Genomic DNA, 285,641 nt, shown 5'->3' with positions numbered 1-285,641 from the left:
GCTCAGTGATCCCCCCCACCACTGGCTGTCAAACAAGGCAGATGGGGTCTTGGTTAGGTAATAGACACCTGTGTCAGATCAACCAGCTCTGACATTCCCTGCGTGACCCTGAGCAACTTTCTTCACCTCTCTGTCTCCATTTCTATAGCTGCAAAATGGAGCAAGTAACCCTCACACTAGAGCTGTTAGGCAGATTAAAACAAAGATGATACCTGTAAAATGCTTAGTCTAATGCCTGGAACATAGAAAATGTTGAAGCAGTCATTCGCTATTACCTCCTATCATTTTGATCATTATAATTACCACACACTGTCTCTCATTTTGAGACCTGGAGTTTAAGGTCTGCCTGGAGGCTGGAGCCCATGTCTGGGCATTTTCCTAGGCTGTTCCCACCCCATCAGCAGACTTCAGAGGCATTGCCCAAGCCTGCTTGCCATTGCTCAAGACAGTGCTTTGGAGTCCTTCTGTTAGCACAGCTGTTTCTGGGGTCTGGGAAAACTTGAAGGACCCCAGGGGGGCTATACACTAGAGCGAGTCTCCCAAGCCAGGTGGGGAATGTAAGCAGCTTCCATATCCCGTTCCCACATCCCCGCAGCACCCCAGTCCCACCACGTGCTACCCAGGGCCGGCTCCGATGAAGAGCTTATCTGCACCTTGGCTTGGGGGTCTCCCCGTGAGCTCACCCACAGGGGGAGCTTGCTCTTCCCCAGAGACACAAGAGCCAGGTACTGACCGCATCCTAGACCCTTCCAGCCTTGCTTCTGGGGCTGGCTCCCCATCCATCCCTGACAGGTCATCCAGGGACACAGTAGCTCAACTGGAAGGAAGCTCAGAGCCCCCTGGGACTCTCACATACTAACCCTGGCTCTCCTCTTGGCAGCAACACTTTTCAGGCCCAGTCTTTCTTCCATGAGTGCCAAGATCTGTCCACCCAACACCTCTCCACTTCGAGGATCTTCAGTAACATCTACTCCCATCCCCTTATTCTGCAGATGCAAAGTCAAGAGCCAAAGGCTTGAGTCACAGTGCTGGCCCTGGAACTCAGAACACCTGACTTCCAGCACAGTATTTCCTTCCTACCCCAGTGGCTGCCAACTTCTCTGCATGTTAGAATCACCTGAGACCTTATAAAAAAAACAAAACAAAACAAAACAAAACAAAAACTCCGAGCTCAGACCACATGCCGGAGCAGTGAAATCACACTCTCCAGGGTTGGGTAGGCATCCCTGGTTTTCTCTAAGTTCCCCCAAGCGATTCCAATGTGCAGACAAGTTTGGAAGCGACTGTCCTCCCACCCCCAGCACCAAGAGCCCCAATAAATGTCTGGGTCCCATGCTATGTGCTTCAAGCAATTATTACCCATCCTCATCACAGTGGTCCCTTTTGGAATTCTGACATTCTGAACATCAGGATGAACTTCACGTACTACTGACAAGCTGCTGTGTATTTAACAGCTGTTGTAAAGCTATGTATATGATGTGCTTGCTAAAGTTGAAATACGTGAAAATGCTTAGACAAATGTGTAAAACCACAGTCAATATTCTCTAAGTCCACAGTAATATCTTAATTGGGTTTATAAATAATAAAGGTGAATATTGAAGCTAATTAAAGACTGGCTTGATTATTTTATAAATAACATTGGAAAACAGGAACATACATTAAATCCCCTTTTAAAAATTCGGCACGGAGTATATAATATCCAAGTCTTTCTAATGGGGAAGCAATTATTTGGCAATTTTTTCAATCCTCATTGAGCTATTAGATACACCGTTTTACTGTTTTTATTTAACTAATCACACTCTGCCTCTTCTTGTGCAAAGAACAAACACAAGTAGACCAACTTGCAAATGTTCCGTATTCACTTGATTCAATTGTGCATACAGGATTCTGGATGTGTGTTGCCATCAACAGAACTTGGTTGTGTTGAATCTCAAAACTTTAGGTCAACTTGTCCTTTTGTTCATAACTGTCTGGGGTCGTGGACCCCTTTAGAGTCCACTAAAAACATTTGTGCCTCCTCAGGCAAAAGCACGTACTCACATGAAGGCATTTTTGCACACAATTTCTGGGAGCACCTGGACTCCTTAAGTCACCCAGGTCCCCAGGGTAGTCCAACAAATGAGGAAACATGGAAACCCAGAAAGGCTCAGGTGACTCAAGTTGCCAGTTAATTACAATGTTAGGATTCGAACTCAGATCTCCCATCCTTATGGCCATTCCAGGCAAGACACACCTTCCTGCAGAGGAAGGACCAGAGAAGAGCAGGAGACATGGGAAGAGATGGGAGGTTTGGAAAGGGGATGGAGACCCAGATGGAGTGAAGCCCAGAGAGGCCACTGGCCTCTGGCTCACACCCTCAGGGTGTAGACAAGCACTGGCTGAGGGAGACGGCAGGGGCTGGCAGGGGCTGGCAGGGGCTGGCAGGGGCTGGCCGGGCTGCAGAGGGGCTTCCTGGGAGTGTCGAGCTACCAGGAACTTCGGAGCAATCCTGGGCTGAGAATTCTGAAAATGCCCTCCCTCTCCGCAGCTGTGGGCTGGGCTGCTGGAATGCTTTCAGTTTTGCTTTCTCGTCTGCAAGAAACGAAACTCAACAGAAAGCCTCCAAAGACCAGAACATGGAGGGAGACTTCTGGGTGTGCAAGAACTGGTAAGAAGGCGCTTTCTCCAGCAGTCACCCGAGGCTGGCTAGTGAGAGGGACAGATACGGTAAAGCTGTTTCTGAAGAGACGGTCCATGCATAAAAATACCCGGAGGGTCGGTGGCTGGACCATGAGCCCCTAGGATAGGAAGGTTGAGCCTATACATCCCCAGGCGAGGGTGGCCAGCATTACCTTAACTTCACTGCATCCCCCTGTCCCCTGCCCTGCCACCCCCAAAATTTTAGGCTTCCTGGGACAGTCCTGAATCCAAAAAGCCAGGTTCATTATCCCTACTGGGCTACTCACACTTGTCACATCTTGGGTCCTAATTCTGGGTTCTTAGTCTTTAAAAGAAAGGAGCCTGGGGATTCCGCAGGACTCTCCCACCCTTACCTTGAGAGGGAGCTGTGGGGTGGGGCAGGGAGGACAGAGCAGGGGCCACAGCCGCACCTCTAACTGAGGGGACCCTGGCCTGTTGAAGACCTTCACTCTGGAAGGAACCAGAGAACTTTGCTCCAGCCAGACCCTTCTAGATCTCTGGTCTCTGAACCAGCTGTGGGGACAGGAGGCAGGCCAAGAGGAGGGGAAAAGCCAAGAGCCAAAGGCTTGAGGAAGGACAGTGACAGCGTGGAAGGAAGAGCTCCTTCAGACCAGGGGTATCAAGGCTTTGCCTCCCCCTCAGCCATACCCCATGGGCCGAACACTTGGGGACTTGGGTGTGCACCTCTCCTGTCGTTTGGCCTCTAGAGCTACAGCCACTGAGTCTTCCCTCCCAAGCTGCTACAGGAGGCTTGATGGAGACCACAGGAGGCATTTCTTGGGGAGGAGGATTGTTAGAGAAAACGCCCTGCCCAGGAAGTGGGAGGCGTGGAAGCCTCCAGAAGGGCCTGGGGGGCTCTCTGTGGGTTAGCACAGGTGAATCTGGGGTGGGGAGAGGGCAGCCTCGACCTCTCACTCTCCCAGACGCAGGCAGCTCTCGCTTTGCAGACTCTGGATGCGGGCGTGGGCCTCGGGAGCACGGGCATGGCGGGGCTGCATCTCTAACTGGCTGTGGGCCCCAGGAGCAGCAGAAAACCAGAACACACATCTGAGAAAATCTGATACTTGTTATTTCATTCTTAAAAGAGCTTTGCTGAAGCATAATTAACATAGAATAAACTGCACATTTTTAGTGTGCCATTTGACACATTTTGACATATATAAACACCTGCGAAAACGTCCCCCTCATCAAGATAAGTTATCCATCACCCCCCAAAAAAGTCTTGTGCCCCTCGTGGTCCCTCCCGGCCCCAGCAATGTAGGAACGCCTCACTGGGACCTTGTGATGTTGCACTGTTGTGATTAGGGGGCAGCACTCTGATCAGGGCAGGCTGTGTGCTCATGTTTCCACCGCTGCAGGTCCTCAAAGATCCAGCCCTGGGGGTGAAACATGGCTCCACGTTTTATACCATGAAAAATAAGCCTGTCTTTCTTCCCCCTTGGTCCACAGCAAGAGAAGCGTGGCCTCTTCCCACTTTGCTCTCCATGAGGCCCACTGCCTGCGGTTCCTAGTCCAGTGCCCGGAGTGTGAGGAGCCCGTCTTGAAGGCAAGGATGGATGAGCACTGCAAGGACAGGCACCAGCAGGTGAGCAGGGTGGGAGGGACGAGGCCGGTGGCAGGGCGGGGGCTGCACGGGAGGTGTGGCCGTCCAGCCCCTGCACGCTCCACGCCATCTGCTGAAGGCCCGGGTCGTCCTGCCTTTCTCATGCTCAACTGCGTCTACCCCAGTTTCCCATTTTCAGTCCTTTCCCAACAAGGTTATGGGTCTGGCCAAGGCAAGGGGTCCCTGCTTCGGGAAAGGTTGAATGTTCTTTTGAGATTTGTGAGGAGAGGAAGCAGGAGGGGAAGGGGGGCCCTAGAAGGCCCCTAAGCCCGAGACTTCCTGCTGTGTTGTGTCAGTCCCTTCTGGGGCCCCTCATCTGTCTTTCTGGAGATCCTCAAGCTCAGGCATCCACTTCATCTCACGCTGGTTTGGCAAATGCTAGAAGGAGACCAAAGTAGCCATAACTGACCCCTGTCTTCCAGGAGCCCAGGGACCCAGACCCGGGACACCATGGGCTGTGGTGGATGTGGGGAAGGCCGCGGTGCCACGGAACCCACGTCCATCTCTGTGTTTAGGTCAGGTGTGCGATGTGTCAGCAGAGCGTGCAGAAGCCCTTGCTGGGACTTCATGAGGTGAGGGTCCTTTTATAGCCAAGGGGGCCAACCCTGGAAAGGGGAGGGGTGGGGAGGCCAGTTATAAATATTTCCATTGACCAGTCTCCTCTCGCCCTAGTAGGCTGGGAGAGCAGTGCAGAACTAGCCTACCCCAGGGACACAGGACCTCCTGTCCCCAGATGCTGGTCAGGAGGGCTTTCCTCGGTCCATGTGTCCAAGAGAGCTTGTATTCCCCAAGGACAGTCCCCCACTCTGGCCCTTCTTGTCTGCTTTCTCTTACTGGCTTCAGTTCTCCAGAGATATGGGCTCATGTCTCTGAGCTGCCTGCAGCCAAAGGGACCAGTGACCATGCACATCCCGCTGCCTCCCGCAGGCTAAGGAATGCCAGGAGCGCCCCGTTGAGTGTAAGTTCTGCGAGCTGGCTGTGCGCCTCAGCACGCTGGAGGTCCACGAGAACCACTGTGGCACCCGGACAGTGCTCTGCCCAGACTGCGAACAGTTCATCACACTCCGAGTGCTGGCCGACCACAAAGTCACCTGTCGGAGCGAACAGGCCCTGCTCAGGAAAGGTGAGCAACACAGGCTGGGGAAGCAGAGGGATGCTTCAAGGGCCAGAGCCTCTCCTGGATGGGATGCAGGGAAGGGGAGCTCTCAACAGGACAGATGACAAGGATATTAGCTGTGTATGTCTCAAGTCACCTGGCCATTCTACTTCTAGCCCATGCATTAGAGTGGCCTTGTGTGTCCGCCATGGTTTTCAGATGTCAGGTCCAGGAAGACCAAGAGGACAGGGGTGGGAGCCTGGGAACCATGCAGATGGGTGAGGAGGTGTGGGCAGCCCTAGAGAATAGGAGGCTTTTTTTGAACTGCTCCAGTGCAATCCTGGCCTGGTGAGGCTCACCTGCCTACTTTCACAGATGAGACACCTGCACACAGAATGAAGCAGGGGCTTGCCAGAGGTGGAAATAAGGCTGGACACCCAAGTATCCTGGCACCAAACCCAGAGTGATTTCCACCATCTGCAATGGGCAGAAGGGAGCTAGCTGCAGCTCCTGACCTTTGGGCCTATGTGTGGGTCTCCTGTGCCATTTTATGTTCTCTTACCCCAATTACCTCCTTATGAGGGTATATTTACTAAGGACACAGCTATCTGTGTGACAGATCTTTTGATGACTTCACTGTTTATTTTGGTAATGTGACAACATGTGGTGAGAACCTAAAATCTCTTAGACAATAAATCTTTCCTGGTAAATACTCTACTCAAGGTCAAAATTGGCCAGTGAAAAAGTGGAAAGTGTGAGATTTGTGTACACGTCCTTCATTCCAGCATGGCTGGGCATCAACACAACACAACACAACACAACACAGCTTGAACACAATCAACAAAGATGTGTACAATCAACACCTGGTTTGATCACAAAGCTTGGAAACTGGTGGCATGAAAGAGCAGTCAGATTGGACAGGACTGGATCTATGGTTACGGCTCCCTTCATCTCCTTAGACACCAATCCTTCTCCAGGAAAATGTCTTTATCAGGGTGTGTGCTGCCCGGAGTGCATATCTGTGGCCATAAAGGAAAAGATGTGGGTGATTTGGCCAAGGGTTACCTGTGTGGCCGAGGACCCTGGCAGTGCAGGAAACTCAAGGCCAGGCCGGCCTGGAGCAGTTCATGCTCGTGAGAATAGGCCATGTAGGCAGTCATGGGAGAACTGAGCTAGCCATTGTCAAGGGCAATCATTTGTGGTGCTGTTTCTGTACTTATTCAGGGAAGAAAATTTCAGCTCCTGAAAGGGAAATCTACTGTCATCATTGCAACCAGATGATTCCAGGAAATAAGTATTCCCACCATCTGGTGAGTAGCAATTATTAATTTTCTGATGGTGCCAACAGCTAGTCCATATTCTGAAAAGTGTGATATGAAAGGCAGATTCTGAGCCCAATTTTACATAGCATGGATATTAGAGATTCCCATATTTCTTTTTTGCTTTGTTCAAAAAGGGATTTTAGTGAGTTGCTTTAGGCTAATTTAGCATACGTCATTGGTCTGCATTTGTCTCCAGTCTTTTAAGGAGCCTCCCTGCCCACTGTCGATATCCCTGGTCACCTCTGACCATCTCCAACCTTCAGGGCCTGACAGTGCAAGTTGGTCCTCGATAGAGCCTTCCTTATTGTTTTCTACCCCATACGGGAGTCTTCTCTATTAGACCGTGAGTTCCATGGTAAAACTGAACAACTCTTCCCATCTTCCTGGTGTCAGGGCTGGGTACACAAAGGAGACTCTGGAGAGGTGCAATGATGCAACTCATTGATTGATTGATTTTGCCTGGGAACATTCTCATACCCTTCCCTCCATAGCCATAAGCACCTTTGAGTGCATTGCTGTGACCAGTCATAGAGCATTTTCCATCTGGGAAACTTATCAAGGCTTCTCTCGAAGGAACTCATTTCCTCCTCCTTGGGCAGGGAGCTGTTTACCTTTCTTAACCCTTCAATTCATAGAACTATAGAATATCGAAATTAAAGAGACCTTAGAGATGATCCTGTTCTTTGCTTTTTTATTACTGTGGTAGAATACATATAACATAAAATTTACCATTAGTGACAGTTAGTACATTCACAATGATGTGCAATCTAGTTTCAGAACATTTTTATCACCCCAAAAAGAAACCCTGTGCCCATTAGCATCTACTCCCACTCCCCACTTTCCAGCCCCTGGCAAACACTAATCTGATTTCTATCCCCATGGATCTTCCTATGCTGGATATTTCATATAAATGGAATCCTGTATGTGGTCTTATGTGACTGGCTTCTTTCACTTAACATAACGTTTTCAAGATTTACCCATGATGTAGTTGTAACATGGATCAGCACTTTATTCCTTGTGTGGCCTTTTTATGGTCATACCACATTGAGTTTATCCATCCATCTCTCGACAAACCTCTGGGTTGTTTCCACCTACCAGCTCCTTGCTTTTTTTTTTTTTTCCAAAGATGACTGGTAAGGGGATCTTAACCCTTGACTTGGTGTTGTCAGCACCACGCTCTCCCAAGTGAGCAAACCGGCCATCCCTATATAGGGATCCGAACCCGTGGCCTTGGTGTTATCAGCACTGCACTCTCCCAAGTGAGCCAGGGTCTGGCCCGCTCCTTGCTTTTTGAAGTGTGGTCTGTGGACCAGCAGCATCAGCATCACCTGGAGCTTGTTCGAAATGCAGACTCCCAGGCCCTCCTCTAAAAATGCTCAAGCAAAATATGCAGGGTCCTGAGATTCCCCAGCTGTTTCAAGTCTGAGAAGCGCTGCCCCAGCCAAGTGACTCTCAACTGCACATTGAAATCACCTGTCAATGAGTTTTCCTTCACACCGATGCTTATTCTATGACATAAGTGGCCCGTGTCTTCTGTTAGAATCAGAAGACACTTGGTGAGCACCAAGACAAGAGTGAAGCTGGCCCTGCCCTTCAAAATGCTCAGACCGGTAACCAAGGACACCTACACGTACACCCTTACGTGAAGGCGGAAGGGAGGTGGGGAGCTCTACCTAACATGGATCAGGACGTGTGTTCAGAAACGCTGAATTTTAGTTCTGCTCTGCCACGGACTGGCTCTGCAACCTCCCTGAGCTTCTTTCTTCTTTTCAAGAAATTGGGGAGAGTGATTAATCCTCTTCTTCATGAAAAGAGGACGTCCATGACCACTCGACACTAGAGCTTACCAGCATCACACTCACAAATTCTGGCTTCCCACCGGTTACCATGGAGCTTTCTGTGTTCCTACCTAAATAAAGCGCATGCCCCACGCTGTGCTGCACCTCTCCTCTCTTGCCTACACAAGGTCACCTCTGTACCACGCCAGCAATCCCCCGCTCTCTCCTGCAACAAGGAGAGGTTACATGAGCTGTACACATAGGCGAGGACCAAGTCTCAAAACTGTTCACTACATTCTAATATTTGTTATGACAAGTTTTTAAAGGGGTAACACACTAACAAATACTTACATCAATGGCACTCTCTTTGGCCTTGCATGAAAAGCATCCTCTTTTTTTTAATTATTTGAAAATTAGGGATGGAATCATGTATATAAGGGTACTTCAAAAAGTTCGTGAAAAAATAAATTTAAAGGATATTAAGAATCTTTCCATGAACTTATGGAAGTGCCCTCCTGCTAGGTGGTTTTATGGTTCTCAGTCTTTATGTTAAGTGACCCAAAAACAGAAAAACAAAAATACTTTCTTGATCCCATTTCCTGCCCCCTACCATTGTGTTTCTTTGTTCCCCTTTGTAGCAAAACATTCAAATCAGTTGTCTGTAGTCACTGTCCCCGTTTCTTCTTCTCCTAGTCTTCTACCTACTCCAGTCTGGCTACTGTGCCCACCCACCCACCCCCCGACTCCACCAAAACTACTCTTGTAAAAATCACCAGGGACCTTCCCATTGCTAAATCCAAGGCTCAGTTCTCAGCCCTCAATTTATGAGGAGCGTTTAATGCCAGTATTCCTCTCTTCCTCCCCCTCAATTCACTCTCTTGGCTCCCAGGGCACCACACTCTCCTGGCATTCAGTGATCTCAGTGGTCTCTCCTTCTCTAGCTCCCCAAACTCTTAATCTTGGGGGGATCCATGGCTCAGTCTCGGGTCTGAACCTATATTCACTACCTCAATAATTTCATTCAATCTCCCAGTTTTAAAAAATGCCATATGTAGGCAGTCTAGTCCCTAATTTATATTTCAGTCTGGACTCTAGACTCATATATAACCACCTGCTCAGCACCTTCAGATGAATGCTTGAGAGACGTCTTAAACGTCTTAAACGTAATCTGAAATGGTATTCTCTCTGCCACAGCTTTGCCCATGGAGCAAATAATTGCTTCAATTTTTCACTTGCTTCCCTTTCTAGATACTTATCACTAAATCATCCCTAAAACTCTCTACCAGATCTGAAAATTCCCCCTCAGTACAATGAAACACATCAGCTATTCTATCCATTTCATTTTGGGGGCACATTATTCCCACGTCTGATGAGTAGCTGTCATTCTGGGAATTTCTCCCACTCTCCCCAGTACTGGAGTTCTGTTCCCCATATCTCAGGTCAGGTCTTTCTCTTTTTTGGTTTACTCCTTGTTTGATAGAACATATCATCAAAAAGTGTCTCGAGAAAGAAAGCATGGGAGGCAAATTTTTAGATCTTATATGCCTGAAAATGAGAGCTTGGATGGCTATAGAATCTATCTACCATCTCAATGTTTTTATCATTACAAAAATTTTCCTAAAAATGAAAGTAGAGAACTAATACAATAAGCCCATGTCATTTCCCAGATATGACAATAATCAAAAACTTTCCACATTTGTTTCATCTACCCTTTTTTTTTCTGAAGTATTTTAAAGCAAATCCATGATACTCTGTTATTTCACCCATCATTCTTTAATATCTTTGAAATATGGTCATTTTCTTACTTAATCACAATAGCTTCCTCACTCCCAATGATATTCCTAATTATTTTCTACTACCTTTTCCAGCCCTTCCATTTACGGTGCTTGTTTATTTCTGCTGTGGCTGCTTTTGCCTTCAGTTGCATTGAGCAAGTTTTCTTTATTCTCTTTCTTCTTTTCTACTGATTTGTCAATTTTTACATTCTATTTCTGTTATTTTAGCAGTTACCCTTAGCATTTTAATTTGAATGTTTGACTTAATAAAGTCTAAAATTCATCATTATCTCTATCCTCCTTACAAACAATATATGGATTTGAGAACATTAACTCTGACCCTCTACCCCCATCTTATGTGGAAATGCTGCCAGACTTTTGTTCCACCTTGTTTTCATACTACCCCTCTTTAGTCATTACCAGTCATCCCTTGGTATCCACAGTGGTTGGGTTCTAGGACCCTGCAGATACCAAAATCTGCAGATGCTCAGGTCTCTGATATAAAATGGCACAGTACTTGCCTAAAACCACACATCCTCCCATTTGCTCTAAATCATCTCTAGATTACTTATAATACCCAACACAATGTAAACACTATGTAAATAGTTGTAAATACTTATCTTTTAAATTTATATTACTTTTTATTGTTGTATTGTTATTTTTTATTGGTTTTTCTTTTTTTAATATTTTCTTTCTGTGGTTGGTTGAATCCACTGATGTGGAACCTGGGTAAATGGGGGCCAACTGTATTATTACTGTTATTTTAGGCAATTCATGTCTGTTTGGATATACTCACAAGTTTACCCTTGTCTTTGCTCACATTCTTGCTTAGACTTCAAGCTTCCCTTCTGGGTAAGATTTCTCTCTTCCTGAAATACATCTTAGTAGCTCTCTCAGCAAGAACCTGTAAGTAGTAAATCTTTAGTTGCCTTTTTTCCTGCATTCTTGAATGATAGTTTAGCTGGATATCAAATTCTAGATTAAGAGCTATTTTCATAGTATTTTGATTAGTCCCTGTCTTCTGCCTCTGTTATGGTTGTTAGTGAGTCTGCTTTCAGTCTAATTGCCATTCCTTTGTAGATAATCAAATTCCTTTGGTTGATTTGAAGATCCTCTTTGCCTTTGATCTTCCATGGTTTCACTGTAACGTATCTAAGAGTGGGTTTATTTTTATTCATCCTGCTCAGAACAATGTACTCAAATGTGGGGTTTTTTTCTTCTGCTCAGGATTCCTCCTTACTGAATCTAAAGATTTATATTCTTAATCATTTCTGAAAAATTCTCATCTACTATCTCCTTGAATCCCCAACACTCCCCAGCTCTCCAACATTCTCCTAACTCTTCCTCAGGAGCATATTAGATGTATATTAGGTCTTCTTATTATATAGCTTCATGTTTCTTAACCTTTCACATTTTCTCTCTTTATTTCTCTCTCCTATATTGTGGTAATTTTCTCAAGTCTATCTTCAAGTTCATTCCTTTGTTGGCCACATTTAATTTGCTGTTTTTAACCTATCTGTTGAGGTTCAATGTCTGTATTTTTCATTTCTAGAAGTTCTATGTCTGTTTTTTTTAATTTGCATATTCTATTTTCATAGAGTCTTCTTGTTTTCTCTGTTTTAATCACTTTAATTTATTTTATAGTCTCTATCTTATAGTTTTATTATCTGAACTTTTTGGAGGCTAATCATCCTACTGGTTGTGTCTGTGATTCTACCTTAAGGTGGATTGCCTCCCTGTGTGTTTGTAATTTTGGACTGTGAGTTTCTATTTGGTAGAATTCTACCTGTGAGAAGAAAAGGAGAGAGAAGACCCAAATAACAAAAATTGGAAATGAAAACGGAGACATTACAGCTGACACCACAGAAATATAAAGAATCATTAGAAACGATTATAAACAACTGTATGACAACAAATTTGAAAATCTGGAAGATATGGAAAAGTTTTTAGACATATATAAACTACCAAGACTGAACCAAGAAGAGAAAGACAACCTGAACAGACCAATAACAAGCAAGGAGATTGAAGCGGTAATTAGCAATCATCCAACAAAAAAAGTCTGGGTCCGGATGGCTTTACAGCTGAATTCTATCAAACTTTTAAAGAGGAGTTAATACCAATTCTCATGAAACTGTTCCAAACAATTGAAACAGATGCTACTCTCCCAAACTCATTCTATAAGGCCAACATAACTCTGATACCAAAACCAGATAAAGACACAACAAAAAAAGAAAATTACAGGCCAATATCCTTGATGAACCTAGATGCTAAAATCCTCAGAAAAATATTAGCAATTAGAATATAGCGACATATTTAAAAAAATTATACACCATGATCAAGTGGGGTTCATCCCAGGGATGCAAGGATTGTTCAACATACAAAAGTCAATAAATGTGATACATCACATCAACAAGCTCAAGGACAAAGACCATATGATCATCTCAGTAGATGCTGAAAAAGCATTTGACAAAATTCAACATCCCTTCATGATAACGAATCTCTACAAATTAGGTATAGAAGGAAAATAACACTATAAAAGCCATTTATGACAAGCTCACTGCCAGTATTATTCTGAGTGGGGAAAAATTGAAGGCATTCCCCTTAAGGAAAGGAACAAGACAACAATGTCCACTCTCACCACTTCTATTCAACATAGTACTGGAGGTACTAGCTAGAGCAATCAGGCAAGAGAAAGAAATAAAGGGAATCCAGATTGGAAAAGATGAAGTCAAACTTTACCTATTTGCAGATGACATGATGCTATATAGGGAAAAACCTAAAGACTCTATCAAAAAACTCCTAGAGCTAGTTAATAACTTCAGTAATGTTGCAGGATACAAAATAAATGCCCCCAAATCAGTAGCATTTATATACTCAAATAATGAATTAACAGAAAGAGAAACAAAGAAAGTAAGCCCATTTACAACTGTCACCAAAAAAATATGATACCTAGGGATCAATTTAACCAAGGAGATGAAAGACCTCTACAATGAGAATTACAAACCACTTCTGAAAGAAATTAAGAAGACACAAAAAGATGGAAAGATATTCCATGCTGCTGGGTTGGAAGAATTAACATTGTGAAAATGTCTATACTACCCAAAGCGATCTACAGATTCAATGCAATTCCCATCAAAATACCAATGACATTCTTCACAGAAATGGAAAAAACAATCTTAACTTTCATATGGAAAAATGAAAGACCCCAAAGAGCCAAAGCAATCCTAAGCAAAAAAAAAACAAAGCCGGAGGCATAACTCTGCCTGATTTCAAATTATACTACAAAACTGTGGTAACAAAAACAGCATGGTACTGGTATAAAAATAGACATTCTGACCAGTGGAGTAGAATTGAGAACCCAGAAATTACTCCTCCGGCTTATAGCCATCTGATATTAGACAAAGTCAACAAAAATCTACATTGGGGAAAAGATTGTCTCTTCAACAAGTGGTGCTGGGAAAACTGGAAATCCATATGCAGAAGAATGAAACTAGATATGCATCTCTCACCATACACTAAAATCAACTCAAAATGGATTAAAGACCTAGGTATAAGACCTGAAACTGTAAAATTACTAAGGGAAAATATAGGTGAAACACTTCAGCAGTTAGGTCTGGGCACAGGCTTTATGAACATGAGCCTGAAAGCACAAGCAGCAAAAGAAAAAATAGACAAATGAGACTATATTAAACTAAAAAATTTCTGCACAGCAAAAGAAACAATCAACAGAGTGAAAAGACAACCTACAGAGTGGGAGAAAATTTTTGCCAACTATGCATCCGACAAAGGACTAATATCCAGAATATACATAGAACACAAGCAATTATACAGTAAAAAAGTAAATGGACCAATTAAAAAATGGGCAAAGGAGCTGAATAGACATTTTTCAAAGGAAGACATACAAATGGCCAACAGATACATGAAAAAATGCTCAACATCACTAGTCATCAGGGAAATGCAAATTAAAACCACATTGAGATACCACCTCACTCCAGGTAGACTGGCTATAATCAAAAAGACAGTGAATAACAAATGCTGGCAAAGGTGTGGAGAGAAGGGAACAGTGCTGCACTGTTGGTAGGACTGTAAATTAGTACAACCACTTTGGAAAACAGTATGGAGGTTTCTCAAACAACTACAGATAGATCTTCCATATGATCCAGCAACCCCTCTTCTGGGTATATATCCAAAGGAATGGAAATCATCATGTTGAAGAGATACCTGCACTCCCATGTTTACTGCAGCTCTGTTTACAGTAGCCAAGATATGGAACCAACCTAAATGTCCATCAATGGATGATTGGATAAGGAAACTGTGGTGTATATATACACTATGGAATACTACTCTGCCATAAAAAAGAATGAAATACTCCCATTTGCAACAACATGGATGAGCCTGGAGAAACTTATGTTGAGTGAAACAAGCAAAGCACAGAGGGATAAATACCACATGTGCTGACTCATATGTGGGAGCTAAGAGAGAAAGGAAGGCAGGAAAGAAAGACCACAGTAGTGCCGTGATCCAACAGAGGGAGGGAACATTCCTAGGGCTACGAATTGGAGTTGAGGGGAGACAGAGAAGGGGAGGGAGCTTGGGGGATAATTGGAAGGGGACAAGGGGTACAAAAGTAATTTCTGGTAATGGATGTGCCCCCAGTATGACTCTGGCCCCCACATCATGGACAGGAGGGGGGACAATCAGCTTTGTATCTCATGAATATTAGTAATAAATAAATAAATAAGAATTCTACCTGTGAGAATCCTGTATGGCCTATTTTGAGATTATGTACCCTCCAGACTAACTTTGTGATTGCTTCTGCCAGTCGTTCCAATTTTTATGTTAATTCTTCTGTTTGGGGATTCCCAGGCCATGGAGACTAATGTAAATCTGAAACCCAAATAGAAGAATGTTGTGAGCCTGTGATTTTGAGTTTTCCGGGCATAAATTTCTTTTCCCCACACTCAAATTCGAGCCCCAGGTAAAAAAGCTTCCTTGCCACTTTCCTTTTCTAATTAGCTAATTTTTTTTTTTCTATTTGCTACCATAATTTAATGTTTAGAGTTCCCAACTTTATGCAGAGGAAGGGAAGTCTTACTTCCATTTTCCCACCTTATATGGATGGGATTTTTCTCTCATCCACGCCCCTAGTTAAAAGGTTGGCCCCACATCTCCCATAACCAAAGTGTCAGCTCATGGGCTTAACCAGTACCTTAGTCCATTTGTGCCGCTATAACAGAATACCACAGACTGGTTAATTTATAAAGAACAGAAATTTATTTCTCACAGTTCTGGAAGCTGGGAAGTCCAAAATCAAGGTGCCAACATTTGATCTCTGGTGAGGGCCTTCTTGCTGAGTCCTTACATGGCAGAAGGCAGGAGGGCAAGTTAGCCAAACATTGCATGAAGCCTCTTTTATACGGTCCTTACTCCTGCTCACAAAGCAGGAGCCCTCATGGTCTAATCAAGGTCCCAGTTTTTAATACTGTCACATTGCAACACCTGAATTTTGGAGGGGACACATTCAAACCATAGCAACCGAGCAGGCCCTGATTCCCAGAACTCAGAGTTTCCTTTCTGTCTTGCAAAGTCAGCTATGAACTTAAATTGAATGTTTGTCACATTTTATCCAGCATTTCTAAGTGTTTGCAGTGGAAAGTTTTCAGGTTATCTAGTCTACTGTATTGTCCAATCATTAAAGCTGAAGTCATTTTTTAATTTGATGAATTTAATTTTTAATTTGATGTATTACTCACAATTGTAGAATACATGTCGTCCAAGCTCAGAGTCCAAAGAAGACTTTCCACTTGGGAAGACAAAAATTTCTCCTACACCCTGTTCAAGTCAGGCTGCTGTAAATCAAACTTCCATGATGCAGAAAGATGTTCGTCCAAAGATGAAAAATATAAACAGATTTCTTCTTCCTTCTGAAAGTTCAACAAAGCGAGCACCAAGAGGCAAAAGTAAAACCATGAATCTGTCTTTGAAGTCTGAGCTCAAACCCAGTACCCCCGCTCCTAGAGAAGATGAGGCAGCCTATGACATTCTGAGGAGATGTTCTCAGTGTGGCATCCTGCTTCCCCTGCCGACGCTGAATCAGCACCAGGTACCCAGCCTCTGTTCTCTGCTTACCTGACGCACACTCCTTACGAAAGGGTACGAGCAAATCTTTTCTCCTAACTTCTGTTTTTGTCTTTGTGTGTGTGTGTGTGTGTGTGTGTGTGTGTGTGTGTGTGTGTGTGTGTGTGTGTGTGTGTGTGGCTGTCACAACCTTGGGGTTATAAGGCTGTGCTCTAACCAACTGAGCTAACTGGCCCGACCTCTCCTAACTTCTTGATGCATCTGTATATGAACACAAACATATCATTTTACAAAAATGGGCTAATTTCGTACTTGCTGGGAGTGCCGTTTTCTCTTGCCTCCCACAATTTGGTATGTTTCCTTCCACACTTTTCTCCATAGATAGGGTTGCCAGATTTAGCAAGTAAAAGTATAGGACATCCAGTCAAATCTAAATCTCAGAGAAACAAAGAATTTTTTTTTTTAGTGTAAGTACATCCTATGTAATGATTGTTTGCTTCTCTGAAATTAAAATGTAACTGGGTATCCTGTATTTTATCTGGCAACCCTGTTATGCAACATATACATTTGGAGTCCTATTATACACATTTCTGTGTATCTGAATGTTATGATTCAGCAATACTCAAGGAAATTTCTCCATGTCAAACAACATGGCTCATTTTTTTTTTAACAGCTGCATGAGTCCATAGTGTGGGTGTCCTCTCATCTGTTCCTCCACCCCCCAGTGACGACATGCCTCCATTAAACACTGTCCCGAGCCTTCCATATACCCTTCCTGGCTCAGTGGGTTCCATACCTTTTCTATTCCATCACGCCCCAGTCTCTGGGCACCTGCAGCTCGGAGCTCATGCTGGGGAACAGGAGACAGCAATACCCAGTGACATTCCAGAAACTAGCACTTCTCACTTAAAACATATTGAACCTTTTTTATATCCATTTCTTTAGGAGAAATGCCTGTGGTTAGCTTCATTGAAAGGAAAACAAGCGAGAAATTCCAGCTAGATTTGGAAGAGAAAAGGTACTACAGATCTAGAAAATTTCATCTTTACACTGGCTTTCCTGCTCGCTTTCCTGCTCACTTTCCGTGCTGGTCTTTACATGTGAAAAGAGATGATTTTTATTTGTTGGGCTTTAAAAGAAGAGGTTTGGACTAACTATTTTCCTTCTTTTGAACAGAGATATTGGTTTGCCCAAGGGCTACAGATAAGCGGGGAGGGGAAAAAGAGATTCCAGCTCTTCTGCCCAGGAATTCTGATTTAGCATCTAGGCCCTACAGCCTGGACACCTTAGAGGACCCACTTTGTCCCTGAAGAATAAAAGCACCCTTTCTGAAAGCTGCTTCTTTGCCTTTCTTTGGATTGCTCACAGGTTTTCCATGGTGAGAGATGGCAGAAGCCAGGACAGCAGGACCCAGCAGGGCACGGAGAAAGGGGAGCAGCAGAAAAAAAGACACGGAGGGAGAGAGGGAAATGAGGGGCGGGGATGGGGACCACGGCCACGTGAAGTTCAGGGGGCGGCTTTGAAGGCTTCGGGCAGAGAAATCAGCTGGGGGGAGCCTGGAGATGCAACCTCCCTGCCGGGAGACGGTGCACTCCCACCTCCCTGCCTGGGCTCTGGGGGGACCCGTCAGGGCACCAGCCCCTGCCAGGGTAGAGAAGAGTCAGGGAAGGTGGGTGCGTGACGTGCGCCCCATCCTCCCGAAACTGGAAAGGTGTGGGCTTTCCTTTGGGGGCTTTGTCTAAGGAGAGCGAAGTAGCGCTCCAGGGCAGCGCGCGCGGCGAGGCCCCCCGAGGAGAGGCGCCCGGGCCGGGTCTGCGGAGGCGGGACAGAACCCCGGGGCCGGGTCGCGACGGGACAGGTGGCGGGCGCGGCGGCCTTGCCTCCTGCCCCTCCAGCCCCCCGGCCAGGGCTCCCCACACGCACTCGATCCGCTGATGTGACAACGGCAGGGCTGGGCCCCCGCGACCGGCGGGGATGAGCAGAGCCGCGCGGGAGGCGGCGCGTCACAAAGGCGGCCCGGGGCTCGGCGCTCAGGCCCGGCGGGGGGCGCAGCGGGCGTCGGAGCGGCGGTGGCGGCGCGGGCGTCGGAGCGGGCGGAGCGGGCGGGCGAGCTCGCCGTCCCTGCAGCCCCGGCCCGGCGCGGCGCGAGCGGGGAGCGGCCAGCGGGTAACCAGACGGCGGGGGCGGCGGGGGGACGGGCCGCTTCCCCCCGGCCACTTCCCCTCCCCGGGGGCGAGGACATCCTTAGGTCTCCTTCCCTGGTTGGCAGCTGTGATGCAGTGAATGAAGCCTGGGTTTGGGAGTCCTAGCCCGGGATCAAGTGCCACCTCCCCACTGAGGACGCGATCTCACTGGGAAACTTTACTAACCGCCCAACACCTCCGTTTCCCTGTTTGTGAAATGGGTTATTCATCTCTTCCTGACGGGGATGTTGCAGGAGCACCCTGGCACCCACTTAGTAATGGCAGCCAACGTTTGCATACCATTGCCTGAGTGCCAGGCACTGTTCTGGTGCTTTCCATATATCAGCTCATTTAATCCTTCCGATACTAGGAGAAATGTTATGACCCCTATTTATAGATGTGGGGACTGCCGCACAAAGAAATTAATTAACATGCCTAAGGTCACACACTAGCAGTTGAAAGATCCAGGATCCAACCCAGCTACACTGCTGGCAGGGCAGAGAGGGGTCCCACTAATAATATGTGATTTGGGGGGCTCCTTGCAACAACTTTTGCAGCCCACCAAATATATTCTCCCAACCCTGCCCCTACAGCTCAAGTGTCTGGTGATTCTTCTGACCTGTGACTTTGCTAGGGCGAGGGGTTTAGTTTAACTTTTGAATTGGTTTGCTTTTCTGGAGCACCTTTTCCGTGCTTGGTGCTGTGGGGGCCCCTAGCCTTGAGCAGTTTACAATCCTGTTTCTTCATTTGGTAAATGTTTAAGTACCTACTTGAAAGAAAAGTAAAGATTCCTAGCTAGCCTCAAGGAGTGTGTGGGTTCTTTGGGAGAGAAGGGAAGGACACAGATGGACCCTGCAAGAGGGGACAGAGAAGGGAGCAGGCTAGATATGGAGGCAGTGATTCTGGGAAGCGACTGGAACCCTGTGTCAGGGTGGGGGCAGGCTACTATTAAATCCCTTATGGAATTTTCCAGATCTGGAGTTGGGAGGGACAGCTGGAGACAAGGGCCGAGTTGTGCAGCAGGCAGTGAAGGAAAGTGATAGGGTAGTAAGGACCAAGGCCTGGAGAAAGTCCCTAAGAAAGCCACACAGGAGATCACTTGAGGATGCTCCTTGCTGCTGTGGTGCTGGTGGAAGCTGGCAGAGGCCTGGGGTCCATCACAGGCAGAGAGAAGGGGAGAAAAGCGGGGGGTACCCACAATTGGTTCTGTTCGGCTGACAAACGAACACAACCACATGAATGAATCTTACCAACATTAAATACACATTTGGCAAACACACATGCAAAGAAAAAAATACACATCAAATACAGTAGAACATTGTCTCTGGTATAGGGCAATGGAATGGGACAGAGGGTTAAAAGAGAATAAATGAATAAATAAAACGAGAGAGCGGTCTTGCACAGATAGGTATGTCTGTCCTGAAATGAGAAATATAATTAACTTGCCTCTGCACCTGAGGCCCAGGAAGTGGGGGTAGGAAAAAGGTACAGAAGAAAGAGTCAGAAAGCCCAAGTTCTAGCTGGACCCTGTTGCTAACTTGCTGTGTGACCATCAGTAAGTCCCTTCACCTCTCTGGGTCTCAGAGTCCACCTGTAAAGAAATCAACTCTCGGGTTTCTTCCCAGCCATGCGTGTTTATGAGCCATGATCAGTAATGTTGGGCTTATTTGGTAAAGTAGCTGACAAAAGATGTATGGAGTGGTAGGACTCGAACATCAAAGAATGGGGGGTTTGGAAGAGGGAAAGAAAACTAGGGGAGTTCTCAGGAATAGGAAACTATGAAGGCAAAAAGGTGTGAAAATTTCAGCAAATGGCTGTCAAAAGTAGAACCGATGGCTCCGTGTATCAGGCAGGCCTGAGCCCAGCCCTCCCCTGGGACTCCCTAGCTTGGCTGATGATGCCACCTGCAATCCAGCAGCTGAGTCAGAAATGTTTCAGTCCTCCCCATTTCTAGCTCCACCAGTCACCAAGTCATGTCCTCTAAAGAACTCACAAGCCCACCCGCATTCCCACCATAATGCCTCCCTCTGCTCCCCCAGAGTGTCCTTTCTACACCTCAAGACTGAGCACATTGCTTCCGGACATGTGACACTTCACCCTTCATGGCTCTCCATGGCCTCAGCTGAGGTTCCCCACCCTTGTTCTGCTGCTATACCTCTCGAATGTAAATGTGACCATCAGCAGTGTAGCTCATATACACCGTGACTGTCACCTAGGGAAGGGGGCAGGCCATGTCAGACTTCCAAGATCCCGGGGAGAGGGGACAGTGGGAATAGTCTTTACTACGTCACTCAAGGCCCCCTGATCCAGCACCTCCACTGCGCCACTGGACCCATTTCCTCCACTCCCTGCCCGCTTACAAGTTAAGCCCCAGAAACCCAAATAATTTTTAGTTCGCCAAATATGAACACATGATACATATTCACAGTCCTGTGGCTTTGCACAAGTTGTCACTCCACCACCACCGTTAGGCCAGCCTGGCCTGCCTTGCAAATCCCTTCAAAACCCAACTCAGACGTCACCTCCTCTGAGCAGCCATCTCTACCCCCTCCCTGCCCAGGCGGAATGAATCACCCCCATTTGTGCTTCCCTGCCCGTGAGTGTGCCTGAATCTTTTTACTTCTCCACCGTGTTGTACCTGAGTACTGCTTTGTGTCCCCGGATAATCGTGAGACCCTGACCAGGTGGACTGTGTCATGAATGTATCATTGACCCGCCCCTGGCAAAGTGCGTAATACACGTGGGACCACAGTGAAAGCGCCTTCCATTGAGTCTCACTTCTGTTTGGCAGGTAATGGCTCTTCCTTTTTACTCCCCACAGAAAACAAGTGGCTGCTTTTCCTTCCTCGTTTGGAAGCCCTGCCTACCAAAGAGCTGCCCTTCCCGTCCCGGTTCCCCGATGGATGAAGAAAGCAAACTGATCCAGCCCCAAGACCAGAGCTGCTGGGCCACTCTGCCCGATGTGTGTCTGCGTCGTGTTTTCTGGTGGTTGGGAGACAGGGACAGGTCGAGGGCGGCCCTTGTCTGCAGAAAGTGGAACCAGATGATGTACTCGGCTGACCTCTGGCGATACAGGACCATCACGTTCAGCGGGAGGCCTTCCCGGGTACATGCATCTGAATTCGAGTCAGCTCTCTGGTATGTTAAGAAATTTGGTCGTTATCTGGAACACCTGGAGATCAAATTCCTGAATCCTTACAACGCTGTCTTGACCAAGAAGTTCCAGGTCACCATGCAAGGCCTCCTCTCATGTCTGGGCAAGAGTAACAGCCGACTGAAATTTCTTTCCATACAGCACCTGGAGCTAGACCGCCTGGTGTGGAGGAAAAGCATTCGCAGCTCATTCATCAAAAGCTTGAGCTTCTTCTTGAAGAAGATGGGCAGACACCTGGATTATCTCAACCTGAAAGGGGCCAGGCTGACGGTGGAGCAAGGCTGCCACATTCTCGGCTCCCTGAGCCACCTGAGGAGCGAGTGCAGGGCCTCAGAGCTCAACATCGAGGATTATTTCAGCCATCACCTTGCCGTCTACAGCAGCCCCCAGTTCAACAAGACCATGACCACGTTCCACAACCTGGTGTCCCTGACCATCAACTACAACTGTGTCTCCGATGAGCTGCTCGAGAACTTGAGCGAGAACAATGGCAGGACCCTCCGGACCATAAATATCAAATGCCACATTCATGACCCCCACAGGCAGGTCATCTGGGGCATGTCCTGGGCCCGGCTGGCCAGGCAGGCCACCAAACTGAAGGTGAACTTCTTCTTTGAGCGGGTCATGAAGTATGAGCGCCTGGCCCGGATCCTCTTGCCAGAGATCCCAGTCAGGAGCATCAGTCTGCGAAGTTGCTATTTCAGTGACCCAGACTGGTCGATGCGGCCCACTCTGACAGATCTCCTGCCCACCTTCCGGCACACTCTGCAGGTAGGTAGCAAGTGAGGGTGGGGGAGGCTCAGGTAGGTGACTGACTTCTCCAGAGGAAAGCCCACTGCCACCTGCCCTTGGTTGGGCTCCCGCAGGCTCCCTCAATCTCACACTGAGATTCTAGAAAATGTTACAAAACTAAAATCCCCACCCACCCCCCAAAAAAAACCACAGCAGACAACACATGGAACACAAGGAATTTTCTGGTTGGCTGTCAACCAAAGAAAATCCCTATATCCCCAGCTCAGAACTGTGGAGCCTGAGCCAGGAGGTGCTTTGCAGGCGAGTAGCAGGTGGCAGCCACTTCCTGCCTTCCCACTGGTCAAGGCAGCACGTGGGAGACCCTGGGGCTCCTGTGGTCAGCTCTAAGCAGAAGGCCTGTCTGGTTCCAGCAGCACCTGGTGATTGGGGAGACAGAACAAAGAGCCAAATTTGACTTAGGCAACCAAAGAGCTTGGCAGTTCTGGGCTGTTCTCTAATCTGGCAGCTCACCTATAAAATCTAGATCATTTTGTCCCTCCTTAAGGACCTTGCAGCAGTTGTGACAATTGATATTAACAGGGATAAATACCCTACTAATGCTGATGGGCTACAAGGTGCCAATAGCTGGTTTGATACTCACATAACCCTGAGGTGGGCAGGGCAGACATCATCATGACCCTTTCGTGCTACAGAAGAACTTGAGGTTTGGTGGGCTGCCCACAGCCACCCAGCCAGTCCACTGCAAGGCTGGGACCAGCACCTTGGTCTCTAGACTCCAAATAAACTACCTCCAAATTCCAAGCATTTCAAACTTGGATGAGATCACCGTCATTCTCAAATCTCTTCCTCTGAAAACTCCATGTCCAGTGTCCCTTATCTAAAAACTCTCCAAATCACCATGGCTATCAGACCCAAAGCTGGATCATGGAAATATTATGCAATGACCCAGGTGGTCCCCAGCCTTTCTGCCCACACACATCTTCCCTTTTGATGCTTTTCCAGAAATTAATTTTTGAGTTCAACAACAACCATGAATCTCTCGACGAGGAGCTGCACCTCCTGATCTTATCCTGCAGAAGGCTGTTTTACCTCAAAATCTGGGCTTTCCTTGATGTTCAGTTTGTGGAAAGGATCCTGAAGAGTCAGGAAGAGGGGCAGTGTGCTCTGCGCACACTCAAGGTAAGAGCCCCCAGCCCACCCCCAGCAGGCTCCACAGGCATAGAGCAAGGACATCCAGGCACCAAGCTTCTGCTCTGGGATGCGAGTCAGAGATGAGACAGTGGGGACAGTCATCTGTCAATTGGAAGTGAACAAGTTCCCAGAAGGGAATTTGGAGCTCCCTTCCTTAGTCATGAGACTTGAGGTGTTGCTGATTCTGCCAACAACTGTCCATGTAGATCACCTGGATCGTTGTCAGGTCCTGAGTGATGTAGTCACACTGTGTGTTTCTCCATTGGCACAGGTGAGAATTTATACAAACAGATATGAGACGAACGAAGAGGACAGGATCCTGCGGGGAATTTACAGGAAGTACAGAAAGCTGATCGATACAGAGCTTAACTATTTTGTCATCGCTTACCCCATGATGTAATAAGCACTCTCCAGAGGAAGAAAGCTAGGAGCACTTTGAACTTGAAAATCTGGTTCTCATAGAACTACACTTGGGGCACCCCCCACCCCTTTTTCTTCTCTCTCTCTCCTTTTTTTCCATTTCCACACCAACATGAATGGCCCAGCAAAAGCTGGGACTGTTGGTGATGTGAAGGCCCCAGGTGATTTTAAAGTGCTACTCTTTACCAACTATCCAGGGGTGATTTCTCTTTTTGTCAATTGATTTTGCTTTTTGACATCCTCACTCAGCCACAGACCTAAAAAACCAAATGTTACACTTCTCTCTGTGTAAGGGTGATGCAAAAAGGACTACTCAAAGCACCATGAATGTGTTGAGAAGCCCAGAGGGTCTGTATCCCAGAGAAAAGTCCCCATTCAAAGTTAACTTCTGTTTTTTTATTGTAAAGACAAGGAAGTTTCACAAGAAAATTTAGTTGATTAAATCATAACAAAGGATACAAGGACATGGGCAGTGTTACAAAAGCTAAATCTAGCTTAAGCAATGGAAACTAGTAACATCAGTAAAATTAGCAATGTGACGTTCCAAAGTACAATTAGTGAAAAGCTAAGTTGGTCAAACTGGCTCATTATCTAAAGTAGAACCTCTCCTTAAGCAAAAGTTACATTCTTATGATAAAATCTAAGTATAATTATCTCTAAAGTTTCTCCCAACAGACAGCTTGCCCCTAGCAAATATTTTTTTCACATCTCTTCCTTCAGCAATTCTTAAAATCTCTCAACAGTATCAGTATGACAACCACCTGTTAGCTCTAAAATCATTAAAGTATACACTCCCATACCTAAGCAGTGATTAGGGTTGATTAGATGGGCTTTTGCTCTCTGGCTATAGGCTGTTGCCTCCTACTCAAGGGCTTTTGCCCCAATATGTATTTACCTAAAAACCCTATTCTAAAAATCAAATGAGAATCAACATTATTTAATTACAATTAATTAAATGGGCTTTTGCCCTCTATCTGCAGGCTTTGGTCTCCTATCCAAGGGCTTTTGCCCTATATATCCATTTACCTAAAAGCCCTACTCTAAAAATCAAATGAGAATCAAGATTTCTAACCCACCACAACCAAAGCCACTCAGAGTAGTGTTCTACCAGGGGACACAAACTTCTGCTATCTGTGCTCCCAAAAAGATGTAACCAGGCATTGAGCAAATAGAATCACATTTTCTACTGACTAACATTGTCAGTTTAGAAATACCTTATAGCATGGCTGACCTTCATGTCAGAGCCTCCTGACATTGAGACTGGCTGGGCCTGCTCTCAGATGAATGGAAATCTGCCAGACTGTCCTTGGATAAAGCAGGAAAAACCCTACTTTTATTTATTTATTTATTTTTTAATAGTTTATTTTATTTTATTTTGTCAATATACAATGTGGTTGATTATTGTGGCCCATTACCAAAACCTCCCTCCCTCCCTCTTTTCCCCCTCCCTCCCAACAATGTCCTTTCTGTTTGCTTGTCGTATCAACTTCAAGGAATTGTAATTGTTATGTCTTCTTCCCCCCCCCCCCCCGCCCCGGTTTTTGTGTGTGTGTGTATTTATTTATTTATTTTCAGCTCCCACGGATAAGTGAGAACATGTGATATTTCTCTTTCTGTGCCTGACTTGTTTCACTGAATATAATTCTCTCTAGGTCCATCCATGTCGTTGCAAATGGCAGTATTTCATTCTTTTTTATAGCTGAATAGTATTCCATTGCGTAGATGTACCACATTTTCTGTATCCACTCATCCGATGATGGACATTTGGGCTGGTTCCAACTCTTGGCTATTGTAAAGAGTGCTGCGATGAACATTGGGGAACAGGTATACCTTCGACTTGATGATTTCCATTCCTCTGGGTATATTCCCAGCAGTGGGATAGCTGGGTCATATGGTAGATCTGTCTGCAATTGTTTGAGGAACCTCCATACCATTTTCCATAGAGGCTGCATCATTTTGCAGTCCCACCAACAGTGTATGAGAGTTCCTTTTTCTCCGCAACCTCGCCAGCATTTATCATTCACAGTCTTTTGGATTTTAGCCATCCTAACTGGGGTGAGATGGTATCTCAATGTGGTTTTGATTTGCATTTCCCGGATGCTGAGTGATGTTGAGCATTTTTTCATATGTCTGTTGGCCATTTGTGTATCTTCCTTAGAGAAATGCCTACTTAGCTCTTTTGCCCATTTTTTAATTGGGTTGCTTGTTTTTTTCTTGTAAAGTTGTTTTGAGTTCCTTGTATATTCTGGATAGAAATCAACCCACACACCTACAGCCATCTGATCTCTGACAAAGGCACCAAGCCTATACACTGGGGAAGAGAGTGCCTCTTCAGCAAATGGTGCTGGGAGAACTGGATATCAATATGCAGGAGAATGAAACTAGACCCATACCTTTCACCACACACTAAAGTCAACTCGAAATGGATTAAAGAATTAAATATACACCCTGAAACAATACAACTTCTTAAAAAAAAAACATAGGAGAAACACTTCAGGAAGTAGGACTGGACACAGACTTCATGAATACGACCCCAAAAGCACGGGCAACCAAAGGAAAAATAAACAAATGGGATTATATCAAACTAAAAAGCTTCTTCACAGCAAAAACCCTACTTTTAGAAGGAGACTGCTCAGAGCTGGAATCCCTGCCACGGAAGGAACTCAGGCCCTGATTTATGGCCTTGTGGACTTGGATCCTCTGCCTCTGCTTTCCTTGTGTCTCCTTTACTCCTCCATCCAGGCAGCACTGTGCCCGGCCAGCTGTGTCCCCTCAGTCCTCAGGTTTGGGGCTGAGTCAGAATTGGCCACTACACATAGTTACAGAAAATTTGTAATCTCATGAGCAAGTGTTCCATATGCAATGCGAAGTGAGAGAAGCAGGACACAAAACTATACATTTAGTATGGTATCAATCATGTAAAACACATAGAAGGACTTTTTTTTAAAGCACAGAAGGGATACACAAAAAATGTTAACAGTTTTCTCTGGGTGATGAAATTATGGATGGTTTTTATTGTCCTTTTTTATACTCTTCCATATTTCTCAATTTTTCTACAATGACCATATGTTATTTTAATTAGGAAAAAAATCTAGAGTGTTTTAAATAAGCAGTAATTATGAATTCCTGAGCCTGTGTCATAGACGTGTATTGCTTCTGGTCCTTTGAGATTTTTGAGCACTTAGTTGCATATAGTTCTCTTTTCAATAACTATAAATTAATAATATCCCAGGATACTTTAACAAGTGGCTCATTTCAGATTTTGTCTTGCCTTTTGAATGCTGTGTCCTATTTATACTTAGCTTTTTAGTCATTTCTTAGAATTCAGATTTGTCTAGTGCTTTTCTGATGAAAAGCCCTTTCACACTGACCATCTCATCTGAATCTCCCTACAATGCTGTTTGGTAGACATGGTTCCCGGTTCACTCATGTTCAGAGATCATACTGGCAAAGGGAGCTCCTGGGTCTGATGAGAGAAGACACCTTAAAGTGCTGAAACCAGAGGGTCCTTTGGAGCAAGCCAGTGCTATGTGGACCAGAGAGGAAGGGACTTGCCTGAGGTGAGAGGGGAGCCCCAGTGAGAAGCCAGCCCCCAGGCAGATTGGTTGATTGGTATAATGGCTTCTTTGTAGGTGGACGAATTCTTCTCACCCCCAAACATAGAACCTAAGTGTAGATTACTCTTTGGAAATCATGTAAAAAAATAACACTTTTATGAAAACGTTTTCCCTGAAAGAGTGGATTTGTCTTACAGTTTTGCACATCTCTGTCATGTCTGGCTGAGCAGTACACAGCTGGATTCTCAGCCCTGCTTCTGCTTCAGTTTGCTGCAAAAACCACATGCCAGGCAGCCTCTGGAAAACTGCACAGAGAATGAAAGAAAAGGCTCATACTGTCTTGGTATTGTTAAAATAGTTCTGACCTCATGGATCCCTTTAAAGAAGGGTCTCAGGGACCCTTGGAGATCCACCAACTACACAGAGAGCTACTGCAAAGACATTCCGGTTCTCCCGAGGAATTGAAACAGGGGAGTCGTAGTGGGAAAACGCAGAGCACAAGAGGTTTCCAAACCCACATATTTTTGAACAAGTATCATCCATTTTTAAAATTACCACATTCAGGGGCCCACTGGTAAGTGGAGAGACAGCCAAGGGACTTGGGACCTCTCTAGTCCTCCCTGGGGGCAGCTGCTTATTCATGTCTGTCCTTCTTCAGTACAGAGCAAGAGGATGGGAGGTTGAGAGCTTGAGAAGAGCACTCGTTCTTTGCAGAAGCAAGCAGGAGCACTCCCGTGTATCCCTGTCCCCTATTTATGAGCAGGAGACACACGCTGACTCCCTGGGGCCTCCTCTTAGCTATTGGCTGGAGCTGATGAATTCCTACTGACAAAGTGGCTGGGGCCAAGCCCCTGAATATCAATGTCCAAGTTGCAATGAACTGAATGCTTGTGTCCCCCACAAATTCATATACTGAAATCTAATCCCCAATGTGATGGTATTTGGAGATGGGACCTTTGGGAGGTAATTATGTCATGAGGGTGGGGCCCTCATCAATGGAATTAGTCCCCTTATAAAAGAGGCTCCAAAGAGCTCTCTCTCTGCTCTTCTCCATGGAAGGACACAACAAGGCAGCCCTCTGCAACCCAGAAGAGGGCCCTCACCAGAACCTGACCATGCTGGCACCCTAACCTCAGACTGCCAGCCTCCAGAACTGTGAGAAATAAACTTCTGTTGTTTAAAGGACACCCAGTCTATGGTATTCTGTTATCACAGCCTGAACTAAGATACAAGCACATAAGGAAAGTAGAGCTGTGCTCAAACCGAGGTGTGAGCCCTCACCACGAGCAAAGTGACAATGCAAGGGCAGGAATGGACCTTTGACTCTAAAGCCTGGGCTCTGAGTCCATTTAGGCCACTAATTTGTGTGACCCTGAATAAGTTCCTTACCTTATTCAGGCCTTAGTTTCTGCAGTTTGTAGAATGGGAGGGGCTGAGCAGCCAGCCCCCTATCACTAAGGTCCCTGAGGTACAAATCTTGAGATTGGGGTCTGTGATGCTGAGCATAGATGTGAACACCGGGCTGCCTGGGTTTGAGCCATGGCCTGCTGAGTACCTTCTGTGTGCCTTTGGGCAGGTATTTAACCTCCCTGAGTGTCAGCTACTGTGTGTGAATGGAGGAATAAGTTATATAATACATACAATACAACACCTAAGCCTGGCCCATGGGTGTTCAATGAATTTTGGCTTTTATCTTGTTTAGTAAATGAGGAAACAGTTTCAAAAAAGGAAGATGACTTGCCCAGAATCATTTACCCCATTAGTGGCACAGCCAATACTGTAGTTTCCTGATTCACACCCAGGACTCATTCCCCCACCCTCATGATGAAATGGGAATAATCCAGTCCCCTCACTTCCTCCACCCACACCTTGCCAGACAGATAATTAAAGTGGTCACTGGTTGAGTGTTCACTCTTTGCTAGACGTGAATTCACATCATTTCATTTAGTCCTCACAATAGCTGTAGAAGGCAGAGACTACTTTTATCCCTCTTTTAGAGATAAGGAAACCGAGGCTTAGTGAGACTAACCTGCCCAAGGTCACATGTTGAGGAAGTGCTGGAAGTGGGTATCAAAACCAACCAAATTCCAGAGCCCTGTTCTCCCCACCACCCCACCCTGGCCCCTAATTCACTTAAATGAAGCACATGAAAATGAATCTTTTATCTAATTTGCTGAAATTCAAATTTTAAATGCATACATGAAAACTCATTGATTAGCAGCGTTAAAGTAATGATGTAGACCCATCAGTATAAAACTTACGTGAAAGACAATAATGCTTCATTCCTAGTTAGAATTTAGTATAATTCACTAAAACAAAGTAGCTGAAAGTGCATCTCTCATCTACCTGGCTGAAATTCTGATTTCAAATGAATATATGAAAACCTATTGGGAAAAGGTCCAAAACATCAGCATAAAATTATGTAAATGACTAAGACACATCATTCCTATTTCAGAATTTAGTTTACTTCACTGAATTGAAGCACCCAGAAGTGCATCTCTCATCTACCTTGCTGAAATTCTGATTTTATTTATTTATTTTTTATTGAAACATAGTTGATTGTATATATCTGTGGGGTATAGTTGAATATCAATACCTGTGTGAAATATGTGATGCTCGAATCAGAATAATTAGTATATTCTACATTATACAATGTACTCATTTTTCATGGCCCTTTACCAACTCCTTCTTTACCTCCTCCCCTCCTTTCCCATTTCTGATAACCGCAGTTCCATTCTCTCTTTTTGAAAGTTCAATGAATCATTGTGATTGTTGTATCTTTCTTTCCTTCTTTTGTCTATTTTTTTCGCTCCTAGTCATGAGTGAGGACATGCGTATTTGTCTCTCTGTGCCTGCAGAGCCCTGTTCTTAATTACTACATATTATTTAATTGCTACATATTGTCTCTCACTGCAAAATAATTGGGAGTCAATTATACTGTAATTCCGTTAAGCCCAAGAGCATTTGGAAAAGAGGATCAATGAAAACTTCTGTTTTATTATGTTTAGCTTTGATATGCTGCTGTGTAAAACTGAACTCCTTAACAGAATAAAATAGAAAGATATGAATAAATATTTATGATGTTTTTAGAATGACGGATGTCATTGTTTCAGAAAAAATGTCACCAACCATAAATTGAAAGAAGCAATTGTTTATAAACACAAAATATCCCTTTTCTTTGATGAATATGTACCCCTTTATACATATTACCTAAATAGCTATTTCAGAGAGGGGACCCACAGAGATTTTCATTTGCAATTTGAAACCACAGAATCTTATTAGTTCATTGGCTGAATATCACACATGGAGAGAAATCACATTGTGTGACTTCCCTTGGTGGTGTTCAGAAAACTTATCTGATTACTATTTCTCCACATTTGCAAAAGCACAGATTTAAAAAAAAAAATGTGCACACACACACACACACACACACACACACACACACACACACACACAATCTTAAATGCTCCAGTGGACTGTAAGCTCCTTGAGAACATGAATTTTTGCTTTGTTAATTGTAGATCCCCAGGGCCTAGAACTGTTGCAGGTACAGAGGAGACACTCGCTATTTATGAATTAAAACAAAGTCTTGTTTGGAAATGATTCTACCTTTGTTTACAGTAAGCAAGAGTTTCAAAGTAAGGTGTGTTTTGTTTTGTTTTGGCCCTTCTTACCGAGTATTAAGACAAATGTGTCTTTTCGAAGTAGCCATTGAGAGCACAAGGTTTATGACTCTGATACAACCGTGCAATTAATTTAGCCAACTCTATTGTGTATTGTAGACCACGGCTGGTAACAGAAGGCATTTTCAGCAAGAACAAACCTTACAAATCACCTCACTAGCCGGTCTCACCACTATCTCAATGTCCTCTCTTCACAGACAGAGAAAACAAGGCCGGGAAGGGGCGGAGGTCCTGCCATTCCAAGAAGACACAGGCAAAGCTGAGACCAAAAACAGCTCTGACCCCAAGGCCTGCACGCATTGTCAGCCAAAGCCATTCCTAAAGCATTTATCCAGCCCCTTCCTTCCAATCTGTCCCCATCAGAATCTTTCTATATCACAACCTAACTTGGTCACTCATCTATGTATGCAATAATAGCGTGTCTGTGACTGAGGAATAAAACCTTAGAGAAACAGATTCAAGGAGAAATGGCAAAGTCGTTTACTGAAGGACTGTTGGTAATGGCAGAAAATTATAACCAACTGAACAGCCCATCAGCTTGGAATGGATGACGTAATCGCTGGTAATTCCGCGTCATGCAGCAATTTAATGACTAGGATGGATCTTCACGTCTGACGTGAACACGCTTCAAGACAGTAAAGTGAAAAAAGCAAGTGGAAGGGCAGGCAATACCTATAAATTGGTATCATTTACGTCTTAAAAAAACTACGTGCAGTAACTCATGTTTATAGGGGCTGGGCAGAGATGCCCAGACGTCCGCCCGGCCCACCTCCGCAAACGTCGTTCAGAATTCACCGACGATTCATGAGGTCAGGGCCCACCGGTGGCGAGACTGGACTAGACCCTCTCTGCACAGCCGGCCCCCGGGACTCTGGGGCTCGCCACACTCCTCGCCATGGCCCCCGGCCCGCCCCCTGGCCACCGCCGCGGTCCCACCCAAGCCGAGACCACCGCCCGGGATGTCGATCCTGGCAGGTGGGGGCCGGTTTCTCCCGCCACGTCCTTCCAGGAGTCAGGCTCAATGGTCCCTCCTCCGCTCTCCCTGGAGCGCGGGGGCGGGGCGTCCTCCCGGTTGTCGAGGAAACAGGAGAGCAACCAACTTCATCGAGGACGTGGGGGAGCAAATGGACAGGGAGGAGATGGGCGGGAGAGGTGGGCCTGCCGGCCACGCCCCCAGCCTGTGATTGGCTAGAGCGCAGGCCCTCGGGCCACGCCCCCCGCCCTCCGGACTGTTTCAATGAATGGGCTGGAGGACAGCCTCCCGGGCTACCCACCCACTCCCTATTGTATGCCTGTCTCCAGAGCTGGTTTCAACTTTACCGTGGTCTACACATCATTACATGATTTGACTCCAGCCCACCTCTCTGATCTCAGCTTGTACAACCTTCCCCTTTTCTACAGTCACACCGGTCAAATGAAGTTGTTTCGCCCAGATACCCGCATGACCGCCTCCTTCTCATTGTTCACCTTTACCTCAGTTTAAGTGTCAGCCCATCCATCAAAAAGGCCTTCTCGGACAACCCAATCTCAAGTGGCCAGCTGCGGGTCCTGACCCTCACTAGCACATTATCCTGTTTCCATCAGGGCACTTTCCAGTATCTGAAATGGCTTTGTTGTTCATGTGTACTGTCTGCCTCTGCATTGAGCTCCAAGAGGACAGAGCTCTGGCTTATTCACTTCTGATATCAGTGCCTAGCACAGTCCCTGGCACTGTAAATAGGAGCCCAGTAAACATTCGCTGTATGGATGAATAAATGAATGACCCCTACACACAAGCCCCAGTGCCACAGGCCTAAGGTGCAATAAAAATAAGTGTAACTTTGCTGACTGACCAAGAATCAAATGGTTTCTCCTGAACAAGAAGGATTGCTGGAGGCATGGATGTCTGTATTCTGTTCTCTATAGTTGGAAGAACATGCGAATCCTCCCTGCTTCAAGGGCATCGGTGAAAGCCTTCTTAATCTTTACATCTTTTAAAAGGCTTGCCAAAATTCATGAATGAATTTCCAGGTGAAAAATAGTTTGAGGCAACAGATCCTGCTTCAGGATCTGAAACTCTGGGATCCAATTAATCATCCGTAATTCATTAGATGTGTGACCTCTGGCAAGTCAGTTCATATTTCTGTGCCCCAGTTTCCTCATGTGAGACCCTTTTCATGAAATGTACATCGTAACATGTAAAGCTCTGTTGTAAGGGGATGGGAGAGCTCCCTGTAAGGGCTGAAGCCTGACACCCTCACTGACTCTGCCCCAGATCACCTGATGCATGTCCCTACTGCATGGTAGTCCTCAGTTTTCCTATCTGTATAATGAGGAGGTTCGATAAAATCATGGGAAATATGGGTGGGGCTCTGTTCCTGGATATCCTGCTTTGGCCAAAGGAGCTCTTCCTCCAATTTTTACTTAATCACAACTCTCCCATAAGATTTTGTTTGATAAAGCATTCTGGGATAAAAATGAGAGAGTGAGAGAGAAACATTGGGCTAGCTGATTAGTCTCTGGCTCCACACCCTGGCTCTGAGATGGGGTGATCAGTCAGTATACATTCCAGTCTCAACAGCAGCTTGAACAAATAAGGGCTTATTTTTCTCACTAATGGGAAGTCTAGAGTTAAATGATTGCTGGGTTTGCTCTGGGGGTCCCCAGGGTTGGCACTAGTAACTGTGTGCTTCTCTTGGACTTTCCCCATGGTCACCAGAGGCTGCTGCAGCTCCAAACACCTCAGCCATTGTCAGGCAGGAGGAAAGGGAGTAAATGGTGGAAGTCTTTTCCAGAAAACCCCAGCTGGCTTCTGCTTTTGCCTTGTTAGCCAGAACTGAGTCACGTAGCCACCCCATTTCTGTAAGGAAGGCTGAGAACAAATTTAGCTCATGTAGCCTCTGTATTGGAGGTAGGCAAGGGAGGCCCTGGGGGCTGGACATGGATGTTGGGCTAGGCAAGCAACAGTGGAAGCTGTCTCCTCCACCTCTGTGGAGCACTGTGGCCATCCAGAAGCATGGAGTCCAGGTACGCTACGGGGGCCATGGGCCTGCACTGACAGGATACATTCCAAAAACCACAATCAGGTACAACAAGAACCCTCAGATGCAGGGTGGTTAGGAAACCCACACACCAAATCATCTCACAGCATTGACTTCATAATTTCCCTTACTCTTCTCTTCTGCATTCGGGAAGCTGAGATGCTGATTGTGGTTCTTCAGTACGGAAGACCCTTTTTGGCATTCACCTGGGACCAGTGCTCTTCCAAACTTAGAGGCAAAGAATAGAGTTTAAGTCATCACTGGAAACAGACTTCCCAAGATTAAGGCATTAAAGTCTCAGGTCTGATTTGAAAAACTTAAGCTCAGTCTCTAAATCTGACACTGAGTCACTGTGAACAAGTTATTAACTCCGTGCCTCAGTTTCTCCATATAGCATCTCTCTTTGCTACTAAATGTTGGGGTGTAGTGGTTTTAGGGGTTATGTGCTGCTTGCGTCTGAATCCTATCTGTGTGACTTCTCCAAGTCCAGTTTCCTCACCTGTAAAATGGGGACAATAACATTTTTATCATCACTCATTATAAGCACTCAACACATGTTAACAGTGTCATAATTGTTGAGATTGCCAACAGAACACCTGTCTTACATGGTTATAATAAGTCCTCCTTCACTTTGATTTGAGATTGTCACATCTTTTATAGGGATCCACACTCAATCCTTCATAGTTTTGGAAACAGACTTGGCTCTTTGAGAAACCTTGCCTCTGTGTGTGCTTTGCTACTGCCTGGAATACCCCCTACACACATCCTTCTCCCCAGCAAACATTTATTTCTCCATCAAGGTCCCACTCAGGGGAAACCCACTTGTCCAGTCAAGCGGCCATGCCTGTGGGTTACACCTCTCTTGGGTGGATGCCGCAGAAACACACTAGGAGTCAGTGAGCAGAGGAATGAAGAATAAGGACCACAGAAACTAGCCAGAGCCACGGAAGGGAGAGCTGCAGGGAATGCAGGGCATCCTCTCTTCTCTCTCTGTCTTGGTAGAGTGGCTTCCGCTTTTTCTCTGGCTGCAAACTGGCTGTTTCCAGTCTGCATAAGAATAACCCACCCACACTCCAAAGCCTACATCTTCTCTACTTGAGAGCAGCCAGGTGACACTGAAATCTCCTAGTCCCCAGTCCTAATTCCTCAGGAGAGGGGCTCATTGGCCCAACTTCTCTTAGCTGCTCACTCCTGATCCAGTCAAATGGAGTGGGGACCGAGGAGGAGAGGGACCCAATGTTGCAAATATGGTGGTTCCCACTGAATTACATGGACGGGCAGGAACAGTTCCTGAGAGGGGACTCTTGGATAGTGGAGAGCAGGAGTTTGAATATAAGCAAGAAGTTATCCTGTTGCTTACTTAAAGCCTTGCTTCACATTAAAGGCAATGTCCCCTGCACTCTCTAATCCCAGCAGAGCCACTTACTCTTTCCGTCAACATACATTAGTTAAGGTTTTGAAGGAAGCAAGTAACAGAAACGAACTTCTGAGAGCTTAAGCCAAGAAACAGGCTATAGTGGGGCATCCCATAAAGAGTTGGTTGTTCCCTGACTGGAAGCAGGCAAGGAGCATGCCTGAAACACCACTTCCATGCAGGTGGCCCACAACAGCCACCACCACAGCCACAGCTGCCACAAAAGCAGCTCACCACACAGTAGTAGCTACAGCGCCTGTGCAGGTGGCCCACCAGACACTCGACTGCATTGACACAAGGAAAGTCACCAGCAGAGACCAGAAAAAGAAGAGGAAGTCTCTTTCCTCAAAACAGAAGAAGCAACTGCTCTACCAAATGTCTAGACAGCAATGTAGAGACACTAGAAATACAAAAACCCAAGAAAATATGACACCACCAAAAGAATACAGTAATTCTCAAATACCAGACCCTATAGAGCAAGAAACCCTTGAAATGGCTGAAAAGAAATTCTGAGAAACAATCTCAAGGAAACTCAATGAGATAAGAGAAGACTCAGACAACATAATGAAATGAGGGGAAAAAATCCAGGATATGAAGGAGGAAATTTACAAAGAGATTAACACCTTAGAAAAGAATGTAGCAGAACTCATGGAACTGAAAGCTTCATTCAATGAAATAAAAAATACAACCAAGAGCTTAAGCAGCAGGCTAGAACAAGCAGAAGAAAGAATTTCTGATCTTGAAGATAGTCTTCTAGAAATAACCCAGATGAACAAAGAAAAGAAAAAAGGAATTTTAAAAAATGAAGATATCTAAGAGAACTAGCAGACAACCTTAAGCACAAAACATTCAAATCATGGGTGTTCCAGAAAGGGAGGAAAAAGAAAAAGGCATGGAAAACCTGTTCAATGAAGTAATAATGGAAAACTTCCCAGGTACAGCAAGAGACACAGACTTTCAGATCTAGGAGGCTCAAAGATCCCCAAACAGATTCAACTCTCCTCTCCAGGATACATTACAGTCAAACTGGCAAAGCTCAAAGACAAAGAGAGAATCTTAAAAGAAGCAAAAGAAAACCATCACGTCACCTATGAGGGAGCCCCAATCAGACTAACAGCAGACTTCTCAAGAGAAACTCAACAGGCCAGAAGTAAATGGGATGATATATTCAAAATACTAAAAGAAAAAAAAAAATGCCAGCCAAGAATAGTACACCCAGCCAGGCTATCCTTCAGAAATGAGGGAGAAATAGTGTCTTTTCCAGACAAACAAAAACTGTGTGAGTTCACCACCACATGACCAGCCCTGCAAGAAATACACAAGGGAGTCTTGCATCTGGAATCTGAAAAATGATAAACACTATTAAGAACACACAAGAAAAAACAAAATCCACTGGTAGAACAAAAATGCAAACAAGAAAGAGAAAGAAAGTAAATCTTACCACACACACACACACACACACAAAAAAAAAAAACACAATGACAATGAAACAAAAGCAAACAAACTCACAGTCTCTTTTGAAGCTGATAGGGAAACAATTCATTTTTCTAAAACTAGTAAGTAAAAGGGAAGAGTAAAGCATTTATCCTGTCTTTCCTACATGAATTGTTCCTCAGGGTGACCATAAATAGCTGAGGAGGGAACATTTCTGCCTGTTGAAGTATCCCAGCTAGTGAATAAGGAGGGAATGAGATAATTAGAATACGGTATTTTGTAAACCCCTATTGAAACAATGGATCTAGCAAATGATCATCAGTGTCCGGTAGCATAACAGAGACGATCAGACATAACGGGCCTCCTGCAGTGAGAACATAAACCTCTGAAGCCAAATCTAACCTGAGTGAGACCAAGCCTCAGGATCCAACCTCCCCAATCACCAGGAAATTCAGGGGACAGTGGAACATGGTAAATGACACTACTGGGATGGAGCCAGCAAATCCAGACCTTGGGAAACTTTATGAGGTAAAGGGGGAAAAAATTAGATGAACGGGGAAGCTATAGATTAAAAGAAACTTAAGAGACAGCTGACATAGCAACCAACGCAACAAGCAGAACTTGTTTGGATCCTGATGTAAACAAATCAATTATAAGAAAGAGGGAGGGGGAGAGAATTGGAGAAATTTTAACATGTTTAATGTCTGATTATATTAAGGAATTATTATTGATTTTTAAAATGTTATTACATACTGTGGTTATGTCTTTCATAAAAGAGTTCTTATCTTTTAGAGACACATACTGAAATATATACAGGTGAATGCTATGATACGGGGATTTACTCAAAATAATTCAGGGAAGACAGCGAGTAAGTGAGAAGCATAAATAAGATTGGCCATGAATTGCTGATTGTTGTAGCTAGATTTATTGCATAGGTATTAAATTTTTCATAGTAAAAAGTTTTAAAAAAAAGAAAGAAAAAATTAAATTATTTCTTATTAAGATTTGTGGTAAATACCTCAGGTTTTCTATTATGCAATTATAAGTCATTTACAAATCCATTTTTTATTTTTTTTACTCTTATTTCTTAGTCTTTGGGGCAGAGTATGTACCAACAGAGAACAGAAATTAATATTTTCAAAGGACAGCCTAAGATAAGCTGGGCCTCTTTAAAAATAAGCCTCTGCATTTCTTGATTTCTTCCTCCAATGCTCTATGGAAATTGTTTTTGGCAAAGTGTCACTGGTGACTGCTTAATTGCCAAATCTGGAGGGTGCTTTCCCTTTCTTGGTTGACTCTCTGGAGCATTTGACCTGGTGGCTCAGTGCCTCGAAACATTCTTCTACCTTGGTATCCGTGACAACACGCTTTCCTGGCTTCCTCCAGCCCCTCAATGCTTTCTTCTTAGTCTGTTCACTCCACCTGGAAGTTTTGGCGTTTCCCAGGACTCAAGCCTGGACCCCTTGCTCCATGCTCTTCAAACTCCCATGCAATGCCATGGCTTCCACCACCACCTCTCTGCAGGCTCCTGGCTATAGCCCAGCCTTTCTCTGCCCACAGACTCCGCACACTCATCTCACCACCTTCACTCCCCATCCTGCCCTCATCTGAAGAGCCCCGTCTCCCCCCACATTCCCTCTCAGCAAATGGCCCCACCATTCACTTTGCTACTCAAGCCAGAAGCCTGGGAGCCTTTCTTGATTCTGTTCTCTCCCTCATACTGTGTAACTAATCAGTCACCAAGCCATTTAAGCCCTAGGCATGTCTGGACCCTGTCCTTTCTTTGCTATTCCTATTTTCATGTCTTAGCTCAGTCTCTCATGGATCTAGCTGGAACTGGCCTCCTATCTGGCCTTCAGGCCACCAGTTTTAATCTCTGCCTGCCCCCAAGCTCCCACCCCATCTGCACTTGCCTAAAAGCACCCTGCGCTTTCAAGCATCTGTTTATTTGCACAGTCTTTTCCACCTTCCTAGAATGTCCTGCCTACTCTTTTCCTCGACTACCCTAATTTCCACTCATGTTCCATAATAGGTGCCACTAATTGGTTGTAGTTATTTCTAATATCATCATCATTGACCTTCATGTCGCAGCTTAGGTGTCACCCCCTCCAGGAAGCTTTCCCTGATTCCCCAAGGCTGTTCTCACAGCTGTCTGTTCTTGCCTCAATCACAGCACTATGACACTGTCATTGTAGCTTCGCCTGTCTCCCTACCATGCCTGCTATGTGACAGCACTGTGACACTCTCATTGTAGCTTGACCTGTCTCTCCACCATGCCTGCTACATGACAGCTACTCAACAAATGTGGGATGAATTACTTTGAAATTTGTGCTTTTTTAAAGCTCTGGTGCTACTTTTCATTATTTTCTCTTCATTCACGGAAGGTTTTTATCAGAATATTAGAAACTAATCCATTTTTTAAAAAACTAGCTACTATTTATTGGGTAGCTACTACATCAGACACTATGCCAGGTGCTTTACATACAAATATCAGATTTTATCTTCACAACAACCCAGCAAGAAAAATGTTCTTCATTTGATTTACAGGAAAATGATGATGAGAGAAGTTAAGTAACTTTCCCAGAGCCACACAGCTACTGAGTGACAGAGCAGGAACAAGAATCGCATACTGTCCTTTAGTCGTCCCACATATTGCACTGCGGCTGAGGCAACATCCTGGTAAGACAGTGGTTCAGGCTTTTTAGGAAACAGTGATTTGGAATTCGATAATGACCTTCAAAAACTTCAGTCCTAAATTTGGCAGTTACCTTCTGACCCGATATGCAGAAACCCATGCCTAGAGAGGCACTCCTGGGATGTATCTACACTTGCTGAGAGGAGGAAGTCCCCCCAACATGTATTGGTCAGTTAAAAACCATGAGAATCCCACCGACCTCCTTTATTCCAGAGCATGGGATGGCAAATCTGCACCAGAAAAGGGAAGTGTGGATCACAAGGACGGTGTGGACAACACAACTCTAAGCTAAGAGAACAGAGGCACAGAGAGGTTAAGTAACTTGACCAAGGCCACACAGTAAGTGGCAGAGCAAGGATTTGAACGCTGGTCTCTTTGACCTCAAGGCCAGCATCTCCTCTATAAAATGGAGTTAGTGATAATACCAACCTCTTCAGGTTTCTTTGTGAGGATCTGATGAGAAATAGATGGGAAGTCACTTACTTTATGAACCGTGTATCACAGCCTAGTGTAATTTGGTCATCACTATTATTATCCATCAGTCAATTATCTGGGGTGACCTGAGGCCGTGGCATACCTACATAAGCCACAGAAAAACTGAATTATGAAAGAATCAGGGGTGGGCATGAATGAAGAGAAACTTTTAAATGGAGCCCAGATGGAACAGGAACCAAAGCTGTGTTCTCATGCGATTGGGCTGATCACCTGCGGTGGAAATGGCCCAAGTGAATATGTGACCCAGTGCCAACATCAGATCTAAATTTTAGGTTATTCTCTAATTTGGAACATTAATCCATTTTCAAGGGAAGATTCAGGGAAAAGAATAAATCTAGTCATTATGCAGCATTTGGAGCAGGGGCCACCCTGGTTGACGTGTTGAAAACAAGACTGCAGGTTAGGAACATAAGCCTAGGATTTGGGTCCATGCAGAGGAGTCTTTCTTCTCCACTCCCCCTGGCTGCTGAGAGAGTTGCAGCCAACAAGCGAGGAGGCTGACTGCTTATACTTCAATAACAACGATGCCTAATTGTTCTACAGTACCCTGCAGTTTCCATCAGGCTCTCATTTACATTAACACCCTCTCATCAGTATGCAAGGTTGCATATAGAACTTTTTTAATGTTCTAATATTCATTTTTCAAGTAATTATGTCTCAGGATTTTCTCTGATGGCATTTGAGACAGTGACTGGTGGTGGCATTTTCCCCAGGGTCTGGAAGCCCACAAGTTTGAAAGCACAGCTGACTGTGTATGTCAGATCTTCAAATAAAAAGGACCAGCGATGTAAGTGGTTCTCCAATTACAAAATTAACAATTGGGAGGGGAAAAAATATCACACCACTAACTTTGGAGAATTAGCTGACAAAAGTTTATTTAAAGAAAAAAGACTTTTGGAAAATATTCTTCTGAATTAAACTATATTAGTTTTCTCCAGGCACCAATTGATCATGACCAAGTGCCTTTCTTGTGGACCAAGTTCATTACCAGTATTTTATTTTATTTCATTTTCATTACCAGTACTTTAGAGGTGACACGACTTAGGGCTGTGGATCAAATGTTCCCCCCAAACTTAATCCCCACTGTGAAAGTGCTAAGAGGGTGGGAAATCCTATTATGGTAATTGAAAGATGGGGCCTTGAAGAGGTGATTAGAGGACCATTCCCAAGTAAAAGGATTAATCCACTGATGGGTTAGTGGTGGTCGTGGGCTTTAAAAGGAGGAGTGAGGAAGTAGCCTTCTCTCTGCTCCGCCATTCTTGCCACGTGGCACCCTGCAGTGCTACAGAGTCACCTCACTAGAGGTATCCCCTGGATTTTGGAATTCCTAGCTTCCAAAATTGTAAACAATAAATATTCTTTACAAATTACCCAGTTTCAGGTATTTTGTTATAAGCAACAGAAAAGGACTAATACACTTAGACTGCATTATGATAAGATGATTCTCTTGAATAAGATTATTATCTTTCTGTTAAATATGATTTTCATTTATTTATTGATTTATCTGGAACTATTATTTTGGCAGGATGTACAGAACCTTAGCTCCACCCCTTCTCGGAGTCAGTTTGGATGCAGCAACTGTGTTTGACATTTATGACAAAGTTCTCGAACTCCTCAACATAGCCTGAAAAACATGAAGCTCATTTTGCAAGAATAAAGATGGTTGCCTCTAAACCAGATCTTAAACATCGTTATTTTATCATGAAAAATACTTAAAGTTGGCAGTAGTGCTGAACAAGGATTACCTACATTTACTTCAGATCTAGTCTCAGCTGTCAAAGTTAAAGTTTAGCTCATCCTTATCAAGTGGCCACAGTGACTACTTCCCAATTGCAGAGCAATCTTTTTTGGTAGCTGGAATTCTGGCGAATAGCCTTGTAATGCAATAATGAGATGGTTTTAACTCCATTAAGCAGAGTCAAAGAGCCTTCTTCCTTTGAGTTTCCTATTTTCTTTCTTTGAGCCGCAAGTATTTTCTGTTGACCAGAATTGGTTTGTCTCGATACTACGCAAGGATACTTTGAAAAGTTCATGGAAAAATGGAATGAAAAGATAATACGATCGTGAGACTGTGAGCACAACTGACTCCATCTTAGGCCCTTCTCATGAAGTTATATAGTAACTAGGAGAAAAGTGGTTAGAACAACCTGCTGAAGAAGGAATGATTAGGTACCGGTGTGATGGTAAGCTGACCTGGCCACCTGCATCAACATTTGGAGCTAGTTACATTAAGCTTGTTAACCAACCACCTATATAAACTTGAGTTCAGCCTTGAGATGCACGGAGAAGTTTGGCATCTGCCTTTGGGTCACCCGACCCAGTACTATGTGAGTGAGTTGCCCTGTAATAAAGTTCTTTGCTTTATCACATGGAATGGCCTATTTCATTGTTCAGCTTCAAAGTACCTTTCCAGTCAGATGAACAATGTGCCCTTGGCCCACCTTCTGACAACAATCCTTCCGTGAACTTTTTGAAGACTCCTCAGATATACACTGTGAGAATAAATTAACTATACAAGACTGTTGGCTACTGGCTGCCAGCCCTGCCCTGGAGGGCAAGCGGTTCCTGGGAATGATCTTTTGCAACACTAGTGCTGAGATGGAGATCTCCATTCCTCATGTTTCCCCTCCTCCCTACCCCTTCCCTCCCTCTCCCCCTCTAGTGGATTGAATTATGTCCCCCAAAACTCACTGAAACTTGAATTGTGTCCCCCAAGTTTTACGTATTAGAAACTTGGCCCCCACTGTGACTATTAAGAGGGTGGGAAATCCTATTGTGATGGCTGAAAGGTGGAGCCTTGAAGAGGTGATTAGATTGTAGGACCGTGCAGTAGTGAATGGATTAAAAATGGTGGTCGGGGGCATGGTTCTGAGGGCTTGAAAAGGACAGCGAATGAGGAACTGTCTCTCTCTCTCTTGCTGTCTCTGCTTCCAACCTTCTTGCAATGTGAGAACCCTGGGTCACTGTTGTCACCACGAGATGGACTTTGGATTTCCCAGCCTCAGAAACTGTAAGCAATAAATTTCGTTTTTCTTTATAAATCACCCAGTTTCAGGTACTTTGTTATAAGCACCAGAAATGGACTAATACACCCCCCAACAGAGGACTCCTTGCACAAGACACCACTAGGTTAGCCAGCAGGTCCAGGTGGCTATGAGAAAGAGTCTCTATTGCCCTGGGAGAAGAGGATACCAGCTTGACTCATGACCAGGTATTTGGTTCTGTATGGCAGGGAGCTCAGGATCCAATGTCAGTATTAATTTCTTATTAGTTTTATAGCTTTGGGTACATACATGCTCTTATACACAATAGGATGTAAGAACTCTGTTTATTACTGTTATCTAAAAACAATCCTGCTCCCCTGGGAGGGTGGCTCTGACTTTATCAGCCCCAACTCTGGCACCTGCAGAACAGGCTGGAGAGATGGTAGAGGGAAAAGATGACAGGACGTGAGCTCTCTAGGTAGCAGTCAACAGAATCCACAAAATAGAGATGTCCCTACATCAATTACTGGGAGCAGGCCAACCTTCCTGAGATTTTTCCAGTGTGCCAAATTCTGTGCTACTTGGGAGAATTCCCACTCATTGCTATTAACTGAGCCACTGAAGATATAAAATTTAAATCCTGTTTCTTTTAACTATTTTGATTACATACAAATTCAACTTTGGTTCTATTTAAAGAAAGTCAAGTTAAATAAATGACTCCTAATTTAAAAAATAAAAATTTATATCATCTAAGAGTAAGGTTTTGTTTTTTCTTGAAAAGATAGCTGGTTTAACTTGAAGTTGATACGACAAGCAAACAGAGGGGACATTATTGGGGGGGAGGGGGGAGGGAGGGAGGTTTTGGGTAAGGGGCAACAATAATCAGCCACAATGTATATCGACAAAATAAAATTAAAATAAATAAATAAATAAATATAAAAAAGATATCTGGTTTAGATGGGTCAGTGGGGTATGAAAAGAGTGGACTTAATTAGTAGCTACAAAGATTTTTTTTGTGACCATGACTAATTGCAAATCCCCTCTATGAGACATTGTCTAAAACAAGATGTCATTTATGAAACATGCTGATGCCAAAGGAGACCTATGAAGTGTGTGAGCCAAGTTACCAACAGAAAATCGTCCTGAAATCTTGATGTTTCTGCACTTTGTGTCTCCATACTGAAAAATAACCTCAACCACAATCAAAATAATATTTCCCATAAAGACTGCACATGCCAGACACCATGTTGATGGACTTACATACTTTCTCTCACAGCCCCAGGCATTATCAATCTCATTTTACAGATGGGGCTACAGAAGCTCAGGGAGGTCGGGTAACTTTGTCCTGGATCACACGACAGGTAGACGATGGAGCTGATCTGGACCACGTGATCTGAATTAACCACTGAGGCTGGTTGCCTCTCAGAACTGTATACACAAGGAAGGGTTTTCCATTAAGTCTTCACCTCCTGCTGGCTACACCCTTCAGGACAGGCCTCGTAACCCTGTTAAGTTAGCACAAACTCTGAGGTCTGCCCCCTAAGCTGGGGAGGGGTATTGGAAACTTCCAAGCCAGAGCAGAAGAGCATCCGGAGACCTCCCAGAGGGCAGAAAGGGGGCTCTCGCTTTTCTCAGGGCATGGGAAAACTGCATATTTACTCGGCACACTGAGAGGTGATGCTCAATACCTGGATGGCATACCTGGGCATTAAGCCGACGCTTTTGGCCTCAAAGAGGGTTTCTCCATCCCAAATTGAGAACAACTCTTGCTGACAGCAAAGAATCTCTGGACCAAGGAACACTTAGATTGTAAACCCCCTGGGAATGAGGCCCACATCATGCATTGCTGCTTTGCCCCATGACACCACACGTGGAACTTGGCAGCAAGAGTCAGGGAACGTCAGAGATGGGAAGGGTTCTGGGCTGTCTAGTCCAATCCTCTTCCTTTACAGGTGGCCCTAAGGGGTGGGGTGGGGAGAGGAGGACTTTCCTAGCAGTGTTGGAACTAGAACCTAGGTCTCCTGACCCCCTGGCTGGAGCTGAACCCTACACCCCCAGGTATCTGGTAAGCAGTGGGGAACAAAGTTTTAGTGTGGGGTGTAGAAAAGTTCCACACATGGGAGGGCTCTGAGATGGTGAGCCCCACACTTGGAAGGTTCTCCTTCACTGTGAGTGGAATGAATGAATGAATGAGCAGTTTCCCACCATAAAGATCTTCCTCTGACAGTCACCAAACGTATTCCTGAGCTGCTGCTACTCAGCAGAAAGTAGCCAGCTGTAAGCAGAGCTCTCTTTGGAGAAAAAATAGTAAGCATACGAAAAAAGTCTTGGTGAAAACTTTTAAAGGACGTGTTTAGCCATTAAAATAATTTTAAAGATGATATAGCAACATGGAAAACTGCTTGCAATATACAATTAAGGAAGAAAACAACTATACAAAATTGAGTCTACGCCATGAGTACGACTGTGCAGAATTATGACGGTATAGGGGTGCAGGCTCTTCAAAATGGCTTGTGTTTAGTGAGCGCTCATTTCCCCATCGGACAGACAGGCTCAGTATGAAGCCCTTTAGATAGGTTTTCTCATTCAATCTCCCAATAATCTTATGACATATGTATATTGGAGACCTTGAACTCAGGGATGTTTGACTCCCGAACATACACTCTTAACCACTGATTTGAATCTGTGGCAGGAACGGGAATTTTGGTTATTTTCTTTTTCTTTATAGTTACTTGAGTATTTAAAAGAAAAAAATACTTCCGATGATTACTAATTGGTCTGGAAACCACCAAACTCATGCTTTGAATAAGAGTTTACAATCAGGAAAAGAAAAAAATCTAAAATTCCTTACCACGTGGTGGCGCTCAAGGATGTGGCTCTGCCGGTAGATGGAACGGCTTGTCTGGAGCCCAGGATCGTTTGCCTCCTCCTTCCCAAGCTGCAATTCAGAGGCTGCAGTTCCTGGGGTCTGCACACAGGCCGGGCACCCTCCATGAGCTCCCCTCCCACCCCACCCACACCACAGGTGACGTGCATAGCCACTGGTGCCCTTCCGAGCCCTCTTCCAGCCTGTGGGCCAGAGAGTCCCCACTGTTACCCCATAACCCAGGGCAGCAGCAACCTGGCTCACCCCCTCCTTGTCCTCTGCCACTGCATAGAAAGAGGCCCAGAGAGCCCACAGGCTTAAGGGGACTCCTGATCCGGGGTTGCTCCTCTTTCATCTGTTTGTGTGACTTGAACAGGCTGTCCCAGACCAGCCAGGGTGTCTGTCAGTAGTCACCACATTGTTTTCTAGGGAAAAGGACTTAAGAGAGCCAAGAAAAAGGTTTGCATCCCTTTTCATCAGTAAGATGGGCGTGGTCTGAATAGGGGATCCAGCCCAACTACTCAATTGAATAGAATCTGAACTAAAATGCCTTGAACCCCTCTCCCAAGGCCCCAAGCCCTGTGATTTTATGAGTGGCCTGTGCTAACACATAGAATTTAACTGTAAAACAACCACCACAGCAGCAGCAGAATAGAACCTTGTACCCAAACCTCAGCCCCAGCAGGCTTGGATCCTGGCCAAGAGTCTGTGGCAGGCTGACGAGACGTTCTGCTGGCCTGCAATGAGAGTTCTGGGCTACTGTTTTATGTCAGGGTTTAATGCAAATCTGAACGATCCCTACCATTAGCACACAGCATCAGGGCGGAGGCCCCCGGCCCAGCCCCCACGGTCTTCCCCATCGCGTGGAGGGATGGACTTTCTCATCTGCATGCACAGCACTTCATCGATGTAGATGGTGTTCTCTTTGACCTGGATCTCCTCCTGCAGGGCCAACTGTCTGCGACTCAGCCCTTTCAGCTCTCCCTGAGCTTGGGCTAAGGTTTCCTTTAATCTAGGAGAAGGAAAGGACATAAGGGAATAATTTCTCTCTCTGCATCGCTTTTCCAGGGGAAAAATGTATCTGGTTGTCCAGGAGGGAAGCCAGATTGAAATGAGCTCTTCTCCTTCTCTCCTCCTTACGACAGATTTCAAATTGGTGGCCTCAGGCCAGATTCATGACACATACATCGTCATGAAATGCCAACATTTAAAACTGCAGATTTTACTGAAACACCTGAATTTGGGCTTCTTTAGAAAAATTTCAACATTGGGATCCATTTCCTACACGGACACAATTTTGACTGTTGTTAGTAGAGACTGCACTTTAGGAGGGAACCCCTCAAACGTAACGGAGCAGGCTCCACCCACCACAGTCACCACCTGGCCCAGCAGCTTCACCCACCAGGGCCACTGCCTAGCCCCTGCTTGCAATCCAGGTTGGGATCGAGCCTCAGGGCCCCTCTGCCCGCTGGCTGCCAGCCTACCTTGCAACGTTGTGGGTGATCTCATGAACCTCCTTCATCAGCCTATACTGTGCGACATCGCGACACAGCTCCACGTTAGGCCGGTGAGTCCTGGTCTCCAGGCGCGTATGGGCCACCTTGGCAGGCCCTTCTTGGTCAAGGATGGCTTTTTCGAGAACTGTAATATTTTTCTCCTGGGATGCAATTTCTTCCATGACCTTACAAAAAGGATTACAGCAGGTGAGGCCAGGTTGATCTCCTCAAAACTCAGCTTCAGGCTGCAGATCTGTTGTGATCAGGTAAGTGGGGAAGAAGGGGCCTCAGATTTCTACCTAAGCAGGACCCGGAAATGAGTCTGATCTCTCTTCCCTGAGGCAGTGATTACTGTTGGGCAAGGTAACTCACCCACCCTTAGAACCCCATAGGTGGCATGAACACAACTGGCCATTGTCACCTCATCTCCTATCTGAGGGAGATGCCCTCAGCAAAGGCTTGGCCGGCTCAGGGGTCTCACACTGCTCAAAGCCACCCATTCACCTTGGCACAAAGTACCGTTGTGTCATGAGCAGAAAGCTGCCTAATTCCTTTTAACTCCCACCCAGTAGCACCAGTTCTGTCCTCTAGAAGCCTGGGGAAGACTGTGAGCAGTTCGATCTGAGTGTGGTTGGTATTTTTAGGGTGGCTTTGTGCACAGAAAAGACTACGTATATGTTACTTGTTGTTTTCAAATTAATATTTAACTAGTTAAGAAATGTATTTCTTCTTTAAGCTTTTTTTTTTTTACTTTGCATCATGAAAATTTCCAAACGTACACAAAAGTAGACACGATAATGTACCCATAATCAATTTAAGCAACAAGTAATAGACTATGCCAATCTTGTTTCGTATACACCACCCTCCCCTTCCCTGCCCGTCAGCTTAATTATGTTAAAACAAATCCCAGATATTACACCAATTCAGTCTTAAATGCTTGATGTGTATTTCTAAGATATAAGGATTCTTTTTTTTTCCTTTTAACATTACCACAATACCTTTATCACACAAAAAAAGAAAAAAAAATGATTCCTTAATATCATCTAATATCTAGTGTTCACATTTTCCCAGTCGTTCCACATCTTTTCTAAGAGGTGGTTTCTTCCAATTAGACCCCAAACGAGGTCCACACATTACATTTGGCTTCTTAAGCTTCTTCTTAACACTTAGGCTTTTCTTTTTTTTTTTTTTTTTGTCTTTTTCGTGACCGGCACTCAGCCAGTGAGTGCACCGGCCATTCCTATATAGGATCCGAACCCGGGGCGGGAGCGTTGCCGCGCTCCCAGCGCCGCACTCTCCCGGGTGCGCCACGGGCTCGGCCCAACACTTAGGCTTTTCTTAAGTTTGGTTCACAGATACACCATTTTAAAACTTAGCAAAGTTAACAATCACTTTAAATCAATTTTGATTAATAGTTGCTCCCACTTCAAACTTAGTTAAAATCATTCGAACTTTTTTTTTTTAAGGGCCGAGCCCGTGGTGCACTCGGGAGAGTGCGGTGCTGGGAGCGCGGCGACACTCCCGACGCGGGTTCGGATCCTATATAGGAATGGCCGGTGCACTCACTGGCTGAGTGCACGAAAAAGACAAAAAAAAATCATTCGAACTTTTTTTTTTTTAGGTGGCTGGCTACTACAAGGATCAAACCATGTACCTTCGTGTTATCAGCACCACACTCAAACTGGACATTTATTTAAAGCAGCATTTATAAATTTGATACATAACTTGTTTATTTGTTCGTTTGCTGTTTTTGTTTTGGTGGCTGGCCAGTACTGGGATCCAAACCCTTGACCTCGGTGTTATCATCACTACCATCTAACCAACTGAGCTAACTGGCCAGCCCTGATATATAACTGTTTTAAAGACATGAATTAGCCATCCCCTTACGGGCCAGCTGCCAAAAAAAGGAAAGACTTCAATTATCTGAGCAAACAAGGCCTTCCGGACTTTTTAAAATAGATTTCATCAATCTAATAAATTAGTAAAAACCATGAATCTTAAATTCTCTTAAGTATTCTAATGCTATCTTCAAACTTAATAAAGTTTCAACTTAAAATCATAATGTTAAATCAATTATTTAGTCACATTTTAAATTATAATTCTCTTAAATTTTACAAATACTTTAGATATCCAAAATACATATTCTTTAAAACAAAATTATTAATACTAGGGGTTGGGTCAGGAATCAGTAAACTGTGGCCTATGGGACAAATCCAGTTTGCCACTGTTTTTGTATAGACTGTGAAACAAGAATCTTTTAATCAGTAATTTTATAGAGAAGTTTCGGGTTTAAAGAAAAATTGAGCAGAAAGTAGAGTTCCCATGTACCGTCTCTCTCCCTCAGTTTCCCCTATTATTAGCATCTTGCACTAGTAAGTTACATTTGTTACAGCTGATGAACCAATATTGATACAATATTACTAACTAGGGTTCATGGTTTACATTAGGGTTCACCCTCTGTATTGTACATTCTATGGATTTTGACAAATGTATAATTCCATTATACAATGAATGTAATGGTGGATATTGAATCCACCATTACACTATTACACAGAATAGATTTCACTGCCCTAAAAATTTCCTGTTTTCCACCTATTCATCCCTCCTAACTTCCTCCACCCACCCAAACCCCTGACAACCACTGATCTTTTTAGGGTCTCCCGTAGTTTTGCTTTTTCCAGAATGTCATATAGTTGGAATCATGATTCGTACCATACGGTATGAATATCGGATTGGCTTCTTTCACTTAGCAATATGCATTTAAAGTTCCTCTGTGTCTTTTTATGACTTGATAGCTCATCCCCTTTCAGCAATGAGCAATATTCCATTGTCTGGATGTACCACAGTTTACTTATCCATTCACCTACTGAAGAACATCTTGGTTGCAAGTTTTGGCAATTATGAATAAAGCTGCTATAAATATTTATATGCAGGCTTTTGTGCAGACATAAGGTTTCAACTCATTTGGGGAAATACCAAGGAATGGGATTGCTGAATCATAGGAGTATGATTAGTTTCGTAAGAAACTGCCAAACTGTCTTCCAAAGTGGTTGTACCATTTTGCATTCCCACCGGCAATGATTGGGAGTTCCTATTGCCCCACATCCTCATCAGCACTTGGAGTTGTCAGAGTTTTGGATTTTCTATAGGTGTGTAGTATCTCATTGTTGTTTTCATTTGCATTTCCCTAATGACATATGACGTTCAGCATCTTTTCATATGCTTGCCATCTGTATATTTTTGTTGGTGAGCTATCTGTTCAGATCTTTTGCCCATTTTAATTGGATTTTTTTAATTGAGTTTTAAGAGTATTTTGTATATTTCGAATAACAGTCCTTTATCAGATATGTGATTTGCAAATAGTTTCTCTGTCTTTGCAAATAGTAGACTGTCTTTCTAGGCTTGTCTTTTCATTCTTTCTAGGCTTTCTAGGCTTGTCTTTTCATTCTCTCAAAAGAAAGGTTTTCACATTTTTAAATGGTTAAAAAAATCAAAAGCAGAATATTTCATGTCATGTGAGAATTACATAAAATTTAATTTTTAGTGTCCATAAGTAAAGTTGTACCAGAACATGGCCATGCATTTACTTATTTAAGACTGCTTTTGAACTGGATTGGCAGAGGGAAGGAATTGTGACAGACTGTACGTGATGCCCTCGTTGCTTTGCACAGTTGCCCAGAGCACTACAAATCACAGTGACTCAGTTACAACTTGACAGCTTTCCAACCTTGTATCACCATATGGTGACATCTTATTTCACTGTTTTACTACCAGTATGCCTTAGTCCATTCCTGCTTCTATAACAAAATACCTGAGACTGGGTAATTTATGAAAAACAAATTTATTTCTCATGGTACTGGAGGCTGGTTAAGTCCAAATTCAAGGTGCCAGCAGATTTAGTGCTGATGAGGGCTGCTCTCTTTGCTTGAAGATTGTGCCTGTTACTGCATGCTCACAAGGGGACAAATGCTTTGTTCTCACATGGCAGAAGGCAAAAGGGAAAAAGGACCTCACTAGTTCCATCCAGCCCTCACAAGGTGCTAATCCCATCTAGGAGAGCAGAGCGCTTATAGCTTATTCACCTGCTGAAGGTGCCACCTCTTAATACTGTCACTTTGGTGATTAGGTTCCAACAGGGATTTAGGGTGGGACACAAACATTCAAACCATAGCACAGTGCACACCCATCATCTTAAAACAAGAAAATGGGCATTGTGTGTTGCACTTTTAAGACCCAGTGAAACATAGGTTTGTTAATTAACTAGATGTCAAACCATTGTGTTTATTATGCAATGACACTACAGCTGTGCAGAAAGAATACAATATACATCAACATTCTCAGACTAAGCACTCATCACAATAGCCTCAACTCACAGGAAAGCAATAATCAGAAAAATTAGAACATTTAAACAGATTATCTCGTCACTGCAGAATTTCTTCACAAAAATGAAAATGAGGCTACAATCACAGTTCCAAGTGGCTCATTTGTTAACCAAGTAAGGAAAGCCATTTACTGATGGGGAGTTAATTAAATCATGTTTGATTATAGTAGTTGAGGAAGTGTGTACAGAGAATATAGACTTATTTAAGAGTATTAGTCTTTCTGCAGGAATAGTTGCTCAGAGAGTTAAGGACATGGGGAGTAACATCACTAATCCATTTAGTAAACAAGGCAAATGATTTTGAATGGTTTTCTTTTGCTCTTAGTGAGTTAACAGATGTTCCCATACTGCTCGGTTGTTGTTTACTCAAGGAATCAATGCCGAGTTTGGAGTGACTAATGACTCAGCCTCTGTGAATGGTTTGTATGAAATAACTATTTTCAACGAGTTGAGAAAATACTAATTCAATGCAACCTGAAGTGGAATCTGCTAAGAAGTGTTAAAGCTGATGATGGCACAACTATGTGTTGGACAGAAAAAGGCTTATGAACAAATGTATATAGCTTATGAAAATGTAACTTATTTGAATCTTATAGTTATTCATTGCATGAGGGTACTTCAAAAAGTTAGTGGAAATGGAATTAAAAGATAATCTGAATCTTTCCATGAACTTTTTGAAGTTCCCTCATGATAGCCATCAGAAGGTACTTTGCACAAAATATTTGGGTCTATCATATGTTATTGAACCATTATCAACAACAGTGAACTTCATTAGTTCTCATAGACTTGACCATTATCAGTTCTGTGAGTTTTTGTCAGAAATAGAAACTGAATATCCTGCTTTGCCCTATCACTCAGCAATTCAATGTCTTAGCAGTGGTAAATTTTTCTCGTGATTTATTTCAGCTCAGGGCCAAGATTGAAAGTTTTCTGAATAAGAAGAACCACCCCCCATCACGATTATCAAACCCTGAATAGCTTTGGAAATAAGTTTTTGCTGAAGACAATATTTCTTAATAAGTGCAACTAAAATTAAAAGGCTAGACACCATTTATATGCAAAGCTTATACTGTGGTGAAGTCGTTTTAACAACTAATGTGATTTTAATTACAAATTATGTCAAGCTGCTTTATACACTTTCTATGCTGTCGAAAGTTAGAAGAAGCAAGACCTCCATCCCCACATAAATTTGCAACACATATTTCCCAAGTTCCAGTGTTTTTTGGACCTCAAAGCAAATGCAAAGGAAATTTCCATATTTCAAAATCCATTTAACTGTGTAATAGAGGAGCTTCTACCTAAACTTCAACTGGAAGTAATTAATCTAAAATGTAATGACATGCTAAAAGGCAATTATTTCTGTTAGAAAAATCTGACAGAGTTCTATAAATGCGTTCCAAGCTATGAATACAGTCAATTAAAATCATGTGCTCACAGATTGTTATCATTATTTGGCAGTACCTAGCTGAATGCAAAGACATATCATAGATGAAATATGTAAAATCTCATATAGATCAACATTAACAGATGAACATTTGCAGTAGATTTTATAGGAAACACTAACTTTGAGCTTCAACAAAGCAAGATGTTATCCTCCCCCAAAAAGAATTCCCTCCTCCTCATTATTATACCTGTATTACAAAAACTTATACTCAATTATTACTATAACTTGAATTTTGTCAATGAAGAATTTGTGGAAATTTTTTTTCTCTCTCTTATTATATAAATACCTACATAATATCCTTGATTTTGCCTTTTGGCCCATAAAGCCTAAAATATTTACTATCTGACCCTGTATAGAAAAAGTGCACTGACCTCCAGGTTAGATGATCTTAAACATTCCTATACTTAATTCTAAATCTTCCTGCGGTTAAAATACACTTTGACCAGTAAGGAAACAATTGTGACATTGCAAATAAAGTGGGGGTTACCTTATCATTTAATTTGGAAGTTGTCTTCTCCACTTGCTAAGTCTCTTCATGACCAGGGAGGCTTGGGGCTAGATGATAACCAGCAGGACCCTTTTGTCATAGAATCTAGGTGGGTGGCCTCCGAATGGGGGTGGAGGGTCTCACAGTTATTCAAAGTACACATCCCCTAATTCTTCCATTCACATAAAAATGGCACCCCCACCCAGGGTGCTGTTTCTTGATTGGATCTTAAAATTTGGGGGCCCTTAAGAGATCTAAATGATTTCCCCTGTTAATTCCTAAGGCCTTTGAACTTGATGAATCCTTGCATTTTTGTCATATACTTTCTGTCTTTTAGACCACAACTCTTTCGAATATTAAAATAATTTCAAATTAAATTTTGGATATTTTTCATGGCTCCATCTGATTTGTAGCCACCATCTCTAAACCTGTCCCACATACATGAATCATCTTACACTCTTCTCACAGTTGAGGAAAGAGACCCTGTATCCCTGAAGCTGCATGAACACAGCAGCCACTGGCCACATGTGGCTACTGAGCCCAGGAAATGTGCCTAGTCCTAATTGAGATGTGCCGTATCAAATACACACGGCCAGGGGGCCGGCCTGTGGCTCACTCGGGAGAGCATGGTGCTGATAACACCAAGTCAAGGGTTAAGATGCCCTTACCGGTCATCTTTTAAAAAAAAAAAAAACAAAAACAAATACACATGGCCAGGGCACTGCCATTACTGTCAAATACACAAAAGATTCCAAAGACTTAGTTTAAAAAAAAGAATGTAAAATATCTCATTAATTATTTATGTTGATAACATGTTGAAGTGATATTTTTTATATAGCAGGTTAATAAAACATATAATTACAATTAATTTCACCTGTTTCTTACTTTTTAAAAAATGTCTACTAGAAAATGTAAAGTGACACATGCAGCTTGTGTTACATTCCCATCAGACACCACTGCCCCGGGGTCTCTGCTCGTCCCAACTGCAGAGCCCCTGTCCAACGCCCCTCCTTTCCCAGGCTGCTCTTGAGTCCATCTGGTCCGTCCTACAGCGTGAGGCCAGAAGAGGACGTGGTCTTGGTGTTTCCATTATAATCATGGGGTAGGGACAGGTGCAAGCTCAGCAGTCAGACAGACCTGGTTTCGATGCTCAGCTCTGCCACTTATTCGTCACAAGGCCTTGACAAAGTTAACCTTCTCAGCCTCGGTTCTCTTTTTTTTTTTTTTTTCTGACTGGTAAGGGGATCGCAACCCTCGGCACGGTGTTGTCTGCACCACGCTCAGCCAGTGAGCGTACCAGCCACCCCTATATAGGATCCAAACCCACGACCTTGGCACTACCAGCTCCGCACTCTCCCGAGTGAGCCATGGGGCCGGCCCATCAGTCTTGGTTTTCTCATCTCTAAAATGGGGATGTGTGATATTGTGAAATACATAGTATTATATAGAAATACATACCATTTCCTGGTGGGGCTTTCAGCCCCACTCTCAACCTCCCAAGAAGGGGAGAAGGGCTGATGGTTGAGTTGATAGCAGCGGCTGATGATGTCATCAATCATGCCTACCTAATGAAGTCCCCATAAGAAGCCAAATTCAGAGATCTTCCAGATAGCTGAGCACATGGTGGTTTCTGGAAGGCAGTGCATCCACAGAGTGCGGAAACTCCACACCCCTTCCCCCAAACCTGTCCTTGTGCATCTCTCCCATCTATCTGTTCATCTGAATCCTTTGTAATATTCTTTATAATAAATGGGTAAATATAAGTAAGTGTTTCCCTGAGTTCTGTGAGCCTCTCTAGCAAACTAATTGAGCCCAAGAAGAGGGATCATAGGAACCCCAATTTAGTGCCAGTGGGTCAGAAGCACATGTCACAACCTGGGACTTGGGACTGGCATCTGAAGTGGGGACAGTCTTGTGGGACTGAGCTCTTAATTTGTGGGATCTGATGCTATCTCCAGCTAGATAGTGTGAAAATTGAATTAAGTCACAGAACACCCAGCTGGAGAATTGTTTGCTTAGTGAGTGGGGGAAACCCCACACATCTGCTGGCAAAAGTGTTGCATTGAGGGGTATGTGAGAACAGGAAAACACTTTTCCCCTATCTCGCAGAGATAAACTCCCATTTCGGGGTTGCACAGCAATGTAATAGCACAGTGCACCCAATACTGTATGACCATCGCTCTTATCAGTGTTATTTTTGTGAACAGTCCTGCATACGAGGCCTCACCACCACAGACAGGAGCAGGACCAAAAGCCTCCATGTCTAGATGTCTCTTCTATCCTATTGATAGTTTGTTCCCAATTTCCTTTCAACTAAATCTTTTCACTCATACTGCTGCTACTAAGACACTCTGTGCTGGCACAATGGCTTTTTTAGACCCATGTAAAAGATTTTACTTTTGTTTCTGCTAAATTTCACCTAATTTGTTTTAACCCATCCTTCCTGCCTGTCCAGAACTATTGGATGTTTATTTTATATTCCGTTCCAGACCTTCAGACATACAGCTCTCAGCTCCTGCAAGGACTCTGTCCTCTAGCAGGACTGGGCTTTTCACAGGCCCTGTAAAAACCAGCTCGCACCCACTCTGCCTCTTATACAGCAGTCTGCCCTCCTCTCTGACTTCCTGTCTCATATCCATTTTTCAAGGCCTAGACTGCATTCTTACTCCACCAAAAAACCTCTTGAGTATTCTTTGGCTATTATCATCATCATCATCACCAGCCAATTTTTATTAATTATATATATTATATTGTATTATAATTGATTATATATGTGTGTATGTGCATACATATATACATGTACATATACATACACATATAGTCATATGCCACATAATGATGGACCACATATATGACAGTGGTCCCATAAGATTATAACGACTATACCATATGGCCCAGGTACGTAGTAGACTATACCATCTAGGTTTGTGTAAGTACAGTCTATGACATTAACACAGTGATAAAATCACCTAATGACACGTTTCTCAGAATCTATCCCCGTCCTTAAGCAACACATGACTGTACATGAAATCTATGTTGCGAGGCCCTGTTCTAAATACTTTATATGAGTTGTCTGATTTAACCCTTACCAACCCTGGGAGATGAGCACCGTGGTTGTTCCAATTTTATCAACAAGGAAACTGAGGATCGGGGAGCTTCGGTAACTCCCCAAGACCACACAGCGAGCATTAAAGCCACAGTGCAAACCCAAGCTGCCTGGCTCCGGAGTCTCCCCGTCTACCCACGAGGCTCTTCTACCTCCCATTTTGCTGAATACTGCAGTTTAACCCTTGATTATATTATACTTTGTCCCGCACATCACAAGGACAAATCTTGTCTCCCAACTAGACTCTGAGTTGCCGGAGGACAGGGCTGTGAATGCCACCACAGGCAGGGATTTGCGAGTGGAGAAGGTGGAGAAGGCCTAGGTTCTAGTCCCACCCTGCCGCCTTGGGTCCTGCCATGCACTATGCCTCAGTTTCACCCGCAGTAAAATGCAGGCGTGGGCCAGCAGTGGCCATGGTAGGGGGGCCATCATCATCCGCATGTACCATTGAAGCAAGAGGCTCAAGAGCTTCAGGAAGCTGCTTAAGTCCCCCAGCCAGCTATCTCAGGACTGGAATTTGGGCACATTTCTTTAGACCTAATGCAGCACTGTCCCACTAGACTCTACTTCTCAGTGTCCCTGAGCTTGGCCTTGTGGGGTGGTCATATAGTCTCAGGATCCAGGGTCCTTGATGGGGAGGAGGGTGTGCTGCAGCCAGTTCACGTGGGCTCTGCTTGTTAAATATTCTGCAACTTTGCCAGCCCACTGTTAAATGGGTAGCTTGAAATTGATCATGGTGGGAGTATTTATGACACAGAAATCTTTCTTTGGCCAGGCCCCGAGCCTGGGTCTCCTGCTTCAGCACTCTGTCCTTAGTGGCTCTGCTCTCTGCAGCAGTGAGTAGCAATGGAGTCCCAGAGTGGGGCAAAGTCCCACTCCAGTCCCCAAAGCCCAAAGCTTACTGCTGAAATGGAGAGATGTGAACAGCCCTTACTCATTAGCTGACCCAATATCATAAGCCCAGAAGTCTAGTGGCCTGATCCAGAAGGCATTCTCACTTTCCACGGTGAAACCTTCTGAATGTATCGTCCCATGCTCCCTCCAGACCTCACCTTGGCCAGATGGACAGCCAGCTTGTCCCGGGCATCCTTGGTCTCCTTCAGCCCGTTCTTGAACGCTGTGTCCACTACATTGCACTGCTGGCGCAGGTCGTTGGCCGTCTGGGATAGGATGTGGTCCACCAGGGCCTTCAATGCCAGTGAGTTGTTCCGCTGCTTGTCAGCCTTCTCCACGTTTGCATTGGAGAAGTCCAGCCAGTCTTCCAGACTCACAGAGCTGAAACAAACCCACACAGTCATTCCCTGCATATTTGGGGCCAGGGAGAGGAGTGTGTGGAGGGGGACAAGCTCCTGGAAATCCACTGAAAGCTAAGCCTACCTCCACCATCAGAAGCACCTAGAATGTTTTCATCTTTAGGTAGAGTGAACACTGGTCTATCAACAGCAACAGCTATCACACCGGGGAAACTTCTTCTCTGTGCCAGGCACTGGGCTGGCACCCTACAGACATTATCTCATTAATCCTCACGATGGCCTAGTGTGCTAACTTTTATAACACCCATTTTACAGAGGAGGAAAACTGAGGCTCAAAGAGATGCAGTAACTTGGTCGAGATCACACAGCTAGAGAGAATTTGAGCACTAAAATACAATAACAGTAACAGATTATAACACAGAATAAAATAGAAAACCAAATGAATAAATTGCTAGTTTGAAGAGGAACTATTTTATGTAACAACACTGGTAAATCTCAAAATAATGTTAATTGGAAGAAACCAAACAACCACACAGTATATATAGTATATGATGCTATTTAATAAAAAGCAGGCAAAACAAACCTATCAGAAGTCATGAAAGTTGTTACCTCCGGGGAGGAGAAAGGGAGTACTGATCAGAAGGGGACAGGGTGGGGGTTTCTGTGGTGGTGGTGGTGGTGGTATCTTCTTTTTTCACCTGGTTGGTGGTTCACTCTGGAATTAGAGGCCTCATCTAAGACGGCCCCAGGGATCCCTGACTCCTGTTCCACCTTTGTGGAAGCTGCTCGCTTTGAGTATGGGATGAGCTTATTGACTCATTTCTCACAAATAGAAGGATGAGATGTTGGTCCTGGGATTAGGGTATAAGAAAAGACTGTGGCTTCTGTCTTGGTGCTCTCTCTCTTTCTCTCTTTCAGATCACCCACTATGGGAGAAGCCAGCTGCACGTCATAATACTTCCCCATGGAGAAGCTCCCATGGCAAGGGACTGAGGCCTGCAGTCACCACAGCAGTCAGCCTGGAAGCGCACCCCACCCCAGTCAAGCCTTCAGATGGGCTGTAGCCCCAGCAGCCAGTGTGACTACAACCTCAGGACATGCTGAGCCAAAGGCACCCAGTAAGCAGTGCTCCAAACCCACAGAAACCACGAGATAAGAAATATTCGTTGTTTTAAGCTGCTAAGTTTTGGGGTAATTTGTCGCACAGCAAAAGATTACAAACACTATGATAATTCACTGAACTGCGTGTTTATTCTTTGTATGCATTTCTATATGTATGTTTTATTTCAAAAAGAAGGTTTTAAATTTTAAAATGTGTTAGGTTGTGATATAATGCTAATAGAAAAACGCAAATTAGATGTTACAGAAAAGGTACATAGGATAATCCCATTTTTGTAAACTAAACAAAATTCACTTGTGTGTGTATGAGTACACATGTATGTATGTGTTTGTATGAACATACAGGTTATCTCAGGGGGTGTAAAAATGGAAAGGGGGGAAAAAGGAGAATGACTGACTTGCCCTTTATATGTTTTTAGATTCTTCTACTTTTTAAAAAACATGCATAGATAAAAGAATAACCTTTAATTGTTTAAAGATTGTAAATGTCTACCATTGGACAACTGGATAAGGAAAATGTGATATATATACACACAATGGAATACTATTCCACCATAAAAAAGAATGAAATTCTACCATTTGCAGCAACAGGGATGAACTTAGAGAAAATTATGTTAAGTGAAATAGGCCAGGCACAGAAAGAGAAATACTGCACGTCCTCCATCAGAAGTGGGAGCTAAAAAATCAATAAAAAAAGAAAGAAAGATATAACAGCCACAATAATACAATGAACTTTCAAAAGAGCAAACAGAACTGAGGTTACCAGAGGTGGGAACAGGGAGGAGGAGGGGCATAAGAGAGAAATTGGTAAAGGGCCGCGAAAAACGATTACATTGTGCAATGTTGAATACACTAATTATCCTGATTTGAGCATCACATATTGCACACAGCCATTCATATTCAACTCTGTACCCCACAGATATTTCAGTTTTTTAAAAAAGAGTGCTGCCATCATAAAAATAAATAAATGTTCAAGGGCTGGATATCAGACTTCCCTAGAGTGGAGTCTAACCTGGAGGACCTGGGAGCTCTGGGCCCTGTGTCGGGGTGGGCACCAAGCCTGCCTCCTCCCAGCTCCCGGCCAGCTGCAAGCACGCCTCGTGAGGTCCTGCCTGTCTGAGAAGCTCCGCACATTACCAGCAGGGAGGAAGGACGCAAGGACACGTCAGCAGTCAGGGCCCCACTCACTTTGGTTCAATCCTCACAACGTTATCAGAATATCTGATGTTTGGTGAGTTGTTGTTGAGTGTGAAGCAGATGTCATCAATGGTCAGGGCCACAAACTTGTCCTTCAAGTCCTTTTCAAGATGATACTTGGCAGAGCGGTTCAGCCTGGAGGGAGAAGGTCAACTGGGTTTCTCTCTCTGGAATGCACAGGTGGCACCTATGGGTTCTCCGGAGACCCTGGAAAGTGAAGCTGAAGCGAGGTCTGGTACAGGATGGCAGCACTTCCTCTCCAGCTTCCCATCACCCCAACACACATGTGCATTCCACCTGATGCAGGGTGACATTAATGTAACCGCACCTGGGCTTCAAGATCCTCCCTTCCCCTGTGACATTTTCAGATGTCACCACTGTGGTATGCAGTATGTGAGGGGTCAGCCCTGGCAGCGATTGGCTCCATAGTCCTCCAGTTTACAACCAGGGTGAAATCTGGCCCCATCTCCACCCACCACCAGAGGGTGACTGCCACGTGGGGGGGGTGGCTGCTTCTCACCCTGAGTGTTGGGACCATCTGGGGACACAGAGAGCATCTGTGGGAGTCCTAAATCCCACGCTTTCCATGCCATGGAGCCTGGCCTTTGTGGGCGCTGCTTCTTCTGGGAATCCCCAGTGGAGATATGGAGGGCAGGCCCCACCAGCCATACCTGACCTGCTCAGAGGTCTCCTCCAAGGTGCGCGTCAGCAGCGCCATCACGCCCCGGATGATCTCAGCCTCCTTTATCAGCTCCTGCTCCACCTCATCGTGCACCAGGTCAATACCAACACGCTTCTCCCTGGCAGGGGAAGGCAGCAGGTCGGCCACCACGTGCAGGAGGCAGCTCCATATTGTCTAATGTCTGGGCATTTGTAACTCTCTGCACAACCGAGTGAGTATCACCCAGTCCGTCTGGGTGACACGGTGGGGGATGGACAAGAGCAGGTGTCTGTGCAACTTCGAAATATCCACAACGCAGTGAAGAAAAATTGATTGATAGCTCGTCACTTGTTCTGAAAAATGCCAAATGGACTTTCTTCTCCTTAATTCAGCCATCAGTTCTGAAGCCTTTCCTTCCTATCTATTCACTGGAAACAGTGTCTTAGAACTTCAAAGACATATGTTCCCTTCCTTGATACTAGTCCTGTTTTTTGACAAGGAATTGAACCCAGAAAGATGTTTTATTATGATAACGCTAACAATAACCAGTGATAATAATAATACCCATATTAATATTACCTCCACTACTGAGCAGTTACTATGTGTCAGGTGCTGTGCTGAGCTTTTCATATCAATATTTCCACATAACCTTTTCAAGTACAGATGAGGAAACTGAGTTTCAAAGAGGTTAAGTAACTTACTCAGTGTCACAGAACTGGGCATTACACATGCTTTTAAACACTATGCTGTATTACTCCCCAGACTGACCCCACTGCCTGATATTTTCTTCTTTTCCACCCTGTGTGACAGTGCTTGGGACAAAGGCCCCCTCACTCACTAGCTGTGTGGCCTTAGGCATGTCATATAACTCATCTGTGACTGGGTTTCCTGTTCTGTAAAATAAGGATAATTATTAGTACTCTATAGGACTGTGGCAAGGTAGAAATGAGATATAAAAGCTCACTGAGTACAGCACGTGGCACATAGTACATGCTCAATCAATTTAGGAACCTCTACATTATAACTATTCTTAGGCTTACACTTGGGCCAGCTGGGTGTTGACCTCTGTGATCAGCTGCTGCTTCTCTTTGCTTTACACGCTCTCTAAACCTGGCTGGGGAGACTGCTGCCTTGTTGCTGCAGAGGATCCCAGGTGAGTTCCTGGAGGAGATAGGGCTTTCTAGGAAGACAGAGGCATGGTGCATTTGGGAAACTGTGAGAGGCTCAGCACATCCCCCTACTGGAGATGAGATATGGGCCTGGAGAAATCACTGGGGGCCCAATCATGGTGCATCTTGTTTGCTAAGCTAAGAAGCTAGAAATTTATCTTGAAGCTATTGGGGCATGGGGTTGTAATGAAAGGATTTTAAGCATGGGGGTGACCTGTAAAAATCTGCATTTGGAAAAGTTTACTCAGAAAAAAGGTATGTTTGCACAGTGATCTCTAGATTACAAAATGCTTCTGTATGGATCTGTGTGTTGGAGCAGTCTTATTGTCCCCCAATAGCTGTAGTATCTGTTCTCCCCTTCTTCTTTGGCAATAGAACCCCTGATTTTTATTACTGAGCATCTGGCTGCCCAAAATAAAGACAACTATTTCCCAGATCCTATTGGTGAAGCGCGTGATTAAGTTCTGGTCAATGGGATGTAAGCAGAAATGGTGAAGGCCAAACCCTCCTTCTTCCTACTTGCTGGAATGTAGACACAATGGCTGGAGCTCCAGCTACCATCTTAAATCACGAGGTAACCTTGGGACTGAAAGCCACGTGCAGTAAAGCAACAAGATAGAAAAAGCCTGGAGCTCTAAAACTGTAGCAAACCATGCCAACCCTGAACTGACTATCTCTAAACTCCTTAAATGTGAGAGAAACTATTTTATTTAAGTTTAACTTATTTTGCATTTTCCTGATACCCACAGCCAAACTTAGTCCTAACTAATGTTTATTTAAGTTAGTCAAGAGCAGAGTTTAGACATGAACCAAGTCCACATCTCCTTCCACTGCCCAGCACCACGGGGTAACTTCAGCTCTAAAAGAACGCTGCCCATCTGCCTCACTCTGGCTCTCCATCTCACACAGTCAGCTCTTACTACCCAGCATTTCATTTTCCACAACAGACAACTCACTCGAGAAACCTTCTCTCCTACCTGTATGCCAGGCATGTCTCAGTGATGCGCAAGGGCTCTTTAAAGCTCTCCAAGGCTTTTTCCAGTCTGGTCTTATATGTGAGTAGATCCTCAGTTTCACACACAAGCTGCTCAAGTTTATCATCTAACTCCTTCTTCCAGAACCTGACTTCCTCGAGTCTCTGTTCTGAAGCACACAGAGAAGTTATGCCAGGATTAATCTACTCCCAAAGTAACCAACTTCTGAATTAGAAACTTGAGGACTGTCATAAAACTACCTGCGACTGGGCTGGCTGGTTAGCTCAGTTGGTTAGGGCTCAGTGTCACAAGACCAAGGTCAAGGGTTCAGGTCTCCATGCCAGCCAGCCACCAAAAACAGAAAAACAAACACAAACCTACCTGAGATATGTTCCTTTTCTTTCTAATTAGCTGTGCTACTTGGGGCATCTTTTTTATAAATGTTCATTAGCAGGAAGAAAGGAAGGAAGATATTTTCTCTCACATTGAATTTATCATTCTAAACTCACTGACTAATTTTTGGATGCCCACTGTTTTTAATAACTTAATTATCAAAGATATAAATGCATATTATTTGAAAAGTCAAATAGTATTACAAAGTATTACAATTCTCTGACCCATCTCTACCCACTCCCACCTTCTGGGAGCAACTTTGTAATACTATTTGACTTCATTATTTCCTCTGGCATTTGCTTACACTGCTACAAGTGTTTACTCATGATCAGTTTTAATACTATCTATTGATTCCCTATGATGAAATTTTATTTAAATATTATTTAAAATGTTATTTGTTTTTAACCAACTCACACAAGATACTTCAGTTTTTCCATCTCCCGATATAGCTGTATCATCATCCTGTTAAATACTAACTTACTGTTTATTTATATTTTTGGAAATATGTAAATGTTATTTACACCTGGGCCATGTAGTATATTATAATAAATTTCTTTATACAACTTTTATATTATACAACTTTCTATTTTGGGGGGGTTAATAATTGCATTTTTGCTTCACTTTTTTAATGATAATTAAAAGTAAATTTATTAAGCATTGTAAATAAAAGACAGCTGATTATAGTAGGAAAATTATATAATATATAATAAATTCAGACTGAATAATTCAGCATTTGAATCTTAAAGTCACAAGGTACTGGCTGTGTAACTGTCAGTTTTCTCTTCCGTTCAATGACTCTTTTTTATTTAACTTCTAAAAAATTTTACTGTGTATATTTGAGGTTTACAACATGATGTTATCAGATACATACAGATAGTAAAATGGTTACTATAGTGATTGCTTCACTTTCTACATACTTATTAATAATTTTCCCTCGACTTTCTGACAGAACTACAAATATTCTCTCAATATATTCCAACCCATCAAGCAATCTGCTAATTTTGTTTCTTTCCTGCAGACATCTCTCCTACAGCGCTTCCTGCTCCTGCTCCAGTCTCCTGCTCTCTAGTTTGCTGCTTGGGTCCCATACTGTGGCTTTGCTTCCGGGAATCCTCTTCGCCCTTCTCATGTGCTGGAGTCCTGTTTCCTGGATTGCATTTCTTCCTCCTCCTTGATTTACTCCTTCAGTGTGCTGAAGCACATCCTTCGGGAACTTCCTAAGAAATGGATGCATGCATATGAGGTAAAATGTTTGAAACCTCCAAGTCTGAAAATGCCTTTATTCTGCCCTCACCATTTGATATTATTTGGCTGTGCACTAGAGTGTAGGTTGTAAACCCTTTTCATTTAGAATTTTGATGGTGTCACTCCATTTCCTTCCAGTCTCCAGAGTTTCTGTTGAAAAGTCTGATGTCATTCTGATTCCTGATTCTTGGTATGTGACCTCTTTTTTCCCCTCTGAGAACTTTTAGGAATATCTCTATTTTCCTAGTGTTCAAAAGCTCACACTAGCGTTAACCTTATTTAATTATTGTGCCAGACACTAGGCATGCCCTTTTAATCTAAAAACTTAGGTCCTTTGGTTCCATGAAATTTTCTTGTGTTCTTCTACAGATGATTTTTTTCTCCTCCATTATCTCTATCTTCTTTCTGGAACTCCTATTAGTTGTTAAGCTTCCCAGATTGATCCTTTAATTTTCTTATATTTTCTCTCCTGTTAACCCCTTTTTTTTTTTTTTTTTTAATCTTTTTTCTCCACTCTCTGGAGAGTCTCCAACTTAATCTTTCAACACTCCTCTTGATTTTCAAGATTTTCGTGTTCTCATATTTTAATTTCCAAGAACTCTTGTACTCTGAATGTTCTCCTTTTAAAGACTCTTCTGCTCGTTCCACAGATGCAATATCTTCTCTGAATTCTCTGAGGATCTGATGGTGTTTTGTTTTTTGTTTTGGGGTTTTTTTTTTTTTTTTGGTTTTTTTGTTTGTTTGTTTTGTTTTTTTGCTCTATGCATTGTCTGTTTCCTGAGTTTCTGGGTGTTTGATTATTTGTTTTGCTGTCTGCCGTGTTAGAGACTTTCCTCAAATGTTTGGGGATCCTCATCTGATTTAAGAATGAGATGCTAAAGTGCTACCTGGAAGCTGCAACAGTGCTTGTCAACCAGACCGCTTTATTGTACAGAGTGATCAGGCAAGGCCCAGGCATTTCCCTGGAGAAGGCTCAAATGTTAACATCTATAGATCTTTCCTTTGGGGCCATTAATTTCTCCACAGAGAAATCTTCCAATCTTGTGTCTGAGTGTAGAAGCCTGGCTACCAGTGTCCTGGGAACCAGCTGGAAGAATTATTGTTCAGTAAATAGACTTAACATTGAATCCTTTAACTTATAGCCTTCTCCTGGAGTGAGGGAGAGCCAGAGAGGAGAAGGGGCTGTTTATAAAGACTTTCACCCATTCTTGTTCAAGGTTCTAGCCTGAACCCCCAGCTTCAGAATTAGCTGAATGTGTCTAATTTTGAGCATTTTGAAGTTTCTGCAGCATGAATCTGCTGCAAGGATCAGCTAGCTTCTTACTGCCCTCTACCCATCCTGACTTTCTGTAGGCCCTAAGTGTGTTACCACTTGGCTTCTTGCTTTGTAGCTTCTAAAATCTTGTTTTCATCATTTGTCTACTGTTGCTTCCTTCTCACCCACCCCTCATCCTTGAGGCATAGCTTTCATTAATTAATCCTTCACTGCTATTTTGTGGGAATTTTGAAAGGGAGAGAAAACAAATACATGTGCTCAGTCCACCATATAAATTGAGGTCTCCCCGCTCACACTTTGTAATCCGCCCCTACCTTGCATCCCCTGCTGCCCTGCTGGACCTGTTATCCCAAGAGGTCATCAATAATCTTCAAATCACCAGTGCAAATTCATATTTGTTCCACTCTCAGCCTCTTTGACATTTAGACAACCATAGATACAATAGAAGACGTCCTCGCCCATGAAACCCTCATCTTTTGTTCTTCCACCTGAACTTTGGTTCCCCAACTCTTCTCTAGATCCTCTTCCTCCTATGCCCTTTTTTCTTCTCTGTCAAAATGTTCCTTAATTAATCTAAGCTACACATATGCCCTCCATTATGTGATGACTCCCAGATTTCTACCTCTACCTCTTAAATTCTAACTGGCTACCTACTAAACTGAAACTTCCATTTAAGACTTCCTCAGGCCTGGCCCAGCTGCATCTCCCTCTCATCTCCATCATGCTGCTCCCTTCATGTACTCTAAACACCAACTTGGACCTCTACTACTCATTCCCCGTAAATGCAATGGGTATCTTGCTGTTATTATTTTGTCCACATATCTCCTTGGTTTCTGTTGTTAAAATTTATTCATAAGTCTAACATACTTATTATCGAGCACCTCTTCTCTCCACCTTTACTGCCATTGTCTTAGTCCAGGCTAACAACTTGAAATAATTTTAGTTACTTTTTACTTGTGTTTTATCTCTCTCAAATACTAGAATGTGTTTGTTCTTCAACTTTATACTCCTAAGCATCTAGCACAATGTTGGACATATTTGACAGATGAATGAATAAATGAATGACTCCTGGTCCCAGGGTAAGGAACAGCAGAAACAGAAGCAAGTTTTGAGGCAAAGTGATGTATTCATCTTGGGACATATTTATTTTTAGGTGCCTGAAGGAATTTAGATAGAAATGTATGGCAAGTAGTTCTCTATTTCCATAAAAAAGTTATGATGAGAAGTTAGAGCTAAAGATTTCTATTTGCAAAACAATAGTACAAAGAGGATAGTGATAAAATTTCTAATGAGGTCAAAAAGAGAGAAGGTATAGAGAGAAAAGAAGAAATCACTAAGAGGGCCAAGAATAAAACACTAAGGTATACCAATAAGGGATGAATGGGAAAAAGAAGCATCAACAATAAAAAAGAGAAAGAAGTAGTCGGAGAGAAAGAAAATGAACCAGGAGAGACATATGCCATATAATTTCAAAAGTATTCAGTATTGCAGAGGGGTCATACCAGATGGAGACTAAATGACTACTGGGCTTGCAAACTGGGTAGTCATTGGATGAGACCAATTGGAAGTAAGTGATCTGCCTCCTCCTCCAATCTGACAGTGCTTTACCAGTGCTACTCATGTGGGATAGATCACACCATATCCAGGGCACCTGGGTACATAACTAAGGTCTACTTCTAGACTGCAAGCTCCCCAAGGGCAGGCACCAACCTGATAAGTATATATCACCAGCACCAGCACAGTGTCATCACCTCTTGCAGGGTGACAGAGATGCAAAGGTTTACTCAGAGCCCATGTATCCAGAGCAATGAGAGGCCTGAAGGGGTTAAACCCAGGGAGAACTCCTTCAAGGGAGGAGAGCCCTAGGAATAGCCCCAAGTCAGATTTTCTCTAAGTTTTTATTTTACAGACAAGAAAGTTACAGAAGAAATGCAGGTGGTCAATCAGTCACAGTGAGAACATAAACAAACTGGCTACATGACACTTTTCATTAAAGCAGGTGTAACTTAAAATAGTTCAAGCAATTTACCATTAAAAGGTGTCATAAAACTAAGCCATGTGACATACAAAAAGAAACAATGAGATAAGCGCCATGGTAATGCTTAGTTCCCCAAGAAACTTAAAGAAACAGCTGAAAGTAAAATGTGGAACATCCCCCAACCATTAACTAGCAGAGTAACCTTGAAGCTTTTAGCTCACATACTTTCCCATCATTTAGGTTTAGCTGCACCAAGCGCAACTACCCCTAGAGCAATCACTTTTGCTATGCTTCAATTTTTTTTTTTTTTTTTTTTTTTTGTCTTTTTCGTGACCGGCACTCAGCCAGTGAGTGCACCGGCCATTCCTATATAGGATCCGAACCCGCGGCGGGAGCGTCGCTGCACTCCCAGCGCCGCACTCTCCCGAGTGCGCCACGGGCTTGGCCCTATGCTTCAATTTTTTAATCCACATCAAGGACTTCAGTCCTGTGAAAGTTTCCTGGTCTTTTTTAATCTTAGCATTTCTATGTGTTTTACTAAAAAGTTGGGCTTTTCCTTTAACTACAGGACTTTGGTCCTGCTAAAACTAAGGACTGTGGTCCTACTAAGCTACAGCCTATTCTAAGGACTTTGGTCTTACTAAACTAAGGACTTTGGTCCTACTAAGTTATAGGCTAAGGCCCCATGAAATACATGTGTTTTACTAATATCAATATCCTCCACAGCACAGAAACTTGCAAATTATTTTTAACTTTTTATCGAAGTATCATAAACCCATAGAAAAGTATAAATATCAGAAAATTCAATGAATTTTCACAGTGAATGCATCCACATAACCACTACCAGCATCCACATAACCACTACCAGCATCCCAGAAAGTCTTGTGTGACCACAAGTTCCTGTCTCCTCACATACCAGCACTGACTTCTAACAGTATAGATTAATTTTTCCTTTTCCCTTTGTCTGTTTTACTTTATATAAATGGAATAATGTGGTATGTACTCATTTGTGTGTTATTTTACTCAACATCTTACTATGTTTGTACAATTCATCTGTAGTGTTGCATGTAGTTATATATCAGTCATTCTCATAGCTGCATAGTATAACACTACTTATCCATTCTACTGTCAATGAGCACGTGGGTAGTTTCTAGTTTAGGGCTATTACAAATAGCACTCCTTTGAACACTGCAGCATATATCTTTGGTAAACATATATATGAATTCCTGTTGGATATATCCATAAAAGTAGAATAGCTAGGTGAAAAGTTATGCATATGTTTAGCTGTAGTAGATGCTGCCAGAGCTTTCCAAAGTGGTTATACCAATTAATACTTCCACCAGCAGGGTATGAGAGTTCCAGTTGCTCCATGTCTTCTATAACACTTTGTTTTTTGGGTTTTTTTTTTTTTTCTTTTTTCTGTTCTCCTTTTTCTTTTCCACTCTAGCCATTCTGGTGGGTGGTTAATGGCATCTCAACTGTGATTTTAATTTGTGGTCTCTGATGACTAATGAAGTAAGAGAACCTCTTCATATTTTACTGAACTTCCTCTCTTGTAAGGTGTCTGTCAAGTTTTTGCTCATTTTTTATTGTTATCTGCCTTTTTCTTTTTTATTCTTAGAAGTTCTTTACATATTCTAGATATAAACCTTTTGTCAGCTATGTATGTTGTGAATATCTTCTCCCACTCTGTGATTGCTATTTCAGTCTTTTAAGAGGTCTTTTAGACAAACGAAATTTCTTCATTTTAATATAGTCCAATTTATAATTTTTTTCCTCTATGATTGGTTCTTTTTCACCCTACTTAAGAAATCTTTGCCTTCTCCAAGTCATAAAGATGCTCTCCTCTAAAATGTCACCTCTTCAAGGGTGATGGGGACGCAAAGGATTACTCAAAGCCCATTTCTCCAGAGCAGTGAGAGGCCCAGAAGGGGTTAATCCCAGGAGCAATTCTTTCAAGAGAGAATAATTCCTAAGAATAACCGAGAATCAGGTTTTCTCCCAGTGCTTATTGTCCAGGCAAGAAAGTTACAGAAAAGGAACACAGGTGGTTACAAAAGGAACAATGAGATAATCGTCATGGCAACACTTAGTTCCCTAAGAAACTCAAAGAAACAGCATGAGGGCGAGATGTGGAACATCCCCAACCATCAACCTTGAAGCTTTTAGCTCACATACTTTCCCATCATTAGGTTTAACTGCACCAAGGATGACTGCCCTTACAATTTTTTTATCTACAACAGAGACTTTAGTCCTGGGAAAGTTTTCTGTTTTTCCCAAGATAAGCATTTCTATGTGTAATTCTAAAAAGTTAGGCTATACCTTAAACTACAGGGCTGTGGCCCCACTAAGCAATAAGTTAAGCCCTGTTAAATACATTTGCTTTACTAATGTTGGTATCCTCCACACTAAAAGTTTTACCTTCCCCATTTAGATAGGTACCCTACCTAGATTTTATTTTTTTAAATATATGATATAAGGTAAGGGTCAGAATATAACTTTTTCCATATGAATATCCAACTCACCAATTTATCATAAATGCACCCTTTATCTATCACTCTGCAGTGTTGCTTTTGTCATAAATCAGATAAACGTATATGTGTGGGTTTGTTTCTGGACTCTGTTATGTTCCATTGGACAATTTGCCTATCCTTGCCTATACTTCACTGTCTTAATTACCATAGCTTTATGATAGATCTTAGTGAAAGCTTCCCTCTGTATTTTTCAAAATAGGTGTGTCTATTCTTGACCCTTTGCATTTCCATAAGTTTTAGAAGCAGTTTGCCAATTTCACCAGAAAACTTGCTGGGATTTTCATTGGCATTGCATTGAATCTATAAATTCATTTGGAGAGAATTGACATCCTTAAAATACTGAGTCTTCCGATCCATTCACTGATATAACTCTGCATTTATTTAGAACTTTTTTATCTTCTTGCAATAATGGCTTGTAGTTTTCAGTGTAGAACTCTTGCACATTTTTTGTTAAATTTATTCCTAAGTATTTGATTTTTTTATGACATTGTAAATGGCTAATTTTTTAAATGATGCAATGAAGCAATGAAGTTAAGGTTCAGACCTTGAAAACTTTTTCCCCATGCCTACTGAAGCACAAGTATTGCAAAATATGAATGATGCATCCTCATTTTTAACACCTACCTATTTGCACAATTTTTTAGAAGACACTTGTCTATATGCTGGTTTTGCAGTAAGGATCAGCCCTTCAGGAGAGCCTAATATCTAACATTCTTGGCCAAAATGAAGTTTGGCTTATTGGAGGTGGAAAAACTAGCAGCCCTCAGACCAGGTTTTATCCATAAATGTGCTTTTTCAGCTGGCCCAGTGTTATAAATAAATTAAAACAGTTGCCAACATTTAAAAAGTGGGCAAATTCCAGCTTTCCAGATTTTCTTGAAAAAAACAGACAATCAGGCAACACTGGGTCCATTCTTTCCTGGAAGAAACTGGTTGGAACTGAGTAGCAGCTACCTTCTTAGATGAGGCACATGTTCTCCAGGTCCCCACAGTCCCCACACTCAATTGTCTTACATTCAATTGTATGTTATCTGCACCCTTATAGATGTTTGAGTTTGTGACCTCTGGTTTATCACTTTTTGGCGTTTGAGAGATGTTGTTTGTTTTATGTTTGTTTTTGTTTTGCATATTTCAGGGCACCACCCTTTAAATACTGTTTTTAAGTATGGAGTTGTCAAGAGAAAATTACTCTACCTTTAAGACCCAGCTCAAATGTTCTTCTCTAAAAAACTTTCTCAATTCTCCAGTGCCTCCCCTACCTGTACCTTTGTTCTCCTTACCCCAGCACCTATCTGGCTATATTCACATTATTAATTTTTGTCTCTTTCTCCTCTTCAAGCCAGGAGCCCCTAAAAATCGGACTCTGATCACTCCCTGCATACTCTGTAGATGCCCTTAGATGCTCAATAAATGTGTATCACATCAGTGAATGAATGATGGATGATGGATGGCTGAAAATCAGACTGGGTTACCATGTGTCTATCTTAGGGCAGTGAACTTAAACGTAGAACCTGGAAAATACACGTTATTCCTAATATTTCAAGAATAATACATTGTCACTCCTGAACATGACAGTATGTACAGCTAAACCTCAACAGTCTTATCCAAACATGTTCACAAATATACACAGCACATTGTCTTACCTAGTTTCTTGTTCACATCGCTTTGAGATTTTCTTGTGGTCTTTTCAATCTCGTCCACAAGCCTCTGGCTTTCTGCCACCAGGCGTTCAGATCGGGACCTTTGTGCCTCTGCTCTGTGGTACTGGCTCTTGTTAGCAATGTGCCATTCCGAGGGCAGGAACTTGGGCGGAGGTTGTAGTAGTTTAGCCATTTGAGGTTTCCAAAGTCCCGATAAAAGGCAGACTTTTTTTAGATTAAATAAAAGCCATTTGTCATTTTTTATGACAATTTTTATCAAAGTATGACACACATACCAGAAAGTACATAAATAATAATCTGTACACAAAATGAACACAACTATGTAGCCAGCACCCAGATCAAGAAACAAGCATTACCAGCATCTCAAGCTTCTTTCCAGTCCCCAGTCTCCACCCCAAGTTCCACAGGGTAACCACTATCCTGACTTATAACACTATAAATTGGTTTTGCTGTTTCAAACTTAAGATAAATGGAACCACACAGTATGTTTCTTTTGTATATGACTTCTTTCACTCACTATTTCGCTTGTAAGATTCATTCACGTTGTTCTTATTGTAGTTTGTTCATTCTCGTTGCTGTGTAGTGTGCCATTGTATGAATATACCAGAAAGTACCTATCTTTTCTACTGTTTATGGATATTTGGGTCCTTTCCACTTTAGGGCTCTAATAAGAATGCTATGAGTTCTCTCAGACATGTGTTTTGGTGAACACGTGCATTTTTATGACTCATTACAATTGCTGGGTCATAGAGTAGTGTTCTGCCAAACAGATTAACCCAGACGTGTTTTCTTAAACAGTGAACAAATGTGACATCTGTAAACTGACAACTGGGTATTGATCTTATTGAACAGATAAAAGAATCTAAAAGCTTCTTAAAAGGAGAGAACAGGAAGGGGAACACTGAAGGCAGATGGCAGGCGGCAACAGAAAGACTAAAATTTACCGACCTCTTAGTTGATACAAAATTACAGTTAAATAGGAGGAGTAAGACCAAGTGTTCTATAGCACTGCAGGGTGACTATAACCAGCAAATTATTGTATTCTTTCAATTAGCTAGAAGAGAGGATTTTGAATGTTCCTAATACAGATGATAAATGTTTCAGTCTCAAAATTTGTATTATAGATCTGACCCAACCTGCCCAAACTTACTTTCTGGTGTAGTTAAACATAAGCGTATTTTTTAAAAAATAAAATTTACCCACCTCACTCGCACCCAGCTGTGAACGTGAGAACTGCCTGCCTCAGACAGAGCTGAAATCTGCCCCCACTCCCATCCCTACCCAAAAGTCTAAGCTTCTGCCCTTAGGGGTCTCTGGATCTCTGAAGCCTTCACACATACAGGGATAGAAGCCAGAGTCAGATCTTGCCCAGGCTGAACACCTCAGCTCACCCAGCCCCTCAAACGACAGGCGGTCTCCCCATTTCTTCCTGGCCCAGTCCCTCTTATGGCCTCTCCCAAGTTTATCTGAGTGTGGGTCCCAATATCTAACCCAAGACTCCTGGGCAAGTCTGAGTAGTCCCCAGAAAGGTGGAGAGCTGATCCCAACGGGCACAAGGCTTTTGGGTTGGGCGGAGGGCTGCGGCTAAGTGTCGGTGGGGTGGGGCCGGGGTTTACTCACCTCAGCACCGCAAAGAACGACGACACAAGCTCGGGGTGGGTGCCTCCTTACCTCAACTGGAACTCCAGGCTCTTGCGGAAGAGAGAGGTAAACAGCGCGGTCTCCATGGCAACGGTAACGCGTCGTCAGGGCACAGTGGGCGGATTCGGTCGCTAAGCAGCATCGCCGAAGGCTCTGCGCAGGCGCGAGTTCTGCGGCCCGTAGCGCTAGAGACACGGGGAGGTGGCTTGGGAGCGGCAGGGCCGGATGCTCGGCCTATCGTGAAGACGCGGGGGACTAAGCAGGAGACAGTGGTCAAAACCCCGGGCTGGGAGTCAGCAGACCTGCGTCTAGCCCTGGCCCTGCCGCAGGCTGCGTCACTCGTCGCGCTGCCCCTTCTGGGTTTCGTACTCCCCACGTGTCCAGTGGGATTGGGCTGGGTGGAGCCTCCCCGCGGCCGCAGGCGGGCCCAGGGCCACTAAGCCACAGACCTGGCGCTGCAGGTGGAGGAGGCGCGAGGGGTTGTCGCAGCCGGGAGCCGGTAAGAAGGGGGCGGCTCAGAGTGGGAGGAGACGCCGAGACCCGGGGCGAGCCTGGCGCGAGGGGAGCCGCAATTATGGGACACTTGGGGAGCGCTCTGCAGCCCGCGGACCGCTGCCTCCAGCCTGGGGCGGCGGCTGGACCCGGAGCTTGGAGTCAAGAGCTGGACGGAAGTCCTCCCGCTCCGGCCCTCAGTCTTCCCATCTGTAAAATAAGCGTATCGGAGCACGCAAGCTAAGAGCACAGTGTGGAATACCTTTTTTATGGTTGTAGTACTGGTAAAGCACTAATGCGTAGAAAATAAAGGAATTGCAGGGGGAGAAGGGCAGGCGGGGAAGATGCAGATTGGAAAGGATGGCCTGGGTCTCCTGGTCCACTCAGAAACACGCAAAATGGAAATTTAAATCTCCCGCCCATATGGTAAACCGTTTCTCCAGCCAATCGAAGGCAGCCTCCCTCAAGGGCAACCAATCACAGGAGGTTCTGCCTCGTTCCCGCCCCGTACGTAAGGCGAGTCGTGGGGAGCGCCCTGGCGAATCACGAGGCGTCATTAATATGCAACATGCCTCCTGTCCAATGGGAAGAGGAGGAGCTCCTGTTGCATATTCATATTCCCCACCCCCAAAGAAGGGGCTTTCCCTCCGTCCCCACCCGCTGCCCTGGATCTCCTCTCGGCTTCCGGTTGGTGTTCCAGGCAGGGAGTTCGGGTTTCCCGGTCTGGGAAAGACGAACCCCGCAGGAGCGCACCCGGCGTCCTAGCCTGAGCACTGCCTTTGCCCGGACACCTGGAGACTGTGGCCCCGCTCCTGTCTGCTTGGGGCGGCGGGCGTGTTGAGGGGCGGGCGCGCTTAGGCAGAGCAGGCTTCGGGGGAGACGCGCTGGTGGTGGCGGGAGGAAGGTGGCATGCTGGGGAGCTCGAAACCGCAGTCCTGACGGAGCTAGCCAACCCCGCATGGCCTCTGCAGTTTCCTGAGCAGGCCCCGCCTTGGAGACCAAGACTTGCAGTCACCCCCCAGTTTACAGAAGGGGAAGTTTCTTGGAACTGTTGGAAACATGGTACAATTGACAAAGTACATGAAATTAGTTAATTATGATCATAGGTCACCATTGTATTTTGCATCAGTATACAAATTTACTCCTCCCCGTATGAGACCTACACGCAGGTGTTCTGCCCCTTGAAGGACCTACGCTTGGAAAGTGTTGCATCTCTTGACATGCCAAAAAAAAAACCAAAAACCTTTTTCTGGAGTTTAAGTGTAATTGCAAGTATTTGAAAATATTTTTAAAAGAAAAATCTTGTTTTGCACACACAACACATATATAAGCCAGCAAAGGAATAAGTCCAATAGAGGAAATATGGAACAACTTACTATCAATAATTACTCAATGTATATCTGGTACTGTGTATGGGTAGGAAACAATGGAATTTCAAGCAGATATCCAGCAAAAGGCTTAGAATTTACTAAATTAATGAGCATACAGTTAATAAAGCTTTCATGCAAAGCTTTTATTCAAAGGAAAAATACTCAAGGTGTATTTCAGTTTTCAGTGACTTTGAGATTTTGGTTGCTTAGAATAAAATTGTTTCTTGAACTTCAGCCATTCTCTACCAACTTCTTGATTTTTTTGCGTATCCATGTACCACCTGGAAAATTATTTTGATGGTTTTCTTTGAATACACTCATTGTTACATGTAAGCATATTTATTTATTTTTTTTTAATTTTATTTTGTCGATATACATTGTGGTTGTTTATTGTTGCCCCTTACCAAAACCTCCCTCCCTCTGCCCCTCCCCCCCTTCCCCCAAACAATGTCCTTTCTGTATCCTTGTCGTATCAATAATTGTGGTTGTTATATCTTCTTCCCCCCCCCACCCCCCGGTTTTGTGTGTCTGTGTGTGTGTGTGTGTGTGTGTGTGTGTGTATTATATATTAATTTTTAGCTCCCACCAATAAGTGAAAACATGTGGTATTTCTCTTTCTATGCCTTGTGGTATTTCTCTTTCTGTGCCTGACTTGTTTCACTTAATATAATTCTCTCAAGGTCCATCCATGTTGTTGCAAATGGCAGTATTTCATTCGTTTTTATAGCTGAATAGTATTCCATTGTGTAGATGTACCACATTTTCCGTATCCACTCATCTGATGATGGACATTTGGGCTGGTTCCAACTCTTGGCTATTGTAAAGAGTGCTGCGATGAACATTGGGGAACAGGTATACCTTCGACTTGATGATTTCCATTCCTCTGGGTATATTCCCAACACTGGGATAGCTGGGTCGTATGGTAGATCTATCGGCAATTGTTTGAGGAACCTCCATACCATTTTCCATAGAGGCTGCACTATTTTGCAGTCCCACCAACAATGTATGAGAGTTCCTTTTTCTCTGCAACCTTGCCAGCATTTATCGTTCAGAGTCTTTTGGATTTTAGCCATCCTAACTGGGGTTAGATGGTATCTCAGTGTGGTTTTGATTTGCATTTCCTGGATGCTGAGTGATGTTGAGCATTCTTTCATATGTCTGTTGGCCATTTGTATATCTTCCTTAGAGAAATGCCTACTTAGCTCTTTTGCCCATTTTTTAATTGGGTTGCTTGTTTTCTTCTTGTAAAGTTGTTTGAGTTCCTTATACATTCTGGATATTAATCCTTTGTCAGATGTATATTTTGCAAATATTTTCTCCCACTCTGTTGGTTGTCTTTTAACTCTGTCAATTGTTTCTTTTGCTGTGCAGAAGCTTTTTAGTTTGATATAATCCCATTTGTTTATTTTTCCTTTGGTTGCCCGTGCTTTTGGGGTCGTATTCATGAAGTCTGTGTCCAGTCCTATTTCCTGAAGTGTTTCTCCTATGTTTTCTTTAAGAAGTTTTATTGTTTCAGGGTGTATATTTAAATCCTTAATCCATTTTGAGTTGATTTTAGTATACGGTGAGAGGTATGGATCTAGTTTCATTCTCCTGCATATGGATATCCAGCTATCCCAGCACCATTTGCTGAATAGGCAGTCCCTTCCCAGTGAATAGGCTTGGTGCCTTTGTCAAAGATCAGATGGCAGTAAGTGTGTGGGTTGATTTCTGGATTCTCTATTCTATTCCATTGATCAGTGTGTCTGTTTTTATGGCAGTACCATACTGTTTTGGTTATTATAGCTTTGTAGTATAGCTTAAAGTAAGGTAGTGTTATGCCTCCAGCTTTATTTTTTTTTGCTCAGCATTGCTTTGGCTATGCGTGGTCTTTTATTATTCCATATAAATGTCTGGATAGTTCTTTCCATTTCTGAGAAAAATGTCTTTGGAATTTTGATGGGGATTGCATTGAATTTGTATATCACTTTGGGTAGTGTGGACATTTTCACTATGTTGATTCTTCCAATCCAAGAGCATGGGATATCTTTCCATCTTCTTGTATCCTCTCTAATTTCTCTCAGCAGTGGTTTGTAGTTCTCATTATAGAGATTTTTTACCTCCTTGGTTAACTCAATTCCTAAGTATTTTATTTTTTTGGTGGCTATTGTAAATGGGCAGGCTTTCTTGATTTCTCGTTCTGCATGTTCACTATTGGAGAAAAGAAATGCTACTGATTTTTGTGTGTTGATTTTTTATCCTGCTACTGTGCTGAAATCATTTATCAATTCCAAGAGTTTTTTTTGTAGAGGTTTTAGGCTGTTCGATATATAGGATCATGTTATCTGCAAACAGGGACAGTTTGACTTCATCTTTTCCAATCTGGATACCCTTTATTTCCTTCTCTTCTCTGATTGCTCTGGCTAGTACTTCCAACACTATGTTGAATAGGAGTGGTGAGAGTGGGCATCCTTGTCTAGTTCCTGTTCTTAAAGGAAAAGCTTTCAGCTTTTCCCCATTCAGGATGATATTGGCAGTGGGTTTGGCACATATGGCTTTAATTATGTTGAGATACTTTCCTTCTATACCTAACTTATAGAGTGTCTTTGTCATGAATGAGTGCTGTACTTTATCAAGTGCTTTTTCAGCATCTATAGAGATGATCATATGGTCCTTGTGTTTGAGTTTATTAATATGGTGTATCACATTTATTGATTTGCTTATGTTGAACCAACCTTGCATCCCTGGGATGAATCCCACTTGATCGTGGTGAATAATTGTACATATGTGTTGCTGTATTCTGTTTGCTAGTATTTTATTGAGGATTTTTGCATCTATATTCATCCAGGATATCGGCCTGTAGTTTTCTTTTTTGGTTATATCTTTACCTGGTTTTGGTATCAGGATGATGTTTGCTTCATAGAATGAGTTTGGGAGATTTGCGTCCGTTTCAATCTTTTGGAATAGTTTGTAAAGAATCGGTGTCAATTCCTCTTTGGATGTTTGGTAAAATTCTGCTGTGAATCCACCTGGTCCTGGGGTTTTCTTTGTTGGGAGCCTTCTGATAACAGCTTCAATCTCCTTTATTGTTATTGGTCTGTTCAAATTTTCAGCGTCTTCATGGTTCAGTTTTGGGAGCTTGTGTGTGTCCAGAAATTTATCCATTTTCTCCAGATTTTCAAATTTGTTGGCGTATAGTTGTTTATAGTAGTCTCGAATGATTCCTTGTATTTCAGATGAATCAGTTGTAATATCGCCTTTTTCATTTCTGATTTTTGTTATTTGAGTCTTCTCTCTTCTTTTTTTAGTTAGCCATTCTAATGGTTTGTCAATTTTATTTATCTTTTCAAAAAACCAACTTTTTGATTCATTGATCTTTTGAATTGTTTTTTTGGTTTCAATTTCATTCAGTTCTGCTCTGATCTTAATGATTTCTTTCTGTCTGCTACCTTCAGGTTTGGATTGTTCTTGTTTTTCTAGTTCTTTAAGGTGAAGTGTTAGGTTGTTCACTTGCCATCTTTCCATTCTTCTGAGGTGAGCATTTAATGCAATAAATTTCCCCCTTAATACTGCTTTTGCAGTATCCCACAGGTTTTGGTATGATGTATCATTGTTTTCATTAGTTTCAATAAATTTTTTTATTTCCTGCTTGATTTCTTCTTGGACCCATATGTCATTAAGTAGAATGCTGTTTAATTTCCATGTGTTTGTATAGTTTCCAGAGTTTCGTTTGTTATTAATTTCTAGTTTTAATCCATTATGTTCTGAGAAAATACATGGGATAATTCCAATTTTTTTGAAATTATTGAGACTTAATTTGTGACCTAATATGTGATCTATCCTGGAGAATGATCCATGGGCTGATGAGAAGAATGAATATTCTGAGGTTGGTGGATGGAATGTTCTGTAGATATCTACCAATTCCAATTGGTCTACAGTATTGTTTAGATCTTGTATTTCTCTACTGATTCTTTGCCTAGATGATCTGTCTAATATTGACAGTGGGGTGTTCAGGTCCCCTGCTATTATGGTATTAGTGTCTATTTCCTTCTTTAGGTCTAATAGAGTTTGTTTTATAAATCTGGCTGCTCCAACATTGGGTGCGTACATATTTATGATTGTTATGTCTTCTTGATGGATCAGTCCTTCTATCATTAAGTAGTGTCCCTCATTGTCTCTTTTTATGGTTTTTAGCTTAAAGTCTATTTTGTCAGATATAAGAATAGCTACTCCAGCTCGTTTTTCTTTTCTGTTTGCATGGTAAATCTTTTTCCATCCTTTCACTCTAAGTCTATGTGAGTCTTTATGGGTGAGGTGGGTCTCTTGTAGGCAGCATATAGTTGGGTCCTCCTTTTTAATCCAGTCAGCCAGTCTGTGTCTTTTGATTGGGGAATTTAAGCCTTTTACATTAAGAGTTGTTATTGAAAGGTGTTGATTTATTCCTAGCATTTTATTGATTGTTTGGTTGTCTTACGTGTCTTTTGTTCCTTGCTTTCTGATTTACTGTTTGGTTTCTGTGTTTGTTGGTTCCTTAGGTTGTAGATAGCATTTTTGTTTGTTTGTTTTCTCTTCATGAATGCCATTTTTATTATACTAGTGGGTTTTGATTTTTCTTGGGTTTTTATGGCAGTGGTAGTTATTTTTCAGGAACCAAACCCAGTACTCCCTTGAGGATTTCTTGTAAGGGTGGTCGTGTGGTAGTGAACTCCTGCAGTTTTTGTTTGTCTGAGAAATATACTATTTGCCCTTCATTTCAGAAGGATAGCCTTGCAGGGTAGAGTATTCTTGGCTGGCAATCTTTGTCTTTTAGTATTTTGAAAATATCATCCCATTCCTTTCTAGCTTTTAGGGTTTGTGATGAAAAGTCTGATGTTAGCCTGATTGGGGCTCCCTTATAGGTGATTTGACGCTTCTCTCTTGCAGTTTTTAAGATTCTCTCTTTGTCTCTGAGTTTTGCCAATTTGACTATAACATGTCTTGGAGAAGGCCTTTTTGGGTTGAATACGTTTGGAGATCTTTGAGCTTCCTGGATCTGAAGATCTGTGATTTTTCCTATACCTGGGAAGTTTTCGCCCACTATTTTGTTGAATATGTTTTCAATGCAATCTCCATTTTCCTCCCCTTCTGGGTTACCCATGACTTGGATATTTGAGCTCTTAAGGTTGTCTGATATCTCTCTCAGATTTTCTTCAATGTCTTTGATTCTTTTTTCTTTTTTTTTTTTTTTTTTTTTTTTTTGTCTGCTTGTGTTATTTCAAACAGCCCATCTTCAAGTTCAGAGGTTCTCTCCTCAACTTCTACAAGCCTGCTGGTTAAACTCTCTGTTGTGCTTTTTTATTTCGCTGAATAACTTCTTCAGTTCAGCAAGTTCTGCTACATTTTTTTTCAGGACATTGATTTCCTTGTACATTTTCTCTTTCAGGTCCTGTATACTTTTCCTCGTTTCATCATGATGTCTAGCTGAGTTTTCTTGTATCTCATTCAGTTTCCTTAGAATTATCACTCAAAATTCCTGGTCAGTCATTTCAAGGGCTTCTTTTAGAGGATCTAGAGTTTGAGATTTATTAACTTTTGGTGGTGTATTTTCTTGATTTTTTTTATTTCTGGTATCTTTTTTTTTGATGTTTATTCATTGTGGCAGGGGGTTTCACAGTCCACCAGTTTGAGACTATTGACTAACTAAGATGTTGCTGTGGTTGCCAATTTGGTATGGCTACCTCCGTGACTGCTCAGTTGGCCTCTAGTTCCTTGTGTGTGTGGTTGCCTTGGGTCTTGGGCCTCTCCAGGGAGCCACCTCTCTGGTCAGCTTGGACTCTGCTGGGCTGCTGGATCAAGGGGCGGTACTGCAGGGTGTGTGGTCTCTGCTGAGCTTCCACTTCCCGTGCAGGACTTCTCCCTGTTCCATGCGCTCTGGCCCAGGCTGCTGGATCACGCAGTGGCAGCCCCACAGGGTGTGTGGTTTCTGTCGAGTCTCCGCCTCCCTAGCTGGACATCTCCCCACTCTGTGCGCACTGGGCTGGGCTGGGACGTGTCTTCTGCAACCCTCGTCTATCAGCTGGGCCTTCAAGACCCTGCTCGGCACTGCCTCACCCAGGAAGTCTACCAGGTTTCTGCTAGGCACAGATGACCGGGCGCTCTGGGTGCCTTTGTAGCACTGTGTAGATCTTTCTCGGGACTTATCACCTTCCTCCTGGTATCGCGGTTATTTGTGTACTTGTCTTATCTCCCACACCAGAGCGTGAGCTCCTCGGGGGAGGGGCCCGCAGCACACGGTTCACCTTTGAATCCCCTGCGCGGACCGACTCCGGTGCCTGCCCGCAGTCAGCTCTCTGGTAGGTTCAAGCGAACTCGGGAACTCTCCGACCACACTATTCCTAACCAGAAATCGGTTAGGTGTTTTTCCGAACTGGTGGCCGCTGAGATGGTATCTGCCTCCCGGTAACAGGAAGTTTACCAGGGGCCCGATCCCAGAGTGTGGTGAAGTGACAGTTGGCCCCACCCGTACTTCCTTGCCCTCCCAACGCTGGCCGGGGACCACCCACGCCAACAACCTCGCCAGAGAACCACGGAGGGAGTGGGAGGGGAGGCTGGCCGCAGGCCCCGGGAAGCCCCGCGCTGGGGCAAGCAAGTGGGAAGGCTCAGTGAGGAGCCCAGCCAGGCAAGGAGGACAGGCTTGGCCGAGCCGGGCTGGAGCCGCCACCACCTGAGAAATTGGAGGCAGCCCCGGGGCCGGTGAGTGGCCCGGTGGGGGAGGCGGAAGCTGGGCAGGCGTCCGCCCCCCGAGCAGGGCCGGGCCGGGGGTCACTCACAGGGCTATGCCGCGCCGGGTGGCTCCCTCTCTGCCTCTGCGTCATCGCTGTCTCCGTCCTTGGCCACCGCCGCCTCGAGCTGCTCACTCGGTCGCGTGGCTCATGCACTCCCAGGAATCTTCTTTTATGCCGGCCTGAAACCTAGAATCCTGAATAGGGCAGCTGGCCGCCTTCAGCACGGCCCCAGCCTCCGGGGTCCTGGCAGCGTCAACAGCAGCCCCGGCGCTGTGTTCCCTGTTTAGAGACTCGCTTTTGCAGCTAAGAAACAGTTCTTTTCCTCCTCCATACTTCAAAGCTGTTGCCTGTAAACGAGGCAGCCTCTCCTGCCAAGGGCAAAGTGGCGGTCAGCCCCCACGACCGGCCACCAGCAGCGGTCCTCCCTTAAGAGACGGCAAGAGGAAGGTCCTAAGCATATTTATTTTAAAAGGAGACTGCACCACTACCGTAAATGGAAAATTAGTATCACCTGCATGACAGAAAGTAATTATTAAAATAAAATGAAAAAAACAATATAAAATCTAATGTTGATTAAAAACGAGATAAAAGTAATGATAAATTAACCTATTATTTAAAAATTCACATCTGAAAGCAAGTTCCTCAGTAAAAACAATGGACCTATTTATAATAAATTAATATTTGGCTTGATGTTGTTAAAGACTACTTGTTTTTTAGTTTTGGTGTTTATCAGCATTAGGAATCTCAGCTCACTAGTAAGCATATTTAGAAAGGTTAAATGATATAGTTACTCCCGAAAACTGGTGAGTTTTATCCAGTGGGGAGCTAGAAGTATAATCCTCCTATGGACCCAGGAAGGAGAGAACCAGATAAGGTGAACCCCAGAAGTCTAGCACAAAGTCCTTTCATTATCTGGCCTCATCTCTTGACACTTCCATACTGGGATTGAGGGTTAACATCAGGAAACCAAGTTCACCATTTATTTAAGCTACAATTAGTTTCCTCCAGAGTTTGTATAGGTCTGGACTCTTCCTGTGTGGGGGCCCTGAATGGGCCATTCTGAATGCAGGTGTGGGGAGGAGGCCTTCAGGCAAACATTCGAAGGGTCATTCTGCATCCACTAGGAGACAGTAAATATGACAGAAAAATTAAGTCAGAGAGGATAGCTCTAGGAGATTTAATATTTATCAGGTAGGACTTCCAGATTGGGGGGGGGAAGGGAGAGAGAGTGGAAAAACAATCATGGGGGAGGGGGAGAAGACCTTGAGCTGAAGATTCAAATGTTTAGATTGAAAGGCCCACCTGAAATTAACACACACAGATGCACCTTGTACACAGTCTCCCCGTGGTATCTGCAGGGGATTGGTTCTAGGACCCCTGCAGATACTAAAATCCTTAGATGCTCAGGTCCTTTATATAAAGGTCATCCTCCTGTATGCTTTAAGTAATCTCTAGATAACTTCTAATACCTAATATCATGTAAATGCTATAAAAATAGCTGTTATAGGTATTTTTATTGTATGATTTTTTTATTGTTGTTTTTAGTTTTTGTTTTCAACTATTTTCTATACAGAACCCACAGATACAGAGGACCAACTGTGTATTTATGCATATTCTGGTAGAATTTCCTAATTCAAAGAATAAGGAGAAAAGGAATGAATAGGTAGCAAGCTTTTCATCTCTAACAGACATTGCTAGAGAAGATGCCAGAATAATGTCTTCAAAATTCTAGAGAAAATCATTTGAAATCTGGAATTTTTATAACCAGTCAAAGCATCTCATGTATGAGAGCAAATTAAAGATTTTTTGGACATGCTGGTACTCAAAAAATCGAGCATACAATCTTTTTGAAAAAGGAAATTACTAGAGCAAAAGTTAAAAATCCAGAATGAGGAAGACATTGGATGTAAGAAACAGTGGAACCAACCTAGCTTTGTGATGAAAAGAAACCTCAGTATAATAGCTGTATGATTGGAAAGCAATCAGTCCAAATTATAATTGAAGATCAGAAGAGTTCTTGAAGAATATCTTTAAGAAGAGTTACACAAACTATATGATTCATAACCCACAAGTATACCTGCATGGGGTGAGTTGAAATTATATGTCTTCTGATCAATAAAAAGATAGACAAATAGAAATTCTGAGAAAATTAAGTTGCACAAGAAAGTTCTAAATATGAGGAAACTTAAATTTTGATGTCATTTTCAGAGCAAAAATGGAACATAAGAAATTGTGCCTAATGTCACCACCACCTTCATAAAAGCATCACTGACCATCCCAGCTGAACACATTCATTCTCTGAACTCATTCATTGATTCACTCAACAAAGATTTATTGACCACTCTCCGAATGCCTTCTCTGTAGTCACTCATTCATTCATTTGTTCAAACTTTTATTGAACACTATTAAGTACCATGACCTGTGCTAGACAGTGAGGATAACATAGTCCCTGCCTTCTGTAGAGTTTATAATCCAGCTCTTTTTTTACTCTGACTCAAATGACATAATCTACATAGTAAATTTGTTATTTTTACGTCTTATCTTTTCCTGGAGAGAAGACTTAAAAGTCTTACTTATCTTTGCATTTACCCGAAATTAATTGGCATGAAACTTCCACAGTGAGCACTCCATAAATAGCTTGTTATTAGTAGTAATAATAACTATTATATGTATCAAAATTACAAATTACATGCTATTTGATGTAGCAATTCAATTCCACATTTAGAGATTTATCCTATAGATATATCTGCACATGTGCAAAATGATGCAGGTAAAAGGTTATTCATTGCAAAATTATTTATTTGTGTGTGTGTGTGCAAGGTTCATAGCTGCTTTATTTGTAATATTCTGAACTGGTTTTTTTTAAGATGATATTTTTATTGTATACTTTCCCCCAAAAATCTTGAAAATGAAAAGGTGAGTAAGTTTGAGTCAGACCAATCGCCTGCACGCATATAGTTCACTGTAACACTTATTTCAGTTTGCTAACTGCACAAGTCAGCAGTTTTTTATTTAGTGAATTTATCACCACATCCCTAACACTATTTTACCCTTCATCCCCTGGACACTGTGTTTTCAGGTTATGCTCTGCAAATGTCCATCTACTAAGATATAAACAAAAAATGAGCTGTTGATACACCCAACAACATGGATGCCTCTCAAAATGATTACACTCAGTGAAAGAGGACGGACAAAGAAACTATAAACTGGTTCCATTTATACAAGATTCTAGAATCTATAGTGACAGAAAGCAGATAAATGGTTGCTAGGGACAGTGGGTAGGGAATGTGAGAAGGGCAAAGAAGAAAAGAAGTAGGGATTACAAGGAACATAGAGAAATTTAGGAGGATGACGAATATATTTATTTTCTTGGTTGAGGTAATGGTCTTAGGAGTATATACATATGTTAAATCTATGAAATTATGCACTTTAAATATGTGCAGTTAATTGTATAATAATTAGACCTCAATGAAACTGTCAAAAAAGAAATACAGGCAAACATTCAAGTCATGAAGGACTTTCTAAGCAAGATACTGAAAATGAGAGATCATAACTGAGAGATAACTGATAAATCATTAAAAATGAGGGATAACTGATAAAGCTGAATACATGAAATTACTACCTGCCACCTATTATAAAGCACATAGACAAAATTTAAAATGTAAACCACAAACTAAGAACTGTTGCCAACATATATACTAAAAATATATTATTGATATTTAAATAACCCTTACAAATCAGATTTGATTTATAAGGAAGGAGCTACACAATAGAAAATTTTAAAAGTACATAGGAAATGAACAGGCAATTTACAAAAGAATAAATACATGATGACAATACATTTTCTGAATGTTCAGATTCACTAGTTATCCAGGAAAAGCAATTAAATAATGAGATACAATTTTCTCCTATAAGATTGACAGATATTAAAAAGAATAATACCCATACTGTTAGGTTTAAATTTGTTTACAATTTCTTTTCTGTTGGATATTAGGTAGCTTTGAAAAATAGCATGTATAATTGACAGGAAAAGGTAATCATATTGATTGTTAAGTAGAAAAAGAGGTTCCAAATCCACTCATGCACATACACACACACAAACACTTAAGAATCTAAAGGGATATATAACAAAATTTCATTGATATTTGTGTGTGTGAATTCTATATTCTTCTTTATGATTTTTATAATAAAGATTTTTTAACATATCAAAATGTGTAGGATGCAGGGCTCATGCAGTGCTTATAGGAAAATTTATACTTGTAAATACTTATATTAAAAATAAGAAAAATCTCCTATCATTAATGTAAACTTCTACCTTAAGAAAACAGAAAAAGAAGAGCAAACCAAACCAAAAGCAAATATAAGCAGGAAATAACAAAGGAATATATGAAATAACAGCAGAAATATATGAAATAGGGAAAGAACAATAGAGAAAATCAACAAAACCAAAAACTGATTCTTTAAAAAGATCAACAAAATGTGCAAACCTTTATCTAAACTTACCAAAAAAAAAAGAGAGAGAAGGCCAAAATTACTGTAATCCGGAATAAAGCAATGGCATTATTACATTGTCATTATGGTTTTTTGTGGTGGTAAGATTGTTTCTTTCTCTGTCTTGTTTGCATTTCTGTTCTACCAGTAGGTTTTGTTCTTTCTTGTGTATTCATGGTAGTAATTATTTTTTTTCAGATTCCAGACACAGGATTTATTTGAGGATTTCTTGTAGGGCTGGTCATATGGTGGTGAACTCCTGCAGTTTTTGTTTCAGAAATACTCTATTTTTCCCTCATTTCTGAAGGATAGCCTTGCTGGGTATATTATTCTTGGCTGGCAGTCTTTTTCTTTTAGTATTTTGAATATCATTCCATTTTCTTCTGGTTTGTAGAGTTTCTGTTGAGAAGTCTGCTGTTAGTCTGATAGTCTGTTAGCCTTATTGGTGACTTGACACTTTTCTCTTGCTTCTTTTAAGATTCTCTGTCTTTGGCCATGAGTAGGAGCAGCCTGAAGTCCATGCCAGATGCAGCTGTCGCAGAATCATGTGAACAGAAAAGAATATTGAATGAACTGAATTAAACATGGTCAATGTTTTATGAGATTTTCTACCATGATATTCTATGTAAACATTAAAGTTCCATCAGAACTTTGGAAGGAAGGAGTAAAGAAGGAAGAAAAGCCTTTTTGAACTAGGTCCTAGGTATGTTCACATACAATCCCTTATTTATCTTTTATGACAGCATACTTTTTATTCATTTTACAAACAAGGAAACTAAGGCACAGAGAGGGAAAATACTGCCCAACAAATCACAGCCAATTATAAACAATTTCAGGACCCAGATCCAGGAATACCTGTACTATAGCCAAAGTTCTCAATACATTGTGCCAAATAGTCCACAAGGATAGAGATAGCTTTAAAACTTTTAAAGGAAAACAGAAACAAGGTGGAAAACTTTAAGAAATCACTTCTGAAAGAAATTAAAGAAGACACTGAAAGATGGAATGACATTCCTTGTTCATGGATTGGAAGAATCAATGTAGTAAGAATGTCCATACTACACAAAGCTATCTACAGATTCAGTGCAAGTCCCATCAAAATACCAATGACAACCTTCTCAGAAAAAGAAATAAAGCAATAACATTCATAGGGAACAACAAAAGACCCTAAATAGCCAAAGCAATCCTGAGCAAAAAAAGTAAAGCTGTAGGTATTACACTTCCTGACTTCAAACTATATTACAAATCTGTAGTAACAAAAACAGCATGGTACTGGCATAAAAACAGACACGTGGACCAATGGAAAATAATAGAGAACTCAGAAATCAACCCACATACGTACAGCCAATGGATCTTTGACAAAGGCACCAAGAACATACATTGGGGAAAAGTCTGCTTCTTCAATAAGTGGTGCTGGGAAAACTGGATATCTATTTGTAGAAGAATGAATCTTGATCCGTACCTTTCACCATATACCAAAATCAACTCAAAATGGATTACAGACCTAAATATAAGGCCTGAAACTTTAAAACTCCTAGAAGAAAACACAGGAGAAACCCTTCATGATTTAGGACTGGGCAATGACTTTATTAATAACACCTCAAAAGCACAGGCAACAAAAGAAAAAATAAATGGGATTGTATCAAACTAAAAAGTTTCTGCACAGCAAAGGAAACAATCAATGGAGTGAGAAGACACCCTACAGAATGGGAGAAAATATTTGCAAAAAAATGCATCTGACAAGGGATTAATATCCAGAATATACAAAGAACTCAGACAGCCTTACAGCAAAAAAACCAAATAATCCAATTTAAAAATGGGCAGAGGAGCTGAATAGACATTTCTCAAAGGAAGACATACCAATGGCCAACAGGTATATGAAAAAATACTCAACATCACTAATCATCAGGGAAATGCAAATCAGAACCAATCTGAGTTATCACCTCATCCCAATCAGACTGACTCTTATAAAAAAGACAGAGAATAACAAATACTGGCAAGGAGGTGGAGAGAGAGGAATCCTCCTGCACTGTTGGTGGGACTGTAAATTAGTACAGCCATTATGGAGAACAGTTTGAAGGTTCCTTAAACAAATACAGATGGAACTTCCATATGATCCAGCAATCCGACTCCTGGGGATATATCCAGAGGATTGGAAACCATCAGGTTGGAGGGATACCTGCATTCCCATGTTTATTGCAGCTCTATTTACAATAGCTAGGTGATGGAACCAACCTAAATGTCCATCCATGGATAACTGGATAAGGAAATTGTGGTACATATACACAATGGAATACTACTTAGCCATAAGAAAGAATGAAATTTTACCATTGGCAGCAACATGCATGAGCCTGGAGAAAGTTATCGTAAGTGAAACAACCCAGGTACAGAAAGAGAAATACCACATGTTCTCACTCATAACTGGGAGCTGAATCCATAAATAAACAAATGAACAATAAAGAGAGACAGAGACAAAGAAAGAAAGAACCAACAATCAGAGTAATACATTAATCTTTTAGAAAATTAGAGGTGGAAAAGGGGAGGGGAAGGGAGAGGGAGAGAGGAGGGCTAATGAGGAATTGGTCAATGGACACAAAGAACGATTGCATATTGTAATGGTGAATAAGCTAACTATCCTGATCTAACCACCACACATTCTACATAATTATTAAAAATCAAAGTTGTACCCCACAGGTATGTATAATAAAAAAATTAAAATAAAATAAAGAAATTAGAAGCATTTTTATGGAAAGGTGGGTAAAAGGGAGAGGTGATGTAGAGAACAGTATGGATGTAAGAAGACAGTTTGGGAAAGAGAAAGAGAGAGAGAGAAGAGCCACACGATGGCATAGGCAAGAGTTAGAGAGAAGATATCTAATGAGGGCATGTAAAAAGAGCCTTCAGAATCGACTGCCTTTGGAGTATCTTTTAAAAGCCAGAGCTAAGACTTAATTTTTTTTTTTTCTGATGGAATGTTGTTACTTATTTTAATAAAGCATAAAACTTGGGCAAAAAAAAAAAAAAAGATTCTCTGTCTTTGAGCTTTGCCATTTTGACTATAATGGGTCTTGGAGAGGATCTTTTTGGGTTGAATCTGTTTGGTGACCTTTGAGCCTCCTGGATTTGAAGGCTCGTGTCTCTCCTTATACTTGGGAAGTTTTCCATTATTATTTCTTCAGTAGGTTTTCCATGCCTTTTCCTTTCTCCTCCCCTTCTGGAACACCCATGATTCAAATGATATGAATGTGCACTTAAGGTTGTCTGCTAGCTCTCTTAGATTTTCTTCATTTTTAAAATTCTTTTTTCCTTTTTTTTTTTTTTTGTTCACCTGAGTTATTTTGAAAAGACTATATTCAAGATCACACATTCTTTCTTCTGCTTGTTCTAGTCTGCTGCTTAAGCTATCAGTTCTGTTTTTTATTTTGTTGAGTGACTCTCAGTTCCATGAGTTCTGCTACACCCTTTTTTAAGGTATTGCTCTGTAAATTTCCTTCTTCATATCCTGGATTTTCTTTTCCTCATTTCATTATGTTGTCTAACCAAGTCTTCTCATATCTCAGTGAATTTCCTTAAGATTGTTGCTTGGAATTCCTTTTCTGTCAAGGGTTTCCTGCTCTATAGGATCTGGTATTTGAGAATTACTGTATTATTTTGGTGGTGTTATATTTTCTTGGGTTTTTGCATTTCTAGTATCTCTGTTGATGTCTGGTCATTTGGTAGACCAGTTGCTTCTTCTTTTACTCAGGAGCATGCTTTGAGGAGAGAGATGTCCTCTTTTTCTGGTCTCCACTGGTAACTCTACTTGTGTCAATGCAGTCAAGTGTGTCTGGTGGGCCACCTGCATGGTGGCTGTGGCTACTACTGTGGCATTGAGCCACTTTTGTGGCAGCCGTGGCTGTGGTGAGCCACCCATGTGGAAGTACTGTTTTTGGCATGTTTTCTTGCCTGCTTCTGGGTGGGGGAAGGGCTGCCCTCAGCTCCTGCGTTAGGGCTGGGGCATACTCTGCTGCTTGTCTGCTTGTGCTGCCCTTGGCCCCTGCCTAGGACCCTGCGTGTTGCTCTCTTCAAAATTATTTTTAGTAGGAAAAAAATAAAAATAACCTAAATGTCCACCAAGAGGAGACTGATTAAATAGAATGGAATATTTTCCTGCTATAAAATATATAATTAGGAATTTTTTACATCTTTGATAGGGAATGATCAACAAGATATATATATTAAATGAAAAAAAGTAAGATTCAAAGGACTATATATATACAGTATTCTACTATTGTTATGACAGAAAAAGATAAAATGTAATTGTTTGTGTACCTGTAGAATTTCTCTAGAAAGACACATAAGAAACTGGTAACACTGGTTTTCTTGGGAAGAGGTCTAGACGGCTGGGAGTCAGGAGGAGATAGGAGACTTCACTGAATACTTTTCTACCTTTTGAGAGTTAGGCAATATATTCTCTCATAAAAAAAATACAATTTGAAAATGCAAAAACACTTTTAATAGTAAATTATTTAAGTATATGGATGACACAAATAGGTCAGCCAAGAGAAGAGCAGAGGTGTGGAAAGAGTAGAGGCAGAGCTGAATTGTCATTTTGAAACCAAAAGAATTCTGAAGGAACTGAGCAGAGGCAGCATGATGTAGTGGACAACACACGTAGCTAGGGGCCTGAAGACTGGCTTCCAGCCTGCATGCCACCACTTACAGCCTCCATTTTCTTATCCATTATAGTATCTGTCATGCTCACCTTACGATAGGCATAGGAGAGTGTTTTATAGATGCAAAAATGCTACCAAGACATCTGGTATTCTTAACTTCCTGTTTAACTTTCATACAGTAGCCACCATGACCCTTGCCCCTCTTCTGGTAGCATCGCCAGTGGTCTTGGGATCTGTGTCAGCTTTGCCACTGAACTGCACTTGGATGAGGGAAAAAAAAAAATCTTCCTTTATATAAGAGCATCAGTAAGATGTGAATTGATTTCGATCTTAGGTTTCACTGTGGAATAGTGAGTTCATTGACAAGAAACCTTTTATTCTCTGTATTCTTTATATTAAGTCTCAATATCATAGCCATTGTGTGAAGCTGACTATTCAAGACGCCAGTGTCCTGGGTCTGTACCAGAGACTTAGTCCTCTATTCCAAAATCAGCAGTTAAGAAATATAATAACTTAAAAGCTATTCACTGGAATTTTAAACTTCCACTAACCTACCCAATAATTGTTGTGTGCTTTAAGAGGTCCTTAGACGATAAAGAGGATGTGAAGCATATGCTTCTCCTTTGAAATAACAGATTTCCACCACCAGTGAGGACTAAGAGATGTTCTCAGTCATCTTTCTTTCATGTGGTCACAGTAAATCAGCATGTCTAGCACTTCCCCAGTAGTACTTTGCCAATGCCTGCTATGCATTGGGAACTCCCCCCGGTTCTCATAGCATGTGTCTATAAATGGCCAGCCACAAAGCTAACCTCCCTTAATTAGTGTAATATCAGGAAACAAACTACTCAGTAAAAGAAATCAATGTGCTAGCTCTTTTTGACTTATGTTACCCAGTCACTGTTTACTTTCTTTCTGTCAAATACCGTAGCTAGAAAGGCCCATGAGAAATAAATTCTTTTTATGCTTACTTTTGCTCTCCTACCAAGAGGTGATTTAATTATGGAGAGTTTTTTAAGATTATGTATTTATGAATTCCAATTGCCAAAAGATTAAAATATGTCAAGATCTTTGAAAGCATGCAATGACAGCATAATTTTTTTTATTGCTCCCCATGGAAACCTATTTGGGGCTTGTGAAAAAATCAGTAAACAATGGTATCACGTTGTTCTTTCATCCTAACACTCCTCTTATTTTGATGTACATTTCTGATAGTTTATAGTTCTATTCCTTAAATTTTTTCAAGCATTTAGTGAATATGGTGCTAGAGTTTCTACTCATCTTTATTTCATTTTTGCATGAAAGAACTTCAGAAAGCAATTTTAGTAGTTTTTAAACTTATATTTACTTTTGAAGTTTTGAGATATCGTTTTAGAGAATCTGATTCTGGGAATTGCCAGGAACTTGAAAGGTTATCTGGTTCAATGTGATGTTGAAATTTCCTCTATAGCATTCCTGCCAAGTACTTATCCAGTGTTTTGAACACACCCAGTGGTGAGGAACTCACCACCTCCCAGGTGAGTGTTTGGTTCTCTGTGCCAGAAAGACCTTCCTGTACCTTCTATCCATGGGTACCAGCTTATATTTGGAGCCATATAGAGTAAGTCTGTGTTTTCCTCTACGTGAGTACCCTTTAGGTATTTTAAGACACCTGCCCTGCCTCTTCTAAGAATTTTCATCTCCAGGCTAAATATTTCTAGGTCATTCAACCCTTCTTTGTAGGACAGTATTTCTAGTCTTTCATCATACTATCTCTCTTCTTAATTTGTTTCACTTTACCTATAGTCCAAAATTGCACATAATAATTATGTTAATTTTAATGGAAGTTAGTTTCATAGGATGACTTTTTAGCACCAAAATACCCAGAAAGAGAGTTTTAGATGGCAGCACATTTGATTGACCGTGGCCCTTTGCAGAGCATGACATGAATAACCTAGGGGAGGACGGGTGGCAGGAGCCCGGCATCAGCAGTGTGGAGATGGAGCTTCTACTCTTGGTTCTACAAATGGCCTTGAGCAAGTCACTTCCTCTCTGGACCTCACTTTCCTCATTTGTAAAGTGAGAAGGAAGGCACTGTGTTCCCACAGAATTCCCACACAGATGTTTCAGTGGCTTCACAGATGGTTAGTTTTTCTTTTATCTTTAACTCTATTTTTAAAACTAATAAAAATATGTACAACCAAATGTTTCATCTATTAAAATGTTACATGTCTATTTAGCTCCTTGGAGCCAGCCAACATTTTGCAGATCTCAGACTAAAGCCAGCTTTGTCCCATTTTTATATTTCTTCAACTACATCTAAAAATGTCTTTGATTAGTGTGTGAGGAGGGAGTTAAAGTATAGTGCTGTCCAAATTGAGAAGGCACTTTGAGACCAAAGAAGAAAGTAGGCAGGTCCATTCAGAGATATACACAGATATTTATTAATGGGGGTGACTTACCTATAGGAAACTTGCATGCAATGAAGAATCAGATGTCAGCAGATGAGAGCTCCCGCTTTCTGCAGGTTAGATAATGTTTATATAGCAAAAGCCCCTGTTACTAAAAATAACTTTAGGGAAACATGTTAAGAAAAATAAGTTGATAACATCATTCACTAGGTGTCTTGTGATTCACGAGGCAGGGATCTTGTGATGTTAACACTCAGACCACTGATGCCACCTGCTGTAATAGATTATCAGCTCCCTAAAACCTATTTTCCTTTTACGGCTTGCTTTCAGGTTAAGGTGTAATTAGCCAGTGAAGAAGAAAAATGAGGTTAAACAGAAGTCAACATGTTGAGCAGGGCACAAAATGGCATTAGTTTTGGCAGATTAGAAAGGATTTGTTCAGCAGAGTTTTTCAAAACCCCAGGCCTGTGTGTTTCCATACGTACAATTTTTCTAGTGAGGACATATGTGCCACCCTCAGTCAATGCCAGGCAAGGCTCAGGGCAACTGCTGGGATGCATTCTCCTGTCACATGCGATAGTCAGTTGTACAATCATAAGAGAACTAATATTAGCTTTAGTGCTTATTAAGTTTGGGATGTTATTTGTCTGGCATTTATAATTATGACAAGGAATGGGGATGTTTTTGGATATTGTGAGTATGCCTACTTTGAAATCAAACATTTCCCACTAAATTCTCTTACAAGCATTAGAATCCATTTTGGCTGAAGAATGCATTGAGTTTGCAAGTCTGGATAATAAACTACAGTCAGCCCTTCATATATGTAGGTTCCACATCTGTGGATTCAACTAACTATAGATCAAAAATATATTTTTTTAAAAAATCCACAAAGTTCCAAAAAAGCAAAACTTGAATTTGCTGCACAATGAGCACTATGTTGAACCCACATAAATGAAGTGATGCGTAGGCATTGTATTAGGTATTATAAGTAATTAAGAGATGATTTAAAGTACACAGGAGGATGTGCATACGCTACACACAAATACTACACCATTTCATATAAGGGACTTGAGCATCCTCAGATTTTGGTATCCTTACAGAAGTCCTCGAACCAATCCCCCACAGATACCAAGGGACGATTGTATTATCATTTGCTGCTACTTCTCTGTAGAATTTTCTCATTATGCAACTAAAATTTTTAAATAAGGAAAAATAATAGATAGTAAAGTTGATACACAACTGTAACCAGAATCCCAGTTCCACCTCTTATTCGCTAAGTCATCTTGGGCAATTATTTAGCCTCTTTGTGCCTCAATTTTCTTATAGGTTAAGTGAAGATAATAAAAGCACTAACTTATAGTACAGTAGTGAAATTAATGAATTAGTATGTGTAAAGCACTTACAACAGCACTTAAGACATAATAGGGAGCTAATAAAAGCTACTATTATATCTAACTCAAAGTTCGTTTAAAGTTTGTATTTTTTAAATAGCTTCATTGTTCTTACACGTTATAAATTTCAGCTTTTATAAAATAAACTCATAAAATATCACCTTCATATATTTTATATGTTGATGTTCTATGCAGGATTTCAACTGAAAAAAAAAAATACTGAAAAGTTCCTATACCAAAAAACAATGACAGACTTCCAGTCAAGATGGCGGAATAGACAGTCCCCAGCGTCTCTCTCTCCCACAAATCAACCAATTTACAACTATCAAAAAGCAACAACAGCCAAGCTGGGGCTGCTGGAGCTCAGGGGAAGTGGAGGAGAGACCTACAGAGTTCAGGAAGGAGGGAGAAGCCACAGTAAGAAAAAGAAAGAACCGCTCTGACCATTTCGAATCCCCACCACTTCCAGATGAGCTTCTGAGGACATGGAGCAGGAGCTGGCAAAAGCTGCAGCTGTGCCCTTCAGATGGCATTGCTTGGAGGCGGCAGGGGAGAAAAGGGTTCCCATGGACCCACATAAGAGTGAGGAGCCGCAACAACTGAAAAAAAGGAGCCACTCAGAGGCCAGTGAGTCATCACAAGGGACCTGCACATGGCCCGTCCCATGGGAAGTGTTTGGAGCACGGGCAGTGGGGGAGACTGGCCCACCAGGAGAACACTGGGGCACAGCAAGGTCAGCTGATCTACCCCACAATCAGCATAGAACCACTCAGAGGAGACTGCTTGGGAGTACAGAACTGCAAAGGGTATAGTTTGATGAAAAGACTCAGGCCCAGACCAGAGTTTCTACACAACCCAGGTGCACCGGATTTCACTAGACCCAGAAGTACCTATAAAGTCAACCAGTAAACCCTGAGCTGCACAAAAAGCCTTTCTCAGGGAATCAGCAGCAAAGCAGCAATTTAGCTCAACCACAGAGCTCAAGTACTAGTCCCCACAGGAAGTTCCCACATTTTAGAAGCAAGCAAAGGACAGCAAATTAGTTCCAGTGCAGAGTTTAAATGGTGGGAACAGCAAATAATCCAACACAAAACTGAAAGAAACAACCAGAGACAAAGTTTGATAGTGACTAGTAAAGTTCTCATGTCACCAAAGAACACCTATAACACCTGGAAAGACCGGAAGTCCCCTGGGCTACCGATCAGAAAGGGGGAAGGGCCAGGGGCCTCAGCCACACACCCCTGACACATACAACCACCCCAGCAATGACTGCCAAGCCACTGCAGGAAGCACCCCAAGTCTCCTGAGCCAGGGCTGTAGGGGGCCGAGGGCCTTGGCCACACCACTTCGACACATGCATCCAGCCCAGCAACAACCACCAAGCTGCAGCAAGAAGGGCCCCAGGTTCCCAAGCTGGGGTGGTGGGAGGTGTGGGCTTTTGCCACATCCCCCTGACATCAGCACCCAGCCTAGCAATGACAAACCACCACTGGAAGTCCCCTGGTCTCCCCTGTGGGAATGAGGGGGGTGCCACAGGCCTCAATCCCACCCCTCCTCCTTCCTTCTCCTTCTATCACATTTCCTCCCCCTTTCCCCTCGCCCCCTTCCTGCCAACTGCTCTGCAACAACATCATAGAATGTAAAAAAATAATAGTAATTAAAACTTTTTTAAAAGAACAGATTTTTAAAAAGTGACAACAACCAAAACCAAAACAAAAAACAAACAAAAAAAACCCCAAGCCATCAAAAACAATTGGTTTGATTGACCTCTAAATTTCTTGACAGCTCTAATTCCAAGGACACCATCATTCTGTCCAGGTGAACATAATAATAGATCCTGAAGCTTGAGGAGTGGGAGGCAACACGCCATCCTGAGAGGCATTTGCACCTGTGGGTGTCACAGCCTTGTCCCAACCAGCAGCTTAGCATCACCCAGGAACTTGTTAGGAATGCAAATTCGTGGGCCCCACCCAGACCTACTGAATCAGAAACCCTAGGTGTGGCACAGCAATCTGTTCAACAAACCCTCCAGGTGTTTCTGATGCAGGCTCAAGTTTGAGAATCACTGCTTTAGGAGAAAATTTCCATGGCTCAGAATGCTGGGCTTCGAAAGAATCTATAGTAATTTTCATGATTAATATGGTTAATAAACAATGTAGAAGTTATTTATGTTTCTCTTAGAAGAAATTCCTTTCTGCTCTAAGAGGACCCACATTAAATTCTGTTGAGAAATAAGAATAAGGAAGGAAAACAAGTCATAGAAATCACGTAGTTTAACCCTCTCGGTTTGCAGAAGAGGGGAGAGAGACCTAAAGTAGTGAAGGGCTATATCCAAGGTCACATGAGCAAGTCAGTGCAGAGCCAGGACTAGACTTCAGGTCTAGGATTCAAAGTTAGGATTCAAAACAGTTGGTTAATTAGGTCAGTTTAGTGAAAAATATTGGGAATGTTTATTGAGCATCACATAAATAACTTTATCCAATGACTGAGTCTTTCACTTTTTAGTCTTGTTGTTTTTATATTGCATAGCACCGCACCTGTGGCCTTCAACAGATTAAGAAATAGTCCTGTTTCCTTTCCCTCCAGTCTATATAGGTTTGGCCCACTTTAATTCCTAAGCAATCATCTCAGACACTCAAAAAGGAAAATTAAAAACAGAAATCACTTTCTTTGTGATCTAGCATAGCCAAGATGATTGTACTTGTCCAATGGAAACCATAAAGGCATAAAAAAACTTGCTTTCCACAATGCTCAACTAAATATTTCTCAGCTTTTTATTCTTTGTAAATTGCTTCTCTACATGCGAAATGTAGGAAGTGAATATAGCCCTTCACTTTCAAGTTTCCTCAATAGACCAATATTTGGACATGAGTAACATTTTAATTGAAGAATAATAATGGTTATTAATTATCTAAGTCTGTTCAGGCTGCAATAACAAAATAGCATAGACTGAGTGTCTTACAAAGAACAGAAATTTATTTCTCATGGTTCTGAAGGTGGGGAAGTCCAAGATCAAGGCACGTGCAGATAAGATGTCTGATAAGACCCCCTTTCTCATAGACAACATCTTCTCACTGAGTCCTCACATGGTGGAAGGGGCAAGGAGCTCTCTGGGGTCTCTTTTATAAGGGCACTAATCTCAATCATGGGGCTCCACACCCATGACCTAATCATCTCCCAGAGGCCCCACCTCCTAATACCACCACCTTGGAGGTTAGGATTTCTATATATGAATTTGGGGGGTAGGTGGGGACACAAACATTCATACACTCAAACATCTTAAAGATAAGGAAAATGTGAGTTTGCTTAATTTTTCCTATAGACCAGTGATGGAGCTGTGTAAATCTGGGGAGGGTTTCTCCCCTTCCACTATCCTGGAGAGTAACTTGTTCATTCTCCAGACCCAGAATTAACAGATTATGCTAATTTTTTCATTTTTTTCATTTGTTTTGTATTAGCATATTCATTGTTAAAAATCATACTTATTCTTTATGCCCCTTATCCGATCTCCCCCTTTCCCTTCCCTCCTTCCCTCCTTCCCTTCCCTCTCTCCAAAATTTATCCCAAATCGGACCTCTGGAAATCCCAGACACCAGGAGCTTCTATGCACTGTTCATGAAATTGTGCAGAAACAGGGTATTTGTAGCTGTGCCGTTCGACTTCATATTTTGCTTAACATTTGCATTTCCTCTTTGGAAACTGATATCTGATTATCTCAAGTAGCCCCCAAATAAAACTTAACGTCATTTTTAACTGCCCACGAATTTAAAAGATATTGATGTGCCCTTTTCCTAGATCAGTTGTCATAAAGTCGAGAGAAAGCACTGTCACCGCGTTCATTCACTTGCGTGCAGATAACTGTGTTCCTAAACTGTACCAAAAAAGCTGTGTTCACTCTTTTGTTTAAAAAAATCTCAGAAAAGACATAGTCCATCACTCTACCTAATAATGGATTTTTCCGGTATTCTATGAGGCTTGAAGAGCTACAGACGTCTCTCCTGAACACTCTCTGGAGCAAGACTCTTTTTTTCCTCATAAATTCCACTAATAATGAATAAAGAAAGAAAAAAGAGAAAGATTCGTAAGAAACTGATCAATTATGGTACTTTATGGCATATCCCAGGGACTCCAAGCTACAGTTCTTCAGCAAAGCCCGATTCAGGTCCCTGTTTCTCATCTCTAGGAGGTGTCGTCCCCCTGCAATTGGCACCAGGGTGCAAAATAAATCAAAGCCCTGTAGCTAGAAACATTATAGCCAAGAATAAATACAAAATGTATTTATTTCTACAAGTCTTCACTAAATTTTGAAGTAGTGCACTTGTGGTTCGGACATAAGTTGTGACACATTTGCTATTTCTCCTTAAATAGTAATTAGCCACCACCACAATTTATCAAGCATTTATTAGGTACCAGGAACTCTGCTAAATGCTTTACAGATATTACCCCATTTAAACTACACAAGAACCCTTGAAGGTAGCGTTGATTATTGACCGCATTTTTCAGAAGAAGGGATGAGGCACAAAATTACTTGCGGCACAGTTAATAAATGGTAGAGCCGAGATTTTAACTACCTGACTCTAGAGCATGTGATGTTAAATACTGTTAAATAAAATTTGCAGGAGACCATTGATTTGGACTAGGCTCCCACAGACCAAGCCAATATGGAGTCATTCATGCTAAATAATATTAACATAGGCGCATTGTCATGTAACAGCTGAGTTTCAGTTAGTCACAGCAGCTGAGATTTAATCAGTCCTATGCAGCCAATTGATTCAAATAAGACTGTAACCAATTAAGCTCTATAACTCACTTCAGTTTTCTATCCACATATACTGTCTGACCACATTTCTAGCCAGACAATTCCAGGGCAGAGGAATTCCAGAATTGTGAATAAAAGCCAGTTAAGATCTTTAAACTAAATTTGTTGTGCTTTTGTCTTTTGACACTACCGTGCCCATTATCTGAGCACCACGCTGACTCACATGCTCATAAGAGACCTTTGCAAGTTGTAATGCCAGAAGGATTGACTAAATCTTTTCTAAATCTGCCCATATTTGCTTTGTGGAGTTTGAGCTAAGTGGTCATTTCCTGCCCTTTGCCACATGCTCGTGGTTCTCCTTAAGGAAAAACAGGCTACGTGGGTGACCTTTTGAACAATCCTACCTACTTCTGTAAGCTTCTTCTGGAAGCTTCTCCACCCATCCTGGGCAGGAGCCCTTCTGTCAGACTTCCCTACTGCTGGAAGTCTGGGCACCTGGATCACATCATAATCTTGAAAGTGCTATAAACGGTCCCTCATCTCTAAGATTACTGGAGTAACTTTTATGAAACTTCCTTTATTTTATTTTTTTTATTTTTTATTTTTTATTTTTTTCTTACACATTCCAATAAATTTATTCTGTAAAAACAATACATTTTTTTGTTTTTGATTTTTTTTTTTACAGTAAACTTTTCAACTACAAACCTTGAATACGCGAAAGATGTTCCAAGGACAAGCATAACAGGATTGATAAAACCCAAACTGACTAAATGTATTCTCACAATATAAGCTGGCATAAAAATAAATAAAATTCTCTATTATCACAATAGCAACAATAATGTACACATAATAATGGTCTGTGGATAAAGATTAACTATTCTAATTCTACTTCCAAAAGAAAAGAATTCATTTTAAAAGTCTATATTTAAAAGTTGATGTTTTGTCTGGTTTCCCATAGGGCTGCTGCTGATTCCAGATTTAAAATGTAAAGTACCCATCTTGAGTGATTAGCTCAAATTGTATTGGCATTGGGAAAAAATGTCATTGCTTTTATTTTGGAGTAACACAAAAAGACTGACTAACTTCACATGTAGAAACTCAGTTTGTATACATAACAATATGAATTTTGAGAAGTTTAAGTTGTTAACTAGCTATTTCTAATACAGAATAGATATTTTACAGTATGGTTAAACTTTACACATGGCCTCAAAACTGAAGGACAATTTTAATTTCACCTTCAATATACCAACATTATGTATCTAGGAATTAGTTCCTGGGTTCTGTCACAGAGAGGAAATTCCATCCTTAAGTATTATGTTGAGTGGTCATCTAAAAAGATGCTAATTTATATTTAACTGAGTGTTTGGTGATGGTGGGGTAAAGGCAAGAAAATGATGATCATAACTGCCTTAATAAAAGGACCCTAGACATGTATAAGTCTGTGAAAAAATCTTGATAATCCTTAGTGGTTAAGGGCAACTTCATGCAACCAAATAACATGAAATTAAATCAATAACTTTTAAAAAAGGCTAAAATGTTTTTTTTCCCCCAAACACAACAGAGAGGAATGTGAGTAATGTACATACAAATGGGGGTTCTGTCAATGACAACAAGGACTATGTGTTGGTTCATATCAAATCCAAGAATATTAGACAACCAAACATATAACCTTCTTGTGGTTTCTCTTAATATGCAGCATTCATTATGGTAGTTAGGTCCCTTCACTGGTTTTCTACAGGTCTGAAGTTGTGTTTCTTGTGTCATTGCCGGCATCTCCACCCTCAGAGCTACTTTTGTTTTCCTCTTCTTTGCAGTCTTTGTCATCTTCATCTCCTGGAGATTTCCGGGACTGTTTAGAGGATTTCTTTGAAGTGTATGACTTTTTCCGTTTTGAGCCTGCTTTTTCATTCTTTCTTTTGCCTTTTCCATCTTCTTCTACTCTATCACCTTCTTCCTCGCTGCTTGCATCTGCAGTATTTCCACCTTCTCCCTCAGTTTCTGAAGAGCTCTGTTGCTGAATTGCCTGGTATCCAGTAAACTTTACTCCTGGGTTATTTTCTATTTCCCACAATCCTTCATTAAATCCTTTCCGTTTGTTTGACTTTCCAAACTTGTCTTTGTATTCTTTATATGGAAAAAGGTCTTTAGGACCTAGAAATGCAGTTTCATGGGTGCCAAAAAAGAAGATAGGATATTTGTTTGCTGGAGGCTTCACAGCTCCTTCTGGGAGTTCATCAATCCCGGCCAGCCAGTGCGGGTAGCCCTTCATCTTGGCGAAGACCAGGTCACCCGCTTTGTACTCGCGGGGCCGCGGACGCGCCATCCCGGCCGTTCCTCTTCCCGGTCGTCCTTGGTCGCCGCGAAGACGCCGGGAGGCCGCCCCGCCGTGGGCCGACGGACTGCGCCGCGCTCCCCGCGGGCCTCAAGCCGGGCGGGTGGGCAGGCGGGCGAGCGGCCGCTCCGACGAGGGGAAGCAGCGAGGCGGCGGTTGAGGCGAGGGGTGGGCGGGGGGCGCAGCAGGCCCGGCAAATCACGGCCCGGCAGCGGGGGAGGGGAGCCCCCGGCCGCTCGGCGCTTGCCCGCGTCCGGCCGCTCCGAGGTCCCCGCCGCCGCCGCGCGCTGCTTACAGGAGCCGCGTCGCTTGCTTCATGCCGCCACCGGCGGCCTCCCTCCCGGGCTCCCGGGCGAGGCGCGAGCGCCGGGCCTCGCGCCTTCTCCGAATTCCTCCAAACTTCCTTTATTTTAAGGCTTTAAGGTTTCTGCTTTGGAGGCACTCAAGGAATATGTATCTATTTGATCAGACTTAGAAAGCTTGATCTTGGCTGCTTTCTAGGCCACCAAACCAAATGTTGAACATATTAAAATATTCAGGGCTCCACCAGATACACCAGAAATAAGACCAAATGTAATCAAAAGCAAGAAAGAAAGCATGAGATGGCTTTAAAATGATGCCTGCATGCACAAAGTTATTCATTGCAGCAAGGCTGATGATGGTAAAAGACTAGAAACAACTTATATGCTCATCAGTCGAGGGCTTGTTAAATAAATTATGGTAATCCTTACAATTATAAACGATGAAGCTATAAAAGAATGAGGAAAGACCTTAGGTACTACAGATGAAATGATCTCCAAAGGATAATGTTAACTGAAACCTTTCTATGCAGAAAGGTTGATATTGTATATTATGTCATCAAAAATATTTGTGTAAATAAGAGGGGGGAAAGAAAACATACATATATTTGCCTGTAAATGCATGAGTATCTCCAGAAGGGTACCAAAGAAATAGTTGACATTGGCTGACTCTGAAACAAACTAGGTGGCCAGGGGCAGCAGTAGAAGGGAGACTTCACTGAATACCCTTTCATATCTTTTACATTTTGCACCATATACACATATTACCTTTGCAAAAATAAATAAATTTTTAAGTAAAATTGACTCTAGACCAGCATCAACAAGTAGGAATAAGACAGATAATCCTGTAACAAATAAGAGAAGGGGCTAGAAGATTTCAGCTACAATGACCAGCTATTAACCAGTCAGGACCAACCAGTTAAAAAGAAGAGTCACTACATTTGGTCATTTACTATAAAGAAAACTGAAATCAAATTTCTGCTCTGGTGAAGGCATTATGTAACCTACATTTGTATAATTAACTCCAGTTCCTAATCACTGTTTTTTTCTTGTAGAGAGGCACAGCTCCAGAACCAGTCCAGGCAGGCACATAATGAATAGAACTTTTGTACTTTTCCTGAATACCTAATTAGTAGTGAAGTGCCTGCATTTCAGAAAGTTTTCACATTATTTAGTCATTCATTTAACAAATCCTTTTTCAAGCTCCGCTCACTGCATAGCATTGCGCTGGGGGCTTCAGGTGGGTAGCATGTGGTCACCTCTGGTATCAGACCTGAGTTCAGGTCCAGTTCAAGCTCCTACCAGCTGTGTGATCTTGGACAAATTGCTTGTCTCTCTACATCTCATTTCCCTCACATGTGAAAGATGGATACACAGTGTCTATCACATTGGGTGCTACATGTAATAACATATGCAAAGTGCTGCAGATGCTCAATAAATACTTAACACCCTCCGTTCTCTTGAAGGTGCTTGGAGTCTTGACATACTCAGGGACGTTCACTTATGAGGCAGCATATTATCACAAATAAGTGATACAAACAGCATATGTCATAGGATGGTTGTTCCTAACCATCAGTTCATATCGACATCAACTTTTAAAAAGTTCTTCTTAGACCCACTCAATGAGAATTACCAAGGTTAAGTCTAGGGCATATTAACCCAGTATGTACATAGTTTCTATTTAAATAGGTAATACATGCAGATGATTAAAATTTTAAATAACATAAAAGGGTGTACATTGAGAAGTAAATCTTCTTCCTATTCTTATCTCCCTGGCTCGTTTTTCCTTCCCAAGGGGCACTTATTTTTTCCAAAGATATGTCCCATTATTCTTTTTCTAATCTTTTTTCTCTGTGTTCTTTAAATCAGATAATTTTTATTCTTCTATCTTCAAATTCACTGACTTCTTTTTTTGTAATTTCCACTGTGAATTCTATGTCAGATATTGTGTTTTTTTGTTTTTTTTTTAGTTTTAGAATGCAACCATTGGCTATTTTTCAGTAGTTTCTATTTCTCTGATGAAATTTCCTATTTGTTCATTCATCATGAACATATTTTCCCTTACATCCAGTTCTTATCCCATGATATAGGAGGGTACTTTAAAAATTCATGAAAAAATTGAATTAAAAGATAATGTGAATCTTTCCATGAACTTTTTGAAGTAACCTCATATTTCCCCTTAGCCATAAACAAAAAATATATTTTTTATACTTCTATTTATTTCTTAGATGGATTCCCTGTCCAGAGAATGAAGAATTAGACTCAGTGATTGAAACTGGGCCCCCTTAAGAGTTTCTTTAAAAGACTTTTCCTTGATCCTGTACGTAGCCTCCATAAACTTAAGGGGTAAGAGCAAAACTGAGCCTCCTTCCCGTTTCCTCCACTTCCCTTACTTAATCTACCTTAAGAACTTAGAAACTAGGGCTCAGTTCTCCCCGCCCTTTCACAGAGTCTAAATTTCCTTTCTGCTTTTCACGCTTGCTTAATCAGCCTGTGTGAACAAAGCCTTCTAGTCGTTAATCTATACCTCGCTCAAAGCATGGACATTTGGTGAGAGTCAGAGTCAGATGCTCTATGTTCCACTGATACATGGCTAAGATTGGTGTTTTTGAGTTCTCTTCCAGGTCAGAACCAGAAACTCACCAGACCACCAGTCACAGTTTTCATGACGTCCAAGTCCCTGTCCATCATGAGCCCCTGACATCTGATTCAACGCACCTGGGGGTCTCCCATTCCCCCCACCCCGCTGCTACCACCCGCACACCCACATTCTTTCCTTCCCTTTAAAAGCCCCAAATTCTGATCAGTCGGGGAAGCGGTTCCGAGCTTGCCCTTCTGTCTCCCAGCTGACGTCAATGATAAGAAAAGGCACCTTCCCGGTTATTTTTGTTATCAGAGTGTTTGATTTTTTTTTTTTTTGTCTTTTCTGTGGTGAGCAACCAAACTTAGCTTTGACCAACACTGTTCTGCCACATGATCTTCACAGAAATAAAATTATTGTCATTCCTTAAAATGCTTTTATTCACCTTGCAGGCAATTTTGAATTTCAGTCTTTACTAAAAAGCTATATACTTCATTTGAAAACTGTCTCATGTATCTAATGTAAATGAAAATAGCATGTATTCTGCTAAGTGATTTGAATAAGACATCAAAACACACTGACTTTTGCATAGTTTTCAACTGGAAATTTTTGGATCTCTCTCCAATGACACATTATCTAACCTGCAGGTTATGATCTCAGGCAAACTCCTGAACTTTCAATGGCAGCAACTAGGACACGAGAACATGTCTGCCACCTGTCCTACAGTCGCTAGAATAATGTTGGCCCTTGAGTCCAACATAAAGAGAAAGCATTTCTGCCCCTCTGCATTAGGTGAAAACACATTTCTCTGCATGAGGGAAAAGGAAGCAGAACTTTCACTAAAATAACATGCAAGAAAATAATTTCTTTTGAAATTAACTATTCCATCTTATATTAGTCACAGGGAAGTACATAATATATAATCAGTATAATTATATTCACTGAAAATTGCTTTAAAGATGGAGTTAGACCAATACTAAGAAGAGTACCTGGCACAAAACAGGCACCCAGTTATCTTTTTTAAATGAATAAGCCAAAAAATTAAAATATATGGTTAAACTAGATTTCCTAATACAAATACCAGAATCTTCTAAGAAAAGTAAATTTTGAGAGATTTTTTTCTTAAACCGCTTTTTTTTTTTTTCATATAAAGTTGGTTGTTAACAGATTTTACAAAGAATGATCCACACTACACAGAGTATGCCTGGGCAGTTACGTTTTCTCTTTATGTTGAAATTATCAAACACATCAACAAGATCTGAAGGTCCAGTTTACAAGAGCAAAATGGAAACAGATACTTGTGCAAGCCAGGCCCTTCTACAAAAGTTTGCACAACCACTTGATTCCTTGAGTCATGAAAGGTATTTTTAAGTTAATATTGCATAGTAAAAATTACATGTTAATTAATCATCATTAATTGTCTTAAATGTTAACTACAGACTAACACATTTCATAAATCAAGACTATTCTTTAATGTGTTATTTAAAAGTACAGTTCAGGATGCTAAACATATGTTTATTGTTTGTAAATACCTATCTACTGACATTTACGTGGACCAAGCAAAGTCTGATTGGGCCAAACCTTCAAAAATGTAAATATATCTATTCTTCTTTTACTATTTGTCATGGCCTTGTGTTTCCTGATAGTTTTAATGTGTCTGCTATTGAATCTTGGCAGACAACGTCTCCTCAGAATGCAGGCAACCCTCCAACAGTCTGTACTGGAATCCCCCAGGAGGTGCTTGTTAAAACCACAAAACTGCTCATTCAGAACTTAAGTTTAAGAAATGCTGCACCTTCAGAGGTGTTTGCTCTGTCCTACAGTGGTCTTCCCTTGGGTTTCACTTTTCCACAGAAAACAACATAAATCTAAAATTATCTTTGCACTCGGACCGATTTCCTTTGCTGATCTGATACAAGAAGAGCTTTTTGTATGGGAACTGCAAGTTTGTTGAATAGATCCCTTGTATTTCAGGAGAAGAAATTTAGTGCCCTCTTGCTCACCATTGTAGCTGGGCCTTGTAGCTCTGAGGTTAAACCAGTTTGGATTTCACCCATGAGGATTAACATTTCATAGGCACAGAAAGCCACTTGAAAGTCAAGACGAGGCGGGGCAAAGTGCACGCAGGGCTCTTTGTGTGGTTGGTTTCTTGTCTTTTGCCATTTGTCAGGCACAGCAGCTGAGGCTGCCCAGTCAGATGAGGGAGCAACACTCGAGAGCTGAACCGACTGCAAGGTGCTCCCCTGAGGGCGGAGAGGAAGCTGCTGACCCACCTCCTGCCTCTTCCATGATCAACTCCACACCTGGGATTATAGGAGAGGAAAAGTTTATCCCCCACCAGCTTATGTTCTTTCTGAGTACCTGCAGATTAAACTGATAAAAAGACAGATTAGCAGGAGAAAAGGTATACCATTTTTATTTGATGTTAATATTTTGACGTGCACAGGAGCTTTACAAAAAGAACGTGAAAACACAAAGAAGTGGTTAAACTTGGGGACCTATATACCATTTTAACAAAGGGTGACATACTATGGAAAAGTGACTAGACTAAGGAAAGGGGCGTTGGGCTTCTAGAGACAGTAAATTTGGGGAAAGTACGTAGGAAATATATGAGGGAAACTAAGCAAGGAAGGGTTATTTTAGTAAGATCTGTTTATGCAGAATAATCTCAATGTGTCTGGCCATCACCAGTGGTAAGGGTCTGTCTCCTCTTCCTGGTACAGAGGCATAATCATCCTCAAAGGAAAACTTATGCCCTGCTTTTAGGCAGATAAGGGGAGGGCAGAGAACTTTTCCTGCAACTGTTGTTTCTCCATTGCCTAAAGCTCAAAAGAATCCTTCTGCCAAGGTAGCATATTTGGGGGTGGCATATTCTGATCCTCTTTAGCAACATCAGCACATCCAGCTGAGGAGAAGCTGGACAGGGACTGGCACAAAAGGATGATTTCAGGCAGTTTCTTTGAGTTCTAACTGCAACCCCTGTGCAGAACAATTGGCCTGTGCCCTGGTGAGGCCTGCTCTCCCCACCAAGGCTGAACTGCTGTGGACTAATTTGTGATTAGCCTTCTGAGCCTGGAGCAAACTGCAAGAGCAGGACTGACGTGCCCACCAGGTAGAACTGCTCTGTAGGAAGATAGAAGCTTAGTGGAAAGCAAGTCTCATAGTTCAAACGACTAAAAGTGAAATAATAAGTAATTTTTTAAAAAGAGTTTTATAGAATATGTAGATAAGCCATATCTTCAAATGAGCCTAATACTATCAATAATAAATAAGAAATGGGGTCCTATTTAAAATCTAAGCAAGACCCTAAAGGCAAGGAAATCATTACATTCCACTAGAGGGCAGTATAGTAACTAGTTTATAAAACGGTCAGAAGAGCCCAGGCAGGGAATTTGTGATCAGTTTTTAAATTTGCAATAACTGCTTTAAGCAAAAACGAAAATCAAATACCATTTTTACCATAAAGGGTTTGTCTGTATGACAAGAAAACTACTCGAGAAGCTTTGTTTTGTTGTTGTTGTTGTTGTTGTTGTTGTTGTTGTTGTTGTTTTAAAGTTTGGATGACTTTTTTTTTTTTAAAGCAAGTTGACTGACTTGGAACAAAACAGAATCACTCTCACTTGGTTGCTATGTTGTCCTGTTGCTATGTGGTGTAGTAGAAGCTACAAACAAAATCAAGGAGATCGCATTTCCTCTGCCTCAGCCATTGGAAAAGCTTCATACCCCTAAGAGTCCTCATCTCCAGTTGTGCCTGCAGCTATGAAGTTTGCAGGAGGGCTTAAGCCGAGAAAGAAGATAGGGTAGAGCTAACTTCTTTTGAACTCTGAGTACCCGGCTGGACACTTTCCATGGATTACCTCTTTAATCCCCACAGCAGCTCTATGAGTTAGGTGCTATTATTACCATCTTCATTTGACAGATGAGGAAACTAAGGCCCATAGAGGATGGAGTGCTTGCCCAGGGTACATGGCTCATCAGTGACAGAGTTGGGATTCAAACCAGGATGATCAGATCTCGATCCCAAGTTTGAGCTATTTCTGGGTGAAAAAGATGTCTATGGGTGGAGATGGGTAGAAGAAAACGTCAGAAGAGGGCCAAGGGGACAGACACAAAGTGACTTTGTTTGCAAAGAGACAGGTTCATGTCAAGAAGCAAGAACATTCCAGGCTGGGCTGGGATGCCCCACATATGCCAATTATGCCCAATGCCAGAATGGCCAAGACCAAAGGGATCTCCCCACTGCCTCCTCAAAATCCAAAGAGCCCTGAAATCTGGAGGACTTCCCAGGAGAAGGCTGCAAAAGGCTGCTCCTTGCTTCAGGGCACAGAATAGGATGGAAAGAAGTTTGTCTACATCCCAGAGCTCTTAGTCAAGTTCACCCCAAAATTATAAGAATGATTATAATTGTTACCGCTTGAGTACTCAAATGCCAGACACTATGCTAAGCATTTTACTTGTATTAGGCCATTTAATACTCATGACAACTCTGTGAGGTGGGCACTATGTCCACCATCTGGGGTTCTCACAGGCTGGCCCCTCTCACAGGGACTTCACTATGTAAGGCAGGTACAGCTATGTGAGTGAGAATGTATGTCTTGCACACAAATTGGTTTACCTTCCCCACACCTCCTCTTTGAGCAATACAGCCAATTTTGTTTTTAAAATGCAACCCACTTCTGAATAAGAATGGCAGATTGCTCACATCTCCCTTCTAATACTCAACTAAAATGGCAATTTAGTTGAGTAAAAGGAATAAAGAATATATAAAGCCATAAGGGAAAAAAATGAGGGAAGGGACAAACATAAATGAGAGAGCTCCAAAAATATTTGAAAGATGGGGAAGAGAGGAACTGATTTGGCAGAGCTGGCAATCACTGGCTCCCCGTGGTCCAGGAAACTAACAAGCCAGAAGGGATCGTGCCTTGCAGAACTCTAGGTTCTGAGGACACGGAGAGACAAATCTACAGAAGGTGGGAATGAGGCATGGGACTAAAGACAGGAGGGCTAAGTGGCCTGCCTAGGGGGTGGTTGGACCCTCTTCTTCCTCCTACTTTCGAAAGTGAGCAGGCATCTCTGGCAGGCTTACCCCAGCCCTGTCCCCTTACCCCCACAGTGCCCCCTCCCACAGCCAGCAGATTCGAGAAGTTCTTTCTGGATAACTGAATGGCTCCAGAGCAAAGACCTGCAAATTCTAACATTCTGGAGTCCCGTCCCAGTTTAAAAAGCCACCTGGCTGCCCAATGACTTTGTAGTAAGTCCTTCCTATGAACAAGGCTCTCCCACTCCGTCCGAGCTCCCATTCATCTTTTTTCGTCGCAGTTAGACAAGAATGGGCAGCCCAGAATCACCAGATATTTAAGGACAGCATCTAACTTGAAAGAGAGAGATCCAAACAAACAGAAAAAAGGAACATGGGGAAAACAGCGATGATGCAAGGAGCAGGAAAAAAAATGTGAAAATAAAAATCCTATAAATAATTTCTCGGGCTGGCCAGTTAGCTCAGCTGCTTAGAACACAGCAACAAAAACACCGAGGTCCAGGATTTGATTTTTGTGCCGGCCAGCTGCCAAAAACAACATATATATATATATTTTTTTTTTTTTTTAAATAATAATAATTTTTGAAATAGTAATTTCTTCAGAGAAGTAAAATAAGATGTTAAGCCCATTAAGCAAGAGTTGGATGGGAGGGTTGCCTCCCCCTCCCCCCCACTGTTTTTGGATGTGATTTTTAAAAGAGATCAATGATAAAACAAGAATGAGATTTTGGACATTGTTTAAAAGGAGAGTTAGAATAAAACATTTAACAGCAAGTGTGGAAGATAAAGTAGAACAAAAAACAAAGATTTAAAAATAATAACAATTGAGAAATTATCAAAGTGAGGACCATTCCAGGAAGTCCAATTTCCAACTAGTAGGAATTCTATAAAGAGTGTACAGGGAAAAAGCAAAATGGAAGGAAGGAAACTATAGCGAAGACACTGTTTCTCAGAACTGAAGGGTGTGAGTCTTCCAATTGAAAGGCCCCCTAAGTGCTGGACACAATGAATAAAAGACCCACACCAAGATGCATCAACACAAATTTCAGAATACCCATAATAAAGAAAAGATTTTCAAAGCTTCCAGAGGGGGAAAAAAAAAATACAAAAGATCAGTTATCAGATAGCACCAGTCTTCAAAATAGCCACACCCAGAGTTAGAAAATAATGCCTTCAAACTTCTGTGTGAAAATTATTTTCAGCCTTGAATACTTGTAACCAGTTAATCAATGAAACATGAAGGAGGAATAAAAGCATTTCAGACATGCAAGGACCCAAATTTTACCTGACCTATCTATCCCCCTCTTAAATAGCTACTGCAGGATGTGCACCAACAGAATGAGGAAGTAAACTAAGAAAGATGTGGTGGACATAGGAGTCATGGGATTCAACACAGAGCAGGGAAGGGCAATGCCAGGATGACAGTGGATAGAGGACAACCTGTCCAGTGGGCAGCAGGAGGATGACACCCAAGGAATCAAAAGAAATGAATGTTTGAGGAGATAAAAAATAGTATCCAGAAGTGCTGAAGCACTTGGGGAGAAAATTAGCAATTGGCACACAGAATACTAGGCAAGTAAGAAACAAAAAGTAGTGATTAATTCTAGGAAATAAGTGAAAAAAATGGCTCCTGCAGAGGACCTGGTGTAGCAGTGAGCCTGATGCATCCAAGGACTAGCAAGGAGAGTGGGTCTGGAACAGAATGAGGAGGGGAGAAGACAAGGCAATGAGGTCCAAGAGATAAGAGAGGACAGAACCTCTGAAGGACTGTGTAGACCACTGTGAGGACTGGGGCGCTCACTGTGAGCGAGATGGGAGCTGCTGCAGGGTTTTGTGCAGAGGACTGGCATGATCTGACTTACATGTTAACAGAATAATCCTGCCTGATGTGTTGAGAAGAAACTGCAGGGGGAAAAGGCAGGAGTAGGATGCTATGTTAGAAGGCTAGGGCAGTGATCCAGGTGAAAGACAGTAATCATGGCCCAATTGGATGATGGTGACTTGGACCAGGGCATTAGCATCGGAGGTAGGGAGATGTGGTTGGATTCTGTGCATACTTTAAAGGCAGAACCAAAATATTTCTTGACCTATTGGATGTGAGGTATGAAAGAAAGAGGAATCAGACTGGAAGGATGAAATTGTGGTCAGATGAGATGGGGAGTCACAGCTGGAACAACGTCCCCATCATCCATTGCTGAGCCAACCCACACTGAGTGGCACTGACAACATCATTATTCTTACCATCTCTCAGGAGCCTGGCAGCTGACAGGGCTCAGCCAGGCAGGTCTCACTTGCTGGGTGGCACTTGAGTCACCTCAGAGGCTCCCTCACTTGGGTGTCTGGTACCGCTGTGGGAAGATTGGAAGAACTGGGCAATGGGCTCCTTGGGCATCTCTCTCCATCTTTATGTGGTCTCTCCACGTGCTCTCTCCTGCATGGTGCAGACTTGCGACGTGGTGGCTCTGGGCTCCAAGAGGACAGGTCCCAAGAAAGAGAGGGAAGGTATGGCCTTCTATGACCTGGCGTCAGAAGCACAGCCCACTCCAGCTGCACTGAATGCCTTGGAATGGAGTAGCCACGTTCGAGGGGAAGGAGACCAGATCCCACCCTTGATGGGAGGAGAGTCAAAGAATTTGTGGACATGTTTTAAAACCACCACAGCAGGTTCTGGGGAGAAGGTGAGTTCAGTTGCGGGACACTTTGAGATGAACACTATAAGAGTAGTTCAAAAAGTTCATGGAAAGATTTGTACTATCTTTTAATTCTGTTTTTCCATGAACTTTGTTTGTTTGTTTGTTTTTGGCAGCTGGCTGGTCTGGGGATCCAAACCCTTGACCTTGATGTTACAAGGCTGTGCATTCCATGAACTTTTTGAAGTACCCATGATTATTGTATTTCTTCGGTTTTGATATTTTAAAATATTTGTAATAATGTTTTTACTTATATGACATAAGTGAGGGGAGTAGTTCAAAACTAAAGTTAAAGTTCATAGGAAGATCAAATTTTATTTAAAGTAGAAAGGGAACCTGTCAAAGTCAAGTCTTTGCTTAGAATAGTTAGAATAAAACTACAAGGACAGCAGAGAAGATATCACTAAACCCCAGCTGTCATTTACAAGAGTAAGTATGTATATAACCTAATTTTGCTTAATTTTAACCAAAAAGAGACACCGATCTGTATAGGTATACTGTATACTGTTTGCATAGTCATAATAACACCAATTATCCATTTAACCAAAAATTGTGATCTGCCCTCGTTGAGGGGGGACTGAGCAGAAGGCAGGATGGGAGAGCTGAGCTCTCATCCCACACGGTGGGAGACCAGTGGGTGGATACAAAGGAAAAGTTGAGACAGAAAAGTAAAACAGTGTTAATTAGAAATACAAGGAAACTGTGATAAAAATAAAGAAAAAAATATTTTTAATAAATTCAAAAAGAGAAATATGGGATAAGTACAAAGAGAGGTACATAGGAGAGGTGAAGGACGGTTCCTTGCAGGGAGTGAGTGGGTGAGGACGGTGGGGAAGGGGCCAGTTTTTCAAAGTGTCTTTTAGTACTATTTGACTTTTTAATCTACACACATATATTACTTTGATAAAATAATTAGTTTTTAAAAGGGTGTCAATTTTGTTTCTATAAAAATTGATGTTAAAAATCGGTAGGAAAAAATGTCTTATCCATATGGCAAGTGCAATTTTAGGAAATACCCCAACCCTATAAATCCACTGGCTAAAGTCACAGAAAGAAACAAGCAGATCTCCTGTGGAATGAATGAAAGCCTTTCCACTCTGTGCCTTCTCCTTCATATCTCTGGCCTCGAACCCGCAGAGGAGACTTGGCCATGCATGGTCCAGGGCCACCGTTCAGGTTGGGATCTCCAAGCAAGGACCGCTGCACTTTCCAAGTCTCAGATGCATCTCACTAATCTCCTCCCCATCCTTCCAGGCTGGGAGGGTAGAGCTGATGCCCGTTACAAAAAGGAGGAAACTGAGGCTTGGTGAGTTCACATATTCATTAAAAGGTAGGGCAGACACTAGAAGAACCTAGATCTCCTGGCTTACAGATTAATGGTCTCTCCAGGATAAAAATGGTGGTTGCCACTACCATGGGCAGGGAAGGGGAAGGGGGTGTTCTTGGAAGGAAAGTCCATCCCTCTAAATTAAGTGCGTTATTTTTCCTGAATAAAAACACACCTGTCATGAAATCCACTGCCTCAAAAAGATACTTGATACAGCAACTGCGATGGCCCCTGGCTGAAAATACTCCATTTCCCTTAGTCACCCTGCTCAGGTCAGTGTAAATCCTCTGGCTAAAGTCATAGAAGGAAACAAGCAGATCTCCTGTGGAATGAAACTCCATGGCTAAGAGGAAAGCTGCAGAGAGGGGCAGGGGGCAAGAGGACAAGGTTCTGGGGGCAAACTTGGCTTTTTCTCTTGCCCTCAGTGGGGACACAAGTCTGGGACAAAATCAGTCCCTATTGGGGGGGAGGGCAGACCTGGTAGAACAGAAGAGAAATCGAATTACTGTAATTACCATTAACCCTCTGCAGTCCAGGAAACACCTGCAGAGCTAACTAGCCCCTGATTATTATGATAACCCTCTCATTATGTCAAAGCCCTTCTTCAAGTGATTTAGGTGGCCTGGCAAATGGTGCCCCCCAAACTTGCCAACATGGAACGCAGTGGTAACCATGACAGTGCAGCAGCTTTCACTGGTGGGCAAACAACCCTGCCTCTGAGTAACCTCTGTCCCAGGCCCGGGATGGCAGTGGGAGCGGACAGGGACAAAATCCATCTCCGCCCCCAGGTTGATCACAGAGGACCCCACAGCCTCCACTGGCTCAGGCACCGTTCTTTCTCCTCAGCAGCCATATCAGTCACTTGCTCTGTCATTCTGCCACGTGCCATGGGGTTAATCCAATTCACTTAACCGCGCTTGGATAGGATCTGGTTGCTTATTCTGCCGGGGCAGTGTTCATTCATTGGAAAGTGCTACCCTGTTGAACATCCTGTGGGTCCCAAAGCAGGGGGGGGGCCATGGTCTGCTCCCCCCTCGCTGGCCTTGTTTTTTGACAAACCACAGCAGATTCTCCACAGGGTCTCGGGCCAGGCTTCTCAGCACTTCTCTATTCTAGCCTGAGTTTGATTTTCCTTTTTTCCAATCTCATGATAATGACTGAAGGGAATGGGAGTGGTGGTTACCCTTGTGACACTAATTAATATCCTTCATCCAAGGCAGTGATGCAGCACTTTGGGGCTGAAATCTGAAACTTTTATCCAGTGATGGTTCTGGTCAAGCCTGGAGAAGCTCGGCTGTTAACATGTGCTGAACAAACAGGCGCTGACCGGAGCATAACTCTGAGCCCCAGGGCCTCCTGCCACCAGTTCTCAAAGCTCCCTGGGGAAGGGAACCGAAGCAATCTTGAATAAGAAGCTTCCACTGGAAAAAAACTCATTGGCGCCTGATTAATTCTAAAAGTAAGCACTTAATCCTCAGAAACTTGGGCTGAGTCCATGGGACCCAGAACAATCCATGCATTCAGCCAGTTCTTCCTGTATTTACCTGGCACTGGGCAACCATCCATTCAAACATCCTTAGGGAGTACTTGCGAGACCCAGCAGGGAACCAGGCCCAAGCTCTGCCCTCAGGGAGCTCATGGGATAAAACAGGAGCAGTGAAAGATAAGATCAAGTTCATGGTGCCCTGGGCACAGAGATGATGGAGGGGTGTTAATGAAGGCCTCCCGGAGGAAGTGATGTTTAGACTGAGCCCTGGAAATGAAGTAGGAAGGATTTAGGTGAACAGGGCAGGGGGCACAGTGGAAGACAAGGGTGAAGATAAGAGTTGGTGCTAGTGACACATGGCAAGGTTAGGTGGTCTCCAGCGCCTGCTAAGGAATTGAGCGTCCAAGGACAATGGGAACCCATCCAATGGAGATGGTGACATGATCAGTGATCTTTAAGAAGATCACTGTAGTCCCACTGTAGAGAATGGATTAGAGGAGGGCAAGGGTGAAGGCCTGGAAACCACTTTTAGGAGGCAGTTGTTCTAATCCAAGAGAGAGGTGATCTGAGCTGGATAAAGTTACAAGCACAGGGGATGTAGAAAACTGGGTTGGAGAGATATAGAAATCTTCCTAATATAAAGAGCTCTTAAAAGTTAAGGGAGAAAAGATAGAAAAATGGGCAAAAGACAAAAGAGCTCATAGGAGAAGATACACAAATGTCCCATAAACATGAAAATATGCTCCTCTTCACTCATAAGAGAAATACAAATTGAAATGACACTGAAACCACCTGCCACCTATCAGATGGACAGAAATGCAGAAATTCTGGCAACACTCACTGTTGGGAGAAAAACAGGCATTCTCCATTGTTACTGGTGGGAGTATGAAATGGTACGACCTCTATGGGGAAGAATTTGGCAATATTTAATGAAATGTGTATTGACCCTTTAATCCAGCCATGTCATTCCTGGGAACTAATCCTGAAGGTATGCCCCACGCGTGCCAAGCAGCACGTGCACAGGGCTGTTCACTGCGGCACCATCTGCAACAGCAAAATGCTGGGAACACCTAGATGCCCTTGCACAGGAGACCGAACCAGACTCCACAGTGGAGTACTGTGCAGGCATTTTTTTAAAGACGAGGAGGATCTCTATGAAATGATTTCACTTGTTAATGAAAATAAGAAACAAGGTACACATGAGAGTATATGCTATGCTATCTTTTGTGTAAGAAAGAAAGGAAAATAAACACATATTTGCTTATTGTTGTGGAAGGAAGAAGGAGGAAGAAAAAGCAGACAGACAGAGAGGAGAAGGCAGAGAACAAAGGAGAGGGTGGAACACATGGAGGCATATGAATGGGAATACACCTATTTACATAGTGCTGACTTTTGAACTAGGTAAAGAATTTACATACTCAAAAAAAAAAAAAATGATGTAAACAAACCCCCAACTGAATACAAACAGAAACTAATGAACCTCACTGCATATCAAATTCATAACATGACTTTCAAAAGAAAAAAAAATAATACAAGTAACTTTTGAACCCACTACCCTGTGCACCCTTAGGGAATTCATTCTAAGGTTGGGGGACGGAGGGAGAAAAGGCTGCAAAGAAATCCCACACCTTACTTGGTCGATTTGTTGTTGGCAGTGGCAGCAGCTTAAAAATTCTGAAACTATTGTCTGTGTATTTTAGTATGGAAGAAATTCGTACATATATTGAAATTGTTGGGAATCAGAATTGTTGGAGAAGGGCCGGCCCCTGGCTCACTCGGGAGAGTGCGGTGCTGATAACACCAAGGCCACGGGTTCGGATCTTATACAGGGATGGCCGGTTCGCTCACTGGGAGAGCGTGGTGATGACAACACCAAGTCAAGAGTTAAGATCCCCTTACCGGTCATCTTTGAAAAAAAAAAAAAAAAAGAAGGAAAGAATTGTTGGAGAAAAGCAAAACTAAATATGGAATGAAGTACAGATGAAGACTGTGGTGCTGAATTTAAGTTGGAGGTATCAGCATACTGGGAGCCCCTCTACATATAAAATTTCTTAGCTCTGTTCACTGAAAGGGCTTAGAAGCAAGACACCAGTAGCAGTGAGCACACCCTGTTCCTGGATCCAGAGTGAGAAATAAGATTCCCCGCTACAAGACACCAGGACTTGAGGAAATGGCTGATTCCAGGGCTGGGAAAAGGAAAGGAAAAGGTCAGCCTGGAGCATCTGTGCCAGAAAGCAAGGAACACTCAAAGAACCATGGGGGTATGGCACGAGGACACAGAGCTGTCTTCTCTCACTGGACAAGATCGAGACAATTTAAGTCTCGAAAAAATAAAAGATGGTAAGGGATTACAACACATTGAATATTTTTAAAAAAAGAATCCATGAATCTATAGTAATATTCAAAAACTGAGGTAGAGGGAGGGAAAGGTCTTTACAGAAGAATGCCAGCCAATAAATATAAAAGAAGTGATAGAATTTTAAAATCACCATTCTCAACCCCCCAGTATAATTACAGATTCAGGCAAAAATTATCAGTTGATCATACTGAAGGTACTGGGTGAAAGGTTGTTGGGGAACAGGACACTCACAGGGTCTCAAGAGTCACACCCTGCAAATTTCTAACTCATTCCAGTGGGAACGGGTGCAAGGAGATTGCATGGTAGGGTGCGTGCTGCCCTACCACGTAATCGAACCCAGCAGGGCCAGCAATGGGCATGCCCAGCGCATGTGCCCCTGATGGATGCCAGGGAAACATCCATCTCCTGGGTAATAATTTGTGTGCAACGTGGTTCCCCTGAATCTAATCAGGAGGAAACAGATAAGCAGATTGTGGGATGGTCTACAAGGCCACTGGCCTGGGCTCTTCAAAAGAGTCTAATTTAAAATAGACAGTAAACAAAACGGAGGGACCATTCTAGATTAAAAGAAACTAAAGAAACATCACAACCAAATGCACTGTGTGAACTTTGATAGGATTCTGGACTTTTTTTTCTTAACAGCCAAAAAGGCATGTGGAAACAATTGGAGAAATTTGAATATGGACTGTGCATTAGATGAATGGAATGTTCAATTTCTCAGCTATGCTAACATACCATGATTATGTAGGAGAGTGCGCAGATATTTGCTGAAGTGTTCAGAAGTGTGTTTCATGATATCCGTATCTTACTTCCAAATATTTCAGAAAAAAAGACAAAAACAGCTATATATGGAGAAAGAACACAAACACGGCAGAACGCTAACAATCAAGGAAAGGGAACACAGATGTTCACTGAACTATTCCTTCAACTTTTTTGTAAATCTGAAAATTTTTCAAAAGAAGAGCTTGGGGAAAACAAATAGTTTTGATGCTTCAGGACGTGCAAGAGAAGAGAAATCTTGAGCCCCTGCTGGCAGGGGTTTTGCAAATGCCTCACTTATGATGCATGGAGAGGAGCAAGTGGGCTGCTCAGGGACTAGGCCCGCAATGCCCAGATGCAAGGGTGACTTCCAGGTTTCTAGCGTGTGCAGCAGGCAGGGGCGTGGGGGCTGATGGTGCCGCCGTTTGACGGTAGCAAACTCTGACAAGGAGCCAGTTTTAAAGGGAAAAAGCTAGGTAAAACATAGCAAACTCTGACAAGGAGCCAGTTTTAAAGGGAAAAAGCTAGGTAAAACATCCAATTAAGACATCCCCATACTCCCCAAAGTGCCCAGGAGCCCTGGGTTACAAACCCCTGATGTTGAAGGAGGGCAGAGCTTAGGACACAGCACAGAGGAGTGAAAGGTAGATGGAAAGGAGGCTTGAGAAACAGAGTGGAAAGACACAGCCACAGAAGTGGGATAAGCCAGGCAGAGGGGTCCAACAGTGCAAATGCCACCAAGGTGTCAAACAAGATGACACTTGTTACCATGAGTGATGAAAAATTGGGTTTGTAAAGAATATAGATTTTGCCCCTATCTACGTGGCAGTGAAAAGCTGGGATTAACTGAAGGGATGAGAATGGAGAGTCAAGATGCACCAGAACGCTGTTCGGCCTCTCTTAGGTGCCGCCCCACACACCACCTGCCCTCCTAACTTGGAGCCCCCCTCGGCTCGTCATTCCACCTGCCTGGATACCACGGAGAGCCCAGCCTGCTCAACTTCATTCTTCCTGGGTGCTTTTTCTTGTTTGGTGCTTTCTAGGGAGGAGCAGGTCTAAAGGATTTTTAACGTACTCTTTCAAAGGAGTATGCGAGGGCTGTTTGGTGTCCAAGCAAGTCCAAACACCAAAAGATAAGAGATCGAAGTCTCCAAAAGCAAGCCCAACCTAAACCTTAAACGTGAAAGAGATAACTCAGAAATAATCATACTGAGTACATTTCTCATTCAGCAGAAGCCGACCACTCATGTAGATGTGAGGGCACGGCTAGGAGAAGGAAAAAATAGGAATCCAGTTGGCCATCTCAACAGGCACCATCAATTCATCAGAATGAGTTGGTCACCTGTCACCAGCTGGAGAAACCCAAACCAGCGTTGGTTCTGCTGGAATGGTAAAATGTCCCACGCAAAACTGACCAACTCAATCAGCATTTTTAGTCCTCTATCCAATTGCTTGGAGTCCTGTAGACCTGATCATAATGGCAGAAAATAAACTATTCTCTCATGCTGGTCTCCTCCAGTTAGAGTCTTGACCACACTGCAAACGGAAAGCCGAGAACTTCATCATCTAACACATTTGCGAAATTCATTGGCTTTAACAAACTGTTCCCCAACCACCTGGCCTGTGCGTTCTCCTCTCACCAGCATGTGCTATATCATATTCAGAAAGTGCTTATAGGCTCTCACTTGACTTGAAAAATGTCCATCAGCTGTCAGAAAAGCTAAAACCATCTTGGCTCTGGTGAAACGTTCACTTCAGGGAAACACACAAGCCAATTTGGTCAGATTTAATAAGTTTTGACAAAACCCAGGTGAAGGAATCTATCTGGGAAAACAGATGAATCTTACAAGCTGCTCCAAGAAATAATTCTCTCAGGAAAGGAAAAAAAGATGTGAAATCCTCCATACCATGGTAGAAGGCCATGTGAAATCAGACTTTTCCAACAGGGAACTTTCACATAAGCCCGATCTTAAGACAGTGGTTTCCAAATGTCTTGAGATTTGAGAACTTGCATCTCCTCCCACGCCTTATAACCCTCACACCATGTCCTGGAGGTAATCAAGTTTAAAATTCATTAACTCTTATGATCCCTCACTTCCCCCTCCCCCCAAACCACAGACAAGAACCAACTCATGGAACCAATTCTAAAAATATCCAGTCTGTGTTATGCTGAATGTGAGACGTGTGGGACACCATTCCTAAAGTTTAAGAGAAGTTGTTCCTTATTCTGGTGGGATCTGCTCTGTTTTATGTGCAGAGGTGCAAGGCCACATCTGCAACACAGGAGAGTTCCATTTGACATGTGTGAGTTCTCAGTAACATATAGGCATGCTTTTTATAGAGCCCTGGTGTTCCCGAATTGGCTTTAGATTTGAAACTCTAAGCTTCAGTTATGTGTCTCTGCTAATAATAGGGCTCACCTTTCTAAGCCTACAAGAGATGAGAGAGCTAAAAAGGAAATGGGTCCCACTATGGGAGAACCCAAGAGACAGTGCAAGGCTGTGTCCCGAACAAATCAACCAAGACTACTACTCACCCATCTGAAATCTCTGCTGTGTTCCTCCCCATACCCCCAAGGGTCTTCTGTCCCCCAACACATAAGGTACACACATGTGACTCCACCAAGGCACACAAGCACTGGGGTTTACAGCCCACTCATGAGATGAAGATAGCTCCTTAAAGGGAAGTTCGTGGCTAAAATCCAACCCAATTATAAAATGACTCTAGAATAAGCTGATGTCTGGAGCTTTACAGAATCTAAAGATTTTTCTACGAAAATCCTACCAAACAGTAGTGAAAATAAACCAGTGCTCCTTCCTGGGTTTCCTCCAAGTACGCGACAACCCCAAAACTTGCTATCTTGGGCCACTGTTTATCTCATAGGGACATCAATCAACATCCAGGGGACAGATCCCCAAGGGGGGAATGTTCTGTTCATGCTCCTTCGAAGACATGAAGATGGGCGAATGACAGGCAAATTCGGAGACAGCAAGTGTCGTTTCAACTTTCTGGGCAAGCGACTTAAGTACAGAAACAGTTAAGGTGGGATTTTAAGTAGATCTTCATTCAAACGTGGGCAAAGTCTCTAATTCACAGAACCCACACCTACCAAATAGAAATAACAAATCCCAAGCAAAGTTCGACACATATTTTTATGTACAACTGGGTCAACGGTACAGATGGAATTACTTTTTATAAATATTTGCAGTAAATTCCCCAAGAAAAACGTGAATAAAAACTCTCAGCACAAAGGGCCTATCCTTCCCCAAAAGAGCCTATTCTTAGCCAAACACTTGCAGGGCCTCTTAAGAAGAACAAGAGCACTTGGGGACCAAGGTGAGAGCCTTCCCATCTCCCCCGGAGAGCACAGGTGACTTGAAGATCATCTGTGGCCCAGGACCTGGGAGTGATTAAACTGTTTCTTCCCTAGACTTGAGTCTTCTTTGTCAAGCTGCTGATTAAGTGGTCTGTTTTCTGGCACTTGCCCAGAGGGAGGGAGGAAAGAGACCTACAATAGTGTAAGGAAGTTAAAAAAAAAAACTCTGGGTATTTTGATAAAAAACACTTGGTAATCAACATAACCCTGTAAAGCCGATGTATCCAATTCACAGGAGGGAAAATCGTAATTTAGCATTCGGTCATCTACAGAGACAAGCATTTCTTTAGGAAGATCATGATTTAGCACCACTTTCTCTCTCTCTGGTAATTTTTCCTTTTCCTCGGAGCCCTTGGCTGGCAGAGCACGGCTCAGCGGTGCTTTTAATCAGGAACACAGCTGGCCGTGAAGGGGAGCGCAGTCACACGCCACAGGACAAACAGCGTGCTCGCCCCAAAGGCCACACTCTTCTGGGGTCATCCCGATGTGGGGAACGCCAGCAGCCCCGCAGTCTCTTCCTGGCATTGCTATTTGGCTCTCCCGGCCCAAGGGCTTTACTCGAAGCGACGCAGGTGGTTGTATAGCGACTGGACGTAGGTGAAGACGCACATGGGGTCCGGCCTGCGTCCCATCACCATCATATCTTCCACTTCGATGAGGCGCTCACAGTTCGCCAGATTCCTGAAAACACAGAGGCCCCCATCAGAACAATGGTCCCAGCAACCAGCCAGCCCATGGCCACAGCAAGACCATCGTCAGGACACAAGGACAGACCTCGGCCTGGAGCCAGTGGGGAATTCAAATAACCCCTGGCTCAACCTGGTCTAATGCAGCGTTTCCTGAACTCCCATAGCCATGAGCCACCTATACAAAACCATATTCTGATTTAAATAGACTTTATATTTTAAGTGAAATTTAAGTTAAAAAATTAAATGTATATCAGTAGTATATGGAAAACCAGCATGACCTATAAACATAAATTTAAAATAAAGCAAAAAATAGTGCCTGGCTAGCTCAGTTGGTAGAGCATGAGACTCTTAAAATAAAGCAAAAAAATAAATTCACCCATTCGCCTCCTAAAAGTGTTTTTAAACTTTTTTTTTTTAAACCATGAAAGATGTTTTTCAGCATGATTCAGCACACACATACATGTATGAGGGATCTTCAAAAAGTTCAGGGGAAGGTTTGTATTATCTTTTTGTTTTTAAAGATGACCGGTAAGGGGATCTTAAGCCTTGACTTGGTGCTGTCAGCACCACGCTCTCCCAAGTGAGCTGCAGGATGGCCCCTGTATTATCTTTTAATTCCATTTTTTCATGAACTTTTTGAAGCACCCTCGTGTGTGGAAATAAAGTTTCACAGAAATACTTACCCTTACTACTGCTGCGATTTTCTCTATAATATTTCATGTGTATTTCTCCCCCCCCACCTCCCCATTTTTTAAAGCTGTTTATGAACCACTAAGTTGATTTTACAATCTACTAATGGGTCATAACTGGCAATTTAGGCCTCATGCCCGGGGAAACACTGGCCTAACTTTGGGCCCTCTGGTATAGACTTGTATGTGAACTGTGGCCTGTCACTGGTTCTGGCAGGGTGGCTGAAGGCCTCATGGTGCAAGAAGATGAGCGTCCACAGTGACGACGTCGCACAGCACATCTCAGTACTGAGTCCCACAATAACAGCAGACGTCCCCTGCAGTGCCAAGCGCTGCCCCCACACCCTCTGACTCTGCTCACAGTACGACTGGTTCCCCTGGGCACCAGATGTATCTGGCCTGCCATTACCAGGCAGGACCTAAAGGGCAAACACGACTGCACCTGTTCCAATGGTCAGTGCCCTTCCTACAGCAGCTGCATGCACTACTGTATTCCAGTCTTTTCTTTTTAATTTTTCTTTTCCAAATCAATAAGTGCATGAGTGTCAGGGTTCAAATCCCAGCTCCATCTCTTATTAGATATATGACTTTGGGCAACACACTTCATTTCTCTGGGCCTCAGTTTCCCTGTCTGGGATAACATCCACCTCACAGAGTGCTATGAGAAGTAAGGAGCTAATCCATGCCAATCAGTTGGCACAGCGTCTGGCACATCAAAAGAGCTCAATACACATCCGAGATTATTATTGCTGCAGTTTCTATGATCATGCCCCGCTTTCAGCAGCAGAGTGGATCACGAAGAAAAGAGGCCTGAATGTGAAACCTAATTAGTAGGGTTCAGGTCCTGACTCTGCCAATCACTTCACCTTTCTGTGCCCATTTCCTTGGCAGAAAATCAGAAAAACCTCTGTTCTCCCTCTCCATGGGCTTGTTGGGAGGTGGTGCTTCCACACGTGTCTTTATGCACCTTGTTCCCCAGCGAGCAAGCCAGGGCCCCTCTGACCCACCCCGAGCTTGGGAGCCTGTTCGGCAAGACTCACTTAGCACTTTCTACCAGGACGTGGAGCGGGGGCAGCTCCCTGGGCTGCTCGCTCCAGAGACAAAGACTGTAACATGACCACTCGGCCTGCTCTGTGGTGCTGGCCAGATGCCAGGCCTCCTATCAGAAAGCAAATGTCAATGCAAAATGGAGACATCTGTCCCGGATCCCATCCCTACCTCCCCCTCGTGTTTGGAGCCGGCACCATCTCTCCAAAGGACAGGCCAGGGCAGGGCTCGGTGCTGGGGAGGGTGACCCTCTGATGAGGGCAGGCATGCAAAGGTGCTTTGTCCACAGTAAAGGACTGAAAATCTGAGTTCTTCGGAGAGGCCAAGACCTGAGTTCACCTTCTGGAACTATCATTTAGCATCTAGTGCCCCCCTCCTCACCTGCCTCCCTCCCTCCCAGGCTTGCTTTTCAGAGGATCCCAGGTGTGTGTGCTCAGGTTATCACAGTGATAATGGTGGCCTTGGTGGTCCCCCATGTTAAATGATGACAGCATTGGAACACTAGGACCTCAGCCTTGGAAGAGACCGCAAACATCACCCCATCCAAACATCCCCATAAAGGCCCTGCCTCGGCGTGCTCACCCCAGGTCCAGGGAAAGGGTACCTAACTTCCTCCAAGGACAGTTCAAACCCCTCTGCAGATGGCTCTGGCCATGAGAAAGTTTTTCCTTATGCCCTTTTCCCTCTTGGTCCTTTCTACCTATTGATCCCTCGAGGCTATTCTCAGTCTAATTCTTTTCCCCACAAAAGAGCCCTTCACATGTTGGAAGAGAACCTTCATATCCATGTCTTTCGCTGAAATTAAATATCTCTGGTTCCTTTTTTTTTTTTTTTAAAGATGACCCGTAAGATCTTTACCCTTGACTTGGTGTTGTCAGCACCACGCTCTCCCAAGTGAGCTAATCGGCCATCCCTATATGGGGATCTGAACCCGTGGCCTTGGTGTTATCAGCACCACATTCTCCGGAGTGAGCCACGGGCCGGACCTCTCTGGTTCCTTAACTGTCCCCACAAAGGGCACCTTGGACCTTGTCCTCTGAACTGGTTCTAGTTTCTCTCTAGCCCACTTCACAGGAGGCACTCAGAATCTCTGGCATTTTCCAGGCATTGTCCAACCGTGCAGAAGAGAGCAAGCTGACCCTCTTCCTCATTTCTAGAGGCTGCATTTACCCTCTAATTAAAGTGCCCTCTGCCACCACCCAGATGGCAAGCCATGGACAAGGTGCTGGCTTCCCCAGCAGACACCCACGAGACTGGGCCAGCTGGTCCCCACCCACCCTACTGTTATTTTTAAGTGGAGCAGACAAGAGTGAGGGGACTCCTGAGGAGGGGGTCGCAATATGCAACATGCAGCCACTGTCACCTGGCTCCCTCTTTTCTTTCCTGCTGTCACCTCTGCCCCTCACCCACTTCTTCCTTTGGGGCACTCCAAATTCTCCCTCCCACAGGTAGAGCAGCATCCCTATCTTTGAGGCGTGGCACAGCCCACATCAGACCATCAAGAACACTTGCCTTTCACCCTAGATTGTCCCTACAAAGAGAGCTTTCCCTGCAAAGAGAGCTTTTCCCTGCAAAGAGAGCTTTCCCTGCAGAAAGTTTTCCTTGCAAAGAGAGCTTTCCCTGCAGAAAGTTTTCCTTGCAAAGAGGGCTTTTAACTGCAAAGAGAGCTTTCCCTGCAAAGAGAGCACTCTCCCTCAGACACTGGCGCCAGCTGCGATGTGCTGATTACTAGATTCCTAGAAGATGCAGACACAGGTTGAACAAAACTTGGGAGGAAAGAAATGAGAAAAGAAAAATGATAATCAGCATTGACTATCAAAATATTTGTCTCAAAATATCAGAGGCTTCAACTGCCTTTTAAATTTAAAAAAAAAAAAAAAACTACTTTTGTAAAAATGATACAAGCTTGTTTTAAATAATTCAAACAACATGGAAAAGTCCAAAGAAGAAAATAGAGATCACCTCAAATGCCACTGCACAGCAAGAACAGGATTAACGTGGCCTGCCACCATTTTTTAAATGCTTATGCTGCCCCTTCTTGTTAGGGTCTGGGGAAAAGGTTTAAAGGGTTTTCTCCTACTCTTATCTTTTGTGATCTTCAGCTACCCCAGGGCTGGCCTGAAAGGGAGATGGAGGAAGGGTGGGGTGGGGTACAGGGTATTTTTATTCTTTTAAGCCTACTCTAAATGCAGACCAGGATGCCAGGGCTCAGGCTACTGCCTCCTGTCTAGTTTTAGACAGAGACACATGGACACTACAAATAGCCTGGAAGCCCCTTCTGCTTAAGCGTAACCTGAGAGCAGGACACATTCCCCGCAGGGCAAGCGGGAAGCCTCAGGCCTCACGTCCTGTGCTCTGGCTCTGCCGAGAGGTGGGGAGGAAGAGTGCAGGAGGGTCAGGCGCCCGCCGGATTCGGCCCGTTCCATAAAAGGGTCTGGTCCTCCCTAGTTCCAGGCCCTGAACACCTGTCAGACAAGGGAAGCTCGCTGTGCTGTCAACACCACATCACTCACACAGATTAGGCCACCAGGAATCTCTGAGACCGTAAACGATTGGGGGGAGGGGCAGCACACACCACTTTTACTGCAAAGTTCCCTGATGTGTCTTTGTGCCTTTAAGGCACTTGCTCACAGAAGGGTCTGGAAACATTTCCTTGCTGATGCAAGGTGGATCCACTGTTGAGGACCTGTGTCCTCTCCCCTCATCCTACACTGCCTGCTCCTAAACTGCCCTTCTTAGTTCTGTCCTCTGCCTGCACAGCTGGCTCGCGTGTCCACTCAACTTGTGTGGCAAATTTAAGGAATATCTGTTTAGGACATTGCTGTCCCATATCCTCAAGCAGGTGTCCCTATGATTTCTTTCCAGCTTTTTAAACCAACCTATTGTCCAAGAAACTAGGTGATCCAAGCTGCTGTCCTCCCAAGAGGGCCCGGGAGGCGAGCCATCTTCCCAGGCCTCTCCCCCTCATACCTGCGAGAGATAGAGATACTTGCAAGGGGAACTCACGAGTGCAGGCACTTCCAGGCTCTGAGCAAGCTCCCCACACAGCCCTCCCGTCAGCAGAACTCATGTCTGTGGCCCCATCACAACATCCTCCCCTCCTCAGCAGGGAGCAGGCTCAGGCCACAGGGAGGCAAGGCCAAGGTTTTTACCCTGCTGTTTGCTCTGGAGCAGAGGGAGGCAAAACACAAACCAGCCTGCACTGCCACCCCCCCAAGATGGGAATAGAAGAAACATCTGTTTGGAGTCTAGAGTCTCTGTGAACCCAAAACTCATGCTGGGAAAGCACAGCCTGGAATCACTCTGGCTGCCAAAGGAAGCTGTGTTCCTTGCAGGCTGGGGTGCAGGGCCCCCACCCCATGGCCCAGGGCATCCCTCTCTCTGCCACAGCCCAGCTCGGTCTACAGCTGAGTGTGACCATGACGGGCAGGGCAGGAGCTGGCACCACTTGGTCTAGTGAATTTAGACAGTGAAGAACACTAAGTTGAGTGTGGCATGCCCCCCACCCCAGGTTAGGGTGGGTCTTGGGGTGCCCACATCAGACCCCAACCTTGTGTACACAAAACCTGTCTGACTTTTGACAGTCGCCGTTTCTGGGCTTCAAGCAGCTGGGCCTCCTCGTCGTGAGCCAGCCCCTCCCCAACATCATGTCACTGCCCTTGGCTCCACTTCACCCCTGCCTGGATCCAGTTGCATAACACACCCCTCCAGAGCCGTTTCTGCAATTACGATGACAACTAATCCCAAGCAGCCAAGAAAGAGAAGGCTTTTAAAGTATACAAGGAGCTCTTATGACCCCAAGGGGCTGAGAGCCTAAGCCCGTCATCCGAGACAACACAACAGGGCCGATACTAATATTCCAAAAACTCAGGCCGAGGAGCTCAGAGCCAGAATCCCCATCCTTCCCCACCCCCACCCCCACCCCCACCCCGTGCAAGAGTTGCTGCGCCAGAGAGGCAAGACTTAACAATTCCAAGTGCAGGTTCTGAGACCCGCTGGCCTGAATCCTTCCCTGGCCATGCTCAGGGCCCGGCATTGGGGCGCAGGTGACAGGTCTGGGGTGAGGCCTCTTTCAACCCAGCAAGCACATGAGGAGCACCTCCCAGACGTGGGCACTGAGGACTCAGACAAGAAACAGACACTGCCAGTCACAGACAGATCTCAGAGGCTGACAACAGGAGGTACAAAGGTGGGGAGGGAGGGGCAGAGTGATAAATGCACCCCCAGGAAACTCAGCTTTGGGGACAGCCTTCCTTCTGTCTGACCTTCAGAGAGCTCAGCCTTACGCAGGCCTGACATCGCTCATCTGTGCCTGCTCTGTGCCCATAGGCAGTGATGGACCACAGCAATGGCTCTGCGGCCCTCTGCCTTCTGATCAGCATAAGCCAACAGGGGTCCTGGCGTGAGGGCAGGAGGGGTACAAGGGCAGTGCTCATTCTGTGGCCTGCCCCTCGCCAGGTCACTGTGAGCTGGCTGCACCCACGTGCCCAAAGTTATTCTCTCCCCATGCAGCTATTCTCTCACTGCCAGTAACTCCAAGCCACGCTGGTACCAGCCCTGCACTGCTATCATCTGCCCCAAGGCTGCTGCACTATGCTCCTGCCCCTCAGTCCTGCCCATACCTTTGTAACGAGTCCCTTTATTAAACTCTCCTCAGCCAGGGTGAACACACACCTGCTGCCCACCAGAGCCCTGACGGACAGAGCCTGCTTTGCCAACTCTCCCAACGCTCTGAGGGCTGCCCTTGGCTGATAACCAAATCTCAACTGGCTTCCCAAGTGCCTCCTGATCCCAGAACTGCCCCGCCACCCCCAAATCTTCTCCCTATGGGACTTAAAAAGGTAGGCAATTTCCTAGTAAATGATAAAACAATACATAGGGAAGCAAAATCTACTTATTAGAAGCAAAATCTACTTTTTTAAATGTCCCAGATATTATGCAATTTCCTGCTGATCAGCAGCTGTGGCCTGTCCAAGCAACTGTGTCTCTACACCAGCCCAGAGAGAACAGACTCAATTCTCTGGGGGGACCTGGTCCCACTGCCCCTACACTCTGTCTGTTGTTGGTCTCCCACACTGCACCCCAGAGGCTGGGCACCCAGCAAAGAGGGAGGCTGCACAAATCCACCCCCCACCAGGCCTCAGTCTCCCCATCTGTACAAGAGGCAGACAGACTGGATGGCCTCAAGGTCCCTCAGCTCTTTGGATTGCTGCCCCATGTCCTGTTCACCCCTGTGACCCGCCTGGGGCAGAAGTCGGGCCCGGGGTACATGCTGGGGCTGGTAGCCAGTGGGACCCGCCCTGCTTACTCGGCCATGGTAAAGGCCAACTCGAAGTTCTTCTGCCGCTGCATGGGGCTCAGGGCGTTGTAGTCGAAGGCGTCAGGGAAGAAGGAATGCACCAGGGCACAGAAGGCCATCCCGTCGCTCCAACTGGAGGAGAAGTTCTGCAGGTCCACGTGCTGCAAGCAGGGCAAGGGGTCGGTGAGAGGAGGAGGGGGAAGGCTGGCTCCCACGGCAGCTCCCCCAACCCAATTCAATCCCCATGAGCCTGTTCTCCCAGCTCCTTCCCCAGGCCCACCACCCACCCAGCTCAGCAACAAGCCAGCACTCCCAGACCTCACCCCAAACACTGTGCTGGACTAGTCTGCTTGGGACTATACACAGGTTCCTGGAATTTCTAAGCACATGCTGCAGGCAGCTAGGTACCCACTTGGAAGGCACGATTTCTCCGGCTCCTACCCCTTCCCCCAGCCTTGGTGGGCTCTTGCCCTGGCCAGGAGAATGAAAGCAGGGGCTGAGGCTTGGTCAAGCCTCTGGCCAGGGGACCCAGTAGCCAGGGGGCAGGACTCTGGGGCTCACCTGGTAGCCCAGAGTCTTGCTGCGGCACCACTCGAGCAGGATCTGCTTGATGCTGCTGGCACTGGCCACGCCAAAGCTCTGCGACCGCTTCAGCTTGGCCCGAGCCTCGCCCTTTCCCCTGTGGAGAGAGGGCAAGCCTGCTGTGGGGGCTGCCCCTCCAGCTGCCATCTTCCACCTCGGTCTGGCGTGGGGGGCTGGGGGGAACACCCCCAGGGAAGGCGCCCTACCTGTTCTGCTCACCCAGGGGAGATGGTCGGTGCCCGACGGCCACCTCCACGCACAACCCCACATACCAGCTACTCAGCCTCCTCTGATCGGTTCTGGCAGGACCATCCTGCCCCTTCTAGCCCTCCAGGTCCCCTGTTATTTCCCAGACCAAGAAGCAGGGGTCACTTGGTAATCCTGAGACAGAGGACCTGAGCCCGCACAGGCCTAGGCCACTGTACCCTGCTTGGAACACTTTCCCCCTTCCCTTCACCGCACCCCTCCTCTGTCCTCTGAGCCCTCCCCTCAATGGAGGGCCTCCCTCCCTCACCGCTCTTCCCCAGCCAGGAGGGATGGTTTCCTCCTCTGGACCCAAGGACACTCCCTAATGGCCAAGATAAGGTTGTTAGAGGTCAGTGGAGACACTTCCTGGGCCTGTCTCCCTCACTAGAGTTGAGCAGAGACTGTCATCTTCATCATCTCACCAGGCCTGGGCCACACCCCGTATACAGCAGGCATCAATATCACGCACTGACAAGAGGACTGGCTAAATATTCAAATGTGGCCATACGCTCTACCAGGGCACGGCAGTGAGGGTGGGCACCTGTGTCCCACTGCGTCGACCCTTCAGTCCTCAGGCACATCCAACCCCACAGCTGGGCCTGCCCACTCCAGCCAGGAACCCCAACCCCAGTCATGCCCAGAAGCTAAAGGAGCGACCACCCATGAGGAAGGGGGGGTGGCTTGGCAATGGAGGAGAGGAGAGGGGCTCCCCACCCCACAGCCCTCTTCTCCCCACAACTGGGCACCCTGCCCCCCAACCTGTCCTGTGGCCCAGCCCTGACCTGTGCCGTGCCCAAGAGGCCTTGTCCTGAGGAACGGGGGCCCTGGGGAACAGGACAGGGCCGGGCCTTGCTACGCTGTGCCCACCTGACCACAGTCTGGGCCTGGGCCTACTCTGGGGCCCTGGCCTGGTCTGGGGCGAGCGTCCGTACTTGCCCGCCGTGTCCTGCTCCCACTTCTCAAACAGCGCCTTCCGGGCCTGCGCCTCCGACGTGCGGGGCAGCGTCTGTGACCTCACCAGCTCCCTGCGACGCTCCCCCTGGCGACGGGACTGAGTCGTGGCTGGCGGCTGCAGGGATGGGGGTGACTGAGGTGGCGTCACCAGCAGCGGGCTGAGGAGAGAACCACCGAGTCAGGAACACCGGCCCAGCCATCACCTGCTCACCTGGGCCCCGGGGTCTCCCCCGCACTGAGTGTGAGTGAGGTGGACAGTCTGCATGCACACTGCAGATGGCGCTACAGTAGCAGTCACAGAGGAAGCCCCACTTGCTCCCATCCCCAACTGGTTTGGCAGGTTTTCTGAACCTAGCTGCCCTCGGAAGCCAGCCCAACTTCAGAAGGAACAGGGTGCCCCCTCTCTGGGCATAGCCACCCCTTGGCAGGTGTCAATGCCTGGGGAGGGTGCAGACACCCTCCTTGGGCAGGAGGTGTACCCAGAACCAGCCCACCAGGCCCAGGCCTCCTCTCCCACCACCACTACATAAGATCCCCTTTGTTCTCCCCTGGAACAGTTTGCCAGAAAGTCACAATTCTTTTATTATTAAAAGAAAAAAAAAAAAAAGGCCAAGCCCTCCTCCACTGCCAGCTCCAATCGCAGTACAGCTGGCCTGGGAGAGCACCAGGACTACTGCAGGCCCAAGGAGGCCTGGACCGCAGGGAAGCCCCTGCTGACCTGCCCAGCCCAGGGGCCGCTCCGGGAACCTCCTCAGCCTGTGCTCAGGAAGTCCCCAGCTCTGAGGGACCCAGCCAGCTGGGATGGAGGAAGAGAAAGTGCAGGATAGGAGGATCCCTCCTCCTGTGGGACTGAGACACCCTCTCCAATCTTTGGACTGACTTGCTTTGAAGGGTCCACAGCCTTATTTCTCCAAACAAAATTCTCCACCAAGCCCCACTGCCTCATTTCTCCTGCTCGCACTGTACCCACCAACCCTGCCGTCTCAGTTCTCCAGAGGCCCAGCCCAGGGGGCCGCCTGCTCCTGGGGTCCACACAGAGAGGTCCCAGCATCTGAGGTAGAGCAGAGCCACCCCCAGGGAAGTATGGCTCCCAGGGGAGTGATGCCCCAACAGAAACACAGCCCTGACTCACCTGTTGGAGCACTTGCCTGCCATCACTGCCCCGTAGCCAGAACTCGACACAGACCGTGTGAAAGAGGAACTCTTCTCTGCAGGACAAGGGAGGGAGAGAGGTGACAAACCCTGGCCTCAGAGAGGGCCACCTACAGCCTCCCTTCCTCTGATGGCTCTGCCCATTCACCCAGCATCATTCCACAAACAAGCAGGAGCCCCTGGGCTAAGATGGCCTTGCCTCAGCAAACAGATGAGGAGAAAGGAGGGTGGTTACACAGAGCAATGACATAAAAGAGGTCTTCTCAACTGTCCCCCACCTGCTCTCGAGAGCACAGAGCCCAGGGCCTCCAGCAAACACTGTTCCCAAACCCTACTCGCAGAAGCCCGTAAAGCTCCACCCCAGGACACACTACCGAGGCCTGACACAGACCCAAGATAGGCCTGGGGGGCCCTAAGGGATGGGACTGTGCCAAATGTGCAGGGCAAGAGGCCACCTTCTAACCACAGCCCCCAACTGTGATAAAAGCCACGGTCGTCCCCCATGGGGGATGATGCTATTTCCTGGCATCTCTGGAGAGGAGTCGGGCTAAGGGAAGGGGTCACAGTGACAGGCAGAGGTGGGGCCAGTGACTCTCCCATCAACTCCCCCAGCCCCTGCCCTCCCTCTCCCACCTCAGGTGGGGTCTGCCCTCAGGTCCTGCTCTCCTGCTCATACCACTTGGACTGGGAGTCCAGGATGTGGTGGCTTCGCTGGGACTCGAACTGAAGCCCCCCAGCATGGCAGCAGATGTGGGTGACAGAGCTGAGGCTGAGGTCTCCCCAGAGAACCTCTCGGAGACACGGGTGACGGCCGTGACTGGCTGGTGGGGCAGCTGCAAGTTGAGGCTCACGGGGCGAGGCTTGGGGGGCTCCGGTGCCGGAAAGGTTTGGGCAACCTCAGAGGGTCCATCGCCTGGACCTGGAACATGTGACAGCAGTGGTGTGGGGTCAGCTGTGGTAGCCACAGGGGACTCAGACATCCCAGGAGGGCTCCAGCTTCCTTCAACCTTCCTTCCATCTCCTCCAGGAAGGCCTGCCTGACCACTCCAGCCTCCCTGACGTCCCCTTCTGGGGATGTCTTGCTGCTCCAACCAGGGCTGATTCTTCTCCAACTTCCGCTCATAGCCAGCTCAATAAATACTAGTTGACTTGTCAGTCCACTCTCTACCCGGTTCAGTGTTTGGACAATTCCTCAGCCCCTGCTTGCTTTCCTCCTGACACGGGGAAGCTCACTACCTTACGAGATCTCCCATTTCCCTCTGAGTTTAAAAAGTTCTACTTCACACTGAATGAGGCCACCTCCTGGCAAACCTACCCAGCCCCTCCTCCCTGCCCTCAGGCCCTACCTGCCCCTGGCTGGTGCCCGTTCTCCATGATGCCCGGGTTTGAGGGCCTTCTCAGCTCCAGCTCGCTGGCTTCGTCGTGATCCACACTCTACAGAGACACAAACACCACTGAGGCCCTGTCAACTAGGGCCAGTTGTCCACCCCCAAAATCACTTTCCAAAGCCCCTCCTGGCTCTGGCAGGGCAAACATCACTCATTTTGAGAGTAAATAGCCTCTGGGAGGTACAGTAATGAGCCAAAGTCACACAGCAAGCTGGGATGGAGCCACCCCAGCTGCTGAGCCCCTGAGACCCTTAGAGGCAAACTGGGCTCAGCCCAGAGCCCAAAAAAGCGGGGGACACAGGTCAAGACTGAGGGTTCTGAAGGAGTGTGTGAGGCGGCCCCATCCCTTCCCCTAGGCTGGACCACGTGACAGGGTTGGGAGAGCCTGGGTCCCCGCTCCTCCCACTGGGCCAGGCTGCCATGGTGCCTGGGCGGGAGCAGCAGGAACCAGAGACACAAGGTCCTTTTGGGCCTGTGATGGGCAGTGTGGCTCCGTCATGCTGAGGTCTTTTCACAGGATGCAGAGACAAAAGATTTACCCGGATGTGCAGAGTGCAGGGGCCTGACTGGCTCCATGCCACCCCTCCAGCCCTCTCTGGCTGCAGCAGTGGGTGGGTAGGGTAGGGAGTAGACAGAGGGACAAGTCGGAAAGCCTAGGACCCTCAGACAGCCAAGACCAAGGGACAGTGGGAAAGCCTGGGACCCTCGCTGTGCTGCCAACCCCCATGCAACCTGGGCCACGTCATGTCCCCTCTGGGTCTCAGTTTCCCTGTTTGAGAAATGGGAGCAGGCTATGCAAATACCATTTGACATTTACCAAATGTCAAGCCCTTTTTCTGGGCATGCCACTTATACCAACTCCCTTCTGTCCTCCCAGGTGGGTGCTACCAGCCCCATTTTACAGACGGAACCCAAGGGCTAAGAGAGGGGACGTGTGCGGCCCACAGTCGTACAGAGAAAAACAGTGGGGATATGGGCCAGGAAGGAAGCTCTCCTCACCCTTGGTCCTGCCCTCCTCCCACTGAGGGGGTGTGGGAGGCTCAGAGCATCTGTGGGGCTGATGGGATCTGCCTAGCAAAGAGAGACAGAGGCAGACCCCAACCAAGGGCTCTCCTAAGAGTCCATAATAGGTGGCTTGAGAGGTTGGCAGTGCTTCCTGCTAGATGCCTCCAGGCTGGCCCCCTGCTCTACAAGCTTCCCAGACAAATAACAACTCATCCCCAGCCCCAGGCAGCTCAGCTCCTCTTGCAGCCCTACAGCAGGTACCCACCCTGCCAAGGGGGAATCAGTCTGGCAGGGGAGGCAGGCTCATGAACCGACCGTGCTGAGCCAGCATGAGGATTCCTAAGACAGACTTCATCCAGCACAGCAGGGCAGGGAGGGCTCCCCAGAGGTAGGGATGCCTGAGCCAAGTCCAGAGTGAGCCAGGTGGATGAAGAGGGGAGGCCATTTCCAGCAGAGTAACTAGCAGAGACATCAAGTCACAAGCATGCTGATCACGCACAACTGGGCGCGGGGTGGCTGGAGAAGCCCCATGTGGCCCAAGCTGCCCTGAGTATTCGGACCTGACTCCTCAAACAAGAAGGAGCCAGAGGTCATAATCTCTGTGCTTCAGGAACACCCTTCAGAAGCAGCAAGCGAGTGGCACGGAAAGATCAGATGGCAACCTGGGGGGTGCAGGGTGGGGACCTGGGGAGGGGAGAAGGGGCAGTGGGAGGGCCAAGGGAGAAGGACTCAGAGCTTTTGGGAGAAAGGGATCTGGCGGGGCGAGTGAGCAGAGGTGGAGGACAGGAGGGTGGCAAGCCTCTTGGCGTGGGGCCTGGGTGACCGGGAAGGGAGGGGATGTGGTGGGTCAGGGGCAGGTTTGGGGGGAAACACGATGAGTGTAAAGGGGCCCCTGAGACATCAGAGGGTTGAGGAGGTAGCTGGATACTTGAGTCTGAAGTTTAACAGAAAGGAAGGACGAGCAACGGAGAAACAAGTCATAGCACCCAAGGCTCCCGGGAGCCCTGCGGAGCTAACAGGGCCAAGGGGGCCCGGCTGAGGCACCCACATTTCAGAACACAGAGGAGGCGTCGGCGGAGGAGAATGAGAAGGAGCAGCCAGAGAGGCAGGAAAGAAGCCCGAGGAAGGGTGAGAAAGCCGGGAGGAAGTGTGTCCTCAGGCAGGAGAATCCAAAGGCGGCCTGGGGTCCAGGAAAAGAAGGTCAAGACAGGATCGGGACAATGTCCACTGGATTTAGCAAAAAGAGGTCACTGGTGATGGCTGTAGAAACTGGATCAGAGGCACGGGGAGTGGGGCAGGAGACAGCCTAGGGGAAGTCAGAAATGAAGACAACACAGTAACTTTAGCCACGATGGGAGCTGGGGGAAGGGGTCTGAGGGGTCTTCCAGATCAAAGTGGTAGGGCCACATTGATAGGCGAAAAGAAAGGCTCCAGCAAGGTGAGGGGACCATCCGAGGGTGGGGTTCCTGGGGAGGTGAGAGAGCACAGGACCCAGAGCCCGGGGAGAGCCTGGCCTTGGAGTGCAGGTGACCCCTCCACTTCTGATTCAGGAGGGTGGAGGAGCAGACAAGGCTAGAGAAAGGCGTAGGGCATCTGCTGGCACTCCAGAGCAGGGAGGGCATCCCCAAAGCCACAGAGTAGCTGAGCTGAAGCCAAGTCAGTAGGGGGAGGAGATCCAGCCAGGCCAGCTGGAACCTCAGCCCCCCTGTCACCACAGCCCACTCAGCTCTAGGGTCTCCATGTCCCCCCACCCACCCTACTCTGGTCTAACAGGTTCCACAGGTCCAGGCAGGGGCCCAAAGGGACAGGCTGATGGTGAAAGCATTCTCTCAGGAATGTGGGTCTCTATGGGGGGCTCCCCACAGACACCTGTTCCTGCATGTTGCAGGCCCCCCAACTGCCCCCCCCCATGATGCCCCAGGGGACCGGACACCACAACCAGATGGGAAATAGATTCTGCACCAGCTAAAGGGTCTCCAGCAAAGGAGGGACAGGGGTTGGGCTAAGTCAGGCTGGGAGGCGACTACAACGGGGACGTGTGGCTGCGCAGACTCCCATACTCCCTGCCCCTCATCCCCCAGCGCCAGACTAAGAACGCTCCTCACCTGGGGAAAGGGCACTGTCCATGCCACAGGCCAAGGAGCAAGGGGCTATTCTGAGACCACCTCTAACCCATCACCACACAGTTGGGGAAACCAAGCCTGGGGCAGGGAGAAGCATGCTTCTAAATTCACACTGAGGCTAAAGGCAGTGGCAGAGCCAAGGCATGGGACGTGGGTCTTCTCCCCCAACCTGGGGCCCTGTCCACAAAGTGATCTGGCCTTCCGGAGAGCAGAGAGGACACCTCAAGACAAACTTATCTCCCAGGACCTGGGTCAGGGTGAGCCCTGGCCCCATCAGAGCTGTCTCAGCCAGATGAGGGGGAGGAAGAGGAACAGGACTGTCACAGAACGCAGAGTCCCAAAACCAAAGGGCCAAGCCAGGCTGGGCTGCAGCAAGCTGTTCTCCTAGGGCCCAAGCCCACCCATGGGGGACTCTGGCATGCTCCCCCAGTGGGCTACCAACTTCCTTTGGTGGGGGCAGCCTGCCTCAGCCACGGTGAAGGGAACCAGTATGTGCTGGGACCAGAGCAGAAATCACTGGAGAGCCCTGGAGCTGGGGACAGGTCCTGTTGAGCTGGCCTGACACTCCCAAGACTCCCCCTCCGGCTTTGTCTTAAGAAGGGGAAGGTTTCCCACGAGGCAGCCCAGGCCTGGGAACATTAGGGGGAGAAGCGAAGGATGAGATAAGTCTGATTTCAGGGACTCCGGGAGACCAGACCCTCCTCCTGGGAAGGTTTTTTAACATTTTGTGGGAGAGAGAATAATACCTCAGGCTTTCTCAGTGCTGCCTGAGCCATGCAGGCTCCTACGTGGACACGGGAGCCCATGTGTGTGTCCAGCACAGCCCCCGCAGGCCAGAAACCCCTCCTAAAATGGTTAGCACTGCTGCCCCAGCCCTCCACTCACATCACAGTTTTAAAGGACTCAATTCAAACTTCTCTCTATGCATTTAACTCTCTTATCACACAGTGTGTCTGGGAAAGGAAGGCAGATAAGGCAAGTCTGGTTTCTTTCATGGTTGGACTCCGACACCAGGCTCCTGAGAGTTGTTCCTGAGGGACTCCACTGCCTCAGCCATGGGGCCACAGCGGCTCCAGCTTAGCCAAGGATGATGTGTTGGGGGAACGACTCTGGCCCAGCCTCCTGGGACCAGGACCTGGCCTCAGGCTGCTGCCATCTGCCCCAGGCTCCCAGCTGGTTCCTGGCTCCTGGCTCCCTGCTTTCTTCTCCAGGTCAGACAACAGCAGTGTCTCCCAGGACTTTGAACTTTTGTTAACCCCAATCCATCCCAGCCTGCTCAGCATTCAGGGCCCAACAGGGCTAAACCAATTCCTCTTGGTTTTTTGGTTTATTTGTTTTTTGTTTTTGTTTTTTGGTGACTGGAGGATACGGGGATCCAAACCTTTGACCCTGGTGTTAGCAACACTGCCCTCCAGCCAATTGAGCTAACCAGTCAACTCCCTGCTCTTGGTTTTAGATACAGGGAAACTGAGTTCCAGTTAGGTAGGAGGAGATGCCCCCAAGGGCTCACAGCAAACGTTCTAAAAGCATCTCCTGTCTGTTCCAGGGTCTCGGGCCGCCTGCAGGGAGTCTTCCCTGATTACTCCCACTGAGAAATGCCCTGTCCTGTTCTTCCTCACTGATTTGCCCTGACCATTCCTCTATGGTCCACGTCTTCTCATGCTGTAGCAAGGTCAAGGTTTGCGCACTCAGAAGCAGTCCCTTTCTGCACTGAGTTCAAGGCACATTTATATTCTAGGGACAACCCACCTCCAACCCCTATAGTCCCCAGTTTGAAAGCAAAAGGGTCTCTAAATCCCATTGTTTGTTACAGAAGGTTGGTGTAACACCAGCCTCAATAACGCCTGACCACAAACCAAGTAGTACAGCCACCACTGGCTGTTGTGCATGGGATGAGACCCTCACCTCCAGCTCCCCTGCCACACAGTCAAGAGGAGAGGCCAAACAACCAGCAGCCCAGCACCCGGCTGTGACTCTCTGTCCATCATACACACAGTCTTGTCCCAGAACCCTGATTCCTTGTCCATGGCCAAGCACCCAATCACATGCTGCTGGTCACAGCGTGCAAGCTGGAACATGCAGATGGCTGCATGCAACCCTCTCACTACCAGAAACTGCCTCGGAGCCTGTGTCAGTGCTCCTGGGAGGGTGGGCTGCAAGACAGCCCAGTGCTTCTGGGGTCAGGCAGGGGGAAGCTGTCTCAGGCCCAGGGAGCCAGGGCTCAGGGGACTACAGACCCTCTGACCCCACTGAATGGTGACCATCCTCCACCCAGAACGCTCAACTATACTTGCTGCCCATGCCCCTTGTGCCTTTCTGAAGTCCACAACCTACTCCCCAACTGGGTCTCCATCCTCATCCCCCAACAGGCTGCAGCAACCCTGCTGTCCCCCAACCTCTTCTTCCAGAAGGGCTCCCCTCTCTGGATTTCTAAGAGTGAGCTCTCAGGTCCTCCTCACCCCCAGCAGCTCCTCGGCCTGGTTTTTGATTCCATGAGGCTCTTCTGCTTTGCACAGTGTTCTGGTACAATTGTCCTGAGGACCTCACCCACTCTATGGCTTCAAATGCCAGCTCTGCCCCTAACATCCAGCCTTAACCTCTCTCTGGAGCACCAGATCCATGAATCCACCTGTTCTGGGACAGCTCCACCTGGATATCCCACAGCCCCCTCATGTTTAACATGACCCAAATGGAACCTGGCATCTCCACCCTGATCTGTGACCCAGTAGTCCCCCAAGGCAGGGCTCTTCTCTCTGCCTCTGTTCTCACATCTAAAGACGACCCCACCTGCTGACTGCTCCTCGGAAACTGCTGTCCACGGCAGCCCCATACACACACCACTGCCCCAGCTCAGACCTATCCTTTCTTCTTGGACCACCACAATTAAGTTACCCTTCTCCAGCCACCCTCCAACCCACCAACCATCCCTAAGAGAGCTTGCCAGACACAAGGAAGACCCCGTTCCTCCCCTCACCTACCACCCCCATAAGCAAGAAGACTAGCTTGGCCCAGGTGAATAATGGCCAATTTCCACGGGGAAAAGTCATGACTGGAGAGAATGTTCTATACGAATATGTGTGTATATATATATATACATATACTTACATACACACACACATCTATATGTATATATGACTGAGATTATTTTTCTTAAAACTTGGACAGCTGCTTCCACAAACCGACAAGTAGCAAATGCATGTTAAAATAAAAGCTCAGAAACAACTGATGACACACTTTATTAGGTACACATGAGCCCACAGTGGTGATTCTATGCCATGTGTAGAGTATCGTGTTAATAGGACAAACTTAAGTGTAACCATATGTCCAGACACTATACATGGAGTGCTGGGACTATGCCAGAGGGACAATACCCAACTCCTTTCCCAGCGTCCAGGGTCCTTCACAACTCACCCCTCCACTCTCATACCTGGGGGCTCCATTGGTGGGCATTTCTAACCATTCTGAGGTTGCATGCACAGCCACCCACTCCACCTCCACCTGTGCCAGCCATAGCAAGCCCTGGGTCTCCAGCACAAAGCCTTCCTGAGATACCCACTGGGAAGGGTATTCGGAGCAGAACATCTCTGGTTGCCTGCACTGTTGGTACTACTCAATCTAGGGCCATCCAGGGTCCCAGGCTGGGACCTCCAAGGGCAAGGCCTAATCTGATCCCCCCCTCCTGGCCTCCTGAGTGGCAGCCCAGCCCATAGCAGGACATCTGGTGCTTAATGGTTTGAACCCAGGAGGGGCAGCAGGTGCAGACTACTCAGACCCAGACCCTGGAAACCCAACCCCAGAGCACATGCTTGGTCAGGATAGAAAATCCCATCTAAGGGCCACTGCACACACCATAGAAACATTCTAACTGGGAACTGCCACTCTGGGAGGCCCATGCTCAAGGTAGTGACTGGTCTACACCGGCCTCCGCCCCACCGCCACATGGTGTGGACCTCTGGCCAGTCACTGACCCCAGGAATCCAGACACGGCTCAAGGCCGGTTTCTCCCTCTCTCTCTTCACTGTAAGGGATTTGCCCCCCGCAATGCAGGGTTCCCAGACGCGGCTGAGTCCCGACCAAATAGCGTCTCTCCTCCCCGCCCCCCTCACCCAAGGGCTTGAGTTCTCAATCTGGGTTAATCTATAACCTGAGTCGTCAGGCCTCAGTGAAGCAGCAACGCGGGGGGCACGTTAATGGAGGTGAGGGGATCAAGTGGAGGATACTGACCATTCCTACACGCCCGGAGAGGCCCCAGGCAGTGCCAAATGGTCAGGGGCCGTACCTCAGCGCCCAAGCCCTCACTGTCATGGGACAGAGGGGAGAGGCAGGCAGAACACAGGCATACAGGGCCCGGCTCCAAAGACGGGAGGAGGCCCGAGACAGGTGCAGTGGGCAAGCAAAGCAGTGCTTCTCCTGCCCTCTCCAACTCCGGAGTGGTAGCAGGACCCCCATCACCAAGTCCCAGCGGCCATGGACGCAGATCCCTCAATCCAGCAGACGCGCGCGGGGCGGGCCCTCGGGGCGGAGTGCGGCCCCAAGGCGCGGAACCCCACTGGCCGGCGCACGCGCACCAGCACCCACGCCGGTGCGCCGCGCTCCCGCAGGCTCACCTGGCCGCGGCCGGACAGCGAGAAGGTGGCGTGGCTGGCGAAGCGTGCGGTGCCCAGGCGGGGCGCGCGGTCCGGAACCCCGGGTGCGGGCGGGGGACTGGGTGTGCCGGGCGTGTCGGGCGCGGGGGACAGACCGGTCGCCAAGCCCAGCGCCTCCACCTGGCTCGTCAAGCGCTCGAGCTGCGCCTGCAGCCGCTGGTTGTCGCGCTGCAGCTCGGCCACGGTGCGTGCCAGCGGGCCGGCCAGGCGCAGCGCCTCGGCCACGCGCCGCTCCACGCCACGCTGCAGCCCCTGCATGTCCTCGTGCAGCGCGCGCACCGCGCCCTCCAGCGCCGCCTCGTAGCTGCCCAGCGCCTCGCGCACCGTGCGCGCCTCCTCGGCGTCCGGGGCGGCCTCCATGGCAGAGCGGGGCGCGCCGGACGGAGAGCCGACCGCGGAGGGGAGAGGGTCCGAGTCTCGCAGTCCCGTGCCGCGACTGGTCGCCCGGGGCTGGCTGCACCCGAGGGGCGGCAGGAGGGGCGGACGCGGGGCGGGGCCGCGGGGGCGGGGCCGGCCCGGGGACACCCCCGCTCCTGAAGAGCGGCTGGATGGTGAGGGATTGGGGGCCCCAGAGGCGGCGCCTCGCCTCTCCTCGGGTGCGGAGCCCGGGGGAAGTGCCGAGTCCGAGCTCTCCCACCGCCCCCGACCCCGGAGGAGTGGCGTGTGGCCTGGGGGAGGGGCTGCGGGCTCACCGAAAGAAGGCCCTGGCCCCCAAGTGGACTTTTACTTGGGAGACCACAATGTATTCTCTAGGTGCTCTCGCCCGCAGGGTCGGCCCGAGTTCTACTGGGGTGGAGATTCCCCCACTGGTCAGGGAGACCTGAGAGCATCAGCCCAGCCCCTAGAACTGCCGTCCTGACCCCCACCCTGTGCCGGTCCCCACCCTCCCTACGCGGTGGGCACGGCTCTCACATGCACACACTCACCTGTGGGGCCTTCGCCTGGAATTTCTTGCACCTGTTATAAGACCGCAGGGAGAAGGGGACAGGTGGTGAGATCCCCTCCCTGTCCCTGCAATTATGCGCTCTCCCCTCCCAGTGCTATGGTATGTAGCAAGATCTTTGTGCCCTTCCCGCCAATGGTCGGTAGGGGCTCCAGGCTTGCCGAGAGGCCCCTGTTAAGGAGAGGCTGAGGGCAGACAGTGAGGAAAGGGTGTGCTTAGGGCTGAATCTCCAAATCCTGGGATAGGCGTCTTTGGGACCAATCACCCTTCTCTCCCTATGAAAGTCTCAGTCACTGGCCTCTACCACAGGCCAGGACTCCCACCTCTGTTCCCTCTCAGTGCTCCTTTCATGCCCAAGCCCAGATGGTCCCTACTTCCAAACCCACACACCTCCCAACCATCACAAAAACAGGCAAGAATGGAAACAGTTACTTTAGGATGATAGGATGATGGGCAAAGATACTGTAAGTTTCCCTGTATATTGTAGATTGTAAAGTTTCCGTGTATATTTATTTTATTTAAAATAAAAATGGGAACATTCCATCCTTTGTGCAAAAAAGCCTTTCCTGATTAGCCTTCTCTTTCCCAGGCCTGGCCTGCTTGAAGGAGGCCCAGAGGCTGGGCAGGCACAGCCATATAGTGCACAGGAACAAGAAGTCTGCAAGGCTCATTCCCATCGTGTTCAGCTTCCAAGGATATCTGGAGCCCACAGACCCTCCTGGACTGGCCTTCACTGCCCCAAAGGAGCTGGATCAGCCTAACAGATGCTGACCACTGATTCTGCCCCCTCCCCATGGAGACAGGAAAGAACACTGAGTTACCTAATCCAGGGAGCCTTCCAGCAATTATTTCATGAGAAAGTCAAGTGCCAAAAGGCATGCATGTTATGGTGTGTGTGTGAGTGTGTGTGTGTTCCAAGTAGCCGTCTGGACGGAGTAAGCCAAACCGCTCCCTGCGTTCTTTCTCTGAGTGGAATCTTTGCTAGAGACCTTGAGAGATGCTGCTGTAGCAGCTCTTGCCCCAAGCAGCACTCATAGTCCCTGCAGGTCTGAGCACAGGAGGATGGAGTTCAAACACCCTGGTCTCAGCCAGAAAAGGCTAGTCCCTTCCCTTGCAAGACCCACGGGAAGTCTTGGGAGGGACTGGGCGGGCTGATCCTGGCCCCACAGCTGCTATGCACCTGGCATGTACCTGGACCAGCTGCATAAGCAGTAGGGGTGTGGGGTTCTGGACGTAAGGTTGAGCAGGGGTCCAGCCTTCTCTCTCATCCCCTAGTAGAAGGAAAACTGGCTAGGTCTCTAGGGCAGGAACCCTAATAGGGAGGAGGAAGTGATAGATTGCAGAGACTGGCTGCCCAGGATCCATCCACACTCTCCAACCTTAGATGAGTTGACTGGTCCTTCTTGAGCCACGGTGAGGATATCTAGGAGGGGCTGCTTGGAGGCAGCACAGGGCTCCTTCTGGGCCTGAAGCAGGACTCTGTCAAGGTCAGAGATTGGGGTTCACTGTAGGTTCTGGGAAGGCAGATGGTACAAAAATCAAACCATCCCCCTTGGTTCCTTTCCCTCAGCAGTCAGACCCCTGAGTCAGTAGCTGGAGATGAGCCTAAGAGAGGAGAGATGAAGGAGGAGCATGAGCAAGAGGGTCAGAGGGTTAGAAAGGGAAGGAAGGAGGGAAGGAGGGAGATTCTGGGGTGGGAAAGGGGCGGGACCGAGGACAGCACCACCCTGTGAGCTGGCTCCGTGACAGGTGGGGGAGGTTGCGACTCTGCTCCCAGGCCCAGGCAGCTCCTCTCAGCCCCTCCCTGAGGCCCCCTCCTCCCAGTCTCCTCCAGCTTGGCTTCTTCCCAGTGCCAGGCTGCGAGGGAGGTGAGGGCTGATGAACCTGGCTGAACTCCCTCCACATTCACCAGCCCTGATGTCAGCCCCCAAGTGGAGGCCGACCTCCCACCGAGTCCTGGGGGCTCTGGCGCCTGCCCTTCCAGCTCCCCCTCACCCCGCTCTGACCCCGCTGCGGCCTGCTGGTCCCTCGCTCTGCTCTCCGGTTCTAGGTCGAAGCAGGATGCCGGTCACCTCACAAAATCCTATCCTCGCCAGGCCAAAACCACAAAGTTAGGGAAGTTAGAGTCACAGACCTGAGATGGGGAAACTGAGGGGCAGGGACTGGCCTAAGACCACACAGCAAGGCATGCAAAGATAGGACAGGAACCCAGGGCCCTACCTTGCCCTCTCCTCCCCAGTGACCTTCCTGAGCGACTGCTCTTTGGTCCATCCCTTAACCTCCACGGTCCCCAGGGCTCCAAGCTGGACCACTCCCTCTGTCCTCCACACACCCTCCTTGGGTGGCATCACCCACCCCCACCCCCATGGGGCACTTGCCACCTCCACCCCCAGGCTGGCTTCTCTCCTGAACCACCCTCTTCATACACCCATCTGCCCACAGCCCTCTCCCCTGCAGGTCCCACACACTCCCCAGTCTCTCAGGTCCTGAGGGAACACGCATTGGGTTTACAGGGTAGGGAAAGGACATAAGAAGTGGGATGGTTCAGTCCACTCCAAGACTGGGCCCCACCACCCCTGGCAAACACACCCATCCCCACTCCTCCTCCCAAATCCTGAAATCCAGCCTGTGTCCCTGGAAACCGTTGCCTTGTTATGAGATCCATAGGGGTGGGGATGCAGGGCTTATATTTATCATTTCCTGCCAGGTTGCTGGGTTCAGGAGCCAAGAGGAATGATAAGGAGGGGATAGAAGGCATGATGGAAGCTGTGCAGGAGCAGAGGCCCCAGGGTAGGCAAGTCTTGGAGTCCCCAAGTCTCATCTCCAGCCAGGACCCAGGGCAGTGCCCCGGAGAGGGACACATGGGTCTCTCTGCCCTATTCCCCACAGCTCTGCCTGCCTGAAGCAGAGCTACGGGCTGATCCTGGAACCCTCAGGAACCCAGGAACTTGGGAAGAGACTTCTGCCCCCTGGGGAACTCCAACTCTCCTCGACCAAACCCTCCTTTAAACTCCATCCCTCTTTCCCAGTGGACACTGCCGGACACTCATGTATCTTTTGCATATTCTTCTTTTCCCATGTATCTGAAGATGTGTCTGCACGTGCATCATGCTTGCACGTGCATGTGTGAGTGTGTCTGCGTAGAGGAAATATGTGGAGTTAAGGCGTGTAAACTCTCTGCACACATACCTGCACGGATATGTGGTGTGTGGGGTACGTGCACATTTGTAAGTATCTATGTTTATACGAGAGTTTTGAAATGCATCTGCTCATGGGTGGCAAGTGTGTGTTTGTATGCACACATACACAAATGTATGTATGCCTGCAGTACATGGCTCATTGTGGACACCAGGCTGTGTTCTATGCAGCTGATACTGCCCACATACTTGTTCGTATGTGTCGTGTGTGTACATATGCTTACATATATTAAATGTTCGAGTGTATATTGTTGTGTGAACATGATTTGAACATACAGATCACATGCCCCATTTCTGGCTGACGCTAACCAGACCTAGAAGTAGGTCTCTAGAAGGTGCAGATACTGGGTGCTGTGGGACCTGCCCTGCAGAGATTCTTGCATATAAAATTCTAAGAGGGGAGCCTCGATTTGGGGAGGGGTGATAGACAGCAGAGCTTCTTGTATCCCTGGACTAACACTGGGTCCTCTTGACCCCGGGGGGGGGGGGAGGAATTTCCCACAGGGCCAGGCTATCCAGAGAACAAATACCCCCCCATTCCTGCATAGAGTGGCCTGCTGTCCTCCCCTCCAGAGGCAGGGGCTGCAGAGGGTGTGGGGTGGAGACAGCTGCTTCCAGCCCAGATAAGGCAGTTGGGCTCACATTTTCCATGGCCAGGATCCTCCCCCTTGGGTCCCACCCTGGCCCCACAGCCTGGTGAGGCCTCTATACTGCTTCCCCCTCCCACCCCCCGCTTGCCCCCCACCTCAGAACTGCAGAACCAAGAGGGGAGACTGAGGTCCGGGAAAAGAAAGCACTTCTTCAAGGCCTCGGGCAAGCAGGGGCAGCGCGAGCACCCTGGGCCACCGGGGACTGGGGAAGGGGTGCAGGGCGTGCCAGGCCCAGCCTGGGGGCCCCTTGCAGCTCATATCCGGACTCTTGGGCCTCCGGAAACCCACCCAGAGATGGGAGGAAGGAGGATAAGCCCCTCCTCCTACAACAACAGTCCCTGCATGCATGCTCTCTCTGCTGGGAGAGCCTGGCTGCGCAGCCCAGAGGACCCTGAGACCCCAGGGGCAAGCAGTCACTGTTTGGGGGCAGGACTGGGCCTCAGACTCTGGTCTCCTTCCTCCCTTCTTCCTCCACCCCCTCCACAACCTCCCACCACAAGGCCTGTCCCTCCAGCCCTGCGGGCCTGCCTCCCCCCACCTTCCCAGAGAAGGGGCCGGGGGAGGGGTTATTTATAGGGCCTGGCTCAGCAGCCTCCAGGACAAGAGGAGCCAGAGCTCCACAGCTACAGCTCACTGGGCTTTTCCCAGGGGCCCCGCAGGCCGGGCAGTGTCTGCTTTCAGCCCAGCAAAAGGCCACGTCAGTCAGAGTGGGCAGTGGGGGTGGGGAGGTGAGGCCAAGGTGGGGGCTAGGCTGAGACCCAGGCCAGGGACCCCCTGGAGCTGTTTGCAGACCTCTGACAAATTGGGCTTCCTCAGGAACATATTGGAGAGTAACTGGAACTGAGGGCTTGTAGGTGAGGTCTCAGAGGCACCAGCCCCTCCTTGGGAAGGTCTAGAGGTGCCACCAGGCTGCCACCTCTCCTACAAGCCCCCAGAGGAATCTTGCTCTGACAAAATTGTCCTAGCTAGGACCCCTCCCACTGGCCCATGGATCCCCTTGCCAAGAGGGGAATGCCTTAGGGGTCCATTCAAGGCCCTTCCTGACCAGGTACCCACCCAATTCTCCAACCTCCCATCTCACAGCTGCCACCCAACAAATGCACAAAACTCTTTCACGCTTCTGTGACAGTGCCCGCCCTGGTCCCCTGCCTGAAGCACCCCTTCCACTTGCCAAACTGTCTGACACATTCCTGCTCATTCTTCACATCTTCAGAGCCCAGCTTAAATGCCACGTCCTCCAGGAAGCCTCCCCTAATAAAGCTTGTCGCCACTCCTTACCTCGACCAACCCCCCTGAGGCCATTGGAATGTGTCCCTCCTCCTGTCCTGTCTCCCTCCTCCAAAGCAGGGCTGTGTTGCTCTCAAGTGGCCCCCGTTTGGGGTGTGTCTCTGTGGCTGCCTATCCCCCTCAGGCCAGGGACTTCCTAAAGGACAGGACCCTGTCTCCCTCATCCCTTTGTCCCCGTCATTCATCCCTCAATCCCGTCAACCAGTGCTTGTTGAATGGAGAGGGAAACTGAGTGAGCGAGTGAACTGGAGAGTAAAGAGTGAAGGGATGCCTGACAGAACGAGAGAGGGTAGAAAGGCAGGAGAGACCCCCTCTGTGTCTCCTGAGCCTGGGGTCACCGCTTGGTGTCCCAGTGGGCGGGAAGGCAGCAGGGGCAGCCCAGGCCAGGTCTCAGTGATACAGCTTGGCCCTGGGCAGCAGCCAGATCGGTCACTCTCATTCTTTCCAGATCAAAGTTCCCCCAGGGAACAGCCCGGAACCTGACACTGGCACTGGGGGGTGGGGCCAACTGGCCCCCAGGCAGGAAGAGGGCACCGGGCACAGGGCGCCGGGCACCTGTCCCCAGCTCCAGGGACACCAGGCCAGCAGCCTGGGAGGGGACTGGACATACATATGCACACCTACTCCAGCCCTAACCCCACCCCTGATAAAGGGCCATAAGGGTGGGTGGGGGGAATCCCTAGCTCAAGGCCTTTCTGAACCAGACTCCCCAAGGACCCCAAGTCCCCCAGGGCCCCAGGGACTCAGCTCCTTGCCCTGCTGCCCTCCTACGTCGGCTTTGAGTCACCCCCACCCCATCTCCCAGCAGCTTCACTCCCAGACACCCTCTGAGTATGTCTCTCTATCTCCCAATGTCTGTCTGTTTCTCCATCTTTACTCCTTTCTGTCTCGGCTCTCCATATGTCTGTGTTTTCTTTTCTCCCCTGGGTATCTGTGTCTCTCCATTTCTCTGCAGCTCTCCAGACATGAATCATAATAGCAGGGTGGCGTGTTAGCCCTTTCTTCTAAGGGAGGGGCTGTGTGCATTTTCTACCCTCCTTTCCAGCCCCTGGTCCCCACAGTCTGCAGTGAACAGATTTTTCCTGATGGTGGGATAGGGGTGGGAGAGGATGGGAGAGGACAGAACCCATTGCCCCTGCCACATCCAGGCCTCCTTGGTACACTGGGGCTCTTGTGTTTGAGCCAGACCTAGGCCAGTGCCACATGAGCAGGAAGGGAGGACATGGGCAGAGCTTGTCTGGGCCAGGAGGTTGGTGTCACTGGGCCAGGTCCCTGAGCCTGCCACTCTTTTGTCCTCCTTCCTCATCCCACTCCCCGCTGTGGAAAATCAAGCCACAGTCAGAGTTTGACTTCATGGTCCACCCTCACCCCCATGTGCAAGCTAGTGCACGAGCATGCATGCACACGCACGCGTGCACATGCACACACACGGCACAGAGTAGTGGTTGAGAGCACAGTACTCTGCATCCTAGTCATGGCTCGCCACTCTTTGTGCCTCAGTTTTCCTGTTTTTCCTTTTTGGCAGCTGGCCAATATGGGGATCCAAACCCTTGACTTTGGTGTTACAACATTGCACTCTAACCAAATGAGCTAACCATCCAGCCCAGTGCCTCAGTTTTCTTATCTGTAAAATGGGGATCAGAATAATATTATCTGCTTCCTAGGATTGTTAGGAGGATAAAATTATTTCCTGTAAGTCCCTCACAAACAAAAGCCCTTACGTCTAGCACATAGTGTTGGATATATGTATGTACATACATACACGTTAGTTAAAGAAAATTAATAAATATACATACATACTTACAACTTAGCTCTCAATCAAAACTAGAGGTTGCTTTCACCTTTATCCTGGTGCCCCAGGCTGAGTTGGACCCTGGTCACCAACAGGTCCAAACAGGCTTGATGTGAGCAGTTGTAGTGTGAGTTAAGCAGTAACACAGCTATGGGGTATGTGCATTTCTACAGATCTGCTTGTGGAACAAAATTTAGTTAACAGCAGCTGTATCACATGTAGAGAACTCACATTGTTTCTGGTTAAAAGTGGTGAGAAACCATTTCCTTCTGCTCCAAACACATGGATATGAGATTTTTAAAAATTAATAATCACACAAATGTGATCAATAACAATAGAGGGGTATGTTTATAGAAAGAAGTGGAGGCTTCTCCTTAAAAGAAAGGAGACAGGAGCCTACAGGGGACAGAAGGGGCTGAGGCAAGAGTACCTGGGGGCTCGGAGGAGAGTAGCGTTGGACTTGTAGGGTATGAACGGGGACTTGAGCTTGGCTGGCACTGGGACCTGTGCTGCCAGTTAGTGAACATAAACTGGAGCAGCTACATCCACCCTGCAAGGTCTTGGCAAAGAAAAAGCCACATGCCTGTGGTTGGGCCCTCAGCAGAGACACCAAACTCACAGGGACTGTCCCAGAAATGCATCACTCACATGAGGTGGACCCACAGTAGACACTTCTGAGAAAACCCTCTTCTGGAGCCCAGCCCAATACAGACCAAGCTGAGGCCACTAACAGATGGTCTTGGTTTTTACAGAATCTACAGATAACCTCACAACCGGAAATTACAGAGAACTGAGGAAGCCCAACACCATGAAAGCAAACATAAGAACTGAGAGCTAAGAAAATGAAGTTTTAGAGCAATTTGAAAAGCACGTTAGAGTAAATATCATTAAAGTCCTCAAAGAAATAAAAATGAGGATAGCAACCACAAAACAAGAAAATGAAGTCATGAAATAAGAATAGGACAAATGACAAAGATTCTATTAGAAATCTAGGGGATTAAAATTCCAGTAAAAAAGAAAACTAAATAAATAAACAGTGAATACCTTTTAATTTAATAAACTCTACATTATCAATTTAAAAAAAAAAAGAATAGAAAACCTCAAAAGGTGGGCTGAATATCTGACTGAATACAGCTGGAGAGAGACATAATGAACTGGAAGATTGAATTGAGGAAATCCCCAAGAATTCATCACCAAAAGAACAAGAGATGGAAAATATGAAAGAGAAAAATTAGACACAAGGAGAATAGAAATTGATCTATCTATAGGAGACAGACTTTTTAAAAAATGGCTGAGGACTTTGTAGAAATTAAAAGAAAAAAATAAACATAAATCCTTAGATAGGGAGAAATCTCATCATATGCTAAGCATGATTAAAAAACAAAAAAATCCATTCTCAGTTTCACATTTCTTTCAATGCTCTTTGTTGTTGTTGCTGTTGTTGTTGTTGTCTGGCTGGTAAGGGGATCTGAACCCCTTGACCTTGGTGTTATAACACCACACTCTAACCAAGTGAGCTAACCAGCCAGCCCTCAGTTTCACATTTTAGTAAGACTTTAAGAACATCAAGGATCAAGAAAAAAAAAATTCTTATGCCAGAGACAAAGCAGATTATCTAAAACCAAGGAATAAGGATCTGACAGAATCCTCCATAGCAATACTGGAAGCCAGAAGACAATAAAATACTATTTTCAAAGAGATAAAGGAAAATGAACTGGAACCTAGAGGTGGGTACAGTTATACCATCCTTCGAGAGTCATGGCAAATTAAATACATTTTCAGACATCACTGAAAAGAAAAAATGAAACAGTGGGTTGCCAGAAGCCAAAATGAGCAAATAAACCAATTAAACATATTGGCCGTAATCAATTTATTGTGTTTATAACTATGTGTAGTTGCTGGCACTAAAATTTCACGATGAGTGAGTTGGGAGGAAAAGTATGGAGAACAGTCACAGTCGTTGCTTACTGGGCGCTGCTGGTGGCCCAACTCACCTTCTCTTGGCTTCACCTCTGATTCCAGCCGTAGCTGCCACCAGCCGATTCTGGAGGCTCACAGCAGCAGGCTGTCAGCTTCAGTGGATCTCATGTTTTGCTCCAGGACTTGTAGGGTTAATTCATCCAGAGGCAGCCCCCAACCAATGGGGTGGAAGCTGATGGGGAAGCATTTCTTGGCTAGCTCTTCAGGTGGGCGATTCTGAGAGCCCCTCCATATGCTCCCCAGAAGGTCCCTGGTGGAACTGAGCCCCAATCACCCACAGTAGAGACCTCGATAATTCGCTCATATTGGCTTTCTCTCCGTCCCTCTCTCTCCTGGTCCATCTCTCCAGTTTCCTGCCATTACCTCCAGATAAACTTTCTACACACAGTCCTTATCTCAGGCTTTGCTTTCAAGAAGACTGTGAGCTAAGACACTAAGGTTCTTGTCTTCAGGGAAATCATAGAGAAGCAGACTTTTTCGTTGAGGTATAATTTACATCCATTAAATGAATATTATGGGTGTAATTCAGTGGTTTTTAGTACACAGTAGTCCCTCTCTGTCTGTGGGAGACACATTCCCAGATCCCCCGTGGATGCCTGAAACCACAGACAGTACCAAACCCTATGCATACTGTCTTTTCCTGTACATACATACCTACGATACAGTTTCACTCATAAATTAGGTACAATAAGTGATTAACAACAATAACTAATAATGAAATAAACTAATTATAACAATATACTGTTATAAAAGTTAGGTGAATGTATCTCTTCCTCTCTCTCTCCCTCAAAATGTCTTGTTGTACTGTATTCATCTCTCTTGTGACCTGTCCATCTGAGAACCGAGATGGCTACTAAGTGACTGAAGCATCTACAGCATGGATATCCTGGAGGAAGGCATGATTCACTTCCCAGGTGGGATGGATTGGGATGGCATGAGATTTCATCCTGCTACTCAGAATGGCATGCAATTTAAAACGTACGAATTGTCTATTTCTGGAATTTTCTATTCAATATTTTCAGACTGTGGTTGACTGTAGGCAACTGAGCTTATGGAAAGTGAAACCGTGGATAAGTGGTGACTACTGTATTACAAAATTGTGCAATCATCACCAGTATGTAATTTCAGAATGTTTTTATCATCCCAAACAGAAATCCTGTACACATTAGCAGTAATTCCCAATTCTACCACTACCCACTCTCCAGCCTTGGCAACCACTAATCTACTTTCTGTCTCTACAGATTTGCCTATTCTGGGCATTTCATATAAATGGAATCATGCAATATGTGACTGGCTTCCTTTGCTTACTGTAAAGTTTTCAGTGTTCATCCATGTTATAGTATGTATCAGTATTTTGCTCCTTTTTATGGCTGAATAATATTCCATTGTATGGCAGAGCAAATATTAAAATGAACAATCCACCAATAATTCTTCAACCATGAATGTATCAATCATGTTCTTTTTTAAAAATTGTGCTTAAAAAAATAAATTTACTATTTTATCCATTTCTAAGTGTACCATTCAGTATTAAGTATATTCAGTACTGTTGTGCAACCAATCTCCAGAACCTTTTTATCTTACAAAATGAAAACTCTATACCCATTAAACAAGAACTCTCCATTTTCTCCATCCCCAGCCCTTGGCACACACCAGCTACTTTCTGCCTCTATGATTTTTACTACTCAAGGTACCTCACACAAGTGGAATCATACGCTATTTGTCTTTTTGTGACTGGCTTCTTTCACTTAGCATAATGTCCTCAGGTTCATCTATGTTGTAGCATGTGACAGGATTCCCTCCCTTTTTAAGGCTGAATAATATTCTTTTTTTTTTTTTTTAAGATGACCAGTAAGGGGATCTTAACCCTTGGCTTGGTTGTCAGCACCACACTCAGCCAGTGAGGGAACTGGCCATCCCTATATAGGATCCAAACCCATGGCCTTGGTGTTATCAGCACCACACTCTCCCAAGTGAGCCGTGGGCGAGCAATAATATTCTATTGCATGTATATATCACATTTTATTTATCCATCCATCTGTGGATAGACACTTGGGTTGCTTCCACCTCTTGGCTATTGTGAAAGGTGCTGCTATGAACACAGGTGTGCATAAATAAATCAATCAATAGGACTGATCGGTTAACTCAACTGGTTAGTGTGAGAGTGTGGTGTTAATAACACAGAGTTCACAGGTTCAGATCCCATACCAGCCAGTTGCCAAAAAAAAAAAAGTGCCCATCAATAGTCGGTCAACACACATTTATTGGACACTTTACCATCTTCGAAGCACTGTTACAGGTGCAGGAAATATAGCAGTGAACAAGATAGGCACCCTGCCCTCGAGGGGCTTATGTTCTAGTGGGGGCAGGTAATATGCACACAAAGGACTAGGTCACATGACTGCAGGTGCTGGTCAGTGACATGAGTAAGGTGCGCTCAGGCCATGGGGCTCGTGGTGACAGGCAAGGTGGGGCCTGCCTTATCCAGGGTGGTCTGAGAAGGCCTCTGCAAAGAAGGTGAGGCTTTAGGTGACACCTGAGTGAAACAGTAAGGTGGCTAAGACCTGAGGGGAAGAGCATTCAGGCAGGAGCAGCAGCGGGAGCAAAAGCCCAAGATCGGGTCAGTGTGGCGTGCTGAGCAGCAGAGAAGATGGTGAGGCTGGAGGGTCGTGAGAGGTGGGCGTGTGTGAGGACGGAGAAGGCGCAGGGGGCGAGGGCTGGCCTGAGGGCGACGGGGGTGGGTGTGTGAGCTCTGGAGGGTGGCAGACGAGGGCAGACACGATCCTGCTGTGCAGAGGGTGGGTTTAGCAAGGGCAGAGTCCAGGCAGGGATTTCAGTCAGGCATGCTGCTAACTCAGCCCTGAAAGGGGCCACGCCCAAACTGGGGGAACTACAAGGAGAAATCGAGAAATCTATTCATCACAGCAGGAAGTTTTAACCTGCAGATGAAGGAGCATCTCTGCGTCTCCCGTGTTGCCCCATGACTCCCGCCTTCCCCGACCCCCCAAGGCCCTCCCTCCCTCCTACTCTTACCCTCAGTTCCTCCCATCACCTCCCTTGTCCCTCAGAGCCTTCTAGCTCCTCACAGTCCCCACATGTCACCGCTGGCTCCTGCGGGCCCACTCCAGACCCTAACGTCCCTCCGACGCCTCCCTCCCGGTTCATCTCTCCCCTTCACACGCCTGCCCGGCTCCATGTGGTCTCTCTGCCTCCGTTCCACCCAATCCAGCTCTTCCCGTCACTCTAGGTTCCTTCCATCCCCAGTCCCTCTCTGAATCCCCAAATCATCCCCAGCTCCACCCAGTTCCTCAGTCCCTTCCTAACCCTTCCAGACACTCAGCCTGTTTATACCCTGCCCCGCCCCAGGACCACCAACTTCCTCCCATTCCCCACATTCCCTCTGGGCCTCCCCACCCCACCCCCGTGTGCTCTGTCCCTCTGGTCGAGCCTGATTAGAGACCCATTTTCTGGTTCCTCCTTCCGGGCCATATGCAGATCACTTTCCCACTTCCCAGATGGGCCATTACGCTGAGACTCTCCACTGCCCAGATATAGGTAAAACACACACAGGGTTTAATGCCATCTCCAGCCACCCTTAGACCCGGCAAGAAGGAAAGGAGGGGGTCCCCCAGGCTCCCGTTCACTTCCCATCCCAGGCAGGCTGAGAGCAAGCTGACTATGGGGGGCCCATCCTGGGGTCGGGAGTTGACGGGGTGGTCCCAGAGCAGAGAGTGGGGTGGGCTGCAGCAGGCTTGGACAGGGCACCAGAGGACTCTGTCTTTGGAGAGGCTGTGACTTTTTGAGATGGCCAGTCCTGCGCCACCCCCGTCCCACCCACCCCATCATCACCCAGTGCCCCCAAACTCCTCTAATTCGAATTCTGCCAGGTCCGCTCCATTCCTCCCAGTCCTTTCTCAGGCCCCCAGACCCTCTCAGCCCACCATCCTTCCGTATCCTCCAGTTCTCTACAGGCTCCCCAGTCTCCCCTCCATCCGCCAGGTCACCCCAGTCCTTCTCTTCCTCCCAGTCCCCCATATCTCTGCTGGGGACAAGGAGATCATGGCTTAAAATTGTCTGTATACAAGGCAGAAAGCAGAAAAGAGGTGACCGGGGGGCTTAGGGGGAAGGAGCGGTTGTTGTTAATGGAGACAGAGTTTCTATTTGGGAGGATAAAAAATTTCTGGAGCTGGATGGTAGTTTGCCCAACAATGTGAATGTACTGAATGCCACCAAACTGTACACTGAAGAACGGTTAAGGTGGTAACTTTTGTGTTTTATATATTTTATCACAATAAAAAAATACTTTTTAAATCTTTCTCTCTGTAACACACAGCTATCAGTCATTCCCAATTCCACCCAGTCCTCTCTGGTTCTCTCCAGTCCCCCGAAATCCCCACCATATCCACCCCCCGATCCAATAGACTCTCTCTGCCACTCCACTACTTCAGTCCCACTCAACTACTCAGGAGCTATTTTCCCTCTCTTGGCTTGTATAAGTTACGAATTATGACAGAAACCTGCCTACAGTGGTTTAAACAAGTGGAACAGGATATGAGAATGGGACTTGTCTTGTCTCAGTATTGACTAAGACCCCCAGACAATAGGTGCCCATGACTCGCATACTCCGGAGTGAGGTAAGACCACTAAAGTAGGGCTTGCGAAGGAGGTAGTTGAGAACCAGTTTTGTGACCCTTAGCTGACCACCCCTCTCTAGCTCACAAAAGAGGCTGCGAAGTTAAGAGGGGTTAAAAAAGTTAGAGGTAGGATTTCTTTGGAGAGACCATTATAGTGATTCCCACCACCAACACCCCCACATACAGCAGCAGTGGGGAAGAAGTGGGGGAATGCCTGTCCCTCACCTCAGGTCTAGGGAAATTGGCTTCAATAGGACCACTGAGAAAGCTCAGTGTGCATCAGTCAGTCAATCAGTAAGCCCTTGATTGTTCCAGAGACTAGGGGGGGTGGCTGAGGATGAAATAGGGGTCCTCAGTAACTTAGAGAACATATTAGACTGGTCTCTGACTCATGCTTCAAAAATCTAATGAGGGTGACTTCCCTTTCTGCCTATGACGGATTAACTGCCTCAGGAATTACCCCCTCCTACCGTAAGCAATTAGAAATCTGGAGAAAATATTTGAAACATATTTTTACATTAAACAACAGGTGGCACAGGACTGTGATTCCTGAGAGAGAGAAATAAACAACATGAATGCTGTAGCACACAGCCCGAGGGCACCTTCTGGGCCATACTACAGAAGGGGGATCTCAAACAGAGCCCACCAGTCTCAATGAGTTGAGGAGGCAAAGTCTGGAGTTCCAAGTCCAAAGCAACTCGCAGGCACAACATACAGAGAAAGAAGGAGTCTCATAGAGAAAGGGCGCAGCATGTCTGCTGAGGAGTATTGTGTAGGTTTCAGCTAAGAACTGATATGCGCATGTGTTAGAAGAACCTACCCAAGGCCAGGAAAATAACCACCCAGAAAGCAGAAGGCCAAACAATTTCTGGTGTTTACATGGGACTAGGAGAAGTCGGAATAGAAAGACCAAAATGGAAAGATCTTGTAATACACCAATCATTGAGTAGAGTCCTCAGAAGGGTCATATGTTAGTAATAGGGCTAATTAGTCCCAGAATAAAGCCATCCTGCTATAACAAAGCTTAAAAGGAAGCCTAAAAGGATCAAGCTGATTCACAAGTACTTAATTGCATGCCAGAACAGTGTTCAACACTCTTTAAAGGATTACAACAAAATACAGCACTCAACAACATAAAATACGCAATGTCCAGTGCCCATTAAGAAATTGCCAGACATGCAAAGAAGTGAAAAAATATGATGCATAACTAAAAGAAAAAACAATCACTAGAGAAACAGACCCAGAAATAACCGAAATGATAAAATAAGTAGATAAAGATTTTGAAACAGTTATTTTAAATCTCGTACATATAATCACAAAAAATGTGGACACGATGAGGATAGAAATGGACGACATACAAAAGAGACCAAAATGGAACTCACAGAGTTTAAATATAGATAATATCCAAATGAGAAATACACTGGATGAGATTAAGAGCAGGTGCAAGACTGCAGAAGAAAACATCAGTTAAATTGAGGAAATAGCAAAATCAGCAACCCAAGATAAAGCACTAAGAGAAAAGACACTGAAAAAGAAATGAACAGAGTCTTATGGGTTGTAGACAATATAAAATAATCTAACATAGGTGTAACTGGAATCTCAGAAGGAGAGGAGAAGGGGAGGAGCAGAAAAAATTTTTGAATAAATAATGGTTTAAAATTTTTCAAATTAGATGAAAACTAGAAATCCATAGATACAAGAATCTCAACAAAATCTAAGAAAAGAAATAAAGAAAACCACACCAAAGCACATCATAATCAAATTGCTAAAAACAAATGATAAGAAAATCTTAAAAGCAGCTAGAGAGATTCCACTTCTGGCCAAGATGGGATAACAAAATAGACTTACCTTCTCACTGAAACAACCTAAAAACAGACAAAATATATGAAATAAAATTTGTTAAGACAATTGACATTAGGCAGCAAAGAACAGGGCTCCCTGAGAAATGAGAAACAAATCAGGCGAGTTCTACAATTGCCCCAGCTCACTTCTTTGGATATACTATGTAAAATTCTTATACTATGTAAAATTCTTATGCTATGCATGAAGGAGCATAACATCACTTGAAGGCTAGGGACTACAATAGTCAAAGATGTTTACTACAAACCCTAAAGTAATGACTAAAATAACAAAATACAGACCTATAGCCAAAAAACTAACAAAGGAGATAAAATGGGTCATAAATAATATTCAATTGGTCAAAAGAAGACAGAAAAGGAAGAGAAAAGGATCAAATAAGTCAGAAATAAGCAGAAGAAAATAATAAGAGCAGAGTGTATTTAAATGGGAAACAAAAACAATAAAGTCAACTATACCATAAATGAATCTAAAAGCTGACTCTTTGAAATAATCTATAAATGAAAACAAAAACGTAGATTGAGCAGGAAAAAAGAGAGAGAACACACAAATTATTAGAAATTAAAAAGAGGACATTTCTACAGATTCTACACACATCAGAAGGGTAGTAAGGTAATATTATGTACAACTTTATGCCAATAAACTTGACTTAGGTGAAATGAACAAATTTCTTGAAGGACACAAACTATCAAAGTTTATTCAAAAAGAGTACTTAACCCTTCCTAAATGAAAAGTCCAGGTTCAAATGACTTCACTGATGAACTCTACCAAAAACTTAAGGAAGAAATAATTAAAATTGTATACAAGCTCTTCCAGAAATTTGTAGAGGAAGAAATACTTCCCAACTCACTTTATGAGACCAACATTATCTTGATACCAGAACCAGATAAGACCATTACAATAAAACAGAACAACATTCCTTATGCACATAGACACAAAATCCTTAGCAGAATTTTAGCAAATACAGTACTATAAAACAAGATAATACATTGTGAGCATAAGAGGTTTATCCCAGGAATTGAAAAGTAATCAATGTAACCTAAATAAACAGTGCAAATAAGAACAACTGTAGGATTATCTTAACAGATGCAGAAAAATCATTTGACAAAATGCGACATCCGTTCATGATAAACACTTTTAGCAAACTAGGAACAGAAAGGAACTTCCTCAACCAGATAAAGGGCATCCAAGATAAACTTACAACTAATATCATACTTTATCATAAAAGGCTGAATGTTTCTCCTAACCTCAGGGGAAAATACCAAGATATTCTGTCTCACTTCTTCTGTTCAAAATTTTACTGGTGGTTTTTGCCAGTGCAATAAGGCAAGAAAAAGAAATAAGAGGCATACAGATTGGACAACTCTTTATTCACAAAACATGATTGTCTACATAGAAAATCTTAAGGAATCTATGAAAAATAATCTACTAGAACTAATAAATGAGTTCAGCAAAGTCACAGGATACAATGATCAAGGTCAATATTCAGAAGTCAATTTTATTTCTTTATACTAGCAAGAAACAGATGTTGAAATTTTTTTAAAAATATATTATATAAAGGGTTCAGATCTCTGTACCAGCCAGCTCCCCCAAAATAAAATCTAAATAGTATCAAAAAACTCTAAACACTCAGAAACATACTTAATAAAATATATGCTAGACTTGTACAAGGAAAACTACAAAGTATTGCTGAGATAAATTAAAGAAGACCTAAATAAATGGAGAGATATACCATGTTCATGAATCTTAACATTCAGTATTGCCAGTTCTCCCCAAATTGATAGAGAGTACACTATCCCAATAAAAATTTTTGTAGACTTTCTTAAAAACTGACAAGTCAATTCTAAAATTTAGCCCAAAAATTTTTTTAAGGAAGAAATATGTTAAAGTACTCAAACTATCTGATTTTGAGACTTATTATAAAGCTACAGTAATCATATTAGTGTTCTCTCAATGTAAAGATAGACATAGATATCAATGAAACAGAATAAAGAATCCAGAAATAGGCTCCCACACATATAGACAATTGATTGTTAACAATGGTAACTTAGTGGGGAGAAGGATAGTCTTTTCTGCAAATGATGCTGAAATAATTGGATAACTATATACAAAAATAAAATGAACCTGGACTTACACCTCACACCATGCCCCCAAATTAATTCTAAATAAATCATAGACCTAAGTATAAGATCTAAAACTATAACATTTCTAGGAGAAAACATAGAACAGAATCTTTGTGACCTTTGGTTAGGTAAAGATTTCTTAGTAAATAAAAGCAAAATAATAAATATAACTACTAAAATTTAAAAGGGTTTTGTGTGTTTTTGTTTTTGTTTGTTTCTCTAAATTTTAAAGTTTTGATCTCTAAAGACATTGTTAAGGAAATGGAAAGACAAGCCACAGAATAGGAGAAAGCATATTTGCAAAACTTGTTTCTTTGATAAAAGATTTGTGCCCAGAATGCACAAGGAATTCTTAAAACTCCATAGTAAGACTACCTGATCTTTCTTTAATGGGCAAAAGATTTCAAAAGACACTTGAGCAAAGAAGAACGGCAGTAAGCAAATAAAATGATGTTCGACACCATTACACATTAGAGAAATGCAAATTAAAACTACGAGAAACTACTACACACACGCACACACACAAGCATGATTAAAATCTTAAAAACTGACAAAACTAAGTGTTGTTAAGAGTGTAGAACAACTGGAACTTTTATACCTTGCTGGTGGGAATGCAAAATTGTACAGCTACTTTGAAAAATAGTTTGGTAGTTTCTTGAGTGAGCCACATACTTACCATATGACCCAGAAATTCCATTCTTAGATATTTACCCAAGAGGAACAAAAACATACATTTGCATGAAGATTTGTACATAATGCTTATAACACCTATATTAATAATAGTTAAAAATGGGAAACAACCCAATCTCCACCCATGGATGAATAGGTAAATTGTGGTACATAGATACAATAAACACAACTCAGTAATAAAAAGAAAAAACTACTGACACGTGAACAACGTGGATGCTTCTCGAAGGCTTTATGCTAAGTGAAAGAAGCCAGATATGAATGAGTACATGTTGATGTTTCCATTTACAATATGTAAATCCTTAAAACATAATGCCTTTTTTGTTGGCGGCTGGCCACTATGGGGAACCAAACCCTTGACCTTGGTGTTACAAGGCTGTACAAACATAATGCCTTTGATCAAGGCAGATGTATAGGTACAGAAATCAGATCAGTGTGGGGCCTGCCCGTGGCTCACTTGGGAGAGTGTGGTGCTGATAGCACCAAGGCCACGGGTTCGGATCCCTACATAGGGATGGCCGGTTAGCTCACTTGGGAGAGTGTGGTGCTGAAAACACCAAGTCAAAGGTTAAGATCCACTTACTGGTCATCTTTTAAAAAAAAAAGAAAGAAAGAAAGAAAGAAAGAAATCAGATCAGTGATTGCCAATAGCCAGAGGTAAGAGGTGAGGTGAAGGGGTACAAGGCAACTTTTTGGATGTTGGAAATGTTGTCTCGATTGTGGTGTTGGTTGATGGCTGTATACTTGACAACCCGTGAATTTTACTTTATGCAAGTTATACCTCAATATATCTGGGGTTTTTGTTTGTTTGTTTGGCAGCTGGCCAGTAGCTGGATCCGAACCCTTGACTTTGGTGTTATCAACATCGTGTTCTAACCACATGAACAAACCAGACAGCCCTATCTGATTTTTCCTTTTGCCTCCCTAACTCCCCACCCCACCCCACCCCTTTTTTTTTTTTTTTTTTTTGCCCTCCCTTCAGCTCTATCTGATTTTTAAGATCCAACACGTGTGAGACTTGCTGGCTAATCGTGGTTTGGACAGTAAAGTGAAGAGAGTTGGCTGCATTGGAAATATAAAATCTACCCCCAAAATCTGCTGGAGGAAAAGGATGTGAGATTGTTTCCCCTGGACCAGACGAGAGCCGCGGAGGAGGAGCAAGGACCAGCACAGAGCTGTATTAAACCTGCCCGAGAGCGCCACCTGGAGGGAAGATGCGTCCCCAGCCGCGAGAAGCTGAAGGCTGACCTGCTGTGAGCCCGGGAGAGGTCAGCTACACCAAGGGACTCGTGGGTGACAGACCCCAAAACGGTGCGAGATAGAGTGTCTCAGAACTTACAAAAGTGCCCCTAGATGAAGAGTCAGCTGTACAAATAGACAAAGCCCGACACGCTTCCGTGCCAGCTCACACAGTACTAGTCAAGATAAGACTTTTCTGTCCCCTTCCCCCTCCTGCTCCCCAACTTGGACCTTGGAGAAACCAAAAGTAGCCAGAGTTAGTGAGGAGGATGAGAATCCCAGGGTGTATGAGCAGGTGCGAGGAGGGACACTGAGAAGTTAATTAGATTCTCTCTCTGTCTCTACACACACAGACACACACGCATGCACGAACATGCACACACACACGCGTGCACACACACACGCATGCACACAGCACACACATATGTGCACACACACACACCTTTCCCCATTGCGTGCTGCCTGCACAAAACAGACCAGGATTCAGGGTTTTCTCTTGCCCGAACTCCACCTAATAAAGTTCTAAGAGCAAAACAAACAAACAAACAAAAGAACAAATCAAGAAGGTGCAAAGGAGAAATTTTTAACTTTAAATGAACTTTTAAGGTTTTTTTGGTTGGATTTTTTATTTTGCATTTTTTTATTGTGGTAAAATATGCGTAACTTAAAATTTGTCAGCACCATGGGGCCTGCCCGTGGCTCACTTGGGAGAGTGTGGTGCTGATAACAACAAGGCCACGGGTTCAGATCCCTATATAGGGATGGCTGTTCCACTCACTTGGGAGAGCGTGGTGCTGACAACGCCAAGTCAAGGGTTAAGATCCCCTTACCGGTCATCTTTAAAAAAAAAAAAAAATTTATCAGCACCAAATATACTCACACTGCTGTGCATCTGTCTTAAGTAACTTTTCATCATCTCAGACTGAAACCCTACACCCACCAAACAACTCCCATTACCCCCCCGCCACACCCTATTCTACCCTCCATCTCCATGAATTTGGCCACACTGTGTGGTTTTTTAAATGGCAGTTACTGAAATGATACTTTTATAACTTCAAGTACCCAGGAACATTTTACCAACAGAGTTCAGAAAGGCTTGGGCCTGCCCTATATTCAGTTCAAAAGGGCAGCGATGTGCAGTCCCCACAGAACAAGTTTGAATGGAAATTGGAAGGTAAAAGTAAAGGTGCTTCATGCTGGCACCCTGTGAGTCTTGTCTGTTCAGCCTCACAACCACACAAACAAAAGGGTTTTTTTCCCCATGTGACAAGAAATCTAAAGGTATAGAGTCCAGGGCTAACACCACTGGTCGAGAAGTCACCAACAGCCAGGCTCCTTCTAGCTTCTTGCCGCACTGTGCTTGGCGTAGCCCACCATCCCCATGGTCTAGGTCCAGAGTCTGAGCTCCAGGCAGGAAGAAGAAGAAAAGGAAGAGGCTTTGGGGGGAATTGAAGAAACTGTCACTCAAACCATGTCCTACGTTCTGTGCTTCAGAAGAGTGAGCTGGTGGACAGAACCCGTTCTAAAGGATCAGGAAGCCAGAGGATGGCCACGTCTCTTGTTAGGGCCAGATTGGTCAACGATTCTCATCTCTGAGTACTGAAGACACACACTCATATTAAAAGACCTGGGGCAATTATCTAGCTGGTAAGCTTAGGCCACGTGTCTGTAGCTTGGCTATGCCAGCAGGGTGGGTGAGGAAGGATTTGCTCCCTCGGCTACTGTAGTGGGAGACGGGGGTGGGAGGCAGGCAATGGATATCATTGCCTCTGTCATATAAATGGGCTGGAGATGACCCTGTATATTAACCCCTATGTTGTTTACTTCTGCACAATAGCACTGTTAGCTTAAAAGCCTACGGTAGCCAAACTCAATTTTTTACATGCAATTGCTTTAAATATAGCCCCAGTACGTGTATGTTTAACCACTTAGGGCCTGCCTGCTTTCCATATCCTGCCAAACTGCGTCCAACATCAGCTGACCATAGATAGGACAAACCCTGGGGCTATTTTAAAAAAAAGCTCAAGCCTCTGCTGGAGTTCTTTGACCCAAAGACATCCCTCCTCACCTAGACATGTAAAGCCCCTCTCCGATTCCCCTCTCCCGGGGAGTTCCCTTGCCCTCTTGCCCTCCTGGGTGGTGGCCCTGCTCGCTATCCCTAGAAGGTCTTCTGCTCTGAGGGACCTGCTCTCCCAGGCAACCCAGTCCAAGTGCCCCCCCACAAAGAAAGCTCATCGTGTGCTGCTGCCCTCTTGTGGTCATATTTTTCCTTGCTTGGCCCCCAAATCCTAGAATTCACCATGGCGCCTCAACCCCAATAGGGGAGGAATAATCCCCCATCAGAAAATCTGGATACTATTAGGGAGGAGAATAGAGAGTAGGCAGCCAAAAACCTGACAAACATCCACTACAGTAGGTAATGCCTAAGATAAATAAGGCTCTCAGCACAAGGGAAAGGCTGGTGCCCCAAGGCAACTGGAGCACTTTGACAAGAGACAGAAGCAGTGAGTAAAGAACCAGACGCTGCCAGGAAAGAAACACCAGGGGCGCTTTGTGATCCATCCCTTCTGCTGTAGAACTATGAAGAAAAGAAAATGACAAAGTGATGCCCTCTTACAAGAATCGAACTTCCTCATTCTAAATCTCAGTCAAAGACACCCTGTCCCTGGGAGCTAGCAGGTGGGGAAGCCACAAACATCCTCCTCGCCTCTTCAAGTTTTCAGAGACTTTGAGCCTGTGTCAAATGGGCGATGGTGCTGCTTCTTCCTCGCTGCTCCCACTTCAATCTGCATGTGGTGTGTGCTGCCCTCCAGGGACCCCTTGGAGTACAGTGGTCCCCCCTTAACCACGAGAGACACGTTCCAAGACCCTCAGTAGATGCCTGAAACCGCAGATAGTACCAAACTCTATGTTTACTGGTTTTTTTTCCTAAACGCACGTACCTATGATAAAGTTTATTTTATAAATTAGGCACAGAGAGAGATTAATGGCAATAACAGATAATAAAATAGACCAATTATAACAATATACTGTAATGAGAGTAAAATAAGGTTTACTTGAACACAACTATTGCCATACCGCGACAGTCAATCTGTCAGCTACTATGTGACTAAGCCAGCCAGCTACTAAGTGACTAACAGGCAGTAGCATATGCAGCCCAGGATACGCTGGACAAAGAGATGATTCCTTTCCAGGGTGGGATGGAGCGGGACAATGCAAGATTTCACCACGCTACTGAGAACAGCACACAATTTAAAATTTATGATTTGTCTTTTGGTGGTTTTTTTGCAGCTGGCCGGAATGGGGATCTGAACCCTTGACCTTGGTGTTATGAGGCTGCACTCTAACCAACTGAGCTAACTGGAGAGCCCGTGTATGAACTGCTTATGTCTGGAATTTTCCATTTAAGATTTTTAGACCATGATTGACTGTGGGTCACTGAACCATGGTAAAGGGGTACTACTGTATATGCATCAGTCAGTGTTATTAATTGTAAGCAAAAGACACACTTCTGCCTGAATTAAATAAAAAACAAATTTATGAAAGGTCTGTGGGTACAGAAAATGGATGGGGGGGAAGGATGCTGTTGGAACTGGCTGAGAGGCCATGCGGCCAGGATCAGTGCTCAAAATCATGCTGCAGAAATGTCTGGTGAAGATACCACTGGCTCCACCACACCTAAGGACCAGCTGCCCCAACTTGTATCCCTGACACTGAACAATACATGCCCTGTTGTCATACATATAACTCTGAGGCAAGATTGTGAAGGTGCACTGCTGTCCCTACTAGGTACGAACAAATGACTTCTGGATTCTCTGCTTATTGAGAGAGAGAAAAAAACATTTACCGGAGCTGTGTTGATTTTCCCCAATGAAGAAACCCCTGGAATAGCACCTCCAATTTAAGTTACCTCTTTTTACTGTATCTACTGCCGTTTTCCAAGGCCTATCCGTCTTCTGCATTAGACAAACCACTAAATTAAGTTGAAATGTGATAGTTATCAATACCTCTTCATCTTTCAAGTCTTTAATGGTAGCATCCATTCATCTTTACAATTCCTCCCAAAATGTAGTATTGATTTTAGTTTACTATTCTGCGTATAGAGGGAGCACTGCAGAGGCTTCCATTTGGCCTTTACTATGATAAAGGCTCTTACTCTGTGAGTCTGAGAAGCAATGTGAAGAGTATAATCATTGCTGAGTGTATTTATTCCAACTGCAAATTCAGAAAGTGTGTAGATAACCACAAGATAAGTATTCCACAGACCTCCCGTGAAGTAATGTAGGTCAAATTCCCCTTTAACAAATAACCTTCAAAGTCACTTTCTAACTAATGGACCCAGGGCATTCAGAAATGATTAGCTCAGAGCAGGCACCCAATAGTCCCTGAAAGATGTGGGTATTTCCCTTTCCTGAGTGCACAGTTATCCTAGCAAATGGCATATACTCATTCTAATACCACCTCTCTGTCTATCGTATTCCTGGCTTGCTCAAAAATCTTGTCCAGTGGTTTATGCAATTGGGATCACCTGGAGTCTTGTGGGGTTTTTTTTTTATTTCCAATATTTTGGTCACATTGCACAGAGACAGCTTGCAAAAATTGAAGTCTTCTATCCACATCACACTTTATTGTCTCTATCTCTAGAGTCAAATCCCAGCATGCCCCAGGGGGCCAATTATGAAGTCCACCTGGGAAAAGCTTCATACACATGCATGCATGCATGCATGCATGTGGCAGACCTGAGCCACAGAAATGATGAACAGGAGAGTCTTTTCTGGAGCCTGAAGGGATGGTAGAAAGGCTGACTGCTGGGTGCATATCCTCCCTCATCTCTGGAATCCCTCTTTGATTGGAAGAACATCCAGGGCTGCTGGAGGACATGCTCTGTGGATTGAGGGACAACCAACCTTTGGCTGTTTTCCAGGCTCCTCACTGTCCTCCCCCAGCACAAGTGTCTCAGAATAGGAACTCAGTGAACGTTTGTTAAATGCATCTGTGAGGTTATTGCTATTAGCAGCAATTCTCAAGCCTGAATACCCATAATAATCATCAGGGGAGCTTTAAAAAATATCATGACTGGGCTCAATTCCAGAGAAACTGACTGCATTGGTGTGAGACTGGAGGGGAGGGAGAAATCAGGACATTGTTTTGTAATCAATACAGGTGATTCCAGTTTCAGAAATCACTGGCCGAAGACATGAGATAATGCAGTGGGTCTCAGCCTTGCCTGCACATTGAAAACACCTGGGAAGCTTTAAAAAAAACCCAATAAATTGCCAACCCAGAGATTCTGACTTAGCTATTTAACTGGTCTGCCTGGGTACTGGGATTTTTTAAAAAATCTTGCCAGGTGATTCTAATACGCAGCTAACGTTGAGAACCATTAGGATAAAAGAATGAATAATTGAGGAAATGGGGAAACGACTGAAGGAATGAATGAATCTACAGTCTTACGCTTCAGACTGAGAGTCACCATGCACGTGTGCATATGTGTGTGTGAGTTTGCAGGGCTGGAGAATTACCCATACCATTTAGCACTAGGGAGACTGAGGCCCATAGAGCAGAGAGAAAGGAACTCATGTTTTTGGAGGGTCTGCTCTGTACCAAGCACTGGCCTAGATACTTTAAATGTTTAATCCTAACAACCCTGTAAGGATAGATATTTTCCCCATTTTACAGAAGTAGAGTCAAGACTCCCAGAGGTTAGATGACTTGCCTGCAGTCACAAAGAGAGTTAGTGGCAGACCGAACAGAGGTCTCTGGAGCCAATGCCGATCACCACCCCTCACAGCACCCCCAGCCAAGAATCATGTCTGCTGGACAAAGGGAGCCAGTGCTAGAAGCCCAGATGCCAGGCTGAGGGTGGGGCAGGAGATGCGGCAGCACAGACGGGTAAGGTTCCCAGCTGCCTATTCTTAGGGAACACTAGCCTTCATTCTGAGATTCAACCTTCCCACATTGCATGAAAAGGAACTGAAATCAAATTATTTTATGAAATGAGAGCAGATGGTAATTGTGATCTCCCCCACCGCTGGCAAAATTAGAAGCTGGCAACCCTATGCTGCTATCTCCATTTGGTTGGTTGGTTTATTGGTCCAAGAAATCCAAACATCTGGAAACCAAAGATTTCTTTGGGGAGTTGGGGGTGGAAACCAGTTTGTAGCGGGCTAAGGGGAAAAAATGGGAGGCAAGAAAGCAGAGGCAGCAGCTGTGCATGACTTTTTGTAGGCTGGTGCTACTCAAAGTGTGGTTCCAGGATTGTGGCCACAGCATCACCTGGAGCAAGGAAAACAAATTCCTGGTCCCTACCCCAACCTACAGAGACAGAATCCCTGGCAGCAGAGCCCAGCAGTCTGATCTAAGAAGCTCCCTCAGTGATTCTGACGCACACCAAAGTTAGAGAACCCCTGTCCTCGCTTGTGAAGAAACCAAGAGAAAGGGACATGTCTAGAGAGCCATGTGAGATTAAAGGATGATTTTTGTGGTTGTTGTTTTAATGCAGAAGATACTTGGGCTTTTTTCTTTTTGTACTTTATTGAAATACAATATACATACAGAAAAGTGCATATGTCATAAGTGTGCAGCTTGATGCATTTTTCACAACCAGCACACCCATGCATGGAACTAACACCCAGATGAAGAAACAACATCCCCAGCATCTCAGAAGCCCTCGTCACTATTTGACTTCCAGTAGCAGAGACTAGTTTTACCTGTTTTTGTACTTTATATAAATGAAAGCGTATAGCATGTGCTCCTTCGTGTCTGGCTTCTTTCATTCATCATTGTGTTGTAAGATCCATATACATTATCGTTCACAATGGTAGCTCGCTCATTCTCATTGTTGCAGAGTATCCCATTGTGCAACTTACACCATTCATTCTGCTGATAATGCGTGTTTGGGCAGTTTCCAATTTGGGCCTGTTTCAAATAGCGCAGGTCTTTGATGTGAACCCAGGGTGAAGGAATTTGGAAACTCCCAGTTTCCAGGCTGTCCCCCAAAGTAGTCTGTGGCGCCACCTACTGGACAAGATCCACATGACATGCCCAGGGAGTTGCCTTCACCACCAGGGAGTTATTACCCAGAACAGAAACCCAGAACTCAGAGTAGCCTCAGGCTGAGCTTTGACCCCAGCTGGAGACTAGACACCCCCACACCGGAACCTAGTCATGTGCTGAGCCCTACACAGGTCACCATGAAACTGTAGCTCTAATTCAAGTCCACAGTCCCTAGACTAGAGTCCTGGGCAGGCCAGGGACCCAGAGGCTGCATTCCCCAAGGGGAGGGGCCCGCGGGCGTCCTGGCTCTCAAGGCTCCGGCTCCTTGACCTCACTGAGCTGAGCCCCCTGACCGGCAGCCACACTGGGAACCCTGTCATGAGAGCCCCTTGGGCCCTGTGTCCTAATGGGACAGGCTCACAGGCTGCTTTCCTGGCCCCACACCCTGCCCAGACCTGTTCTAGATTCCACCACCTCCCTTCCTTCCCAAGGCCACACCACCTCCCACCGCCCTGCTTGGGCAGGGCTTGGGCAGGGCCTCCAAGACTCAGCCGGGCAGGCCGGCGGCAGGAGGGCAGGGTCAGGCACCGGGGGCCATGGAACCCCCAGCAGAGCCTGTGCTCTACCAGAAGCTGCTACTCAGGGAGGCGAGCTTGGAGTCAGAGGAGGACGAGGAAGAGGGGAAGGAGGAGGAGCAGACATCAGAGCCGCTGGTTCTCAGCCCCTGGAGGCCCCAGGATTCCTCTGGGTGAGTCAGGCGGGTCTGGCCACCCAGTTCCTCAGGCTTGAGGCTGGCAGTCCCTCTCTTGAGAGCCCCTAAGTGGGGGGGCCGAGTTAACCCCTTGGCTTAGCTCCAGGAACTTTCTGGGTGAATGGTAGGAAACCTAGGCTGCAGCCCAGGCCTGGCCTGAGCCAGTCAATCAAAAGTCTCAGCATCTGAAGGGACATTTGTACCAAGCCAGCCCCTGTCCTATCTGCTGCTCTGTCGAAGCTTCCCATCCCCCAACCCCTGGTGCAGGAGGCACCTGCTCTGCAGGTGGGGGCCTGGCTGTGCCCCACTCCCTGGCCCCCTCCTCCGGCCTACCCAGCCCTCCTCAGGTCTCCCTCCCATCTGGCTCCACCCTGCCTCTCTGAGCTCTCCAAAGACTCCCTACTGTGCCATCCTTAGTTTCCCCACACGTTTTCCCATCTCCATGTGTTCGTACATGCTGTGCCCTCTGCCTGGAAGCCCTTTATGCCTTGGCAAACTTGTACTCCTCTTGCAAGATCAGGCCCTTTGGGGGCCGGCCCGTGGCTCACTCGGGAGAGTGCGGTGCTGATGACACCAGGGCCACGGGTTCGGATCCTGTATAGGGATGGCCGGTTCGCTCACTGGCTGAGCGTGGTGCTGACAACACCAAGTCAAGGGTTAAGATCCCCTTACCAGTCATCTTTTTTAAAAAAAAAAAAAAAAAAAAAAAAGATCAGGCCCTTTGGGAAAATATTCCCTGGGTTCTCTTGGGGCTCTTGGGTGTTCCCCTTCTCTGGCCCTGGCTCAGGACACCCCTCTCTGCAGGAACAGGGCTGGCGGGCTGCCTGGAGCCTGGGCCCGACTAGCTGCAGCCCTGCTGCTACTGGCTGTTGGCTGCTCCATGGCTGTGTGGCAGCTCCAAACTAGGGGTAGCTCCACAGGAAGCTTGGGCTCTGGGGCCCCTCCACCCAGGGGACACAGCCATCGCCCCGGTGTCTACCACCATGGCGCAATCATCAGCCCTGCAGGTCAGTGCTGGGGCAGCTTGGGGGAGGGGAGGGGTCAGGGGTCTCTGGTCCCAGGCCCCTCCCCGTGACAGTCCCTTCCTTGCTGCAGCCACATGCACCCACGTGGGCCAAGAGCTGCTTGTTGCTGGAGGCAACGTCGTGGATGCCGGAGTTGGAGCTGCCTTGTGCCTAGCGGTAGTACATCCTCATGCCACAGGGCTAGGTCAGTGACCCATGACCCCAGGCAGCAACCCCAACTCAGGGCCTGGGCAGTGACCTGGAACTCAGGCAGTCAGTGGCCCTGACCTCAAAGTGATTAGTGAACAGGACCTAGGATTTGGGCAGTTGCCCCAACCCTAAACTGTGACCCTTGACCCCAGGTCTGTGTCATCTTGACCCCAGGCCCGGTCAGTAACTCCTAATCCCAGGCTCAGTCAGTAACCTCTACCTCAAACAAGTCAGTGACCCTTCACCTGGGGCTTCTGAGTGCCCCTGATGCCTGTGTGCCACTTTGTCTCCCCCCAGGTGCCACGTTCTGGGGCCTATTCCACAATAGCTCCTCTGGCAATTCAACCGCCCTGACATCAGGCCCAGTCCGGACCCTGGCCCCTGGACTGGGGCTGCCCACAGCCCTGCCCACCCTGCACTTGCTGCACACACACTTTGGCCGCCTGCCCTGGCCACGCCTGCTGGAGGGCCCCACCATGCTGGCTCAAAAGGGCTTCCTGGTGGACGCACCCCTGGCAAGGGCCCTGGAAACTCAGGGCACAAAGGCCCTCTGTCCACTGCTTTGCCAGGCCAACGGGACCCCCCTGGGTCCCGGGGCCAGAGCCACCAACCCAAAACTGGCAGCCGTGCTACGCAGGGCAGCAATCATCCCCACCCCACACCTTGCTGGGAATGCTCTACTGAGTCTGCTGGTCAGAGACCTGGGGCTGGAGGTACCCTCAGCTGGGCCCATGCCCACCTTGGAGCCAGCACTGCAGCTATCTGTGCCCCAGGGCATCCTCTTCACCACTCCCAGCCCCTCAGCTGGCCCAGAACTGCTGGCACTTCTGGAGGTGGCCCTTCACTCCGGGAGGCCCAGCCCTGACCCCTGCCCATCGCTCCTGCAAACTGCCATGACCCCCACAAGCAGCGTTCTGGCCACTGTGGACAGCAATGGCTCCATGCTTCTTCTTACTTCCTCGCTCAACAGCTCCTTTGGCTCTGGACATGTGTCCCCAAGCACTGGGGTTCTGCTCAGCAACCTGGTGGCCAGGTCTGCAACTGGCACATGGGCCTGCCCTCTCATCTTCCGTGGCAGCCCAGATGACACAGAAGCTGATGTGTTGGGGCTGGTGATTTCGGGAACCCCTGAGGTGACCAGCGCCACGAGTCACGCCTTGCTCAGCCATCTGGCAGGGCCCCATAGCCAGGCCCAGCACCAGCACCAGGCCCAGGAAGGACCAACAGAGAGGCCCAGCACTTGTGGCCAAGGGACCCTGCTCCAAGTGGCAGCCCATGCAGAGCATGCCCATGTCTCCAGTGTCCCCAGTGGCTGCTGCCCCTTCCAGGGGTTCTAACAGCAGAGGAAGGGGTCTGGCAGGGAGCAGTGTTGTCTCCAGCCTGGGGCAGGAGCAGAGCAGACCCAGCGGCAATGAAGTGCATAAAGAGTGTGCATCTGTGCTGTGCTCACACGGGCTCAGGCCCCCAACCCCTAGCCTGGTCAGTAACCTGACATCCAAGACTAGCTCAATCATTCTTCAAAGCACCCCCACTGGATGGAATTTCTGACTTTTATCAGCTAAGGAAGCTGCAGATAGTTAGGAAAGAGCAACAGGGCCTGGCGCTAGTCCTAAATTCACATCCAACTTTGGGATGAACAGGTGAAAGAATGCCAAGACCCTGCTTAGCCTCTGGACCCCCTGGGACAGGACTGGCCGAGTCCAGTGTACTGCTGGCATCTCCATCCTCCCCTTCAGGCCACCCTCTGCTGATTTCCCTCACCTGGACTGGAAACAGAATAAAAATCAAGTGGAATAAAAATCCTGGACACCAATTGCCGTTCCTGCTTCCTGGTTAATTTCCCATCTGTCTTTGAGGCACCTGGTGTCAGGACTTCCCACAGGGCCACACAGGTAACCAACACCCAGGAAGGGGCAGAGCCTGGGCTGGCGTCTTCAGCTTCCTCCTAGGGCACATATGTGCAAGGTTAATCTCTTAATTTCGCCTTCCAGAACAGACAGCAGAGCAGGGAAGGAGTTAATAGAGTGAGCAGGAGGTGCCCAGGGCCCTGGTACAAAGGTGCGGGATCTGGGTATGTGGAACTGAAAGGCTGAGTTTGGCCCTGATCTCCTCCTAGGACTGGGGCCTCTCTGGACACAACCTTCTAGAAACAGCTTCTCAAGCCACAAAGCACTGGTGGCCAATACTCTCCCCATCCCCCATTGTAAAAGGCATCTCTGCTTTAACAGAATTTTGATTTAATAGAATGATTGCACCATCTCCACCCCTCCCCAAAGAAAAATTTTCCCCAGCTCAGTAATGGTGCCACAATCTACCCACTTATTTTAGCCACAAACCTGGCATCCCTCTCTCGTCCTCTCCCTCCATATCCAAACCCATCACCTGCCCCAACCAGCTCCAAATTAGGCTGAATCTGACGAGTTCTCATAGTACCCAGGTCCAATCCACATTGTCTCTAACTGGCCTTCTTGCTCCTACCTTTGTGTGCCTGCCCTCCATCCCCCACACAGCTGCTAGAATAATCTTTTTAAAGTGTAAATCTGATCAAGGTCTGCCCCTGCTTAAAACCCTCCAGTGACTTTCCATCACACTCAGAATGAAATCCAAACTCCTGACCCTGGCCTAGGGTCCTACATAGCCATGCTTCTCACCTACTTCATCCCCTCCAGCTCTGGGGCCTTTGTAGCTGCAGTGTCCTCTGCCTGGGGGCTTGTCCCCTCTTAGACCTTAGCCCTGGGGAATGGGGGAGGAGTCCTTGTCACTCAGCTCTCAGCCCTTGTCACTCAGCTCTCAGCCCAAATGTCACCTCCTCATAGAGGCCTTCCCTGACCACCTCCTCAAATTAGTATGGTATAACCTATTGAATTTTATTAACAATGTTTTTAACAGGTGATGTATTAATGTGTTTCAAATTTTAGAAGTCTGAGGGCCTGCCAGTTAGCTCACTTGGTTAGAACATGATGCTGGTAACACCAAGGTGAAGGGTTCAGATCCCCGCACCCACCAGCTGCAAGAAAAAAAAAATCCGACCCCTTCATTCCGAGGCTGGCCGGTTGGCTCACGGGGTTAGAGCGCAGTATTGATCAACACCACAGTCAAGTTCAGATCTTACCGTCCAGCCACCCCCGCCAAAAGTGACCCCTGCATTCCTTCATATTAGCTTTTCTCATGTATTTGGCTGCTTGTTCCTCAGCTGTCTCCCGCCACTAGAAAGGGCGTGCATGCCCCCACTGCGTTCCCCCTGCCTAGCGCAGCACTGTCCGGCACATAGTAGGAGCTCAGTAATTGTTGACTGGCTTCAGTGTTCGGAGCGCAGGGGCCGCTCTGGGACGAAATGGATCGATCTGCTTCACCTGGACTTGCTTGCCAAGATAGGTCTCGGAAATGCCCCCGGGGATAGGAAGGGGCAGGTGCGGCAGCCGCGGCGGGAGGGGGTGTGCGTGGAAGGTGGGCAGGTGCGGCAGCCGCGGCGGGAGCGGGTGTGAGCGAAAGGTGGGCAGGTGCGGCAGCCGCGGCGGGAGGGGGTCCGTGAGCGGAAGGTGGGCAGGTGAGGCACACGGCTCCCAACGGTTTTCCATCCAGGGGGCGGGCGGAGGGGGCGGGCCTTCCTCGGCCCCGCCCACTCCCGGCTCCCCGCCCCCAGCCGGCCCGGCCCAGTGCGCAAGCGCCGCGACCCGACCTGGAAGCGGCTGTCCTGGAGCCCACGTGTCTCGGGAGCATGGCGGACAGGGAGAGCCAGGACATCTCGGAGCCCACGTCTCCGGGGGAGGCGGCGCAGAGCGGCGCCCGGCCTGCCGACCGCCACGGCCTGCTTAAGCATAGCCGCGAGTTCTTGGACTTCTTCTGGGACATTGCGAAGCCGCAGCAGGAGACGCGGCTTAAGGCCACGGAGAATCTGCTGGAGTATCTGCGCGCAAGGCCCAAGGTATGGTGGCAGGGTCTGGGGCGGGGGGCCGCGTCGACTCTGGCAAACCTGTGGTGGCGGGCCCCGGGATTTGGTACTGGGGGCACGTGGTCGCCAGCCTGGATGCCTGGGTGGACGAGGGCGGGCAGATTCTTGTCGCTGTTTAACAAGAGGGATGCGCTTGGTTCCGCAGGGGTCCGAGATGAAATACGCCCTGAAGCGCCTAATCACTGGACTCGGGGTCGGGCGAGAAACCGCCCGGCCCTGCTACAGTCTGGCCCTGGCACAGGTGAGGTGGGGCTCCTGGTAGGGGCCCAGCCATGCAGGCAAAACTGAATGTGAGGAGGGCGGATGTCTCAGCTGCGGAGGAGGGGGCGTCAGAGGAGGGAAGTCAAGGGGTGGCATGTGAGCTGATGGGAGACCACTTCCTCATATGGAAGTAGAGAAAGTGTGAGCAAGGCTTGTGTACAAAGAAATCCAGGCAGGCGGAATGGAATGTTGAGTAATTTTTGTTGCTGTTGTTTCATGGGTTGACTGGCCTTTTAGGTACACCTACTGGGAATAGTGAGCTTGGGGCAGTCCCATTTACGTCTGCAAGGTGCAGGGCCCTCTCCTGGCAAGAGCATTCAGCTGGTCGTAGGCCACCCTCTGGGGAGCTTGGACAACTGGAAGAGCAATAAAGACTCAGTCCTGTCAGCCTGAGGGAAGCACGGAGCAGGCTGTGGGGAGGAGGCAGGGTGTTTGGGAATCTACTAGGGGCCGTAGAAGGTACTCTCTGAAGCCCCGGCAGGAGATATGATTCATCTGAATCAGTTCCTTTTGAGCAGTAGTGTTCCATCTTCAGCACTGCTTAGAGCGGGGTGAGCAGCTTCAGAGGTGTCCTTGGGGTGGGAGAAGGGAGGTGAGGTCCTTTGGGATGTAACCAGGCCACCTCCCTGAACCCCTGTCTTCCTCCTGCAACAACTCCTGGCAGCTCTTACAGTCCTTCGAAGACATCCCCTTGTGCAGCATCCTGCAGCAGATACAAGAAAAATATGACCTGCACAAGGTGAAGAAGGTGAGAGTAGCCCCAGGGTCAGCAGCCTCAGGGTGGGAGGGCAGGGGCGGTGGGGAGTACTTGGGTCCTTCTCACTTGTGTCTGGAATCTTTTTCTAGGCAATGATAAGACCTTCTCTCTTTGCCAACCTGTTTGGGGTGCTAGCCCTCTTTCAGTCAGGCCGACTGGTGAAGGTAAGAGCTCTGGGGGCACAGGGGGCATGTGGACTGGCTTGGAAGTGGTGGGGGACAGTGGCATGCTCTACTCATACCCTGTGCCCTTCTGTGGGTGCCAGGACCAGGAGGCACTGATGAAGTCAGTGAAGCTGCTGCAAGCCCTGGCCCAGCACTACAACCACTTACAGGAGCAGCCCCAGAAGGCGTTGGTGGACATCCTCTCTGAGGTACGGGCTTACCAGCTGCCTGCTGTAGAAACGTTGAGAAGACTCAAGTTAACATGAGAATGCTCTAGAGCAGCACTGCCCCATAGAAATGTAAAAAGGTATCGTTTGAAATTTTTTAGTCATTGCATTGGAAAGGCAAAAAGAAACAGGTGTAGTTTAGTAAAATGTCTTACTTAATCTAGTATATCTGAAATATTATCATTTCAATATATAGTCAGCATAAGAAATTTTTGAGATATTTTACACTCCTTTTGTCATATTAAGTCTCCAAAATCCAGTGTATATTTGACATTTATAGCACATCTCCATTCAGGTTAGCCACATTTCAAGTGCTCAGTAGCCCTCTGTGACAAGTGGCTACGGAATTGGACAGTGCAGCTCTAGAACGGTGCCTGGCACCAGGCTGGTATGTTAAACATGTTTGCCAGTGTTATTCTGGTCAAGGCTGGCCCCCGAGGACCTCCACTGCCCTACTTGGGAAACTGAGGTAGAGCAGTACCTAGAACCCTTTGCCACTGGAGAGAAAAGCAGGAGGGTTTGCTGGACTGTCCTGGCCTCAGCCAGAAGGGTCTGAATTAGAATTCTAGCGTTCCACTTAGGGTTCCCCAGCTTCCACTGAAATTATAGCATCATACTCCATAAATATGTACAATTATTATGAGTCAATTAAAAAAAACAGAGTAGAGTAGCGATTAGCAGAGGTGGGGGCAGTGAATGGAGAGAGGTTGATAAATGGGTACAAAGTTACAGTTAGTTAGGAGGAATAGGTTCTGGTGTTCTAGGGTGAGTGACAACAGCTAATAATACTATATCGTGTATTTCAAGATAACCCCAAAAGGTCTTGAACGTTATGACCACAAATGATAAATATGTATGTATCGAAGCAACAAACTACCTCATAAAAATGCACAATTAAATTTAGTTGTTTTTTTTTTTTTTTTAAATAGCTTCCTGGGAATTTGAGGTTTTTAACACATGCTGTGTGATGATCCTAGTTCCTAGTGAGGTGTATTATGGCTGTCCCACCTCCGATGGGTGCTGTGCCACCATCCTGGGAGATGGGACAGGGCCCATAGGGCTCACACACAGAGGGAGGGACTGAGGATGATGTGAGGGAGCCACCCTCCCATGACCTGCCCCCTCCACCCCCGCCAGGTCCCGGAGGCCATGTTACAGGAGGTGCTGCCGAAGGTCCTCAAGGCTGACTTGAACGCAGTGCTGGGCTCCCCCGAGCACCTGGAGCTCTTCCTCTTGGCCCAGCAGAAGGTGCCCGTGAAGCTCATGGAGCTGATGGGATCAGTCAACCTATTCTCGGATGAGAATATTCCCAGGTGTGAGGACGGTGGGTGGATCCGCTCTCCCTGGAGGTGTCCCTGCTGCCCTGGGCACCCCGGCCCTGCTTGTCAGGCAGTGTTCCCGGAGCCCCTCCTCCGTGCTCCGCAGGCTGGTGAACGTGCTGAAGACGGCCGCCGCCTCTGTAAAGAAGGAGCGCCGGCTGCCCTCCGTGGCTCTGGACCTGCTCCGCCTGGCGCTCGAGGAGGGCACATTCCCACAGTTCTGGAACGAGGTTGTAGAACAGGGGCTGCTGAAGCAGCAGTTCTGGCCAGCCAGGTGCGTGTGGCACTTGTCCTCTCTCAACCTCCCTTCCTGTCTGTCAAGTGGAGTGGGCCACTGGTCCTCAGGTCCACCCAGGGGGACCAAGGGCTCTGAGCAGGTGCTGTCCCACACCCCCTTAGCTACCTGTGTTACCGCCTGCTGGGTGCGGCCCTGCCTCTGCTGTCCAAGGAGCAGCTGCAGCTGGTGATGCGGGGAGACTTGATCCGTAGTTATGGGGAGCACATGGTCACTGCTAAGGTGGGTGCCACCCCATGCAGCTCAGCGCTGCAGAAAGGGCTGTGCAGCAGACTTGCTGCCAGGAAGAGGGACAGAGCACTTCCGAAGTCCTGGTCTGAGGGGCCCTGGGACCTGGATGTCCCTTCCCTCTGGGTGAAGTGAGCTTCCTAAACCTTCTCCCCTCTGAACAGAGTTTTGGGAGGTTTGGGTCGTTCAGAAAGCTGTCATTCTGGGCCGAGCCTGTGGCGCACTCGGGAGAGTGCGGCGCTGGGAGCGCAGCGACGCTCCCGCCACGGGTTCGGATCCTATATAGGAATGGCCGGTGCACTCACTGGCTGAGTGCTGGTCACGAAAAAACGACAAAAAAAAAAGAAAAGAAAGCTGTCATTCTCATTTTCTGGGTGAGGGGACAGTCTCAAAATATGGAGCAGTGGTTAAGTGCTTGGCTTGTGAAGCCAGAGTGATGGTCTGAATCCCAGTTGTACCATGTGGAGCCCTGTGACCCTGAGAATTTACTTCCAAGCTTTTCTGTCCCTCACTTTCTTCATCTATAAAATGACAATAATGGTGACCTAGTGCAAAGGGTTGTTATAGAGATTAAGCAAGCTGCCACACACAGACGTATAGCACAGTGTCTGACACTTAATAAGCATGTGAGAGGTGGTAGTTCTGAGCCCCCAAATGACACAGCCAGAACTGGCAGAGTGGGATTTGAACCCAGGTCAGTCTGGACTCCTAACCACTGCATCAAGCTGGGAAAGCTGCCTGTCCCCATCCCGTGTGGTGGAAGGAGGGGCCTTCTGGGGCTGGAGGTGGGGCAGCTGGAGAAGTTAGACCGTAGGAGGCCTTGACGCTGGACAGAAGCGCATTGGGGCAGCAGGGAGCTATTGCCAACTTAGGCTTAGCCTCACTATGTGCAAGGGAGGGGGACTTCTGGGCCTTGGTTTAACCTACAGGTGACCCCAGCACCATGCCTGACTCTTGCAGCTACCGAACCAGTTCAAGTTTGCTCCAGAGATGAACCAGTATGTGGGCACCTTCCTGGAGGGATGCCAGGACGACCCTGAGCGGCAGTTGGCCGTGCTGGTGGCCTTCTCTTCTGTCACCAACCAAGGCCTCCCTGTCATGCCTACTTTCTGGCGGGTCGTGCGCTTCTTGAGTTCCCCTGCCCTGCAGGGCTATGTGGCCTGGCTGCAGGACATGTTTCTCCAGCCTGACCTGGACTCCTTGGTTGACTTCAGCACCAGCAACCAGAAGAAAGCCCAGGACGCTTCTCTCCATGGGTGAGTGGGCCCAGGGGGAAGGGCCCAGGATTCAGGAGTGGGCTTCGTGGGCCTGTGGAACCCAAAGACCTGGATTCTTCCTCCCACAGCATTGTGGCTCCAAACCACAGAAGAGGAGGAAGGGAGGAGACTTTGCTCTCATAGCAGGCCTCAGTTTCCTCCAGTGCTCCTACGGTGGTGGTCAGGGCAGGGAGATCTTGGTTTCCTGTCTCCAGGATGAGGAAAGGAGTGCCCTGTTTTTGCCATGTCTATATGGTTTCCATGATCTTGCTCCTACCCCCAGGCCTGAGCGAGCTGTGTTCCGGCTGCGGAAGTGGATCGTCCTTCGCCTGGTCAGCATTGTGGACCACCTGCACCTGGAGAAGGATGAAGCCTTGATTGAACAAGTGGCCAGGTGTGAGATGAGCCTGGACCCCTGCTCCCCAGGGGGTGTGGGCAAGGAATTGGGCCCTCCTCCAGTCATAGCTTGGGTCTCCTGGAGGCAGAATCCTTCAGGCTGAGTCAGTGGGGAGCAGGCAAACAGGGGTGTAGGGGAATTTGTTGGGACCTGGGAAGGGAAGGGACCCAGGAAGTATGGGACTGCAGAAGCCTAAAAGGCTCGGGCTTCCTCCCTGTGTCCCGCAGGCAGCCTTTGCACATTGATGGTGTCAGGGAAGCCCTTTGCCCGGCAACCGCCCCATCTGTGCCAGATACAGAGCCAGGTGCTCATCTCGACCTCCCCACAATCTCCAGAGGGGTCTTGGCCAGCCCTGTGTTTGCAGAAGCCGCAATGCGGCTTGGCTATGGCCACGTAGCCTCTTGTCTGTCTTGACTCCAAGGGGCAGGCTTTGGTTCCCTCTCTCCAACTCGGGCTGAGCTGTGTTCAGTTGGGGACCCAAACCTGAGAAATGGCCCTTCCCATAATTGCCTAGCTACCTCCAGCCGTGCCCAGTCAGGCTGTGAGGGCTGTGGCCAGAGCAGAATGGCTCCCTGTTGTTCGTGGCACCACACCCTCGGTGGCACTGTCCATGGAGGGGAGCCCTAAAAATGAGCGGTGCTAATGGGCCACCACCGGTTGCTGTCCCGCTTGCCAGGTTCTGCTTGTTCCACTCGTTCTTTGTAACAAAGAAGCCCACATCCCAGATCCCGGAGACCAAGCAGCAGCTCTCTTTGCCTTTGGAGAGCCGGGCCCGGGAAGTGGTGAGCAGTGCCTTCTTCAGGTGAGCCTGGGGACTCTTGCTTTCTCCAGCTATAAGCTGGCAACAACACCGAGGCCCAGTGAGTTCCAGTAGGTCCGGGGTGGGGGCAGCCCCAAGGTGGGTGGAGGGAGCAGCCACATTCACCAGTCCAGTCCTGTGACCCCACCCCCACTCCTTACCCAGTCTGCTGCAGACCCTCAGCACACAGTTCAGGCAGGCACCAGATCAGACCCAGGGTGGGCAGCCCTGGACCTACCGCCTGGTGCAGTTGGCAGACCTACTGTTGAACCGCAGCCGCAATGTGGCCACCGTGACACCCTTCACTGTGCAGCAGCGCCAAGCCTGGGACCGGTGAGGGTGGGATTTCCAGGGGCTGGGTGGGGCACTCTGACTCTGGGGTGTGAGTGGCAGCGGTGGCCTGAGGACTTGCCCATCTCGCTCCAGGATGTTGCAGACTGTGAAGGAGCTGGAGGCCCGCTCCTCTGAGGCCAGAGCCGCTGCCTTCCAGCACCTGCTGCTCCTGGTGGGCATCCACCTCTTCAAGGTACAGTAGCCTGCAAGGAGGGGCTTGTGAACCTGGGGTTCTGGGTTATGACAGGCCCCTACTGAGAGGCTTATGGGCAGTATGCGTGGCCAGGGGAGTCTCTGGGAAGTTGAAGTTAGAAGGTTTCTAACCTAGGCACACCTGGGTGGAATGACCACACAAGGGAAAGGCATAAGAAAGTACTTAACCGGGTACCAGCCAGTTCCTGAGCTCTCCATGCAGGGCTCTTACAATTCCCACAACTTGGAGGTAGGTACTTCTTCCCCGTGTTTGACAGGTAGGGAGATTGAGGCTCAGAGAGGCAAAGTAACTTGCCCTGTGCCACACAGCTATTGCCTGGGACTCAGAGGACCCCACAGGACCTCCCAAAATGTGCTTTACTGACCAGAGGCGATGGGTATGAAGGAGAAGGTCGGGCCCCCACGGAGGGAAGCACCCGTCTCCCACGGGGGCGGCGCCTCTGTCACTGGGTAGTCGGTTACAAGTGGCGTCCCACTGTTTATATTTAGTTCTCACTCACCCAGAACCAATGGTATGGTTGAGGGGAGTGTTTTTTCTCTCTGTGGATCCCAAGCATGGGGTTCTGGGCCCCGTCACATTATATGTCACACTCTGTCAGATTCTGTATCTCAGACACTTTCTAATGATGGGTTCTCTGGAACCATCGTTTCACCCTTTCTGTTCTCCCCACCAAGAGGCCTTGAACCCATTTGAAGCTCAGTGTCAACAACACTTTTGACCCTTGTGTTTTTTTTTTTTTTCTTGATTCCAAAACCTGATTTCTTGGAGAGCTTTCTTGTCACGTTGCATGAGGCTCTTACCAGGGTTGCTCAGGTCTTAAGTAGCCTGAGTCAGTGGCTCCCTTCTGGCCACTTGGCTGGGATTTTTGCTTCCAAGCCCTGGGCACTCTGAGAGCCCAGCCTGTGGACAAGTTGTGTGGGTAGAGCTTGGCCACCACGCACCTTCCAGGGCTTAGCAGTGGGGCTTTGATCGCAGCAGATCCTGGAAACTCACGCAGAGCCCACCCCAGGCCCTGGGTTCTCTGAGCCTGATTGACTTGGATGGAAGAGGCTGTAGTTCAGGGTGTGTCAAACACTTGGATAAAAGGTGCAGTCCAGAGAAGGACAGGGACCTGCCTGGTCATACAGCCAGGGAGCTGGAGACCAGTGGCCTGGGCTTTGGGCTCCTATTCTGGCCATCTTTCTACTATCCCTGGCCTAAACATTGAAGCTGCCCACTGCATTATGAGGGAAAAGTCTGCCTTTTAGGTCCCATAGAACACATGGAGTGTTTTCAAGAGGACCGTCTATCTCACTGGCTGGTGGCCAGAGTCTGCTCATCCCCAGCAAGATGGATTTAAATTTAAACTAATTAAAATTAATTATGTCTGGGCTGAGCCCGTGACACACTTGGTAGAGTGCGGCGCCGGGAGCGCTGCGACGCTCCCGCCGCGGGTTCGGATCCTATATAGAACTGGCTGGTGCACTCACTGGCTGAGTGCCGGTCACAAAAAGGACAAAAAATAAATAAAATTAAATTAAATTAAAATAAAATTAATTATGTCTAATGCTAAGCCAGGTGTCAGGGGAACAATCTAGAATGGCGATTGGGAGGCTGCGACCTGCTGGCTTCTTTGTGACCCTGACCGTCCTTGTCAGGCTCTGCATCTGTGGGTGTCAGTCAGGAAGCTGGGCCTCATGTTGCCTGAGACATTTCTTGTGACTACATATTGGGCATAAAAAGGTTATCAGCTCTTGGACCACCCCTGGGGTCTGGCTGGGGTATTCCATTCTGGATGGTGAGGGTGACTGGCCAGGGCAGGCCAGCGGCCAGAGTATTCAAGGCCTCTGGTGCCAGATGGCTCAGGAGGGCCTGAGAGTGGGACCTGGCCCTAATTTCTGTCCTACCTACAGTCCCCTGCAGAGAGCTGTGACTTGCTTGGCGACATCCAGACCTGCATCATGAAGAGCCTGGGGGAGAAGACCCGCCGGAGCCGCTCCAAGGCCGTCAGTGGGTCATTGCTCTGTGGCAGGGTGGGCAGGGCATGTCCTAGGAAGCAACAGGAACCTGGAGCTGGGTAGCCAGGTTAGCAGCCCTACCCTGGCTCAGCCCTCCTGTGCTTGCAGATTCCCAGGAGCCACCATGGGTGGAGGTGATGGTGGAGATCCTTCTGGCCCTGCTGGCACAGCCCAGCCACCTGATACGCCAGGTGGCCCGGAGTGTGTTCGGCCACATCTGCTCACACCTGACTCCACGTGCTCTACAGCTAATCCTGGATGTGAGTTGGGGCCTTTAGGGAAATGGAAGCTGTCCTTGGGTTACCACATCTCAGGCTCTTTACTGTATTCCTGTGGAACTCTGCTGCTGTGCCAGCCTGTTCAGGGGTCCCAAGGGCTCTGTCAGGGAGGCACTGGCACTGAGCATCGGAGGGTGTGGCTTTCTCTTCTGGGCTCTATTTTCCGCCCTGAAATGGGGGCGGTTGGTGAAGACCAGACGGCCTGGTCAGAGGAGGTGGTCAGGAGGGCCCAGTGACCTGAGAAGGGTTGGGGACCAGGGCAGCAAATGGGTCAGTGGTCTGGGAACCCTCCCCAGGTGCTGAACCCTGAGATAAGCCAGGATGAAGATGACAACGTGGTGGTCACTGATTCCGATGAGAAGCAGCTGGAGAGTATAGAGGTGCTCACCATCAAGGGCGGGGCAGGGTGGGCAGACACAAGGTGGCCGTGGGCGGGTGTGACACACCTGCCTCCACAGGATCAGAGCGAGGATGACAAAAACTCAGAGACCGAAGAGGAAAGTGAGGAGGAGGAGGAGAGCGAGGAGGAAGATCGCGATGGGGATGTGGACCAGGGCTTCCGGGAGCAGCTGATGGCGGTGCTGCAGGCCGGGAAGGCTCTGGTGAGCAGGCGCCGGGGAGCCCGTGTGCCTGTGTGTCCTGCCCGCCCACTGTCAGGTTGATGGCCAGTCCTCCCTCCCTCAGGGAGGAGCGGACAGCGAGGACGAGGAGGAGCTGGGGGATGAAGCCATGATGGCCCTGGACCAGAACCTGGCCAGCCTCTTTGCCGAGCAGAAGCTGCGCATCCAGGCCCGGAGAGACGAGAAGAACAAGCTGCAGAAGGAGAAGGCGCTCCGGCGAGACTTCCAGATCCGGGTGAGCAGGAGAGCTGGCCGGTGCCCGCCACACAGCCCAGGCGTGCTTCTCTGTTGACTGACTGCCCTCCCCGCCACAGGTGCTGGACCTGATCGAGGTGCTGGTGACCAAGCAGCCTGAGAACCCCCTGGTCCTGGAGCTGCTCGAGCCACTGCTGAGCATCATCCGGCGCAGCATGCGCAGCAGCAGCACCAAGCAGGAGCAGGACCTGCTGCACAAGACTGCCCGCATCTTCACGTGAGTGGCCGGGGGCGCATCCCACGGGCCAGACCTCTGGCCTTGCCCATCTGGACAGAAAGGGTTGCAGTCAAAATTCGGGACATGTGTCACCCTGGAGCTCACACAGTCCTTGATTCATCTACCCGTTCTCCTGACACTTAGCACCAACTGTGCCCTGGAGCTGGGGTGTTTGGGGCCCTGTCCCATCCCTGCAGTGAGGCGGGAGAGGCCACATGGCCCTAGCCTGCCAGTGGGTGGCAGGGTGCCGCCACTGCAGAGGAGCAGGGGAGTGGGTGGGAAGGGGTCTCAATGGAGAAGGGTTTGGAAGGGAGCCAGCAGGGGGGCCAGTGCAAGCATCAGGAGGGAGCCAAGGCAGATGGCAGATACAGACCTGCCTCCCAGAGATCAGAGGTGCTAGGGGAGGCAACGGTCTAGGGACCTGGGACACCATGTGTCCAGCACAGCAGGTGGGGTGAGCATGACTGCCCATGTGTCCCCAACACAATCCTGTGTCAGCCCCAGGTCCACATTCTCAGATGGTTCTCCTGCCACCTCATTAGACAGTGTCCAGTTTGCTTAGCCTCCCACCCCTCATCCCCATTCTGTCTTCAGCCCTGCAGGGCCATGTACGCTTCTGAGCATACAGACCCTGGTCTCACTTTACAAAAGTCCCGGAGGCTACTGTACCACGAGAGACAGGTGCAGATGGGAGATGTTGACCAGGTCAGGGGTGTTTGGCCTCAGCCCACAGAGCTATTTGTCCCTCTGGTGTACCCTCTTCCCTGGGCACTCTGAACCCACACAGCTTCAGAGTGAGTCCACAGGAGGCCCTAGGCCTCCTTCTGTAGGTCTCTGTTCCCCCACCTGTGACCTAGAACTAGTGCTCCTTCCTCTCAGGATTGGTCCTGCTTGGCAGAGAGCTGGGTGGGGAGAGAATGTGCTGACCAGCTCTGCCCCCACAGACACCACCTGTGCCGCGCCCGGCGCTACAGCCGTGATGCAGGTGACCACTCGGAGGCTCTGCACGCCCAGGTGGAGCGGCTGGTGCAGCAGGCTGGCCGCCAGGCCGACTCCTCCATCGCCCTCTACTACTTCAACGCCTCGCTCTACCTGCTCCGGGTCTTGAAGGGTAACACTGCTGAGAGGTGCATCCGCAAGGCCCAGAAGACACACAGAGCCAGTGATGACACCAGCCCCAAGCCCAAGGGCCCACAGGTGAGCAGAGCCAGTTCAGCCCCAATAGCCGGGGGCCATCCCAGGACCCAGCCCTCAGCCTCTTGCAGACAGCCCAGGCTCTGCACCTGGCCTCCCCCCACCTTTCTCTCACCTGGCCCAGACTGCCAGCTGCTTGGACTTGAACCTTGTGACTGCAGTCTACTCGTCAGCGCTGAGCTCCTTCCTGACCAAGCGCAACAGCCCACTCACCGCTCCCATGTTCCTCAGTCTCTTCTCCAGGCACCCAGTGAGTGTCTGGGCTGGCCCTGCCCCTGGGAGCCCCTGCCCAACCCCGTCCCTGCCTCATGGTCCTGTCATTTCTCCCCCAGGTGCTCTGTAAGAGCCTGCTCCCTGTCCTGGTCCTGCATGTAGCAGGCCCAACACGGCCCCGCCATCAGGTAAGGGACTGTCCAGATTCCAGTCTGCAGCCTGTCTGAATTACCCACTTAAACTTCTGACTGGGCATTGTGAGGCCCCAGAGTGCTACCCTGCTGCCTTGCTCTGCCCTGGTTAGTGAGGACACAGCCTGTCCCTGCCCCCTTGGCTGTGGAGGATGCTCTGGCCCCTCCCCCACTGTAGGCATGGGGGAGCTGAGTGGGCGGGGCCAGCTTTGCTCCTGCAGCTGCCGCTTCCCATCTGGCCTGAGCCCTCCGGCTCCCCTGAGAGCGCACCCTCTGGAGGAAGATGACACTAAGCTAGTGAGAGGCCAGGAACTGTCCCACCCCTATCCAGCTGGGAGCCTTGCCTGCCCCCAGGCCCCTGTGTCCCCCACCTACACAAGAAAGGACAGGGTAGATGATTGCAGAGCCCAGAGCAGCAGGCAGCCACTCATGGACAGCCTAGAGTAGCCATGATCTTGCTGGGTACTTGGCAGGCTCCTAAGCTCTCATTGGTCCCCAAGCCATGACCTACCAGCTGAGGCTCTTGGTAACCACAATCTCTCTGCCCCAGGCCCAGGCCTGTCTGCTGCTCCAGAAGACCTTGCCCATGCGGGAGCTGAGATCATGCTTTGAGGATCCCGAATGGGAGCAGCTGATTGGCCAGGTCCTGGCAGAGGTCATTGAGGTAATAGCCATGGAGCTTCCTTCCTGCCAAGCCTATCAGGAGTGGGTCTCTGGGATCCAAGGACCCTGAGACTCCTGGTGGGATTTGGGGTTGTCCCAGGAGACATTTCCTCCCTCTGGCTTTAGTCCTATTTGGGAAATGGAAAGGCTTTGGGCAGCTCTGGAGTGCCTCAGCCCAGCCACCTCCTCCCTAGAACCTGCGGACGCTGGGGCAGGCGCAGACCAAGTCGGAACACCAGAGGGAGCTGTTCTCCCTGGAGCTGCTCAATGCACTCTTCAAGACCATCCATCACGAGGTGAGACTGGAGCCCAGTGAGCTGGGGCTCGGGAGGGAAAGAGGGCACCACGTCGGGGCTTCCAGGGCAGGATGGAGATCACCAGGCAGGATTGCAGGGGAGGGGGAACCATGGGGGGAAGGTTCTGGGTGCTAGGGTGAAGAACCTGGGCTGTCTTTATGTGGGTGGTTCTAGCCCCATGGAGGAACGTAACTGACTTGGCAAGGGAGAGAGTGCCACACCTGTCTCCGGCAGGGTGGGGGTGAGAGGGTGTGTTATTGCCAGGTTCCAATCAGAAAGCTGAGAAGGGCCCAGGAGGGCTGGGGACAGTGGGAGGAGTTGGAGGAGATTCTGGGTGGGCAGCAGTTAGGAAGGAGGCAGGGTGTTCAGGCCTGGGGCAAGGGGTGGGCAGGAGGATGCTTGTGGCCATCAGGGTGTAGGACCAGGAGGCAACTGTAGGTGACATCTAGCTTCCCCATCTGGCACAGAGGGAAGAGTTTGGGTGTCCTTAGCATAGATGCTAGTCCAAGCCCAAGTGGGAGTGAGCCTGCCATGAGGGGTGGCAGGGGCAGGGCTTGCAACAGGGCCTTACAGGACAGCCACTCAGAAGCCATCCTCAAAGTGGTAGTACAGAGGCCGGGAGAGCATGAGTCCTGGAAGCCAGCGGCTTTCAAAGATAACCCCTTTGGTAGGTGGCAGGGAGGGCGAGACAAGGAGGATTTTGGCAACCCAAGGTGATTGAATGTTGCCCTCCCAGATGGGCAGGCCAGAGCCACTGCAGGAGGGGCAGGGCTGCGTGGGAAGTGCAGAAGCCGAGTCTAGGCCATGGGCTACGGGATGGGGAACAAACATCTAGGCTGTCTCCTCCCCAAATGAGAGGGTCCAGTGGTTCACAGGCGGAAGACATGATGAGGGCCAGGAGGGCCGGTGGTCTCTGGGGAGGTAGCAACTGGGTGAGGGTGGGAAGGCTTGGGCCCAGGAGCCGGGGAGAGGCCCTGCCTCCTATCAGCACTGAGCTGCCACCTCCCACCCTGTACAGAAGCTGACGGTGGACCTGACCACTCTCCTGGGTGTGCTGCAGGGCCAGCAGCAGAACCTGCAGCAGAGGGAGCTCTCAACTGGCTCTGGCCGCCTTTACGATCTCTACTGGCAAGCCATGAAGATGCTGGGAGTCCAGTACGTTTGGGGAGGAGCACCCACACCTTGGGAGGGGGCTGGAAAGACCCTCCCACCATTGCATGCGTGCTGACGTGCACACTCACTTGTGGGAGCTTTGCAGTTTGAAGACCACACAGTGGAGGTGGTTCCTGCCCTCACTGGACAGATTCTTTACCTTGCTCACTCCTCCCAGGCGCCCCAAGTTGGAGAAGAAGGACACCAAGGAAGTCCCCAGGGCCATCCAGAGCCCCGTCAGCGTGAAGCAGAAGAAAAAGGGGTTCTTGCCAGAGACGAAGAAGCGAAAGAAACGCAAGTCAGAGGATGCCATGCAGGAGGATAACAGCAGGCCTGCCACAGCCGCCAAGCCTGCAGCCACTGGTGGGGACCAGCCCCCCAGCACAGGCAAGAAGAGGAGGAACAGGAAGAAGGCCAAAGTCCCAGCCCAGTCCCAGGTGAATGGGACGCCTGCTGCCAAGAGTCCAACCCCTGACACTTCCTCTCTGAGCTCTAGTACTCCTACCAAGACCCCGAAGGTGCAGAAGAAAACCCAGAAGCTGTCACAGGTGATTGGAGCTACTCCCCTGTTCCCCACAGAGCCTGCAGGCAAGAAGCCACATCAGAAGGCTCTTCACAAAAAGGGGGTCTCAGGCAAGTCACCACAGTCTGCCCTGCCACGCAAAAAGGCAAGGTTGTCTCTGGCCAGCAGGAGCCCCAGCCTGCTCCGGAGTGGGGTCAGGAAAAAGAAAGCTCAGCCAAGGAAGGGGAGCACGCCCTGAGCTCCCTCAGCCCTGCTGCCCCACAGCCCCAGACACACCTGTTTTTTCACCACAGTTTAATAAACAAGCCACAGTCTAAGGCACTAGCTTCTGGCACAAAGGAGTGGGTCTGTTGCCAGCCTGCCAGGGGGTCCCAGGGTACAGAGACCCTTGGTTCAGGCTCTCAGGGCTCTGGTGTTCAGATGGGTTGGCACAGGTGGACACTGGCTGGGTACAGGTGTCCTGTCCCCAGCCTCTTTAGCTGCTGGAGCCACTGGAGCATGATTTAAATAGGTTTATTTCTTCATATACAAGAGGAATATATTTGGCTTCTCTCTTGAGACTCTGAGATTCACAATCAGCAGCTCTAAAAAATAAAGGAGCAGTTTAGCTTCCGGAAGGAAGAGGAGGCAACACTTGGACCTGGTTCTTGTACAACAAGAAAACATTGCTGGGGCCCCAGTGCGGGGGAGGGGGGCTGCTCTTTGAGGGGATACCACCCTGCTCCACCCACCCCCTTGCCAGGCCCCCAGGGTGCCCCAGAGCTTGGTGGGGTGGGTATTCCACTACCTTACACAGCACTGAAGCCACAGCCAGCTAGTGACTAAGGGCGAAAACAGCATTGTCCGAGCTGGCTCTTGGGGTCTCCTACTGGCCACAAGGGCCCCCACCCCCACAGAACCAGACCAGAACAACCTTGATTGCAACAAATGTGCAGGAAGTATGTGGAACTGGGGGAAGCTCCCCCAAGGGGGCGTGGGGCTGATGTGAAGTTGGCAGCTGCACCCTGGTGTGGCTATGAGGATAAAGGGAGTGAGTGCAGATGGGAGTGGGGCAATTGGAGGCTGGGGTGAAGGCCTGGCTCCCATGGTCATTTGGGGGAGTTGAGCGTGTTGATGTGCGTGAGAACAACAACAGCCAGTGTGTGATGGAGGTGGCCGGGGGTGTTGGGCCTCCACCTCCACCAAGCTCTCCATGGGGCAGAAAGCCTCAAGGATGGCTGCTTCCTCTAGCAGCCAGAGCCCTGGCTACTACCCCATGGGTTCTGGGAATGGTCCCTGGGCCCTGCTCCTGGGAAAGGCTCAGCCCAGCCTGGGGGAGGGAGTGGGTTCCTGGCTCATGGAGACACAGGAGCCCTCAGGTAGGTGTAGGCTGGTGGGTAACTCCCAAAGATGGCAAGCTTGGGGCACAGGTGTGCAGCTGCCACCAGGGCCTTCACCCCTGGTACAGTCAGCTCCCAGTCTGGGGATGTCCCACACCTGGGAAACCAGCTGGGAGCCAGCCCAAGGCAATGGAGACAGGTGTCCTCCAGAGCGACTGGCCAGGCAAGGAAGCTCCCAGCAACTTGGGTGCCTGGCTGCATTTGCCAGGTTGAGTCCAACGTCCACAAGCTGAGAGACAGTGGTCCCTGCAAACCAGGCCCTTCAGGGAGCCTCAGAACCTGAGCTGCTGCCCCCAGGCCTGGACCGTCTCTTCTCTGTACAGTCTAGGATCTGTGGGATCTTCAAAGCTGCATATAGTGCTTGGCCTAGCAAGCTGTGTGGGAAAGCCCAGCCCCCTGGCCCCAGTCTACAGAGGGCAGGGACTTGCCCAACATCACATAAGCCGGTGACAGGCCAGGGTCTTCTGACACTCCCACTTGGATCTGTCTTCTCCCTTGGCCCCAAGGGCCCTGCAGCCCAAACCCAGGGCTGGGAGTCTGTCCAGCTGCGTGGCTCCAACACATACAGCCTTCCCAGTTAGCTGAGGCCACAGCTGCTTCTTGGAGCCAGAGCCACTCAGCAGCCCCAGGCCAGAGAGGGTGGGCGCCCAGCCGTGGGTCATACACAAAGCTTTGGGACAGTCCAGTGGGTCCAGGATGCCAGAGGACATCTGCCAGACTGGGTAGGAGCATAGCTTCTTCATTGTCCCAGTGGCACCTGGGGGGAGGATATCAGGTTAGAGGTGGGGTTTTGGGGGGCATTCCAAGGCTTCCCCTCCTTTGTTTTCCTTGTTAGGAGAAGCTATTTCCCTGGCTCAGGGCAGTGACCCTGGGTCTTGCACTGCTGGGAAGCTGCAGCTCCCAAAGGCCAGGCCCTGAGGAAGGTCAAGGCAGGATTTGGGCCCTGGCACCTCTAGGAGGATTTGGGAGGAGAGAATCCAGAAGCAGGGAGTTCCTGGCCAGTGCTGACCTGACCTATGCCTCAGCCCTTCTAAGGAAGGAAGGGGAGCTGATTTACTGGAAGGATCTTCTCTCCCACCCAGAGCTTTGTCAGTAAATTCCAGCCGCATTTCTTAAGAGAAAAGATCAAACCCAAGGTTGGTGGGATGTGCTTCGGCAGGAGGTGACTCAGGAGGAGCACTCCCTGTCCCCTAACCTGGCCTTTCCCTTGCCACCAGGAGTGCTGCCTTCAGCCCCCACTCACCGCCTCAGACCTTCACGGAGGGGGGTGGCAGCACCAGCTGGTTCACCCTGGGGGAGAGACGGGCGGGGGTCAGGGTGGCACGTCAGCGGGGGCCGGGCCCGGGCACTGCTCTGGCACATCGCATCACGGGGGCCGGCTGACCGGAGGTGCTGGGCAGGGACCTCGTCAGCCCCAGGGGGAGGTGGGAGAGCCCAGGGGTGGGGAGAGGAGAGAGAAAGAGGAGTAAAGAGGAGAGGAAAAAGAAGTCAGAAAATGAGAGGAAAAGGAAGGGAAGGGGGTCCCAGCTCTGAAAACCCTTAACTCCAGAGAAAACCCAAGTGTAAAACCACCGTGAATGGGCGCGGCACCCGCCAGCCCAGGTGTGACAGAGGCTCATGAGCCACAGGCACAGGAAGGCCTGGGATCTGGACCCCAGCAGCCAGGTCACCCGTCAGGCACAGGCTAGGTCACTGTGCCTTCCACCCGCCCCAGGACAGGGGTCGTGGCAGGGCTGTCACAGTCGCTGCTTCACAGCGGAGGCAGCGGCCCGCCCTCCGCCGCCACTCACTGCTGCTCAGCCTTGGCACGGTCGCTGAGGAAGAAGAGCGCGGTGGCGAGGAAGAACATGCCCCCCAGGACCACAACGAAGGGGCAGAGCATGAGGGCGTAGCCCAGGCTCAGGAACTCCCAGAGCGGGGAGTCCTTGGTGCTCTGGCGGATCAGGTCCGAGATCTGTGAGGACAGGGGGTGGTGAACGTCAGGGCAGGGCCACCTCCTGAAGTCCCCCACCCTCCGCAGGCCAGCCCTGCCCACAGACGACTCACAAAGCCGATGAGGTAGGGGCTTCCAGCGTCCCCCAGCAGGTGGGAGGTGAAGCTCTGCAAGGCCACCGCGGTGGCCCGTCGGGTGGGGATGACCACATACTGCGGAAGAGGTGGACAGGTCAGTGGCCAGAGGAGCCAGGGCCACCCGCCTGGCCCCGTCGCTGGGGCCACAATATTCCTGAAACCCCCACACCCCAAGACTCACTCCTGCCCTGGTGTCCTGACACCTCCCCCCTCCGGGCCCTTCCCCCGTTCCCCTTCGCCTTCCCTGCCCATCCCATGGGCACGGCTGCTCCTCTTGGCTTCAATGGGACCCTCTGCTCTATTCACCCCTTTACTCCTGGAGCCAAGTCTCACCCCCATGCAGATTCATTCAGTCACCACCCTGTCTTCAACCCCTCCATCCCTAGTCCAGACCACTCTTACCTGCCCAGACTGAACCCATCATTGGCCCCCAAGCCTGCTGTCCTCCCTGGACTCCCACTTCAAAGAAATCTCTACTTCCCCCACCACATCTAGCCAAGGGGAGAAGAATTCGGGGTCACCCTGCCACCAGTCAGCACAGGCCTTTGATGCAGAGTTCTTTGAGCCTGGGGTACCTGAGCCATCAGGAGGGGCAGAGCTGATGCTCCTCTGCCAGCTGCCTTAGGCTCTGCACTTGGTTCTGGGTGGGCAGCCCAGTCCTGTGGCCATGGGGACAGAGGCTCAGAGAGGCATGTGTTCCCAGGGAGTCACACGAGTGGCACGGCTCTGGAACTACAGCCCTGGCCTGTCGGTGTCTTGCCCTCACGTCCCTCATGAGAGACCCATCTTGGATCCCCTCCATGAGGACCAAGCAAGGCCTAGGCCGGCCTGGGACAGGGTAGGGGTGAAGCAGGATCCTGCCTGGAAGAGCCTCCAGTTGTACCCATGGGCACCCCAGCTTCAAATGCCAGCAACTGCTGGGCCCCAGGCCCCCATCAGACCAAGTAGACCCTGACCCATGGGGGTTGCTCTGGGCAGGCCAAAGTCAGACAGGAGGGGCTGGGACAGAGGAGCAAGGGCAGGCAGCAGCCAGCTCAGTGGTGCCCCGGGGCAGCCCCTGTCCCCCGAGGTCCAGCAGCATCATCTATTCAGAGCACCAGTCTTAGGGACAATGCATGAGAAGGCTGGTACCTGCTGGGCACCCTGCTGTAGGGGGAGCAATTGGGGGTGGGAAGAGACCTGGATCTGATGGAATTGCATGGCCCCATTTCCAGCAATAATTAGTCACTTGGCTATGACACTTAATAAACTGGGACATGATTTCCCTGGGACACAGACCCTGTGAGCAGCTGTCGGGCTGTCCCTGGGGATGGGGGGGCACTTGATGCAGACACTCCTCACTCACTCTGGGTCTGTGCAGTGACCCCACCCCACCCCTGCCACCCCTTGGCTCCACGCTGAGGCATAGAGCTGAGTCAGACCTCCCCACCACCACCACCCAGCCCATGGACTGGCAGGGGACAGAGAGAGCCCAGGAGGAAGTGGGTATGCAGGGAAGCCCAGGTGGGGCAAGGCAGGCTTCCTGAAGTCTGCAGGGACACAGTGCCCGGATCTCCTGGGCTGTCCCATGTGTGGCACCAAATCCTAAGCATCCCAAGGGTTGACCTAGGAGTCCCTCCTCCCCCTGCTCCAGGGCCTGCCCAGGCACCTCCCAGACCCTCTCCCCACTGCCAGTCACCTGGATTCTCTTCTCCCAATCCCCTCCTGACCCTGACCTGGAGGACCCCAAGGACAAGAGTGTCACACCCAGCCCTGCCACCCCAGACTACCGTAAGCCACTAGGCCCATAGCCCCTCCTGGCTCCTCCCAGGCTGCTTCCATCCCCGCCCAGGGACACAGGCCCCTGCCGGCCACTCAGATAGCCCTTTGTCCCTGGCTGGCTGGTCTGGAGCCCATTGTTGGCCCTGTGAAGACAGCCTCTGTCTGCCTGGCCCCAGCCACAGGCACTCAGGCAGGCGTGACTGGGACCCGGGCTGAGCTGGGAGGGCAGGGACCCTGGAGAAGGAGCGTTGGCAGGCAGCACCACCTCGGTGCCAGCCTGGCACTGCCAGCCTCCCGGCCATGAACCTGACCCTCGAGACAGCCCCCTCCACACCTCGTCCCCACATCTCTTCCCATCTGCCTTCTCAACCCTCTGTTCTCAGGCCTTGCCCTGACACAGACCCCAAAATCTCTAATCCCCTCCCTTCCTCTGAATTCACCCTCCCAGCAAGCCTTCCTTCCTGCCCACCCCCCACCAAACCCTGCCAGCTGCCACCGTGAGGTCAAGAGGCCTGTTCAGCATGAGGCAACATTGGCCTGCCTGGCTCACCATGAGGATGTCCGCGGTGATGGCCCAGTTAGAAAACAGCAGCGTCTCCCCGACAAAGATACAGATCTGCCCGAGAGAGAGCACGGCAACCATCAGGGGTCCTTCCACCCACCTGCAGCCCCAGGCTGCTCCCTGCACACTGGCTGCTGGCAGGAAGCCCCCAAAGCTTCCCATCCCTCCCTTGATGGTCAAGCTCACAGGGCATTGATGTCCCCCGCTTGATGGTCAGGCTCACAGGGCATTAACAGATTATCCAGACTTCAAGCCATGCCCACAGCCCTGAAGGACACCCAGAGCCCCTGGACAGGCCATGGACAGAGCAGGGAAGGCATCCAGAAGACTGCAGCCTCACTGTTCTGGAGCCTCCCCGGGCCCAGGCCCAGCTCCCCCACACCCCTGGCCCCCACCGCACTCACGTAGGCCCCCACGATGCTGCTCTTGGCGGCCACGAAGATCAGGCAGATGAAGATGGCAGAGCCCAGCATGCCCACAGCGCACACCAGCGGGTCTGCCCGTTGGGTCCGCAGGCGACACCAGCGTGTGGCTCCTGCACCCGTGACCACGCCCAGAAAGCCCGTAAAGCACGTGATGGCCCCAAAGATGAGGCTGTGGGGACAGAGGACAGTGGGATATGGGTTGAGGGGGAGCCAAGGTTGGGGCAGAGAGGTTCTCTTGCCCAGTGTCCCTCATCACCCCTCAGGCCCCTCCAGCCTGGCCCCACCTGTCCTCAGCCCTACCTGTCCTTGGCCCCACAGGGTGGGCTGCTGCACGTTTCTGCAGTCTTCTGCACAACTTGGGCGCGGTGCAGGTAGAGCGGGATCCACATGCCCAGTGCCCCTGTGGCGAAGGATACGGCTGACGTGGCCAAGGAGGAGAAGACATAGCTGCGGCTGGGGAGAGGTCGGGGCAGGGACACTGAGCTGGGGCCAGGACCCCCCTTCTGCTACACAAAGAGCCCCACATGTCAGGGCCCAGGAGGCCACCTCTTCTCCCCTGGCCTGCTGGCTCACGCCCTCCCACTAGGACAGAAGGTCTCAATGCCTCCCCTTACAGGCTCCCGGAGTGAGGGTTCAGGCTTCAGGAATGATAATCTCCAGGGGCCAAAATGTCACTGCCAGCACTGTGGGCAGCAGAGATGGCGGGGAGCCGCTGAGGGCCCTGGGTGGGCTGCCCTGCAGGGAGGGTCCCCTCTCTCTTCCCACCAGATCCCTCCCAGCAGTACTCACTTTCGGATCAGGGCCTTCATGTCACGGAGCCACGAGGTCCGTGCCTTCAGCTGCCCCCCAAGCTGGTCGGCATGGCCTCTCTTAGTGACAGGGACCAGAATGAGGATGAGTGTTCCTGTGATCATGCCCAGGACAGGGGACACCTGGCAGGGTAGGGAGCATGAAGTCAGGACACCAAGGCCCAGAGGGCTTTGCCTCTGCTGCAATAGGAGGGCTCGTGCAAGCTGCACCTTCTGGGGATCCCAGGTACTCCTCTGGGCTAGCGTCTGCCCAGCCTTCCTGACTGGGCTGCTGAGCATAGCCACTTGGAACGAGGTCAGTCAAGGGCTTAGGAGCTCAAAATGGACTGTCCGGACCAGGGACAGGAGGGGAGGGGCAGGTGCAGGGAAGACTGACAAGCTAAAGGAAGAAGGGAGAGATGATGGATGGGTGGGTGTGCCAGACCTGTCCCAACCCCTGGGTCTAGAAAAGTTCCCCAGGTGAGTTCCTCACCTCATGGGGCACTGGGATGGGACTGGCTGGCCATGAAGTTTCCAGCTAATAGGTCAGGTGGACTATCATTTGGGAGCACAGAGGCTCAGGAGCCCATTTGGATCTGCCCTGTGTCCAGCCCAGTTTCAAGAATGGAATCTCCAAGGTCCCAGGCTTCTCTCCGGACTGGAGTGGGACATCTTGGCAGCCTGGATTCTAACACGCCAGCTCCTCCACGAGCCCATGAGAACAGGGAAATCTGTCCCCACCCCCACCAGGCCTGGGAGCCCATGGCTGGAGAGTTCCTCTCCACGCCACCCCCTTTCACCCCCCACCAAGAAATTCCACGGAGGCTGCTTCCTTCCTGCTTTTGAGGAAAAAACACTTTGTCTTAAGCTTCCGCTCCTCCGAGAGACTGGGGATCTCTGTTTCCTCCGATTGCACTGTCCTGGGGCCTTGGTAACTCACCCCAAACCCTCCAGTGAGACAGGAAGTGGCTCCAGACCCTGGGGGCCCCCACACAGAGGTCTTGTCCCAGCCTCACCCTAGCACAGCACCAGGGCTCAAAGCAGGAAGCTGCACCGTGGACCTGGAATTTCCTGACATGGTGGGAGAATCCTTTGTCCTCTCAACCTGGGACTCCCAGGGTGGGAGATTCCAACCATCAGCCTGGGGCTGCGTCTGGCTCCCCTCACACCTGAGCTCCATGACACCTCTGTCTGGACTAATCTAGAAGAGCAAGGACTTCAGAGCCCAGGCCAGCAAGCAAGGAAGCCTGGAAGCCTGGAGGTCAAAGCCTGGGCACTAGGCTAGAGTCTCTGGATGATCCTGGGGCAAGGAATGGACTGGGGAATATCCTCATGGGAGGGCACCAAGGCCTTACCCGCAAGGCCCAGTGCCAGTCTCCAGATGCCTGCTTCACGCTGGAGCCAGTGATGTAGCCCAGGCCACTGCAGAGAAGTTGGACACACATCAGGTTGGGCAGAGACGGGGGCTGGGGTGGGGAATGTTCACTGGTCTGTAGGGCAGGCCACCCACCCCACCACCCAGCCAGCTGGCCAGGGAGCAAGCAGGTCCAGGCATTTCTCCAAGGCTGACCGCTGCATGTGTACTTAACTAAGGGCACCTGCCTGGGCTGGAACCTCAGGGACAGGGAATGGTCAGACGCTGAAGGGGACCTTGCCCAGGTCCTCACCCAAACCCTGGCATCTCCAGTTCTCACCTGCCCAGTGGGATGGCAAAGTAGAAGACAGACAGCATGAGTGTGCGTGTGTTCTTGGTGAAGAGGTCACCGATGATGGTGGGCGCAATGGTGGAGTAGCTGGCCTCACCAATGCCCACCAGCCCCCGCGACAGGACCAGCAGCCAGAAGTACTGTGGGGAGGGGCAGAGAGTGCTGGGAGCCCACCCCACTCCTCTGCCCACTCCCCCTTGTTCCCACTTTGCCCTCTGCCCCCTGCAGGGGCAGGAACCAGGGAGAAGGATGGAGCACAACCCATGCCTCAGCAGTGACTACAGACCCAGGCCACTCCAGCTTTGGTTTGCCCCGCTGCATAGTGGGTCTGACTGGGCCTGGTTGGCCCAGTGCTGGGATGGGATTGGACTTGCCCACGCTGAGAGCTGTATGGCCCAGACAGGCCCATCTGTCCCCATAAGCACTGGGAACATAAGCCTGTGTCTCCACCAGCCACCAACTGGGAGACCTCCTCCCTGGGTCTGGCCCCACCACAGCAGCCTCAAGTCACCCCCACTCTGGGTGCCTCCCCCAAGCAGGACGGTCGGGCCAACTCTGACAGCACTGAGGGCCCAGGGTGAGTGGGCAGGGCAGCCCAGTGGGTTCAGAGCCCTTCCCCCGCAACACATCAAAGGCAAAGCCCAGCTGAGCTGCAAAGGGTGGGGCCGTGCCAGCTGCTGGTGGTACTGCCCTTTGATGTGGACCTGCCCCCTCCAGCCCCCCAGCTGCCCAGGGCCTGAGAACTCAGCCTGGTCATCTTTCCCCGGCCCCACCCTGACCATCCATCCGGCCAGCATCGCCCACATCCAGCCCTCCCTGGGCCTCCCCAATTCCCCTCTCCACCCCATCTTGCCCTCTGCACGCACATGGCACTGCCCAGCGTCTCTGACCTCCCACTGCTGTGCTGTTCACCCTCTCACGCTCCCCGTCCCCTTCTCCACTTAGCTCCACGTCTCTGTTTCTCTTCCTGGGAATCCACCACCCACAGCCTTTGCCTATTTTTCTGTTGGTGGTTTGTCTTTTTCATATTGATTTATATTTGCTTTTTCTACATAACAGGTATTGATCCTTTATCCTCTAGGTCACAAATATTTGCAGTCATTTTTCTTTCAACTTTATGGAGAGTTTCCCCATCCAGAGTCTTCATGTTGGTTTGCTTAATCTGATGCTGTCAAATCTGTTGATTTTCCTTAATGGCTTCTGGATTTCACATCTTGTTCAAGAAGGCCTACTCCATCTCAAAATTATGAAAATACTCTCCTACATTTATGTTTGTGATATTTTAGAGGGAGAGAGGATGGGAGCAATTTCATCGATCTTGCTCATGCACTAGCAGACAGACGGCTCCTGCTCACCCCCCTCCACCCACAGGCACCGCTGTACCATGTGTGTGCTGCGCACCCATCTCTGCCTGAGCTTGCACATACAGGTACCAAAGAACAACACCAGCGTCTTCCGTGTGGTTTTAAAAAATGGACATAAAAGGAACCAACCGTTCCACGCATCTGATCCCACAATTTGCTTTTCCCCTCATTCTTATCTTTGTGAAACCCATTTACGCTGGTTAATACAGATGCAGTTCATGCTTTCGCTGTCAAGAATCTCACAGTATGAATACACCCATTCATCTGTGCCTGCCCAGGGATGGTCACTTAGATTGGTTTCCCGTTTTATTCTATTACAGTACTGCGAGGAACATCCTTGCACACATGTGCCCACAGGCTGGAGTTTCTCTCTCGGATATACACCTGGAAGTAGAAGGCTGGACCGTGGGAGGTACACGGAATTTCACGATATCTTGCCACTTTGCTCTCCAGAGAGGCACTACCAATTTACACTCCCATCAGCAGCGCCTGAGTCCTTGATTCCCCACAGCTTTAATAACACTTGGTATTGTCAGCCTTTTTAATTGTTGCCAATCGGATGGGTGTGAAGTCATATCTCATTGTTGTTTTAATTTGCATTTGCCTGATTACTCGAGAGGCTGAGTACCATTTCCTCCTACATGAATTGGTGGTTTGGGTATCTTCTCCTGGAATTGCCTATAACTACCCTTGGCCTATTTTTCTACTGAGTTATTTGTCTTTTTCTTGTTGATTTGTAGTTCTAGATTTTTAGAGTTTGCTTTTGCTTTACTTTCGCCTCGCTGGATTTTACGTTGCAGGATGGTTTGACATGCAAACCAAACTTTTTCCAGTCCAGATGGGTAGTCAGTTCTCCCCATACCTCGTGTCTGAGATGCAACTTCCATCCTACAATAAATGCCTGTAGAAACAAGGACTCAGTTTCATAGCTCTGTCAGTCTGTCCCTCCGCTGTTTTGGTTAGAATAGTCATATTTTAATAATTGAGAGGGTAAATTCCCTTTTATGTTATTTTCACAATGTTCTTGGCTGTTCCTGGACATTTTCTCTGCCAAATTAATTTCAGAATCACATTGCCAAGGTCCACCAAAAACCCCCCACGGGATTCGGATTGTGACTGCAATGAATTTACAGACTACTTGGAAGTGATCTCTCTTTCTCTGCCTCTACCTATCTTCTCTCCCTGGCCCCCTACCCTTCCATACACCCAAAGGGGGGCCCAGCCAGGCTTCATGATCCTGGACTCATTGGTCAGTCCCAGAGGTCAGTGACCAGGGGCCTGGCCAGGGGCAGTACAAAGCGCAGAGAGGCCCTAGAGGCTTCAGTTCAGTCCCCCCCTCCTTTTTTTTCCCCCCCAACAGAATAGGTACTTATTTCTTACTCATGTAAATGTTAAGTAGAAGGTTTTGGAATAGAGTTGGGAAGATCTCTGCTCTCCCAAGGCCACCCTGGGTGTCATCTACACTTTAGTCAAAAAGGACATAAGAAATCAGGGCAGACCACATCAACATTCTCTTGTTGCCAGGCTGGAAAGTCATGATAATCATTTGTGTCCATATTCCCCTGGACAGAGCTCAGTCACATGATCCCATCCACAATAATTAGAGGCTGAGAAATGCAAGATGTGTGTCCAAGAGAAAGGAAAAGGATTTGGGGAGAACACAAGGCCAGTCTCTGCCACAGAAGATTTCTCCCCCGGGGAAGCCTGCTTCTCTGCTTCTCTGAAGCCTGCTTCTCTGAAGCCTGCTTCTCTGCTTCTCTGAAGCCTTCTGCTTATGTGTTTTTCCACACTCATTACATTTACAGGGTTTTTCCCTGTGTGAATTCTCTGATATACAAGACGGGCTGACTTACAGCAGAAAGTTCCCACGTACTCTTCACATATGTTGACATGGTTTCTCTCCTGTGCAAGTTCTCTGATGTACGGTGAGGCCAGACTTCTGCTGGAAGGTTTGCCTGCACTCTGTATTCATAGGGTTTCTCATCTGTGTGAATTCTGATGCCTGCTGAGGCGTGACTTCTGCAAAAAGGATTTCTTGCATTCACTACATTTAGAGGGTATATTTTTCATGGTTTTCTTGTGTATTTTTTTTTTTATGTTAAATATCTTTACTTTTCCTGTGTGTATTTTCTGATGCTTAGTGAGTTCATACTGTTTAGAGAATGGTTTCCTACATACATCACATTTAAAAGTTTTCCTCCCTGAGTTATCTCTTGGGCAGTGAGAGCTGACTTATCACAGACTTTCCTAAGTTCATTAAATATACAGGTCCTCCCATATAAAATTCATAAAATTATGTGTAAATAATATTGGCTCTGTGTTGAAGGCTTTCCTTTGTCAACTACATTCAAAAGGCTGTCGCCCAGGTTGAATCTTGTAATGCTAAGATGCTTACAACATCTGAGGGGTTTCCCAGTTATATTACCGTCATCGGGTTTTCCTTCCAGCACAGTCTCATCAGGCTGCCCAGGAAGATGCACACGCTGATATCCATCACACTCCTCAGGCCCCATCCGTGAATAGTTCCCATTATTTATCATCAGTTTTAACATAATATTTGAGCTCAAAATAAATGTTTTTCCTAACTCAACTCTCTTCTCAGTTGATGTTTTGCTGTTGGTGATTACAAGTGGACACGATGTCTACCATGACTTTCTTGGCTCCTCTCCATTGGGTCGACTGTCTGGACATCTCGTAGGCTCTGGCTGAAGATCACCTGAGGTTTGGTAAGGCAGTGCCCCACTGACGCCAGGCTGCTGTAGGTCTCCAACATCACATCCCTACACAGCGTCCTCTGAGTGCCATCCAGGTCCTGCCACTCCTCCCAGATAAAGTCCACAGCTGCATCCTCAAATGATACCCTGGAGGTTTATTCATCTTTTGTTGCTCCTAGAAACGCATAGAGCACTCCGGCAACATAACTCCATGGACACAGAAACCAAGCCCACCACCTGTGGATCATTGTGAGCCAGTCTCTATTTTTGACTGCAGTCACCAAGCTCTACCTGCCCCTCTGGGCCTGGAGCCCACCTGGGCCTGACACTCCTCCATGAAGCTGCCCCACAAGGCAAAGTTGTCCCTGCTAACCTGTCAGTTCCCTCTGCCCTCGTCTCCAATCTCCCTTCGATCAGTGTCAATCTGACCCCACCAATGTCTCCTTAAAACTCTCCCAGAGCTCAGCACTGTCCTAGGAGGAGGCCCAGGCCCTCCCGGGCCTGGCATTCAAGGCTCTCCATGACCCGGTGCCTGCCTTCCTTTGCAGCCAAAATGCTCTCCCCCTCATTCTCTCAACACACTCAACCATTTCGGCATCTCTGGGTTTCCTCCCTCTGCCCCTGCTATCTTCACCAAAGGCCTGATCTCCCAGTCCTGCCTGCCCAGCTCAAATTCTGCCTCCTCCAGGAAGCTTTCCCTGACCCTGTGTATTTCAAGAGACTGCTCTCTCGTATGCAGGGACTCTCGGCACTTTGTCTGCACATCTGGAAGGCTCTACGCATGGGAGCTCCTCTCACATTTTCCCACCCCCAAGCCCAGGTGCTTTCAAGGACAGGGCCGGACTGAAAGTTCCCTGAGGACAGATCCTGGTCTTCTCTCCTTCTTCTTCCATCTCTCTCTACAGCCGCTGTTATGTAATTTCTATGCTTGAATACCCCCAGCACTGGGAAACTCACTACCCCGCAAGGTAACATATCTCTTCTTTGGAAGAAAGAACAGAAATCATGATTTATTTAACACCCACCATATTCCAGAGTCTGGATATTCACTAGTTCAGTTATCTCTCACAAGAAACCTGCAAGCTGAGAAGTATTATCCCTATTTTAAAGATGAGAAAACTGAGGCTTAGAAAGGTTAAGTAAGTTTTTCCAGGTCACAAAGTGAAGTGGGCAACAAAGTTGGGATACTCAAACCTAGGACTGTAAGAGCCAAGTGAGTGACATCTCCTTTATGTTGAATTGATGTTTGCCTCCCTGGGACTTTGACCGGAGGAGTTAGCTGGTCATCAGACAAAAAGCAAACCGAGCAAGAACCAGAGAGGGGTAGTGACTCACCTAGGTTCCCACAGCAAGGTAAGGGCAGATCCAGGACTAGAACCCAAGACCCTCGGCCTTAGGCCAGACTTGCTTCCCCTGTTCCCAGCATCCTTCCCAAATCAGAGGGCAGCTCTCAGAAAGTCAGGATGGCAGACAGGGCTGCAAGTCCCTCGGTTGGGCCTATCTGCAGGGCTGGTTTATAAAAGTACCCAAAGACTAGCCACCTACCAGAGGGAGCAGGACACAGGAATGGGAGGAGCAGGGACGCTGGTGGGAAGCCAGGGCAAGCCTCACCTGCTGGGGGATGAAGGAGCTGGAGAAGGTGACCGCCGACCAGAAGAAGATGCCACAGCTGAGGATCACCTTTCGGTTGAAGCGGTCACCCAGGTAGCCGAAGATGGGGGCAGCCACCATGAAGCTGCAGATGAACACTGCAGGGAGAGGAGAGCTTGAGGGGCAGCCCAGGTCCCCACGGTCAGGCCACCTGCCCACCTTGCCTCAGCCTGTGGCCAAGTACCTGTGAGACCAAGCTCAGCCTGGGCCGGGGCCCGAGGCAGCAGCCCAGAGAGGGCTTGCTGGGCTAGGGCGACAGCGCAGCCCCACCCTCTCCAGGGCATGCCCACGGTTTGCTCAGTTTCAGGTGAGCCCTTTGTGCACTTTGTAAAAGAGTAAAGATCTCTTCATGGAACACTTTCTACATGCCAGTTGCTATGCCAGGGCTTACCACACAGTATCTGGTGTATCTTTCCAACCCACCACACCGACAAGGAGACAGACTCGGTGGGGGAAGTGACATGCCCAAGGCCCCACAGGTAGTAATGTCCCCATGGGGATTTGACCCCCTGTCCCTCGGACTCCAGCCTGTGTTCCTTATACTTTGCCACACAGCACCCCTCGTTATACTTGCTGCTGTGGACTGGAGGCCCCCCCAGCCTCACTGAGGTTTCATCCTCACTGTGACTGCTGAGGGTGGGAAATCCTACTACGGCAATTGAAAGGTGGAGCCTTGGGGCCGGCCCATGGCTCACTTGGGAGAGTGTGGTGCTGACAACACCAAGGCAAGGGTTAAGATCCCCTTACTGGTCATCTTTAAAAAAAAGAGAGAAAGGAAAAGAAAGGTGGGGCCTTGAAGAGATGATTGAATTCTAGGACCATCCTGTACTGAATGGATTAATAACGGTGGCCATGGGCGTGGTTCTGAGGGCTTTAAAGAAGAGCACAGGAGAGGTTTGTCTCTCTCTGCTCTGCCATTTTCTGCCATGTGAGACCCCTCCATTGCTGTAAAGCCACCACCAAAGAAGACCCTCACCAGATGTGTCCCCTGGACTGTGGACTTTCCAGCCTCCAAAACTGTAAGCAATAAATTCTATTTTCTTATAAATCAGCCGGTTCCAGGTATTTTGTTATAAGCAACAGAAACAGACTAATACACTTGGCAAAGAGGTTCAGAGAGGGAGGGGATCAATCCAAGGTCACACAGCAAATCAGGGCAGAACTGGGCCTGGAACCCCGGGTCTCACGCTTGCCAGGTCACACAGCCACCCCTGCTCCTAGTGGCTGGCAGAGGCTTTCCTGACAGTTAGAAACATTGTCATTCTTTCATTCAACCATCCATTTATTCAACAAAAAACAATTTTTTCAACTACACTGCACCAGGCACTGTTAGGTGTTTGGGATACATCAATGAGCAAAGCAGACAAAAATTCCTGCTGTCTTGGAGCTTTCATTCCAGTGAGAAGAAATAGACTAAATAAATAGATAAATAAATAACATAATATGTCAGATGGTGACAAGTGCTAAGGAGAATAAAGTGGCAGAAACAGGAGACAGGAACTGTATGTGTGTATGAGACAGAGAGACAGAGAGAAAGCAGATGTTAGAATATAAATAGGAGGATCAGAGAAGGTGACATTTTAGCAAAAACCTAGAGGAGATAAGGAAACAAATCATGCAAATATTGGGGCAAGAACAGTAAGTGCAAAGGCCCTGGGGCAGGAGTGCACTCAGCACATCTGAGGAACAGCAAAGAGGCCGCAGAGGCTGCAGCAGAGGGACCGAAGGGAAGGGGTAGGAGATGAGATTAAAAGGCCAGATGGGGTAGGACCTTGTGGCCCACTATGATGACTGTGGCTTCCATGGGTGAGAAAGGAAAATGCTAGAGGATACTGAGCACAGGAGTGACGTGACCAAGTTCTGTTCTTCCAGAACAAAACAATGATAGAGTCTTAGAGGACTACATGCAGGGGGGCCACTATCAGTGATGGGAGGGGCCTTGGAGGTCCCAGGTGGGATGAAGGGCCCCAGAGCAAGGCAGGACAGACCCTAGGTCACACAGCAAAGCAGCCCCCATCCCATCCCCCGGAAGGCAGTCCCACAGCTGATGGGCAGATGGCCAGACAAAGGCCAGGGCTGGGCAGACAAGGCAGCCACTTGGCTGGCCTCTGACTGCCGGACTGAAAGGACACAGGGGCTCGGCTGCTCCCCTACGGACCTGAGTCCCCGGGGAGGCAGAACTAGGAGACAAGAAAGAGGAAGGGGAGGAAGGAAGAAAGAAGGGAGGTGGACAAAGGAAGAGAGGCTGGGCAGAGGTCCCCGGACTAGGCTGGAGGACTACAACTGCCCCTCTTAATCTAGCAAGAACAGGATAGTGACTGCGTATGGACGCAGGGCTGGGGGACCTGCTAATCCCAAGTCTGTGTGATTTGGGGTTGGGGCCTTGGGTAGAATCGGCATAGAGGTGCTAGAACCTGGGAACCAGAGATATACTGCCCGGGCTCGAATTCAGCTCTGTTCCTTCCTAGCTGGGTAACCTGGGGCAGGTCACAAGCTTTCTGTGTCTCAACTTCTGTGGTGTGCTGATAAACGTCTAACCATTGACTCTCTAAAAAAAGGGGCAGGGGAGCCCTGATACATAGCGTTTGCCAGTTTTTGTGATGTAAATATTCCCACCATGGCTGATTTCAAGCTACTGATGTGATGTCACTGAGCAGAGCTGCGAAACGATGTGCAGTAGTAACGCGCCACCTTAAGGTACTCCTGCCATGCGGGTGAAAGAGACGTGATTCACCTTAACAACACTGACAATAGTTCAACACAGTCAGATAACTAGGAAGTGATGACTTTTGAGTATTTATTACCTTTCCTTAATAGAACTTATTAAATTGTGTTTGTATAATTTAGTTTTTAACAATGGTTGTGTTTAACAACCAGCTCACACAATTCCTGAAAATGTAACAATCAACTCTCATGAGCCAGTGTAAGCCAAAGCCAGCACGCCAACTTCCTCATCTGTATTTGAAGGTAAAAATAGCAACTCCGCAGGGTTGCTCAGAGTACTGGATGAGATAACGCCTGTAAGGTATTTAATTAAGGCCACACCCTGCCCAGAGTGGGCCAGCCTCTGTCAACACTGGGCCCTTGTTTAGTCAAGGCAGAAATTATTTCCTCACATCTAGAAAAAGAATTTTTCCTGCTGGGCTGGCCTCCCAGGACCTACCTGAGATCCCATCAGGACATGGGCAGGAAGGAGATTTCCAGCCACATCAGGACTTGTGCATGTTACAGGGAGGAGGAAAGAATAGTTCTCGCTGTGCCTGTCTGTGCTAGCGGGGAGCAGACAGAAAGAATCAAAGTAGGAGTTGCCCCCTGGCCAGACAGATCCTGTCCGTGGGCTACTAAAATGCTGGGGGAACCAGCCAGGAGCACCAAATCCTGCCAGACAGTGAAGGGAGGCTTCATGGAGACCGTGATGTCAAAGCTGGGCATTGAAGCATGCATAGGAGTTCACCATGATGATAATACTTAAAGTCAATAACATTTACTAAGATATAAAGTCCAAATATTATAAGCAATACCGTATAATGATCAATGAGGCATAATGCTTATTGTGAATAACAACTGCAGTTATCATTAACAGAGCACTTATTACAGGCGGGGCTCAGGGACGTACCCTGGACTTATGCACAGATTATCTCACTATTATCTTCATCTCACAGAGGAGACAACAGAGGCTGACAGAAGTGATGTCACACAGCTAATGCATGGCTGAGCCAGAATTTAAACCTCAATTTGGCCGACTCCAGAGTCCTTGCTCTAAATCACACCACAGACTGCCAGGCTGGGGAGGTGGAAGGTCCCAGCTGATGTTCCCAAGCTCAGAGAAAGTTCAGGGTGTATTGGGGACAGCAAGGAGACGGGTCAGGCTGCGGCATGAGAAAGTTGTGGAAGGAGACTGGGCCCTACAGACCAGGACCAGGTTTGGTTTTTAGTTACAGGGTAATGGAGAACCTTAGCATGTTCTGTTCTCCCCATCAAGGTGGAGAAAAGCCCCACTGGGTGGGTAGAGAGGGACTGAAGTCAGGCCTTTGCCAGACCTCGGCCATCCTGGTCCATCCTGGCCCATCCCCACCCTCCTGCTCACAGCAGAGCAGGAAGGGCAGCCCCTCTTGGCTCTTTGACCTCTGGCTTTCTGCCTGAATAGGTGGGTAGAAGCATCCAGAACCATAGGCGGACTCCTGTCAGAAGCAGGCACACCCCAACCCCACCTGCTGGCCCCAGTCTGACAAAGGTCACCAAGCACCGGCATGCCCTTAGCTCACCTGAGCCTCATCACGTCTGTCCTCATTTTACAGCTGGGGCCACTGAGGTCCCACAAGGTAAAGGAACCTGCCCAAGATGACATAGCAAGACAGGCAGGGACAGTCTGGACACTGCCTGCCCCCTCAGTGCCTTCTCTCTGGGGACAAAGGAGTCTAGGATCAGGAGGTGATGGGAGTCATCCTTGTGAGGATCCCTCCTGGCCCTGAACACAATCAGGAAGACTGTTCTTGGCAAGAGGAGCAGCACAGGCAAAGGTCTGCACACGGGGACCTTGCCCCAATGGGGACATATTGACTCATCCAGCCGGCAGGCAGCTCTGTTGAAATAAAGACCAGCACAGGCTGGGCCCCCAGGCTAGAAGCTTCCCCTGCCCACCACCCTGCAACCCCGTGGTCTTTGTTTGTTTGAGGAGAGCTTTCTGGGCAGACTGGCTGCCCCACCCCTGATTTTGGTAGGGGCGGCTTTCCCAGCAGTTCCCGCAGCGTGCCCAGGGCTTCCTGCGGTGGGTGTGGGGAAGCCCTGGCTCGTCAGCTCACGTGTGCTGAGCCCACAGGTCTGGGACAATGGAGCTGTGGGGCAGGGAGCCAGGGCAGAGGGGGCAGGGCTGCAGACAGCAGCCAGGGAGGAGTCGGGCACACACCTCGCTCCCTCCTCCTCGCAGGGCTGGCAAGAGGCCATCAGAGAGACGGGGGATGGACAACATGCCCAAGGTGCTGTCCACCTCTCATCACTCACTGACAGCACCCAGAATAACCCCCACTGGGGACTCTGTCCTGGTAGGCAGCCTCAGGACCCTGTCCATGGTGGGGGAAGCCACCCACACCACACACCAGCCTGTTTGACCCCAGAAGATGGTCCTGAAGCAGGAGGGGGCAAGGTCTGAGCTGGAGGAGCCCTGGGCATCCCTCTGTGGCCTGGGAGCCTGCACTGGCCCCTGCCTCAGCTTGGGCTGGACCAGAGCTATTTTTACAAAGTCCAGACTCAGGCTGTCCTATTATTTGGAAAAGACACCGTCCTCCACATCCTGTGGGCAGGGAGGATGCTCAGGCAGGCGTGGGTTGGGTGGGACAGCCCAGGGACAGCCCAGGCCAGCCAAGCTGATGGAGAGGACCTGGGACAGATGGCCCCATTGGTGCTGAAAAGCCCACCGTGCTCAGATCTCCTGCAGGAAGAATGGAAACCACCCCATCCTTTATACCTGCTCAGGGTGAATGAGGCTCTCAGGCCTCCCTGTGAACAGGAGGGCCCTGGGGCCACAGGGGCTGCCCAGCTTTGCCCTTAAAACCCAAGTCTGCTGAAGCGGGAGGATGTCGCTGGGCTGACCAAAGAGGGGAGGGGAACATGGCCAGAAGGAGACTCAGCCCCAAAGCAGAGGCACTGTCTGGTTTCAGTCTGAGCTGGTTCTTCCTCTGTCCCCACTTTCCCCAGACCCCTCCACCTTCATCCTGGTGCTTCCTTGTGATCTTACGAGCCCCAGCCCTGAACAGCCTTTAGCCTTCTCTGCCACCCTTTCTCTCACTCGGCTCCAGAGTGAATATCCAGATGCACTCATCTTACATGAACCTGCCCTGCTCCAAAACCTTCTCTGGCTCCCCACTGCCCCAGAGAAAATCCTGATGCCTTATGCCAGCCTTCAAGCCTTTCACACTCAGACCCGGTCTACTGTCCAGCCTCCTGCCCTTGCATTCTCCCCACACTCCAGCCCATGGCTGATGAAACACAAGTCACTAAAGCCAGGCAGTGTCACAGACAACCTTCACTCTCACCGCCCCCCTTCCCTGTGCTGCATTTATGCTGATTTCTTCAGCTCCATCTTCTAATTCACTTATTTTCTCTTTAACTGGGTCTAGTCTACTTGTTAACTCATATAATTATTAAATTTTTATTTTAATAATGACAATTTTCACTTCTAGAATTTTTGAATTTAGGTCTTTTAAACATCTCTTTGTTCTTTTTTCATAATGTACTATTCTTATAAATTCTACTTTCCTTTCGAGCTTTGAAAATTAAGCATACCTAATTTTAGAGTCCCTTTAAGACGAATCTATTCTCTGCAGTTTTTCAACCTTTTTTACTTCCTATTTGGGGGGCCAGCTGACTCCCTCTCACAAAAATGAGTTTCCTGTGTGTTCCATTAATTTTTAACTTGAGTTTATCGTCAGTGGGAATTGTCAGTGTCCCGTGCAGGCTCTGGGTCATAAAGGCTACCCTAAGGAGTAGTTTGGGATTTACTTCTGCTGGGGTCCCTGGACACATAAAGCCTAAACAGGGAAGGGAGTGAAGTCTCAGGCCTATATGGAACAGGGCCTGGCACTAGGCTCTCTGCATAAAGCCAGAGCAAGGAAGGAAATGTGCACACATCAAAGGGAACTCCACCAGAAAACCTGCCCGCCAGCCTGGGGGCACAGCTTGGAATCAGGGAGCTAGCCTTAGGCTCTGCGTGGAAACTGAATCCCCCATGTGACATGAACCCACATCTGCTCTGCCCAGTCCTCAGACTGAAGAAATTCCAGCCTGGAAACTGGGCCCGACTTGGACGTATCTGAGTAATGAGTATATGGAAGTCTGTTGTAGTATTTTCTCTACTTTTTATGTATGTTTAAAATTTTTCATGATAAAAATGTTTATATTAAAAATACTATAACAAGCTTCGAAGACATATATCTGGTCTCCAAACACTGCATCTCTTGGCTTCAGTTCCATCTCCCACTCCAGTTTTTGAGTTCAGCTCTTTGCTTCTGGCACCTGGGAATTTCTCCGCCAGCTTTAGCTTTCAAGCTCAGCTACGTAATTTAAACATGGTTTCTTGGCATGTTTTATCTAGCCTGGAGGGAGGAGGAGGGCTTCTCACATCTACTCAATCACAAACTGAGTAGAAGCCCTTTCCCCTGAACTCCAGCTCACCTTTCAAAGCCCCACTCAAATGTCCGCTCCTCGGGGAAGTCTTCTCCACCTGCCACCAGCCAGAGCTAGATACACACTCTGCCATCCACCTGGTCTCCCACAGTTTCCCCATGCCTGGGTGGTGGGTGGATGACACATTTTTTGCTCCCATAGATAGAAGGAATCCATCTGAGGGCAGCGATTGAGTCTGGGCAGAGCCCAGCACAGGGCCTGCCAAGTCATAGATCCAGTGGCAGCTGTCCCTTTAGGTGCAGGCCATGGGGGCTCCTGATTTCCCAAAATAGCAAGACCTATGAGTTGTAATTCTGCTGTGGGCTTTCACAGAGGCTAAGCTACAGCTCCTGCAGGCAACTCAGCGCCAGGTCGACCCTGCAGCAACCTGCCAGGGGGCTGCTGAAAGTGGGCTCTTTCCAAGCCAGTTTTCATGCTCTGGTCCCAAGGGGAAACAGGAGGGACAGGCCCAGGCCTAATCCTCAGGCACCCCCCACCCCCACCCCATCTCCTGGCCCCTGGTGCTCACAAACAAGCAGACAGCCCCACTCTCAGCCCTGGCCCTTTGATCTGGGCAAGCACCAACACCTGGCTGGCGCCCTCCACCTGGCTCCGACCTTATCAGGCTTGGGGAAGAGACAGGTGCCTGGGGCACAGGCAATTAGGTGACTTGCCTAGTTGCTCACCAAGTCATATCCCAGTCTAGCTCGACTGGCTTCTTGGCTCATATAGATGAAGGGGTGAGGACAGGAGTGGGTGGTAGGGTAAGGGCTATGGGGTAAGGACTAGCGGCTCTCTGAGAGTGCTGAGAATTCTCACCATGGCCCAGGGGCACCCACCCTGAAGATACCGGATGCCAGACACTCGGACCCCCCAAGCCAAGTGGGCAGCATGAGCAGAGGTCTGGGTCCCTATTCCAAACCTGTTACTCTCTCACCATGAGACCTTAAACAAAATGTCTCCCTCTGTGACCTCTGCCTTTTCATCTGGCAGGTGGAGCAGACAAAGAGAGCCTGCAGGATTATTGGAAGAATCTAACGAGATGATGCCCGTGGGTGATTTGTCCACTTCCAGTCAGGTCACCAGGGATACGTAGGGACTGTGCGACTTCACTCTCATGAGCCAAAAAGCCAGCCTGGGACATAACCACAGAAGGAACCAGGGTGCTCTGACCCTCACACCTGCCTTGGGGCCAACACCTTGCACCCCCTCCCTGGGAGGCCGTGCTGGCCCTGACCACACTCACTGGGGGCTAGATGAAGGAGGCTCGGGGTAGAGCCTCGCTGCAGATAGTCAGCAAGGCCAGACCAGGAGAGCGTGAAGCTTGGGCCAGGTCCCCAGTGACTCAGGGGCCACGTGGCCAGGCTTTCTCCTGCCCTCTGCTCACCAGGCTGGCAGCCCACTCCCTCCCATGCTCCCATCTGGCTTGGACTCCATCTTCCTGGCTATAAGTGCTGGTCACTGCAGGTGCAAAGCCCAGGAGGCTGGAGGGACTTGTCTCAGACTGCCGTGCAGGTTGATTTTCTCTGGCCCAGCCAGGGAGGCCCGAGAAAGGGCAGGGGAGGGGGTTGGGCTCATGGCCTGGTGGAGGTGATGTCTGCCAGGGCAATGGACCTGGCCTGCATTGGGCCCCCGTAGGGGATACTGGACCACACAACCTTGCCCCATACTAGCTCAGACAAGTCTCACTTATTAGGACTGAGCCCTGGAGCCATCATATCCCCTCAGAGAGAGGATGGCTTTCTCTGAGCCCCAAAGACCCCATATGGGATATAAGGACAGGTGGCCAGGCGGGCTGAGTGGCTGTGGCTGTCTATGAGCTCACAGAGGCATTGTGTGTACTGGAATGCCACCTAGACAGGTCAGGCAGGTTCCTGGACAGAGCCAGCTCACTCCACCCCCTCTCTCCCAGGACAGCCCAGGCAGGGGAAGGGGTTCATGGACTGGAATGCAGACCATCAACCTTCTCCCACACATCTGACTGGGCCCCACAGTCAGATGGACTCCAGGGCCAAAGGCCCAGAGATGAGCAGAAACCAGGCGAGGGTCACACAGCAAGGTTGGAGCCATGAGGTCCAGGCCTCCTGCCCCCAGCCCCTGGGATGCAGCACTGGACTGAGTCCCCACCCAGGCATGAGGGGTCCTGCTGAGAGCACAGCCCCTGTGGCCACAGCCAGGGGGAAGGCCAGGGAGCCAGAAGCTCAGGTCCCACGGGGCCAGGTAGGGGTTAGGGCAGGGACAAGGGAGACATGGCCTCCAGAGGGAGGGGCTGATAATCTGGGATAACTGCTTAATGGCCTCCCACACTGCCCCAGCCCAGCTTATAGCAGCCCGGAGGGCTGGGGCCCTGCTTCTGGCAGCCCATCAAGAAGGGGGCAAGGCACCTCGGGCCCAAGTCTAGCCCAGAATACAGGTTCTCAGGCTCCTGCCCTGGGTTTGGGAATGGTTCTGAGGCTGACCAGGTGGAGTTTTCTGCTTTGTCACCTAGGAGGTGATTCCCAGGACTGATGGTAATGGAAGAAATGGGGGGAGGGGCAGGAGATGGAAACAGGTCACCAAGGCTCTTTGGCATTACCTTACTGACTTAAGGAGTCCCCTTCACCAGCCTCAGGATGGAACTCAGATCACCGGGTGGTGAGGCCCCACAACCCAAGAGAAAGAAAAGAAGGGTGGCCTCCGCAGGCCTGGGCCCTCGGCCTGCACTCATAGACTTCCCGTAGCCCCTCAGGCAGGTGTTATGCATTTTGTTTTACAAGAAAAGAAGCAGAGGCTTAGAGAATTAGTGGCGCCATTTGTGGGTGGCATTAGTGAGATTCAGATGAATACCCATGCTCTTTCCAGGAGTCCAGACTGGGAAGAGAGACCCGTTGGAGAATGACCAACAGGAGGAGAACCCAGATGCCAACACCTGGGCAGGGGACGAAGGTGGGAGGTGGGCCTCACCTGACTGCAGCAAGCCGGCACCTCGGTCCTTGACCCCAAAGTGCTGCTGGATGTCCAGAAGGACGCCTGCAGGGGAAGACAGTGTGCTTACTGGCGATATCTGACACCCAGGTGTCCCAATCACCCCATCCCTGGGACCCCCAGTCCCAGCCCAGCCCTCTTTCCCACTTTGCAGGGCCCAGCCTGGCCCCATCTACAGAACTCCCATCCTGCTGTGATCTCCACCTTGCCCAGGTTAGCCAGGCCACAGAGCCCTTGGAGGCCAGACTTCCTTCCTGCCCCCATGGGGGCCTCCCATGCTCAGCCTGGAGATAGGATCCCAGCCCTCACTCAGCCACTGCAGGGCCTGAAGTGCAGAGACCGGCGAGGCTCCCTGTGGTCACTCAGCCCACTGGGAAGCCATGTTTCCTACCCACCAGCCTCGGCCTGTTGTCCATCTGTGGCCCACCCTGGATCAGGTGCTGCAACCTGAGCAACAGACATGGGCCCTGTCCTCAGGGACACCACAAAGCCCACAGCCCAGAGAGCAGTGGGAAGCCACTGAAAGCTGCAGTGAAAGTCCTCTGGCTGGGGAGAGGACAGGGGTGGCCCACCTGCATATGTGTACAAGCACATGCGTGCACACGCTCACCCCAGCGTCCTCAGGCTTATAACCAGGACCCCAGCCTTCAGTTGCAGCAGCCAGGATGCAAAGAGAGGCAGGGGAGGCCCCAGGCCTGCTTTCTTGGGGAAGGGGATTCCTTGAGGCCATACCTTCTCCCAAGTCCCCTGCTCTCCCATTAGGGCTTTGCATGTCAAGGGGGGACACCTAGAAACCACCCACAGCTGCCAACAGACAGATAGAGCCGTAGCTTGCTGGGGGGCAGCAGAATCCTAGACCCCTCCCACCTCTTGCAACACAACCCCTAACCCCTCAGGCCTCAGGGCCCCCGCTTCTGTTTCTCTGTAGATAGTAGGACCTGGGCCACAGGCCAGAGCCCCCCTGAGCACAGCACATGCGCACTGAGAAGGGACAGGGAGAAAGGAGGAGGAGACAGGGCCCCGCCTTTGGAGCACCCCATGCAGGGGACAGAGGTCCCTGGGAAACTCCCAGAGCTCTTCACGATGATGATGATGATGATGATGATGATGATGATGACTGCATTAAAACACTGATGGCTTGCATTACTGAGCATTAAATGCTTTATTTGTTTAATCCCCATATAGCCCTATGGGACTGATACTATTATCCTACTTGACAGATGAGGAAATTGAGGCATAAGAGGTTAAGCCATGTGCTCAAAGTCATACTACAGGCAAGTGGGGAAAGTAGAATCTCTAAGAACTGTATGAGGGTCCAGTCTGGCAGCTGGGGCTGGAGGCGCGGAAGTGGTGGGGAGGGTGGAATGTCACTGTCCCTCCTGAGACCCAGGCTGGGGCGCTGAGCGATTCTGTGGGATGCAGGTCCAGACCCAGCTGATGTCCCAGCAGCCTGACAGCCCAAAGCAACCGGCCTCTTCCTTGTTAATGCCCTGAGTGGATTTACCATAATTACCCATAATGAAGAGGCTGTGCAAGACCCAGTTAATGACTTAATAACCAAGGCAGGCTGTGGCCTTGCCTCGAAGGCGGAATCCAGGGGATGATCCAGAGCTGTGGATGGCAGGGCCATCAAGTGGGACTTCTGAGGTGCCCGGCCCAGCCTCAGAAGCTCGCAGTCCCATCAGGGCCTGCAGGTGGCACAGTTGGGACCATCTTTGGGAGCCGTCCACCTCCCAGCCCCCACCCACTCCCTCTCCTGAGCCAGGATGTGTGATCTGATCGCATCCCTCTCTCGAATAGCCACCATCACCTCTGACTCCCCAGCACCCAGGCCCTTCACCAGCCCACAGGCTGCAGGTTCAACCTGTCAGCCTCACTTCTCAGGACCCCACTCCTGTACCCCATGCTCCAGCCACCCCAAACTACTCATGGCCCCCCGAATCCACATACTTCCTCTTCTAACCTGTACAACCTTGTCAGCACGTGCTAATTCCTACCACTGTTTCGAGACTAGTTCAGATACCTCCTCTTCTGGGAAGTCCTCCCTGACTTCTCCCCTCCCACCACGCTCAGTGAGTTAGCTGCCCCCACTCTCCCCCGGCCATCCTTGTTTTAGCACTTGTCCTGCTAGGATTCATTAGTTCTCTAGGGAAGACACATAGGGACATGGATTTGAGTTTTTGAACCCACTGTGGCCAAGAGCTAAAAGCCACTAATTATCGGTTCCTGTTAAGTTCCAGGCACTATGTGAGGCCCTACAGATGGCATTTCTGTCCTTGCCATCTATGCTGGTATTTATGATTATCACCCCATTCTACATATGAAGAAACTGAGGCTCTAAGACATGAAGTAATTTGTCACACAGTATATTAGATTTTGGAGGTGAGATTTGAGACCAGGTCTGTTGCAGAAAACTAAAGCTCGTTCTTCTGCTATGCTGCCTCTGGGGGGCTTGCTCTTGCCCCATAGCCCAGAGCTCAGCACCCACCGGCCCACAGGGACTGTTTGTGGGGTGGATGTGAGTGTTGCCTCATCCCCCACTAGACCACAAGCAAGGTGGAGGCCATGGCAAGTCACCTCCAGAACACAGCACAGTGACTGTCACATTTTGGTGTTGGGTGGACAAAAGGATGGGTAGAGTCAGGCGGAAGTAGGAGGGTCCCCATCCACAACCCAGAGGAGAGACATGGATCTGCAGCAGCCACAGGTTCACTTTCTAGGAGGGAGGCCGTATCAGCATGGCCATGATGAAGACATGCCGTGTCCACAGCAAATTTGAACACTCTCGCTTCCTCCCTGCAGCACATCCCAGCCATCCAACTGGACACACCCCCATCCAACAACTCAAAGGCCTGGCATCTGCCTCTGCCTACAGGAAGCCTCCCCCGACTTCCTCTACCACACAGGGCTCCTGGTAGGGGGAGGAATATTTCTCCACATCCAGACCGACATCCAAGGTCCCTGGGAACGCCTGGGCAGTCTAGACCCCAGGAAGTTTTGGATGCCCCCTGCCACCCTACTACTCCCAGGAGCCCAGCCAGAGAGAACCTTCCCAGGGAGCAGGGCTTCCTGCAAGCCATGAGGCCTGAGGTCAGGCCCTGTCTGAGCCTTTCTGTGCTTGTTTCCCCTCTCCTGGGCCTGGAAGGGGCCATGGCCACAGGAGGGTGAGATCCCACTGGCCGCTGGCACAGGAAGCATGTGTCACAGCAGCTCGGCCGGTTGCCTCAAATTTTCCTCTGGGCTCTAGCCTAGCTTGGCCCACACACCCCCTCCTTTCCTCACCACAGCCTTATTTTTAGCCCCTTTCCTGGAGGCTGAGGTTTGGTGGGTCACAGGACGGGCCTCACGCCCAGGAGCAGCCTCCCACAGCTCAGACCAAGCCCACCCCACCAGCCCCACCAGCCCTGGGGCATGCAAGGTGGGGCTCCCACCACAGACAGCCCCAGGTGCCTCACGGTCACGGTGCACGCCCTCCTGGCAGCCACCCCGAGTCCACACCCAGAATCGCCCTCACCCTCACCCCCAAGAAAACATTCTGGAACAGCAAGAGCACCTGAATTTTCTCATCCATTGATAACAGTTATGCCCTCCCAAGTCCCCACGGGTCTCAACTCTTGTCCAAGGCCAACCGTCCCCTGCTCTAGGCTGTCTGTCCTGCCTCGCATGGATCTTGCACCGAGTTGGCCCCTGGCTTAGGCTATGCTTTCGGTCCCTCCTGGCTTCTGTCTCCTGAACATCAGCCATGTCACACCTCTCTCATCCTGGTGGTGAGAACCATTCTGCTCTCCTCCCTTCACAGCTAAAGTTTTGGCAAGCGTTCTCTCCCCTCCCCAACTTGACACACTCACCTTCATCACCCCCCCTGAAACCAACCACCCCCTGGTGGCTCAACTCCACAGACTCTCTCATCCCTCATGCACCAGCCTGCTGGACTCTGATTCCACGGCTCACCACCTGGTCCCCATTCCCAGAGCGGCTCCTCTGCAGCACCCAGGCCAGACACCAGAGAGTCGGCTGTGATACCCACTAACTCCCTCCCTCAGCCCCATGAATGGGCCCCAGCGATTCCTTCTCTTGCTTGCCAGCCAGCCCCCTCCCTAGGCTCCCTGCCGCCAGCCTCTGCCTGCCCACCAGGCATCCCTCCTGCGGCCCAGTCTCACAAGCACTTGCCAATCTCCTGCTAAGTTCTAGGTCCTGGGCTGGGGACCTAGATGCCACAGACAGTTTCTGGACTGAAGAAGCTAATGCTGTTGCCCAGTGGTTGTCAACTCTGACTGGGCCTCAGAATCACCCATGAGTTCAGATTCCACTGGCCCAGGCCATTGGTGCAGTAATACTACCAATAACACCAACCATAATGCGCCCATTAACATGCATCAAGTGCTTACTACGGTCAGACACTGTTCTAAGAGTGTCAGCTCACTGAGTATGTTTGCCACCAACTCTTGGTGGCTCCCTACTGCTGCCTGAATAAAGCCCAGACTTCTAGCATTTGAAACCTCCATGATCTGGCCCTAAACCAGCTCTTCTCCCACCCACAGTCCCCTCTTCACACACACACACAGAGCCCCTCAGCTCCAGGCAAAAGGGAACACCACTAGCTGTGATCTTTCATCTCCCTGAGCTTCCATTTCTTCCGTGTAAATCAGGAGATCAGTGATCCCCAAGTATTCCTGAGAACCCCAATCTCCTTTAGGGAGGGCGCTTGTTAAAACACAGCTTCCTGGGCCCTTCCCCAGATCTGCAGAATCACCTCTAGAAGTGGGGCCCAAGAATCCATCAATGCACTGCCCAGGTGATGGGAAACCACTGGCCTGGGTGCCCTGAGCGCCCCGTGACTTGCGCATCACAGCCTGCAGGCCTCCAGACCTCGACTACAACTGTGCCCTCTTCCTTATGTCCATCTCTCCCTGTTAAGATCTGTCTCACCCTCCAGGGCCCAGATCCAAGGTCACATCAACCAGGGAGCCCCTCTCCCTCCTCTGAGGCCCTCAGTGAAGTCATGCCCATAACCTCAAGGCACCCCCAGAGCTGGATACAAACTGGCCCTGACTCACCCAGCCAGCTGCTCCCAGATGCTCACAGTGACCCCCCATCACTGCTGGTCCTGCATCCCCTCCCTCCTCCAGCCAGGCCCAACCTGCTGACATCATGGAGTCCTCAAAAAGGCCAAAGGGTAAAAGGAAACCCACACTGACCTTGGGAGCCCTTGGCTTAAACCAGCTTCAGATGTGAGGTTCAGACAGTATGATCCTGAGTTTTCTTCCTGCCTAGTCAGCCTGGACAGGCCATCTGATGCTCGAGCTTGTTCCCCCAAGCACCGTCATTATCACTCCATGTCACCCTGCCTGAGCCTCCCTCAGAGCAGCAGGCAGCTTAGCTGAATTCTCAAGAGTGTGGGCTCCAGAACTAGACTCTCTGGGTTTAAGTCCCCATTGTATGATCTTAGGCAAATTACTTCACCTCTCTGTGCTAGTTTCCTCTCTGTAATATGGTTTGATTTTAAGACTGGCTTCATATGGCTGTTGTTAGGTTTAAGTAGGTTAATCCACATAAAGTGTTGAGAACAGAACAGTGCCTGGCACATAGTAGGTATTCAATTAATGTCAAAATGTTATCAGTGATTATTAACTAGTGGGGCAGAACATAGCCCCGCCCACAACCAGAGAGCAACGGGGAACTCCCACCTCAATTTTCTTTTTTCCAAAATGGGAACAGATGCCCCGAAAGACAGGGCCTAGGGGTCTGAAGGATGGGCCATGTTGCCATGGGCCAGTCCCTCTCAGAGCGACCCTCGTCCCCGTGTGGGGGCCTGAGAGCCTGCTCACTCTGGGAGTCTTACCCCTGCTCCAGTGCTTGGCTGCAGCTCCCGCCCTGGTAATTATAGGGGCCTGAGAGCCTGGCTCTGCTGACCTGGCTCTGGATGGCTGAGGCTGGGAAACCACAGCCTGGCCCCCACCGGCACACCCCCCTCCAACCCCCAGCTTAGGGATAGGGCCAAGGCAGTCCCTGAGCCAGGGCCCCAGGCTCTCAAACACACACACTCATACCTGCCCCTGAACTTCCACTGGGCAAGATCCTGCCCCCACCCACCAGGAACCAGCTGAGTGATCTCCAGGAGTACCCGGCTCCTGCTCTGAGCCTCACGGTGGCCCTCTGATAAATGGCCTGGGATCCCAATACAGCCTTGCTGGGTCCATTCCTGAATCTCAGTTGAGGTTGTTCTACATGTGTGGACCCCATACTCCCATGTCATCCTATAAATCTGAGCCATCAATGTCTGGACAGCCTAGTGGTCATCTCTGCAGGGACCATGAGGATAAGGCTCCCAACCCAGAGCATCGGACCCTTAGAAAAACACCCCTCCCCACCCAAGAGCCCTGCCCACAGACCCCACAGCCAAGAGAGCCCTCCCTTTTTCCCACCGTGTTTCTATGCCCAGAGTGGGCGGGATCGGGCAGCCGGGCCTCTGTCCTGTGGTTCCAGTCTATCATTTGGGGCCAGATTTCCTGGAACCAGACTCTGCCTTAGCAATTTGGGGGCTCTGCACAGCCACTCCTTTTCCAGATCAGCCTCCCCAGCCCCCTCCTGGCCTAGAGACTCCCAAGACCACCAGGGGCCACGGACAAGGTGAACACAGCCTTATCATGACCCACGGAGGGTGCAGCCAGTGTGAACACTGACACAGGATAAGGCAGGGACATGGGGGAGAGAGAGTGGGGAAGAGATAAGAGCCTTCAGAATGGTGCAGCTCAAGCCCACAGCCCTCGGCCTTCTCCTGGTGTACTGCTTCAGTGGCCAAGGGGACCAGCCACTCCTGCTCCCACCTCTCAGATGGAAAACTGAGATGCAGAAGGTGAATGGGACTGAGTCCACGGGACCAAGCAGGAGCTAGGCTAAGGTGGCCTCCGAGCTCCCGGACCTGGCTTGTGTTCCCCACCTTCACCCCAACAACTCCCCAAGAAGAGGCTTGACAAGTCTCCTCTCAACATCCACACCAGCTGTCCTCACATGGGTGCTACAGACAGTAGTGTGACCATGTAACACCACCCCTCCCAGGCACAGCCCTTTACAGTTTACAAAGCCTAATCATGCTCCTTGCCTCCTGGGATGACATTCAGCAAATCCATGCTTGACAGTGAAGGGACCACAAGGACCTCATAGAGCTACCAGTTGAGGTGCAGGGAGACCCCAGCAAGGTCTCCAAGAGGGCAGAGGACCAAGGAGGTAGGGGGCCAGGTCTTCATCCCTAGCCTCCAAGTTCTGGCTGGTGCATTGATCCTGCTTATTTCTCCTCTGTGCAAATGCTTCCACCCTCACCATAGCTCCCTGAGGGCCCCACCCGTCAACCTCACGGTCACCAGGAGGGGACCAGATCCAGAACAGACCCACACTCTGCCTCAACCGCCTCACTGTGTGACCTGGGGCCAGCCCTTTGCCTCGTGTGCCCTATCTGCAGAAGAGACAGGGCAAAGCCACCACAGCCCCCTCCTGAATGTACAGAAGCTGCTCTGCCCAGCTTGGGGGTGGGGAGGTTCCATTGTCAGGGCTGAGGACTGGGCAGACAGGGACCACCTCTGACCACTTCCTCCCATTTCCTTCCTGGAGACGCAAGGCTAGAGGCTCATTGTGTGCCCTGGTTAGGACAAAAGGAATGAACCGGCCACCATCAGAGAAGTCCTGGCATAAGCAACAGGGTCCTGTCCTTAACCTGGGCTGTCCAAACCTATCAATGCCCTTTCAACCCAGAAGGACATGTTTTGGTGTCAGCAGGGCTGGGTCAACCCAATTCTGCCACTCAGCCTGTGCCAGCTTCCTATGCATGCTGGGGTTACAGAGATAACCAGGCTTGGCCCTATGAGGTTGGAGGGAGATGGTGACCCTATACAGAGATAAGTGCTATGATGGAGGTGGAAAAAAATGCAGTAAAAAACCAGGAGTTAGGTACCTGGTTCAGCCCAGAGAATCAAAGAAAGAGAGCAGAGCACTGCCAAGACCCACCAGGGGAACCTGAGCTTGGCTGCTGCAGCTTCTGGGGAATAGACCTGGTTATCCTTTGGGAGGAAGGTGCAGGCAGAGCTGGGGACCAGCAGATAAGAGTTCCTAAGACCAAGTGCCTCACGCTACCCTAGGGAGCAAGACCATGACCACAGCAAGAGAGAAACAAAATCATCTATAACGGATTCAGGAATCAGAGAGGGTCAGAATCTGCCTCGGCTCACACAGCAAAGCTGGCAAAGCTGGCCAAGCCCGGGAGACGTTCAGGGCCCAATGCAGAGCCCAGCCCAGAAGCCTGGGGCTCAGGCCAGTGTTCTCTTGGTCTGCCTCATTCTCATCCCCCTACCCTCAAGATTTCAGGCCCCACACCGAGGCAGAAACAAAAGCCACTTCCTGAGTGGGGAAGAGAGGACAGCCTCATTCTCAGACCAGGCTGCAACCTGAAGCCCTGAGGCCTTAATCCCCCATTCAAAATTGGGAAATGGGGCCGGCCCGTGGCTCACTCGGTAGAGTGCGGTGCTGATAACACCAAGGCCATGGGTTCGGATCCCATATAGGGATGGCCGGTTGCTCACTGGCTGGATAACACCAAGGCCATGGGTTCGGATCCTATATAGGGATGGCCGGTTGCTCACTGGCTGAGCGTGGTGCTGACAACACCAAGCCAAGGGTTGAGATCCCCTTACCGGTCATCTTTTAAAAAAAAAAAAAAAAAATTGGGAAATGAAGGCACAGGCCAGGGTGGTAACTGGCCCTGGGTGCCAGAACAAGGTAGTGAGTTTCAAGGTACTTCCCCCCAACAGGTCAACTGCAAAGTGGAGGTGCTGGCAGAACCAACCCGAAGGTGCCTGAAGAGGAAGTAGGAGCAAGGGAACGGGCAGCTCTGGTTAGTCACGAGGGCACTGGCATTCCAGGCCACCCAGAAGCTCACCTGGGTGCTGACCCTGCCAGAGAGGCGCTCTAGGTGCCCCACCCTTCAGACCTCAGCTGGGGTTCCCCCCAATGCAGATGTGGCAGTGACCAGGGTGGAGCCAACCAAGGGGACAGGGCTACACGCGGGTGCAGGGCAGGGCAGAGTTTATCCTTAAGGTGGCTGTCCCTATCCACAGAGATAGCCACAGAGCTATGAGCCTGGGCCTGGCTTGACCCCTACCCACCCAGGTGACCCTGTAAAAGACCCTGGGTCTCAGTTCCCCCGTCTATCAGCTCTGGCAGACTCAAGTGGGCAGACAAAAAGAGAGCTGGGAGGAGAGGAAGCCCCTCCCTCTGCACCCTGCTCAGCTGCTCCGGGGAAGCCCCCCAGCCCTGCCAGGCCCATGTTCCCTGCAGCGTCCCTGTGCTCATCTCTCCTTCTGGGTTTGTGTTAGTGAGCGGTTGCCATGGATACCAGTCTCAGCTTCTTTGGCAGAAAAGGACTCCCCCAGGGCAGGGCTCTGCCTCTCATCACCAGCCCCCACGCCACCCAACTCCAAGTGCCCAGTCTACCATGAGCTGGGTCAAAGGGAAAGAAAATAGGTCTCAAGAAGGGAACGGGTGCACCAGAGAAGTTAGGGAAGGATCTTAGTTCTCAAATAGTCATTCACCAACCATAAACGGGACCTGGGCCAGTCCCTCCTGCTAGACCTGGTTTCAGGAGCCAAACGCTGCCACCTACACCCTCAGCTCTGCTTCCGTTTAACAGATGAAAGAACAGGAGCCTGGGGGCAGAGCTGGGAAGAGTGGGCCTGAGACCCTCTCCTGAGGGGCTCCCTCCTTTTCCTGACCTGGCGGTCACAAGTGGGTAGCTGCTGGGTTGGTAGGGACCATGGGAGCAGGAGTCACGTGCCCTAGGGGAGCTCAAACTGCTTGGGCTAAATTGAACTGAAATTCATCTGCCCAGAAGGGCTCCTGCCCTGACCAGCAGGGTCTCTGAGTTTCCGGGACAGAGCAGGGGGCATGCCCCCACCTCCACCTGAGGCTCCTGGGGCTGGAGAGAATGCTCCACTGGGGCATTCTGGCCCTATTCTGCCTGGCCATGTGACCTTAGGTAGGTGCCTTTGTTCTCTGGACGTCCCCATCTGCACAAGAGGTGAGGGAAGGGTTTAGACAAGGCTTCTAGGCTCCCTCAATTTCATCCGACTGCAGCAACGCTCAGTAAAAAAAGCAAGAGCGGGAGCCTGGCCCTACTCACCTGGTTCTGAGGCCTGCTGCCCTCAGGGGGTTCTCATGGGGAGGAGACCATAATTAACTGGATCACCGGGTGGCGCTGGGAATGGCAGGGCAGAGGCAGAAGCTACTAGAGTTCCCAGGATGGAGACCAGCCCTGGTACAAAAGGGAGGAGTTTGTAAAGGTGTCCTGAAAGGGACTGTCATAAACAGAAAAACGGGAAGGGCATCGGGCAGGGGCACAGCTTGAGCAGAGGCATAGAATAGAAAGCAGCTGACATTTGTGAAGCCCTCCTAGGAGCCTGTCCTTGTCCCAGGTGCTTTAGATACATTCTCATTTACTCCACACAACCCAGGAGGTGGAGAGGGGGAAATAATCACACAGAAGGCTCAGGTGATGTCTTCAAGGTCACACAGCTGGTAAGCTGAAGAACCTGGCCTCAAACTGACAGCAAAGCTCTAGGCCTGCACTGTCCCCTCTGGTGACCCCTAGCCACTGTGACATTGACATGAGCTGTGAATGTACAACACATACCGGATTTTGAAGACTTGGTATGAAAAACAACACTAAGTAGCCCATTAGTAACTTTTATATTGAGTACATGTTGAAATATGTTGGATACATTGGGTTAAATAAAATATTAATTAGCTGCACATATTTCTTTTACTTTTTTAGTCTGCCTACCAGAAAATTTCAAATGAATATTTGGCTTGCCTCATGTTCCTTTTGGATACAGCTGGTCTATACCATGAAAAAACAGAAATGTACAGGATGGATTTAAATGAGAGTGGGAACTTCCCCCATTCTTTGTTGGGGGAGCTGGAGCCCGATTGTGAGGTTCTCAGGGGCCAGGTGGGCGCAAACATCAAAGGTGACTGAGCGGAGGAGTGTCTGCATCCCCGCCTCTGTCCCAGCTGGGCCAGCCAGCAACAGGTGGACTCAGGCCTGGGATGAACATTCCCTTGGCCCTGGCACAAGACACATCAAACCACAGTGGTCACCATAGAGATAGTAAATATTCCTAAAAACTGAACTTGGGGACAAGGGACAGGGGGGTATGGGAGGCCTACCATAGAGAAGGCGGGGGAGCAAGGCTTATCCGGAGAGGAAATCTGTGTATGTTGTGTGCTAGTTGTGGGGCGGTGCACGGGCTCCCGCCCCAGGGCCAGGACAGGGAGTGATGCACAGCCCAGGCGGGTGTTTGCACAGGGCTTTCCGGGCCTTCCTCCCTATTGCCCCACACCCCTCTTAGCCACCACTCCCCACCCCCCAGCCCCCTTACCAATTCACCAGAAATTTCCTATCTTGTTCCCCCATTCCGATAGTCTGACTCTACGACACAAGTAAAGGTGGGGGCAGATAAGCACCAGACCTCCCTGATCCTACCCTCCCCCCCTCCTCCTGGGAGAGTCAGTTCCCATAAGAACGTCAGAGGGGTGGTCTGGGGCTGGAAAAACAAGCTGGAAAGTATGACAGCGCCACAAGCGGACCGTTCTTTCCCCAGCTGAGACAGGGTGGGAGGCCTCTTGCCAGGCAGAGGCTTACTGGTAGATCTTACACTTGCTTTGTCGTCCACTTTCTGGGACCTTGGTTCCCCTATGTGTACAAAAGCCTATTTTGCACTGATGACAGGTCCCTGACATTCTCTGACTTCTCCCCACAGGGTGGCACCTAAGCTCCCAGGTCCCAGGCAACATAGCACATACACGACAGGGGATGGTGCACTTAGGGGTGCCAAAGTAAGAATCTCTTGGGGACAGCCCGACCCAGAAACTGATGCCACTGGTACCCACTTCCAACTCCCTCCAGTGGAGGAAAGGAGAAGCAAGGGATTTTGAAAGCAGGAATGGGGGAAGGGGGAAGCCTCTGCTCTCCCATCAGAGTCCTTCCCTTCCACTTGACACAAAACTCCAAAAACTCCTTGCAACAGAGGGGGAAACCAAAGCCCAGAGAAGGGCATCTAGGTGACATGTGGTTTACACCAGGGCTCTCTTCTCTCAATCACCACAAAGTTGTCTTTAGAATCAAAATTTCTCTCTCTCTCTCTCTCTCTTTTTGTAGCTCCAGATTTTACTCAGCTGTGGTTGGGCACATTCTGGGCCACCATGCCAGGTACACAGTACTGCTCTCCTCCCACAGGGAGCCCCTACCCATGCCAGCCTAACCACAGTCCTTCCTCTCAAGACTGTGTGCCATTCCCAGCCAGGGGCAGCTCAATCTAGGGCAAGTCCCTACCCCTAGACCTCTGAGAAGTTGGGGAGGGGAGCCAGGAGAACAGAATTCCAGAACCAGGTCCATCCCCCAAAAGTCCAGGATCCACCAACTCACAAATGGGGAAACAGACCTAAACACAAGCTGAGACTGGTGGCCCAAGGTCACACACCAAGCACAATTGGGGCAAATCTGGGACTAGGACCCAGTTGTTCTATCGACCCCAATCCCATCCCCAAGGACAGGGGATGCTCAGATGAGGCCGCCCCTCTCTAGCCCCAGAGGCCTGTGCCTTACCCCAGGCCCCAAGCTCCATAGAGCAGGGGGAGGCGTCTTCAGGCCTCTAGCCAGGGCCAGCTGCAAACCGCATTCTGGGTCCCCAGGCGCCGCGGACCCGCCCCGCCCCGCCCCTCCCTCCTCAGCTCCCCGCAGCCGGGAGCCTTTGTCAGCCACGCGCTCACGCTCACACGCTCACACGCGCAAGCACACCCGCGCCGCCACGCGCGCACACCCCGGTCTCCCTGGCGCACACCCGCAAGGGGCGCGCGCACTCGCCGCACGCAGGCGGAGGGGGTGGAGGCGGTGGAGGAAGGAAGGAACTGACGGACCACGGACGGACAGACTGCCTGGGCTGGGGGAAGGGGAGGAGAGGCCGGGAAACGTGAGGCTGCGGCAGGAGGGGGCGCGGAGGCAAAAACGCAGAGAGAAGCAGAGGAGACTCTCAGAGAAGAGGACAACGGGTGGGCCGTCAAGGGCTGGCGAGGACGCGCGGGCTGCCCCAGGGGCGGGGACTCCTCCGACCCCTAGCCCTGGGGGGTGGATGGGGGGAGGGTGGGGGCTCTGGCTTGTACCCATGGAGCACGGAGGCATCAGTTGCCCAGTTGTGCCTGAGCAGAGGGTCCTTAGGGACCCCACGTAGGGCTTGTTATATAGGGATCTGAGACCAAGAGCTCCCTGGGGTACCTCGGGACGGGGGGTCCTGGTCGTCGGGCTGGATGGGGCACTCGCTCACCTGCCACGGTGTACCTGTCCAGGTAGTTGAGCACGTTGCCCAAGCTGAGGATGGCGGCGGCTGCCCCCCTCCCACGGCCCAAGCTGGCCGGTTTGGGCTGCTGCGCGCCGGGGCCCTTGGCAGCGGTTGCGCGGCCGGGGGTGCCAGGGGTGCTGGGGGGTCCGGACGGGGCCCGTCTCACGCTGCCCGACAGGGTCTGCACCTCATCGTCGGCGGCCGTGACTCCAGCGCCGCCCGCGCCCCGCGCCCCGCAGCAACCGCTACCGCCAGCCCCTCGCTGCGCCCCTCGGCGCCGGCGCCGCCGCTCCGCGTCCGCCTCCTCCTCCTCCGCGCCGCCCGCCGCCGCCGAGGCGCATTCCAGGCACATCATGCCAGCCGTGATCGGGGCGGCGGGGGGCGCGGGGGGCGCGGGGCCCAGCCCCGGCCCGCTCAGTGCGTGCGTGCGCCGCGGAGCCGCCGCTGCACCATCCCGGCCGGGCCCCGTCGGCTCCTGCGCTCCGACCCCGGCTGCGGCTCTGCCACCTTTCAGCCGCTGCGCTGCCGTCGCCCGCTCGACTCTGACAGCTGCGGCCCGGCCCCGCCCACCAGGCCCGCGCCCAATCAGCTCCAGGCTCGGACCACAGCCCCGCCCCGCACGTGCTGCCCCGGCGGGTAGCGGGGGGCCTGGGCCGCAGAGCCCCTCCCGCCCGACGGGGGCGCAGTCACGCTGGAGCCGCGCGGCCGCGGAAGCCCGCTAGGACCCGGAGGGGGCGTGCGCGCAGCTGCGGAGCTGGGAGTGGAGTGCGGGAAGCAGGATTCCTCAGCACCTACTCAGTCCTCTCCACCCAGTCCCTAGCACGGCAGTGGACTCCTGGCAGAGACCCCGAGAGAGGGCTGAGGGCTTGAGCCAAGGGTATTTGGACAACCTGGAGGAAGGGGTCTCAGATGGTTAAGTGAGGGGCGCCTGTTGGAGAACCTATAGCTCCGACGGCAGCTCACACGCCCTGATTTAATCAGTTCAGGTAGGGCGGCGTAAAAACCAAAAAGCGTGATTGGTGGGGGCTTGGCCCAGGACCCAAACCTCCACGTGGAAGGCGGTGTCGCACCTCCCCGGGGAAACCTGGATCCAACCCTCAACCTACCTCTTGGCTCTTTCTTTTGTAGGCACCCAGACCCTACCGGTGCTCCACAGTGTGACAGCCGCTGGCAGGGACAGCCAGGGCTCTGTCTGGGGCCCAAGAGAAACAGGACGTTAAGAAGGGCCTCCTCTCTTGAGGGTACCACATCCCCAAACTTCAGACTTCCAACTGTGTGCTAGGGAGGGCACAGAGCCCTCAGTGGAAGACAGGAGGCTGCGTCCTAGCCCAGCGCTGCTTGGTGTGTGGCATGACCCTGGACAAGACCCCTACTCTCTCTGGGTCTCAGTTTCTCTATCTGGAAGTAGACAGGAGCATGGAATTCAGTCAATCTGGAAGTCTGAGTGGTCACTCCGCCTGTGGAGGTGGGGTTCCTTCTGCGGAGAGTGGTTGGGTGGCTTCTGTGCTCAGGACGGCCATCACTATCTCAGAGGTGCTATGGTTCTGTGACAACTCCCCCCCACACACAGACACACACACACATACGCACCGTCTTCCCCTGTTCCTCTCTTTGGGGCTTTGATTGAAATTAAAGTCTGTACAAAGTGCAGAGGACAGAATGTTAGAACTAAACAGACCCCCAGAAAACAGATAATGATTAACCGTGTTTCACAGACATGTCCCAGGGTACGGAAGTCACCCCATCAGGCACATGCAGCTAGTCAGTGGCAGGGTTGGAGCTGATGCTGACCCGGGGTTCTGACAGCATCCTTTTGGGCTGGGAGCTCACTTCCCACTGCGGGCTGCTCCAGACCCCACGTCCACAGGCAGGTGCATCTCACGAAAGTGTTGGCCACAGTGAGTCATGGCATAGCCACGGGTGACACAGCACAAGGCACACTCCCCCCCCCCCCCCCCGTCTCTTATGAGCAGAGTTAATCCCCAAGCTGGTGTTTCTTGGCGCCTTCGGGGTGTATTTTAAATTCTGCGAAGTGACTAAAAATATGCTTCAGTGTGTTGCGTATGAATGACTGTCACGGGAGGGTTAGGAAAACAGATTTCATTCTGAAAGTTGCCTGCTGCCTCTTTCCAGCTTGCTGAGCTCAGGTCTGCAAAGTAGGATGGAGGAAGTTCCACTGGGTAGCCTGGGATGACAGGTGATTAACAGGCAAGGACAGACCTAGGAGTTCCATGTGGCTTCAACTGGACCCAGGCTATGATCCTTGTAACCGCGTAATGGTGCCAGCTAGAGGACAGTGTCCAGCTGTGGATGGTGCCCAGCTGTGGAACTGTATCCAGCTGTGAAGGAGGCACATCATGGCTCTAAGCCCAACCCCAACATCACTTCTCCACTCCCCAAAACTCCTCATCCTTTCAGCCACAGTCCTGTCCAAGGGACAGTATTAGCCCTTGACCAGAAAAGGGAGCATTCTCTTTGCACAGCCCTCCCTTTCTATGTGGTGTCGATCATAATCCCGAATGTTGAAATCCCAAAAGATCAAAATCCCAAAAATATAGTTCTGGAAAAAATAATTTTAAAAATTGTTTAAAAGACATTCACTTACATTTCTAAAAGGGGATTTACTTGAGAAATATATAAAAACAAAACAGAATGCTTCTTATACCACTTTACACAATTAAATAGGCAATAATAACACGTAATTTTGCAAGGATAAACACTCAGGTATAACAGCAACAGTTGTGTGGGTATAATCGTTACAAGAAGATGAACTGTATTCATAAAGAAATAAGTCAAAAAGTGAAATGTATAAACTCATATCATTATGTTTGGTAATTGTGTGCAGCCAGTTTTAAAGCTGCAGTCATCTGAAATACCATGACAGACAATCGAAGTCTTTAGATGAGTTTGATCAAAAACCACTATGGGTCACCACCACATATACAGTCACCCAAAGAGCTGAGATCTCAAGAAAGTTTATCTTTCACAAATGCAGATGTACAAAAAAGACATCTCTTCATTTATGGAGGAAGTTTCAAGGTTTTTATGTAAATGCACAATGCTTACAGACAAAAATCAACTTTATGATAATGCACTTTTTGTGGAGTCAAATTTGCAAAGAATGCATCTTCTTAAATCATATTTAATATCCAAATAAAGATAATGACAAGGTAATAGTTCTGCCTAACATGACGCAACTATCCTGCATACAACCCCAAACACACTAATGCCTTCCCCAGAATTTGGCTTTCAACATTTGGGATTTCAATATTTTGATGGTGATTTGGGGGATTTCAACATTCAGGATTATGACATTTGGGACTGTGTTTTGGGATTATGGTCCAAAACCCCTTTTACCAGTGGGCAGGTCCCAGAGCAGGGGAAGAGGGTGGAGTTTTGAGCCTTTCAAACTTGGGGGGACCTCTGAGGCACCACCAAGCAAGGCAGCCATTCCCACTGTGTGGGTTTTGCCAGGGTTTTAACTCAGAGACAATCCCTAGAGTACGTCCTTGTGTGAAATAAGGGGCCACCAAAGGCAGGGTGATGGGGAGGACAATAAGCCCTTTCTGGCTGTGGCCCTGGGCAAACCACAGTGGCCTTCTGAGGACCTCCAGCAGCATCATGGGGCCATCAGCCATAGGACTGTTAGGTTTGTTATCTTCATCTTGCCAATGAGGAAACTGAATTCCAGGGAAGAGAAGTAATTTGCTCAAGGTCACATACCCAGTAAATGATGGAGCTTAAACTAAACCCAGGTGTGTGACTTCCTCCTAATCCAGCGCTTCCTCTATTGCCCCACAATGCTGCTCTCAGCTTCTGCAGGACTCAGTTTCCTAATCAGCATAATGGGAGGCTGAACTCAGTGATGGCTAAAGGGCCTTCCAATACCCATTCATTAGGTCTAGACCATAACTTTGAAACTAATGGGGCACAGGACATTTGTGGCCATTTATTCCAAGGGCAAGTGTATATGGGAAATAATGGGGTAAATACAGAGAATTACATTTCCTTTCTGAGGGACCTTTCAGAGCCTTTGCTCTGAAAGTGTTTACAGAGTGCACACTGTGAGTCTCTCAGAGGGAGGTATAGACTGCCATGTTCCCATGTGCCTTTGACAACAGATCATCTTGTAAGACTAGAGCTCTGCAGAACACACTCTGAGAAACAGTGGCCTAGAATGTACTAGCCCCCCAAAGCTGATCGTCGGGAGTTCAGTCCTCTCCCCTCTGCTCATCCTCTTGCGTGGGAGTGTCACCAGGGCTTGGGCCTCAGTCACTTTCGTTTTCACTTGGCATATTGTCCCTGGCAGCCTCTCACCCATGCCTTGGCTTTCAATAATCATCCACATGCTCATGACCCCAAAACCTCCATCTGTAGACAAGGCCTCATCTCCAAGCACTAGATCCATATGCAGCTTCCTGCACATCCCCCTTAGGTATCCCACAGGCACCTTAAGCTCAGCACATCCAAAACTGAATTCATCATCTTTCCCCCAACCCATTGCCAATTATCTCTTGACAAATAGTACCATCATCCACATTGTCACCAAGCAGGAAAACTGGGAGCCACATGGACTCCTTCACTCTCAACTCCCACACCTAGGGTGTGTTGATTTTTTTCTCTTTACTATTCCCCAATACCCCATTGCCTACTGACTTAGCTCAAACCTCTCTATGTCTAATTTGGACCCTTGTAAAGCTCAACACCACCTGCTGCAACATCCTCCTCCAGTCTTTTCCACATATTGCTTGCCAGCAACTTTCTAAACCACACATATGACTCCACCACTGCCTTACACTGCCTTACAAAACCTTTCCATAGCTCCCCACTGTCTATAGAATTAAAAATGTCTAAGTTCCTTAACATGATCTCAAGACCTTTCACAACCCTTAACAATCTCCAGCCTCAAATCCTACTACCCATCTCTCAAAATTACCCTCCACCACACTATGCATGGAGCTCCCTGAAATCACTTACAATTATTATACTTCCTGGAGCCTCGGGGAGTGGCAAGAATTGGGACATTTGTCCATAGTCCCTTCCCTCTCCTCAACAGAAAAGCCTTTGTCCTACTAATGCAATGTCATTCAGGACCACGGAGAGCATCACATGAGCAACCCCCTCCCGGACCCTTTAGTCATTCTTGCCTATGCTGCCTACCTAGCTCTCTCTTGCCACATGTCCTTTAGAAACCCAACATAGACATAACTTCCTCCAGGAAGCCTTCCTTGACCCACCTGAACAACTGGTCATTTCCTCCTCTGAGCTATTGAGTAGCCTGTATATCCCTCCATCACATATAACTCGTTATGCTGATACGTTTGTACAGGAATCCACCACCGCCACCACCAACAGACTGTGAGCCTTGAGGGCCCATACCTTGTCTGATTCATCTCTTTGATCCAGAACAGAGGGGGTGCTCAGAGAATGTTTGTTGATTGAATGAGTAAATGACATATAGCAGGTGCTCAGGAAATGTGTGTTGATTTGCATCATGTGTCTGTTGTTCTGAGTGACTCAGACACCATCCAGATTCCTCTCCTGGCCCCTCTAGAAAAGGCATCTTCTCCCTGATTGACTCCACCCTCATTAGTCTCCACCTGCCGTTTGCCTCCACCCTTTGATTAGCCTTCCCCGCATGTTACCACCCACGGGTGAGGAGAAGGCACTTCCTCTCTGCTCCTGCTGTTGCCAAGCTGAGGACATGTTGGAGCCCCCACCTCCACCCCCAGCCTGGGCCTGCCTCATGAGTTTTGCTCAGAACGCTTCGTCTCTGCCTCTTTCTCCTGTTCAGAACAGATGGCTCTGAGTCCCCACTAACAGAGAAGTTCCTGTACTGTCATTTGAACATTTTTAACACTTTCTAAATTATGGAAGCTTTAGTTTCCTTTGATCATGGACTCAGGCTACTAGAAATGAAGAATCCTTGGAATGACATTGAGTCAAGCCCCTTCCCCATCCCATGGAGAGCCTGTATCTTAGAGAGGGCCAGTGGCCTGCCCAAAATCATTGTAGTGGACACTGTCCTTGTTTTTGGTTTTTTCATGTGTTTTTTATTTCATTGCTATTTTGTTTTGATTCTCGGAATTTATTCCCCTTTCTAACAGCACCCTGGTTTCCTGGTCTTAAGATCAAGGAATGGACATAGGATCCATGCTAGCCCAACTGGACTTCCTGCCCATGGCTTCAGATCTTAAGTAGGGTGGCAAAAAATGTCTGGAGCTCTGGCAAAGACCCCCCAAATTGGATGGCCCGGGAACCCTGGCTCATGACTCTCCAACCTTCCCATTAATCTGTGAGCTCCTGATATGATTCCAATAAATCCCTTTCCTGCTTAAGGTAGTCAGTCCCTTTCTGTTGCCTACAACCCCATAGCCCAAACTGATATTATCACACAGAAGGAGCACATGAAGTCACACACCACTCTGTGCTGGGATAAAGGATGGCTCCAGCAACCTCTGGCTGCCTCCTGCCAGCTCTGACTTTAGAGGCTGTATTAGATCAAGCAACCTCACAAGCCCATCCCAGACACGGAGGAAAGTCAAATGTTCCAGAGAATGAAATAGAGAGACTGATGTCTGGTGTTGCAGGGGAAAAGCCAAGGTTGGGGTGCAGAAATCTAGATGTGCATGCTCAACCCCCACCCCCAAACCTTCGGTCAGAGTAAAAGGAGAGCTTTGATCAATACTCTGCAAACACCCTCACGTGCTCACGCACCAACATAGAAATGAGAATGCACAGGCACACCTGCAGGCCAGGGTGACACCTGGGAGCTGGAATGCAGCAAGTGTCTGGGAAGCATAATTAACACATGAAGAGAGCGGGGTCAGGCTTGAGGATTTGTCCTGCTGAGCAGCATTTTCTCTCCTGTTAACATTCCCAACAAACAAGTCCAGGGCATTAGTGACTGGGATTACCCAACACATGCCCTTCAGACTGGGAAGAAGGGTTCCATTTACCTCCACTCCAGCCTGAGTGGCCAGGCTCTCCTAGGCTCTCGTAGACCTACACCTGCAACCTCAGGCACTGTGACTGGCCCCAAAGAGGTGGACGGTGGGAGCTGAGTAAAGAAAGCTGAGCCCCAGGTTGGCTGCAGAGGAGATATTGGTCTCTGTCACTGCCAGCATCCACCAGTACCAGAGCTCCCACCCTGCCCAAAACCACTCTGGACAATATCCTCCTGTAAAGTCCTGGCTAGGCATCTTGTGTAACTCAGTCCTGGGAAGCAACACCTTGCCCCACCCAGCAACCTAAATATCAGAATGCACTTGAGTCAGAAAAAACTACCCTGGATTATAGGATTAAAGCCTCTGCTCCTCAGCTGGCATCTGAAGCCCCTCTGGTTTCAGCCAATCTCTCCCCCCACCCCCCAACATCACACACACACACCCTCCTCTCCAGCCACGCCACACCCATTCATGATTCATTTCATACCTCCTGCCCCAGCCCCCTGCACCTTTGCCTTCCCCATACCTCCTGCTGTTTACCAGCTCCAAAGCCACCTCCTCAAAGGCTTCTGAGGGATGTCATCCCTTCCTCTGCCCATAGATCTGCCTCAAGGGGCCTAGCCCAGTGTTCCCTGTCCTGCCTTCACTGGCCATGAGGTCCAAGAACAGGGTTGGATTCTAATTCACCACTGACACCCTGAGGACCATCCACTGATACCAAGACATGCTTATGGAATTGGTATGAATGAGGTTTCTGATCTTGCTCCTCAGCTACTGGACTCGGGTGGGGGAGTGGGGGTGGCTGATACGCTTACTCTTGGACAACCCTCGCCCATATTCTGGGAGTTGAGCCTCATGGGCTATCTCCCCAGGGATGTAGGGTGGAAGGTCCAGACCCTGGAGCTGAGCTTCTCTGGGTCTAGATGCAGCCTGTGAGGATCACATGAGGCCTGGTCTCAAAAAGCCACATTCAACACACCTCTCGAATACAGCTGGGGAGTCAGCAACTCTGAGAGGGACAGGAAGTGGCCCAGGTCACACAGCCAGTGAATGCTGAGAGGGACCATGGGGTCCCAGCTTCAGCCCAGACTGGCTGCTGCCTTCCCAGGAGAAACCAAATACCCTCCCAAGATCTTTTTCCGGGTAACTTCAGAGGCAACCCATTTCAGGAGCTCCAAGTGTCGAGGGTGGAGCTGGTGAGCATGGTGATGCCAGCTCTTGAGGGAGGGCTGACACTGGGGGACAGGGGGAGGCTGAGCCAATAGTACAGCTCCTGGGGCTTCTTGCAGCCAGCAATGCAGGACATGGGGGATGCCACAGGAAACAGGGGTGGAGCAAGCCAGGGGCAGGTGCGTGCAAGAGTCTGGGTCACTGTTCTGCCCCAGTCTCCAGGAGACAGGCACAGCCTGGCACAGCAGAGGTGGCCATCAACAAGTGAGCAAGTCATCGCCTGGCTGGGCACTGGGGAGGGGAGAGAAGCTCAGGCTCATGGGCGGAAGGAACATGCCTCCCACCGCTGCCCGCCTGGTAGCTGTTGATCTCCTGCAGGGCCTGCTGAGCCCAGCTGCTCTGAACCTAGCAGCAAGTGAGGGTCCAACAGAGCCAGCCCTCCCCATGGTAACAGGGTGGGATTGGAGGGTGTAGAGCAGGGCCACGTGAGCCCCCAGCGTGGTTCTTGGAGCCACTGCGTGTGTCTGCGCAGGTCCAGGTGCTCCTATGTGTGGTTGCCTGGAACTTGGAGCCACACCCCCCCACCAGAATCCAAGCGGAAACCATTTCGAAGACCACTCCCTCAGACCCCACCTTTTGTTCAGAGGGTGAATTCATTCAGATGGGTGTCCTGTGCCTTCATGAGCTTGCAGACCAGGAAGCTGGGTCAGAGTGGGAGGTCCAAGATGGAGACAGGCACCTGGAGATCTTCACTGAGCAGCCCCTCAGTTTCCCATCTTTAGGGGCAGCCCTGCATCCTTGAGGACTGCCTACCTCATCCTCTCCCCTGCCCCCTCCCAGCAGAGGCACAGAGAAGCTATAAGTAACAGGATTGTCTAAAAGCCTGAGATCCATGGGCTTTGTACTGGTCACATTTTAATCAGAGCCTGTCAGCAGCCAGGCTGGGGACCCCCGGCTGGAGCGGCCTTGTGCTGGGTGCAGGCTCAGGCCCAGGCCTCCCACAGAGGGTGCTGACAGCTCAATTCCCAGCCCAGCCACCGGGCCCTGCCAGCTCTCTAGCTGGGAGCGAAGAAGTGGCAGGTGCAGCTCACCCAGGGCCCCTGAGCCACAGCCAAGGAGGGGCAGAGGCACTGTCACTGTGGTGGCCAAAAGGAGGGTGCAGGCAGGGGGCTCAGGGGTCCTCTGTGGAGGCACCCATGCCAGAAAGCAGGCTTTGGTTCTCCATGTCCTTGCTGTCCATGTCCTTGTTGTCCAGGGTCCCTGCAGGAGGAAAGAAACTCAGACAACCCCAAAGGAGGCAGAAGGTACTTTGGGACGAGGCCTGGGCACAGTCTGTCAGGAAATCCTCTAGGTTCTGTCTGCAAAATAAATTCCAGATCCAACCCCTTCTCACCAGCTTCAATGTCACCATGGTCTTAGCACCATACTCTCCCCTGCATGGTCACAGAGGTTCCTATGGCCCCTGGGCCTCAACATTGACCCTTCTAGAATCTGTCCTCCACACAGCAGCCAGAGTGATGCTTCTACAAGTAAATCAGACTGCCGTGGGGCTCCTCCACTGGCAACCCCACAGCAGCTCCCACCACACTCAGAGTTAAGGCCAAAGTTGTACAAGCACCTCCCCCTGCTCCCCATGCTCTGGCCCTGTTACTGCTGCCCTCATCCCTATCACAGTCCCCTTCCTCCTGCTGCTGCCACACTGGCCTCCTTGCCAGTCATAAAACACATCAGGTACATCCCCACCTCAGGGCCTTTGTACTAGCTGCTCCCACCGTCTAGAGCACCTTCCACCAGACAGCTGCACGGTTGACTCCCTCACTTCCTCCAAATCTTTGCTCCAATGTCATCTGTGCAGTGAGGATCTCCCTGACCCCCTATCGAAAACTGCAACCTGCCCCCACCTGTCCCCCCACCCACCCCCTTTTCAGCTTTATGTCTCTCCATAGCATCTATCACCTCAAACACACTATGTCTTTCACTTTTTCTGTTTCTGGTTTGTCTCCCCAAGTAAAGTGTCAGCTTCCTGAGGGCTTGGACTTGGGCTAATTCGTTCACTTCCCAGCATCTGCAACTTTGCCTGGCACATAGCAGGGTTATAATAAATAATTTGGAATAAATGAACAAACAAACTGGCCAGGGGCTCAGAGGGTGGCTGGTGCTCCCTGCCACTATGGTGTTTATCCCTGAGCCTGGCACGGACGCAAGGGGTGGGGGTACCTGCGCCAGGCTGCCGGGCCTGGGCCTGGTCCCGCTCCAGAGACAGTGCAGTCAGCAGGAAGCAGCCGCCACCCAGGACGATGACAAAGGCGCCGCACAGAAAGCTCTGTTGCAGGCTGAGGAAGCGCTGCAGATAGGAGTCAGGGCGCCCGGCCCGCAGGGCGCTAGAAATCTGCAGATAGAGTCAGGGTATGCCAGGCCTGCCTCCAGGCCTCAGCAAGTACAGCGCCACCCCCAGACCATCCCCACCCCACACACTCAGGCACGCCTTACAAGTCCAGTGAGGTAGGGGCTGCCAGCATCTCCCAGCATGTGGCCCACTGTGATCTGAAGCGCCTCTGCTGTCCCCCGGCACCTGGGCACCACCACGGACTGCAAAACACAGGAGCATCAGGGGAGCTTCCCAAGCAAGGGCACCCACTTCCAGTTCTCCCCCTGCCAAGGACCTGCCTGGAGGTGTGATAGGCTGGCCAGGAGAGTGGGACAGGAGGGTGCCAATACCTCAAGGCCTGAAGCCCCAGCCCAGAACACCTGGCCCATCTGAGACCCATGAAGCTTCCCCTTTGTCCCGGGAGGGGGTTGCTAAGGCCCCTGGTCAGGGCCAACCCTCTTGAGAGTTTGTTCTTGACTGTGCAGGGACCGGGGCTGGGGCATCCCAGCTCAGGGGCCCAGGAGGCAGCAGTGCAGGCCGCGGGGGGCAGTGTGGGTGCACAGCCAGGCGTCTGCAGGTGCAGGCAGTTGGGCCAGGGGTGGTAGGAGTGCTCCGTCCTAGTCTCAGGAACTTCAAGCCCCATTGGGCGAAGACCAAAGCTAGCCTTGCTTGAAAGGCTCACATGACTCCATGGAAGAGGGTGAGGAGGTTAAGAGTGTGAATTCTGGAGTCGGACTGTCTGGGTTCCAATCCCAGACCCCCCACCCACTAGCTGTGACCTTGGGCAAGTCGCTTCACTTGTCTGTGCCTCAGTCTCCTAACCCCCAAATGGGGATAATAGTAATAGTACCTGCATCAAGGGTTATGTTCGTGGTCATTATTCATCTGGTACCCAGAGGTTTCATACGGACATCAGACCAAAATAACACCCTGGAGGCAAAATGCTTCTGGGAACTTGAACATGCGGTGCTTCTGGGTGGCATGGCTTCCCCTCTCTGGTCCAGCTGGAGCACCTCTATTTGTCATTTAGGACTTACCCCTGGGTCACCTCCTCGGTGAAGCCCTCTCAGAGCTCAAGTACCTGCCCTGAGCTCCCTCAGCCCCCATGCACACCCCCACCTGAACACATGTCACCCCGAACTGGGAGAGGTCCTTTCTTTGCCCACCTCTCCTCATATTCTCTTTTCTGTGTAGACAGCAAAGCCCCTGTCTGATTTCTCTTGGGGTCCCTGGAGTACAGCAAGACACAAGACACAGAGGAGACCAACTAAAAGTTTGCCAACCAAATAAATCAGGTAGAACCATCTGGAAGACTGGTCCCAGGGGAAACCCTGCCAGAACTCAGGGCTGCAGCAGGGGGAAGGAGGCGGGGGTTAGAGCAGAGACCACACAGTCACACGGTCCCAATAGGACAGTCACAGGGGAGCTTCCCACCCCAGAACCTTATCCCCAAGGCCTAGGGGTCCATAATCTGAGACTATCAGAGAATAATAATGATGACCAGAACAATCATTGCTAACATTTACCGAATGCTTCCTGTCTGCATCTTATATGTCAACTCAAACAACCTGTGAGGGAGATACAATTATTACCCGCATTTTACAGATGAGAAAAATCTCCACACGGAGGTAAGTAATTTGCCCAGAGTCACCCGGCCAGGAAATAACGGGGCTGAGGCTGGATCCCAGGCCTTCTCCCGCCAGGGCCTGGCCTTTTGACCACTGTGCTCTTGTGGACAAGGAGGAGCTGGCATTTCCAGCAATAATGATGTGTTTCTTATAGAACATTTAGAAAACGAAAAGAAAGATAAAGAGGACAAGTGGGTTTGCAGCCCTGCAAACAGGTAGTAGAGACTAGTAGTAACTGACAGAGAGACTGGGAAGGGCATGCCAGGCAGGGGACGGTGGCAGCAAAGGTGTGGACACATGAGTCCAGGGACACAGTCTCTGGATTCCAGAACCCCGAGGACAGACGCAGGGGGTCTGGTGAGAGGGGCCTTGTGGGGGGAGCAGGACAGAGAGGCAGGAGTCACTGCAGGTGACTGGCCCAGCCCAGGGTCACTGGCATTGAGCCACTCTGTCCAGGTGGTGAGAGAAGATGGGCCTCCTGCCCATCATTGGAATCCGCCAACAGGCTGAGAAGGAACTGACCACAGCTCTGCACCTTCCACAAGGACTTCCTTCTCACCCCATAATTATGTGATTACTCACTGGTGGTTCTGGAGAGACAGGCAAAGCTTCCTGGAGGGAGGGCCCTGAGTGTCCAAAAAGGTTCACGTGGGAGCTGGGGCTGCTTGGAACCACAGAATAAGGTACAGGCAAGCTGGCCCCTTCCTCCCCACCTGCTAGGCCGTGACCAGCTACTGCTGCCAGGGGTGGGAGAGCAGGTCTCCCCCAACCTGCTCTGCGTCCCCATTGTCTCCATACAGCCAGGGGCCAAGGCTGGGCTCAGCAGCAGCTGGAGAGCCCAGGGGATAATTTTAGAAATAAGAGGCTTTGGGTTCCCCAAAATCCAGGCTGGCTCTGTTTGAGACAAAAACACCTCTGTTTTTGGCTCTCCTTTCTTAGAAGAGCTGCTCCCTTTATAGCCCAGGGCAAAACCAGCACCAACCAAGGGCTTGCAGAAAGTCAGAGCAGCAACCACGAGGTGCAGACGCCCTGGTGGCCTGCTTCCCTCATTCCCCACTCAGCCCTCGCACCCAGACGACCTTCAGAGGGTGAGTGGGATGAGTAAGTTGTCATCCCCCTGGGGGCAGAGGCCAGCAGGAAAGTACTGAGACATGGGGCAGAGGGAGAACAGGGAGGTGACAATCCTCCAGGGGAGTTTAGGAAAATCTGCTGCGGAGGTGGGAGATGAGCCTGGGGGCTGGATTCCAGAACCCCAGAGGACAGACCTGGGAGAGAGGGACTGAGCACACCTCCTGCTCTACTCCCCACGTGGGGGGTAGGCGAGCTGGCTCTGGGCCACCCCAGTGGGGCCCAGGCAGACAGCAGGGTTGGGAAGGAGCTAGAGATCCCAGGAGTAGGTTTGGGGAAGCAGCCTGGGGAGGCAGAGACATAATCTCAAGCCTTCCAGGGAGAAGGACCCATCGAGCCCTCCCAGCCCGGGGGAGGTTGCCAGAAGAGGCTCTTGGCTGTGACTGAGCCAGATCATTTTCATCAACAGAAAGTCCCCCAGGAGGCAGGGGCTGCCCACGTGCAGAGAGTGAGCTCCCCATCAGAGGGGTATGTGAGCAAGGGGTGGGCAGGGTTTGCAAAGGATTCACAGACTGGGGAGCTGGCTGCACTAGAGCAGTGTTCTCAAAGTGTACTCTGAGGAACACTGTATCAAGATCCCTGGACCCCATCACAGACCCACTGGATCTGACTCTGAAAACAGAGGACCTGGAATCCAGATTTGTAACAAGCTCCCCCAAACCTGATTCTTATGCACAATGAAGTTTGAGAGCCAGGGGACTACAGGGCCCCTGAGGCCCCTTCTCCAGGGAGAATCTGCTCCCCTCGCTCTGTGCTCCTGTATACACACACCCAGGGCCCCCTAACTCCCTGGGCCCCTGCCTCAGGAGCAAGCGCAGGCCGGCGAAGGGGACCTTCCTCCACTTCCTGCCACACACCCATCCCCACACACTTCCTCCCTGTGCTCTGCTGGAGGCTACTTCCTCCTCCAGCCCTGGATCCCACCCCCTGCTCACTGCCCCCTCCCCAGGGGCCCCCTCTCTGCACCCCTTCTCCCCTCCCTGTCCCATAGAGGCTGCTCTGAAAAGCAAGGCCAGCTCCTGTGATCTGCCAGCCCCAGCTGCCACTCTCTCTCCTCGTCAGCTCAGCTCCTTGAGGGGGCTGTCTGCACTCCTGGTCCACCTCCCCATCCCTCCTCATCCTGCTCCAAGCTGGCCCTGCCCCTCCACTCCACAGACCGTCCCTGCCACCTGCCCACTGCCTGCACTGGACCCTGAGACCCCTCCCTCCTTGAGCCTTTCTCTGCCGGGGCAACAGCAACACAGGGCGCTGAACTCCAAGGGCCACAGGATTGGTCTGGCTCCAACCACCAACATGCAGAAAGGCGATCTTTGGCCAAGGGGCTCCAGGAGGGTGAGAAGGCAGGGGAAGGGGGGCAAGAAGCCTTGCTGGGGTGGTGGGCCTTGCCAAGCTTTGGTGACTGGAGGCCTCCAAGCCAGGGAAGGATCATGGGGTGCCCTGGGGTGGGCTAGCTCCCTGGGCAGCTCTAGCCAGCTCCCCAGATGGGTCAAACTGTATGGCTAGCCAGCCTCTAACTCCCCCTCTCCTCCCCCACCCTACACACACACTCCTCTTTAGTGCTACAAAGAGCCTGGCTCTGCCAGGTTAATCATTTTTGCAAACACAGACACCGGGGGGGACACAGGCGCAGTCTTCACATATCTGTGGGGCTGTCATGTGGAAAAGGGAGCCTTGCGGTTGGGGGCAGGTGCAGGAAGCTGCAGGGGGCAGGTTCAGCTCCTGCCTGAGAGAGAACAAACTATGTTGGGAGGAGCCATGTGTCAATCTCCCTGTGCCTAAAAGTGGGCAATCCCACAGCAAAAGCGTCTGCCAGGGCTTTCCTGTTTGCTGAGGGCTTTCCTGCAAGCTCTCTCGCTCACCCTAACTGCTGGGTTATGATTACCCCTCTTTATAGACAAAGAAACTGAGGCCCAAGGCCATTCAGCAGGTCTGTGGCTGAGTCAGGGCTGCAGCCCAAGTCTCCTGTCTAGAAGGAGGTGATGAGAAGACCCACCAGCCCTGCAGCTGATTCACTCACCAGGGGCCAAAGACAGGGCAGCCCTCCAGGCTTGCTGAGCCCGGGACATGGGGAGGCGCAGAACATCTCGGCAGGGAGTGAGCATCCTGTCAACAGTGTGTTCAAGCAGCTCTTCTTGGCTAATTAAATGGCTACACATCCCCATAGCCCTTTCAAGCTCAGATTCTAGGCTGCCAGGATGTCTTTGGGCAATAGAGGATGAGACAGTAGAAACCTCTTAATGGCTAGGAGAAGCCAAGCTGGCATCCTCTGGGCCAGGTACTGGGACAAGCTTCACAAGGATAATCTCATTTCACCCTCACAACAATCTGTGAGGTAGGTACTACTATCATCCCCATTTTCCACACAGAGAAACTGAGGCTCAGAGACACACCATGACTTGCCTAAGGTCACACAGCAGAACTAGGGCTGAAACCCAGGTCTGTTTCCTGAACGCAGGCTCATGCCCCTGCACTAGACTGCCCTCAGGACAGCTCTCAGCCAATTGCCCGCTGCTCTGGTTCCTTTGTGCCCAGTGCTGGACTGAACCAGGAGGAGGGCCCTTGGGGTGCTATCCCAGGACCCTGTGCTATCCAAAAGGACACAGCCCTTCACAGCATTCGAAGTCCTTCCCTGCACATCTCTTAAAAGGAGGCAGGGAGGCTGGACAAAGAGGGTAAGGTTCAAGGAGGGGCTGAGCTGGGCTCTGGACATGACAGAGTCATTTGGTCAAGGACAGCATCAGGCCTCATTACAGGCCAAGCCTGTCCCTTGCATGGCAGCCTCAACACACGAGTTGGTGGAGGCTGGACCCAACGGGCTCGGTGGCTCCTTCCCTGAAGTCCAGCATCCCGGTCTGCACACCCAGAGTGGAGGCCAAAGAGCCCACATGCTGAGGAGCAGCCCAGTAAAGAAAGAGTGAGGGAGGAAGAAGCCCTCGAGTCACAAAGCCTGGGCTCCAGTCCTGGTCCAGTGTCTTGGTGCTGTGTGACCTTGGCCCGGGACCTTGGTCCAGGCACCTGCCCTCTCTGAGTGCCCATTTGCTCATCTGCAAAATGGAAGTGATGGTCAGAGGAGATGTTTGAGTGTAACGGGGGGTCTCTGGTCCAAGGCAGCTGTTCAATGGCCTTGGTCCCCTCTCCCATGGTCTTTGAAGCCCCTCCTTACCCCCAGGATGCTCAACAGCAGAGGTCCAATCCTGAGCTGGACAGACTCCAGCCCCCTCTGCTCCAAAGGCCCCAGGACCAGCCCCCCCACCCTGACCCTCACACCTACCAGCAAGATGTCAGCGACCACTGCCCAGTTGCAGGACAAAAGCAGCTCCCCAAGAGCCAAGAACACCTGTGGACAGAGGGCAGCCTGGGTGAGGCTCCCCAGACCCCAGTCACTGACCCCTGTCCACATTGTCTCTTCCCACTCATGGAGAGACTGAGGCTCCGCAGAGGAAGGCGTTAGCAAGACTTACTGAGATAGGTGAGGTCTGGAACTGTTTTTCTAGTTCTGGCATCCTCAAGGGTGGGCAGACAGTCCCAGCCAGGCCACACCAGCAGCCATGACCAAGAGGTGAGTGTTAGGCCCCAGGTGAGAGAACAGCACTCTCCCTAATGGACAGCCCCCAGGGCCCAGCCCTCGGAGTTACCCACCAGGCCCCAGTGGAGGCAATCAGGACTCCCAGACCACTTTTAAATGTAGGGAAACAATACTCTGGTTTCTCTTCAGATCGTATAAATCTTTCGCCTTTTAAATGTAGGGAAACAGAGTCGGAGAGGAGGAAGGCCAAAGGACTGCTCACAGCTTGCCCACTCCTTCTCTGTTTTCTCCTAGGGCCTGCAAACACTGATAAGGCACCTACTGTGTGCCTGCCAGCCTACCTGGCCCCAGGCACTCCACCAACGGCCCCTCCCAGGCCACCCCTTCCCAGATCCCTAGGGCAGTGCAGGGGGGTGAATAAGACCTAGCATACCCACTGTGCAGACAGTGAGACTGAGCCGGTAAAAAGACCAGGGCTTGTCTGAGGTCACCGGCCAGCCCAGGACCAAGCCAGCCTGGAACACAGGCTTCTGGCCCCTGCCCAGCACCCACCCCCCGCCCTGCTCCCAATGTCCTCTGGTGACCACAGGCCACTCTGGGCTCATCTCACCCAGCTCCCTGAACCCCCCATCTCGTGCCAAGGGATTAGGACGATCCTCATTCCCCTCACTCAAGAGGAGTTTAATGAAGCAGGAAGAATGAGGGAAAAAAGCCTCATTTCTCAGAGCTTCCAAGAGCTTATTGCTGAGACGGAATTAGTCATTCCTGGAGTCACGGGGCTATGCGCGGGGCAGCTCAGTCTCAGCACCCAAAAGCCTCATGTTCAGAGGCCTAGGAGCACCCAGGGCAGAGGAATGGAAGCACCACTGCCTGAACACCTACTATGCACCAGGCATGTCCACTCCTGCTACCCCGTCTAACCTCTCAAGGTAGGTAACCTCCTAAGGCTGAAGTCATTACCCCCATTTCACAGATGAGGAAACTCTGGCCCAAGGGCACACATCAAGCCACTTCCTGGTGAGCCTTCACTCCTGTGGTCGGCCTGTACAAGGTGAGGGTGAGGGGCCGGTGCAGGGGAGAGCTCCGAGGGGCCTCCAGCAGCCACAGTGCCTGGAAGGCCAGCGCAGGGGAATCAGAAGAAAGTCCAGGATGGGGAGAAGCCCCTGGGGAGAAGGTGGCATTGAGCAGAGCCCTGAAAGATGGTCAGGATCAGGACAGGCCCAGAAGAGCCACAAGACCACGTGAGCAGAGGCAGAAGGCAGGAATGTGCCCCGCATGCTGGGGGTGCAGGAATATGGCCCAGCTCTGGCGGAGGAAGGGCAGACAGGCCAAGGAGGCCACACAGCTTGTGTGTTCTCTCAGTCTAACCAGACTCCCTGGCCCTTGGCACCCAAACTGGGAGGCCTTGAGGTCAGGGTGGGTCTCCCTCAGGCCTAGGGCGTGTGGCTGGGCACCCACAAGGGTGGGAATCAGGAAGTGGCCGGTGGGCAGGTTTCAGGCAGGGCCCAGGCAACCGCAGACCCACATTCCAGCTTGACAGGGACTGCCAACCCGGCCTCCTGGGGCCACATGAAAGCCTGGCCTGACTCACACCCACCTCCCCTCCAACTTCTTCCGGGCCTCCTGCACCTGGAATGCCAGGCCTCTCCTCTCCTCACACCTCCATTCTGCCTCTGCATCCTCTCCCTCCTCACAGTCCAGGCACCAGCCACCCCAGCCCTGTGTCTGTGCAGCCTCCCCCACACCCACAGGACATGCTGAAATACACCTTTTCCTTCCTCCAGCTGGAGCAGGGTGGATCCCGACCCCAAAATAGAGCCATCCAGAGGGAGGCTGCAGCCACAATGGGCCTTTCAGGTCTCCTCAGACACACCTGGAAACCGGCACCACGCCACCAAATCCTTGTCTCCACTTGGCGGCTTTAGGGGCAGAGGGCCCGGCTAAGGAGAGGCCGCCTTCTAATCCCATAATTAGAGTCTCCTGAGGCAGCAGCCGCCTGGGCTTCCTGGGCCACCTCGGCTGAAGGAGGGCTCTGCAGCGAGCGGGTGTGGCCTTCTGGGTGGACAACCCCAGCCCCACCCTGCCTTGCTGGGTGACCCTGGGAGGTCACCACCTCTGGCCCTTGGTCTTCCCAACAGCACAATGATGGGGGGCTCCTACAGCACCCACAGCCTGTCCTTCTAGAGCTGGTTACCCCGCTTTGCACTAGTGTTGCCAATAGGCTGATGCCAATCAAGTCCTAGGGTTCAATGGCTTCCATGCCCGATTCAGACTTGGGTTCCATAATTAAAATCAAAACAAGCAAACACAACAAGAAGGGCCCTGGCTTGAAAATGCTGGCTGACTCTTCAAAGCCTACATGGGTGTCTCAGCCCCGCAGTCCCAGGCCCCTCCAGGACACCCTCTCCTGGACAGTCACAGGCACATCATGCTGACCATGTGCCCAAACTCATTCTCTTCCCCATCCCCTGACATTGCCATTCCTGCCCAGTGTGACTGAGCCAGACAAGACACAGACCCCAGGGACAGACTGGCTGCCAGCAAGCTGCCAAGCTGCTTCTGCTCTGGCTCAGGAATGGCCTGTTGTCCCATCACCCAGCCAGATGCCAGGTGAAGGGAGGGCATCCTACATGCCTTGCTCACCTGCACACCCCTCCAGTCTCTGAGTCCTGTCCATTCTGCGCCCTAACTGTTCCTCCAGCCCACCTCCATCTCCTGTCCTCTGCTGCCAGCCAGCTCCAGGACTCCTGCTCACCTCCACACCAGTTTCCCAGGCTCCACCATCCCTCCCGACATCAGATGCAGAGGGGACCTCTGAAGGGAAGTCAGGCTCTGCCCTTGACTCCTCAGAGGCAATGTGTGCCTCCTGCACCCTGACTCAGCCCTCCTGGGTGACAGGGCTTGGGAGCACTGCCTGGAGCCTGAGAAACATGAGGCCCCTTGGCCCCTGGCCTCTGCCACTTCACACTCCCCCTCGAGCTGGGGCAGCGATGATGAATATCCCTGGCCTTAGTCATCCCTGGCCAGAGAGGCATGCACACACATGCACCCACACTCACACCATCACGCATGCACACATGCACATGTACACATGCAACCACACAAGCATGTACAGACACATGCATACATGAAGCCTCATGCACACACACGAGCTTCAACACACATGCACACTCACACATATGCACACACACAGACACACACAAAAGCTGGAACACACACAAAACTCACACACAAGTACACACAAATGCAAGTAACAGGGATGACACTCAAAATATCCAAACATGCATGACAAGGGCACCAACCAACTAGACGGTGGCTGTCAACATTGGCACAGGCTTGCTGGGATGCACTTGCTGAGTGACAACCTAGCACAGATATACTTGTGGTCTCAACATAGGCACAGCAAGTAATGCACATAGACACACATACATGTAAACAAACATGCTTGTGCCCTCATACTGGTGCACACACATGCACATGGGCATGCACACACTCATACCTTCAACACATACACACCTCTCCTCATGTACACCTGCATGCACAGGTAGGCATGGGGAGAAAGCAGGAAGGGAAGATGGGGCACCTGCCCCAGAGAAGGGTCAGTCTCTGTGGGGTGGAAGGGGTGGTGTCTTCACCCTGGTCCATCTCAGTCTTCCAACTGATCTCTGACCTGCAAAGAATGGACTCTAGGCCCAACCAGGAAGGGAGAAGGCAAATGTCCCCATGGGTTCATGGTGACTGGGCAGAGCAGAGACCCAGTTCTCCCTCTTCATGGACCAATTCTTCGCCCAGTGTGGCTGAGCCAGTCAGGACACAGGCCCCAGGGCACAGACTGGCCGCCAACAAGCTGCTGCACTAGCTGGCATGCTTTGCCCCTGGGCCTGCCAACCTGTAATTGCAGGGACTGGCATCGGGGCACAAGGGCACTGCCTGGTTTCCAGGGGCCGGCAGCAGCCCAACCACCTGGGGGGCAGACAGGTGGGGAGCGAGGCAGTGAAAGCAGCAAAGCTCTGGTGTCCTCCTGGAGAGTTCAGCTGAAGCTGTGAGCTCTCCCAGTGGGTAGTGCTGCCCAGCCAAGAAGAGACACTTGCTGGATCCTGGTAGGGAGGTGGGGCCTTCAGAGGAAGGGCAAGCAGGCCTCTCTCAGCCTCTCTGAGGCAGCCCCTGGAAGGGCCTGGTCATTCCAGCCCAGCAAGCAAGAGAAAGGGCTTATCTGAGAATCCCCCTGAGGGCCAAGTCTGGGAAGTGGTAGAAGAGCTCCCCAGAACTGGGACACCCACACAGCTGTCTGTGCCACCCCAGGGACCAGAGAGCAGATCCCACATCCCTGAGTCCTTGGCTGACTCTTGCCTATGCTATCCTATGGTGGATATACATCTTGGCCAACCACCTCAAAAGCTTCCCTATGGATGCCAGATGGGGCAGATACCAGGCCCCATCCCAGGTCCTTGCTTGGGAGTCTCAAGGCGGAGAAGGGCAGCATCCCCTCCCAGACATATAGGCCTCAGTGACAGCCACGCTGGCTCTGCTCTGTGTGGTGGTGCCCACACCTCTCCTCGGGCAAGGAGGGAACTCAGAGTCATGATCATGATTGGGTGGAACGGGCCTGAAAGGTCATCTGGGCCAACTCCTGGGCAATGATGGAGGATTGAAATTGCATCATAGACTCTCTCTCCCCAGAAGCCAAAAAGAGTTAAGTCTGGGGAAAAAATTGTTTTTCACCAAAGAAAAGAATAAAACCTAGTGAAATAAACATAAATACTGGTAGCCAAGCAAAAAAGCAGATGATTATGGAGTAGAAAGTACAGCCCTTCTTCCTCAAAGCCACTCACCAAAAGCCTCATGTCTGGAGGGAAATAAAGTGAGTAGGTGTCCTTAGTTCTCACTCTTCACTGACAACCAGGGGGAAAGGCTGCTGGGAAAGAGGTAAAAACGGAGAAAGCGATCGATGACTTCAGCCACTGACTCCACTCAAGGCCCAACGGCAGCCCCCATCCCAAAAGGGGGATGCACCCCGTAATTAAGCAGAATGAACCCTGTTATACAGAGCACTTACCTAAATCCCAGAAGACAGAGCAGAGCCCAGGTGTTCTAACAAAGATTCCTTACAGCCTGCTTGAGCCCTGCAATTCCCTCAGGCGACAGAAAAGTCTGCAGAACCTAACGTTCAACCCTCAAACTGCAGCCCCTTTGCAGAAGAGAATGGTCACAGAGAAGCCCGAAAGAGAGTGAAGGGCGAGGAGCCACCCACACTTCAGCAAAGCAAATTCAGCACCTGAGCAGAGGTGCCCATGCCCAGGCTAGGGGAAGGAATTCAGCATGTGAGCTGTGCAAACATGCTGCAGAAAAGGAAGGGAGAGAGACACGGAGGGAGGGTGGGAGGGAGGGAGGGAAAGAAGAAGGGACAAAGAGAGGAAAAATAAAGAAATAAGGAAGGCAGGAAAGACAGAGAGAGAGAGAAAGGGAAAGAAAGAAGGAAGGAAGCAAAGGGGGGAGAGAGGGAAGGAAGGGAGAGAGAGAGAGACAGAGAGGGAGAAAGGGAAGGAAAGGAGGAAGGAACAGAGAGAGGGAGGGAAGGAGGAAGTAAAGAGAGGGAGACGGAAAAAGAGAGAAAGGCACAAAGGGATGGAGGGACGGAGTGCAGGAGGAGGAAGAATGGAAGGAAAAAGACCCAACCTAGAAGGCAGATGATAAGAGAAGGTGCAGAAGGAAACTCATAATTGCTTCAAACTATAGAACAATATAATAAAAATATTAATTCAAAAAAGAAAGAGCTCAAAGATGAAATAAACACCCAATAGGAGGATACATAGAGGGAGATCACAGACCTAAGGAAATAAATGAAGGAGCAAAACAACAAACAACATCATTATAGAACTAATACGTGTAAGACAGCTAGACGCAGAACAGACACCAGTGAAAGTAGAATTACTGATGTAGACAGAAAGCTTGAGATACTCTCATTGGAAATTTAGAAAAAAACAAAGAGAATGAAACACAGAGAAGTGAGTATTGGGAATACAGGTGAGGATGACCAGGGCTTGGACTAGGGAAAGGCAAGCAAGGCACGGGACACAGGGTTTAAGGAGGCTGTCACTCTCAGGGTTGTGCAAGGGTGGGGTCAGCACCTGGGCTGAGTGCTTCCTTAAATTTTGCTGCCAGATGTCTTGCTTGCCTCACTCTCGTCCCAGCCCTGAACATGATCCAATGCAAGTAAAAAGCCCAACAAACAAACAAGAAGTATTCAAAGAGGCAAAGTGGGGAAGGGGACAGTTGGCAGAAAGAAGAACATTGCGATGAGGAGACTTTGATACGATACGGAATATTGAACACTGAGATATATTCCAGCTGGGGAGAGCAGCTTCCAACACCCGCTTGGTATGGGCTGGACCTAGATGTGCTTCTAAAAAGTAGAATACAGAAAAAGTGAGGGGATGTCATTTCTGTGATTAGATTACAGAAGACTGTGACTCCCTTCTTAATGACTCCTTTGTCATCTTCTCAGACTGTACACTTTGATGAAGCAAACTGCCCTGGAAAAAAGGCTCAGGTGACAAGGAGCTCAAGCAGAACCCGGCCAACAGTTAACGAGGATCTGAATGCTGCCAACAACCACTGCGTGGGCTTGGGAATGGATCCCTCCCCAGTTGAGCCTTCAGATGAGACCACAGACTCTGGGCCAACACTTTAACTGCAGTCTTGAGAGGGACCATGAAGCAGAAGACCCAACTAAGCTATGCCTGGATTTGTGACACACAAACACTATGAGATAATGAGTGTGTGTTGTTTTAAACTGCTAAGTTTTGGGGTGATTTGTTACATAGCAATAGATAACTAACATACTAGCTAAGTTATTGAATTTCAAGAATATATAATGAAATCTTCAGATATCCAGGTAGAAAAAGTGAATCAACATTAAGAATTTTTTGGGGGCCGGCCCATGGCTCACTCGGGAGAGTGCGGTGCTGATAACACCAAGGCCCCGGGTTCGGATCCCATATAGGGATGGCCGGTTCGCTCACTGGCTGAGCGTGGTGCTGACAACACCAAGTCAAGGGTTAAGATCCCCTTACCGGTCATCTTTAAAAAAAAAAAAAAAAAAACATTAAGAATTTTTAACCATCAGGCTAACTTTATTCTCCATTGCAATATTTGATACCAGAAGACAACAGGTAAATGTTTGCTAAGTAATGAGAGAAAGAAAAGGTGACCTAAGAATATTACATGCAGTTAGATGCTGTTCAGAGAAAGAGTCAAAGAGGAGAAGATGCTCTCAAACATGAATGAGCCAAAGGAATACAAACTCTCTAGCCTCTTAGCTTGGGTGGGGGGGAGAGGGGGTGGGGAGGCAGGAAGGGATAAAAACTGCTTCACCACAAAATCTGCTCAGTTAAGAGTTGAAACAAAACAAAGAACTCAGGAATGGAGAATCTGTGTAACAGACTGATAATGAGCATTTAAATATGGGACTACCGTCAAACAAATATAAAGTCCAAAGTTTTACAATTAATTCAAACTTAATTTCTTTCATTTCCTTTCAATGTCTTCAGGCAGACTTTAAAAAATTAATTAAACATATTATATGATTCTATTTATATGAAGTGTCCAGAATAGACAAACCTATAAAGACAGAAAGTAGATTTAGTGGCTGCCTAGGGCAAGAGCTGAGGGTGGGGGATGATGAGACAGATTGGGGGAAACAGGGAATGACCGCTAATGGGGTGATGAAATGTTCTAAAATTGATGTGGTGATGGTTGCCCAACTAAAGTACTAAATATACTAAATATTTAGTAAGTATACTAAAAACCATTTAATTGTATACTTTAAATGGGTGAGTTGTATGGTATATGACTTATATCTCAATAAATCTGTATTTTTTAAAATTACACTCCCATGTGACCCCAGATAAATAAAAATATTTCTAACTAACCATAAATCTGTGTATGTATACAGAGAGACACATATAGTATGATATGTTTAATTAATGATAATTAAACAACAAATGTGGAAGCAAATAGGCCAAGATGTTAAGAGTAGTTAATTTGGGGGGATAAAAATATGGATAATTGTTATTTTCCTCTTTGTGCTTTTCTGCTTTTGCTTTTGTTTTTCAGTTTCCCCCAAACACAAATATAAAGGTCATTGGATGCAGTGTGGTGGAATGGATTGCTGATCCCAACCCTTGGCCTCACTACGGTGGCATTACCCATCCATGCCCTTGACCTGTAGAATGCCCGCAGCTTCGTCCTCACAGGCATCTTCACTTCTATCTATGCACACTCCCTTGGTGACCTCTTTCAGTCTCGTGGCTTTAAATAATCAGCCTAGACCTCTTCCTGAGCTCCACACTCATAGAGAGGGTATTTCAAAAAGTTTGTAGAAAAACAGAATTAAAAGATAATAAAAATCTTCCCATGAACTTTGTACGTCCAAGGACCTCCTAACAGGTGAAAGTCCTAGGAGGCATCTCAAATTTAACACGTCTAAATGGAGCTCCTAATCCCAGCCCCTCCAAAAACACGCTGTCGCTCCCTCAGTCTTCCTCATCTCAGTAAGTGGCAACTCCAAACTTCCTGTTGCTCAGGCCAAAAATCTTGAAGTCACCCTTGACTCCTTCCTCTCTGTCACACTTCACACCCAATCTGTCAGGAAATCCTGTTGATTCTCCTTCCAAAGCATACCCGGAATCTGGCCACTTCTCCACACTTCCTCCATAACTACCCTGGTCCAAGACACAACCATCTCTAGCCTGTACAATTGGAAAACCTCCTGTTTCTGTTTCTGCCTCTGTCACCTTTCGTCCTATTCTCAACACAGCAGCCAGAGAGATCCTGCTAAACCACGAGGCCGATAGTTACAAAATGGCCCCCAGAGTGATCGTGCCTCTTGCCACTCAGTCGCCTCCCCCAGTGAGCCCGGGCTGGCCCTGCACCTGGCATTGATCAACACAGTAAGGCACGAGTGATGTTGTTGGAGTTCCTGGCCTGCGCCTGAAGAGACATTACAACTTTCACGCTTGCTTTCTTAGAATGCTGCCAGGTCTAGCCTGGTGGAGGGTGAACAGCCACATGGAGAAGAATCCGGGAGCCCCAGCCAACAGCCAGACACGAGTGAGGCCAGCTTGGACATTCCAGCCCAGCCCATCACCCAGATGCAGGTGACCACGTAAGTAAGTACAGGCGAAACCAGCAGAGCCACAGATCCAGGCAAGCCACACAATCATAGGAAATAATCATTGTTTTAAGGCACGAAGTTTTGGGGTGATTTGCTATGCAGTTATAGATACCGGATACAAAGCATAGTCAGATCACTTCATTTCAGTGCTAGACACCCTCTAATGGTTCCCCATTTCGCTCACACTGGAAGCCAAAAGTCATCACAGGTACCAGGCCCTACATGACCTGCACCCCCACTCCCTGCCTACCATCATCTCTGACCTCATCTCCTCTGCCCTTCCCTGGCTCACCCCATTCCAGCTACACTTCCTCAAACACACCAGCCATGCCCTCTCCCTCAGGGCTGCACTCACAGGCTGTTCCCTCTGCATAGAAGCCTCTGCGACACTCCAAATTTGCGTGGCTCCTTCCCTCACTTGCTTCTGGTTGCTACTGAAGCATCACTGTCTCAGCAAGGCCTCCACTGACCCCCTGTACTGTCTGTCACTCTGCGTGTCCCCTTTCCCAGCTCTGTTACTCTCCATAGAATGCATCACCATCTGACATACTACTTATTATACATGCTTGTGTTATTACGTACTTATTTTTGCCTGTTTTGTTCAATGCTGTACCCCCAGTGCCTGGAACGGTGCCTGGCACACAGGAGGTGCTTGGGAAGTATTTGATAAGCGAGGCATCGGTGCTGCTCATCCCAGCTGAGACCCACCTCCCAGCCACCTCACCACGACCTCAGCTTTGTCCCTTGAGGCCTCAGATTATATCTGCTCCCTCACCTCATGAGGTCAAGCAGGGGGTTGAGGGTGAGCACTTGACCCCCCAACCCAAGTTTCTCATGTGTGAGACCAGAAGAGCAGCATGGAACTAGAGACCCACACCTTACGGGCTTCACAGCCACATGCACAGACACTCTTCCCTGCAATGTCAGACGTCCACAGGACCCGGCGCACGGTGCAGGAGGAGCCCCTGCAGCACAATGGCAGATTGTATTTTCCGAAGACGGCCACTGCAATATTTCCAGTCCTACATGCTCTTCCAGACCACTGATACTCTCTTATCAAAAGATGAAGTCCATTTGCTCACCCCATTAATCTGAGCAGGAAGCTGTGGCTCAAGCAAAGAACAGAACGCAGCAAAAGTGTAACTTTCCAGGATCACTTTCAAGGGTAGGTCATAAAAGGCAATACAGCTTCATCTGGCTCTATTTCAGGACACTAGTCCTTGGAAGCTGGCCACCATGTTGTGAGGAAGCCCAGGCCACATGGGAAGGCCACAGGCAGGTGTTCCATCCAATAGCTCCAGCTGAGGTCCCAGCAAATATCCAGTATCAACTGCCAGATTGCCGCTAGCCTTCGATGATCCGGTCTCCCACCCCATCCTGCCTAGCTAACACCAAGTGGGAAAGAGATGCTCTCCCCTCCCGCCCCCGAGCCCTGCCCAAACTGCAAATTCATGAGCAAAATAAATGTTTTTGTGGTTTTAAGCCACTGCTTTGTTACATATCCATAGTAACTAGAACAGGTGCAAATGTTCGTTTATCTCCTCATTGAAACCAAGAGGTAAATAGTAGCATTCCCATTTTATTGCTGAGAAAATTGAGGCTCGGCAAGGTCAAGATCTTGCCCTAGGTCACACAGCTAGTGAGTGAAGAAGTAGAAATGATGTGCAGGTTTCTCAGACTCCTCGATGCATGCTCTCTCCAATGCCCCCACTCCTACCTCTCCATCTCAACCACAAAGCCCCCTGAGGGGGGATTGCCAACATTCAGCCACGTCCTCCAGCCCCTGCCTTGGATTCAGTCCCTCCTCTGAGCCACAAACCCCTTCTCCTCTGAAGGGCAGCAGCTCTGGGAGGGAGGCCAAGGAAGGGGGTGTGAGCCAAAACCTGCTGTGTGTGTGTCTGGATCCTAATTAACAGCCGGGAAGTCCGCTTCCTCTGCCAAGAGAACTTGGACCAATAGAAGAGATGGAAACCTCAGCACCCGCAGGTGGGCCACAGGGAATGGGCTCCCCCAAGTAAGGCCCAGACCAGGCTTTATATGCTCAGAAAATCTCATTTCCATGAAACATGCAGCATGATTTGGCCCCTACCTCAGGAAATTTGGGAGCAGACACACTGTGCCACCAAAAACCCCTCTTTCCCATGCAATGCAGTTAAGCCACAAAAGTAGTTGGAGAAAAGCTATACTCAGCCATAGACACACATGTGCACACACATCCCATGCAATTATCTGCATGTACTGATACATGGGTATGTGCACCCTCACACACAGACATGTATACAAAACTACACATGTGGACAGACTCATACACACCATGCACGTATATGTGCACAAATTAACATGAATAAACATGTACACACAATATACATTTAACATGAATATATATGTACTCAGAGAGGTATACACACAAGAGCACATATATATACACTCATATTCACAAACCTGAATACATTCACACTTAGATGCATGCACACACTAGCACACATTCCACCTGCCCATGGGGCCTTCCTAAGAAGATCCTGGAGCCTATCTCCCCAGTATTGCTCCCTCAGCAGCAGAGATAGTGCAGGAAGGACTTTTGTTCCTGCAATCTCAGAAGATGAAGTGATGGATGGATGGATGGATGGATGAGTGGGTGGATGGATGGATGGATGGGTGGATGGATGGATGGATGGGTAGAAGAATCTAAAGTGACTCTTCCTATTTGGAAGCCCAACATAAGCCAATTACTCAGCCCTGTTTGGACACCCTTTCTAATGCTGACCCCCTTAGCTCCCCAAAACATAATGACGTCCGTCATGGTAGACAACAGCCAGTTCCTACCCACTGAAGTTTTTGAGGTGATGCCATGTCATCTGGATTTCAGACTCCTGCATCCAACTCTGTGGGATGTTGACGTCCCACCACAAACTCAGAAAGTACAAAACCAAGCATTGATCTTCCCCCCAAAATCCACTGTTCCTGCTCACTTTCCTATCTCAGTTAATGGCCTCTCTCCCTTTCCAGCTGCTCAGGTCAATATCCTAGAACTCATCTTTGACTCTTCATTCTCTCATATCCCACATCAAATCTATCAGGAAATTCTGATTGCTCCATCTTCAGAATATATCTGTCATCCAACCATTTCTCACCAGTTCCATTGCTGCCACTCTGGCCCAAGCCCCATCATCTCTCACCTGCATTGTAACAACAGCCTCCTAACACTTGTCTCTGCCTCGGCCTTGCTCCCAAGACTATTCTCAACACAGTAGCCAGAGTCATTCTATTAAACAGAAGCTAATAATAGAAAAAAAATCAATGAAACCAAAAATTGGCTCTCTGAAAATATCAGCAAAATTGACAAACTTTTAGTTACACTGATCAGGAAAAGAGAAGAGAAGACTCAAATTACTAAAATCAAGAATGAAAGAGGGGCCATTACTGCTGACCTTACAGGAATTAAAAGGGCTAAAAGGAAATACTACAAAAAATTATGTGACAACAAATTAGATTAACCTAGATTAAGTGTACAAACTCCTAGAAAGATGAAAACTACCAAAACTGACTCAAGAAGAAATAGAAAATTTGAACTCACCTATAACGAGTAACTATTGAGGTAGCGATCAAAAAACTTCCCACAGGGCCGGCCTGTGGCTCACTCGGGAGAGTGTGGTGCTGATAACACCAAGGCCATGGGTTCGGATCCCTATATAGGGATGGCCGGTTAGCTCACTTGGGAGAGCGTGGTGCTGACAACACCAAGTCAAGGGTTAAGATCCCCTTATCAATCATCTTTATATAGGGATTAAAAAAAAAAAAACTTCCCACAAACAAAAACTTAGAACCAAATAGCTTCACTGGTGAATTCCACTAAATGTCTAAAGATGATTTAACACAAATCCTTCATAGACTTTCCCAAAAAACATAATAGGAAGGAACACTTGCCAACTGATTCCGAAGTCATTACCCTGATATCAAAACCAAAGACACCACAAGAAAACTACAGACCAATATCCCCTATGAATACAGACACAAAAGTCTTCAATGAAATACTACCAAGCCAAATCCAGCCTCACATAAAAATGATTACACACCACGACCAACAGAGATCCCAGGAAAGCAAGGTTGGTTAAACACATAAATATTAGTCAGTGTAATACACTATAGTGATAGAATAAAGGACAGAACCACACGATCATCTCAATAGATGCAGAAATCAAAAGCCAGATTTCTCACTTCTTACCACAAAACCTCATCTCACTCCAAGTAAAAGCCAACTCCACCTGACACCCACTAGGCCCTACATGATCTGGCCCCCATCAACTCTCTGCCCTCACCTCCTTCTCTCCCTCCTCTGTTTCTGTACTAACCACAGTGGCCTTCCTACAGTTCCTCAAACCCACCAAGTAAACTCCTGACTCAGCGCCTTTATGATTGCTGTTTCCCCAAATAGCCACACAATTCACTCCTTTCCCTCTTACAGTTCTTTATTCAACAATCCTTCTCAGTGAGGCCTCTCTGGCCACACTACATAAAATTGCAGCCCTCTCCCCCTAACACTCACAAGCTCCCTATTTCCCTTCCCGACTCTATTCCCCTCCTGAGCATTCATTATCATCCAAAATAGTGTGAATTTTACTTATGTATCTTGCTTGCTGCCTCCCTCCCCCAACTAGAATGTAAGTTCCCTAAGGACAAAGATATTTTGGTCTGTTTATGCTGTATTCCCAGCATTTAAACTAGCACACTCCTTCATTGGCACTCAAGAAATATTTGTCAAATAAATAAATAAATGCAAACAGCTTCTCACTTAACTCTTCACTCGGCAAGCAGTGATTTACCCCCATGCCACTTCCCACATGCCTGACCCTGTGCTTCAGGCAAGAGTGCTGAGAAAGATTGGAACCAGACCTGGGCCCTGTGAAAACTCACAGGCTGGTGCTGGGAGAGGAATCAGAGCACAAGTAGCCATGACCCAAGGAAGACAGCACTGAGGAGAACAAAGGATGGTGACAGAGGTTCAGCAAGCAGAGAAGGCTCCATGGAGAGATGGCGCTGAGCTGGCCCTTGAGGGTCTGGTATGATTTGGGCATATGGAGAAGGGGTTGGGGATAGGGAAAACAGAGGAGGGGGAGAGCACAGGACATGTCCCAAGAATCAGGAGGGGTCCTGCATGGCAGGAACATGGTTGGGGGGATAAGGCTACTAAGGTTGTCAGGGCAGTTCATGAGGGGCGTGGAATGCCAGGATGAGGAGTCGGACCTGGTTGCAGAGGCACCAGGGAGCCATGCAAGGCTTTTGAGCAGAGAAGTTTTGTGGTCTCAGAAAGCTCACACTGCCAGTGTGGGGAGACCAGGCTATGGTGGTGAGCAGGAAGGTAAAGAGACCAGGAGGGTCTGGAACAGTCCTAAAAAAACACCAGAAGTCATGAACCAGGACAGGGCAGAAGGAACAGTAGGAGAGGGGAGATATGGGAGATGTTAAATGCTTTAAGACTGATGGTTGGTGATCAGGAGAAGCCGGAGCCTGAATCTCACGTCCAAACATCGGGGTGGACCTCAGAGGCAAGGACACAGCCGCAGAGGTGGGGGTGGGATCCGTACCACATCTGGAGGGCTGGCATTCTGGCCACAGGGGCTCAGAGCCACAGGGTGTCATTCCAGGCCATGCAGCTTCCCGGCCCTGGGGGATGGACACATTCTGGCCCTGTCTGCTTTCCTGCCCCTCGGCCCTCCACCCGGGGGGCGGGACTAGAGAAGAGTTACTCCATCTGGCTTCGTCAGCCGAGATGCAATGTCATTTCTAGATGAGCCATCCAGCACTGGAGATGTGCCAGACTGCTGGGGGGGCAGCTGTGTCCCATAAGCACAGCCAAGGAGCCGCCTCCCAGAGCCAACCGAGACGGTGGCAGAAGCAGAGCTGGCAGGGGGTCTATGGCCCAGCCGGCGGATGCAGGGACAGGCCTGCGATGGGCCTCCATCTGCCCAGGCTTCAGCTTCCCTGCGAGGTCAGCGCCACCAGCCCCCACCAGGTGGAGGTGATGATACCAGTCACTCTTCCCTCCTTCAGGCAGTAAGCACTAAGGCATTCACTAGTGTCTAGTGTGTGCCAGGCTCTGTCCCTCTCCCTTGGGGGTGACAAGGCTCAGTGCAGCAGGAAGGACTTTGTAGTCTTCGGAGCTGAGCTACAGGTCTGTCTGTCCCACTATTTGCCTGCTGCTGTCTCTGGGCCTCAGTTTTCCAATCTGTCCAGCTGGATGAGAAAAAGCCTTCCCCATCAGGGGATCATGAGGACTACATAAGAGCACGTGCAGAAGGGAACAGTGACAGCCCTCTCCCCCCAACACTCACACACTCTTTTCTAAGCTGCAGGAGTTTCAGCTGAAGCCCAAGGCTGAGGACAACAGTGCCCACACCTTAAGACAGGTGTCAGACCCACCTTCAGGATGTGGTGAGAGAAAAGGAGCTGTCCTATGTGGCCCCGGCCAGCTTTCAGAGCAGAAGGCTGCGGAGTCAGGCTGGGGGGATGTATTGAGAGTCCCTTGCTTAAGCTGAGAGAGGGGCTTCAGGCAGTCCCTCACAGAGAGGGCAGTGCTTATCAGGAAGGAAACTGGCCTTACTCCCTGGCTGGACACCAGCTAAATGCTGACCCTCCTATATGAGGACAACCTGAGGGGCGTTCACAAAAGGCATCCTCGGGGCACCCCGACACATGTCACTTGAGAACATGGACCCTGGGGCTGATGCCCCTGGGGAAGTCTGGGGGCAGGTGCCAGATGGGTGAGGACAGAGGGCCACAGTGGGGGGTGGCTGCCCTTCCTGAGCTCATCCAGCAGGTCAAATGAATTGTGACATGAGGACGGAGTGATCTGGGAGGGCTTTTAGAGGGGATGGATGGCTTTGCGCTGCATCTTGCAGGAGACAGATCTCAGGAGGCACAGAAAAGAGAGCAGTGCCCCTGGTGGAGGGAATGGGCACAGGCTAAGGCGAGGAGGGCTGCGTGCCCATCACTGGTGCAGCCAGAGCGTGAGGCGCGTGAAGGGACGGGATGGGTACGGATCTGGAAAACTGGACATCATCACGGTTGTCACCCTTACAGCAATGTCCCCATAGGCTATGACCAATCTGGGCCTTGCTTTCCTTATCTGTCATCTGGGGAGAATTACCTTATCTCTTCTCCGGCTCACCACATGCCCTGGGAGTAAATGAGTCCCATTATCTCAAATCAAAGCATTCACCAGGAGCTCAGAGGACACACTTTAAGGGTCAAAAAGGCTTGGGTTCAAATCCCAGTTATGCCCCTTCCTAGCTGTCTAAATCTTGGTGGGTCTCCATTTACTCATCTGTGAAATGAGGATAACAAGCTACAGGAGGAGTAATAAAGACCTGGCGCAGGGTGAGCCTGTATAAACAGGAGTGCCCCGCCAACCCCGCCCCCACCTCACTTACATAGGAGGCCAGGAGGGAGGTCGGGGCCAGGACGAGAGCCAGATAGAGGCAGGGAGCTGTGGCCAGCAGACTGGAGGCACAGATGAGAGGCTCAGCCCTTGCGTTTACCTTCTTGTACCTCCTCGCAGCTTCTGCCCCCAGGATGACCCCAACAATGCCGGTCACGACAGTCAGTGCCCCAAAAATCAGGCTGATAGGAAAGAACAGAGAGGGGTTGGTCAGCTGGGTGGAGTCAGGATAGGGGCCCTTCTTCCTTCCCTCACCCCAGGTCTAGTCTTCTGGTCTAGGTGCATGATCTGGTGCCTACGGGGAACGTGGCTGTGGGCTCCTGACCTGACCTCCCCCACCCCTCCCTCCAAACCTACACTCCTGGGGGCTCGGGACCCTGATCAGGGACCCGTGTGCTCTGCCTTCCCTCCCCCATCCCCTTTCCTACCTCATCCTGGGGATACCACTGGCCATGTGGATGGTCCATCCAGCACCCCAGCACCCCAGGTCTCAGCCTGCCTCATCTCCAGTGACCTTCTCCACCCTCTCACCACCCAAAACTGCCCACTCAGAAATCTTCATTCCAGAGGGTCCCACTCTGGCCCTAACCTTCACTCCTTCTAGCCCTCAATGCTAAGAGGAACAGCAGCAAGGGAGCGTTTATTTACTGAGCTCCTACAACACGCCCGTCCTTTGTCTGGACATTCACACACCCTCCCTCCTTGAGTCCCATCCTTCCACTCCCTGCCTTTGAACACCTCTCAAGCAGCCCCTCCTGCCTTCACTGCCTTTCCCACCTGCTGCAGGACCCACTTCCAGTCCATGTGGCTCCTTCTTGTCCCTCCCCTCGGTGGAGACTGTCCCTCCAGAATAACCTCCATACATGCCCCCGAGAGTGCTTTCTGAAACACAGATCTGACCGTGTCCCCCACCTGAAATTCTCCACCACCCCACTCCCTACCTCATACTTTTACTCCTCCATCTGAAACACTCTGCTCTAGTTTTTCCACCTACCAAACTCCTACTCATCCTTTAGGACCCACCACAAATGCCCCTTTTGGGGATACCTTCCCCTGTTCCCTTGCTGATTCCTTCACTCTCATCAGTTCTCATAGCACCTTCTGTATCTCTATCACCAGGGCCATCCACCAGCCTGTGACTTCCTGGAGAACAGAGACTAGGTTTGGTTTACTTTCTTGGCTCCGTGCTGGGAGCATATAGCCTGGCACAAAAGAGGTATATATTGAGCAAATGAACTCACTGATCCTCCCGGAATTCCTGAATGGACAGGTGAGGAAGGCCAGGCTGAGAAAGGGTAAGGCCATGACTACCCAGCTAGTACATGGCAGAGCTAGGATTTGAATACACGCCTTCACCCTCCTGGCCCATCCTGCTCTCCCAAGCCTCCTTTTAAAGGAGCTCAAAGGGATAGCTGAGACTTATCAGCGTGAGCTCTTGAAAACAAAACTCTAACCAGAATCTTTCCAGCCCCTCTGTGGCTCCCCGTTGTCCTCTGAGAAGGCTCCCGGTCAGCACTGCTGGCCCTGTGGGACTGGCCCCCGCTGACCAATGTAGCTTCCCCTCCTTTCCCCCTCCGTGACTTTGCACAAATGAATGGAAATTCTGTAAACTCACCCTATGCTTTCGGGCTTCCCTGCCTTGGCCCACGGTGTCCCCTTGACCTGGAGCACAGTTGCCCCCACCCACCCTTCTCCATTTGTCCAGGATCCCCTCCCAGACCCAAACATTCCTAGAAGTGTGTGGGATGTCTGGATTCCCTGCTATTACTTCCACGGCTCCCACCAAGATGTCAGAGAGGGATAGTGCAAGACCATGGTCACCGACACACTGAGTGCCACAAAAACCACCTCTCCTGAACAGCTCCTGTGAAATGTCCATCCATAGGTTGAGGACAAATGGGTTCATTCTCCAGCCCCATTCCCCTAGCATATAGGAGAGAGCATGGAGCCCAGAGAGGACAGGAACTTGCCTGAGCTCACACAGCCCCTTGGGACATAGCCAGGCCTCCTGGGCCTCGGCCTACCAGCCGGAAGCACGTGTGTCCTTAGGCAGCTTATAGGTGCCCACCCAACCTTCCCAGCTTTCCAAGCTGTACAAGGCTCCAGCTCAACCCAGTCAAATGACCCCGAATCCTGGATGAATGTTATTCATGTCTGAGTCCTGAACTGAGCCAGCCTTGGCAGGTTCTCAAAACATTTGTGAGACTTAGGGTTGATTTTTCAGACAGGCCACCTGGACAGCACCCCCACAAGCCCCTCAGCAGGAGGTGTGGCCAGAGGACACATCCCAGCCACCAGGACCTTTGCATTCCCCCAACCCACACAAGGCTTTCCCCAGGATCACACACTCTCAGAGCCAAGAGAGCCCTTTAAAGGCCTGTAAGATCTATGCCGACCCCCATGCAATGGCCCTCACAAGCACCTGTCCAACCTCTACTCAACACCACCAGGGGTGGGATGCTCACTACCCCCCCCACACACACACACACACACGCACCCCCTTCCACCGGGACCACTTCAGCTCTGAGTGTTGAAAGTTCTCCCTCTGGCTGGGCTGGAATCCCACGTCCTGCAGCTTCCTGTCCTGCACCACCCATACCTTGGAGCTTATCCTAATCAAGGAGGGTGAATTAACAACTGAGGTCTGTGCAGAACCCCAACACCAGGACCTCCCACCCACTCTGTGATAGGCTGAACCATGCTCCCCTGAGATGCTCCTCCTAATCTCTGGAACCGTGAATGATGTGAGTAAATTAAGGGTCTTGACATGGAGCGGGTTTCCTCCATTATTCGGGTGAGCCCTAAATGCAGTCACACCCGTCTTCATTGAAGGGAAGCAGAGAGAGACTTAAGACAAAAGAGGAGAAGGTCGTGTGACCAGAGAAACAGAGACTGCAGACGCTGGAAGAGGCAAGGACGGATTCTCCCGCAGAGCCTCCAGGCGGAGAGTGGCCCTGCTGCTGACACCTTGATTTTGGCCCAGTAAAACCATTTTGGACTGCTGGCCTCCAAAATGGCGAGAAAATAAATTTCTTTTGTTTTAAGCTACCAAGTTTGTGGTAATTTGTTACATCAGCCACAGGAAACTAACACACACTCCCATGTCAGTTTCTCACACAGGTTCTGTGGAGGAGCTAGGCTGGAGCCCCAAGGCTGAGGCTGGAATGGTGGAAGGACTTGCCCAGGAGCACCCAGCCAGTTACCCGCTGCAGGGGAACAGACGGGGTCCTGTTTTCACCTCACTGTGTCAAGCTGCTGTGGGGCTTTTAGTTTCCAGTGGCTCTTTGCCTCCAAAGAAATAGCAGTCTAGCTGTGGAGCCAAGACACACTTCACAGCCTCACTTTATGCATTCATTCACAAACTTGCCCTGAGCACCTACTGTGTGCCAGGAAGCTGCTCCCAGCTTGGCGGGGAGATGTTCCGATTAGCGGCAATAGGCAGCCAACAGAAACTACAGGACGTGGAGCTTCAGAGCACTAGCTTTGGAGTCAGATGGGTTCGAATCCCGGCTCTATTAGTGGTTCGCTGTGTGGCCTTGGACACTTAACCTCTCTGGTCTTCTATGTCCTCATCTGTAATACTGGAATAATAGGAATACTTTCCTTTGAAGGTTTTTCAATGCTTGGCATAGAGTCTGAACTAAAGTAAAAGCTTCATAAGTAATAATAAGAAAAGGGAAGAAAAAGAAAAAAGAAAAGGGAGGAGAGCTATGGGCAAAGGGCACAGCTGGGGCAAAGCACGGAAAAGTGAGAAGCCTTGGGTATTCTGGACATTACACGAAGCTCTCTGTGGGCATCGGGGAGTGAGACGGAGGCCGGGGGGTCGGGGGAGGCAGACGTAGGTGCAGCCAGGGGAAGACTAGTGTCGCCGAAGCCGCAGGCTAGGCTGGGCTCTGGGAAAGAACAAATAGCTCTGAGGAACTCTGAGGATCCCATCAGGGCAGGATCAGAGAGGAAGAGGGGACAGAGAGGAGACAGACAAGCATCAACCAGAGAGGAGAAGCAGAACAGGACTGAGGGTGTCAAGAGGGAGGAGAAGACAAGGAGGATTGAGAGATGCTCTTGACCCAGCATCAGGAGGTCATCGGAGTCCTTGAAGAATGGGGTGGAAGGTGGTGGGGACACAGCGGAGCACAGCAGGGTGGGAGGATGGCAGGCAGGAGGTGGGAGAGGGCACACTCTGTGGGCACAGTGCCAGCCCCTCCCCAGCCTCCCAGAACTTTCCCAGGACTCTCGGTGCCCCAGAGGAGTCAGGGAACAAATGAATACAGGTGTGAAATCTCTAGACCAGAGAAGTCATGCGGCCTCCCAGTGCCTCAATTTACAATCTGTGAAATGGGATGACCTCACAGAAGACACTACAGGCCCCTCCAAAGGACATTGCCTCAGACTCCCAACGTCCCACAGGCCCCACAGAAGCCTCAACTCCCTCCTCCACCAGTGCCTTCTGGACCCCCACATCCCCTCCATCCTACCCCACCCCACCCCACACACACAGCAGCCCCAGGAGTGAGAAGACAGGGATTCTGGCCCAGAGAGGACAAGGGAGCTGCTTGTGGCCATGTAGGGCGGCAGGGCTCAGCCAGAGCTAGAACCAGGCCTCCTGCCTGCCACTGGGCCCTGAGCCCTGCTGTCTTCAGAGAGCATCATGTGCCCTGAAAGACTGAGCCTGGGAGCTCACAACCTCCTAAGAACTTCCCCTGCAGGAGCCCCCTGATCTGGGCTGGGTGCCGAGGGCCCCCAGAGGACCCTCACCTGTCCTGGCTGCTGCACGGCTCCTGGAAGCAGGGAAGCTGCAGCCCGTGGACCACACGGGCCTCAAACAGAAACTTGGGGGCCCAGAAGCCCAGGGCTCCAGTCACAAAGGCCATGGCTGTCACTCCGAGGGTTGACCACACAAAACTCCAGCTGCAAGAGAAAGTGCCCTGGCAGATGTTGGGAGTGGGCAGGGACTGCAGGGGCCTGTCCACTCCTCCCACCTCCTGGGCACTCAGGTTACCCCAGGCTCCAGCCTCCAGATCCTTCCCAGCAGCAACCTGAGCTCCAGCCTCCCGACCTTCCTGAGACCTCCGCACAGCCCACCTCCACACCCCTGCTCACGCTGTGCCTTCCTCCCCAGCTCTGTAGAACCAAATCCCCCCATCCTGAGAGGCCCCAACCCAACATCACATTCTCCAGGAAGCTGTCCTGCCTGCCCGCATCTTCCCAAGTCCCCTGAACTGGCCCATAGCTCTGTAACAAAGAGAGCCAGTCCAGTCCGTGCCGCACATTGCAGTGACTCATGGGCCTGGGCACAGTCAACTCCTGCTCCTCCCCACCCTACCCCTGAGCATGCCTGGGACAGAGGACGATGCACTCCCATGAGGCTTGAAGAGGTGAGAAAAAGCTCCCAGCCCCCTCCCAGCAGCCCCAAGAAGCCAGCAAGACTGGAAAATAAATAAGGAAAGTGAGGCTCGAGTCTTGGGTCACTTAGGACTAGGGCAGTGGCAGAGGCACAGCTGGAGTTCACGTTGCCTGCCTCCCTCCCAGCCCATATCTCTGTCACATGACGAGGCAATGGGGGCTGAGCCCCAATGAGGGAGGGGCATCTCATTGGTGAGTAGAAGCTCAGAGGAAGAAGAGGGTGGTGAACCCTGGGACAAGCAGGGAGGGCTCCCTGGAGGCAGAAAGAAGGAAGTCAGTAATGCTGGGCAGGCAGAGGGGTTTCCTGTGGCTCACAGTGGGGAGCAGGGACACTCACTTTCTCCCCAGGTATCTGACGTCCTCACACCAGCTGCTCCTCTGAACTCCCACAGCCACCTCCCCTTGCTTCTCAGCAGCTCCCCGGGGTGGGTCTGGAACCAGCAGGATAAGCAGGATCAAGGCCACGGCCTCCAGGCAGGGCATGATCTGGGGACAGAAGGACCCGGGAAGGCCCAGGAAGCTCAGGGCCACATGTTCTCACAGTCCAGGAGACCATGGAGGTGACTGGGCACAGTGTCTGAATTCTGTGGTCCAGGCACTGGGGGGTTGGGGGAGATCATTTTCTGGGTGCTGGTTATACACAGAGCTGATACACCACTGTTTCTTACCCCCTCACTCCTGAGAAGACAGCTTCTCTGGGGAGTGGGGTCTCTTTGGGATGTGCTTTAATGCCTGTCTGTCCATTATACCACTCTGTTGGGATCAGCAGGCCTCAGGTGGTTGAAAACAGGCCCTGACTACACTGGCCCTGACTACTGAGTACTTGCTGCCCCAAGAACTGGTCCTTTTCTTGGCCCATGCCTCCATCTGCCACACCAGCCCTGCCCTAGTCTATCCTCTCCTAGCAGTCCCCCTGCTCATACCCCAAGGACGGGGATCTCACTACGTGTCTTGGGGCAGCCTTCAAACAGCTCCAACTGTGAGAAGGTTCTTATTTAAGCTAAGTCAAACCTGCCTCCCTGAAGCCCACCCCACTCCAAGGTCCCAACTTGCCTTCTGTGGCTTCACATGCCAGTTCCCTTGGCTCCAGGAAGGCTCAGCAGAGATCTGCACACAGATCTGCACTCGCACAGCACTGAGCCCCCTGCCCCTCTGCCAATGAGTTCCTTCTTCTTCTGATTGGTCCACATCCTTACCCGAGTCTGAGCCAACAGTGGCTCTAGCCCCAACAGGGCCTGCCAGGTATATCCCCAGGTGTCCTGGCAGACTCCCTGAGTAACTCTAGCTGCCAGTCGTTAAAAGCCTACTATGTTCCCTGACCCTGGACTAGGAGCTTTTCATCCTGTCTCATTAATCCTCAAGATTCTGTAGGTAGCATTCACTACACCCACTTTAAAGATAGGCAAACTGAGGCTTGAAGAGGGAGGCAACTTGCTCGAGATCACACAGCTAGTAAACCGAGCAGCCAGGATTTGAACCCGTGCCACAACTTCCACAGGTCATGTTCCATATGAGGCGCCAAACATCCAAAACGGCCAACATCTGACCACCCCCATGGCGCCAGATACTTGCCAAAGTGGCTAAGGCCATCCAAGGCTGGAAAGTCCCTGCCGGCCTGGGGGGAAGCAGAAGGAAGAAAAGGAAGCTGGACTCACTCGGAGGGCCCAACGCCAGTTCCCAGTCAGCTCCGTCACAGCCGACCCCAGCACATAGCCCAGACCACTGCAACGGAGGGGCAAGGGAGATGGACAGTGAGGGGAGGGAGGCAGGGAGGTGAGTCCCAAGGCCAGCCCGACCTGGGAGCCCCCACCCAGGGAGCTGGCTCTCTGCAGGCTCATAGCCCTTCCAGAGAGAAAAATAAGCCAGATGTCCACTGCCCTTGGTCAGGTCCCCAGTGACCTCTGGCTCTTGGCCCACCCCCCAGCACCACTCTCTCCCCATATGAGGACACACCCAACACCATCCCCACCCCTTGTGCCCAAGGCTCAGCCCTGCTTGAGTCAGGCAAGTACAGAAAACCTGGATCAGAGCTCAGGGGCCTGACTGCAAATCCCACTCTGTCCTGCCCTGCTGTGGGGTGCAGGACCCAGCCCCAACACTTCCTCATCTCACCTCCCAGGGCCAGCCTTCCCTCAGCAGGTCATGCTCCTTTTTCTCACTCCTTCCCTCAGTGTTCTGTAGGAAGCATTCTCATTCTCTCTAATCCTCACCACAGCCCATCGGTTGGCATTATTGCCCCCATTTACAGATGAGGAAACTGAGGCTCAGGGCAGTAAACTGACATGGCGAGGAAGGGGTAGTATTGGGATTCAGATCCCAGCCTGCCTGCTTTGACCTCTCCTACCCCCAGCCCAGTCCCTGTTCTGACTCCTTTGGACCTCAGTCTACCACCTGGGGAAGTGGATCCAGGGGTGTACCAACCTTCCAACAGGAATAAAGATGTAGAAGATGGCCAGCACGCGGGTCCGCTGGTCCCTCACAAAGAGATCGCCCAGGACAGTGGGCGCAATGGTGGAGTAGCTGGCCGTGCCAGTGCCCACGACTCCCCGGGACAGGAAGAAGAGCCAGGAATACTGGGTGAGCCAGGCACGAGACCATAGTGAGTTCCAGAAATCACCCGTGGGGCAAGGGACCCAAGGATTTGTCAGAGGGGTAAAGTGTCCTCATGACACAGGCCCCCAGGGGCAGGAGAGTGGATCAGGGCTACTTCACTCCCTGTCCCAGTTTCCCAAAATCCCACGGGTGCCCCCTGTTGGTGCCTGCAGCCACCGCTTACCCCTGCACCCAGGGGAGCCCTTCTCTTGGGTCTCGACTTTGCTAACCAGGCCAGTTTCCCAAGACAGTAGCTGTTACCCGCAGCCCCAGCAGACCTGGGAGGAAATGAGGCAGGAGGTGCAAGAGAGGAAGCCTCCTGTTAAGAAAGTCTAACGGGCTCTGCCCTGCTCAGGCTCGGGCCTGGAGGCTGTGCCCTTGTGCCCTCCCCTCCCACCCTTGGCAGTACAGTCCCTGCACCAGCCCGAGCCAGGAATGAACAGGGCTGGAAAGGGCTGGATCAGGAGGAAGCAGGTGGGGGAAGGTCCCCAGGGGCCTGGGCAGGGGTGTGGGCACTTACCCGGGGGGAGATGAAGGAGCTGGAGAGACCAGCCCCTGACCAGAGCAGGATCCCAAAGCTCAGCGTGGCCTTGCGGCTGTGTCGGTCACCCAGGTAGCCAAACACGGGTGCAGACAGCAGCAGACAGCCAATGAAGACTGGAAGAGACACACAAGGGGTGGCCTGGGTCCCCCTATGACGGTGGCTGGGCAGATGGTCCCCCAGACCCAGGGAAGGAGCCTGACTCAGATGCCACAGCTGGCATCTTGCCAGGGGGCCCAGGGCATGAGGAGGCAACGTAAGGTGAATCTCACAATCCTCATCCACCATGCAAGCCACAGCCCAGAATGTGGGGGACAGGGCCCTGGTCCAAATCCCAGCTCTGCCAGTTGCTCACTGTGCGTGCTCTCTGAGCATCACCCCAACATTGGAGGAGTCCACGTCCCCCTCCCAGGCTGTGTAAAGAGGTAAATGTGGAGCCCCGGCATGGAGTAGGGGCTAGTTTCCTGTCTTTACAAGAACACATGACTGGTCCTCTTTTCCACTCATACACCTGCTGGGGGAGGGGGCGTGAGTGAGGGGGTAAGTTGGGGAGGGGAGTCCTGGGGGTCCCCCAGGGGCCTGCTTTGACCAGCAAATGAGGACGGTTTCAGAGGATCACATTGACTATAAACTTGTGAGGATTCCAGGAGGCTGGGAAGGAGCTGGTTTTCCTAAGTAGGTAAAATATTCCCCAGACACTGATACTTGTATGTATTCCATTTTTAAAAGTAAACCCTTATTAATATTGGCGACTGGATTAATGAATGTGTTTGCTATTCTGTGATGACAAAGCAGCTGTCACGTTTTTTGCTTGACTGTATGCCACATGGATAGGCCACACACTGCTTCCATTCCTTAAATAAAATCGGCCTGCCCCGCTCCCTCCATGGTGAGTCCCTGCCCCCAGGCTAGGAGAGCCAGGCAGGTAGAGGAGGGAAGGTCTGGACCCTCCTCCACCGGGTCCCCAAGTCCAAGGGCCTTAGGCTTTGGAGGGCCCCACCCAGCACCCGGGTCTCCAGTCACTGAGCACAGATGATTGACATTTCCTGAGCCCAATGAATGGCCAGATTCTTCCCACTCCCCCATGACGTGCTCTAGTATTGGGTTGAGCCACATGCCGTTATAAAAATTAGGCCAGTTTTGATCTACAAAAACGGCAATTTAATATGGTTCAACCTAATACTCCACAGAGAGTGATCCTTGGGGTCCACGGTATTTAAAATTTTAATAGGTGCTGCCAAAACAGCTCTCCAAAAAGGCTGTATCATTTTACACTCTCATAGAAGTATATGCCAGTGCCCTTGCTGACCCTTGATATGACCGGTCGTTTTATTTTTGTTCATCGAAAGGTTGAAAAACAAATGCTATCTCGCCAGTGTTTTCATCTGCACTGCCCTTATTTCCAGTGGAGTTGAGCGACAGTTCCTATGTTTGCATCTTTTGCCATTTTTTCTATGAGGCTGTCGTTTGACTTTTTTTTTTTTGGAAGGCTGGCCGGTCGTTTGACGTTTAATATATTTTGAAAATAACTTCTCCCAGTCCTTTATATTTGTTTTAAGAATTAAAAATGCAAGTTCTGGCTGGCCAGTTAGCTCAGCTGGTTAAAGGTAGCCTTGTAACATCAAGGTCACAGGTTCAGATCCGTGCCAACCAGCACCAAAAAAAAAAAAATGCAAGTTCTGGGACTTGACTACCAGAGTTCAAGTCCTAGCCCATCACTTTCTAGCTATGTGACCTTGGCTAATTCCATAACTCTGCTTGTTCCCCTTTCATCAACTACACACAGCAGTAATAGTACTTTCCTTATAAGGTTATTGAGGGGATTAAATAAAATAAATCACATGAAAGGCATCTGAATGGCTTTATGCAAATGCCCAATAAAAGTTATCTATTATTATCATTAATCAGATTTAGAGTTTCAATCACCATCATACAGAAATATTTAGCTTTGATGTAGTCAAATTTATCAATCTTATGGGGGGAGGGAGGGTCATGTCTTCATGTCTTGTTTCTGCATATCTTTTTTACCCAAAGGTTATCAAAATATTTCCTTAAATCTTCTAATTCTTTTATGGGATTTTGGGCAGGAATGGTTTGCAGGATACAACACTTTAATCTGCAGATGCCCTGGGAATCTGCAGGTACCCTTCCCAAACAGAAGGCAGGCACTGCTTGTTCCCAGCACCTCCAAATGCAAATCATTTCTGTGACAAGGTGGGAGCAATTAATGATCACAGAGTTAAGAGACAGACTCTGGAAGCATATTTTCTAGATTCAAATCCCAGCTTCAGCAAGTCCCATAACCTCTCTGAGCCTCAGTTTGATCGTCTGTAAAATGGGCATCATAATAATACCTGCCTCATGGGATTGTTGTAAGGTTAAATGAGTTTATATTTAAAGCACTTAGAATAGTGCCTGACACGTGGTAAGGGCCAAGTCAGTGTTAGTTTTAAAGGGCCAAGTCAGTATTAGTTTTAAATATTACTAATTAATTAACTAATTCCAGCAGCCCCTCTGTCCCATGAGAGGTGCAGGGGGCCTGACCACTACTTCCCCCCACCTCCCACCTCACTCTTACAGCTTGACCAAGCTCTCTCTCTGTCCTGGGTTTCCTCCTCTCTGCAGCCCTGTAGACAGACAGTGGGGTGGGTCTTAAGGCCACTGCACGGCAACTCAGGAAGGTAAAGAGACTCACCTGAGGCCACCGGAGACCAGCTTGGTCTTCAGGCCTCCAAGCCCACTGCCCTTTCCACACACCTTTCTGGGCTGTTTCTGCAAAAATGACCCTTCCCTTCACCCACTCCCAAACACACACACTTCTTCCTCCATGGCATCTCACGTATGAGGGGCCTGGTAGTAATAACTGATCACCTGATCGATCACCATGGTAAGAATCAGAGAAGGGAAATGTTGACTCAACTACCATTACCTATTTAATTGAGAAGGTTGTTACCTTACCGGACAGGTGCCAGGAAAAAAAAAAAAAGTCCACAGAGAAGGTTCTGGGGGTTGAGCCCAGATTGTCTCACTTTGGCAACAAATATTACTGAGGGGCAGTTGGAAAGACCCACAGTCTAAAGCAGTGGCCTTCTAATTCTTGCTCATGTGGCTCCTAAAGAAATTTATAGAACTGTGTACTCCTTCACATGTTTTCAGCTGACATTTAAAATGCTTTTAACGAAAGTTTAAAGTTATAAAGGGTATGTGTGCTTTCCAGCATTATTGTGGTTTTTTTCCTCCACGCATTTATGTTTTGATATTGTGTATTTTTTTGAACTATATTTTCATCCAAATCCTCAGAGCCACAGATCATGAGTCATCCATTTATAGGAAATGTCCACCGTAGAGTCCAAGTAGCAAAACCAGTCCTCCTTTGCCAAACCCATCAGACAAATTAGACTGATTGTAAGAAAAAACGTTGGCTTCATTTTTTTCGCTGAAATAAGTGTGTTGACACCCACCCCTGAGACCACATCTCACTTCTGAATTCTAATTTGTAGATAAATAGTAGACTTCACGCACAGTGGGGCGGCTAGATAAGGTTTGGCTCCTTGCCTGGGCTTGCGGCCTGGAGGAAACCTCCCCAGTGCGTTTCTACAGATGCTCTCTCTGCCTCGCTCTCAGGGCCTCCAGGAGAAGCCAAACATCCATGAGGGGTCCCTCTGGCACCCTGGAGGTTTTTACACCCCAGAGCAGTGCATCCAGGATGGGGAGAGGTGTCTCCTGCTTAAAATGGTAAACGTGTGATCGTAAAAGGGGAGGTGAGAAAGCAGAAGGACAGGCCAGCCACAAGCTGATTCGTTTCAGGAAGGAAACATACAGGCTCGAGGATCCAGAAATGGACCTCTCAAAAATCTCCTTGTTCACATAGCCCTAAGAAAGCTTCTGTGTGTCCCCGGGGGTGCCCATACCCCTGTTTGAGAGTTATGTTTGTTGCTTTGTTTTGCTGGCCCATGTAGGGATCGAACCCTGGACCTTGGTGTTATCAGCACCACATTCTAACCAACTGAGCTAACTGGCCAGCCGAGAGCCACGTTCTAAAGAACAGAGATAATGGACTGTTACAAGGAGGGAGAGGTCCACAGAGAGGAACCACAGTGTGTGCTACTTACAGGTTGATGTGTGCACATGTGTGCATCACGTGTTGTGACCACATGTGCCCATATGTGGGTGTGTGTGAATGCATGTGTGTGTCACCATCCAGGCACTCACAGGGGAAAAGTTAGTGCCTGGTGATCCCAACCAAGCCCCCCTTGGAATGAGACCTATGGCTGCTCCCTGCTGCTAAACTGTGAGTTCTTTGTCGGCCCAGAGCCCACCTGAACCCATGCCACAGGTAAGTGTCTGTGTCGTGTCTGTCTGTCTGTTTGTATCCTGGTGGTCAGATTTTTCTGGCCTCTGAGAGGAAAGCACACATCGAATTTCAGACCCCAGTGAGTCTCTGGTACACAGCTGAGCTTGACAAATGTGAAAGGGATGAGTGACCAAGTCCACAGCCACGAGGTGATGCTCAGGAGCTTCCTGCCCCCCCCCGCCCCACGCTTCCTGCAGCCCCCTCCACTCAGACCTAAAGGGCTCTTCAGGCCTCAGCCCATGCTCTCTCCTCCTCCCCCTCCAGACCATCCCTCATGCCCAGGTCCCACCCATCTGCAGTGCCAGGGTCCTCAGTGGGGCTGGAGCTGGGCACAGAACAAGACCCACTGAAAGACCTCAACCCAGAATGAGCCCAGGGCCCCAGCTCCAGGGCCAGGGACTCACTCCTTACCAGTCTGAAGCAAACCAGCATGGCTGTCGCTGATCTGAAAAAACTTCTGTACATCCAGCAGCACGCCTGTGGATGGAGGGACAGCAAAAATGGGAAGTAGCCTGCCGGTCCTCTAAAGGCAGCTGCCCCAAGTTTGGGACAGGGCCACAGCTGACCAGCACAGCACAAGGCACAGCACCCAGGCCCACTGTTCTCTCTCCTTGTCTTCCACACATGTGTATACACACACACGCACACACACACACAGAGAGATATGTGCACATCAGACACATAGAAACCATCACCCCAAATGCACAGACACACATACACACACGTTTACACGCAAGCATGCACTCACAGGTGCAGACACACTATCACGGAGACACACAGACATGCAGATACACATGCATACATACAAACAGGCATTCCCAGAGAAATATGCCTGCAGAGGCACAGATATACATACACACATAGTAGCCTACACTCACAGACACATAACCCCAACCTCATACACCCAGACACACATACACACTGCTGCGGTCTGAATGTCCCCTCCAAAAGTCATTTTGAAATGTAATTGCCATTTTAATAGTGTTAAGAGATGGGACCATTAAGAGATGGTTAGATCATGAGGGTTCTGCCCTCATGATGGATTAATGCTGTTATCACGGATATGGGTTAGTTATCACAGGAACAGACTCCTAATAAAAGGATAAGTTTGGCTCGATTTTCTCTGTCTCTCACGCTTGTTTGCCATGTGATGCATTCCACCACCGGATGACTCTCACCAGGTGCCAGCACCATGCTCTTGGACTTCCCAGCCTCCAGAAAGGTGAGCCAAATAAACTTTTGTTCTTTACAAATTACCCAATCTGTGGTATTCTGTTTTAGCAGCAGAAAACAGACTAAGACACACACATACACTGAGAAGTACACATGAGGACACCCTCACAGACATGCATGCATATGCACATGCAGGGCTGCCAATCACATTGTAGTCGGAGTGACGGGCAGCTCCCTGTTGCTGCACAGTAAACAGTCCTTCACTTAGACTACTGTGTAAATGGAAGTCCCTGGGGTTGTGCAACACAGCAGCCCTGCTCATGCATAAACACCAGTGGGCATAGATGTGCATATACACACATGAGCTTGTACAGACAAGATATATGTGCCCTGGCCTGCACACATGTACACAAAAGCCTGTTCTTCCAGAGGCCTGAGCTCACAGATATAAGCATGCACACACAGAGCTTCAGAGACTTAGGTCCCAATTAGGTCCATGGTCAGCCCCACCTCCCTGAGACTGGAAGGCTCCTGCTTTGCACCAGCCAGGTCTCTGAAGCCCCTTCAAGATTTTGCTAAGCCATGGGCCGGTGCAGTGGGTGCTTAGCCTAATACAGAGAGAGAAAGCAGGCCACCAGACACCCGGCTCTACTCCCTGAAATCCTGTTAGCCCCTTGGTGATATTTTAGAAAGGGTCAGGGTCTGCAGCACCTGCTCATGTGAGCCATGTGGCTCTGGCCCTGTCATTATCATGAAGAACAATCAGGGCCGAGCCCGTGGCGCACTCGGTAGAGTGCTGCGCTGGGAGCGCGGCAACGCTCCCACCGCGGGTTCAGATCCTATATAGGAATGACCGGTGCACTCACTGGCTGAGTGCCGGTCACGAAAAAAAAAAAAAAAAGAACAATCAACACATTCATTGAATCATGAGAGGGTCGAGAGCCAGACCCTGAGCTTGACCCTTGCAGTTGTTATCCAAAGAGGTAGGGACTCTCTTTGTCCCATCATACAGATGAGGAACAGGGGCTGTAGCTGCCACGGTGGCACAGCTGGAAGTGGGGGAGCTGGGATTAGACTCCCAGCAAGAGGCAGCCTGCCCTCCCACCAGCATCATGGAAGGGGAGCAGAAGCCCGCAGTGGGGCCCTGCAGAAACACCCACACCAAGAAAACCCTGCATCCACACTTCCAAGACCTGCCAGCAGGCAAATAAAGATCAAAGAATCAGAAAAGCAAAGTAAGAGATTTTTGTTTAGACATTTAATGTGGACCCAGTTGCCACAGCATCCAGGCATACAAACCAGTATGTCTTTTTCCCCTTTTATTATTTTAAATTGCACAAAGAGGACGTAGTCATTGGAGAGAAAAAAGAGTGCAGGTAAGCAAAATAAATAGCTAAGTACTAATTTACTGCAATCGTGCTCATCTTCATTTTTAGGAATGAGGACTTATCCTCCTGTTTGTCTACTCCTGGGCTCCTCCCGACCCTGTGATGCTCTGGGAATATCCCAGGGCCAGGTGTAGACCCAGCCTCACTTTTACCTGTAACCTGTCACTCTGGCCTCTGAAGAGCTGTTTCCCACAAGAGTTTAGCTGCCATGAGAACCTCCTGCCCTCAACAGTCCCCGGTGCTTGGCCTGGTTTCACTTCTCTAGGCCCCCATCATCCCGATAACCACAGCCTTGCTTCTCACACATCCCCAGGAAGTCCCAGTGAGGAGGGGACCCCAGTCAGGAAGGATTCAGGGTCTCCCAGCCCAGCAGAGGCCCCAGGGTAAGTGGCATGACTCCCGGCCCCATCTGCCTCTTGCCCCTCTTCATGCCTCCAGCCCAACTAAGGCCTCCTTCACTTTAGCCTGATCCCCTGCAGCAGCCTCTGAACTGGCTCATTTTGCCTCCATCAGGACCTCAAATCTGATTATATTCCCCCCACTTAAAAAAGCTGTCCACAACACCAAGGTCAAGCGTTCAGATCCCATAACAGCCATCCACAAAAAAAAAAAAACCAAGCCATCTGTGTCTTCCCATTGCCCGGGATGGGAAGTCTGAGCTTCCAGCCTGAATCCATAGAAGTCCATGATCTTGCTTCAAACACACTTTTTGAAATAGTGTCCTGCTTTCTCCTTCTTGCTGTCCCTGATCGGAGCATGCACGGTCACCCCGTGTGCCCTGGCATGCGCTGACCCCTCTCTCTGAATGCCCTGCCCCCACCCCATCCCTGTCTTTCCAATCTTCTCAGCCTTCCATGCTAAATACCTTCCTCTGAATTCTGCTGGAACCCTCAGTCATTTGTCCTCAGGGCGGTCTGGCTGACACTCACCCCACTCTGTCTTGTATTAGAGCTACTTGTACATGTGTTGATGTCCCTCTGAGCTCCCCAGCAATGGAGACCAGGCCTGGCGATGTCTGCAGCCCTGAGTCCCAACATTCTACAGCTGCACTCTGGTGTGCCCAGCTGGTGACTGATGGATCGATGTCCTGCTGGCCCCTCCTGAGCTGCCCAGCCTGGACAGTGCCTCCCTGGTCTGGCCGTACCTCTCTGCCTTGCAGAGTTGCTGTTAATGAGCCCCTCCCCCTGCCCCATGAGGTGGTCATTCCTGAGTTCAGAAACTAAAGTCTGATTTCCTCCCGGGTCCCCAGCACCCACCAGAGGGTCCTGACCATAAATAGTGCTCAGTCAGTCTTGAATGAATGAGTTAGAAAAAGAGAACAGCAAGTTGGATCTTAAATGAATGAGTGAATGAGTGACAAGAAAAGTAAGTTGAGCCCCAGTCAATCCTGAGTGAATGAATGAATGAGTGAGTCAGTGATGAGAAGACAGAGCAGGTTGAACCCTGGGGCCTACAAGAAGGAAGGAGGATATGCAAAATTTGCAAGCAGCCTGCTGTCCCAGAAACCGACCCAGCAAGAGTTATTCTTGCCTGGGAGCTGGGCCAGGCTGCCCCATCCTCCACACCCTCACCCCGGGGGTTTCATTCAGAGCCCCGAGGCCTTTGCCCAGAAGGCCCATCTGCCCTGCTGCCCTCACCCACCCACCCCTCATGGCGACCCTGCTCCCACATCCACTGTGCTTCCTCTCAGTCTGGGGCTGGATTGGGGACTTTGACGGTCCTTCCCCCAATTCAGCCATGGCTGAAAACCACCTCCAGGAAAGAGAACACCAGTTGTAGTGTTAGCTTGGATGTGCACTCCAAGAGAAGAAAGGATGCTGGGGGAAGGCACGTGGATACACAGCCGCCAGGAGGTGCGGTAGACCAGCAGGTGCTGCCCCAGGATGCACACGGTCCCCTCACCTGCGATGATGAACCAGTTCATGTAGTTGAGGAGGTTGATGTAGCAGAGCACCGCGGCAGCCACACGAGCTCTCCAGCGGGGCATGCTCCAGGGGGCCGGCATGGCTGCAGGGGACACTGACCCGAGACCAAGGCCCCGTAGTGCCTGCCTGGCCCCAGGGACTGGCCCTGCGATCCTTCTGGCCCAGGCTCAGGACACTCTGGGGACATGCCCCCAGCCGCACCAGCCTGCAGCTCCAGGACGGGTGCCGGGGCAAAGACACGTCAGCTCAGCACGCAGTCACTTCCTGTGGGCTCCCAGTCTGTCACCCTCAGAGCCACTGCCCTAACTGTTAGGCATCGTTTTATCTCAGGTTCCTGCTGAGGCCACCACAGCCTTGCCAGTGAGATTTCACCATCCTCAGCTTCTGAGGCCTGCCAGTGGGAAAGAGGGCTCCTGACACCCCCAGCCTGGGTGACTGGACAACTCAATGGTCCCCTCAATCCAGCCTGTGGCTGCAGTGGCTGCAGTGAGGAAAGGAAGCTTCCAGGACATGAGATGAGATGTGTCTCCCATAATCCTGCACACAAGAAGGTCTAGCTGCCCACATAGGAGATGGACTGTGAGCCAGAGCCTTGAACCCAGGCCAAACTAGGGCAGCTGGGTGCTGGCCAGAAGAGCTGCACTCGACTAGGCTTCTCAGTGTCTAATGCCCTGCCTGGAGAAACAGACATCAGAGGGGACAGCCTACAGGGGGACAGCCTGAGGGCATAACTGGTCAATGGGTGCTGAATCTAAAGGAAATTTTTGGTGAGGGGCAGGATATTGGCATGGTCTTAAAAGTGTCTTTTTACAGATTGCTTAGTCATAGTGAGAGGAAAAAAGTGCAACTATACGGTAGAGGAATGAGACATCGGACCGAGGGATTAAAATATCATCACCTATGAGGGTACTTCAAAAAGTTCACGGAATTATCTTTCAAAAAGTTCTTGGTTTTATCTTTAAATTCTGGGGCTGGCTGGTTAGCTCACTCAGTAGATTGTGGTGTTGACAACACCAAGGTCAAGGATTTGGATCCCCATACAGGCCAGCTGCCAAAAAAAAAAAAAAAAAAAAAAAAATCTTTCAACTCTATTTCCCATGAAGTTTTTGAAGAACTCTCATATTTGGCCAAACGGATATTGTGTGTTTCTAGATGTGAAGCCCTGCACAGATCACGGTATGGTCTATGCAGTATTCTGGCCAGGAATGCATAATCTGAATCTAATCACAAGGAAACATCAGAGAAGCCCAAATTGAGGAACACTGTTTTTTAAAGGCACTATATTATTTAAAAATATCAAAGTCATGAAAGACTAAGAAAGACTGAAGGACTGTTTCAGATTAAAGGAGATGAAAGAGATAACGACAGTCAAGTGCAATACAGGATCCTCGCCTGAATCCTATACTGGAGGGAAATGCACATTAATGGATTAATTGGTAAAACTGGAATGCAGGCAGTAGATTAGGAAGAAATATCATACCAGCGTGAAATATACTGAACTTGGTCACTGTACTATGATTATGAAAGTAAATATCCTTATTCTGAAGTATCTAGGATTAAAGGGCCATGCTGTGTAAAATTTACTCTCAAGTGACTCAGGGAAAAAATAATAGATACCTACAGTAAGAAAGCAAATGGAGCAAAATGTTAATAATAGATGGATCTGGGGAAAGATTATATGGGTTGCTTTGTACTATATTGTGATTTTCCTATAAGTTACAAATTATTTCTAAACAAGAAGTGAAAGCACAAAATGTCAATCCAATTTAAAAATGGGCAAAGGGGATTGGCCGGTTAGCTCAGTTGGTTACAGCACAATGTCGTAACACAAAGGTCAAGGGTTTGGATCCCCATACTGGCCAGCCAAGGGGGGGATAAATGGGCAAAGGACTTGAATATACACTTCTCCAAAGATATACAAATGACCAAGAAGTGGGTGAAAATGTGCTCGACATCCCTAGTCTTTAGGGAAATGCAAATCAAAACCAAAATGAGATACTACTTCATACCCAATAAGATGGCTATATTAGAGAGAGAGAGAGAATAACAAATGTTGGGAGGATATGGAAAAGTGGAAGGCTGGTACGTTGCTGGTGGGAATGTGAAATAGGGCAGCTGCAGTGGAAAACAGTATGGCAGTCCCTCAAAAGGTTAAACAGAAATTACATATGACCCTGCAATCCTACTCCTACATATATACCCAAAAGAACTGAAAACAGAGACTCAAACAAATACCTGTACACAAATGTTCATAGCAACACTATTCACAATAGCCAAAAGGTGGAACCACTTAAATGTCCATCAGCTGATAAATAGGCAAACAAAATGTGTATGATCATACAATGGAACGTTATCCAGCCATGATAAGGAAGGACGTACTGATACATGTCACAACATAGATGAACCTCTGAAAACATTATGCAAAGTGAAAGAAGCCAGACACAAAAGGTTACATATCATATGGTTCCATTTACATGCAAAATTCTGAATAGGTAAGTTCATAGAAACAGCATGACTAATGGTTGCCAGGGGTTGACAGGAGGAAGCAATGTTTAGTGGGTACAGGGTCTCCTTTGGGGCTGATGAAAATGTTTTTGAACTAGATAGAGGTGTTGGTGGTACAACATTTACTAAATGTACTAAATGGACCGAATCGTATGCCTTAAAATGTTTACAAAATTATGTTACGTGAATTTCATTTCAATTTTTTTTAAGTTAAAGCAAACAAATGAAAAACCAGTCTGGCAACATAGCAAGAGTGTGAACTTTGCAGTCTGAAAAACCTGGGCTCAAATTCCAATTTGCTATTTCCTAGCTGTGTGCCTTGGGCAAGTCCCCAACCTCTCTGAGCCTCAGTGTTCTCATTTGTGATAGAGAGAATAAGAAGACCTGCTTCAGGGGTGAATTGTGAGGATGAACCAAAGTAGATGCACGTAACATTCCTAGGATAGAGCCTGATACACAGGAAGCACTCAGTGAGTGCTGACTATTATTGTTGCTGTGATGGTGATGATGTTAATGAGGAGGAGGAGGACGACAATGGGTCTTTGGTATCTGCAGCTTGGTTCAACCACATACCCCATGTGGATGGTCTTGGTGAAACAAAGGCAAGTTCAAGATCAGGCTCTCCAGCAGAAGCACATGCAGGCAGTCTAGCATCTGGTATATTATCCTGGTATATTAGTTTGTTTCTGTTGCTTATAACAGAACACCTGAAACTGGGTAATTTACAAGGGAATGAAATTTATTTCTTATAGGTTCAGAGGCTGGGAAGTCCAAGGTCCAGGAAACACATCTGGTAAGGGCCTTCTTTTGGGTGGTGACTCTCTAGGGAAACTCAGGGTATCAATTGCAAGAGAAAATGGCATGGGCAAGAGCAAGAGAGCTCACCTACCTGCTCACTCTCCTTATAAAACCATCAGAGCCGCGCCCATTACTCCATGAATAGATCAGTCCATTCATGAGGGCACAGACCTCACAATCCAATCACCTCTCAAAGGCCCCACCTTCCAAATACCATAGTTGGATCTCCCACCCTCTCAACACTGTTACAACGGAGATCACATTTCCAGTACATGCATTTTTGGGGGACACATTTGACCCATAGTACATGGAGTTAGGCTCACTACTCACTGGCCATATCACTTCATCTGTCTGTGCCTCAGTTTCCTCATCTATAAAATTGCAATAAAAATAGTACATATCTCATAGAATTGTTGTAGCTTAAATAAGATGATGTTTGAAAAGTGTCTAGAACTTTGCCTGGTATTTAGGAAGCACTATATAAACGTTTGTTGAACAAAATGGGATTTTTCTGCAGCACATATAGATGAGACATTGGTCTCAGCCCCTGTGCTCAGAGCCGAGGAGTAAGAGGCAGGGCTACATCTGCAAGTATGAGCATATGATACAAGCCCAGGCACACAGCACCCCACTCACATGCTCACACTCACACTTGTGCAAACTACACCACAGCATTGCCGCCAGTGAGCACCAAGACAGAGCTGCCCCCATCCCAGAGCTGCTGCCCCAGACAGGGCTGGTCACAGTCACCCCTTTCCAGCATCCAGCCCATACCTTTGCCAGACCAGAACACTGCCCTGCCATGGCTTTCAGAGCCAGTCAGGGACTTAGGAGCTACTCATGGGCAAGCTGGTCACAACAGGGAGACTGGTGTTGGCCAAGAGAGCAGCATTGGAATACAACTAACTGCCCTGGACCCCTCAGCTTCCATGCAAAGGCTCCCCTGCAGGGACTCAGGGATATGACCCCCAGAGGGGCTCTGGAAGAAGAGGCTTTGCCTCAGGGGCATCTTGAGAATCAAGCTGAAGAACACCATCTCCAGGAGCAGGAGACCAACAGGGGGCGGCATAGAGTCATGGATGGTGGAAGGAAGCCTGGGTTCCAACACAGTGAGGTGCCAACAGGACACTTTCTCCGGGCTTCAGTTTCCCTATGTGAACACTGGGGCTCATGGTGGTGGAGGGATTGGATGGTCCTAGATGTTCCCCTCAGCTTCACAGTTTGTATGCATGTCGGTCTCTCAACTCAGCTGCAAGCTCCTGGAGGGCAGGCACCTGCTGCAACTCCCATGAGGGGCCCAGGAGGTAGATCCTATTCATTCTCCAGGAATCACTGGAAAGAAAAGAAAAAAAAAAAAAAAAAACTGTTGCTGCTGCCTGCTGACCTTCCACATGCGAGCCAGAACCAGAGTCCCACTTTTCAAAGAACAGAAAAGTTTCTACATGAACACTAATGCTGTTTTTGACATAGAAAAGTGTCGACTAGGGAAGATCACTTTGTGAGTGATCTGGAGCCCCCAGTCACAGAGGAGAAAGGGGAAGGAGATGGATCTTCCTCGAGCTGGTGCAAATCCTTCACCACGTGTGGCTCCTCCCAGCTACAGCAGGACCCAGGCTGTCTGGCACTGCAGAGTCTGCAATTTTTGCAAATTGAGGCATAATATGTTCAAAATCAATTTCCCTTAAAAGTAAATGTGCGCTCCTAGGTATATACCCAAAAGAATGGAAAACAGAGACTTGAACAGATATTTGCACACCCATGTTTATAGCAGCATTAGTCACAAAAGCCAAAAGGTGGAAACAACCCAAGTGTCTATCAGCAGATGAATGGATAAACAAAATGTGGTCTAGCTATACAATGGAATATTATTCAGCCTTAAAAAGGAAGGAAAGTCTGATACATGCTACAATACATCCAAATTCATTGTGCTGAGTGAAATAAGTCAGACACAAAAGGACAAATATTGCATGATTCCATTTATATGAGGTAGCTAGAATAGGCAAATTCACAGAGACTAAAAGCAGAATAGAGGTTACTGGGGACCGAACAGTGGGGCATGGGGGAGGCGTAAGGGGATTTGCTATTTAATGGTACAGAGCATTAGTATGAGAAGATGATCAAGTTCTGGAAATGGAAGGTGGTGATGGTTACACAACAGTGTGAATATGCTTAATGCTGCTGAATGGTACACTTAAAAATGGCTAAAATGGGGCTGGCTGGTTAGCTCAGTTGGTTAAAGCACAACCTTATAACTTCAAGGCCATGGGTTCAGATCCCTGTACCAGCTAGCTGCCTAAAAAATAAAATGGTAAAATTAATGTTATGTATATTTTACCACAATTAAAAAAAAAAGGTAAATGTGGTTATTGTAATATCAAAAAAGTGGCAACATTCTAGATTCCCAGTTTCAGAGGCTGGTTAAATAAATAATGGTATCTCCATACAATAGAGCCGTTTACATGATGCTAGTCTATGTTGATCTGAAAGGTGTTCAGGATATGACGGTGAAGTATAAATAAGAGTGTATAAAATGCACATCCGGGGTGATCCCATTTGGGTATGAATAATAAAAAGAAATAAAAGAAAAACTTGTGAGTTGACCAGTCATAACTCATTTGGCTGCTTGTCCCCAGGAACTGTGACTCATACAGAAGTTCATTTGAGATCATTTTTAGTGGAGACCCTTCCAGAGGGACTCCCATCAGAGTTTAAATTTGTGTCCCTTTTTTTTTTTTTTTTTCTAAAAAGATGATCGGTAAGGGGATCTTAACCCTTGACTTGCTGTTGTCAGCACCACGGTCTCCCAAGTGAGCCATGGGCTGGCCCTGTGTCCCTTTTTTTTTTTTTTTTTCTTTTAACAAAAGCCATTTCCAAGTTCACAGAATAAAAGGTGAGAGGAAATCACCCAGGAATCAATCTCCAGAAATCCCGAGAGTCTTCTTTTAGAGGATGGATCAATAAGGACACTTTTGGCTGTAAGTAACAGCAGACCCAATAGCAGCTAAGGACATTAATTATTTCACATAAAGTCAGGAACCAGCCAGCCCCAAAAATAAAAAAAAAAGTCAGGAAGTAGGCAGTTTCAAGGTTGTTTAACTTAGCGGCACCATGACATCATCAAAGACTCCAGTGTTTTCTGTCTTTCATCTCCAAAATCTGTATAATGGCCTTTGAGTAATTATCTATTGCTGTACAACAAATCCCCCCAAAACTTATGGTTTTGAACAACAGGAGTTATTTATCTCTTGTGGTTTCAGTGGGTGGGGAATTTGGAAGCAGCTCCGACAGATGGCTATGGCTCGGGGTCTCTCCCATCAGTGCAGTGAGGGCTGCAGTCATCTGGAGGCTTGACAGGGGCTGGGGGTTCCATTTCCAGAGTAGATCCCTCAGTGGCTGGCAAGCTACTGCTGGCTGTTGGTTCCTCTCCACATGGCCCCTCCACAGGACTGCTTGGGTGTCCTCCCAGAGGCAGCGATCCCATAGGGACCAAGGCAGAAACTGCAACATCTCTCATGACCTGGCCTTCTAAGTCTGTATTCTGCTGTGTTCTATTGGTCACACAGGCCAACCCTGATTCATTGTGGGAGGGGACTACACAGGGCATGAATACCAGCAGGCAAAGCTCCTTGGAGATCATCTCGGAGTTTGGCTACCACAGCCTCTATCCCGAGGCTTGTCATCTTAAGTATAAGAAGGAAGAAGGTTTCTTCTGAAATGTGTTCATGTGTGTTTGTCAGGGAGGAAAATCTTTCCTAGAAATCTCCCAGCTGTCATTTCCTCAGGGGCTATTGGCTAGGATTGCAAGAGAAGGTGGGAAGGAGGGCACCACAGGAGACCGCCCCTGTCTGCCAGGAGGAAGGGGAAAGTGGCCATTGGTGAGCAGATGTCCACCTGGGAGCCTGAGAGGGTCATCTCCCCTAGAAGAGTGAATGGAAACCACATTCCCAGGAAAAGGAGT

At 48.6% G+C, this 285,641-nt stretch overlaps 9 protein-coding genes across 10 annotated transcripts; 4 read left to right on the top strand and 5 right to left on the bottom strand.

The window, feature by feature from the left end:
• Window positions 1–2,615: 2,615 nt before the first annotated feature.
• Window positions 2,616–17,573, top strand: XAF1 (XIAP associated factor 1). Its single transcript, XM_063112866.1, has 8 exons — window positions 2,616–2,647; window positions 4,129–4,264; window positions 4,798–4,854; window positions 5,210–5,405; window positions 6,603–6,688; window positions 16,015–16,356; window positions 17,277–17,349; window positions 17,508–17,573. The coding sequence occupies exons 1-7, from the start codon at window positions 2,616–2,618 to the stop codon at window positions 17,331–17,333; spliced, it is 906 nt and encodes a 301-aa protein (XP_062968936.1). The 3' UTR covers window positions 17,334–17,349; window positions 17,508–17,573.
• Window positions 17,574–21,413: 3,840 nt separating this feature from the next.
• FBXO39 (F-box protein 39) lies at window positions 21,414–24,012 on the top strand. The gene is made up of 3 exons (XM_063109078.1): window positions 21,414–22,439; window positions 23,424–23,600; window positions 23,884–24,012. The coding sequence occupies exons 1-3, from the start codon at window positions 21,414–21,416 to the stop codon at window positions 24,010–24,012; spliced, it is 1,332 nt and encodes a 443-aa protein (XP_062965148.1).
• Window positions 24,013–46,984: 22,972 nt separating this feature from the next.
• Window positions 46,985–72,726, bottom strand: TEKT1 (tektin 1). Its single transcript, XM_063108963.1, has 7 exons — window positions 72,537–72,726; window positions 63,471–63,636; window positions 61,335–61,463; window positions 60,655–60,798; window positions 58,147–58,369; window positions 47,665–47,861; window positions 46,985–47,192 (listed from the first exon to the last, which is right to left on the bottom strand). Exons 1-7 carry the CDS (start codon window positions 72,724–72,726, stop codon window positions 46,985–46,987), a joined length of 1,257 nt encoding a protein of 418 aa, XP_062965033.1.
• A 28,437-nt stretch (window positions 72,727–101,163) lies between these two features.
• On the bottom strand, window positions 101,164–103,200 carry LOC134388615 (hepatoma-derived growth factor-related protein 3-like). The gene has a single exon (XM_063111803.1). It carries the CDS (start codon window positions 102,807–102,809, stop codon window positions 102,219–102,221), a length of 591 nt encoding a protein of 196 aa, XP_062967873.1. The 5' UTR covers window positions 102,810–103,200; the 3' UTR covers window positions 101,164–102,218.
• Window positions 103,201–122,461: 19,261 nt separating this feature from the next.
• On the bottom strand, window positions 122,462–143,046 carry SMTNL2 (smoothelin like 2). The gene is made up of 8 exons (XM_063111938.1): window positions 142,515–143,046; window positions 134,738–134,825; window positions 134,068–134,310; window positions 133,372–133,447; window positions 132,218–132,397; window positions 131,019–131,136; window positions 130,467–130,618; window positions 122,462–123,414 (listed from the first exon to the last, which is right to left on the bottom strand). The coding sequence occupies exons 1-8, from the start codon at window positions 142,911–142,913 to the stop codon at window positions 123,288–123,290; spliced, it is 1,383 nt and encodes a 460-aa protein (XP_062968008.1). The 5' UTR covers window positions 142,914–143,046; the 3' UTR covers window positions 122,462–123,287.
• A 27,485-nt stretch (window positions 143,047–170,531) lies between these two features.
• Window positions 170,532–173,237, top strand: GGT6 (gamma-glutamyltransferase 6). 2 transcript variants are annotated; one of them, XM_063112998.1, is made up of 4 exons: window positions 170,532–170,683; window positions 171,491–171,693; window positions 171,782–171,895; window positions 172,198–173,237. In XM_063112998.1, exons 1-4 carry the CDS (start codon window positions 170,532–170,534, stop codon window positions 173,235–173,237), a joined length of 1,509 nt encoding a protein of 502 aa, XP_062969068.1. The 2 variants fall into 2 exon arrangements, with proteins under 2 accessions (XP_062969068.1, XP_062969069.1); XM_063112999.1 differs by lacking the exon at window positions 171,782–171,895.
• Window positions 173,238–175,608: 2,371 nt separating this feature from the next.
• On the top strand, window positions 175,609–190,025 carry MYBBP1A (MYB binding protein 1a). Its single transcript, XM_063110182.1, has 26 exons — window positions 175,609–175,825; window positions 175,998–176,093; window positions 176,778–176,861; window positions 176,960–177,034; window positions 177,136–177,243; window positions 178,399–178,574; window positions 178,687–178,854; window positions 178,980–179,097; window positions 180,064–180,359; window positions 180,643–180,753; window positions 181,433–181,558; window positions 181,721–181,888; window positions 181,982–182,081; window positions 183,995–184,091; window positions 184,208–184,359; window positions 184,674–184,757; window positions 184,836–184,979; window positions 185,062–185,232; window positions 185,312–185,469; window positions 186,414–186,666; window positions 186,788–186,913; window positions 186,996–187,064; window positions 187,618–187,731; window positions 187,925–188,026; window positions 189,045–189,181; window positions 189,357–190,025. Exons 1-26 carry the CDS (start codon window positions 175,619–175,621, stop codon window positions 189,937–189,939), a joined length of 4,023 nt encoding a protein of 1,340 aa, XP_062966252.1. The 5' UTR covers window positions 175,609–175,618; the 3' UTR covers window positions 189,940–190,025.
• Window positions 190,026–191,592: 1,567 nt separating this feature from the next.
• On the bottom strand, window positions 191,593–227,997 carry SPNS2 (SPNS lysolipid transporter 2, sphingosine-1-phosphate). Its single transcript, XM_063110183.1, has 13 exons — window positions 227,613–227,997; window positions 214,225–214,290; window positions 204,082–204,218; window positions 198,381–198,532; window positions 198,042–198,108; window positions 196,688–196,830; window positions 196,199–196,351; window positions 195,878–196,067; window positions 195,462–195,527; window positions 193,127–193,225; window positions 192,871–193,034; window positions 192,324–192,370; window positions 191,593–191,837 (listed from the first exon to the last, which is right to left on the bottom strand). The coding sequence occupies exons 1-12, from the start codon at window positions 227,980–227,982 to the stop codon at window positions 192,328–192,330; spliced, it is 1,650 nt and encodes a 549-aa protein (XP_062966253.1). The 5' UTR covers window positions 227,983–227,997; the 3' UTR covers window positions 191,593–191,837; window positions 192,324–192,327.
• An 8,918-nt stretch (window positions 227,998–236,915) lies between these two features.
• On the bottom strand, window positions 236,916–278,570 carry SPNS3 (SPNS lysolipid transporter 3, sphingosine-1-phosphate (putative)). Its single transcript, XM_063112950.1, is given in 13 exon segments — window positions 236,916–237,004; window positions 237,962–238,133; window positions 238,235–238,333; window positions 244,140–244,205; window positions 260,997–261,186; window positions 265,760–265,912; window positions 266,745–266,893; window positions 268,063–268,129; window positions 268,829–268,980; window positions 269,520–269,656; window positions 274,306–274,371; window positions 278,358–278,471; window positions 278,474–278,570. Coding segments are annotated over 13 exon segments (1,548 nt in total). The 5' UTR covers window positions 278,568–278,570.
• Between the last annotated feature and the right edge of the window lie 7,071 nt (window positions 278,571–285,641).

This window comes from Cynocephalus volans, chromosome 10 (assembly GCF_027409185.1).
Source record: "Cynocephalus volans isolate mCynVol1 chromosome 10, mCynVol1.pri, whole genome shotgun sequence".
NCBI lineage: Eukaryota > Metazoa > Chordata > Mammalia > Dermoptera > Cynocephalidae > Cynocephalus > Cynocephalus volans.
This window is presented reverse-complemented; position numbering and strand designations above follow the sequence as displayed.

Excerpts from the sequence above, each read along its gene's own strand:
- MYBBP1A (XM_063110182.1), top strand. The coding sequence starts at position 175,619 with ATGGCGGACAGGGAGAGCCAGGACATCTCGGAGCCCACGTCTCCGGGG. Across the intron at positions 186,914-186,995 it reads GTCTCTTCTCCAGGCACCCA|GTGCTCTGTAAGAGCCTGCT; the intron begins GTGAGTGTCTGG and ends TTTCTCCCCCAG. Across the intron at positions 189,182-189,356 it reads ATGAAGATGCTGGGAGTCCA|GCGCCCCAAGTTGGAGAAGA; the intron begins GTACGTTTGGGG and ends CACTCCTCCCAG.
- FBXO39 (XM_063109078.1), top strand. The coding sequence starts at position 21,414 with ATGGATGAAGAAAGCAAACTGATCCAGCCCCAAGACCAGAGCTGCTGG. Across the intron at positions 22,440-23,423 it reads CCTTCCGGCACACTCTGCAG|AAATTAATTTTTGAGTTCAA; the intron begins GTAGGTAGCAAG and ends ATGCTTTTCCAG. Across the intron at positions 23,601-23,883 it reads GTGCTCTGCGCACACTCAAG|GTGAGAATTTATACAAACAG; the intron begins GTAAGAGCCCCC and ends CCATTGGCACAG.
- SMTNL2 (XM_063111938.1), bottom strand. The coding sequence starts at position 142,913 with ATGGAGGCCGCCCCGGACGCCGAGGAGGCGCGCACGGTGCGCGAGGCG. Across the intron at positions 131,137-132,217 it reads GAGCAGGACACGGCGGGCAA|GGGAAAGGGCGAGGCTCGGG; the intron begins GTACGGACGCTC and ends CTCTCTCCACAG. Across the intron at positions 123,415-130,466 it reads TTGGCCTTTACCATGGCCGA|GAATCTGGCGAACTGTGAGC; the intron begins GTAAGCAGGGCG and ends CTGTGTTTTCAG.
- GGT6 (XM_063112998.1), top strand. The coding sequence starts at position 170,532 with ATGGAACCCCCAGCAGAGCCTGTGCTCTACCAGAAGCTGCTACTCAGG. Across the intron at positions 171,694-171,781 it reads CGCAATCATCAGCCCTGCAG|CCACATGCACCCACGTGGGC; the intron begins GTCAGTGCTGGG and ends TCCTTGCTGCAG. Across the intron at positions 171,896-172,197 it reads TCCTCATGCCACAGGGCTAG|GTGCCACGTTCTGGGGCCTA; the intron begins GTCAGTGACCCA and ends GTCTCCCCCCAG.
- LOC134388615 (XM_063111803.1), bottom strand. The coding sequence starts at position 102,809 with ATGGCGCGTCCGCGGCCCCGCGAGTACAAAGCGGGTGACCTGGTCTTC.
- XAF1 (XM_063112866.1), top strand. The coding sequence starts at position 2,616 with ATGGAGGGAGACTTCTGGGTGTGCAAGAACTG. Across the intron at positions 4,265-4,797 it reads GCAAGGACAGGCACCAGCAG|GTCAGGTGTGCGATGTGTCA; the intron begins GTGAGCAGGGTG and ends CTCTGTGTTTAG. Across the intron at positions 6,689-16,014 it reads ATAAGTATTCCCACCATCTG|AATACATGTCGTCCAAGCTC; the intron begins GTGAGTAGCAAT and ends TCACAATTGTAG.
- SPNS2 (XM_063110183.1), bottom strand. The coding sequence starts at position 227,982 with ATGATGTGCCTGGAATGCGCCTCGGCGGCGGCGGGCGGCGCGGAGGAG. Across the intron at positions 214,291-227,612 it reads GGACAGGTACACCGTGGCAG|GCGTCCTTCTGGACATCCAG; the intron begins GTGAGCGAGTGC and ends CTTCCCCTGCAG. Across the intron at positions 196,831-198,041 it reads ACTGGCACTGGGCCTTGCGG|GTGTCCCCTGTCCTGGGCAT; the intron begins GTAAGGCCTTGG and ends CTACCCTGCCAG.
- TEKT1 (XM_063108963.1), bottom strand. The coding sequence starts at position 72,726 with ATGGCTAAACTACTACAACCTCCGCCCAAGTTCCTGCCCTCGGAATGG. Across the intron at positions 61,464-63,470 it reads GAGACATGCCTGGCATACAG|GGAGAAGCGTGTTGGTATTG; the intron begins GTAGGAGAGAAG and ends TTCCCCTGCCAG. Across the intron at positions 60,799-61,334 it reads GAGACCTCTGAGCAGGTCAG|GCTGAACCGCTCTGCCAAGT; the intron begins GTATGGCTGGTG and ends TTCTCCCTCCAG.